This window comes from Bolinopsis microptera, chromosome 9 (assembly GCF_026151205.1).
Source record: "Bolinopsis microptera isolate Bmic1 chromosome 9, MBARI_Bmic_1.0, whole genome shotgun sequence".
Classification (NCBI taxonomy): Eukaryota; Metazoa; Ctenophora; class Tentaculata; order Lobata; family Bolinopsidae; genus Bolinopsis; species Bolinopsis microptera.
Genome location: NC_087080.1, coordinates 14,658,334 through 14,926,604, shown reverse-complemented (window position 1 = coordinate 14,926,604; position 268,271 = coordinate 14,658,334). Strand labels below are relative to the sequence as shown.

The following is a 268,271-nucleotide window of genomic DNA, read 5'->3' as shown; positions in this document are numbered from 1 at the left end:
GCTGCTACATACATTTTAAACCTGCCTCTGAATATGATGACACCTGTGCACGGACCAGACCATTTGCTATCCTGCTAGATGAATCTAGATCAATATTCATCAATGGTAAGGTTATTACTAAAGTCAAGGATACCAAATTCTTAGGTGTTGTTATAGATAGTAAGCTAAACTGGATTGCCCACATGCACTACATCCGTAAAAAACTGCGATCTATGACTGGTGCAATCTGCAGAATTCGGCACTCGATACCTTCTGAACTATATTTGAAAATATATAATGCTCTTTTTGAATCACATCTCAGTTATGGTATAAGTGTTTGGGGTGTTGTCCTCAAAGAACGGTCCAATGATAGTCTTTTCATCACACAGAAGCACTGTATAAGGATCCTTTTTGGCGACCTTGACTCATATTTAGATAAACAATCAACATGTGCACGTACTAGACCATACGGTATGCAAAAACTAGACCATAAACACTTTGAAAAGGAGCATACAAAACCCATTTTTAATAGATTAAAAATTCTTACAGCTCAAAACTTGTACAAATATCACTGTATTTTAGAATTCTCTAAGATTATCAAGTACCACTGCCCATACTCCCTTTATGAGGCTATCAACATTTCAAACCGTGCAACGAGTCTAATGGTTATTCTCCTAAATAAATCAAATACCTTTTTGTTTAATGCAGCCAAGCTTTGGAACGCTGTTCATAAAAAAATTTTAACTTCAAGCAATTGCTTAGAAACGTCCATTAGCTTGATAAAACTGAGAACCAAAGCACTATTAATACAAGCACAGGCAGCTGACTTAAAAGATACTTGGACTCCAAACAATTTTAAATTGCAGTAATCAAATCTAATTGCAGCGGCACACACTTACTATTACTATCATGATTGTACTATAGACAGAAAATCTTTCAAATCGATTTTGGGCGCTTTTTTAAACATTTGTTGTAATGTTTTTAGATAAGTTAAATATCTAAATTTATAAAATTTTTTATCGGAATGAATTAATTGATATTTAATAATTTATTCGGTAGGTTTATCTGGTATTGATTATATTGATTATATTGATATTGTTATTATTGAACGAAGCTAACTCTAGACATAGTTAATACTACTTCTTTTAAGAAAGGGACTTGGAGTATAAACGACCAAGTTAGCATAAATTTCTACCCAACCAAGAACTCAGGAGGCAAAGGTGGGTGCGTAAACTTTTGGTCTGCACTCTCCGATCCTGTATCACCCTGGATTCTTCTCGACGTATCTTTGTAAAAGTTATATATCTTTTAGTCAATCTCTTGCTACTCCAAGTCCCCTAAGATATCTGATCTAAAGTTCGTGCTAGTTATATATATGAAATATATTTTTGTCTGCTTTAATTGATACTAAATAAAATTGTTGTTTTCTTGAAATTGTTGTTTTCTTGAGCCGGTTTAGAACCGGCTACTAATAGGTCTGCTTTAGAGCTCGGCTAATAGCCGGCTAGTGACCGCTTAGTAGCCGGTTAGTAGCCACTTTGTGGTCACTAGCCGGCTAGTAGCCGGTTAGTAGCCGGCTAGTGACCACTTTTCAAGTGCCGGTTAGTAGCCGGTTGTTAATGTGAAGTTGAGGAGCTGTTATTACAAAAGTGGCTACTAGCCGGCTAGTAGCCGGCTAGTAGCCGGTGTTCATATGGTACTGTGCAGGGACGTTGCATAGACGTTGCATAGACGTTGCATAGACTGACCGTGCAGGGAGTGTGCATAGAGTGTTCATTGTGCAGGGACGTTGCATAGACGTTGCATAGACGGTTCTTTTGTTGTTGCACGGACGTTGCATAGACGTTGCATAGACTGTCCGGAGCTAAACGACCAACTTCCCTAATCGATTTGCCTCTATGATAAAAGGCAAAAATAAGGAAAGATTTCAAATTTAAGGCTATATATGGTGGATAATAAAACTATGAAATAAAATTCAATACCGACAATTTTCAACTGAAAAAATTATATTGGTCAACAAGTTCATCAGGTTTACTCAGTTACTGGATCAGGTTGGAAATCGTTTCAAGTTTATGATAGAATAGAAGATTTACTTTCTAGGCCATTTTTGGTGGATATACTGGAGCTTCGAGATTGATTTTGTTTTTAAGTCAAATTCTGTGTCAATAATGCAGGTTATCCATTGTTAGATCCCAATTATCTCGTCTAGAAGCTGAAAATGCTTACAATTATTACTCTAGGGCCATAACGAATGGGTATAGTTTCATACAAACTTAACAAACTGTATCCTTTCAGCCTTTAGAGCTGTTTTTGGTGGATAAAAGCACACCAACGGGAAAATTTGCTTTATTATCCACTATTTTTGGCCATAGATGTGTTCTATCATGAAACTACCACTGTTTCTAGATAGAAGATCCCCTTTGCTGAGTGAGTTTAAAAGAATTCTCAGTCCAAGACGACTTTTAAGGTTAAAATTGGTGGATATTAAATGTGAATATAACGTACCTCAGTGATTGAAATAACGATTTCATGACTGATAACGTATGTGATCCACTTTCAACGCCAAATAATTATATCTTTAGGTCGAAAGAGCTGGAAATTATTGCTCTGAGGTCGTAGAAAAGTGCTATAGTTTCAAGTAAATGTTCCAAGCATTCTCCATTTAGGGCCGTTTTTGGTGGATAAATGCCTAAGAAATTAGCTTAAAAACGGTTAAATTTACTTTTTTATCCACTATTTCTGGCCTTAGATTAGCTCAATTATGAAATCATACACTGATATTGGTTCGTTTAGACCTTTTTCTTGTTCAGCACAAAATGTGATAATCTCAAGCCGACTTTTAAGGCCAAAATTGATGGATATCAAAATATCCAGGTCGATATTTCAAATATTTTTGAGTTAATTATCCACCAAATTGGCCCTGAATGCTTAAAATGCCATACAACCTTATGCATATATGTTCAACATCCTATATTTCATATTTTTCAACTGTTTCTAATCATGATGATGTCTTATTTATTGATATTTTGGTAGCATTTACGTGTTTATCTAATTAATATTGACTGATATCCACCAAAAATAGCCTTTTAACTTGAATCTTGTACTTGATAGTTGATGCCATAGATTTAACATTGCCTTTGCACCATTTTAAGACCATTAAATTGATGTTAGCTAACAAATAACAGTCTTTAAAAAAGGTAAAAATATATATCCACCAAATTTGCCCCTTAAAAAAATCGCAGCCCTTCTTATGAAATTGTGAAGTTATAACGATTATTTTTAAGGCTCAATCATATTTTAGGAGTTTAGATGGAACTAAATATTTTTAAAGGCCACCTGAAGCGAGCGTGCTAAATCACTCTACAATCGATCTTCGAGATTGTTCTAAAAGGGCCCCCGACAGTTGAAACCAACTCCATTCGATGTATTTTCGGACGCTGATTCCGAATCACCCCCATGACATAGGGTTAAAAGGCTCCCCTGACGAGATATTGGCGAAAAACTGTTTCGATCACGTGATATGACCGTATAAGGAAGTTAGTAAAACAAAATTTTTAGTAAAACAAAATTTTTATTTACCACAAAACAATCAATACATATTTAATATTATTATACATTTACAAATAAATCTAAATTTAAATTCAGCTATATACACAATACACAGCCCGCGCGCAGACAGCCACACATTGCTGAGAGATTCTCAGGTGCAGATGTAAGCGCCGCACGCGCGAGGTTTGTTATCTTACAATTACATGTCACGATATATTATTAATTATCAGAGAATTTTAGAAGCAAAATAATAATTGCATATTGGGAAAATTTCGTTTGTTTAATTGGTTGATTATTTGTTTAATTGATTGTGCAACTGTAAACTGCAAAATGTTAACGTCGATTATCACTAAATCAGATCTTGCAAGTTACTAATTCTTTGCACTATATATGTTACGTCACTATAGCATATGTCATTCATATTGTACGTTATATAAGATAAAAATAAACATTTTATAATTGTTTCAATGTTCAACACTGCTAAAAAACAAATACCTACTAATTGCCCATCGATTAAGCAGTCGCCAAAACAAGGCTCAAAGTTAATTTACCTTCACACCTCGTTTTGGAGACTGAAGGATGTCAATAAATAAATAATGGATAACATTAATACTGAATATGATGAATAATCAGTAATATCAATAAAATCCACAATCACTAATCATGTTTTCAATGGGCAAGCACTCGCAACTGGATGCTGAAACAAACGGCGCAAGTCTTGCACCGTTCATGCAGCATACGTTGCGAGATATCATGAGCTCCGCTAACTCTGCGATTCTAACGGATGAATTAGGCTACCCCGACAGAAACACAGGTAACAGGGGGTTGTGGAAGGACACGAACACTGTTCGTTAACCCCTATATAGATCTATGTCCCGCCGGAGAGAGCCCACCACCAGTCATATCGAAAGCAGCTTTTAATTCTGCATTATAAATATCGCGTCGTCATAATAAATAATATACATTACCACTACACACTTGTCACTACACACTTTTATGCACAGTACAACTAAAATATTAACAAGAGACAGAAGAGTTTTACATCGGCTCAGCACCGCAAGGACGTTGGCTATACACGTGGTTCATAAATTAGTTTGATTTGGGTACGGTTCGACCGGGAAAGTGGTCGGGATTAATTCTCATAATGAGTGATCACTGTCGTCAGATATATTAGAGCGGGAACTCCCCCAGGTTCCGGACGAAACGCGCACAGTATTTAGAGTATCAGCGCGCAATGCTGTGCGCGTGCGTTCCCATATTGTTTTATCATTCGGCGATCGCGTTCAACGTGACTGGTGGGAAGTGCTATGTTGTTTACCTAAATTCAAGCATTGTTAAGGATTGGGTTAGGGTTAGGGTTGGGATCAGATTACAGGGTTAAGGTTTCGAATAGTCGTTCAGGACCAGCTAGAGAAGGGGTTTGAAAAGTCACGTGATCTGACAGTCGAGTGTAGAGTGATTAATCATCATCCCACCTGAAGTGGATTGGTCTGGTTCATTTTTATCCACCAGATTTAGCCCTAAATCGGAAAAAAGGTAGCAGAAACTAAAGGTTAGGGTACTGCTTACCATATTCTGGAGTTTCATCCATTCCAAAAATTATCCACCAAATTATGCCACAAAAATTGATTTTTGGCAAATTTTAATTTTTTTTCCGTGACAGATGTTTTTAAAAGTGCCAAAACAAAAGTTAAATTTATTACCAATTATTCAATAAATACATATCATAAATTCGAATATTGGAAACACTGCGCAGAATTGATGTCTTAAACTATAATTTTGTTGTCACTAATAATCTATTGACTTTTAAAAATGAATTTTAATTAAGTATGAAATGCCACTACATCATAGTTAGGGTAAAATATTGTTCTTTAATTTTAAAATTGAGAAGATTGCTGTATGACTTAAAATTTAAAATTTTAGCAAAAGCTATCTAATTTTTAAATAGTTGGTTGCAGTTTATGACAGTACTGGCATGCCCAATTTTATTGTAACATTTCGAGAAGTAAGCGGCGCGCGCTACTTCGAAGAAATTTAGACGAGTAACATCCGTCAAACCCAGGAAACCTAACCGTTAGGGGCCTAACTTCGGAAGTAAAAAAGATAGCGACTTCCGGTTTTTTGCAAAATGTTCGTCTTGTAAAAATAACGTTACCTCCCCAGGAGGAAAATTGGGGCTTCTCATTTTAAAAAGTTATTACAGAAAAACTGTTTTTGATGCTGCGCGCAACAAGCTAGAAAAATAACTTTGCAAAATAAACCCGTTGTTATGCGTGTGACGTCATCATGCATGACCATATTTGGAAATGCGCGTGAAGATAAGAGTACGTATTTTGCCGATCGCCTGCAGCACTTATTACGAAGTAGTTTCCAAAACTGTTATAGTCTTTTCTGTCCATTTTGTTGCTTTGGGATAATCAAGTGGATCCCATTAATTTTAATTGAAGTGAACACTGTTTTGAACAAAATTGAAAGCGTCTTTCGATTAAACAAATGTACAATGATTTCACATCTGAATGAGTAACTATCCAGCTGCTCAGTAGTTCTTATCTTATGTGCTGAAAGTTCATACTACACTCGATGAACTTGCTGTGCACTGGTAACAGAATATTTAGAACTTTTGACTCAAACACAAAACATCTGGCTCGTAAAATTACACAAACAAACATCATATGAAGACCGCCTCTCTCTTCGCAATGATTACGTAATGTAAATGGCCCACGGCCCCAAACATCTACTTTCAGGGCCCTACAACGCTATAAATAATTTAAATCATAAGAAAGCAATTCCTTACACCCCAGTTCCACGGCCGGATATTATGCCAAATTATTAGACGGAGATCGTCTACTGATATTTCTCCGGTTTGCAGTTCCACGACCGGAGACCATCTACGGTAATTTTGTTGATTCTGTATGATTCTGTATGAATTAATCTCCGAGAAATTCCCGGAGAGCTCAGAGCTTAATCTCCGTCTAATACAGTTGACGGAGCCGGAGAATCATCTCCGGAGATGATCTACGGGAAATGGACCTCCGTCTAATAATTTGGCATAATATCTGGCCATGGAACTGGGGGGTTAAACCAATTCTAATAAAACAAATATTTATAGGTTACTCATTTGTTTCACATTTCAAAACAGCTCGATCCAATCCGGTGAGTAAGTTAGAATGTTCTGTCTTTGCAGATATATTTACGCTACAGTTCCTTCAGTTTATTCAGACGAATGTTGAAAATGTTCATGATCTTTAAGTAGACTCCCTGAAAAAATTTGGGTAGACATAAATAATACATAATATCGACAATACAACCAAAAAGAAAATGGTACGTAAGGACGTGCGAACAGTATTCATTAAACAGGTCCCCAAGCTCAATATTTGGATCGGATGACTTAATGTGGCGATAATCTGGTAGATTAGACAGATGTTGCTCGATGTCTGTTTTAGAAAATTCAGTGCAAAATATAGTACGGTCTAAATTCTCGACCTGACTTCCTGAAAGACCACTGCCATAGTGGATAAGCGCACTAGCCTCGGTTAAATGATCATTGAATTTTGCAACATTGATGGTTAGTTCCGATTTGTACCGCTCAAATTCCACTTTTAATTCGCTCAAAGATATTTCGAAATTTTCGACACTTTTATCGTAGCTAGAAAGAATTTCGTAGGAAGTCCTGCATATGCATTCATGGATTTCCTTAAAACTCTTTCCACGACCTAACTCGTTATTAGCAAATTCGGATAAAATTTTGTTGCATCTACTTTTCAAATTATCACCTCCGTCATTGTTTGACATATTAAAACAAACACTACAAGGGACGCCTTCTACTTGTGGCCTACTGTTTTCATGTGAAATGCGAATTTGATCACTCCTATAAGTCTGCTTAAGAGAATCTAAAACCTCTTTATTATCGGCGATACACTTGGCTTGACCAATAATTCGACGAAAATTTCGCGAATCCAAGTAATTACGAACGTAACCAAAATAATGGGGAAATTGATTCACATGGTCTTCTACGCGTCCGTCAAATTCTGACAATACAAAATGTGCCAAAATGTACTTACAGAAAGGAAGCTTTGAGTATCCAGATTTGACTAACGCAGAGTATACACAGTCGCTAAGAAATTGAACTTCTATTTCGGTACGTGATCGTTTGCTCATTGTGCTAATAAAAACTAATTACCACGAACGAGGAAAATACAAAATGTACGGAAATAGGAAAGAAAATGTTGAATATATATATTGCAAGCGAGCCCCAGAAACAATCCTAATTATAGAATGACATATGCATAGGTAAAAGTATCCAACGCGAAATAAGAGCGCAAATTAGTACAGAAACACATATCGGCGCGGCGTGAAGGGATTGTTATTAAAAAGTTGAAAATTCTGCTTTTGAACTGTAAAATCGGTTTTGTTGAACGAAAACTAAAAATTCAAAAATTCTTTTAAAGATTAAATTTTTACCATCATTATCCAAGCATTGTGAATACATTTATGGTATTTTGTGGTCAAATTTAACTATTCTTGACAGAATTCCTATGCGCGCGCAATCTAAACATGAATTGTAATGGCTAATTACTTGACAGACACGCGCGGTGTCTTCAGCTGTATCGAAACTATCATATTGGTGGCGCGCCCGCTGGCCGGTAACTTTTCCTGGGAATGTGCAATGTGATCAAAACAGTTTTCCGCTTACATAATTATACTGCAATACTGCATTTAGTTGCAAGAAAAGCATTTTAATCCTAAATCCGTGTCATGTGGGTTGATTCAGAATCAGCGTTAAAAAACAAAAATACATTGATTAAAATTGGTTTTTGTTGTTTGTTGTCATACGTTGTATGACCCGCCGCGCACGAAGTGCGCGGCTCCTTCTGTATCGTCAGGACGAATGAAGATAAAGGGCCGGGTCACCATAGTGAAACGACCATAGAGAAACACCATAGTGAAACGACCGTTGGGGTCGCAACGTGATACAAGATTTTTGTAGCGCGATGCATTACTGGGCCGCGCCGCGCATCAAATTATTATCCTCGTAACCGTAGATCGGCGAGATTCACTGTGTTTTCCTGAAGAGGTCTAATTCTAATTGGAACCATCAAGGGGAATTAAATTGAATTATTGGCTGCTAGGAACTAGAAATAAATATACTGGAATACTGTGTTTTACTGAAGAGGTCTAATTCTAATTGGAACCATCAAGGGGAATTAAATTGAATTATTGGCTGCTAGGAACTAGAAATAAATATACTGGAATACTGTGTTTTCCTGAAGAGGTCTAATTCTAATTGGAACCATCAAGGGGAATTAAATTGAATTATTGGCTGCTAGGAACTAGAAATAAATATACTGGAATACTGTGTTTTCCTGAAGAGGTCTAATTCTAATTGGAACCATCAAGGGGAATTAAATTGAATTATTGGCTGCTAGGAACTAGAAATAAATATACTGGAATACTGTGTTTTCCTGAAGAGGTCTAATTCTAATTGGAACCATCAAGGGGAATTAAATTGAATTATTGGCTGCTAGGAACTAGAAATAAATATACTGGAATACTGTGTTTTCCTGAAGAGGTCTAATTCTAATTGGAACCATCAAGGGGAATTAAATTGAATTATTGGCTGCTAGGAACTAGAAATAAATATACTGGAATACTGTGTTTTCCTGAAGAGGTCTAATTCTAATTGGAACCATCAAGGGGAATTAAATTGAATTATTGGCTGCTAGGAACTAGAAATAAATATACTGGAATACTGTGTTTTCCTGAAGAGGTCTAATTCTAATTGGAACCATCAAGGGGAATTAAATTGAATTATTGGCTGCTAGGAACTAGAAATAAATATACTGGAATACTGTGTTTTACTGAAGAGGTCTAATTCTAATTGGAACCGAAGGATTGACGTCGTGAATCAAAATTGGTTTCAGCTTGCACCCGCCATAATTGCACAAAGTGGCGAAAGTCACAAACGACGAAGCCGCGCACTCGTGCGCGGCAGGGCTACAACGTGAAACAAAGCATTATTATGGAATCCCGATTTATATAATTTAAACAATTAGAAAACAAGTCAGTTAATGAAACATTTTTAAAATAAAGTTTTCTTTTGCTAGTTTGGAATTTTTATTTTATTTTTGAATTCATTAGTTTGGGCTTTTTTGAACCAAAACTAGCTTCAATTCAGATTGGCGTGCTATGTAAATTTAGCATGGCCAATGGTTTAAAAATAACTTAAATTTGCCACAATTTTAACTGCGACCCTCCTTTCGTGAAAAATCGAAAATCGAAAATATTGATCAACGATACAGGTGCTGCTGAACTTGTATTATTCATTTGAAGTTGCTGATCTGAAATTTAAATTTAAATTGTTCCTAGTTTACTCCTCAAATTGAACGGATGGGGGAATAGTAGACAAATCGGACTTTTAAAACCAGAACTAGCTTCAATTCAGCAACCAATAACGTAAGCATACTTCTGGACGTGAATAAAAGAAACGTTAAGGATATTATTACTGATATACTAAAAGGAACACCAAAATTTTACTCGGGGGGGGGGGGGGTTAAATTATGGGGGTTAAAATATCGTTTAGGACCGCACGTCGCTGCCGAATAGTGCATTGTGCTACAAAGATTATCCAAGCTACTACATCACACATACAGACATTTAATGTGGCTGCCCAGTTGACTGTTTTGATCAAATGGTGCCATTTTAAGGCGTTTAATCTCAACATCGTTTAGGACCGCACCAATATCTTTAAAGCATAAATGTGGATTGGTACTGTAACTGTCAGCAGATTACCTCGTTCTTAAAACTTTTCATGAAGGCTTTCCAATGATTTTTACCACTGCACCAATTCTCACAGGTGAATACTAAAAATTAATGCTTTCTTCAACGAATACATGTCTTGTTATTAAAAGAAGGCCAGGAATTCCATTTGCCTGATTTTGCTTGGCACCACCGCATTTTACAAACAGTATTATATGTACATGGTGGGCCAAAAGTCACTGGACAAACGTTACCTTCTGGTTCGAGGATTTTGTCATCAAAATTTAAAAATTCGAGTATTTTAGACCATGCCCATTCATTATTAAAACACCTATATGAAACCAGCCTATATAATGTGAAACAGATTTGAAACAAATGAGTTATCAAGCATTTAGTTTATCTTGTTAGCAAAATTGACTGGGCAATTATGTGACACCGTGACATTCCTATAATGTTTAACGGGGTGACCTTATCACGTGATTAGGTCAACCAATCACCTGATCACACGTAATGAATAAACTCGTTATGCTTTGTATCTCGGTCATCTGAGGAGCTATAACTCTCAGGACAAACATAATTCGAATGGTCAAACACAATCCAATAAAATTTGGCTCGATCCGACTATCCAAATTATCAAATAAATGCGAAAATGAACCTTCATTTGAAGAAAATGAACTCGAATATTTTTCGATTTGACAAATTCCCTGAACCAGTGGTGGTAGTAAGTCATACCAGAAAGAATTATTTCAATTGGGCACTCAGTGACTGAGCTATTGAGGCCAACGTATGTCCAGTGACTTTTGGCCCACCCTGTATAATATATAATGTGTAATAATCGAATTTTAATTAGGATTTGCTAAACCGTGTTAAAATTCATAAATTGTTCAGTTTTTTTACTGATACTATTCTATTATTTAGTCTGGTGAGAGCTTGAAACTGTTCAAAGTATTTTACGTTAGTAGCCTTGATACATTATGAAATGTAATGGATGTATTTGATTTCTCAATGATAGCTTATCATATATCAACCAATGCAATAAAAATGAAAACAATTAACGAAGTGACAAGGGTATCATCCCTCTTTATGACAAATATGCCAAATTTGATGTACAAGCAGTTTTATTGATATTTTGCTTTGGTGCATATGTTTGCTACTATTTTTTCTCAATCCATGACTATTGTACCTTAGGGACCTAAAGAGTCAACGACGAGGGCTAGCAATTAAAGTGTTGTTGGCATTCACATTGCTCAAATAGATAAAATCAGAGGCGGCTCGTGGGAGCTGGCTGGCAGTTTTGTTGGGGGTCCAATCGATGGACTGGGGGGGGTATCATATCAGTCAATAGTTCAAACTGCAAAGGGTCCTGGACCCTCAAATCGAGGCAAATCATAATAGATTACCTGTAGTGGCATGCGCACGATGTGCTTTGTAACGTTTACAATTAACTATGTGTTAAAACTGCGTGGCTGAGTAGTCCAATGGTAGGGTTGGACTCCCTACAACACAAAATTTCACGAAGATCATGCGTGCGCTTACATTAAAACGTATGATAGTGAATAAAGAGCTTTATAAATTGCGATTTGTTATTTCCTAACACTATTACTAATTACTATTTCTATTTTAAGCACCAGCCACCACAGGACGCCCTCAATAGCCGCCTCTGAATAAAATGGCCAACTAAATTGTTAATTATTACAATATGGCCAGATTTAAGTCATTTTGATGGTGTAGTGGCAGATATGCGAATATTTTGCATTTTACCTTGAATTAGCATAATGCACAGATCTATGATAACAGTCGAAATTTTAATTCTTTAGGACATCTGCATTGAAGCATTAATGTTGTCACAATGAGACATTCACAATCATGATAATGTTTGTAGGAACCACCTGTTATACATTGTGTGAAATTGTCAATGTTTGATCAGCTGGATATAAACATAATTATAAATGTTTTTGTTATTTAAAGTTTATTAAGATGGAATGTTTTGTCGTCAAAATTCTGGACACTTCTATAGCATATACACACTTATCCCAACACATTGTCTTATGGACTCCTTTCTTTCTGGGGAGCACAAAGGCATGTTCCCTGTATGCTCCTCGCATTCAGACAATATGTACAGACTTATTTATGCCACATTAATTCTTTGTGTACTACATTACAATTGTATTTAACTTGGGAATGGAATTAAAATTTGTGTGGTATCCAGAATTTGAACTGACTTATTATGTCCTTTTGCATGCAAATTAATCAGTTATCAGAGTTCATAACAATCTATTTGATTCCCATTTGCAATCAGCTGAGTTAAAGATTTTCACGCACAATCACATACACACTACAAAATATTCATGCCACTTATTTTATGTAACATAATTCATTTTAGACCCCAGAAAATTTTGCATGAAAACCTATATTCGTCTATCATTAAATGGGCTATTTTCGTCAGCAAAATCACAACTGACTCACTTTTGAGGTATTAGTCAATAGTCATCGATACTTTCGATTAAATGAAGTTGTGAGAAATCAAAATCAATTGTATGAACAAACAATCAAAGGATCTGTATTTATAACATATTGGTATTGTGGCTGAACTCTATGCAATCAGGGAGACTTGCTCTGATTTTATTGCTCAGAATGACAACTTTGAAGATCTGATTGGGTAATGAATAGGTTGGCCTCATTAAGTAAAAACCTCCTCCACTTTGGATTTGATAAATTTAACGTCTGACCTATGCGACAATAATTTCAAGATTAACCCCTCAACCTTCTTAATAATGGCTGTATACTTGCACGTGTTGGCGGTTTCATTATGGTACATGGTGATAAGTTGACTGAGTACTACTTTCGGTTATTACAACATTCAGGCAGAGGTTACTCGGCAATAATTTCAAGATTAACCCCTCAACCTTGTTAATAATAGCTTTACTTGCACGTGATGCTTTGCCAACTATTTCTTCAGGATTAGCTCAAGCTTTCAGTATGGAGTGTGGTAAGTTGACTGAGTACTACTGGGAGGGACAGGAAATGTGTACAGTACGGGGTAATAATATAACATGTGCGAGCCAGGAAATTGGGTTGTCCCTCCTGTATGTGAGAGCAAGAGAGAGGGGGGAGCTCTTCTTGGGAGGATAGTGGGTGTAATAAACCTGGGGTAATGACATAATAAGCGTCCTCAAGGGGGAGGTTAGACAAAGGTTAAGGCCGGTCCATTGTGCAAGGCATTTGCCTGATATGAGGTCCTCTACTGTAGCATGCTACTAGTGGAATTATATATTGTGTTTTACTGCCCAGTAGTAACACAGTAGTAACACTTGTATTATACTGTAGTAGCTATGGTACAATTTTATCAACGTGGCAGCAACACCCTGGATAATTATAGTGCGCCTTTTTTAGTGGAGACCATGTTAGTTTATTTTATGAAGTTTGGGAAGTGGGTATTGAGTATTGATCCAGAAAATTGCATCATCACATGGGAAAGGTAGAATTGCTTTGTACTGCATAAATTGAATATTTTCAGTTTACAATTCATAGACCGTATCCTGCATACCAACCCATGACACCTAGAACAAAGAGATGACTCCAAACCAATTCTCGAACTGATGGCATAACTCCAACATCTTTGTTGCCTGCTCAAACTATGCAGCTCTATCATGATAATCCTGTCAGCTACCGTCCCGGATACAGCGTACATGTATATTCACCTGTGAATTTTATTATCAGTATGCATATTCTATGAAATATTAAAATAGTCCCTCTTGTTACAATGGCACGTAACTAAGACGTCTTTCACAGTATTAGTAGTAGCAGCTCTCTCTCTGATTTGCAAGGGTATATTATTAGTTGAGGACAGGCTGTTCAATATTATTATAGAGTTATAACAGGTGTTAGTTTGTTAACATTAATTAGTTAATTAATTATAATATAATATAATATTATTCACAGCTCTCACTACAAGTGGTAGCTGTTCGTTCGCTTCCACAATTCTGCTTGCTGCTTTTTGTTGTTGTTAGAGCAAGCTTTTAAAGGATTGTATTTACTATTTCTACCTTAGTATTTATATTACACTATTGTGTAAATTATTGAGTTATATTTTATACAATATCTTTGTTGCATAGTAGCAGGGTAGTAAATACTGTGTTTTGTTTCGTTTCGTATAGTATTGGTACACTAACTAAACTTTGCAAATAACTAAGTAATTATAAGTCTTTCAGACACTCTAATTTTCTAGCAATAGCTACGAGAATGCTGTGCTGTTCGTATCCTTTAACTTCTCGTCAGTTTTAACAAACTTTGTTATAAATCTATTGACACATTGATACTTTCGATCAACTTTCATTGCTTTAAAGTTCACATCATCATTTGAAATGTTGACGAGAAACACCACTGTTACCTTGATAATAATTGATTCGTGGGGTATTATTATAATGTTTTTCGATTTGTTTGCACAAATTTACGGGGGTATAAATTACAGTTTTAAACCTTTTCAAAATTACAAAGAAGTGCTAAGACCTGTGACTCTGATAGACTTCAATAACGTCAATACTAATATTTCATCGCGTTAATGTTTAACAGGGTTGTGATGGAACCTGCATGGTGGTTAATAACATTACATCGCCTTTCAATTATAATATATATTATTAATATCGTTTAGTCTCTAACTCATCAAGTTATGACTACTTTTAAAGGAATTTCACGCACTATTACGTTATTTATTAAAAATCATTCTGACTGGGTTGGTTTTATTGGTTCCGGTATGAATCGTAGACTGTTTTATTTACGTTTAATATACGTTTAATATACGTTTAATATAATGGTAACGTCTGATTACTTTTTGAACTCAAAACATCACGCTGGATGGGCGTTGCTTATATAAACTTATAAATTAGACGTGGGTTTGGTTATTTTTGTGACCAACTCTTACCAAATTAGTTATAATCATGCTCAAACAACTACTCTTGACCACTACTAAGTAAGTAAGACAACTAACTTACTCTGAACCATTGCACGCAGTGAGCCTTGTCTGGATCCTGATTAATCCATTGATCACCAGTACTGAACCCATGTTCAGCACGCCAACGTGCAGACATTTATTTTTAGGTTATTTTAATATTTTAATATTTAGCCCCTATAATCTTACTATATTTATATATATATTATATATTATATATTATAATAAATACCGACACCACGGCATTAACTTTAACAGGACTTTCCGCAAAAACCGTAAAAGATATACTTTTGAAACTCTTCTGGCTAGGTCAAATGCTTTTATGGCCTTTTGGTCAGTATAAAGAAATAAAAAATTGGTCAAGGAATAAATGATTTAGGTCCCGAAAATTGGACCCCCAAGTGGTGTCAAAATCACAAATCAAATAAATAAGATTGTCTAATAACGTTTCTTGACTTCTTGACAACACTTTAGACTTTAAGAGAATCACGGGTTTCCGCTAGTGTATTATATAATACTAATAAAATAAAATATAATATAATATATAATTACCATCGCGATACAGGTATTAGTGTATAATAATATAATAAAATATAATATAATAGTGTATATATATAATACTTAATAATAACAAGATGACACTTCATCACTAACCTCACTCTCTTACGGCGGGGCGTTGCCTTTTTTCTTTTCTTTTTTTGGTCAGTCCGTTTTGTATATTATAAAGTTTTGGGTTGAATTGAACGATGATACTGTGGTTTATTCATTACTGTTACTTTTATTTTCTTTATGTATGTTATTAGAATTCTTTGTTCAAATGTTTGCCTCTTGAGAGGAAGCATTACCTAAAATGTTCCCTCTCGGGAGATTGCTTGAGCAGCATCTGCCGTTTCTACCAAATTAATTGCTCTATAAGGTCAAGGAAAACTTCTGCGGAAAAGACCTACAGCTAATGTCCACATTTGAACCTTTTTATACCATTTCAATGGATTACTTAAGAGGGTCATAAATTCATTTAACCTCAGTTTGATTTGTAAATGCTGATTTACTTTGTCACTATGTGCAACCTGCAACCTGAAACCTGAAACCTGAAACCTGCAACCTGCAACCTGCTGACATCTGTAACTAGGTATATTTCTTGGAAATGTCAAACTTATCATTATATCAATTGATTGCCTAAGACTCTCAGAGGCTCATAATATTTGATAATTGGACTATACTGCATTTTAACATCCCAAATTTAGGCTATATTTTAATAGATATATTATCGTTTCAAGGTTCAGTATTCTTGATCGAGTTATCGTCGTAATTATGAATTAGTGAAACATAATTAATGCAGCAGTACTTACATAATAATGTATGTAGATGTGATATTCCTAAGAAAATTTATTACAGAGTTAATCGGTCGGTAATTTTACTAGTTGCAGTTGCTCCCAGTGACAAAGTAAAACATTATTTCAGTAAACATTTGCGACTGCAACCTTCAGTGCATTATTAATTACTATTATTAATTATTATTGATTGCAATATTAAATACAGTATTGCAGCATAATTGATGCTGTTGTTCTAGCAATTCTGAAGAACAGCTTGAACTTTTCGTATCTGTAAGTGAAGCTGTTAACTGGTAAGTTTGTTTTATAAAAGTTATCACCTCCCGACTGGGGCAGATCTTGCTCTCATCCTCTGCTCGTCCTCCTGTTTTTCTGCTCTTAAATCTTCTTTGTCGTGCTGCCTGATCCCACTTTTTCCGGCTTTGCAGTTTTTGCTTTTCTCGCATTAACTTTTCTTTTCTCGTGCATTCAGATCTCTCATTTTCATACTCCACGTGAGTTATAATAAAGTCAAATTTTATACAGCAGTATTTCGATAAATATTCATAAATCCATGCCTTTATGTAAGGAACTATTAAAAGAGCTGTAAAGGATGCTTTAAAGGACAGTTGTATTTATGAGTCTGTCCTTTTCATTTAGTCTCCATCGATAATATGTTCAAAGGTTCAAATCGTTTGTCCCCGGTAACCGCTTCTTCCATGCGATTGCTGGAAACGTAATGGATTTCTGGTTTTAGTATAATATGTTCGATGCAGGCATAATGTGATTAACAAAAACGGTTACATCATTTGAGAAGGTGTTGTTTGTAGAGGGCCAATCCCATAATCTTTGATCTTGGGATGGTCCAAAAAACCGTTTAGCATCTTTAAAGGTATTATGTATATATACTAGAAAGCCCGTGGTCACAGGGAGGAAGCTAATAGTATTCTTTGGTAGTCAGTTTTTATAGCATCAACAAATATCCGTCACAACCGAAGATACAGCCGATTAATAATACTAATATTATGTAGCTCGCACTGAACACAACATAATTACCACAAAACCGATCAAAACGTCGCACGCAAATCTTTGCACGTGCACGTGCGCTTTTGGACACGGTTACCATGGTTACTATGCAACTTCCTATTTCTCATCTGATTTGCACGTGGGCGGTCGTGCATACAAAGACAATCTTTCGAATTATAATATGGACTAGAAAGCCCGTGGTCACAGGGAGGAAGGTAATATTAGTATTCTTATCTATCTTTGGTAGTCAGTTTTTATCGCATCAAAAAATATCCGTCACAACCGAAGATCAAGCCGAATTAAATGTAAAACACTTTAAACACAACGTAATTACCACAAAACCGATCAAAATGTCGCTCGGAAATTTTGCACGTGCACGTGCGTGTAACAATCCTCGTTACCATGGTTACTATGCAACCCTTTGCTTTTTACCTAATTTGCACGTGGCCGGTGCAAATTCTTTGAATTATATTTATAAGTATGAGTAAGATATATAACTAATAAATAGTTGTAATTGCTTGGTTTCCCAAAGAGAGTGCTAAACTGCAGTTAAGCAGGAGCATTATATTTCGAACAATTGAAAACAGTCAAATTTGCCCGCTAATTTGATTGTTTTCAATTGTTCGAAATACAATGCTCCTGCTTAACTGCAGTTGAGGACTCTCTTTGGGAAACCAAGCGATTACAAATATTTATTAGTTATAGCTCCTTCGACTCGTCGTTGTTGAGCAGTGAGCACTCTCGTTTGATGACCAGAATCAACAATTAACTCTCAAATATGGTATTATGGATCTCTACCACTACACGAAAGCCAACGCAGTTTACAACTTTTAAAGTCAAAGATATTTTACTTCATAGATGCAGAAAGACAATTCTAAAATTTTGACGGACACGATAAACTGTTTAGAAGTTTTTGTAAATTTTGAAAAGTTTAAAAATATTTTGAAAATATTTCATGATCGATGAAAAAAGCATTTGATAAAGGAGTAACATGTAATATCGCTACAATCCATTTTTGGCACTGAGGATTGGTATTGTTTTCTACAAATCATGAAACAGATCGTTTGCCCGCCAATTTGATTGTTTTCAATTGTTCGAAATGTAAATAATATATTATTTACCCTATATATTATATAAATAGTTTTTGTTTGGTTTCCCAAAGAGAGTGCTCGACTGCGGTTAAGCAGGAGCATTATATTTCGAACAATTGAAAACAATTGGATTGTTTTCAATTGTTCGAAATATATTTTATATATTATATATCATATATATTATATAATGATTAGTTGTTGCTTGGTTTCCCAAAGAGAGTGCTCGACTGCAGTTAAGCAGGAGCATTATTATTCAGTGCCCTGATGATTGGTATTGTTTTATACACATTATCATGAAACGGATCGTTTGCCTGCCAAATTGATTTGTTTCAATTGTTCGAATTATATAATATATACTAGAAAGCAAAGAACATTATTGTAATTGTAAATAAAAGATTTAGTTTAAGTAATTTCAACGATTTAGTGTACAAAGCTCATGATAGACGCTTATGGAGAAGCTATGGGTGAGTCGAGACTACTCGGCCACTCGATTTTATGATTTATTTTCTATTATCTTGTGTTTGCTGTATATAGTTGATTAATAATACTAGAAAGCCCGTGGTCACAGGGAGGAGGGTAATACTAAAAGTCAATAGTACTCTTTGATAGTAAGTTTTTATTGCATCAAAAAATATCCATCGCAAACAAAGATACAACCGATTAAAATGTAGCTTGCACTGAACACAACTTAATTTCCACAAAACCGATCAAAATGACGTTTCAACAATGACTGCACGTGCATGTGCGTGTAACAACCCTCGTTACCATGGTTACTATTCAACTTCCTATTTCTCGTCTAATTTGCACGTGGGCGGTCGTACATTCTACAAACTTTAAAAAACCCATGGACAGACAAGATTAAATACCTCAGCAAAGTCTTGACCACAGGGAAACAACCAAAACCATTTATAAACTATGTGCTCGTTCAGCAATCCCTGCTCCAAACTCGCTGCCCCTATCTATCTGGACACCACCTTGTTTGATGCCGGCACAAGCTGATGTATATATATATATATTATATAATATAAATATATATATATTGAGGATGATTGGATTACTCCGGGGATTGCACCACAACTGATGGTGAGGGGCTCACCGCCGTCACCAATACCCTGATTAGATCTTTAGATCCTTCTTTCATTGTCCTAACTTACACACCAGATCATCGTTATGATGATGAATTTTTGGCTGCATAATTTTTACACCATGTGTAGAAGACAAGGTGGATTAATGAACCTATTGCCTCCCTCGTTACAGCCGAGACGCATGTTTTGACGTTTTGCTGATTGTAAGCGTTAATTTCAGTTTTATTGTTTGTAGTAGCTGGATTCAGGCCAGTATTGCCAATAATTTCTCCGATAGCGCCAATGGTGCGAATGGTAAAAATTCTTTTCCTCACCATCGAAATAGAATATGAAGATTAATGAAATTTTTGTCGCCACACAAGCTGGTATTGGTCAAGACCTAGATAGCCAAATCTCCCCCTTCCCATGCCTTTAAAAATTTTTTACACTTCTTGTAAACAAGGCCCCACCAGCAGGCCCCCTCCCACCACTACACTTCTTGTAAACAAGGCCCCACCAGCAGGTCCCCTCCCACCACTACACTTCTTGTAAACAAGGCCCCACCAGCAGGTCCCCTCCCACCACTACACTTCTTGTAAACAAGGCCCCACCAGCAGGCCCCCTCCCACCACTACACTTCTTGTAAACCAGGCCCCATCAGCAGGCCCCCTCCCACCACTACACTTCTTGTAAACAAGGCCCCACCAGCAGGCCCCCTCCCACCACTACACTTCTTGTAAACAAGGCCCCACCAGCAGGTCCCCTCCCACCACTACACTTCTTGTAAACAAGGCCCCACCAGCAGGCCCCCTCCCACCACTACACTTCTTGTAAACAAGGCCCCACCAGCAGGTCCCCTCCCACCACTACACTTCTTGTAAACAAGGCCCCACCAGCAGGCCCCCTCCCACCACTACACTTCTTGTAAACAAGGCCCCACCAGCAGGCCCCCTCCCACCACTACACTTCTTGTAAACAAGGCCCCACCAGCAGGCCCCCTCCCACCACTACACTTCTTGTAAACAAGGCCCCACCAGCAGGCCCCCTCCCACCACTACACTTCTTGTAAACAAGGCCCCACCAGCAGGTCCCCTCCCACCACTACACTTCTTGTAAACAAGGCCCCATCAGCAGGCCCCCTCCCACCACTACACTTCTTGTAAACAAGGCCCCACCAGCAGGTCCCCTCCCACCACTACACTTCTTGTAGACAAGGCCCCACCAGCAGGCCCCCTCCCACCACTACACTTCTTGTAAACAAGGCCCCACCAGCAGGCCCCCTCCCACCACTACACTTCTTGTAAACAAGGCCCCACCAGCAGGCCCCCTCCCACCACTACACTTCTTGTAAACAAGGCCCCACCAGCAGGTCCCCTCCCACCATCACACTCCTTTTCTCTACCGTCATGTGACGTGAGCCGGTCGCCAGATGCACCACCAGTGTACATTGAATGTCATTAAACACGCTCCACAGCCAGATGGCACACCCTTCGTGAACCGTTTTGCCGAAAACTCCTCTAGATATATTATAAGTTACACCTCGTTGTGTATGCAGTATATTTGAATTGCATACCTCCGTAGTTCATGCTTGGCAAACTGGTCTCCAATCTCTCCATTGTACCCAAATTAATAACTATCCCCTCCCTGAATATGGACGACCCATAGATTCGACAGAGCTATACTCTAGGCACGCTGCTTACATAGTAGTCGATATTATATTGTAAAAGCTCTCTCTCTCTCTCTCCGGCTCTCGCTGTCAGTCATGAGCCTTTTGCTAGAGCTACCATTGGCATTATCTTGAATATTGTACACTCGGTCCGGGCATGGTCCAGGCTTATTGCCTCCCGTCTGATGACATTCGCCAGTTTCAAGCTGAGCTAGACATGACTCCTGAGTCAGGATGAGCTAGACATGACCAGAGATTGTCTCGAAATGTCCCATTATATAAAAACTGATATATCATGTTTTATACTGTATTGTTTGGACTGTGTGGGGGATGGACAGTGCGAATTATTACCTCGCGTTAGAATTGGAAATATGGAATATGGATGCATAGTGATTAGAGGGCATGTTTAGCTGCTGAAACTTTTGTTACGGTTCAGTTAAATAGAGTATGAAGCATCTTGGTGCCATTGTGAGAACTTTCCACCTTTTGTAATCTTATAAGGACCCCCTCTTGGCCCTCAATCTAGCGCTGAGCTTGTACACGCGCTCAACAAAAACTCTATCATTATTTGACAATTGACATGCTCTCCGACTCCGGCCAGTGAATACTTTGCCTAACTCTTCATTATAACCTGCTGTATTTAAATTTACCAAGTTAATGTAGCTTCAGCTTTGTACCTCCCAGAATAATGATATTTAAATAATCTCATCCTCACGAAAGAGCTTTGTTCCCGGGAAACACTGGAGACTGCGTCCAGACACTAAAATTACGCTTCGTGCTGCAGATCTCATACGATTCCAGTATTGAATGTTATGTTTGTGTTGAAATTTAAGTAAAATTGATACTCAACTCAATGTGTGACGTGTCAAATCAGCCAAAAATTGACACATTAATAAATGCCCATGGTATTTATCGCAATAACATTTTTGCTGCCTCAGTGTCGGATGAAGGCAAGACAGTTTTCAGTTGGCCTTGTGCTTTACATGGCATTTTATATTTATACGTTTGACCTAAATTTCGGTAGTCAGATACCCATTTGAAGGTCGGCTGCAGCGGATAAAATGTGTATTACGGTAGTCATAAAGTACCACGCGTGCGATCGATGCTCAAAGCCAGGCCTTTATTCTATTGCTTTAGTGTATTGTAGCTCTGGGAGGTCATTGGTTAAGGTTTAGTGTCATTACTCCCTTCTCCGTCCCTACCCTCCTGCTCCCTGGCCCTCTGCTCTCTCTCTCTCTCTCTCTCTCTCTCTCTCTCTCTCTCTCTCTCTCTCTCTCTCTCTCTCTCTCTCTCTCTCTCTCTCTCTCTCTGCTCTCCCCTACTCACGCTCTACTATCTGTCTGTTTGATCTGTATAATGTTGGTGGAGGTGGCAGATAGAGGATGGGGAGGGTTTTGTTAAGTGGCATGGTTACCTCTCTCTCTCTCTCTCTCTCTCTCTCTCTCTCTCTCTCTCTCTCTCTCTCTCTCTCTCTCTCTCTCTCTCTCTCTCTCTCTCTCTCTCTCTCTCTCTCTCTCTCTCTCTCTCTCTCTCTCTCTCTCTCTCTCTCTCTCTCTCTCTCTCTCTCTCTCTCTCTCTCTCTCTCTCTCTCTCTCTCTCTCTTTCTCTCTCTGTCTTTCTCTCTCTCTCTCTCTCTCTCTCTTTCTCTCTCTCTTTCTCTCTCTCTCTCTCTCTCTCTCTCTCTCTCTCTCTCTCTCTCTCTCTCTTTCCCTCTCTCTCTCTCTCTCTGCTCTCCCCTACTCACGCTCTACTATCTGTCTGTTTGATCTGTATAATGTTGGTGGAGGTGGCAGATAGAGGATGGGGAGGGTTTTGTTAAGTGGCATGGTTACCTTGTTAGCCGTTTTACAGTTTTATCTTGGTAACGAAGGATCACAGGTATCAATAATTGTGATACACCAACACAGATTGACAGTTGCAGTCGCCACAAATTTCTGTTGTTTCACACGTGTTTTTTCAACATCGCGATTGTTAGTTAGGTACTAGGCCTAGGGTCTAAGTCGTTGACCTTTATTTAACTACCCATACTCATTACCCAAATAGTAGTACGTGCTTAAGGATGGACTGTTAAGTTAAAGTTTCAGACCGATGGACAAGTACTGAACTGCTACATGTCAATTCCATTACGTCTTCATGATATCATGTATTGATAATATATCCATATACAGTACCTTTTAAATGGTAAAGTTCGTCGCAAATTAACGGCCAATGGTAAGTTGTCTGCAATGGCCTATAAGTAAGTTGGCTGTTGACAAGTGTCTGACCTAAGGATAGATAACTTTAGAGAGAACAGACAAACCTGAGCACTACCCAGTAACTGAACCTACACTGCTAATAATATTGAGGACATTACCAGAAGTCCTTTATTTTACATAAAACTAATTAGAGAACCCTAATTATGACTATAAAGCAACTTTCAGCAGTGCAGTCCTCCCACTAAAACCACGTCAGTCAGGTAGCGGGGGACTAACGATTGTTAAAGTCATTTAACTTAATAGTAGGGTCGTGTGGGGGGAACCATATGTTGCACCCGCGGAGAACACCGTTGGAAACATGTCCGTCATTAGCCCTGCCTGCACAAAGCTCTGAGTATTTTTTGCGATCATTGGTAATTAGAAGTTATTTATTAGAATCCTCCCTTTGGAAATCTTTATAATTAAATTGAAGTATTGATAGAGGTGAGTGTGTTGATTACCGATAAAACAGGTCCTGGAGTTGGAGATTACTCCTTCATAATAACTATTCATTAATTTGTGAGCTGGGGTTTGTAGTTAGAGAGTTTACCATGACAGTCATCCCACCCTGCTTTTGACCCTGTAACATTTAAACTGGTTGAACACACCTTTTAGGGAGAAATCTAGCAAATTGTAATATGATAGAACTTAAAGGACCAGTTAACTGAAAAATTTGTAGTCTCCAATTTGGCTAAGATTTAAATCAGCTGTGACAAACTGGTAAAGAATCCATATGGAATCGTATCGCCGAAAGAACCAACTCTCTAGCGTACGTGTAACGCGTGTTATTGCAATAATAAGCTGTGGCCTCGTGACGTCATAAAGTCCCTCAGTGCGCGCTTGCATAGCGTAATACATTGCAAATGTTTATCATCGTCAATAAAACACGTGTAACTCACTCAAATTTTAGAATTGTGACTATTACCCTAGTTCTCCAAAATCCTTATAGTTTTGGCTATCATCCTAACTAAAGGAATAGCTGATTGGATGTACAGTGCTCACGTCATGATTTTAAACAGTGACATAATTTCTTGAACAGTGGCGGGTGAATGTACGGTTAGAAAGTTTCTGCTATTACAACTTATGTCATATAATGTGATAATTTTGGATTGTTTTCATTGCTTAATTACACAAGCAGGGAGACTGTACCGATTATTTTTCCCCAGTCCATGAAACTCTAACGAATTTAGAAAGGATCTAGATAAGTAGGAGTTTGTTCAATTCCGAGAGCAATTATACTTATATAATAGCGAAATTTCTAACTTTAATCCGCATGTGTCAGCCAGTACATGAGACAAGAAGTCTGGCTACTTTACGGCCGTTCCTCTGGGACCATTTGCATTAGTAGAAGTAGCTTCTATCAGAACAGTGCCGTGGGAACAGAATTCCCGCCAAAATACCCGGTCTGTGCGGTGTGTTTTGAATTAGACTTACGGCTTACCTAGTTGTTATCCTAATTGCATTATCATCGGTACATAACATAAATAAACTACTGGTAAGTTTAAATACCAAGTGCAAACGTGTTCAGTCAATCGACCCACTGAACAACTATAGAATTTCCAAGACCCTAATATTCTCTGGCCATATATTACGGCACGATCGATTGTTAGATGGCTAAACTACCAACGTTAATCTATACAATTCTAAAACTATGAGCTAGCACTTTAATCTAAAAATACACTTTTTATATTACTCCTGATTTTTACATTTCACGTAAAACATTGTCGCCACAGGTTGATTATGGACACTAACAGCTTAATTTGAGATAAATGACATATGAGTTTCTCTAAAGTTAACTCTAAAGTTGTGTAGTCCAGTCATTTATGGACATTTATGGAAATGAACCTGCAAATGTTCAAATACTCACGAAACTTTGCACAGACCTTCCTGAAGGTATGAATAAACGATTTTCGTTTGGAGACATTTTTTGACCGTGGAGAAAACCCAGGAGGACCACGCCCATATTGACCCAATTACGTAACCGACCCCATGCTTCTGAAGGTTGTAGAGACTTCTAAATAGGCTTAAACGAAGTGGCATATGCATGTTTATATAGGAGTTACTGAGCAACACATGGCCTAAAATCCTTGCTTTTCGAGAAATTTGCCAAAAACCATTTTGGGCGTGGTGCTGAGCCCATTTTCGATAGGATCGTGATAGAGTCTTTAGACAGGGTGCAAAAGAACCGCAATTAGCATATTAATATATGACTTACGAACAAACATATGCCTTAAAGTGCTTACTTTTTCAGTTATTGGCGAAAAACTGGTTTTCGGTTCCAGAAATCATGCTAAAATATGGGCATCTCGTAAATTGGGCTATGAAGGCCCTACAGATTTTTGGATGAGTGCAAATTGTGCACAATGGCCATGTTTATATACAACTTATGAAGCAACATGTATCCTAAAATACTTACTTTTCGAGTTATTTGGGGGAGAAACATTGTATTATGTCCATTTTCTACCTGTAAAATACAGTCTCACGAGCTACTCTGTGCGCGCAAGGGACTTTATGACGTCATCGCCAAAATAATACAAACGCTAATTACACGCGTTAGAGAGCAGTTAGAGATTTAGGAATTTCGACTCGTTGCTTAGTTTGCTATTTGTCACAATCTGTCAAAATATGAGGATAACTTTTTTTTCAGTTAACTGGTCCTTTAAAAAGTTAAAACGCTGCAACCATCACGGCTGCATATAAATACATAATACATTATACATCTTAACCTTGGTTATGATGATCACAATAAGACGGATGGCAATATCATGAAGATTATTAAAAATTGATCATTGTTAAACTGCTCGGTGTAAGATTGCCAGATTAGTCTCTCTCTCTCTCTCTGAGACTCTAGCTGAAAACACGCTACTGTAAGTTTAACATTCACTCGTTTAATACCGTTTACTCGTTTAAAGATTAAAACTACTGGCTTTGAGACGCCGTTTAATCCTTTATTGTAAAAGTAAAGAGCATGAAAATTAATAAATTTATGACTCATCAGGAAATAAAATAACAAATTATTCACGGAAAAAGTGTCCTGAAATGGCTTTCAACACTATTATTATACGGCCCAAACACTTTTCTCACTCGTTGATGGCTGTATTACTAGTCTTTGTGCGATGCTGTTTACGCTTCGACTCTGAATCTTGTTTTCCTGCTAACCACCGTTCGCCTCCTACTCTTGTATTGAAGCGTAAAGTCATCGCTGTACTTTCAGTATTTTTCACGCAAAACCGTTTGACTTGTTCATTATCCAGCGGTTTTGACTTTTGTCCTAGACAACATATCATCACGATCACGTTTTTCATTATTAAGTTTTTAAATGATTGTTGGTCCAAGACCGGCCGCATTGGCCGGCGAATATTAGCCCTTCAATCCTAATCGACACATCTATGCAGTATGCATGTTCGAGGTAAACTTATAATAGCTCGTTAATAATACTGTGAAACCTGCGTCCCTGTATATTGGGACTGATGACATATCTCGTGTTATAACATAAACTCAACATGATAATCAATCCTAAGGCCATGGGGCTAATATATAAATGGGGGGATACAACTACAAGTACAAATCACCCTATGAAGGCGTTTTATTCCATATAAGGTATGATTGGCCGGGCTAACAGATGATTAAGTCTTATGCTAAGAGCTCTCTCACTGACCGGCCTGGATGAGGTTAGTGGTGATTCACCCGACACCAGGCTCGATGTACAGTGGTAGCCTAATTAGCTATATACCTCCTGTGTGGGTGGTATCTGCTGCTGCCTGGCGAGGAGTATCATGGGGGGGGGGGGGGCCGGGGGCCAGGGGGGGCGGGGCCGGGGGGCTGCTGCTGCTTGGCGAGGAGTATCATGGGGGGGGGGGGGGGCGGGGGAGTATCATGGTGGGGGGTGGGGGGGGGGGGCGCTGACTGGATACTGTCCCGAGCTCTTTCTTTGTCAGGGAGTTTGTTTTGTGTGTTGTTTTGCTGATTGTTGTTATCGTGTACGAGGCAGCTGTGAGGTTTACATTTTGACATCACACTTGTGGGTCACGTAATCCTCGTGGAACATTTCGTTTATTTTGATGTTTGCTCTTGTTCCGAATTGTCACTTTCAGTTTCAATTATATTGTCAATAATTCGTGAAACTCTCGATCTCCTTTATGTGTCGAGAAAAATGACGATCATATTTTTGATGGTTATGCATGTCTTTTACCACGAAATGTATTTAATATTTTATGGCATTTTGAAACGTACCCCTTTTATCTTTGCATAATGATGATAAAGTTGCCAAATAATCTAGAACACCTGTGTTGAAACTTTTAAACGTTTACTAGTTAGTAGAACGATTCGTTTGTTACCTTTCTCTTTTTCACCGTTCTCTTGGCTTTTTATCTTTGATAAAATAAATTTCATTAAAATCCAATCATTTAAAATCTATTAGCATTTAGCAATAACAATAGATGTGAGCATTGAGGGAATGGTTTTATATACTTGTTTTCCGCATGAAATCGATAAATTAATCAGCTTCAACCATCTACCATGAAAACCCCAGAATCCTTGTCGCGTGTCAAGATCAGAATCCAGATCCATTATATGATACAGAGTGCAACGTAGTTACGGAGCAAGAAATTACTATTTAGGTGCCGGCTATGCAGTGTCATTGTGCTCATTTTGCAAGTATTATGAGCCTTTATTGCGTTGTAAAATGGTAATTCTACAGCCTATACCGTTCTAGCATATTGATTATTGATTATTGCTGCGCGAAGAAGGAACGGCTTTTTGTTTGAAGCAAGGAATTATTTAGCTGGATTGTGATTTGTAAAGACGGTGTTATCAAGTGATCCATCACCTTTCAAGATTTATTGGCAGACATTGGTATAACTGTTTGACATATTATGTGATGATATGACACGAGCGCTTAGATAAAAGTACTGATTACATAACCTTTAACCTTTATAATGAAGTTTCGTAAAGCTGAGTTACAAGATTTATCATACTTTATAGAACTATAAGTTAATATAAAATGTCATGTTGAATATATAATACATTTATGCGGCACATGCCACTATGCGGGCCACCCCATCAATCACCCGCCATACCGCTATTTCACTTTGTAGTTTTGCAGTATAAATATAACTGTGGTGGCTCTTGTTTAATGGTATATAATGCAGTAACTGAGGTGGCTCTTGTTTGATTTGACTTTGATTTATTTAGATTTTAAACAGCTCTTATTTACAATATTTTGGATTTCTAACATGTGTTGAGCAATATTTAAAGATTATAATCAGTTTTTATTGAACACGGACTAGGGTTTGCATTATCGGTCCAAAATTTTTTATCGCCGATAACCGATAATAATTTTTCAATTATCGGCGATAACGATAATTATCGGCGATAAAATTTGGTCAGAACAATTAGCTTATTTTCCATCGATTCAGTGGCTTAATTAATCATACGTTCATGATTTATAACTTCCGTGATTGAGGGTCATGAATTCCCGAGATATCGTACACAAATTGTAAACGCGTAATTTCAAAATAGTCAATTAATTGAAAGTGAAGATCCGATATTCATATACTTTACAGTGAACAGTCAGTGACAATAACAATCTTACACAAAGTGGAACGCGTAATTCCAAAATTGTAAATTAATCAAAAGTGAAGTGGTAATAACAATCTCCCCCTATTTGTAATGTGTGCAAAGTTAGAACTTGCTACATAAGTAACTACTTAGAAGCTTTATTAGCAAAATAGTATTTCAGAAAAATCAACATATCTAAAGATTTGTCAGATAGTCTACATCTTAATTTCGTGAGAAAGAGTCCACTTGCACTGAAGGTCCGCTCTGCCTCAACAGACGTGGGCGGAATGTTCAAAATACAGAATGTTCATGGCATCTCTGATGAAACTGCTGGTTGCAATTTGATTAAAAGAGAGTCTGTCCACAGCCGCTAAACGGCTATACATTTCGGCTTGAGTTTTCTTTTCGATGTAAGATACTATTAGGGACTGATTTTTTGGTCGCTTGACTTTGGGGGATGCTGAAGATTTATCATTATTAGCAGCTGCATTTTCTATACCGTGTTTAACTCTCAAGTGGTACCAAAGACTAGTGTAAGACCTTTTGGCTGTTGTGCTGAGAAAAGACTTGTCACATTGCATGCAGGCCACGTTGTCCCCCTCTTTTGTGAAATGTTTCCAGATCTCGTTGGTTGACATATCAAGATTAACTAGTTTTCCGAGACACAACAGAAAACAGATAACAACTGATACGTGTAACGTAATCAATCAACGATTTAAGCAAATGAGCGACCCAGGCAAGTTAATCATCGGCATTTCTCAGGGGAGGGGCGTGGAGTGTGGACTGTGCAGGAGTGTGTTGTGTTGTTATGGTGTGTACTGTGTCGGGTTCAAATTATTACCTTATACGGTTGTAACTGAATTGATAGTTTGAAGTGAACAGCTTATCTGTAATAGGGTGGGCGAAACTACGGGATACTTATTACAGATTTACCGTTTAAACTTTAATTCCGTTGAATTCAAATATGCAACTATCCCATGAAATATGAATACTTTTACATAGTACATACCTTGTTTCACCAATCAACAGTGATAAGATAACATTGCAAATCTTGCTGATTTAAGTACTTAAGTAGCAAATTCAGATGTTTTGATCAGTTTCACACATATCTTATGATCAATCTTGTAAAAATGGGAGGTAAGAATCTGCGAGTTAGCTGTTAAGTCTCGAAAATTCCGAAATTATTTTTGAAAAGAAATTTCTGAAATTATCGGTTTATCGGTCAGAAATTATCGCCGATAACCGATAACGATTTTACTACGAATTATCGCCTATAATTTTATCGCCGATATTATCGATTGCAAACCCTAACACGGACATAACTTATTTGTTTCGTAGCAGTGTTCAAAGTGTTAAGCCATTATTTATGAGCATAATTAAGTGTGGTGCATATTGTTCTGTAGTTCTAACGAGCGTGGTAGGTCTGAGGTTCAGAATTTAAAACACTTATTCCACCATTTATAATATTATTGTGATAAGTGAGAACTGAGGTTAAAACTTTCAATTTCAGCCCAGTTTAAATCAGTATTTAACAGAAGTTTGTTACATTCCTTTATTAAGATGTACACTGATCATATGGTGACCAGCCAAATGAATCCGGAACTTGGCCGGTTTTAACTTGACCATGTATTATCCGATCACACAATATTATAGTAAAGTGTTTAAGCAACAATGTAGCTTCAAATCACCACAATATATTTAAGATACTGATGTTACATACCTCCACTGGTAAGTAAGACCCTCTCTACACAACTCTCTAACTGATCCAGCCCTGGGCTCCCTCTCATAATTACCATAACAATATGTTGCATTTGCATAAAGAATTCCATATAATATCAGCTGGCTATGCTACTTCGCATTGTTACCTTAACGTTAGTACAAAGGGCTGATCCAGGCCATAGGGTACTGACTACTGGATTTTGCTGTCTCTCTCCCTCATGATCATATTATCCGGTTACAGTCTGCTTGGTAACCACCTCTCACTAATCTTACCAATATCCGTGCATTAATGTTTCACAAATGTGTCTGATATTGTATCCAAATGCTATCTTTAAATATCTTCTTCTGGTAAAAGTTTAAATCCACCAGACGAGCTAAACTCCACATACTCTAACACGAGATAACGAGATAAGCCATCACCCTCTTGGTAATCATTAAGTGTTAATACCACACATCTCCCAAGGGGGTTAGTTTACCCATTGTTTTCCCTCACGCTAGCAACTGCTTAATCCACTGTTTCAGTGTACTGTGTACTGTGTATCATGTGGCTCTTGAAGTAGAAATGCTGATGAGTGAGGCTAGAGGCTGTGCTAGGTTTCTGCTTGACCATTGTGATAATATGCTAATGTGCTAATGTGCTAATATGCTAATGTGCTAATATGCTAATGTGCTAATGTGCTAATGTGCTAATGTGCTAATGTGGAACTACTGTTTTAACTTACAGTTGTGCTGACTTGTAGCTAGCACTGACATTTGAACTGGCAGCAGAATGTTTTTAATTTAAGGAAATGTTCAGTATATTGTAAATACGTATTGTAAGTATTGTAAGTACCACTTGTCACTTTTTCCCCTGGTGTTTACTGTTTACTGCACTGTTTAGTATTGGAGATGTGTAATACCGACTAAACTTTAGCGTTTATTTTCTGACATATCGTTCGTAGTAGCTCCTGTATAATCATTGTTGGGTACATTTGTTTAGCTGCTTAGATGGTGCCTTTACAATGTATAAAACTGAATACTCACCGTCTTTTAAAGGGTTTGAATTCATCTCGGTGCAACTCAAAGGTGCTCTTTGATCTTTTGATCCGGAGTGCAGCCACACCAATCACCCATTCAGCCCAGATGTTTTGACCCAGGTAAACATCAATATTAACATACCTGACATGCTGCAAAACTGTTCAGTACATAAGCGAATACTCGAGATATGTACTAGTAAGTCATTGTTGTCCTACACAAATTTGCAGCTTGTTAGCACAGCGCCATATGATACTGAACAACTGAACATACTTGTTACAGTGCCAGATCTCGGAGAAAAAATAATTGTACAACAGATGAAAATATATCGTTTTCAGCGCGCTGCGGCGTACGGAGTTGTCTAAGTTGTTTTTAAAAGTCTGTTGAACTCTAATAAGGCTTACTCATTTTCAACTTGTTACCGGAATCCTTTACACTGACAGTTAAAGAGATCAGTCAGTTGAGTTGCTGGCCTGGAACCAGTTCATTGTGTTGACAAGACCATGAAGCCTCGTGACGTAGGCAACATGCTGCGGCTTCCAACACATTCTCTTTTAGAGAATATAATGGTGTTTACATTCAGGCTTCCAACACATTCTCTTTTAGAGAATATAATGGTCTTTACATTCAGGCTTCCAACACATTCTCTTTTAGAGAATGTAATGGCCTTTACAATTTACATTCAGGCTTCCAACACATTCTCTTTTAGAGAATGTTATGACCTTTACATTCAGGCTTCCAACACATTCTCTTTTAAAGAACATAATGGTCTTTACATTCAGGCTTCCAACACATTCTCTTTTAGAGAATATAATGGTCTTTACATTCAGGCTTCCAACACATTCTCTTTTAAAGAACATAATGGTATTTAAATTCAGGCTTCAAACACATTCTCTTTTAAAGAACATAATGGTCTTTACATTCAGGCTTCCAACACATTCTCTTTTAGAGAATATAATGGTCTTTACATTCAGATTCCAACACATCCTCTTTTAGAGAATATAATGGTCTTTACATTCAGGCTTCCAACACATTCTCTTTTAAAGAACATAATGGTCTTTAAATTCAGGCTTCAAACACATTCTCTTTTAGAGAATATAATGGTCTTTACATTGAGGCTTCCAACACATTCTCTTTTAGAGAAATAATGGTCTTTACATTCAGGCTTCCAACACATTCTCTTTTAGAGAATATAATGGTCTTTACATTCAGGCTTCCAACACATTCTCTTTTAGAGAATATAATGGTCTTTACATTCAGGTTCCAACACATCCTCTTTTACAGAAAGGCCACTTCATTCAGGATCCCAACGCATATTACTGCTTTGAGCTCCTTAGCCCTTAAGAGTGAGACATGTTCTATGAATATGCATACTGAAAGAATGGATGGTTAGGGACCTATTGTACGGGATTACCTTGGATAGTCAGTATCACACTCCAGAATCTAACCATCTCAGATCCTTGTTTGCTCCTTTATAATCTCAGATTCTTTACATTCCGCTTAATTCTGAGGTTTCTTAGATGGTTAAAGCAGGAGTCACTTTATCCACTTTGCTGACTTTGAGTGCCACGACCTCCAGCTAAATTGGGTATTATAATACTTTCATACATGTGTGTTGCTTTCAAAACTTCAGTGTTGTCGCCTGAGAAATCGTATTGTGAGTAGTGTTGAAGGAGTTACCTCGGCAACCCTTGACACATTTCTGCTCCTAATGACACTGCAAAATCTCATGGGATTTCATTTACTCGCCTGATCACGCACATGACTGCTATTGATCATTACTACTGATCATTCTCCCTATACTTTCACACTATAAATATGATAAGTTACGATATAAACTGATCATAAATTAAACATGTCAAACGCAGCTGCTAGTTCTGGAGAATCTGAACTTCAAGTTTTCCTCCGCTCATGTCACCATCCCTCTCTTACTTGTCCAATAAATCAAGAGTCGTGCGCTCTGTAACTGTGATAACTTGGCAGCAATCAGCAAATTAAACCTATATATATATATATATTATCATATGTTTGTGTTGGATCTGTGAGCATATAGTTATTACATACACCCAGCCAACTGTCTCGTCACAGATATCTGATGTTGTGCTTTGGTAATTGCTCATGTTCGCCACTCGTGGTTCTCCTTCAATTTGGCGGAGGCAAATTCATGTGTGAAATTTTTGTGAGCCCGTGTGGAATTTTTTAAAGTTTTTTTTCCGTCCTTTCCTGAGGAATGTACGAGGTAAGTTATGATGACATTTGGATTTTTGGTGAATTATTCGTTTGGTACTTTTAAAGTTTATTCTGCTCGTGATTTTATCATCTCGTCGTTTCAAAACTTCGGATATTTTGTACACTTGGAAACTGGAAAATAATTGTCGATCATTTTCATAAATAGCCCGTTTAGAGATATGAAAGGGTCGCCTCAATTCTTATTGGCTGAGCTTACTCTTCGTCATTACTGGATAATATGTTAACCCACCGACCAATATAGTATGGTATCACAAATAATCACAATCAGACATTTCCTAAATACCCTAAGTATTTCAAGAAATTGTACATTACATTATCATCTGAATTGTAAATAGGTTCTGCTCTAAATTGCCAATTATGGTTTTGCTATTTGTTAATGAAATTCTCGACTTTATAATAGTCAAACTGAACATACACTGGTTAGCCATTGAGCAGGACATAGCCTCGGTTGATTCTAAATATATTATTTCTTTAATTTTGTGCACTTTTCCCACTTCGTGAAATTTTTCGTACCTAGCGGCTTGTGAAACCCAGAGGGATTAATGGGACTTCTTTGCATTTAAGGCAAACACTTAACTATCTCGTATTCCCTATTGCCATCTAAATAATGTATATTATGCTATTCAATTCTTCAGATTGAAAACACAAGTTATTTGACTTATCATAACTCACATTTACTCGTCAACCGCTGTATTTATTTATTGCCAGGTGTTTATGAGTATACTGTTTCATTTGAGCTTTTGATTTGATGCCAAAAGCACGTGCATCACCAAAACAAAAGATCTGAATTTGACTGTTTAAAACTGCCGAAGCCTGGCACACTACTTTGTCAGAATTAAATCATGTGTAGTACTTCATAATGCATACTACACAAAACGGAAAGGAGAGCCAACGATTAAGAGTCAGATCTGATTTCCAAACATCTGCCTGGTGCACCACCAGGTACGCCCGAAACTCAGCAATCAGCATTATCCAGTAAATAATAAAAAATACCGTTAATTCCCAATAATGTACATAGTAATAATAAGCTGCACGCTCTGTATTGTAGTGTATCCAGTTACCCAATAAGAACATTAATAACCTGGTGGCTGGTACTGTACCCTTGTACTCCCGCGACGATGCCTTTGTACCACACGGCGAGTACTAACTCTTCAACGATAATACGTTACTATCACTATCATAATGGTGCAGCAGCAGCAGCAGCAGCAGCAGCAGCAGCATGCCACTACCTACATGACGTAAAGTGGGGTGTGTATATATATGTGGTGCGCGTGTGTTATACTGTGTGTGTGTGTGTGTGGGTGTGGGTGTGTGGGATGTTTTTCTGTGTGGTGGTAAACCATTGTGAGATCGCTCCCCACTCTTCTGGTGTGAAGTGTATGCTTGTGCTTCTCTTCTGTTTCACCTCATTGGAACCTTAACATTGACAGTTTCTCGTCCATGTTTAGTCCGTGGTACTCATGTTAGACTCGAAACATTTCAACATATGACTAGCCACTAGCCAGTTCTGCGTTCACACTGTTTACTATGGTACACTATTCAGCGTTACTGTTCAGTGTTTAGCATTATTAAAAGCTAATCCCACCCACACTGAATCACTTCAAGTGCACTACAACCCTCTGTGCAGACGAATCTAATTTTTCTAAAAAGTAAGCTACAGAACATTACCGTTATGGTGATCTGTTAAATACAGTATTATTATTATATACTTCTTGATAGTGTCACTAATTTTCCGCTCTTTAGTTTCTACAGTGTGAAATGTGTTTCCGTAACTACAAGTTGAACTAGCTCCCGTCTTAACAGCTAGCAGGGACCATAATGCAAGACGTCTGGTAACTTTGAAGTGCCCCTTCCGATCTGTAATTATAGGCGGTGGTTATGATCGTCTCCTTCAAGTTGTAATGTTCAGGGTGGCTTTAAATTACCTATGAGGGTGGCCTAAAATTGCCTCCAGTTGGCGTGAACCTGAGCGGTAAATCCAAATCTTTTTATCAGAACAGCCGCGTGCAAATTTTACAGAACTCTCTCGTTCCATAAATGTATTAAACTCGCGAAATTGTTTTTTCTAATATAGTAGCTAGGTAGCTGCTGGTAGTCTGTAGTAATTAGTGTAGTAAATATTCAATGTGAATTTCATAATCCATTATCCATCGCTATTAATGCAATTTGTATTAAAATTGTGGTAAACGAGCAAACGGTTTAATACCAAAGCTAAAGGCAAAACGTTTCAATAGTTGAATTTCTATAGTTGGCAGAAATTACTTCTTAATTAAAATCGGAGGGAATAGTTTCAATGTTTAGTTAGCAAAAATATATTCAGATTTCAATTTGGAGATTCTAAAATCTCAGAATAATTATTTGGGTCACAATATAATTATCTGTCCTTATTTAACGGGTAATGATGCCGTAATGATGCCGTAATTTAACCTCTATTCCCCAGGACCTCACCACCTCTTCCTGTTATTAAACCTATAATCGCTATGAGCTATAATAATTGTACAGTGTATGAATTATGATGTAACCTAATCTCAAACTTCCCACGTACATTAACGTAGAACTAAAATGTCCTACTCACTGAAAGAACACACATCTACTCCATACGGCCATACCTATAAAATATATCAATAAGACTAATAAAGTGGAGTACTGAGCACCGCGGATTAGCCTGAACCAGGGGGGGAAGTGTCCGGGGGATCTGCTCATTTCATCTCATCTATCTCAGTGTGATACTACTCGACACGACCCTCCTTGAAAACACTTGCAGCTCAAGTATGTACTTTCTCGTATTGTCAGAGAGTGTTATAGTCGGGGTGAAGGTGGTGGTGTTAGTGAGTTGTTGTTCTCTTTGGTGGCTTGCCTCGTGTAATCAGATCTTGGAGTGGGTCGTGCTGCAGTGGGGTTCCTGTCATCATTAATACAATCTCTCTGCCTTTATAAGTGCGGTAAATATTTAAGTTTCTTTGTACTCTTAATAGGTTAATGGGTTAATGGAGGTCTGATCTGGGCTTTCGTGGGCACATTCATGTGTTGTTAGTTGAGCGTTGTTGGTAGAGATTTAAAACACGGTCAGATAAAAACACAGAGAGAGAGAGAGAGAGAGAGAGAGAGAGAGAGAGAGAGAGAGAGAGAGAGAGAGAGAGAGAGAGAGAGAGAGAGAGAGAGAGAGAGAGAGAGAGAGAGAGAGAGAGAGAGAGAGAGAGAGAGAGAGAGAGAGAGAGAGAGAGAGAGAGAGAGAGAGAGAGAGAGAGAGAGAGAGAGAGAGAGAGAGAGAGAGAGAGAGAGAGAGAGAGAGAGAGAGAGAGAGAGTTCTGTGTACAGTGTTGAAAGACATACCTTAACGTGTGACAGATTTAGCGGCTACCGTGAATCACTCTCTACTTCTGGTCCGGAGTTTAGTGTATGTCACCAATTCCAAGGTCATGCTATGTTCTGAATTGGATGTTAGGCAGTCACTTTGTGATGTGTCGCTTGCTGCCACGTTTTTTCCCTCATTGTACTTTGACCTTTCACTGTCGATGTCATCCGTGATACCGCCTAGAAAGGGTTGCCAAGGCAACAATTTGCGAAATGTTTGTCTGAAAAGTGAAAATTACTCCGGCTAAACGCTGATACACAACTTTGGCCAAAAATATTTTTAACATAGCAGGTTTTACATATTATCTCTACGATGATGTATAAAATAAGCTCTCACAAGCCAGTTCCATACAAGTTTACTTGTGGAGTTAAAAACGTTTAAATGCACGTGCGATCTTTAATAGCTCTTTGCAAGGTTACACTACCATTAAGCGTACCCGGGATGCTTTCAAGCATGCACATTTGAAGTGTTCTTACGTGCAATTTCCACAATTTAGTTATGAATTATGTATGATGTTTGCATATTATGTAATTTTACACACGTTTGCTGATACGAACAAACAGTCGCATGCACACCAACACACACGTGCACACGCTCTCACCCACTGAAACTATACACTTCCTACACTGTTCACACTGTTCACATCTCTCTCTCTCTCTCTCTCTCTCTATCTCTCTCTCTCTCTCTCTCTCTCTCTCTCTCTCTCTCTCTCTCTCTCTCTCTCTCCTCTCTCTCTCTCTCTCTCTCTCTCTCTCTCTCTCTCTCTCTCTCTCTCTCTCTCTCTCCTCTCTCTCCCTCTCTCTCTCTCTCTCTCTCTCTCTCTCTCTCTCTCTCTCTCTCTCTCTACTAATTTTAGCTAGTACAGTTGTGGCTGTTTCCTTCTCCTTGCAATTAACCTAATACACACTCCCTTGGTATGGCCATTGTAATTCATTAATGCATGTATAATTTCATATGTTCAATGAATTTGAGGCAACGGTACTGTTTTAGCCTGCCCTCACTGCCATTTTGCTCTGTAATTTTTCCTTTTACTCTTTTGATTGTGTTGGAAATTTTTATACCCGAAAAGCCCAAAATATTGAAATAGCCATGTCGACGAACATGGCCACTTCAAGATTTTGGGCTTTGCGGGTATGTCGTCGATCCATTATGAACTATTAGTAAATAGTTTTGCGAGAATCATAAGTATGATTTTTCAGTACTCGATTGCCATAAATCAGCTAGATACTCAAAACTCAAACGATAACCTATTCCTTACAATTATAGCAGCTAGCTAGAATCTAGATAGTGCTTGTACAACCGTTCTTCTACATAATTTGATAGTGAAGCTAACTCTCTCAGATATATAATATATTTAAATTCTAAAAATAGTTCATAGTCCTGCACTGTGGACCTAATTGAAACCTTTTATTGCTATTTAAACAGGTATAATCTGTGACTTCTGGCTTGTAAACTTGTGCGGCCATAAAGAGATGGTCAAAATAAGCGCTTTTCATTCACAAGTTACACTTATTTGATAGGGCCTCATTCCTATTTTCTGATAGTAAAATAAAATCTTAAATTTGTTCGTCTGAAGATGCTTAGAAGATACTTAAAGGATACTTAAAAGATGTTTCGCCGCTGAAGTGCACAATTATTGTACAATTTTGACTAGACGGTATTTAAATAGTTTGCAGAGTGAGTCATTATCAGAAACTACATCAAAACTATACAAAATAATACATCAAAACTACATCAAAACAATACATCAAAGATGTACAAATCAATACATCAATAGTGAAGACGATACAATGATGCAGATGGTTTGTTAGAATCAGTAAATTATACTAAAATTAGATAATTTGTTACAGCTCGTAATCTCCAACATTTTCCATTTGTTTATTTATACTTAAACTTTATAATAACCGTCCACAACCTCGTATCGGGAAATGATCCAACTCAAGGGTTGAGTGTACATACAGGTTGTACCTGTTTTACTTGGGCATCATTAAGAATTTAAAATTCTGTAAAACATTTCCTCGTTAAAATTTGAAGTGAACTACTGACGTCAAGAGGGGTAGATTTAATTAGCAACCTCGTTAAACGCCCAAGTAACTTGAAGTGTGGCAATGTATGATTGATTAAAATATATTTAGTGGTGTGATTCACAATCATTTCACTTAATATTACGCGTCATTTCACTATATCTTCTTAGTTATTTCCTGCCAGAAATTGATGCTGGCTGGCCTATCAATGATAGATAATCGCCATTATATAGGAATCAAATCATAGATACTAAATAGGAGCAATTACAATCATCTTATTATATTAGCATATAATATTATTAATAAAACGATTAGTCACGCTCAAGACTTGAATATGTCTTTCTATTCCGGTACATATTTAATGCGGAACCGGGCTATAAATACTATAAACAATTTGTTAATTTATTATTTATTATTTATTAATTAATTATTTATCAATTCATTATTTATTCATAATTGCTCTCATTAATAATTGTACACAGCAGCCCACACGTATCATCACTATTAATTAACTTGGTAAAGTAAAGGCAATGATCTACAACCTACCGTAACATTAGCTGCTCTCGATAGAAGTACATCCCGAGCTCTCTCTCTCTCTCTCTCTCTCTCTCTCTCTCTCTCTCTCTCTCTCTCTCTCTCTCTCTCTCTCTCTCTCTCTCTCTCTCTCTCTCTCTCTCTCTCTCTCTCTCTCTCTCTCTCTCTCTCTCTCTCTCTCTCTCTCTCTCTCTCTCTCTCTCTCTCTCTCTCTCTCTCTCTCTCTCTCTCTCTCTCTCTCTCTCTCTCTCTCTCTCTCTCTCTCTCTCTCTCTCTCTCTCTCTCTCTCTCTCTCTCTCTCTCTCTCTCTCTTTCTCTCGACCTTGCGTGTTGTATTGTTTTGTTGAATTAGTGCTTTAGTATATTAAGATTAAGAGTGAAGACTGCATAACATTAATGTTTATAGACTTGGTTAATAGCATTAACTCGTTATTAAAACATGTTATTATGTTCAGCTTAATGTTTATAACTTAATGTTTATAACTGTTTATTAGACTTGGTTATTAATAACGGTAAGGTTAGTTAAGTATAATCGGTATAAGGTTGTAATTTGTTCTTTTACGGTATAAACATGCAATATTTAAAGTTTATTATTTGATGTGACTGGGATTGGCAGCAAATCAGTGCAGCAGTTCAGTGCAGCTTTTCGGGTGCATAAATTTTGTTCAAATGGTACAATGTTTCATTACATTGAATGGAATTAAAGAGAAATGTGGACACAATTGTTGTTGCGACTTTCGGATTATTAAACTAAATTTAATTTAAGGATGCGGTCTCGTACAGAAATTTTAAGCTGATATACATTCAGTCATTCACATACTGTCCTCAATATTGGAATAAAACAAAACTATACATTTGTAAATCTGACCCGTCAGTTAGCTGCCTTCGTTACCGCACTATACCCCACTTGGTTACCGCACTATACCGCACTTCGTTACCGCACTATACCGCATTTCGTTACCGCACTTGGTTACCGCACTTGGTTACCGCACTTGGTTACCGCACTTGGTTACCGCACTTGGTTACCGCACTATACCGCACTTTGTTACCGAAATATACCGCACTTCGTTACCGCACTATACCGCACTTCGTTACCGCACTATACCGCACTATACCGCACTTGGTTACCGCAATATACCGCACTTCGTTACCGCACTACCATACAGACAATGCTTAGAAGAGTGTAGTTGAGGTTGAATCACGTTGTTTCAATTTGAAGTATTTTAATATGCCTGATGTACAGCTAATGATATTTGTAGACTTTATGTTACAGATGGTAAACATTGCATTGTTTTATTGTTTTCAACGGAGGTTTGACAAACAAAATGTACGGTTGGTGGCGTGAGCACGAATTCCGTGCGAGGGAAGAGTACTTTTTACTTTTTAGTTGGTATAGTTTTAACTCTCTAAAACGGACTCCAATGATTTCAGCACTGGCCGGCCCCTCGGCCATCAGTTGGCCCCAAACTGTGTTTTATTTATAGTAGCCGTCATCAGCCGTCAGTTCTAAGTTCTAATCTTGGTCTATCAGAGGGGAAAAGTATTGGCGCCATCTTTACGGCTTCACCAGCCCTTTTTACACAATTTTTTGTATTTATAAATGTCCAGTAAGGTATTAACGTATCTCTTTTTCATTCTGAAAATGTTTTGCTTTTCACGCCGATACACGAATGCATGAAATTAAGCAAGGTGGCGATTTTCAGTCGGCACGACGGCGTCCGGCAGTCGCATGCACCCAGCTTCGTGTTTGCCTAGTCTAATACTTAATAGGGACTATATTACTCTCTTAGCTTGTGACTTAAGCCTCGTTTTGATAGTTGCAACCTCATATTTTTTCCAACTATTAGTCCCAGGCTGAACTCTCAAAATTGTATGGAATAATTGGGTTTTAAGGACACTTAAAACGGTTTAAAAACACTGTGTTGTCAATAACACCTTGACCCAGTCCAATAAGATCAGCTATGCAGCAGACTCGTGGTTGTGTCTGTCTTTTTGCAATTGCTTTATTTTTATTTAAATAAGGGAATTAGACATTTAATACCGAAATGTTTGAAACTACAAATTTGGACCAAAATTTCATCACGCTGTCGAAAAGTCTTAACTCACAGTTTACCGTTTATCAGGGAGTGAAAGACTCTTAGACTGATTTTAATAGAAACTTAAATCATTCAACACAACGTGATAGACTGATAGTGTAGCATTGTTTGAGGAAGTTGCAAAAGTTTACAAAGCCATTAATGATCTCAACTTGATTATCTTACTAGGTATGCTAAATATTTACCCAGCTGGCAATGATAATTAATATTCATATTTATATTAATTATATATGTTTGTATCAATTATCCTTGCATTCACTCCCTTGATTTACTTATCCCGTAATTTTTTCCGCTTCAACTAATTATCTCCCACCCTGATTAATGTCTGACACGTGATCACAACATAGTTGTGCTTTCAACATGGCTTCACTGCGCAGCTGGCAGCGGGAATGACATTGAAATAGCTAGAAGCTACATCTACGGCTTCAAAGTTCAAGATATACATATCATGTACTGCGACTTTACCATTGAACTTGTGTTGATCAACCGCCCAATTACGGGTTGTGGGAGGTGCTTGATCTGACATTTGACAATTAGTGGCCGTGCTATTCGTTGGTTGGCTTACTTAATGCAAATTCGTGCACTTTTCTTGAAGTGAGCAGATTATATAATATAATACAAATCATATAATATAATATAATATAATATAATACAAGTAAAATGATACCCACGTTCAATAGCACTCGACAAATCTTTGTGACAGGAAGTCAGTGTTGTGGGATTTTATTACCCGAACTGTGAATATTACACACTCTTAGTTTATCATAAATCAAAGATTGTTTGTGAATAGAAGGAAAGATGTGATGTAGATTCTTAGTGAGATCATTTCTAATTAGCTAGTTTAGTCTCTAAACATTTGGTTCATTTTTAGAAAGGTCCTAATAGCCATTTCATTACATTGTTCATTTACAATATACAGTTGTGGTCGAGTTTGAATGATCAATGAGACATATTGAACGAAAGGACCGAAACTTCTAGATATTTAACAAGAAAGAGGCCGTCAAAGTTCAAACCAATAAATCTTTAAAAGTTCAAAAGTGTGTTTACAACCAAATAAGAAATAGGAAGAATTTAAACATGTATCGTTTCCAGTGTTGGTATTTTGTATTTACGATTCTGTGTACAGTGTACACAGTACATGCAAAACAATACAAAACGAAACACAGTATTTTACTACGTTCCCATGGGCCGACCATACGGCAATTTGACATTCCATTTATTTCTTTGCTTGGTCTATATTTTACCATGCATTATATTTACAGGCATGAGTGTTAGGTTGAGTTGTTCAAGTTGTATAATGAAATTGATCTTTGCACCATAACTCACTGATCGGACCACAATGAGTGAGGTGTGTTTCGAATTATAACCATAAACCATTTAACACCATATTCGACATAACCGACCACATTTTCTGCGAAATTTTGAGGTCTTCAAAGAAAGTTGGTCACGTCAATTGTAATTGTGAAAGGCGTTTAAGTGAAAGCCGATTTTAAGGTGCACATTTGAGCATTATTTAGATATTATTTAGATATTAGGTAGAATTATGTTGAACTGTTACTGTTCGCCGTAATATCGCTCGATGGAATGTCACAAACGTCAGGACTTCTCGGATACTGGACAGTTCCTTCATGACGTGGTCTCGTGACCAGAAATCAGCATATGAACCGTCACTTTTAATCAAATAATCATGGTAGTGGTACCCGGTTAGGAAATTGGGCAAGTTGTAAGAGGCGGTATGTGACTCTATTAATTAATTTTTATAGTCTGTGCTGTTCACTCTCGAGATTCTCCAAATTATATCTGAATGAAAAAATCGTGAAAGTAGTACTTGAAGTAAAACGTCTAGTATAATATGATATAACTGATATTATATAGTATTTAAACTTATTCGCCTCTAGATCAATTGGAACATTGGACAAGCTAATTACTGTTTTCCTTGTATCACGAGGTGTACGAGCCCTTTATACAGACATTGCTCCAAATAATCACCCGGGACTCATCATTCGTACTTTTTATTTGTTCAAGAAATGACACTTTTTGACCCACTACAATAATAGAAATAAGTTCCCTTTTATTTCGAGTAGTGGGACGTAGTTAATACTACACTCTGTGAGTACACATTAGAGCTCACTCGATTTCCACTCGAATTATTAAACGGTTTTTGGGTCGTCACAGTGGCGGAAAGGGAACTGATATAGGCATGATCTGCTAATTTCTAGTTTATGCATGATCAGGTGCCGACCCTATAGTATTACTATACCCTTAATCTTGCATATCTAACAGTGAGCTGTGGGCAATATTATTCCGTTCTGCCATTTGCGTTAGTACATCCCAGCATTAGGGAGATTTGATTTTGTGGAACCCCTAGGTTCCGTTTGCCCTGCTGTAGCCTGGTATTATATTTCTTCGCATCGTCGCCCTACCCTTAGTGCCAGTTACAGCTGTCAGATTACCGGGACCCATCATTCGTACTTTTTATTTGTTCAAGAAATGACACTTTTTGACCCACTACAATATTAGAAATAAGTTCCCTTTTATTTCGAATAGTGGGACGTAGTTAATACTACACTCTGTGAGTACACATTAGAGCTCACTCGATTTCCACTCGAATTATTAAACGGTTTTTGGGTCGTCACAGTGGTGGAAAGGGAACTGATATAGGCATGATCTGTTAATTTCTAGTTTATGCATGATCAGGTGCCGACCCTATAGTATTACTATACCCATAATCTTGCATATCCAACAGTGAGCTGTGGGCAATAGCGCTATCATTCCTTTCTGCCATTTGCGTTAGTACACCCCAGCGTTAGGGAGATTTGATTTTGTGGAACCCCTAGGTTACTGGTTACTAGGTGTGTTACCCTGGTTACTAGGTTACTGGTTACTAGGTGTGTTACCCTGGTTACTAGGTGTGTTACCCTGGTTACTAGGTTACTGGTTACTAGGTGTGTTACCCTGGTTACTAGGTTACTGGTTACTAGGTGTGTTACCCTGGTTACTAGGTTACTGGTTACTAGGTTACTGGTTACTAGGTTCCGTTTGCCCTGCTGTAGCCTGGTGTTATATTTCTTCGCATCGTCGCCCTACCCGTAGTGCCAGTTACAGCTGTCAGTTTTATAGTAAGTAGTAATACTAATTTATGTTCAGAATAATATTTGTGGATAAAGATGTTCTGTTATAATGACGATACTAACCCTTAATCCTCTGTTAGGCGATGGGAAATGACAAGTGAAAACCCCGTAACATCTGAGGGTATGTACATTTAAAATTTATTTAATTACTTATATATATATTATTTTTAATTAATTAGCCAACTTTTTCTTTAGATTAAACTTGTTGGTAAGTTAATAAACTGACATGGGCTGATCTACCCCAGATCTAGCCCATTTCTAGGTCAATTATATTCAATCCATGGATCACATCACTAATTGTACGTCACTGATTGGTGACGTGATCTGACCCCTCTTTGGGGGCCGGATCAGTTTCTGGTCCCAAAGTCTCTTGCTAAGTTGGTGATAATACTTATGACCCTAATTGGGACCCTAATTGGGACCCTAATTGGGACCCTTTTATTGGGAACCCTACACTCTTGATCTTGATATCACACAATATATCTACTGAGTATAATATTGTTAAGTCTTTCTTCTTCGTAGGGGGGCGTGGTCAATATCACTAATGGTAAGATCGTGACCGCTGTAAGATAGAGCATTGGAGCCCTGTGCTTACCCCGGTAATATTAATAAATCAAGAAAAAAAATTATAATATTATTGTATAACGTGAATCATGTTATAGTTAGTTATATAATAGTTAGTTATATAATAGTTAGTTAATGATTAAGTGTGTAAATAAAGCCTTGCCAAAACGTAAATGGGCGGCTTTATTTACAGCAGCTCATAATACAGCTGGTCTATATTCGACTGGGATATTTTATAAATAACACAGCAAAACACGAAAACTCAGAACGATTAGGTATCACTATCAATCTTATCCATTCTGCAAATTCTTCGAACTTTCGAATGAATCATTTTATTAGTAAAACCTAGTTATAAGTTACGCACAAAAAACATTAACTACAATAATCCTACATTCATTTTCTTTCAAAGAGAAGTATCACTACAATGGCACAAGTCAAGATTCTTATATTTTCCTATAACACTCGGTATCATATTGTAATCATATTCCTACAACACAATAATACATACATACTATGTGATATTTTGTTAATAATGAAGTAATAAAAGCCGCCCAGCTTGGGTCACGCTCTAATCTCAGGCACTGTAATGACTGGGATCTGTAATATGCTAAAAGCATAAATATCCTAATAAACTCAAAACTATTACAGCTTGTTGCGAAAGCTGCGGACAGGACATACTTACCATTCGAACATAACTAGCAGGAACCCGTATAACCCTTAAATGGTGTCAAGACTCAAGAGACTAAAATAATTATTATCTATTTAATTCGCGTTTTTTACACCACTTGGAGGTCCAAATTTGGGGCTCTAAAACTTCTATATCTTGGCCAATTTTTTATTTTTTCATGCTGATTTGGAGGCCATTAAAGCATTAGGCCCAGTCAAAAAAGTTTCAGTTGTATATCTTTTACGGTTTTTGCGGAAAGTAGCGTTAAAGTTGATGCCGTGGTGTCAGTAAAATGGCACGGATAAACATATAAATTATTACAGCTTGTTGCAAAAGCTGCGGACAGGAGATGTTTACCATTTTAACATAATTACCATTTACACGATTCGAAAATGTATTACTTATACTGGAAGAATAACAATTACAAAGTGAATTAAAAAGTTCAATATATTAATTCCTTACAGTCGAGTACAGTTGATGAGAGAGCTTTAAACATGGCTCGTGTACAGAGGAGACTCAGCTCCGAATTACGCTACCAAAACACTCCTCACCACATAAATTCTGTGTATCTTTAAAATCATCTTGTAACTTTGTGAATGGTCGTGTAGGCCACAATGGGCTTTTGTTGCGCCACTGGTTGCGGCCCCTGTTTAATGATATAAAGGGGGCCACAATAATCTTAATAATAGTTGGGTATAATGAATCCACACCAAATAACACTTTCGGAAATGGTAACTAATACAGTAAACTTTTACAATTTACAGTGCAAATGTATAATGTATAATGTATAATGTATACGGTTACCAATTCATACCCGTTATTACCCTGATTATATTACGATACATCGTTACACCATATTGTTGTGATTAATACCATAGTTAAAACCAACCACTTAGTAGTATACCAAACTCACTACAAGCGAGTACCGACGTAAGGGAATCATAATTCATAAATATTTGTATATCCTAAAAATCGGTGACGTCTGATTTCCATAGTCTAGCTTAGCGGATCCTATCCCCCGCCTATCCCCACTTCCTCGCTTGATTACTTTACCATTAAATTAAGTATCTGCTAAATAACCCATTATTTGACTAGTCGTTGTGACGATTTTAGTGTGGAATTTAGGATTTTAAAGAGCTGACAATCCCTCTGCTGACCTAGAATGGCAGTGGTTGATGGTGTTTGCGGGCTCTCTGGAAAATATGTACCAACAAAGTTTCAAATTCAGCAATGAACTGCATGGTTTACCGTAACACGGCGCACAATCAACACAAATCATAAATAAAGCAATGACACAGAAAGAGCATAGCATACAAACAGAATAATTTGTGAATAAGAAAACAATAAAAAGACTCGTGCCAGTTGGGTTTGAGCGGCACATGACACCCAGCCAGTACGACATGCTCAGAATTAGGGAACCTGTGTTCTGCTCGAGTACATGGCTCTCTCTAGCACTTCATTCAGCACCTCTCCGAATATCCCCCGTATTTATACGAGGAAAGTTAAAATGGTCATTTTCCGGGCAGCCTTCATGAAACTACTCAAATCCCTAATTATAGTTACTACGCTCCTTTGATCGGTCGAACTATTTACGTGCACGTACAATTGTAAATTTTAGAAAAAAACATTATTATGCGAAACGAGAATGTTCTAGATAATTCCTTGCTCATTGTTGCTTTTCTATTTCCTGTTTCCCAAATATTCGGAAAATCTGCCCTAATGAAGTGCCACCGACCGATAACGTCCGTCACATTTAGCAAAACGACGCCATGTGTCGTCACGTATATTAATATGGTGACATTATGCATGTCCTCCGTTTAGCTGGTCACGTGACCCCCGAAACTGTTGACAAGCCATTATTATTACAGTCCTGCATCCATCCCGCTCTGGGATACAGTACATGTTATATAAAGTTATATAATACTCGTGCGATGCTAATCATGCGCATTTATTTCACGATACGTATCACGGTATTTGGGTTGTTCTCGCTGTCCGGCTGCTCTCTGGTTTCTTTAATCCTGCTCTTATTGGTCCAGTAATGAGCTGTGTGCTGCTCTTTATAATAGCTTGGTGGGCTGGGTTGATAGTATTTTGTTTCTTTTCTCATCCATCTGCTCTATCTCTCTCTCTCTCTCTCTCTCTCTCTCTCTCTCTCTCTCTCTCTCTCTCTCTCTCTCTCTCTCTCTCTCTCTCTCTCTCTCTCTCTCTCTCTCTCTCTCTCTCTCTCTCTCTCTCTCTCTCTCTCTCTCTCTCTCTCTCTCTCTCTCTCTCTCTCTCTCTCTCTCTCTCTCTCTCTCTCTCTCTCTCTCTCTGCTGTGAAGACAAGCCCTTCAGAGCTGGATCTGGTATGGGAACGCTGTCAGAACTGAGGATTCAGTAGATGAAAGTGCGCTCTGTGTCCGTTTAATAGCTGCTGTTTTGCCGCGTGGTCCGGCAGTGTGCTACTCTCTATAGCGTGGTCCTTACTGTTTTTAGATTACATCACGAACTATAATTTACAAATTATCAATCATTTTACTCCTTTAATCGCACGTTGAACGATTAATAAAGTTTGCTGTCAACAGCACAAGATATGCGTAGCGTTAATGTCTTGGGACAGTGCAACCCTGGCCTCATTATATAATACGTCTTCCTGGCCTACTTTTATAACTTGCTTCATTACTTTGGTTTTGTTTACAATAATTAAAACAGGAAATTTTACTGAAAATTCCTGTAAAAATCGGCCTAAGCCATATAATAAAGTAATAAGAAGTCATAATTCTCAAAGAATGTTACAGATTTGTTGTGTTGTGCTAATTTAAAGAGTTGTTTTATTGATGTCGCCCAAGAGTTTACGTATGCCGTGAAGTAAAAGGTCCGTCTCAAAAATATGACACTTTTTGGTCTAGACGCAATAATTTTTTAATAACTCAGTTTTTTACAATTGGCTCAGGCTAAACTGTAGGACTTGTTTTCTGCTATTAGTACATAGTTGTGTCTCTCTTCCGCGTTTTATTCACGGACACAACATCTTTAGTCCAATTTGTGCTGATCACAAAAATTCTCACCTTTAGCGTGCTAATGATTTTTCTCTCCTTAACTACAGAACTACTCAAGTAACTTCGTTTACTCAGTTGGCTTTCATATTATCGTATTCTTGGAAAACTAGGCATATAATTCTCAGTCATTGTTTGTCAAAAACCTTCAGAGAGGAGATTTTGGGAATCAGGGATCTTAACCCGCCCACTTTGTAACTCACTTTAACCCGCTCACTTTAACCCGCTCACTTTAACCCGCTCACTTTAACCCGCTCACTTTAACCCGCACACTTTAACCCGCTCACTTTAACCCGCTCACTTTAACCCGCTCACTTTAACCCGCTCACTTTAACCCGCTCACTTTAACCCGCTCACTTTAACCCGCTCACTTTAACCCGCTCACTTTAACCCGCTCACTTTGTATTTCCCACGCAGTTAGTACCCTTGAGACAAGTTGAAGGATCGGTGAGCATCCAAACGATAGTTTACAGTAAAACTGTCTTAAATTGGCTGAGTTTCATCTTGAAGACGTGATTCCCACGCATTAAAAACCCCTAAGACAGGTATAAGGATTAATGTCCACGAACAAACGTCATACTTTCTTTCTAAACTTTTCTTAAAATAGGCTCAGTTTTATCCTGATGTTTTTAACTGTTACGTTGTTACATCTGACTCTCTCAACTGACTCATGATTCGCTTAACCAACATTACTGATGATTTGTCTTCAAATGTTGTATTTGATTTATATAAAGACTCTATTTTTTATAGCCCAGTACAAATTCATCAAGTAGTCAAGTACAGAATTCCAAGCCAAGTGAACAGCAATATCTATGTACGTACAGAATGTTTGGGTCAATGTATGGCTTTCGAACTTTGAAGTGTCAATTGACATATGGAAATCTCACAATTACACAACTCCCATTAGACTTAGTCTTGCAGTTTTGTTCCCATTTATCAGCTTGCTGCTAAGTTTCGTATCAAAGCAAGATGGAATGCTGCTTCACTGCTTAGGCGAATTTGTATTTCCTAGGATTTCAGATGAATTATTGCAACGGGTGTGTTTGTCCGCTTGTCGTCACGTTTTCATGGAGACTTTTGATGCCATGTGATCAGTAGCCGAATTGTTCGTTACTCCTTGATATCTGGTAATTATAGTGTTAATATTAAAATATGGTCAATATTATAATAATACGGTCACTATTCAATAATATCCAATGAAAATCCTGGTATTTTCCCGTAGGATCATGATTTACGTAAGCTTGTACAATATCGGAATGTTCAGTAGTCCTTTGTGGTACGCTGAACAAACTGATAATTAGCTATAGTATTCTCAGTGTTGTTGACTTTCCCGAGTTTTTCTGCGGCGGTGCTACTTTGTTTTGACGCATGACAGCAATTAACCTATCAGCTTACAGCATCATAAACAGTTAACCAATCAAAAACTCAAGCAACTTTTCAAAGAAAGTGGTGCCGCCTCCGACAAACACAGACCCTCCTTCAAACTAACAGCACTAGGTACTGACTAGTGAGGGAGGGGGGGTCATGATTATATATACCCCCCCCCCCCCCCCCCCCCTAGTGACTACTCTGTATATACAACAGCACAGGCATTCGGTCGAATATATATAGTGCTTTAATTTGTAACTTTGGTCTTTGCCTGCTAGATGAATGTTGCAAAGATATTATCTTATGTAGCACGATGATCATCCCCGAGAATGCTGACATTCCATTCGGTTGTTCAGTCGCATTATCACCTCTCTCTCTCTTTCTTTTTACTTTTCAGGTTAAAAACTTATCTTTAAAATCGAAGTCAAAACATAAAAATGCAGACTGCTTCAGTAATCTGAAAGTTGTGCTCCAAACGAAAGCATTCATTCCATTCCTCTCTCAGGGTGGAACTATGATTAACCAGATTAATTTTTACTAATTGGAATAATATGCATAGCATGTAATACATCTTTTACGACTGTTAACGCTGACAATTTGGGCATGTGTGAGCGAGAATTAAGCTAGTCAAAAGGGTGATGATTTTTATGGCTTTTTTCCCCGGATTTTTGCATTATATGCTGTTCGCATTGCCCGCTTTGCATTTGGACTCTGTGTTTTATTTTTAGTGTTTGTTTCCTTGTCTGAAATCCGTTTCCTGTGAAAGGTATGACGGTGATCATGGGATGTAACATGTTTTGTGCTACCAATAATCTGTATTTCTTGTTAATCCCCGTTTCTGAGCTTACATAGTTTTCTGTAAAATGTTACCTTCAATTATTGAAGATAACATTTTATTGAAGTTCAATAATCTGAGCTTACATTTTTTCTTAGAAATGTTACATAATCTCTATTTCAAAAATACGTGCCAAATAACCTGACGCCTCCGAAAAATCAGGTTAACATCAATTATTGGAATGCAATTTTGAAGTTTTCCTTGTGACATTCAGCGTTCTATTTTATGGTATGTTACCAATTCCCATAATTGGAAAAAGTTCTGAGAAGTTCTATTGCATTCTTTCCACTCCACCCTTATTTCAGGATTGTCACGTGACATCTGACACGTGCAAACTCTAACAATAGCTTCTCCAACTTCAGTTTTTTGAGGACCTCTGAAACTGAACATTTCCTGAACAGTGCTGGAATCATTAGCGAAGCACTAAAATTCCACTGCAAAGACTCGCCCGACATAGTTTAACAAATGCCTTCGTCCTGTAAGACCAGACGAATTTATTTTTAAAAAGACAAATACACTCTCTCGTTATTTCAAGAATGTACTCTCTTCAGAGCTTATTGGTTGACTGTCATATTCCATATTCCATATTCCATATATTTGGTAGCCCGGTGTTCGTTGACAGCTGACCCTGCAAACAAGTTGTTTTTTACCATTTTTCGTTTTATTTCTGTCGATAGAGGGTGAGTTTCACTCTCTAATTTTACAGTGTACTCGTATTGTTGTGTTGAAATTTGTGCAGTTCAGAGCATTTCCCGTGCACACAAAAAAATCCTTGTCGGCTCATTTTCCCCACTTTTACTAGTCTGGCACTACCTTGCAACTGCCACACACAGAGTCTGACACTACCTTGATACTGCCACACACAGAGTCTGACACTACCTTGATACTGCCACTAGCAGACAGCAGCGCTCTGTTAGTCTGTTGCCTGACAGCCCGGTTTAACACGGGCAAACACCCGACTCTACATCTTTTCCCTGAGACTAGAACTGAGCTACCTTTACTGATTAGTTCTTACTTTTCTTAGCCGGGGTTGGTTGCGTGCTTCCCAAATGCTTAACCCACTTTTCGTGTGCCTGTACGGAGGGCTCCTGTTGTTATCTCAGAACTCAACGCTGTTGTGAGCTTTGATTTTAACCAAAGATGAACGTAGATTTTCAAGATCATTTATAAATGATAAACGGTTAAATTTCCCTTAAACACGCTGTAATATAACCGCAATATAATATAATAGTTCGAGGTCTGCACAATATGTCGACAGTGTTCGGGGTTTTATGGATCACCTATCAGCCCAAGAAACGGCCAAAAAGGGCTAACAGGAGTAAGAAGAAGGGGTACAAGAAACAGTGTAAGTTACAGGAATCCTTAGAGTTAAATATTTTGTATCGCGAACTTTATTATCTGGGGGTGTAACAGTGTAACAGTGTAAGTTCAAGCAAGGTTTACTGTTCTATTTTAACGATTTTTTAATACAAAGTACTGCTAGTATTCGGATAGGAGTAAACTCCTTTTCCTAATAAGAGCATTTTTACTTGTCGCAGTAACCGGGATAAAGATAATTTTACACAGAATACATTACAACAATGCGAATCATAAACAATACTCCAATCCGGATTTTACAATATTCGGATACTTTGTATTGAATCCTTTGAATTGGCCGACCGCTGTTGCACAATGCACAACTGCACAATCATTTACTGCTTTAAATGGCTGGTTACAAAGTTAAGATCAATAATTAATAGTGTAGTAGTGTAGATCATATCAAGTAAAGCATTGTAATGGGTTCAAGTTACCCGTTTAGATAATGTTAATTACATGCCCTTAGTTTGGCTCTATGATTGAACGGTTTAAGTCTTTCTATTGGTTATAAAATTGTGAATTTAAAATTTCTTAAAATAGCAATTTCTTAAGCAAGAAAGAATGTCTGAGAATCAATATAGCTAAAGCTTAGGATTTGCAAAAAATAGGAAAATAATGATTAAGAATTTTGAAAATTTCATAATTGATGTTTTTGTGATGCACAAATTTGTGGCCACTTTGTCCAGAACTGGGTCACCAATTCCTTCCAGAGCAATTGTTAAGAATCGCGTGCTTGTTGAATACTATAGTTGATATCAATTATTATAAACATAATTATAAACATAATTATAAACATAATTATAAACATAATTATAAACATAATTATAAACATAATTATAAGCATAATTATAAACATAATTATAAACACAATTATAAACATAAATATAAACATAATTATAAACACAATTATAAACATAAATATAAACATAATTATAAACATAATTATACACTCAATTCACAGCTTGCCCCGCTCTTCCAAAATATAGAACTAGTAGACGTTGTGAAACGGTGAATTGCATTGTCTCACTATTTCTGAATAGATAATTGCATAATACGGGGGCAATGCTATACGATAGTCGATACGGATAAATGAATTATATACCGGATAATGAATTATATACCATAATATAGGTTATATCACGGTGTATAATTCCTTTATATAAGGAATTATATAGCGTACTATATTGAATGATCCTATTACGCTCGCCTTATGTACAAAGGGAAATTGGTAGGTTAGGAGGCTGTGTTATAATACATTGTCAGCCTAGTAGTGTAGAGAGCTCTTTAAATTAACATGTAAGCCGCTACCGTGCACTCAGCGTGTATGCATGTGTACTGTAATTCTCTGTTAAGAAGAGCTATGGTATGCTCCTCTGATTAAAATAGAATTGAAACTTTGCGCTCCTTTTCCATGGCGATCAATACAATGAGATGATGGTGACTTTGTTTTGAATAATTAATTATTTAAGACAAAGCCTGTTGATAAAGTCAATATTCAAATAAACGTTGGCTTTTAAAAGGCCCACAAATTTTGACTGAAAGTTGAAAAACCTGAATTTCCCTATTACCCTTGTTTCTCCCTGGTGCCCCATACTTCTTTAACACCACTTTAACCTCCTTATTATCTCATTCTAACCCCACTTTTATCCCACTTTGATCCCATTCTGACCCCATTCTGACCCCACTTTGACCCCATTCTGACCCCACTTTGACCCCACTTTGACCTCATTCTGACCCGGCTCACCTCAAGGTAAGAACGTGGAAGTGCAGAGCGAGAGCGTGACATGTGAGAGTGCGGCCCCTCCTAATGTGAGTGTCAGCCCCCTCCAGATTGTAGCGAGCCCTCCCGAGATTGTGCCAGAACCCACCCCTGCCCGACTCTCTCAACAACCTGCAAAACCCGCACAACCTGCTATACAACCTGCGAAACCTGAAAACCCCACAGAACCTGTGAAACCTGCACAAACCGCCGCGAAGCCTGCAAAATCTGCTGTTGAACAAGTAAAAACTGCCTCCTCCTCTCCTCCTGAAGCTGCACGTGTTGCACCTGATAGTAAGCTCCCGGCTGGTGACTCTGTTAAGCGAGTTGATCCAGCCGGTGATATGCCTGCTCCAGAGGCCTCACCTACTAACCCCCAACACCCGACACCACCGTGTGTGACACCATCTGTGATTGTACCCTCAGTGACATTAGACCCTCCGGACACCCCTCCTCGCACTGACCAGCTTCTGGAGGATCTAGTACCCTGCAAGGATCCTGATGTGACACCGACCCCGACTCCTACAGTTGTGGCCCCAGCAGATGTGACTTTAACAGAAGTTGATGGTGGTGATCTCACTCAGATCTCTAATGAAAGTGAGGAGTTCATGACCCCTCTTGTGAGCAACAATGAGCCCACCGACCCTCTGGGGATGGTACTGGCAGCTGGTGCTGCGAGGAATCCGGATGTGCCCATCAACATTGATGGTGAGATAACATGCATGTATGTGTCTGCCTGTCTGTCTGTCTGTCTGTCCGTATGTGCACGAAATATTTTGTATGTGAGAATTTGTGAGCACTGCATGCATCTCTCTGTGCGCGAGTTTACAACGTGCACAATATACAATCGCGTGATGCGCACAGTGCATTTAGTCTCTCTGTAGTGTGAGGCAGCGCATATCAAGATACATTTGCACTGTGAAACCTGTTCGTGTTCGCCTTGTTAAATCCAAATTTTGTTATATTTCACTGATAGTGTTACTATGTTCTGGTCTTACTTACTGTGCCCGGTCTCAGACTGAGTTGAACATTTCTTTCAACAAAAGTTTATAGTAAATATTCAAAACAGAGAAACAGACTCCTAAATGAGAGTTCCGTTCGTAAGAATATTTAACTGTTATATACAGAGTGTATAACCTTATATTTTATACACAATAGACAAAACTAAGCTATCCTGAAGTTTTATAATTGTCTTAATTTAACCCATATAAATTGTAAGAGAAAATATATATGGTATTTTTATTTATTTTATTGGTAAGACCGATTGCATTCAATCACGTGTAATGTATAGCATGGTATTGTTCTTTTGTAACTGTGCAAGTACTCAGTGTTCCCAGTACAGCAAGACCGTTGTTGTAAACCTTACAACGCCCAAATAATCCCAAATATGTGTTACACTACTTTAAATACCATCTCTGGAGACTCATAGAAATGTTCCAAATTGTACAAATACAATACCCACGTACGTACACTAGGACACATCATATTGCGCACCTATTATATAATATCAGAGCTGGGAACAGTTCGCTATGCAATCTTGCCGGTTTGAAAATTTGAGCTGCTTTATTAGGTTACGGGCCCCCTGGAGGTCGGCATGACAATCTGCCACTACTTTCAACACGGTAAAACTAACTATTTGTGTTCATGCGTGAGGAATCTTCGGTTTGCGTGAACTCCAGACTTTTTCCAGAATATTCTGATCATTATTCCTGTCGCCAGATCAAGCGTCTGATTGAGTTCATTTCCTCCTGGGACTGCCTAATGCATTGATAGCTAAGCATGTTCTATAGCATTTTCTAAAGAAAACACGTTCTTAAAAAAGCCATCAGGATGGCAGATGGCTCCATAATATCATCATAATGTCGTTATTTTGGCTTCCAAAACACAGGTCACGTGACTTCACTATACCATAACCGTCTTGATCTAACCTAACCTGAACACAGCTTAATTAATAAACAACCGGAAACCATCCTGCGGAATGATTATCATTATTATTCCTTATCTTTAAATGTCATGCGGAGTCGTCAAACACATGAACTGATGAACGGTTTATGTAAAGCTGGCTCCCCAATTTAAGGGATAATCAGGCAGGATAAGCCGGTACTACCTATCCTAGGAACCGGATACTTGACAGCATGGATGATACCCCTTCGGAAATCCTTCTGGTTACTTTACTGTCTACCCTACTGTCTACCCTACTGTCTACCCTACTGTCTACCCTACTGTCTACCCTACTGTCTACCCTACTGTCTACCCTACTGTCTACCCTACTGTCTACCCTAATGTCTACCCTACTGTCTACCCTACTGTCTATCCTACTGTCTACCCTACTGTCTACCCTACTGTCTACCCTACTGTCTACCCTACCTTACGGTCTACCCTACTGTCTACTCTACTTTACTGTCTACCCTGCCACTTTACTGTCTACCCTGCCACGATCGTAGACGGACAGAGCATAACATCTGCGGATCTGTATACGAATACGCGAAAATATACGCTCATGGAAACCCCGTGTAACTATTACCTTCGTTTTTATTTGGCAAGTTCACGTGCAGGAGTAATGGGGTATAATGTTTAATTGACAAGGAGAATTTGACTAGAGTGAGTAAGTTGCTGTGGGTAACATTGATGTGGCATTATATTAATATTTTAATGTCATTGAGACAACCTTTTAAGAGTGTCAATAATAACCCACTGTGTATGGTGTATGTCGGTTGATTTTCACACCCCCTCTCTCTCTCTCTCTCTCTCTCTCTCTCTCTCTCTCTCTCTCTCTCTCTCTCTCTCTCTCTCTCTCTCTCTCTCTCTCTCTCTCTCTCTCTCTCTCTCTCTCTCTCTCTCTCTCTCTCTCTCTCTCTCTCTCTCTCTCTCTCTCTCTCTCTCTCTCTCTCTCTCTCTCTCTCTCTCTCTCTCTCTCTCTCTCTCTCTCTCTCTCTCTCTCTCTCTCTCTCTCTCTCTCTCAAGTCAGGTCTCCAAGGCTCTACACGTACACGACACATTTGTATAATTGTTAATTATACACCAGCTCCAGTGATTTATATTAAGGCCTGTCTTCAGCTCTCTGGCGATTTCACAGTTATAGTTTAACAATGATAACATCTTGAGAGCTTGAGATTATCACAATCAACAAAACGGCATCTAAATTTGTTTGTTAGTAGCACAGCACACGCCAACTTCAGAGAGAAAGAGAGAGAGAGAGAGAGAGAGAGAGAGAGAGAGAGAGAGAGAGAGAGAGAGAGAGAGAGAGAGAGAGAGAGAGAGAAGAGAGAGAGAGAGAGAGAGAGAGAGAGAGAGAGAGAGAGAGGAGAGAGAGAGAGAGAGAGAGAGAGAGAGAGAGAGAGAGAGAGAGAGAGAGAGAGAGAGAGAGAGAGAGAGAGAGAGAGAGAGAGAGAGAGAGAGAGAGAGAGAGAGAGAGAGAGAGAGAGAGAGAGAGAGAGAGAGAGAGAGAGAGAGAGAGAGAGAGAGAGAGAGAGAGAGAGAGAGAGAGAGAGAGAGAGAGAGAGAGAGAGAGAGAGAGAGGAGAGAGAGAGAGAGAGAGAGAGAGAGAGAGAGAGAGAGAGAGAGAGAGAGAGAGAGAGAGAGAGAGAGAGAGAGAGAGAGAGAGAGAGAGAGAGAGAGAGAGAGAGAGAGAGCTGTCACATGGGATCTTATCAGTGTGCTGTGCTAGAGAGAGCGAGCAGTTATTAGCAGCTCTCTAGTAATGTAAAGGAGAGAACATTGTCTATTGTTCTTTGCCTAGTTTGTCTGGACGTCCAGGAGTTATCAGACCTAACGATCGGATTAAACTTGGCAAGACAAAAGGAGGAATATATTGACCTGTTTAATATTGTACGATTAAAATCTTAGACGACTGCTGAGGCAGGTTAATGCTAACTCAGATTATTAGAAGAAAATAGGAAACTGCTGGAAAGATATTGACGAACCTAAATTCGGATTTTTACTATAGTCACTCATCTACATATATGGAGTTAATTAACATTTTCATCAGCCATAGATGGAATTTCCCCTTAAATTAAGGTAGCCAATTTTATAATACTTATTGTCATCAAAGTGCCCACAACCTCAGTTTCTTAAAGCCCATGTTATGTTATAAATAGATTAATTTTCTCTCCTTATCCGTTGAAATAATTTTAAACGGTGCACCATTTTTAACCTACTGAGATTTAACCCCACCTCTCGCATGAAATTATATCCTACCAGAAACAAAACATCTTACCCTACCCTTACATTCTACCCAACCCTTACATTCTCTAAAGGCCCAAACCTAAATATCTTCACCTCGAAAATAAAGTAAAGTTTGAAACAATTCCCTTTAAATATTCTCTGTAATTTCAGAAAGTTTAACTGAAACATCAAAAGAAGAAACATCCGTTGCCTCCTCCAAATCATCCGAAAATGTAGCCCCGCCCGAGAATAAAGGTACGATAAGTTTGTAAAATAAAAGTGAATAACAATATTATGATTATCAAGCATGAATTCCAATAATAACATTATTTTGCTTTTGTGATTTGATAACAACTTAAAACTTCTCATAATTGTCTTCAAATTGTGTATCATCTGATAGAAAACTTTTTTATTCACTCATGACTACCTAACGTTAAATTAACTTAAAATAATTATAATGACAGGCATCGGGTTTTACTATACTGCCTATCCAACATATCATTACAACTTATAATAATTTCAGGAAAGCTAAGACTAGCTTTATCGTACGACTCTGATTCTCTCATTGTATCTAGTGAGTAAAATAAATTACAATACTAAACTAAATGTCTACTCCCAATATTGTGCAGTTACATAGCTTAAGTTACTCCCTGGGACCAATAAAATAACATGCCAACTGTCACGTGTCAAATAAGTTAGCATCTTCCAAGTCGTGGTAGTTAGGTAATTATAACCTTACCTATAAAGTTATAATTCTACAGAATTGCTCTCCAGATTATTCTGCTACAGATCTGGCATCTGTTCTTAGCAACCGTAGGCGTAACCCTGGCTGCAAATGATTTGTAATGATCACAATTAAGGTGCAGTTATTACATGATGTTCCATATTGACTTGCTCCAGCTCGCTCTATTTAAGTATTTGCGTCATACCTTGTCAGACTTGACTTGAAGGAGCTAAGAACATGTCTAAAACCTGTCGAGATCTAGTCGGTTGCTAGATAATTGGATTGCATTTGCCAGGGTCCAATACCTCGATCTAAAGTGCAATGTACCTCACGCAGTGTTCTTTTAACTGTGTGGAGTGGAGGTGAACCGAGAGGTATTGACATTCCGTGTGGCTAATTTACTTGCGGTGTGAAAATGTGACGTTTTTAAAATGCTAATTTCCCGAGAAATTTGATTCGATATTTTGTTAACTACTGTAAATGTTCTGAATTCGGAGAGTAAGAACTGAACTTCACGCGCCACCTGTTCTCTACTTTTCAGTGGCCAGCGTAGTGTACTGCGCTTGGTGTGTAGTGCGCTTCTAATGAAATGACTAATAAGACATAATGTGCACACAGTGCTTAATGAAATTTATGCAGAATGGTGGGCATTATTAAAAATACGTCCGATTTCCGTGACTATTTATGCCATGCTACGAGCGTTGGTGCATGCTTAAACACAGGAAAAATTTCCTGACTTGACGGAACGCGCGATGTCATTTTCTGTGATTAAAGTCTTAGCGTGTCATTTCTTACGTTGATGGATAGCATGGAATATTAAGTTAATTTGAATTAATTGATAATGTTTGATACTTGATATCAATTTAATCGTACAACAAATCTTCTACATTCAATTTAATGATAAATTGTATATCATCAATATAATGCCATGTAGGATCATTAATCTGGAACCCACTTTTGATTACAATTACAATGGATATTTACAATATCCATAATTGATCATTTCGGCGCGTTGCTTAACGCGCTGTTATTGTGGTTAACATGTTCTGTCGTCACTAAGATTATTTGATACAATAACACAATAATATATAAGATCAGAGTCTCTACTGTGAAGTGTGTATTATACGTTATGATGTGTGTTACATGTCATAGAAGCTGTAAAATGTTTTGTTTTCAGTTCTTGAAGCATGCGATGTTCACGTGCCGAGTTCGGACACATCTTCCAACCCTTATGTTAAGGTAAACAAACTGTTATTTTACGATTTAACTTACTCTTAACCATTGTGTTAAGTTGAATACATGTTTCTTTAAACCATTTGATTAAGTTCAAAATTAATATCAGAACTAAGCTAACAACTTCATCACTAGATTTCCTTGATCCCGAGTGGGGAAGGAGGTGTACCTCTAGTGGAGCACCAGACAAAGGTAGCTACCAACACAAAGGAGCCTGCTTTCAGAGAAACCTTCCTCGTGTAAGTCTTAATTTTATGTATTCTTGTGTAAATTTTCATCTCATATCACGACTTTTTTAGCGAAAGTGTTAAGTAAGTAAAATCACCATACCATGAAAATCGTGAGATTTTGCCTACAACTTTTGAGGAATACAGTTTGTTTCCAATTAATGATGAAAGTCAGATTTTTATTAACATACTTGAAAGCACTCACAGTGTATTAATTGTTAAAAGTTAAACATCCTAGTTTTCTTCAACTACTAAATTTCCACAGTAAGATTGAAGAAGGAGACAGTTCGCAGAGACTGCTTGTGTCACTCTGGAATCAGGGGGATGTTGAGTAAGTGAGCTTGTCTGTTAGTGCTCTACCTCGATACCTAAGTAAAGATGCTACCGGCTACGTCCACCATTCGGTGGTGTAACGTTGCCTGTTGTCGCCCACCTAAGATGGCGCCCCCCGCACAGCGGGGCCCTTCGTTACGCCACTGCCGCCATTACGGCTAATATAACGCTAGATTGAAGGAACGATATTGACAACAGACGGTTGACTGATCGTGAGATTTGGAAATACGTTTTTATCGGGGTTTAACGTATCAAACTATGGGTCATTTACTAAATGATATTTACTAAATGGTATTTACTAAATGGTATTTATTTACTAAATGGTATTTACTCGGGGAAATTCGCAGCAATAGTGCGGATCATTCAGTTGCGCTGACTGCACAATCACATAATTTGCCGTGTATTTTCTGCATTTTGGATTTTGCAACATAAAAATTAGAAAAGTTGCAAGCTATTCAAGAGCTTTTGATATTTGAGCGTGATTTCATCAATAAAACCTTTTTCAGGGACTACTCTTGTGGAGGAATGTCCTTCTCAATCGACGAATATGCCAAACCCAACACGGTATAATATTTCTTAACTACGTTCCTTGTTCTTAAACTGACATGTTTCTAAATTCGTTTTTAACAAAGTGTGTAGGTTTATATCCACCACATATCGAAGATTATGAAATGTGATATTTTTGCAGTCAGTAAATGGTTGGTATTATCTTCTTGATGACCTTGAAGCTGAGAGGAGCAACATTCGTTGCGTTCAACCTGTCAAGAATCACGGTGGGTTTGCATAAATTACGAAAACGTTTGTTATTGTAAATGCAATATGTAATCACCTAACATTTATAAGACAGATTATTTTTTTAAACAAGATTTTTGGCTGCCCATAGTATAAAGAGGTTGTTAAGAATAAGGAGGGATAAGTACGGGGGCTTCCCCGTTAATGCACCACGTCATTGTCGAGACTACTATAATGGTCGTGCTCTATAATGGCCGTGCTCTTTACACGATTCACCACTTATTGACTCCAGCCACGACCCTTTTTATTCCAGTTGGTTCCATATTTCCTCTTTATCAACCTTAGAATTTGAGGAATTCTGAGAAATTCCCATAATTACCTTCTAAGACTGATGAGGGCTGTAAAAATTAACTTAATGCCTGACAAACCTACAGATAAACGGTTTTACGATTATCAGGTGGCAGGGGTAACACTGATTGCAATTATTGCAGTTATTCGGGCACCTGTTCCCTCCTCCAATCTCTATGATAGAAGACTTTAATAAGCACGTACGATCAGCATATCTTATCCCACGTACTGGTCACAAGACTGGCTGTGAATTAGAATCATGCTCCAGAATCAAGGATGCTATAGAGAAATAGGAATATTAGAATGTTTCTCAGAATCCAAACTCACTTGAATGATTTACTCTAGCTGTCGAGTTTAAGGGAAAGAGAGGCTTCGTCAAATACTTAAAACTTCTTGGAGTGATGGGTGTTCTCTTCAAATCCCGCAAAGGTTTTCCTGTCTACAGTTTGATCTCAGTCCGTAAAACCCAAAAGAACTGGACTAGTTAATTTCCGGCATTTGGCTCTATTCTGTACATATCATGTTACGCAGAATCTCAACTTTGGACAAATGCATTTTAAGGAACCTGGACTGGTCTGGAGACGTTCCTCTGTGCTTATATTTGAGCATCATACGATATCAGTAACAGCCCTGGCCCTAAAAATTTTAATTTATATCAGTATTTTAGTTATTTTTCAGTTGATATTCTATTGATGAGTTGCTTTTACTCAAATTCCTCCAAATTCCTGCAGTCGTGAGCACAAACAAGATTTCTCTGGCGGCGGACAAGCGACCTGTTAAAATCCAGCGCAACGCGAAGGGGCTCGGTTTCGCAGTTGTCAGCGATGGCCCCGTCATAGTGACGAGTGTGGAAAACGGTGGTCCGGCAGCTGCTGGGGGCCTCCTCAAAGGGGACATGATTCTTGCTGTCAATGGGAAAGAGGTGCACACATCAACTTGTCAACTTTATACTCCCTTGAGAAGTTGTCTTCTTTTTAGTTAATTAGTTTTTAGACGTCATCTAAAATATCCTATGGGAGAAGAAAAGTCTACTTTCTATAATTTGCTTTAATATATGCTGCCAAAGCATTAGATTTTATTATATTAAAAATGAAATCCTTTGACATAGTCGTTCATTTCCTTTAGGTGAGCGACCTGTCCTGCGCCTATGTTAGCAAACTGCTCCGACAGTGTGGTGACTCAGTCGAAATGGTAAGTCCTGATCTATAGATTGATATGCTTTCTATCTCTGCATGGAAGATACCCCTTGGGGTGGCAAGCTCTCTAGTATATCCCCATTTGTTATCATGCTGAGTTAATATATCTTGTAGTACAAGTATCTTATTATATATTAGTATATTATATAGTTCGCGTTCTTTAACGGTTTATCTTAGATACATTGCATATTGTGATGATCAACCTCTAACCTTATCCGCAGGTGGTACAACAAGCTCCACGAGATATGCTGTCCAACCCTTGCTACACGCCCGATCTCATGAACGGAGCTAAAGACAAGGACCACACTAGTTTACCTCCGGTATGTACACAATTCTGCCCTTTCTCTTACATTAATTATTTTAAGTTTAAATACTGATCCAAGTTCACCCTGTGGAAGTGACGTCATCATGTTAGGACTCTTATTTACGGTTCTAAAGCCAACCTATCAGAAGGATTGTTAAGTTACGCTAGTAAGGCTCTTTGTAGGTCATACTCGACTATCCAGCACTATCCATCTGATTAACTTACTCATACTTTTTAACTTGGCTAACCTGAGTGATATACAGGTAGTTTTGGACTGGGAGACTTTACCTCCTCTGGAACAAAAGAGACAACAAGCGATCCAGGACCTGATCAGAAGTGAGGATCACTACCTCACCGATCTCAAATTCGGTATCGAGGTAAAGAGAAGGGGAAATTTAATCTTACAAAATTAACGGTAGTAAAAGTTATAAAAACTCTGTTTATTAGCTATGATTAACCTGACTTTATCACTCTAATATTCAGATATTTTTGTGCATCTTTGTTCTAAAGAACTAACCTCTCGCAGCGGTACCTGCTGCCACTGAAAAAGAAAGACTTCATCGCTCCAGAAAAACACGAGAAAATGTTCAACAACATCAAGGAGGTCTCCGACATCACCAACAAGGTCCTCAAGAGTCTGACCATCAGTCGGGTGCCCCTAATCAACACCTCGCCCAACCTGCCCTATTATATCTACAGTATCGGCGAGGTGTACCGCGAGAACGTGAGTCAGCTATTTAGTATGGACAGGGTATTGTTTTTATATTCTGATTTACCTTTGCATGTGGTTATTTTGGTTTCCATCTCGATTCTGGAGTCTATCAGAAATTTAAATCATGGATTATTTTAACCAGCACGTTTTTCTGAAAACTGCTCCCCAAACAATCCTTAACTACACGAATAAAGTTAAGCAACAGCTCTCCCGTAGTCAGCTGAACTGATCCAGCAGTACGAGGAATATCTGAACGGAAGGAAAGCAGCCCACCAGGAGTTCAACAGACTTCACAATGTTGGAGAGTTCATGACGTTCCTGCAGGAACCCCCTGCTCTCCCCGACCTCTGCAACATCCTGCAGCAACCTCGCGAGGTCAGTTTATACGAGAATTTGTTAATGATTTAGTAAATTTGTGTTATATATGTGAGATCACAGGGTCTTTGACCTCGTGATATTATAGTTGGTACACTAAAACTGTTCGTATAACGTACAATCAATGAGTTCGAACGTCGATTTTTTCCTTTTTTTTACTTCAAAAACTTACTCGGTCGTTTATCATGTCCCCTGATTAAAGGCATATTTCCCATGTTCGGACTGCAGAATAACAAACCCAACATTTCAGCACATAGGAAGTCTACCGTGTCTACTACAATCAGTTCTGTCTGCTACGCCTCTACATCACCCTGACCAGGCGCACCTTGGTCATGTTATTCAGGGTAAGTTTACCGACATGTTGGTCATCAATGTTATTCAGGGTAAGTTTACCGACATGTTGGTCATCAATGTTATTCAGGGTAAGTTTACCGACATGTTGGTCATGTTATTCAGGGTAAGTTTACCGACATGTTGGTCATGTTATTCAGGGTAAGTTTACTGACATGTTGGTCATGTTATTCAGGGTAAGTTTACCGACATGTTGGTCATGTTATTCAGGGTAAGTTTACCGACATGTTGGTCATGTTATTCAGGGTAAGTTTACCGACATGTTGGTCATGTTATTCAGGGTAAGTTTACCGACATGTTGGTCATGTTATTCAGGGTAAGTTTACCGACATGTTGGTCATGTTATTCAGGGTAAGTTTACCGACATGTTGGTCATGTTATTCAGGGTAAGTTTACCGACATGTTGGTCATGTTATTCAGGGTAAGTTTACCGACATGTTGGTCATGTTATTCAGGGTAAGTTTACCGACATGTTGGTCATGTTATTCAGGGTAAGTTTACCGACATGTTGGTCATGTTATTCAGGGTAAGTTTACCGACATGTTGGTCATGTTATTCAGCGTAAGTTTACCGACATGTTGGTCATGTTATTCAGGGTAAGTTTACCGACATGTTGGTCATGTTATTCAGCGTAAGTTTACCGACATGTTGGTCATGTTATTCAGGGTAAGTTTACCGACATGTTGGTCATGTTATTCAGGGTAAGTTTACCGACATGTTGGTCATGTTATTCAGGGTAAGTTTACCGACATGTTGGTCATGTTATTCAGGGTAAGTTTACCGACATGTTGGTCATGTTATTCAGGGTAAGTTTACCGACATGTTGGTCATGTTATTCAGGGTAAGTTTACCGACATGTTGGTCATGTTATTCAGGGTAAGTTAACCGACATGTTGGTCATGTTATTCAGGGTAAGTTTACCGACATGCTGGTCATGTTATTCAGGGTAAGTTTACCGACATGTTGGTCATGTTATTCAGGGTAAGTTTACCGACATGTTGGTCATGTTATTCAGGGTAAGTTTACCGACATGTTGGTCATGTTATTCAGGGTAAGTTTACCGACATGTTGGTCATGTTATTCAGGGTAAGTTTACCGACATGTTGGTCATGTTATTCAGGGTAAGTTTACCGACATGTTGGTCATGTTATTCAGGGTAAGTTTACCGACATGTTGGTCATGTTATTCAGGGTAAGTTTACCGACATGTTGGTCATGTTATTCAGGGTAAGTTTACCGACATGTTGGTCATGTTATTCAGGGTAAGTTTACCGACATGTTGGTCATGTTATTCAGGGTAAGTTTACCGACATGTTGGTCATGTTATTCAGGGTGAGTTTACCGAAATGTTGGTCATGTTATTCAGGGTAAGTTTACCGACATGTTGGTCATGTTATTCAGGGTAAGTTTACAGACATGTTGGTCATGTTATTCAGGGTAATTTTACCGACATGTTGGTCATGTTATTCAGGGTAAGTTTACCGACATGTTGGTCATGTTATTCAGGGTAAGTTTACCGACATGCTGGTCATGTTATTCAGGGTAAGTTTACCGACATGTTGGTCATCTTATTCAGAGTAAGTTTACCGACATGTTGGTCATGTTATTCAGGGTAAGTTTACCGACATGTTGGTCATGTTATTCAGGGTAAGTTTACCGACATGTTGGTCATGTTATTCAGGGTAAGTTTACCGACATGTTGGTCATGTTATTCAGGGTAAGTTTACCGACATGTTGGTCATCTTATTCAGGGTAAGTTTACCGACATGTTGGTCATGTTATTCAGGGTAAGTTTACCGACATGTTGGTCATGTTATTCAGGGTAAGTTTACCGACATGTTGGTCATGTTATTCAGGGTAAGTTTACCGACATGTTGGTCATGTTATTCAGGGTAAGTTTACCGACATGTTGGTCATGTTATTCAGAGTAAGTTTACCGACATGTTGGTCATGTTATTCAGGGTAAGTTTACCGACATGTTGGTCATGTTATTCAGGATAAGTTTACCGACATGTTGGTCATGTTATTCAGGGTAAGTTTACAGACATGTTGGTCATGTTATTCAGGGTAAGTTTACCGACATGTTGGTCATGTTATTCAGGGTAAGTTTACCGACATGTTGGTCATGTTATTCAGGGTAAGATTACCGACATGTTGGTCATGTTATTCAGGGTAAGTTTACCGACATGTTGATCATGTTATTCAGGGTAAGTTTACCGACATGTTGGTCATGTTATTCAGGGTAAGTTTACTGACATGTTGGTCATGTTATTCAGGGTAAGTTTACCGACATGTTGGTCATGTTATTCAGGGTAAGTTTACCGACATGTTGGTCATGTTATCCAGGGTAAGTTTACCGACATGTTGGTCATGTTATTCAGGGTAAGTTTACCGACATGTTGGTCATGTTATTCAGGGTAAGTTTACCGACATGTTGGTCATGTTATCCAGGGTAAGTTTACCGACATGTTGGTCATGTTATTCAGGGTAAGTTTACCGACATGTTGGTCATGTTATTCAGGGTAAGTTTACCGACATGTTGGTCATGTTATTCAGGGTAAGTTTACCGACATGCTGGTCATGTTATTCAGGGTAAGTTTACCGACATGTTGGTCATGTTATTCAGGGTAAGTTTACCGACATGTTGGTCTTGTTATTCAGGGTAAGTTTACCGACATGTTGGTCATCAATGTTATTCAGGGTAAGTTTACCGACATGTTGGTCATGTTATTCAGGGTCATTTTACCGACATGTTGGTCATGTTATTCAGGGTAAGTTTACTGACATGTTGGTCATGTTATTCAGGGTAAGTTTACCGACATGTTGGTCACGTTATTCAGGGTAAGTTTACCGACATGTTGGTCATGTTATTCAGGGTAAGTTTACCGACATGTTGGTCATGTTATTCAGGGTAAGTTTACCGACATGTTGGTCATGTTATTCAGGGTAAGTTTACCGACATGTTGGTCATGTTATTCAGGGTAAGTTTACCGACATGTTGGTCACGTTATTCAGGGTAAGTTTACCGACATGTTGGTCATGTTATTCAGGGTAAGTTTACCGACAGGCGACATGTTGGTCATGTTATTCAGGGTAAGTTTACCGACATGTTGGTCATGTTATTCAGGGTAAGTTTACCGACATGCTGGTCATGTTATTCAGGGTAAGTTTACCGACATTTTGGTCATGTTATTCAGGTTAAGTTTACCGACATGTTGGTCATGTTATCCAGGGTAAGTTTACCGACATGTTGGTCATGTTATTCAGGGTAAGTTTACCGACATGTCGGTCATGTTATTCAGGGTAAGTTTACCGACATGTTGGTCATGTTATTCAGGGTAAGTTTACTGACATGTTGGTCATGTTATTCAGGGTAAGTTTACCGACATGTTGGTCATGTTATTCAGGGTAAGTTTACCGACATGTTGGTCATGTTATTCAGGGTAAGTTTACCGACATGTTGGTCATGTTATTCAGGGTAAGTTTACCGACATGTTGGTCATGTTATTCAGGGTAAGTTTACCGACATGTTGATCATGTTATTCAGGGTAAGTTTACCGACATGTTGATCATGTTATTCAGGGTAAGTTTACCGACATGTTGGTCATGTTATTCAGGGTAAGTTTACCGACATGTTGATCATGTTATTCAGGGTAAGTTTACCGACATGTTGGTCATGTTATTCAGGGTAGGTTTACTGACATGTTGGTCATGTTATTCAGGGTAAGTTTACCGACATGTTGGTCATGTTATTCAGGGTAAGTTTACCGACATGTTGGTCATGTTATTCAGGGTAAGTTTACCGACATGTTGGTCATGTTATTCAGGGTAAGTTTACCGACATGTTGGTCATGTTATTCAGGGTAAGTTTACCGACATGTTGGTCATGTTATTCAGGGTAAGTTTACCGACATGTTGGTCATGTTATTCAGGGTAAGTTTACCGACATGTTGGTCATGTTATTCAGGGTAAGTTTACCGACATGTTGGTCATGTTATTCAGGGTAAGTTTACCGACATGTTGGTCATGTTATTCAGGGTAAGTTTACCGACATGTTGGTCATGTTATTCAGGGTAAGTTTACCGACATGTTGGTCATGTTATTCAGGGTAAGTTTACCGACATGTTGGTCATGTTATTCAGGGTAAGTTTACTGACATGTTGGTCATGTTATTTAGGGTAAGTTTACCGACATGTTGGTCATGTTATTCAGGGTAAGTTTACCGACATGTTGGTCATGTTATTCAGGGTAAGTTTACCGACATGTTGGTCATGTTATTCAGGGTAAGTTTACCGACATGTTGGTCATGTTATTCAGGGTAAGTTTACCGACATGTTGGTCATGTTATTCAGGGTAAGTTTACCGACATGTTGGTCATGTTATTCAGGGTGAGCTTACTGACTTCTTTAGTATAGATGAGTTATGAACAATGGATTATGTTTGACGCAGATTGACGGTCCTGCAGATGATCTAAAACAAAAGTTACCAGTTCTGACATTTTGAAGACGTAATCTTTCGCAAACATCATAATCAATAACTCTGACGTTTTAAAGATGATCTGCTAACTGTTGAGTTTATTATTTAAACCCCTTTTCTGTCAGTTTTGTCAGAAGTTGATCTACTAACTTTGTTTTGTCATTTTGTAATACAACTCCCTTTTGTCAGTTTTGTCAGCCCTGTCGCGAACATCCCCAAGCAAAAAGAAGTCAGAAGCTAGGAAGATGGCTGACATTCAAGAACGCCTTATATTTTCTTCCTCCGTCAAAGTTAGTGAGCGTTTATCGTTCTATACTATTACTTTTCTTTCTGCTGTACAAAGTTGGCGTGTAATTCGTTATTTACAATGACACTGTATTAATGATCAAACCTCACTTAAGTAAAACTTGACCATTAGTCATTACCATCTGAACACTTTTCAGCCATTCCCTATAAAGGAAGGAGACAGAGTACTTGTACACGAAGGTAGCTTATACAAGCTGGACAAGAAGAAGAAACACAAGGTAGGAAAGGTACCTTAATAATATCTCTAAATTAGACACATCCCAGATACTATCTTCAACTATGTTTCACTCACAAGAGAGCCCTCTCCCCAACATCCCTCACCCTCCCTCACCCTCCCTCACCCTCCCTCACCCTCCCTCACCCTCCCTCACCCTCCCTCACCCTCCCTCACCCTCCCTCACCCTCCCTCACCCTCCCTCACCCTCCCTCACCCTCGCTCACCCCCCCTCACCCTCCCTCACCCTCGCTCACCCTCCCTCACCCTCCCTCACCATCCCTCACCCTCCCTCACCCTCAGGTGTACGCGATGCTGTTTACCGACCTACTCCTCCTCACCAAGGAGGTGGGACAACACTTAAAAGTGGTCCAGGACCCAATGTTCCTCTCTCAGATCATGATCCAGGACTTCAACTGTGACGATGGGACTGAGTTTCACATCACTGTAGTCGCTACTTTGGTAAGCTTGTTTACTAGGTGTGTAATATGCGTTGGAAAACCTACGAGACATTTACTAAAAAGCGTATTTCTGATGTCATCAAGCCCTTACTTCCATTATTTCCATAATACTTTGAATCTGACATTAAATCAATCGCCTACATCCGATATTTTTCAAGTGGATCTAGTATTTTAGAGGTAGCAATCAGTTAGTCAAATAGGCGCTCTTGAGTCACCCTGTAAGAGATGTTTCACACGACACCCTCCTCAGCCAGCTGAAGGTGACAAGGTAATACACGGTGACACGTACGTTCTGCGAGGCAAGACTGCCGACAGCAAGGAGATTTGGAAAAAGGTGAGCAGACTTACTGAAGCTTCAAGCTGGTTTGAAATTTTTCTTGCACGTGCAATTCTTGTTAATGTTTATAACAATCCGTGTCATTGCTTCAAGCGCTGCTGACTTACAAAAATACACTAGGCTAAAATTCCTATCAAAGATCCGTTTTATAATGGAGACGTGTTCAACGTCAGATACTCTTGATAATGTGCCAAAATTGATACGGATAATTTAAGATCACTTAAGATCACTAACTTTCTCCCTCGCAGGTCATCGGCGATAGAGCAAGTGGTGTTGATCGTCTGACTCAGAAGCCTAAAGATCCCAATGTAAGTTTATGATTATTGTGATATGATTTTGTCTGACGAAATAGGTGAATTTGTTTGCATTATAAACTCGCTTCTCTTCAAAATGAAGTGTAAACATTACAAAATCGGTCACTGAGTACAATTCTTTCATTTATTAATTCGGGTCAGGGTACCAATATACTCGCATCATGATATCAATTCTAGAGAATATCTTATTAATTTACAAAATATCAAATTATTACAATATTTTAATCAAAACTGCTACCAAATATAAACTAAACGCACTACTACAAAGTTTGTTAGCTCGTGATAATAAATCTGCAGCACCCTTTGTGATTTCTATACTAGCCATGCTTTGAATTTCTACTTAATTTTCAAACCTTAATCATTTTTTTTCTGCTAACGTTTATTAATTGTATCTATTAATATCTGCATTCTGCAATGACTAACGTTTCTTACTATAATACCTATTCATTCTAAATTAACAAATAACATCAGTTATTTAATAAAACCATAACCATTAGAACTCTACGATTAAAAACAACTTTAACAACTCAGTATCGATAATAATCAGGCTTGTAGGGCCCGTTTGGGTCGATGTTAATGTAGGCTGCTTGTTCCGAAGAGAGAGTATCCAGACTGATCCCCAGCTTTTCAAGGTGGCACCTGGCAACCTCCTCGTCTTGGATCCGGGGCAGGAGGTGGACTCCTGGGGAGTACGTCTTCGTCCACAGCTCAACCTGGAGTGGGGTTGTGGTAATATCTGAGTGGGGTTGTGGTAGGATCCCGGGGTAATATCTGAGTGGGGTTGTGGTAGGATCCCGGGGTAATATCTGAGTGGGGTTGTGGTAGAATCCTGGGGTAATATCTGAGTGGGGTTGTGGTAGGATCCTGGGGTAATATCTGAGTGGGGTTGTGGTAGGATCCCGGGGTAATATCTGAGTGGGGTTGTGGTAGGATCCCGGGGTAATATCTGAGTGGGGTTGTGGTAGGATCCTGGGGTAATATCTGAGTGGGGTTGTGGTAGGATCCTGGGGTAATATCTGAGTGGGGTTGTGGTAGGATCCTGAGGTAATATCTGAGTGGGGTTGTGGTAGGATCCTGGGGTAATATCTGAGTGGGGTTGTGGTAGGATCCTGGGGTAATATCTGAGTGGGGTTGTGGTAGGATCCCGGGGTAATATCTGAGTGGGGTTGTGGTAGGATCCCGGGGTAATATCTGAGTGGGGTTGTGGTAGGATCCTGGGGTAATATCTGAGTGGGGTTGTGGTAGGATCCTGGGGTAATATCTGAGTGGGGTTGTGGTAGGATCCCGGGGTAATATCTGAGTGGGGTTGTGGTAAGATCCTGGGGTTATAACTGGTTGTTGGGGGCAGGGTTGAGATTAAATCCTTCGTATACTTATATCATTGAGAAATGGTTTTGTGGTTATATCTGGCACCAGGTTATAATAAGATAAGTTTAACTCCCAAAGTCGTACTTAAATATTTAACTTAAATCATGCGACTTAAGTAAAAACTTGTACTTAAGACTCAGTTCGTGGACGACAAACGAAGGGTTGTACTTAAATTTGTACTTATTAAGTCATTCTTAAGTAGTAAGTACACCATAAACTGTTCGTGGAAGACACCCAGGTTATATCTTTGGAGGGTCAGTGGTTGTGCAATGATGGCTGTGAAATAAATCGACTTATCGTTAACTTTTTCTTGCATATTATATATATATCATATATCATATATCATATATATCATATATTTATTATATTTATTATTATTAATTATTCAATTTTATTTTAGATCTATTTCATCTCAATTTTTTCTTATCGAAAAAAAATTAACCTTCATTATCAGTTCCACCGTTCTTTACAACTTCATGTGCAACAAAATCACTGTAATCCTGAAGTCACCACCAAATATAGAATAGGAATGCACGATCGATATTTTAATGGCGTTCCCTGGGTGAATACCTTAATCGATTTGTGCAATTGTTCACATTATTACAGAACCGCCACCGCAATTATCGCTACCGGTACCGTCTAACTCTAAATCCACATTGTTCTTAGCGTGGTGTATCAGTACGAGAACGCACCGTGCCTCTTGGACTTGTATGAACTTGAAACATTTCTTTTTCATTGTTTTTTTGGCAATAGTCAAGGAGACCTTTCAATAATACTTACTATGTAGTTCAGAAGTAGTTTAACAGATTGTCTCGAAAGTAAATATGAAGTACTAATGAATACAATGAATGCTTATTATTCTCTTTAACATTTGTTGTTCAACCCGCATATTCTGCAGATTTAACTATCAAGTAATGGTATATTTCAACATGCCAGATTTGTTTTTCTTGCCTTCTTATTGTTACCAACATGTAAAACCACAATCTCTCACTACTAATTAATTAATTAATTAATTAAATAATCTTCTACCTGAGCCAACACTTGGTTAGTAAAGGAAGTGCTCATGACGAAACTGGGGTGTCCCTGAGCACATGTTAGATTCACGATCCTTCCTTTTCCCAGCACCACCACTTTGTTTCCTGAAGGATGTTTCATTTGTTAGTTAAAATAGACCCAAGATAACACTACCAAATAATTTCATAATTTCATAATACATACAGTTAATGTGGAGGTTTCCGGCATCCGGACCAGGTTCCGGACCATGTTCCGGCATCCGGACCAGGTTCCGGACCATGTTCCGGCATCCGGACCAGGTTCCGGACCATGTTCCGGCATCCGGACCAGGTTCCGGACCATGTTCCGGACCATGTTCCGGACCATGTTCTAAACGTTTCAACCACGTGACGAGTTTCCATATCTTCAATCAACTTATAAAACGTAGATATTTCACTGACGCTGTCCTCAGAATATTGCCTGTATTAACTCTGCAGAATAACATATTTAACAAAATCCTGGCTCACGTCAGTTTACTACATCTGTGATCTGTATAATGCGTTTCATTTCTAACTCTTTCCGCACCGTAAATGGGATTATTCCCAAAAAAGCGCATGACCCGTTTGAATATATTCTCGAATTTTATTTGCTACTTCCCGGGGAAGTTCCCCGATTTGGCAAGGGCCTAGGTTCAATTCCGATTCTTTAACTTGTCAAACGATTTACAGCAGTTTTAACGATCAACATCGTTATATCCATGATACCATATTTAGTGATCTCTACACTACACTACCCACTTCAAATATTCCTAATAAATATCATGCATTTAGATTGTAAACACCAGAGAAATTGTTTGTCTGAGAAATTGTTTGTCTGGCAGCGAGTTCCATTTACTGACTCGCTTCAAGATCCTTTTTTGATTTGTTCCCTCTAAAGATAATGTAAGGGTCTTGCTGTATGTTGAAATGATGGTACGTGCTTTCATGTTTACAACACTACAAACTCTACCACACGCACATCATAAATGAGGTAATAACATGATCCGCTCAGTGCTCTAGAAATCACCCACATGTCGTAGTCTGTCCAGCTTACATAAAGGTTAAGTCCAGCAAAGTACGTGGGCTACTCAAATAAATATTTGGAGTTGCCAAAAAGCCTGATTATATTTATACCATGTGAAACTCTCAGCATTTCTTAAAGCCGTCATGAGATTTGTTCCAAATCTATCATACACACAAGGTACCATTTGCTGTGCAGTGTAGTTTATTGACACTATATTTTGGGGGTGTTGCTGAGATTGTGCATTAAATTCCCGATTAAATTACAAAACATCAAGCACAGTACAATAACACCACGAACAACCTTCCTTATTTACCGTTCGGGAGTTGACACAGGTCACAGTTGCTGTTGATTTGAATGATGTCGCAATTGTTTTTGATGTATTTCCAATCAACCTCCACGTCGAAGTGACCTGAAATAAGTAACTGTTGGGTCGATTGAATCTTTCTTAACTTGAATCTTTCTTAACTTTTGAATTAAACTTGATACTGACAGCTGTTTTGTTGGGATTATTGTCGCACCGATCCGTCTCTTGTAAACTTCTTGTACACCAGAACATGACATAGCATCTCACGGAACAAACAACACCCCACAAGATGTATATCTGATGCCCAAGAGGAGCTCCTCTCACCCTAAGGCTAAGAAGAGATCTCAGGGTAGCTTCTCATGGAGGAACCTGACCATCCTCCGGTTTAGGAAGGTTAGACCACAACCTGGACCCCTCTCCCCCAAAACCGGTTCTTGTCCAGAGGTTTGTGAACATTATGTGTAAGAGGAGCGGGAAGGTAGTCATGGTAACTATTGTAGCTGGTAACTATGACTACTGTAGTTACGAACAGGTGGGGTTAAGGAGTGCCAGGTTGGTTTTATAAAATAGTTTTATTTTCCTGTTTACGCAGCTAGGACCTAGGCCAGGTAGTATCTAGAGTGTCTTACTGTGATTGATAGTTTTTTTATTTTAACTGATGCAGCTTCTTGTCCAACCTGGTTTGTTTTCGGATCAGTCTTGCTTTGACGGTTTATTTTTATGAGCGAAGTTGCAGTTACTTAACAAAGTCTGTTCCCACGAAATGCTTTTAATGTGAGTTTATTTTTGTAGTAGTCTGTAGGTTTTTTTTCTTATCCTGAATCTTTTTGAGCTATAAAAGAAAATGTTCCATCAAGGTGACCATGACTTATGAGAGCAATCATTCATAACAGAGTAAATACTGATTCTGTCTCAAGTTGTGTAACTGTTTTATTTAATACCCAATTTGGAGATCATCCCATGCCTTCACAATTCAATCGAAGAAAGAGCACTATAATAAAAATCAAAATTCGAAGCCTGCTAACCTTGTAAACGTTGAAATAAAAATTTTAAAAAGATTGATATCAAACTAGCGATAACTTTAAATGTAGTCGCTACTCACCAATATTACTCACCAATATTACTCACCAATATTACTCACCAATATTACTCACCAATATTACTCACCAATATTACTCACCAATATTACAGAGGATAGCCATTGGTTTCATATTAAGAAGATGTTCTTCCGTGATGATATTGATACAACCAGTTGCTGTGACAAATATGTGCCCCTCCTTCACAGCTTCTGCCATTGTCGTTACCTTGTATCTGGAGAGAAAAGATTTATCTTACAGTGCACCGATTTAATTTAGAATTGGCGGTTTTTTAGGAATTTTCAGAAAGGTCAGCCAATTTAAATTACATATGAAAATTAATCCAATCATTAACAGACCACTTTCAAGGCACTCCATTATTATTATCGGAGATCTCAACCGCCGATTCTAAATCGTTGCACTGATAATATGACTAAGTAGTAAGTGAGCTATAAGGGGTATAAGGTATGATTAACATTTGCTCTACAAGGTCCCGCACCGGCTCTATCTCTACAGCTATCTTACTATATATAAAGAGAGACGATATAATATATGGATCCGTACCATTTTACTGACACCACGGCATCAACTTTAACGCCACTTGGCGTTAAAGGAATAGGAGTTTTAGAACCCAAAATTTCGACCCCCAAGTGGTGTAAAAAACGCGAATTAAATAGGTAATAATTATTTTAGTCTCTTGAGTCTTGACACCATTTTAGGGTTATACGGGTTCCTGCTAGTTCATATAACTCACCCTTCCATCGCTGCTTGTAGGGCGGCAATAGGATCCACCTCTGTGACTATAATTCTTGCTCCGAACGCCCTCAAAGACTGAGCACATCCTTTACCAACATCTCCAAACCCCGCCACCACAGCAACTTTGCCCGCTATCATTATATCTGAGTTGCAAAACTTACATATTTACATATTATACAACTTACATATTATATATGTTTTTATTACCTAAATATGCAAAAGTGGAGTGACATTTTTATTTAACTCTGAATTTAGAGCCATTTAAAATCCAAACATTATTTTTGAATCACCCTGTACAGTTTACGTGATCAATACAAGATGGCATGATACGCAAAGTCCGGACAATTTTAACAAACGTCATCCAAGTAAAGCTCATGCCACTTCCTGGTTGAAATAAAGATAAACTTAATTTGTGGTTACCTGTAGCCCGTTTAATACCGTCCACTAGGCTTTCCCTGCAACCGTATAAGTTGTCGAACTTGCTTTTAGTAACACTGTAGTTAACATTGATAGCTGGAATATGTAGTTCTCCCGATCTATTCAGTTTATCTAACCTGTGTATTCCTGGGCGGTAGTTTTTTCAAATTATTAACCTGATAAGCACTGAATCGTAATTTTACCGACAGATTTTCTTCATATTTTTAACAATTGATCATTAGTTCTTTGCTTATATTACTATAACAGAATTTGCTTTTTCCCATTTGTAAATGGATCTTTTCCTAAAAGTTTTCTCCTCACCTGTGGCTGTCTCTTCACTGATTCCCTTAATCTCCGCCCAGATGTCCGGTCTAGTTATCATGGTTATCCCTGTCAGTTCTCCTCCATCGTCCATTATCATGTTCATAGGATTCTCTTCTCCGAAGTTAATTGCCTGGCAAAATCAGGACAGATTGAGATCTTCGTTCGAAATAAAATATTTCATTAAAATATTATATGGATCACAATTTGGGAGATTGCAAGAGAATTGGCTCACCAGATTATGAATGAATAAAATTCTGACCTGGGTAATGCACCATCTAAATTCCTCTTCAGTTTCACCTTTCCAAGCAAACGTAGGAATCCCTGCTGCGGCAAGAGCTGCAGCTGCATGATCCTAAAAGAAGGTTGTAAATTGATAAATTGAAAATTCCTTTGTACGGTAGAAACCGATATTGTACTACAATCTGTAAACTGTCTACAAAATAAATCTCAGTCTACAAATCTCCATTTCACTAGAAATGTTGAGGATCACCTGGCTTCTTTTATTTATTTATCTTTAATTTGTATTTATTTATTCTTTAAATCACCTGGCTGCTCATAGGGTTGCAGGAACACAACCTGACCCTGGCCCCGAGTGCCGTGAGTGTTTCCACCAGGACAGCAGTCTGGATTGTAACACTCATGCACACTCCGATCCTAGCTCCGGATAGTGTCTGTGATGCTCCGTACTTCTCTCTGCGTGGTTCAGTGTTTAGTGTTTAGTGATTGTTTTAAATTAAGAGATTAATATGTATGATCATGTTTTCTTAAATTTTGAATAGTTTCCGTTGTTAGTTATCATTTCGTTGCATTAATATCAATAGATCACATAAGTTTCAACAGACCGTCATAATAACATAATATAAAAGAATCGGGGTACAGCCTACTTTCCTATTTGCAGGCAGAATTTTAGTGAAAATGGCTATCATAAAATCTGAGTAATATAGGTACACAAAACATTGATTACCTTAGGTACATCAGCCCAGGCATTTCATTTTCAGCAATGTCGATCGTCTTCCTCCCCCACTCTGCCAAACCGATATCTGATACTTTGTGCTGTACTGCCATCTATAATCAGAAGTTTGTATTGTCAATAATATCCAAACAAACCAACACCGTCACAGAGGTTCTTGTTATTCAAACTGTTACAGGAAACCTTTCATGATGAAAAGAACAATTAAAACATTGAGCAATACCGTCTCATGATATCTTTAGTACTACTACTGTATGGGTTCTGATTATAAAGGTAGATTCAAATACTAGTTGTTGGAGAACAATTAGAAGACAAAATCCTTGGTATAGTATGGCATAGTGCGTTCCAACCGCACCTCCAAAATCAAAGTGAAATGGTGCACATGTTTTCCTCCCCCACAAATATCATGGATAACGTCAATGTTTACTCCTTCAAAAATTCCTTTTTTGGGTTTACCTTGACTTAAAAAAGGGAAGATGATCTCATAATTAAATGGGCCGTTGTCGAGTAGAGCTGGGGTATCGCAAACATCAAGTGAAGACACCTTGTAGGGCGTTTCGTATCCAATCATTAAACCATATTCGGTATATCTACTAATGTGCTCGATAAACTGAAACTAACCTTGCTCTCTCATAATAGCGTGTTTATGCCTGCCTTTCGTTGCTCGACATGTCTGTCGACATACAGGTGATGCTTAAGGTCTCTAAATTCCACCACAGCCTTCCCGAGATGTTTTTGCCCTAAATTTGTTTCCCATGAACTTATTTCCCTCTTCTGGTTCCCCTTCATTTCAGACTGGTCCGGTCGAGGCAAAAGGAGATCCATATGAGATCTAATTGGAGAAACTTTTACTAGACAGATTTCATTTTTCATGAAACGGAGGTTATTTTCAGGGTTGGGGAGAAGAAAGAATAATTAAGTAAATCTAATTCTCGGTATAATGAAGGAGGTGCGTAATCCATAAAGGATGTTCGGTACTTTCCAAATGTATCCCTGGTTGAAGATCAGCGCTTATGTGCGTTAAAGATCAATTGCTTCAATTTTTGATCTGTGTCAACTGTTTTCAGGTTCGATTTACCAGAAAAGGAACTTTTGAGCAATCATGTCATAAAACCCAAGCACTGCCGTCACTCACCTTCCACAAAAAGATTCCAATACTTTTCGTTTTACTCTCTAAGCAGCTTAGTAAGCTATCTAGGAGGAACACAATTAAAACCATCACCACTCCCAGCACTCTCTTTTTCAATGAAACTCCCTCCCGTGATTGCATCACCTCATTTCCTAAGTAGGTCCCTCAATAAAGTCTGATCTGGTGGTCGTGTACAGGAAATTATGTTGCACAAGGTTAAGACTTAATCTCAGCCAGGCCGGGGCTACACCGCAAATTGCAAGGGTAGCTCAATTTCTTGATTAAACGTGTTCAGTGCTGCTCAATCTCATATTTAATCGGGGAGCACGGGGGAGCCGTACACAAGGCCAGAGGTTATTCTGTTTGATGAATCGGACACAAGCCATATGATCTATAATACAGTTCAATGTAATACACATACTTTTAAATGCCGACTGTTATTTGATATTCTTCAGCATTCATATTTTATTTGAACACATTTACGGTCCTCCTGTGCGAAAATTACAATATATTTATGATTTAGATGCCGAGTTTCACGGCTCATTTTGTTGACGTTATCTTATAAATATAATTCGTCATAATATGTCGGATATCAAACTGTTGTAAATGAGAGGAATTACATGTACATCACATTTGCACATCTTTTTACGCCCGAACCCTGCAGGGCTTCCGCTTTCATATTTTAAGAACCCACAAAGCTTTTTAGTGCTACTTTAACGTCATTTTCTTCTGATGCTCAGTTCATCCAGGGATATCTTTGGACACGATTTCGTCTACGAAATTTGACTTGACATACCGCTTACATGTCTACTGTGACTTCTCATCGACTTTATTTTACTCTCTTTTTATCCGGTCCCGCCTAAAACTCCTTGGAAGCAGCTTCTGCAGAACGCCACGCCCTTCATCTCAAATCTAAGTCACTCCTGCGTTTTGCCCACCATTTCAGTTTTGCTAGCACTACCCTTCGAAGTTCAAATAACCGCCCACAGATGAAACCGGTTTTACATTCAGCGCTTCTGGAAACGGTCAGTACCCTTTGCATCGGCATTGGTCTGAAAAGTTAAGTTATTTTGGCGTGAAATGGTGTGCGCCTAAGGCGAGGTCACAGTCTTGGCTTACTCAATACCCGTACAGGACAGCGAGCTTCGTAGTTTACTCGGACCTGTTAGATTACGGCTGGCCCAAATTTTAACCTATCAAAGTTTAGTTACTCGAAAGCCCAAAAGCTACCTCAAATTGTGTCCGTGTAAATATGGTCTGGGAATCTCTCACTTGTAAAACAAAAGGCTGGAAGTAACCACACCCCACACCCTACACCCTACACCCCACACCCCACACCCTACACCCCACACCCTACACCTCACACCCTACACCCTACACCCCACACCCTACACCCTACACCCTACACCCCAAACCCCACATCCTACACCTCACACCCCACACCATACACCCCACACCCCACTCAGTACACCCCACATCCCACACCCCACACCCTACACCCCACACCCTACACCCACACCCCACATCCTACACCCCACACCCTACACCCCACACCCCACACCCCACATCCTACACCCTACACCTCACACCCTACACCCCACACCCTACACCCCACACCCCACATCCCACATCCTACACCCTACACCTCACACCCCATACCCTACACCCTACACCCTACACCCCACACCCTACTCAGTACAGTCTAGGGTGTCTTCAGCAGGCGTGTGTGAGACTGATGACAGCTGATGAGAGTATTGAGGGCTAGCAAATGGTGGTTTTACCTGTCGGCACTCCATCAAGTCAGAGAGAGAGAGAGAGAGAGAGGTAGAGAGAGTGGCAGAGGGAGGCAGAGAGAGAGAGAGAGTACATCGTAGGGTGACTCTTTTGCGCTTTTGTTTTACTGTACCTCGCTTTCTCTAATTCTACATTATACGTCTTCTTCTTAAAGAAGAATGAAGCATTCTGAAATGACTATTTTATCCTATTTTATTCATGGGCGTAGTTATTGTTGATCAGTGGTTCTAATTCAAGAGTTAGTTATCTAGGCTGTACATGATGGCATAATGTGGCTATCTGGTCGCCCTCTTTGGTGGTCCCCCGCTGCTGGTTCCTTGCCTTTCAGACATGTTTCACCAACCAGCCAGTTGGTTGGCTAGACTTGCTCTTTGACTGATGTTTCCTTCGTAATAATGGCTTCCGTCCTTTCATCCTTTACTGAGCGAATCTGGATACTAGCGTATAGCCCGACTTGTTCTTACGCCTTTTCATGATATCTACATTGTCTTTCTTCGCAGTTTCTACCTCGTAGCTCTTTACTAGTACAAAACGTACACTTTTTACAAAACGTGCACTTTTTACAAAACGTGCACTTTTTCATGGAATTTAATCCTATTATTGTTCCTTTAAATTGTCTTGGCCGACAGTTGGGAAATAATCTTTAGGTGCTGTTGCTGTTAGATAGTACCCTATGATATCATTTACTTATCCAACTTGTGTTCTAACCTCTTACTTAACTGTTGATTGATGCTTAAGTTTTTGCGTAGAGAAAATAACTTGTCATCGCCTACAATTTGTGCTGCTCATGTCCAGGGCACGATATGATGTTATCGATTTTCAAAACACATCGTGGTGACCAGTGAATGATTTGAAATCTCAGTTTTTGTGTTTTGTAACACGTATAAAAGTAATGTGCCATGCTCGTACAAAAATGGTCCGTTATCAAGGAACACTACCATACACTTCTACAACTCAATAAGCGGAGCTTGATTGGATGGCAGTCAACATCTGTGGATTACAACTGGTATCCTGTGTTACAGAGTCGAGTTACCACTTACCAGAATATCTCATCTCTGATATACTGTCATGAGTTTTAGAAAAGCTGACTGACCGTGCAAATTGTGTACTTCTGAAAAATGTTCTCCAGTTAATTTCAGCTAATGTTGATTGGAGATACGGGTTGATATGTGCTAACTGACACTAATTTGACTCAATTATATGTTGTCCTGAAGTTGTCAGGTGCTAGTTATTAAGTACAGAACTGAAGTGTACTATTTAGCTTTCACTAGTGTAGCTTTACCGCGCCTTTTCAAATATAGTTTTTCCGTTGAGTTCAGGTTTGATGGCTCCCTCTCTGTCTCAACACAGATTTGCTCTCTGTCATCCCAAATGATGTAAAACTTTGACTAAAATGATGACCAAACACCAGAGCTAACACATTGCTCCGAATTTTGGCCCTGTTTGTTTGAGTATTTCTTTATTCTTACACTAAACATTAAATGGCCTACTGCTGCTGTTACACCTTCCAACAAAGTTTTGTCTGAAGACAGTTCCACCTTCCAGCAAAGTTGTGACTGAGAACAGTTACACTTTCCAGCAAAGTTTTGTCTGAAGACAGTTCCACTTTCCAGCAAAATTTTGATTGAAGACAGTTCCACCTTCCAGCAAAGTTGTGACTGAAGACAGTTCCACTTTCCAGCAAAGTTTTGTCTGAAGACAGTTCCACCTTCCAGCAAAGTTGTGACTGAAGACAGTTCCACTTTCCAGCAAAGTTTTGTCTGAAGACAGTTCCACTTTCCAGCAAAGTTTTGACTGAAGACAGTTCCACTTTCCAGCAAAGTTGTGACTGAGAACAGTTCCACTTTCCAGCAAAATTTTGACTGAAGACAGTTCCACCTTCCAGCAAAGATGTGACTGAAGACAGTTCCACTTTCCAGCAAAGATGTGACTGAAGACAGTTCCACTTTCCAGCAAAGTTTTGACTGAAGACAGTTCCACTTTCCAGCAAAGTTGTGACTGAGAACAGTTCCACTTTCCAGCAAAGTTTTGACTGAAGACAGTTCCACTTTCCAGCAAAGTTTTGTCTGAAGACAGTTCCACTTTCCAGCAAAGTTTTGACTGAAGACAGTTCCACTTTCCAGCAAAGTTTTGACTGAAGACAGTTCCACTTTCCAGCAAAGTTTTGTCTGAAGACAGTTCCACCTTCCAGCAAAGTTTTGACTGAAAACAGTTCCACCTTCCAGCAAAGTTTTGTCTGAAGACAGTTCCACTTTCCAGCAAAGTTGTGACTGAGAACAGTTCCACTTTCCAGCAAAGTTGTGACTGAGAACAGTTCTACTTTCCAGCAAAGTTTTGTCTGAGAACAGTTCCACTTTCCAGCAAAGTTGTGACTGAGAACAGTTACACTTTCAGCAAAATTTTGTCTGAAGACAGTTCCACTTCCAGCAAAGTTTTTGTCTGAAACAGTTCCACTTTCCTGACAACAATTTTGGACTGAGACAGGCTCCACCCTTCTCAGCCATCCGTTGTCCGATTCAAACATTAACTTTCTATCCCCAACTTTTTGAAATTCCACCTTCAGCAATGTTGTTATTCTGTGTGCAGTTCACTCTCCCACAAAGTATTTGGGGGCTTCGAGAACTAGTTCCACTTATTCAGCAATATGTTATTATTTTTGACCTGGTTGACTGTTCACGTGTTCAGCAATGTGTTCTGTGATGAGGGACCAAGTTGCCACTTTCTGAGCATTTTTGACTGATGAGCGGTGTCCACTTTCAGCACGGAATTGACGTGAAGACAGTTCCACTTACCACAAGATGTGACTAAGATCATTCATTATTTCAGCAAGTTTATTGTGATCAGTTTAATCTTCAAGCAAGTTTGTGACGAGAACATGTTACACTTTTCACAAAGTTTTGACTGAATTGGTTTGTACGTCCATAGTTTTTGTCTGTAAGTGTCTCCATACATTTCAGCAAAGTTTTGAGTCTAAGAAAATTCACTTTACACACAAATTTGACGAAACAGTTGCAATTGCCAGCAAAGTTTAGTCTGAGGTCTGTTCCACCTCCGCAAGAGTTTTTTAGATTGTAAACTAGCACGTAAAAGTTTCTGTTAACGCGATTCCTGGCCAGAAATTTAACTGAGGAAACGATTCTCAATTTAAAAGTTGTGAAATGAGAAATTTAAATTTCACAGGACAAAGTGGAATGATCAAAGAATGTTTCATTTCCAGCAAAGTTTTGACTGAAGTCAGTTCCACTTTCCAGCAAAGTTGTGACTGAGAACAGTTCCACTTTCCAGCAAAGTTTTGTCTGAAGACAGTTCCACTTTCCAGCAAAGTTGTGACTGAGAACAGTTCCACTTTCCAGCAAAGTTATGACTGGAGACAGTTCTACCTTCCAGCAAAGTTTTAACTGAAGACAGTTCCACTTTCCAGCAAAGTTTTGACTGAACACAGTTCCACTTTCCAGCAAAGTTTTGACTGAAGACAGTTCCACTTTCCAGCAAAGTTGTGACTGAGAACAGTTCCACCTTCCAGCAAAGTTTTGACTGAAGACAGTTCCACCTTCCAGCAAAGTTATGACTGAAGACAGTTCCACCTTCCAGCAAAGTTTTGACTGAAGACAGTTCCACTTTCCAGCAAAGTTATGACTGAAGACAGTTCCACTTTCCAGCAAACTTATGACTGAAGACAGTTCCACTTTCCAGCAAAGTTTTGTCTGAAGACAGTTCCACCTTCCAGCAAAGTTTTGACTGAAGACAGTTCCACTTTCCAGCAAAGTTTTGACTGAAGATAGTTCCACTTTCCAGCAAAGTTTTGACTGAAGACAGTTCCACCTTCCAGCAAAGTTTTGTCTGAAGACAGTTCCACCTTCCAGCAAAGTTTTGACTGAAGACAGTTCCACTTTCCAGCAAAGTTTTGACTGAAGACAGTTCCACTTTCCAGCAAAGTTATGACTGAAGACAGTTCCACTTTCCAGCAAAGTTATGACTGGAGACAGTTCCACCTTCCAGCAAAGTTTTGACTGAAGATAGTTCCACTTTCCAGCAAAGTTTTGACTGAAGACAGTTCCACTTTCCAGCAAAGTTATGACTGAAGACAGTTCCACTTTCCAGCAAAGTTATGACTGGAGACAGTTCCACCTTCCAGCAAAGTTTTGACTGAAGACAGTTCCACCTTCCAGCAAAGTTTTGTCTGAAGACAGTTCCACTTTCCAGCAAAGTTTTGACTGAACACAGTTCCACTTTCCAGCAAAGTTTTGACTGAAGACAGTTCCACCTTCCAGCAAAGTTTTGTCTGAAGACAGTTCCACCTTCCAGCAAAGTTTTGACCCAAAGCTGATCCATCTCCTCTGACACCCGACCCTCGGTAGGTGGTCACGGTGTCAGGTTACAAGGCTCTCTCCCTTCTTCGCCTCATCTCCCTCGACTCTTTGTCCGATTCTACACATAACCGCTTCCTCATATCCCCTACTTTTTGAAATGTACACTTCTTCGCCGTACCCCCCTTTTGTTATGTTCCCCTTCTCAGTGCTCTGCTAGTTATACCTCCACGTGTAACGTACTAGTGTGCGGGGGTTCTTTCAGATGTATAATGCTCGAGTGTAGCCTTATTAGATATTATTGGTTGCAGCGTTCATACTTTAATTTACTCTGGGTTTGGACGGTGGTGTACGTGGTGGTTGCATGTGTTTGCTGCTGCTGATGAGGATGACGTCATAGCTCGTGACGTCATTTTCTGACGTCATTTTCTGTCATGTGATGACGCGGTTGTGACACTATTGTTGTGCAGGCACCGGAATACGTGCAGCTGCTCTTCTCACCATATACCCCTTCAATATTTGTAACTTTACGTGTCATTCTTTTATTATCTTCATCATGTTGTATATTGTGATATTTTAATCTTAACCAATGATTTCGTGAGTATGCAGGTAGAAATTTGTTACATTCATTTGTTACAATTATTGCATTGTGATAGTGTCCTGAATTTTGGTTTGTAACGTCATTTTTTATTTTCCGTTAGTGGTCTCTCTTATTACTATTGGTTGCAGTAGAGAGTGGGGCTTGTGATGTCTAAGGTATAAGTACTTTTAACACTACTATATAACAAATAATTTTAGTGCTATGTAATCTGGCAGTAACGTTGTAAAGGACTTTGAGGGGGGTCTGTAGTCCCCCCGCATAGTATGTTTGTGTTTCACTGATTTGTAAACTGAAGACGTAAATAAGTACTGTTAACGCGATATCCTGGCCGAGGAAATTATAAAAACAAAATGAATCGCGGAAATAACGAATATTCGTATATATTAAACAGATGTAAAAAACTAATGTTAAAATTTAAATGTTGCAGTCGAGAGACAGAAAACCGTCAGGAAAATGCACTCAAAGAAAATGTTTCATTTTCCAGCATCGAAATAAGATGGAGTCTAATGAACATATGTGTGCTGGGTGGAATCCATAGTAATGACGACTGAAACTAAGTGGGACTTGGGTTTAGGGCAGAGCTGTAGTCGAATGACAACCCGAAAATAGGGAAAAACTTATTAAACCTGTGAGAAGTTTCAATATCAATTTTCCTCTTGGCTTAAGACCATTTTACAGCCGATGTTAAACTGCCGATTACATCTATGTTTTTTTAAACGAGAAAATTGTTCTTGGCGGTTAAACATAAGTTTGACGTTAAAGTTTGTGATCGTGGTTGTTTTTATTTTGTAGGTCTTGATTTGTTTTTAGCCTGGTGTCCCTACAGATACAGTGTTAACAATGAAGTTGCAGTCAGTTTTAATTTGTTGCGGCTTCCTTTACGTCTAATATAAAGTATCACAGTCAGTGGTTGAGAACGAAAGCCATTATTCCTGACTTGGTAAAATGTCCGATTTTTAAATGAAAGCTAGATGGTTATCGACTTGGTCTTATATGGACTCAGAGAATACGAAAAGCGTTTCAATGTAAAAACCAAATGGAAGAGCAAACGTATGTGACTAGCATCAAACGACGGGCAGCTAAAAATGACGTTGGTGGCGGAAACCGACGGCGCAATGGCAGCGTCAATTAGGCCCAGCATATATCATGACCTACCTAATTAGGTTTAATTCAGAGGATAGAGCCGCTTCAATAGGTTTGTACAGCTAGCACTAGCAGATCCCTCACGACACTGTGATCACCGATACTGGCTATCACCGTCGTAAAATAATCAACCAAAATAGTTAACAGCCCATCACCGGTATATTTTAGTGCTTCATATCGATGGGGCCCAGTAGGTTCTGATATCTTAATGGATCGGATCGGCTGGTTCTTAGGTTATAATATCCATTTCCTATTCCTAATATAACAGGAAGTGCATGCTTTTGTGTTGAAGTACCGACCTTTGCTTGATTTTAATTGCCAGTAATTTGATATGATAATATGTCGTTAGCTGCCCTTTCATTAAATCATTACTCATTTTGATTTGACGTTGCTAAGAAATTGTTATCTCATTGCTTGGATTCCGCAGATCCTGTATTGAAGGTGTCCATCAAGGATTAAACAAGATGATGTAGTCATAACTTTATAAGTCTTCCTAACACACGTGCGAATATGAAATGGTGGTGTTAGATTCCCACCTTTAGAAAATATCCTTGTTATTTATACTCTACAACCTAAATTAAGCATTTATTTTAAACTTACTGCCCGAAGTAAGTGTACAAAAACCAAGTTTCCATACCTTACTCGGGATTATTATGACCGGGATAAAGTGGTGGGTTTAGGATAATTTCGCCATATTTTTCCCGAACCACATTTTCACCGGTCGTTAATAAACCCGCCGACTCAGCTTTTAGGGTTCCCAAGGGGTATGGGTGCTCATATTTTAATCGTTGTCTTATATTCACTAAAGAAGACTATTGGGACACTTGTTGTAGGTTTTTCGACTTCATTTGGCTAAAATTGCAAAAAATTCACCTTTTTGCCCAATTCTTGTCATATATCCTTATTGTCAAATTTGATTTAAATAGGCCAATTTTTAATTTCTTAGGTATTGACTAGCTCTACATAATGAAATAGGACTCAAAGTAAAAGTAACAGTTAAATTAAAACTTGAATTAATTAAAACTGATGAAAGGGATGATCCAGATGAAGATAACGAAGATGATTACAACTTATTGGAAGACTAAACAGCTCTCCCTTTATCTTAATATCGATCTGGTTGTTACGCTTCAAATGTTAAAAATTATTTTCCATCTAGTTTGATTAACCACGAGTCATTATTTCTGTCTACTTTGAACAATTATTGATAATTCGACTTGTTTCACAAGTTTTAGCAATGCGAAAATTTCTAAACTTGCTTATCTCTAATAAGGAAATTTACATCTGAGACAAAATTTTTGAATCTAAAATTGAAAGGTTGGACACCAGTAAAATGGCGACCGGGAAAATGTGGTGGGTTTTGAGCAATTTCGCCATATTTTTCCCGAACCATATTTTAACCGGTCGTTAATAAACCCGTCGTAATAATCCCGAGTAAGGTATGTTATAGTTTATAGTTAGTGCTAATAGGTATGCTATATGACCGATCAAATGTTGAACTCCAGAATTGCAAATACCGCGGAGAGATGGAACTTTCTAGGTGTCCTGGAGGGTTGCGATCCCCACTAAACTCAACCTCCCCTCTCTTCATTGTCGATCATCAAATTGCGTACTTATATAAAATATTCCTACACATAGAACACATTACATATATTGGCTGAGGAGCTCCTGATTCGCTTGATCAAATGAAGAACCTCCAATTATTCCAAATAAGGCATGGCAATAATAATATGCTTCCCCAGTAACTCGAGTGACCTTGCTCTCACTAGCGATCTTTTGATTGCTTTTGGGTTGCGATAGAGCTGCCGCCGTTGCTCTATCAATCACTGTAATCTACTGTGAACAGTCTCTTTTATGTTCTGATACGGTGCCGTTCCGGCTTCCTGGTTGCATGTTTTTGGGGCTTGTTGTGCAGATAAGAGTGTTGTTGTTTAAGTGGTTCTGTGTTGGCCTTCCACGCTCTTTTTGGTCCCTACGTTTGTATTTTTGTGCTTGATTTGAACTAGCCCAAAGTTTGTAATGTTTGTAACACAACTGATTGTTTTTAATTTACCTTTATGTTGTATTAGCAGATTGATGTGGTTTTTGATAATTTATCTTAGCGTGCTTACATTATGTAAAATATCTTTATATAATATTTATATATTATCAGTATATTTATATAATATGTTAATATTATCATATTGATAGATTTATTAATATATTAATATGCGTGGCTCAACATATTCAATGATACTGCAAACATTAAATATAAGCGTTGCTGATAATCGTCAATCAATTTCTAATTTCAGTCGGATGCTAAATTAGAGCTATTATTATTGATACACTTAAGTAAGGTGAAACAATTAAATCGTAAAACAAAACCGAGTGATCGTGTAACTACTAACTTATTCTATCACATACCGGTATATCGGGTAGGAATTGAGAGTAATTCTACTTCCTTACCTTACAGATTTTAAAACTCAAGCTATTGTCTCCTTAGTGTAACCTTGTTGTTTTATCACCTTTATTACTTTTGTATGTCTAACTTGGCTCGGTGACTTTGAATAGAAATCTGATATCTACGAGTATATTTTACTGAATATTACAGCTCTGCACTCGGTGTGTGAGTGCTGCACTCGGTGTGTGAGTGCTACACTCGGCGTGTGAGTGCTGCAATTGGTATGTGAGTGCTGCACTCGGCGTTTGAGTGCTGCAATTGGTATGTGAGTGCTGCACTTGTTGTGTGAGTGCTGCACTAGGTGTGTGAGTGCTGCACTTGTTGTGTGAGTGCTGCACTCGGCGTGTGAGTGCTGCACTCGGCGTGTGAGCGCTGCACTTGTTGTGAGTGATGCACTCGGTGTGTGAGTGCTGCAATTGGTATGTGAGTTCTGCACTTGGTGTGTGAGTGCTGCAATTGGTATGTGAACTGTGAGTGCTGCATTCGGTGTGTGAGTGCTGCACTTGTTGTGTGAGTGCTGCACTCGGTGTGTTAGTGCTGCACTCGGTGTGTGAGTGCTGCACTCTGTGTTTGAGTGCTGCACTTGGTGTGTGAGTGCTGCAATTGGTATGTGAGTGCTGCACTTGTTGTGTGAGTGCTGCACTTGTTGTGTGAGTGCTGCACTTGGTGTGTGAGTGCTGCACTTGGTGTGTGAGTGCTGCACTTGGTGTGTGAGAGCTGCACTTGGTGTGTGAGTGCTGCAATTGGTATGTGAGTTCTGCACTCGGTGTGTGAGTGCTGTACTCGGTGTGTGAGTGCTGCACTCGGTGTGTGGGTGCTGCACTTGGTGTGTGAGTGCTGCACTCGGTTTGTGAGTGCTGCACTCGGCGTGTGAGTGATTCACTCGGTTTGTGAGTGCTGCACTTGGTGTGTGAGTGATTCACTCGGTGTGTGAGTGATTCACTCGGTTTGTGAGTGCTGCACTTGGTGTGTGAGTGCTGCAATTGGTATGTGAGTTCTGCACTCGGTGTGTGAGTGCTGTGCTCGGTGTGTGAGTGCTGCACTCGGTGTGTGAGTGCTGCACTTGGTGTGTGAGTGCTGCACTCGGTTTGTGAGTGTTGCACTCGGCGTGTGAGTGCTCCACTTGGTGTGAGTGATTCACTCGGTGTGTGAGTGCTGCAATTGGTATGTGAGTGCTGCACTTGTTGTGTGAGTGCTGCACTAGGTGTGTGAGTGCTGCACTCGGTGTGTGAGTGCCATGCTGTGCGGTGGTGTGTCGCCATTTGTGTGGACTAATTCTAGCTAATATGTAACTCTGTTTTACACGGTCTTGTTGCTACCACCTGGTTTACCTAGATATATACTGTAGTCTACCGCTCTACCTACTTTTAATTCTGCCTAATTTCTCTCTTTCAACGCCGTGCTAGTGTATCTCTCAATACCAAGTCTTCTTCATCTGTTACCCCTATGTTTAGATTTGAAATCCCCTCTTCTCCCTTTATAACCCCCCCCCCCCCTCCTCTTCAAACCCACCTATTTGGGGATATGTTTCTCATTTACCACAGCACAGGTGTATCTAAACTTATTTCACACCTTATGTCGATCAAGGATGTGACGTGGAACTCATCTCATCTCATGTCTCTGCAGTCTGATGCGTTTTTATCACACGTGTCTTGTTGTGATGAAATTGTGTCGTTTTCTGTTTCAGGTTCTGTTACAAAATCTGTTCTCAGTTTAAACTTGCAATTTTTTTTCCATTTGGAATTTATTGTCAATCGTAGTGTGGTATATATCAATAAATCTTCCTATGATTACTATATGATATAATTAAAGTTTTATTTTTTTCTGAATAGATTTTTTTTGAGATGATTTAGTTGTTTGTTGCTGGATATTTTCACCTCACCCTTTAGAACCACTCTGACATGGTTAGTACCTGACAATTGTGTGATCAGTTGCTAACCATATGGGCGGTATACAAGCACATTATTTCAATTTATTTAATTTATATTGTATTTGAATTGATGCAAGCTTAGAGATTTCAACTGTTTCGTGATTTTTGTAATGATTTGGCGATAAAAATTCAAAGCATTAAATCAGAAGTTTGACTTCGTGATGATTTTCCGAATTTTTCCCATATTCATTTTTAACCGTTCTCAAAATTTAAGGAATTTACTTGAAATTAAAAGTTACTTAAATTTACTTAATAAAAAATTAAAATTGGATAAAAAAATTAAAATTGAAGTTGCTCCCCAGTCTGCAAGGATATCTGGGTCTAGTAAGCAACTTTAGCAAAATATGATCCCAGCGGTGGACTAGTAGAGACTAAATGTGAGGTGTGGGTACACGTGGGCTACACGTGCGCTACACGTGCGCTACACGTGGGCTACACGTGGGCTACACGTGGGGTACACACTGCACGTAAAGTTTGTGTTGAGGTGGTTACTACTCTCTAACCGCGCAAAACTACAGGACTATCCAGAGAATCACTACTAATCGCTCTGCTATCCAACACCAAGAAATGTTTTAAACTAGTGTAACGACTTCTCTCCCCTCTCTCAAAAACAATAGTCTCTCATTTATACAAGCTTGTCCTCTAAACCCCACATATATTAGCACTCAACATATTCACAACCATTATATTCACCCAGTCCAGCTCCATATTATGTAACAATAACATTTATAGGTCACATTGTTTCTCGTTTAGATATGTTTACCTTTCAGATGACGGCTTTTGAGAGGTGTTTGTGAAATATATGTCATTAGGTGAGTCCCTCTCTCTCTCTCTCGAGCCCCTGCCTTCAATGTACTCACATATACTTACTACTTAGATACGTGCAGCTGGTGCGTTATTATAATGCTGTCTCTTATTCTGAGACCACGTTAGTCTCAGATTAATTCGGTGGCTGCTTCACGCTCCTCAGACTACACCGAGCTTCGATATTTGATGATGGTGGTGATTGTTCTATGGTTTATTCTATGCTAGCTACGAGATAGGAGTTGAAAAGTCTTTAGTTATCGTTCTATTTCTATATTAGTCCGGAAGAAGAAACGTTCAAAATCCACTTTATCAGATAAGCTTCTCATTATTTCGTTGTGCCAGTAACTAGGTGATGATTGTTTTGCAATGCATAATATAAATTATCCTTGAAAAGCTAAGTTAAATAAACAGATTCGCGGAAATTATTCAGCAGTGAAACGGTTAACCATGGCTCACAATTTACACCGAGAATGGCTGTTTACAAAGCCACACTTATAAGTGGCGATTACATGATTTGGAGTGGCGTGAGACGCTACTAGGACAGTATAATGTACCAGTGGATCTATGAGTTGTGCAACGAGCGGTGCTTGTTTTCATGACAGTTTTGTCTCTCTGCTTTTAATTCATCTTAATAATGTCTGACAACAACAATTTTCAACTGTTCACGTTTCCGGTGGTATCTGATGTTTTTCTGACATCTAATTTGGGTAAAATCGTTGTGCATTTAACGCTGCCGTGGCTGAGAAGTCAGAGAGAATATATGGATTTTGAATAGGTTATTGAGCTGAAATTGACGATTTGAACTCGTATGGCCTGAATTGTACAATTAAAAAAGTAAACGAGATGTCGAGACTGAACAGGATGCCGCACTGGCTTTTATCCTATCAACATTGTTCTCCCTGCTCATAATTGCAACTATTTTCCTTGTTGTAACTTGACCTATAATTTAGTCTAGGTAACTTAGCTCTGGTATCATACCTTACTTAGCTAAAACTGTTTCTTGGGCTGCTACGACGTATTGTTATATACAACTTAAAGTTGGGCTTTGTTAGCTGCGCCAAACAATTACAGAGGATTATATCCCATGTGTGTAACTACATAATGGAGACCAGTCGTTCATTTCAGAAAATTGCGGCCGCACATTTTCTGCTGTGTACTGCTATTTTCATCTCGCACTACTCCCAACTTAGGAGAATATGCCACTCTGTGGTTCCTAATCGATCATTAATCGGACAATTAAGAGAAAACCGGCGGAGAAGAGAAGTGCTCGGCCAGCTTCACCGGTTGTTGCAGCTGCACGTTCTGTGGTCGTCCTGCCGTGTGTTTGGGCCGTCTTTACTTCCGCTGCAAAATATATCCTTGTGTTTGACTAATGGAAGAGTCGGAGGAGAGGGAGAAGTTAGAGGGACGGGGGGACGCGAATGTGTTTGATGCCCTGTGTAATCATATCTGTTTGTACTGCTGGCAATTCATGGTAAGAGTGTCCTTTTTAGCTCATAAACTTATAAACTTAATTATTATTAAGTTAATGATAATATCGTCATAATTCATATTCACTGTAGTAGTCGCACAATCTCAATAAGGTTTCATTCATATTCCCGAAATGGATGAGAAGGTGAAAGAGAATTTGTCAATAGTTTGACAAAGCTGCGGAAGGTCAGCATTCAACTTCGATATGAAATGCTACGGATTAACAGAAATTTGGTTAATTTCTTGCGAAAACTTTTGGAAAAACAAAAATAATAATATAATAAAAGTTTACAATTTTTGTCCCCACGGCCCACATCGCCAAACCATTTTTCTTTCATTTTATTATACTTTTGTTTGTTCGGCCGCTTTTATTAACACTTTATTTCATGATAAACGATTTTGTAACAAAGTTCTGTGTTGCCCGTAAACTCAGCCTTTAATCTGTACTGTCCTACATTCATTGATATTAAAAAACTAACCTGCATGAGCGGCAAGATGGCTTGCAAGTTAGTTGCTATGGAAACCTCTAAATCTAAATAGTGTCCTGTACACTATTGTGTTGTCAAATGATTTGACAACATTGCAGCTGTCCTACTATGTAATTTTCGCTTTTCTCATATGACAGCAAAATCTTTTGATTTTATTTTCGTTATTTTGTTCAGTCTGCACTTAGATACATCTTCTTCACTTACATTGTTTTCTGCTCTTCCCTGTAGTATCATTGGAACCATAATTTTATCCCCGCTTAAATTTTCCTTCCTAACCCTCCATGCCTCTTATCTAGGCAGTGCTAAGCGGATGTCTGGCTGAACACTAGTACGTGCCGCGCCGCGCGAAGCAGCACGCACGTGCACAGTTGTTGTTGCCATAGCGTCCGCCGGGATAGTCGTCGCCACGACGGGATGTAATCTGTCCCGGGCTCGGTCCCGTCACCACCCTTCTCACCGGCGTCATTTGATGGGCAACGATAGGGACCAGATATGCTGCTGTATGGGTTGCCTCAAGGTGCACTTTGTTAGTTACAATCTGTGCTTACATCCTGCTATTTTCATTATTTTATAATATTATATTACAACCCTTTGATGATCAATTATGAGAGAGTCAATATTTTGGGAGTTTATTTGTTGCTTTTTATACATGTTATACGTGTTGTAATAGCACCCACATGCTATTATTCGAACATTACTGATTATTATTATGTCACCTTTCAACTGATTATGGTGCTGCATTCAAATTATAAATTCTAACCAAAAATCCTGATACTTCGCCTAATTTGTAAACCATCTGTAAGGTTATCAAAAATTTAATTGCATTTTGGTCATAGGTAATAAAGTTAAATTTATAAAAGCCGTAATAATAGATATTAATGGAAAATTCATCAACCCATTAAACCTTAAAAGTGAATTGTTTTACTAATAAATAAATTGAATTAAATAAATTAATCGAATTTTAATGCTGATCATAAATTGTCGGATCGTTTTTTTAACATTACCATTTTTCAGATCTACAATCTACCTTGTTTGCCTACACCTATTCCTGACCCGGACCATAGTGAGTTATTTGACTTATCAAACAAATTTACTATCTAGCTGATAAGTATTGAAGTTATACCCCGCATCTCCGCAAAAATCAGCGATCGATCTTAAAGAACCTTCCAGAAATCCTGGGTTCAGACCCACGCTCAACATCATATGAATTAAATCTGGCATGTTATTGTCCTATCCAGATTAAACCATTGTTTTCTGTCTAAAATTTACAAAGCGAATATTTGTCCACATATTTTCCACATATCTGAATTAAATCCTTTGTTAGTTAATCTGGGTGTTAGACGGAAGTCATAAGGCCCCTTTGTCAGTTGATTTGGCTAAAAGTCATAAGACTTTGCCAACAGGTGAGCTTGGCTTAACGATTCAGTCCAGTCGGTATTTGTTGATCGCAATCGAAGCGATCATGCCTCGTCGTAGCCTTCAAAACATATAAATCCGTCGAAAAGTCGCCAGATGCATCTAGAATCTAGTTGGCCAAAGCTTTGTGAATCAATTGGCATTTAGAACAACAATAAAAAGTATTGAACCATCTGTTAAGTATTTGATAGCAAAGTTCGATCCTTTGTTCATTAATTCTGCGAATGAAATCTATGTCTCCACCTCGTACAGCTAGCCTCGTACAGCTAGAGCGAGTTTATTTATTACTAGACCTCAGTTTACGTTTAGCTTTTGACAGTTGACACCTCTCACATTTCACAATCTAGAATTCTAGAATAATCTACAATTGGGGCTCCTAAATGGTCTTAGAAACGTTATTGAGGTTAGAAAAGTAAAAAAGTCTTTGAAATAAAATTCAACTTACATTTTACTCGGAGCAGCAGGTTTCAAATTAAAACAAACAGAAAAATTCGGGAAATTTCGGAAAATAGCGTGATCGGAAAAGATAATTTAAAAAATACTAACCGTTGGCAAAGTAATAATGTTTTTATTTCAATGTCTACAAAGGGGCGTGATCACTACAAGGCCTTATCTTGACGTCAGTAAAATTTTGAATATTAATTTTGACAGTGCGAATGCACGTGCATGCACGCATACCCCCAAGACTAAGAACTGGTCAGAATACAAGCTTCTTTTTTATTATTTATACAGCTTCAAGTTGATAAGATGAGATACTGATAAAATGTATTTGGTTCAAGCTGTTACCAATACTGGTTACGGTCAGTGCTCATGTAAACTTCTGATGGCCCCCCGAAATTATCCTGTCATCTCTAGAAATCCAGCAACCACCTAACTGCTGTTATTAGGATATCTGACACTGTCTACGTCATTTTGTTAATATGGTTCGTATTACTGAAATTATACAAGTCACGTGACATACGAGTCATGTGACATACGAGTCATGTGACGGCGGGCGTGGGCTTGATAAATTGCCATACGACCAGACGGCATAATTTCTATAGGCCGCCACCGATGGGAAGTATTATATGAATGCTATGCGGGGTGTAAATTCAATATATTATTTCGTTAAATGTACAGTTATGTTCGACTATAATATTATGTTATTTTCTTATCTCAATAGAACCTTAAGTTTGCACAAGATACGCAGTGCTTTCATTAAATCCAACTTTAGAATGTTTATAAACATTTCACAAATAAAGCAAGATTGTAAACACTGCAGAACATTTCAAGACAATCCAAAACAACTTGATTCATTACACCGAAGCGAAGTTACAATATGGCAACCCGACCATGGATTGTTACTGATATTATTATTAATTTTAACGCGCACGTTTTAACCTCAGTTCTTAAATTTCTGCCGATTTGTTTGTGGATATTGAATAACCGAACAAGGATTGCGATTCGAGTTCATTCATACATCTTAAAACGTGCTCACTGTTCGCTGGCCACTTTGAAATGCGCAACAACTTTACCCGCGGTACAAGACCACCAAGGTTAGATAACTCCACCGTAAAACGAACTAGATCACTGTTACTTCCTCAACACTTAATGATAACCGATAATCTAATTACTCGCGCAACAATCATAAACTTCCTATCAAATTTCAATGAAAAATTAACAATGGTCGCCCCGATTGTTTATCAATTAATTATATTCTGTAAGTATTTAATTCACTTTGGACTCCTGCTGTTGAGAATTTTCTTTGGTACGCATGTGTTTTGATTTGATTCGATTTTTTGTTCTGAACTAGCCAAAATGTTCGACACTCAATATTAAAGACATGACTTGGTGAAATTCATGGTTGAACTCTAAACTCAATTAAAAGTATTATACTAAAATATCAACCTTAATGACTCAGTTTACACTTGACCTTCTAGTTATATCAGTCTTTAAGCAGCACATACAGTTTATAAACTGTATCAAAACCTAATGACTAATTAATTAATTACCAATGACTAATGAGCTTCTTATTAATATGCTTACAAATATGCTTCTTATAAATATGTAACCCTTTATCTTTAAGATGAACGCATATCTAAGATGAAAGACTGATATTTCGCAACTGATGAGTCGCAACTGTTGAGTATCAGTAGTTCCGATAAATGACCTTACATACCTTAGCTATGGGCTCTTTATTCCTTACTTGAACTTCGTAGTTCGTCAAAAAGGATACACAAAAACCTATTGTACTCCAGCGATCCTATTATAATATAATAATATAACAATATATATAATAATATTAAAAATACAATGGAAAGTTATTTTTTAGATGAACATTTATTCTCGCATATTTTTCGTTACATGTGAGTCAGATGTGACTGCAACAGCTTATGTTAATGGTTTGTGGTACACGGTCCTGGCGCTCTCTCTTAAATTATGATAATTTCATAAATATTTACATAGTTCTGTTTTATTACATAAATAGATAAATGAAATCCCGAATACACTCATCGGAACTTCAAATATTCTTCAGCTTCGTCATTGTTGCTTCTTTCGTCCTTTTCACATGATATCATAAATTTATCATGAATCTCAGCTGAAGGAGATACATGAACAGAATAAAAAGTGTGAAATGTGTTTGAAATACCGCTGTAATTACCCAAACTCCGCATGCAATCTTAGATACCGCTGTAATTACCCAAACTCCGCATGCAATGTGCGAGGAAGCATGTTTCTTTACTATTGCCTGACGTCAGTTAACGAGATTGCCTTCACGATAATACGCTTTCATAATGATGTAACGTATTCTTCCAACTTAGGACCAAATTTAGATTTTTATCGTTTCAACTGATTACTTCTTTTGTCTGATGAGCATTTATACAGTTTATATAGTTTATTAGTTTTGTTTTCTGTCTTAACTTTTGCAGGTTTTTCCAATTTTCAGCTCATTTGCTTGCAGTTTGTAACAAGTGGTGGGTGATGTCACGCGACTACTGACTAATTCCATGAAATGAAATACAGGATTATTATTCCGCTTATATCAACAATCCAAATGAAGATTTCCGATGTCAAAGCGACTGGCTTAATAAAAATTATAGTTTTAATCACGCTTATCTTAACAGCGCTGTCAATACCGCTTAGTGTAACTTGCTAGAAATACGTCATGGCCTCATAGAAATTAAATGTAAGTCTCAAATGTATACTTTACCAGGCTGCTGGTAAACATCAATCCTCATACGAGTCGTATAACCAATGACATATGTTCAAAAGCAAAACAACTTGATTCATTACCAGAGTTAATAAAACTATCACTTTTGTTATGAGGTCACACGATCACATAGCCGCTACTATTATTAATAATTGATAAAGATTTACTTAAATTAATTATTAAATAGGTTACTGCTCTTAGTTTTGTGCGTGTGGCCGAATCTGCTGCTTTGTATGAGCAGGTAGGTATCCATGGATCCGCAACATAATGACTGCCGGTTTCTGACAAATGTGCTTGAAGACTATTTTTTAAATTCTGAATTCTCTCACCCATATTTCTTTTTGGGTCAAGAACTATCGCTGAAAATCGTCAGAAACCATTAGAATCAATCACCGGCTCCCAGAATTCCCCTTTTTGCACCCCTAAAATTCCAAAATTTGTCAAAAATATGTCATAAGTTTATTAAGTGCTTAAAAACCTAGGATTTTCGAGTGGTCTTTAAGCACTTTTGTCATAGAACGGCAGATGTATGGGGTGATGTGGTTTGATGGGAAATCCGATCAGTCATAAACATATTATGATCTCGAACTTAAAATACAGCCGCATTTATTTTATCTGTTGCCGCAAATTCGCTTTGAATTTTTGATACCGCGATTTTCGGATTTTTGTCCCGAAATTAGGTAGTGCTTGTCTCGGTGCAGTGGTTTCTTTTTTCCTCGGATTACAAAGGTCCACATATCGGCTCCATGATACAAATTTTCTTGAATACTTAGTCATCTACGCTGCCTTCAACCTATCAAATTTACATGTATCTAGTCATGCTAAGATAGTTCTAGAATTGAAAGGTTGGTGGATGGTGCTATCTATTACTAGCCAGGCGCTTATCTTTAAAGTGGAGCACAGGGGAGCCAATATCTTGATTACCATGGCCCTGCCAGACCCCCTCACGTGACTCCCAAACAACTATTATAACCCTACCTGCACGTGCAATTGTTGCGCTGCACGTGCCTTGTTGTGCGCACGTGCACGTTCTCTGACTGATTTCTTACTTGAATAGATAAACTCAAATAAAATTGATCTGATAGTGCTTAGTTCCGGTTTATCACGTGATGAATTCATTATTTTCATGGCTCATTTAATGCTCACACCAGGCTCTCGCCTGGACAATTGTGCCGCTCTTAAATTATCATTGGTTCACCGTCTTAATATCTTTGATCTCCTATTAACTTATTAATAAACAGCATATATCCTGATCTATCACGTTTTTAGTTCAGATATTCGACATATTGGTAGTTGGTACAGTTAATTTGGTCCATGAATAAATCAAACATCTATTTAGAATCTAAGATATAATGAGTTTATCATTCCCAAACTCCGCATGCAATCTTAGCTAACCGATCCGAATATTCAGTTACAATTCAATATGGTATGTTAATATGGTTCGTTTCCAATTCGACAGAATTGGTCGGCATACAGGATAGTGCACAGACTCGGTGTACGGGATAGTGCACGGTTAGTGCACGGTTAGTGCACAGACTCGCTATACGGTTTCTCTTTACCTATCTTCATCTAGTAGTGAACTAATTGTGTCTTACAAGCTCCAGTAATGTTAATATCAGCTGTAATGAACAGCAAGAATAATTAGTGCAACAATTGAAGTTGCAGCCCTTGCCATGATTCACAGTTGAAACAATTTTTATTTTAACACCGGTAACACTTTTCCGGTCTTCCAGTTCCGTTACTTGATTTATTCAGACCAGTCATCCTGCAACAACTCTTTAGTTCCTGTAGTTAGTTCCTGATTCATTAGTTCCTATCCTGTATAATTGTTATAAAAGCGCACTAAACGGTCAAGGACATGATCAGTTTCGTCCGTTCAAACCTCTTGATAAGTAGCAAAGGAGTTATCAGCTGTTTAGTTATTTTCCTTAGAAATATATTCAAACATAATATTAAGTGTTTTATATTTTAGCCATTCTTCACACACTTGCACATCTGACATCACGTATCCGTATCACCGGCCTAGATACCCATTAACACAGCAATATTAATCACTACTGGACTAAAATAGGGCTACAAACTGCCAGACACCACGGGCGCTAACGGGTGCTAACCTGTCGCCACTCTCCGGAGATAACAGTCACCGTGATGACTGAAATACATCATATCAAATTAAACTTCTTTGATTTTCTGTAAGTTTCGTTTGTTTGTGTGTGTGTGTGCTATTATTATTTTAATATGAGCACACGATTAACGTCGATACCTCTGGCTATGTGTTGAAATTAAGTAGCTTGCGCCCTTGAGTGCCCTATATGTATGTGTGACTCACGAGATTATCTCATGTTAATATTATCACCCCCCTTAACTTGTACAAAGATACTTTAGTTGTTATCATTGCTTAGCACTCAGCAGTAAGCTTTGGGGAGGAGGTTTTTATAGCTGTAAACTTTATGTTTAGGTAGTAGGGGTATGAGGTAGCTGTAGAGAGTTGAAGACGTGCTAATTGATGGTTTCGACATTGTGGTCATTCATTGTCCAGTGTTTTATAGTTGTTGTGTGTAGTTGTTATACAGGCGTGTGTCGTTTGAACGCGTGTTTTTAATAGGCCATATTAACCCGGCAAAAATTGAAAGTTCAATGCCTTACATTTTGATTATTTAAATATGGACTTGATCCAAAACTTGATATCTATAAAAACAGCGCCATAAAACGGGGCCGTACCCTCTGAGACCCCTGAATCCCCCTTGAATCACTGAAACACAATATTCAGTTTATTATTGACAATAAGTTAATAACCAATCTTTCCCTGAACTCCTAAGTGCTCTAATTCAGCATCGTGGACTTCCAATTATCAACCATATATTCGCATATGCGTTATTTTTGCCCGTTAAATTATAAATTGAATATCCAATATTGAATAGTAAATATTATATGATATCATAAAATTTCCTCCAATAATAACATACTCCTTAACATATTGATATTCTCGTTTTGTTGACGCTAATTTCCAAAAATTCCATCTGCACTTTTTCCCGAATAATTCGTCGCATTTTCGTAATAACTTCACGATTTATATCCCTCCCATGAAGGTTCCCTTTAAAATTAAATATATTCGTTAAGATCAGCCTATAACAGTCACCGAGAAATTTGTTTCCAGTCGATATTGATTGGTCGGAACTCCGACCAGCCCCTCACTGATTGGTCCGCACTGCGACTAGCCCCCCACTGATTGGCTTGGAGCCGGGTTCACGTGGCACTACAGCTTTGTTAACAGGCCCCGTGATAACTTTATTAATCTCAAGTCAGTGACGGAGGAGCACCCTGTCAATTCTTTTGTTAAGGCTGTGTCGAGTAACCACCTCCTCGTCCTTGGTTAGACGGATCAATAACAGTGCTGCTACATCGCCTCCCTTAGTTGGTAGTCCAGGAGTGTGGTTTGTTTTGCATCGCCTCCCTTAGTTGGTAGTCCAGGAGTGTGGTTTGTTTTGCATCGCCTTCCTTAGTTAGTAGTCCAGGAGTGTGGTTTGTTTTGCATCGCCTCCCTTAGTTGGTAGTCCAGGAGTGTGGTTTGTTTTGCTTGTTGTTGTTGTGTCTGATAGATCAGCAGTCTTCTTGATTTGTGCAGTTTTAACCGCGCTAGCTGGTTCAGTTTATCTGAGATTGGAATGTCAGTTTAAGATTTGGAGCTGTCATATTTTGCAGGTATAATAAACAGCTTTTATTATGATCTTGTTTGTTAAATTATATAGTTATAGTCACGTGTGTTTTGGCACGTCAGTTTGATCATAGGCCGACTGAAGGCGTTGTATGGTTGTCATGAACATGAGATAACCCGCTTCAATAGCCCTTTGAGTGCTGTCTTTTCTAACATGTCCAAGTTATTAGACTCGGTTTAAAGTATTTGGTCCTGCCTTAAGACGGTTTCAAAAATTTTGTTGTTCATTTCCAGGTTTTAGCATTCGTTTCCTGAATCCTTTCCTATTAAGTTATTAAACTATGCGAGATATTGGAATTTTGGGCCGAGAAGATTGAAATCGTTTATAATTTCTACGTCTTCAAATTTGAACGATTTTCTATAAGCTTAATATTTATGAGTGTTTGTCCAGATAGCATTTCAGCATTTGTTGAGCTTTGAATACTTTTTCAGGATTCATCGATTAGGTTTATTAATTGATAAATAAGTTAACAATAGTTTCGAATTAAAGTTGTGAGTTTGTGACGTTAGTGTTACACTATGTGTTGCTGGTCACAAGTTATTGTTTTAGAAATTAAATTCTGATATGATCTTTTGTTCATCAGGCTCTTCTCGTTGATAGTTTATTACAGATCTGTCAGTTGCACATCGGAACGTTTACTTTCTGGGTTATATCGAACCAAAATCTTGAATTTTAATTTCGATGCAAACTTTGAAGAGCCTAGTCCGATACCTACCTTAAAATTACATTAGTAGAAATAATCAGTCTAAAATTAGACCATCTCATAAACTGTGATTAAGAAGCCACAATTGGGCTATAGGCTTATTCACGTTTAAACAACATAGATTTGCTTCATCAGCTCTTTGTTTTCCGTTTTTCGTCTGGGAGGAACCAGTTTGAAAAAATAAAGAAAAGTACATACTTAATTAAGGCCGAAATCTTTAGACCGGTTCTAATTTAGCCCAGAGTTACCTGATCGCGTACATATAAATTTTATGATTTTTCTAATGATCAAACACATATCAAACCGGAAACCCAAAAAACCGGGAATACTTACATCAGGGAAGCTTTGCCTTCCAATAGACAATCCTTTTCATTACCTACAAATCGATTGATCTTTCAACCCATACATCAGATACTGTAGACCTTAACAACTTCTATTAAATCTATGGTATTCCCATTGTTCAATCCCTTTCCCAACTAGCTATTCCAATTTCATTATTGTCACGAGCTCTGGCTATAGGTTCTAAAGCTTAAGATGCCTTATGAGGTTAAAAGTACCTTTTCTTTTATAATAGCAAGGACTTGTTGATTGTTGAATATGTATTGCTATAGTGCTATAACAAGCTGTATAAAAAGCTGATTTTATTTAGATATATTTATGCCCTTGCGTGCTTAGCCTTTGAGTGATCCCCTGAATTATAAAGACGGATTGATCATTGAAGAGGGTCCTGCTGGCTGGTTGAGGCTTTCCAGTATTCATTAACACAGTCGCAAATCCGGGAACAGCCGTATCCGCAAATTCTGGAACTCATAGATATAATCCGAAAGTTATAATCTGAAATGTCTGGACACCCTTAAACCATAGAAACCGTTGCTATGGTTACTGTAACCATGCCAGACTTGCTGGAGTTCCTAAAGATGAGGCCGACCAACCCCCGGCCATTATTCCTGGTCATAATAACATGGGGCCCTGGACCGGGGGACCGGGCCTTTGTTTTAACAGCTATCTCCATTACCTTACAGTCAGAAAAGTGCCCGGAGAGTGACCAGCTCACATCACATCACCAGTTTATTATTAACCCCGGTAATGGACAGTCGCACTTTATGATGACAATCGTCACTTTACCGCTCCAGCCATATATAGGTCCCTATATTCACGTATATGCCAGTTTAGATGTGATAAGGTTCCCTTGTTCTGTCTGCTTGTGTACATGTCATTACGCTTGTTCATGAGCCTGGGGCCTTTCTTTGAGAATAGACCGCCTCCAATGAATATATTCAATTATCCCACAGAAGATATTATCATCCCAAATATAATACAAGGTAGTAATTCACTTTCTCCGTTGAAGTTTAACAGTGTTAAACACAGTCCCTTTTTCTGTAGAACATCACCCCATGCGGCCCCACCTTTACATTCCCGGCAACTTCTTGGCAACGAGTTACAGCTCCACAGAACAACAACCCACACACCCCGGTCATAGATACCAATCTTGTAGGACTAGAGGCGCAAGTAACCGTCTTAACTAGCCCCAAAAGTGACGACTTTTCGTGGCCGAGTAATGCAGCAGATGAGTGATGCCCTTTATAAATGTTGTCATTATCAGGTTTCCTCTTCTGATATTCGGTTAGTATTCGGAGTGCGTCGTGTGCTGCGTCTAACTGATACAGACTCGTATCCTTTGTAGTAGTGTCAAGTGCATAACTGATCATATCTTTGTAGTATGAGATACGTATCTCTGTAATGACTCATCGTATCTCCGTAATACTAAGCAGCATTGTAGTTCTATAATGTAATCCCTATCCCTCCGTTGATCTGTTGACAAGACCTTTTATAGTCATGTTGTTTTTCGCCCGAAGATCTTCTGATTTACCCCTCTTTCGCAGTTATTGGCTGCCTGATTTCCGAGTGTATAAGCCCTGAACATTCTGGTTAATTTTGCATAGTTATAAGCGGTACTACTAATCATCACCTCCACACATTGACACATTGTAGTAGAAGAATTTCAGTCGTAAAGCTCACGTGAACCTACATAAGAAGTCTTTGCAGTTTTGTCCTTTCAGAGTACCCAACATTCTTTTCTACCCCGACTTCCGTACAGATTATACTGACATTTTCTGCAGAAATTATTCCGCTTTCAGTTTCCTTTTAGTTTTAGTTCAACTACCAATTAAAGGTGTATATCTCGGGTTGTGTTAACAATTACAGTAAACAATTGAGCATCACATGTCATGACTAGTGACTACAGTCACTAACTTTTTGACAATATAGTGACGCGCTTTTGTTTGTTTTCCTATGTTCTAAACCCTTTGTGTTGTGTTTTCATAGATAAGGGTGAGAACAGTCTTAAAAGATTGCTTTCTTTTACCATGACCGTAATTGTACATGACAGCTTGCTACTGTTAGTGTATTTTTCTGACGTCATTTGCACGTTGTGATGTCATAAAAGGATCCGCTTTTCCCTTTCATTGCTGTAGACTGTGTTTCCTCCACCATTACTATCCTGCAGTTTAACTGCAGCCTGTAACCTGCAGCCTGCAGTTTAACTGCAGCCTGAAACCTGCAGTTTAACTGCAGCCTGTATCCCGCAGTTTAGCTGCAGCCTGAAACCTGCAGCCTGCAGTTTAACTGCAGCCTGATAATCTATAATTATACCTGGTTTGTAAGCTACTGCCTTGTTTAACCTTGAGATATGCGAGATCCCATCAGGCCATCAAATTGGTGCATGACATTATGATCACATCATTTGTATCAATTATCACATGATTTCACTGACAGTGTTTCGCTTTCGGGTTAGCTTGAAGTTGCTCCAAATTCGGGATATTACTTACCTTTGTCTTTTTATTAACCTTTTGTTTGTCTTTTTATTAACATTTGTCTTCTTGTCACGAGTCAGCAGCCTACTTAAACAGATGTTCATGAGTATAGATATATAATGTATAATGGAGCACAGGTGGTGATTGCAAGTGCGTCAGTAAGGATTGCCAGTGCGTCATCTTAGTTTTTGATAACACCTGCACTCTAACTACCTTTTCCTGTGACACGTGGTACTGTTTCTCAGTCGCACTTTAACACAGAGATGGTCGCTATGGTCCATGAGATAAAGGTGCACGTGTATACCTCAGTCTCACCATCATATTAACCTTGGTACGTGGTATTTACTGGCTTGATCCGGTAGTGCATCATATTAACCTTGGTACGTGGTATTTACTGGCTTGATCCGGTAGTGCAAGTGTTGGTCTACATTCTACAAGTGTTATCATCTACGAGAGTTGCATGTTTATGATGTGTGTTATGTTTGTGTTACCTGTTGTAGGCAGGCGTCTGCAGTGTATACACTGTATAATATGTAGAGTAGAGTCGTTGAACTGTAGTCAGATATGCGTTATATGACCTTATAGATTCTCTTTTAGTTTGTTATGAGTTAAGTTTAAGTTTATAGTTTCATAACAATGAGTTTGTTACGAGTTGTTATATTTAAAAATAAGTTTCATAGATAAGTTCTCTACATAATATGCTTCCCTGGTTAACTCCTAATATCTCTCTGTTATTTGTATGGCATCGGACACAATGCATAATATTAACGCTGACATATCTTAATTGGGGCCCAATTTATGACGGTGCTCGGTCATATGGTCCCTTTATACGATTGTTTAGTTTAAAAACTGTTCCAACTATCTATATGGTATCATTTCCGTTTCCCAAATTCCACTGCAGCCCACTACGTTATCTCTTCATCGAATATTAAACTGTGATTTTGTCACAAGACCCCGGTTTCCCACTAGAGAAACCTTAGAATACTACAGTTGGAGTCACTCTCTGACTTTCTCTCTTCTTGACATAAAACTATATCATGTAGTATTATATATTATGAGAGTTCAACTTGTCTCTTTCTGCCGAATACGGGTTAGATAAAGTGTATATCTCGCTGAGGAGCACTGCAGTTTTGTTCATTAACATTTAACGCACGACCATCGTGTACTTGCTAAAATGTAAGACTGTGAGAGATGCTAATATTATCTAGGCTTCCGCTTAGAACTCAATTTGTGTTAAGAGTTAAGTTTGAAACTTTAGTTGTGCGATAAATTTCGATAAGGATAAGTCGTTCACCGCATTAGCCATCGATGAAACCGTTTTTAGTTGCCAATTTCAGTCTGATATTCAAATATTATTTTATTCTTCAGTTTTCTCCCGAATTGTATTGTTGTTCTTTATACACTTTTGTATAATATTTGTTCCGAACAGTGACCACAGTTTATGATCCAGATCATGGTAATAGAGCTCGGCATAAGATCAGCCATCACAATCAGTACTGCCCTTGGGAACAATTACTTCTGTACAGGTACGTCCAGCGAATAAGACCTAGTCCAGACGGAAGATAACCTATTATCTCGTCTTGACAGGGTTTTCGTATGGGTTTTTGCAAGTTCATCTAGACTTTATGAGGAGATATACCAGAAACGTGGTGTGCTTCGCCTTTTTAATTTAGTTTGACATTGATTCGTTTCTTTATTGCGAAAGTGAATCCATACGACTTTCATTTTCTGTACCACAAATTTATGTGCATTGTGTGTCAGAGACTATTCTCATTCGCGATTTTCTACCTTTAAGATCGAGTTTTGTTCTCCATATTATGATTAAACTGTGAGCGCGACAGCATCGTCATCGCGCAACACAAACTTGGAATTGCGTCACCGAGCATCGCGAATTCCACAACATTAAGATCAGGAAGAATTCAGGTTTGCGCGGCAGATTCATGACGTACGTTATTTTTATACGGAGCTTTCTGTGCGCACAAAAAGCAGTAATATTTCTCAAGAATTGTCAGAGACGGTAATTCCTGATCACGAGCTAAAGGAATGAAGGCTAGGAATAAAGGAATGAAGGCTAGGAATGATCGTCGTCCTTTGTTCTAACAATTACTGTCCGATCCAAATCTTTGGTATAATTCTATACCTGTCAGCAAATGTAGAAATTTTCGTTTTTTATTGGCCGGTTTCTGTCACGTGTGCCTGTAGAGACCAATGAGAGGCTACTGTGAATGTGCACGTGCGCTGCGTGAAAGTGCACGTGTAGTGCCAGTAAAAATTTGGCCTGATCACGCGGAGGATAGCGACGTGTGATAGTCATTGTTCAAAGAGAATACAGTGCTGTGCAACGTACACAACACACATTGTTGTTGACTTTTTGCTGCGTTAAGTTGTACCCGAGCTATGCGATGAGATGAGCCCCCCAACTAGACAACACCTGGAATCTTGTCATCTGACATGGTAGCTTCATTGCAGACCTACACCGGACGAAGAAACAGCGAGCAGCCTTTACTTGAAGCACTTGAAGAACCTGACTTCATGAATGAAGAAATTTAGGGAGAGCTTGAAACGACGAAAGACCAAACCTCATCTAAGAGAAAGTGTGGCCAACAATTGTTAGTTTAGTCTTGCAGTTCTTACTGTTTGTCATTACTCTAAATTTAGTTGGTGATGTTGAATAGCGTTCATATTGGAAAAATAACTGTCCCTATGAGTCCTCATTGCTGGTATATTTGTCAAATTTATCGAAGATCTTTACTGAAAGTTGTCTTACGAGACTTTTAAAAGGTTTGAGAACATCCCCCAACCCCTCCCCGCCCACTTCCTCGCCCCATCACTCCCCCTCCGAACGTTCCCAATTTCCTATTTAAACTTGTCACCACTTGGTCGGGTTATTGATCAAGCGACCAACTGCTTAAATTGTGTGGGTGTCAGGCCAGTGAAGATCAGACTACAGGTACACTACACAACCTTCGTTCATTTGTGTTTCTCCACTCCATGCTTCTATCATCTGCCCTGTTACAACTGTAATATGTGGAACTCATTTCCTCATTCGACCACACGATCGCATCACGTGGTTAGTATCTGATTTAATTGATCACACACCACCTCTCGGAGGACCCCCCCCCCCCCCCCCCCCCCTTTTCTCTCTCTCTCTCTTGTGCGTAAATCGCGAAGACTAACGGGAATATTTGGCGTACTGGTTTCCAAAACCTGGAAATATATTTATACATGATATCCTTACGGGCTACTTCCATAGCGGTATACATGATATAATTACTCCGCAAACGACCGGACGTTATATAATAATAGGCTACCTTCCACGTGCACCAAGCAATTCCGTCACGTGTTCAAATAACGGCGCGCAGATTGCTCCTGAATGTGCACGTGACAAAAACGCTGGTCACTCATTGGGCTGCGGTGCCTGGGCCACTCAGTCCTGAGCCGCTAAGGGTTGGTTACCTGGGCAGGCTATTGGTCGAGGACTTGTGTAGCTGTATTGTACAGTGAGTGTGACGGTTACTCCTTGTTATATTATAGTTGTACGGCCTGTGTTTGTGATCACAACTCGCTTCTAGTTGGTGTGTGTGTGTGTGTGTGTGTGTGTCTCCTCAGAGAGAGAGAGAGAGAGAGAGAGAGAGAGAGAGAGAGAAGCCTGGATCTGTGTATCTGTGTAGTATCTCTGTGCTGTTATGTTCTGTGTAGTCCGTGTGATCGTTGTGATCTCTGTTCATGGTTTAAGTAGTCATCAGATCTACCATCTGTTGCTCTGGTACTATTTTCTGTCTAATGATATAAGCTTCACTTTGACGGAGACGCAATATATCATGACTTAAGAGGAACACTTTCTCTGTTCCAACAGATGTGCTTTGTTGTGTTACCCTGACAACACGATCATAGCAAGCCTACTGTCACTTCTTGTTGGTACAATACATTTCAGTTGATCAGTCTCTGTTCTCTGTTGGCGTGTTGTCATGGTTACCTAGCTCTCATCACGTCTCCTCTTTTATGGCTCCTTTATAATATGTTCATTATCTCAACTTTCTTAGATAACATTTAGTCTGAATAATAACTGAATGACCTAAAGACTACCTGTACTAACATGCTGAAGACTGATCAGGAATAGAACTGACTAATTGATTGAATATCTGGACGACTGACTGATTATTTGACCGATAGACAAATTTGCCAACATGAATATTTTCCGACTGCGCAGGAATTCGTTTCTCATCCCAAAGTTCGTATTCCACTAAATAAGGAACCTAAAGTCAACTGAGTGTGGAACCTGTAGTCCACTAAAAATGGAACAAGTAGTCCACTGAATGTGGAAGCCGGTAACGCAGCAGGAGTATACGAGATTACCTCGCATGCTATTACTTCTAACGACGTTAGCAGGTCCCTGTAATTGAATATTACATGCTCCGCAGATGTTCGGTCTCACAATCTGTGCTTTGGTGGTTTGCGGAGTTTCTACCGTTCTTATGTTTGGTTGTAAAACTTGCTGTTAAGTTTTGTTTATAAACGCAGTGGTTTTGTTTTAGATAGATAACACTTCGGGCTCTGACTCATCCATTACTGTACTAAACTCTCCTGCCCACGTGTCACAATACTCTCTCCTGATTGGTCGCCCTATGTAATGGCGACGCGTGATTGATTCCCTCGGTGGACGCATAATGCTGTACTACGCTCGTAGTGTATGGCTTTACATCTACATTATACTGCATTATGACAGTACGTTTAAATTTGTGTCTCGTGCGGAGTGAAGGCAGGCCGATGTTATTGTGTTGGTGTGGACCCTCGTTACACGCTGCTCAACTGCACCAATTGTTCGTGCTTGTTTGTTTTCTCTCCAACGGACGAGTCTCTCTCTCTCTCTCTCTTGAAAATTTGATAACACGGAGATCACCGTTTAGGTTGCTTGTTTTCTCGGTTACTTGGCAAGGTTTTTTTACAGGATTTTTGTCGGTTGAGGCCTCAAATCTGAATGGTAGTGTGATCCCAGCCATACAACTCATTCATAAACACAATTGCATAAACCACCATGTGCCAAATTTCATTAACACTAAATCCAATCTGAGAGTTGTTCGAGACTACACGTTTTTATGTCTGTTTTTTGTTGGCTCAAGACATTGAATCCCTGTCGTTAAACTCATTAAACTCATTACCCGTAATTAGTAGTCACAAATCAGTAATGACAGTCCTGGCTCGTATTTAATTGTAACTTAATTGATTTCTGATTGACCAGACAAGAGGCAGACCACTGCTGAACAGTATCACAGTTACAGTAATACATCAGAATATCCCTCCGAGAGAGAGAGCAACAGATTTTCCAGGTCTTATAAAATAGCTGTAACCGCGGTAACAGGCTGTAACCGCGGTAACAGGCTGTAACCGTGGTAACAGGCTGTAACCGTGGTAAAATTTTGTAACCGTGGTAACAGGTTGACGGCTTGATAGCTCGCCTTTTATCACCTCCAGCTCCTCTCTCCCTCTCTCTCTGCCGCATGACGTCATACACACCTGGTTGGAGGAGGTTGTGACGTCACTATGAGGGAGAGCACCTCCTGGCAGCTGTGTTGCTGGCAAGGTGTTACCAATCTCGCGTCTCTTGTTGAACATTTGTGTCAACTGTGCGAGAGTTGTGAGGCTTCACGTTCTAATAGCCTCTTCAATCAGGGTCACGTAAACCAGAGCAGTTTTGTTGCATGTTGAGATTAGTCCGCTACAATGTTGTAACATGTTGTAACATGTTGTAACATGTTGTAACAATGTTGTAACATGTAACATGTTGTAACAATGTTGTGATCACCAGACCGGGTCTCAATTGTAGAGTTGGTTTCAGTAGTCGCGGTCTTTACGTCGATGTTATATTTGCCCTAGATATGTTCATAGTTTGAAATACGGTTGTGAGACCATTCGCCAGCGTACCAAATTTTAGCTATAAACAGTAACATTAAGTTAATTAATACATTAAATTTAAATATTGAGTCACAATAAAAGAAGTAAAGTGTGTTTTAAGTAACCAGTAATGGTGTCAGACCTTGTGTGTAGGACTGGGTCTACAACTAGTGACGTCACGTATAAGATTCTTGTTTACCAAGCAACACTAGCGACGTCACGTTCTAAAACTCCCGTAACCAAGCAACACTCATGACACGTTATAACGTGTAATTGGCCACTAATAGTAATTAATTCTAATTTCCGTTTATCTTCAGCCGCACAGTACGGTTGTGCTGTGTAATGTGTATTTTGTGGTACACTCGTTCGAGAATTTCGTCTGACAGTTCTAGAAAATTTACGTTTTTCTTTTGTTACCGTACACGAGGTGATCCTGCCGGTTTCTTATTATACAAACAAACGTATAACATAGATTTTATAATTTTATAATCAAATTCTAATGTATTTTAACGTTTCTCTGTATGAAGATTTACAAGTTGCTAAATAATTAATTCTGAGAAACAATTTCGTTCCAGTAAGGCATTGAGGGTTTTCCTCATCTTTTTTCAGAGTAATTGAGCTTGTTGCGATTAAAATCTGCTGAAATCTTAACAAGTTATTGTCCTGTTATGTACAGTACTGTTATTGTACCAAGATCTCACATACAGCCAGCGGACGATCATCACCATTTTAACGCTGTCTAACTACAAGGGAATCCAATAAGTCTACTGATAATTATTATCGATAATATCGTAGTAATGACAAGCACTCACCATGAATAGTACAATATATAATTCAGGGAAATATCATAAGTGTGATCTGTTAGCATATTTCATGCCTGAGAAGTTCCGATATATGGACATAATTTCCTGGATAATATCTCTGAGAAGAGCATTTGTACGAACTTGGTGTAGCATGACACCCCTCCATATCACTGCAACAAGAGATTAGCAAATCCATTCAACGCACTAACTCGTACGATTGGTCGTGTAACGCGCAGCATGAAGCTCATTATCGTATTTATATGTGCCGCGCAGTATTACACGTGTAGTTCCCAACCAACACGTGTAGAAAGTGGTTTCGTTTATTAGCTGTTTCGTTTACAGTTCTCAAAGTCAGCCCTGACTGCAGTGTGCTTGCATACTGCTTTCTTGTGTACGTTTTACGTTTCTTGCAGAATGTGGTGGTAACGTGTGACACCGTTAGTTAGAACACGGAGCACTGCACACAGCATGCTTGAGATGAGCTCTGTTCAGCAGTGTGTGTTCTGGTAATGTCCTCTGAGGAGGCAGTGAAGCTCACACTAAACTCATGTTATGCCATGGAGACCTTCTGTGTGTGTAACCTCTCACTCTCATTTAGTGGATGCCTCAAAAGTGCGTATTCTGCCCTCCTCGCTATCATACAATTTCACAGTTTACATCACAGTTCTCAGCTCACTAAACACCGTTTACATCACAGTTCTCAGCTACTATACACAGTTTACATCACAGTTCTCAGCTCACTATACACAGTTTACATCACAGTTCTCAGCTCACTATACACAGTTTACATCACAGTTCTCAGCTACTATACACAGTTTACATCACAGTCCTCAGCTCACTATACACAGTTTACATCACAGTTCTCAGCTCACTATACACAGTTTACATCACAGTTCGCAGCTCACTATACAGTATACACAGTTTACATCACAGTTCTCAGCTCACTATACACAGTTTACATCACAGTTCTCAGCTCACTATACAGTATACCCAGTTTACATCACAGTTCTCAGCCCACTATACACAGTTTACATCACAGTTCTCAGCTCACTATACACAGTTTACATCACAGTTCTCAGCTCACTATACACAGTTTACATCACAGTTCTCAGCTCACTATACACAGTTTACATCACAGTTCTCAGCTCACTATACACAGTTTACATCACAGTTCTCAGCTCACTATACACAGTTTACACCACAGTTCTCAGCTCACTATACACAGTTTACATCATAGTTCTCAGCTCACTATACACAGTTTACATCACAGTTCTCAGCCCACTATACACAGTTTACATCACAGTTCTCAGCTCACTATACACAGTTTACATCATAGTTCTCAGCTACTATACACAGTTTACATCACAGTTCTCAGCCCACTATACACAGTTTACGCCACAGTTCTCAGCTCACTATACAGTATACACAGTTTACATCACAGTTCTCAGCTCACTATACACAGTTTACATCACAGTTCTCAGCTCACTATACACAGTTTACATCACAGTTCTCAGCCCACTATACACAGTTTACACCACAGTTCTCAGCTCACTATACACTATACACAGTTTACATCACAGTTCTCAGCTCACTATACACAGTTTACATCACAGTTCTCAGCTACTATACACAGTTTACATCACAGTTCTCAGCCCACTATACACAGTTTACATCACAGTTCTCAGCTCACTATACACAGTTTACATCACAGTTCTCAGCTCACTATACACAGTTTACATCACAGTTCTCAGCCCACTATACACAGTTTACATCACAGTTCTCAGCTCACTATACACAGTTTACATCACAGTTCTCAGCTCACTATACACAGTTTACATCACAGTTCTCAGCTACTATACACAGTTTACATCACAGTTCTCAGCTCACTATACACAGTTTACATCACAGTTCTCAGCTCACTATACAGTATACACAGTTTACATCACAGTTCTCAGCTCACTATACACAGTTTACATCACAGTTCTCAGCTCACTATACACAGTTTACATCACAGTTCTCAGCTCACTATACACAGTTTACATCACAGTTCTCAGCTCACTATACACAGTTTACATCATAGTTCTCAGCTACTATACACAGTTTACATCACAGTTCTCAGCCCACTATACACAGTGTACACCACAGTTCTCAGCTCACTATACAGTATACATGACAGTTTACATCACAGTTCTCAGCTCACTATACACAGTTTACATCACAGTTCTCAGCTCACTAACACAGTTTACATCACAGTTCTCAGCTCACTATACACAGTTTACATCACAGTTCTCAGCTCACTATACACAGTTTACATCACAGTTCTCAGCTCACATACAATTACACAGTGAGACACATTCCTCCACAGTTCGCGGCGTTGCAACGTTAACGATACATACCTTCTCCCTCACGTACCAACTAGTGTGATTGGTTACCCATGCCACATACCAGTTGCTGCACGTATCACACTCTACATCGTTACTGAATCACTTTTACGCATCCATTCTCTTCGTGATGTGACAGCTGCAGTGGGCAGCTGTATAGCATGACAGTTGCTGTGCTTCAGCTGTGAGGAAGAAGCGTGATGGGTTTCTCTCTCAGTTCTCACTCATCTCATCCTCTCTCTCATCTCGTTCTTCACCCTCTTCACTTAGTACCAATATAGTACTAGCCATTGATTTTAATTGACATTCTTCTTTACGGCCATCTATAACTTTGCTGAATCAAGTTGTACCCTAATGTACCTTGTATATTACTTCTTTCCACCCTGCACAGTTTATAATTATGTCATGTTTTCTCGCTGCATAAATCATCGTTTGCTGGAATTCTCAGCATTATAATACGTTACACTCCAGTTTGCTCATGTTGTATATACAGAATGCCGAATTTTTCTCGAAGCTAATTTTCCACTCACAAACACCGATTTTCGTACATAATTTTTTCGAGACCAAGAGATCCCACATGAAACCTTCAACATACACATTCCATGCTATGATACAACAGTTTTAACCATAGTACTGTAACAGCCATTCATACATATACAGTATTACTATAGTTACTCAGTCACTGGAATGTTTTATCTACGTTGTCCGTTATACCATTTTAATCACATTCTGTTATACTCTGTTATACCTTATAAGTATGGTATACCTTTATATAACAGTATACCTTCACATTCTGCTCCTATACACTTTACTCTTAGTTGTTAGCTATTCGTATACATTACCTTAGTTTTATATTCTAGTTCTCTGCTGCTCCAGTTTACGGGTTCAGGTAGTCGTGGTCAGCCTCAATCTTATACATCTAGTGTACATACAGTATCACTCTATACACACGCGTTTACACACAGTTCCACCCACTGATACAATCTCTTTACATCTCACATTTCACGCTACACTTATCTACACAACGAAGTGCAATGTAGCATGCATAGTTTTCACGTATCATATAGATTAGTCACACTTATAACATGTCCATTCATCACCACTAACACTTATGATACATACATCAGCTAATCCTCACCACCTAAACGCTACACAGTGTTTGAAGTGGCATCCAGTCTCGGACTAGCTATATAGCTTACATTAAGTACTGAAATAGTTTGATTTCCATGTTCCCGGCTAGCAGGTCGTGCACGTTCTCAACGCCATTATGGTTACTCTCACCTCACTAAACACCTTACTCAGTTCCGTACTTACACAGTTTACATCACAGTTCTCAGCTCACTAAACACCGTTTACATCACAGTTCTCAGCTCACTATACAGTATACCCAGTTTACATCACAGTTCTCAGCCCACTATACACAGTTTACATCACAGTTCTCAGCTACTATACACAGTTTACATCACAGTTCTCAGCTCACTAAACACCGTTTACATCACAGTTCTCAGCCCACTATACACAGTTTACATCACAGTTCTCAGCTCACTATACACAGTTTACATCATAGTTTTCAGCTCACTATACAGTATACACAGTTTACATCACAGTTCTCAGCTCACTAAACACCGTTTACATCACAGTTCTCAGCCCACTATACACAGTTTACATCACAGTTCTCAGCTCACTATACACAGTTTACATCATAGTTCTCAGCTCACTATACACAGTTTACACCACAGTTCTCAGCTCACTATACACAGTTTACACCACAGTTCTCAGCTCACTATACACAGTTTACATCACAGTTCTCAGCTCACTATACACAGTTTACATCACAGTTCTCAGCTCACTATACACAGTTTACATCACAGTTCTCAGCTCACTATACACAGTTTACATCACAGTTCTCAGCTCACTATACACAGTTTACATCACAGTTCTCAGCTCACTATACACAGTTTACAGCAGTGAGACACATTCCTCCACCAGTCGCGGCGTTGCAACGTGTAACGAATCACTACCTTCTCCCTCACGTACCCAACTATGTGTGTGTGGGTTACCCTGACAACGCTGTCTGCTGGCCGTATCACACTCTACATCGTTACTGAATTACTTTTACGGCATCCTTCTCTTCTGTGATTGGTGGACAGGCTGCACGTGGGCAGGCTGTATGGAGCTGACTGGTTGCTGTGCTGTCAGCTGTTGAGGAAGGAGAGTCGTGATTGGGTTCTCTCTCTCTCTCTCTCTCTCTCTCTCTCTCTCTCTCTCTCTCTCACCCCCTCTCTCTTACCAATAGTAGTACTAGTAGCGCATTGTATTTTATATTTGACACTTCTTCTTTTACCGTGCCAATCTTACTTTGCTGAACAGACTTGGTAACCCTAGTATATTTTGTAGCTTCTTTTACCCCCTGCAATGTTATATATATTATGTCATGTTTTCTCTCTGCAGAAATTCTTGGTTTGCTTGGAATTTCTGGAATTTAATACGGTTACAGCTCTGTCATGTTTGTCATGTTTGTTATATTCGAGAATGCCGAAATTATTTTCTTGATAATGCTAGATTTTTCCACCTCAGAATTACTGGAGCTGCATTTTCGTACATAATTTTTTTTTCGATGAAACCAAGATGAGATCCTCACATGAAATACCTCAACATAACAACATTCTGCGTATGAAACAAACAGTTTGTAAGCCATAGTACTGGTAAACGAGCCATATGTCATGACATATAAGTATATATCTATAGTTACTGATCTTGGAGTTGTTTTGTTACGGTTGGTCCTGTTATACCTTTTGTTATACCTTCTGTTATACCTTCTGGTATACCTTATATAGTATGGTATACCTTTATATAGTATGGTATACCTTACTCTTCTGGTATACCTTACTCTTTAGTTGTTAGTTATTCTGGTATACCTTACTCTTTAGTTGTTAGTTATTCTAGTTCCTGCCTTGCTCGCTAGTTTCGGGTTCTAGGTAGTCGTGGTTCAAGCCTAATTCATTTAGTAGAGTACTTCTAGTGTATCATATACAGTATACACATCTATACACACGTCATTTACACACAGTTCACTCTGCTGATTACAATCTCTTTACAATCTCTATACATTACACGCTACACATTATCTACCACAACGAAGTGACAATGTAAGGCTCTCTGCTGTAGTTATTACACGATATCAATATAGTATTAGTCCACCTAAAACATGTCATTACCACATATCAAATTAATGATAATTACATCAGACCTGAAATCCTTCCTACACACTAAACCCGCTCTACCAGATTAGATTTGAGAGTGGATCCGTCCGGACTAGCTATATGAGCCTGTGTACATTAAAAGTAGTCATGAAATAGTGTGTGATTTCCATGTTTCCCGGCTGGCTAGGTGTGCGTGTGCTCGTGTCTCAACGCGCTATTATTTGTTGTGTAGCTATCTCATCACTCTCTCACTAACACTCGTTGAGTTGCTGTGTGGTCTCTTTACTTGGTTTGTAAGGAGAAGTTAGTCTGTTAGAGTCTGTGTGGCTTTTCTCTTGTGTTATCTTTGTGTGTTATCTTGTGTTGTCTTGTGTTATATCGGACTTCATATTTATGAGTTTTCTTTGGTCCTATATTTAATATTCTCGTCCATTCTTGAACATTACGGTCTCTTTTTATTTGCCTCCTCGATCATTGGTCCTCTACTTTGCAGTGGAACGAATTTCGATGTACTTACACGTGTACTTACCCGGGTTGCACGTGTAATTACACGTTTAGACTTACACGTTTAGACTTCAGAGTTTAGACTGTAATTCAACCGTAGCAGTCTTAGTGTTAGCACTCTGTTCTCTGCCTTACACCCTGTTTATAAGAATGTTCCCTTTTAAAATATGTGGTATGTGGTGCTCACTTTACATCTTGGACCTCATAATATTTGTCTAGCTTAATGAATTCAACAACAAATGATCAGCGCTAATGATCAGCGCGGTTATATTCATTATTCATATCATTTTCCGTGTGCCATTTAACCGTTACTGAGCTCTCAGATCGAGTGGTGACTGGTGTCTGAGTTATCTAAAGCGTTTATCATTTCATCTAAATCTCTAGCTTCATTACTTAAAATATACGTTTGTCAAGGCATACAGCAGGCTTCACTCTTCAGGCTTGTCCTTCTACCAACATATAGCCTACAAACAAGCCTGAAGCCTTCATAAAGTGGGTTTGTCCTTCTGAGACCCCTATATATTTGCCAACATGTGTCCGAATAGTAGTCAATAGAGGCTTGGTCGTTTAGTGCTCCAGTTCTGACGTCAATGGGAATTACCAACTGAGTTTTAAACGACCAGTGACCAATTAAATTAATAATATTATAGATAGTATTACTATATATCACGGCTGTAGTCTACTATCGTGTATAGTAAACTTTCTTATTTGCGTTTTTTGTGTCCGCGGAATTGGGCCTAGGTTTATAGAACAGAGGCCAGATAGGTATTAGCTATCTGCCTTTATCCTGGTAAGAAATACCGAAACATGGCATTTAGCTGGGCTTATCATTGGCCGATAACCCCAGGTCCGGGTCGCTGATTGGCTGGTTTGTGATATCACGTGGGGTAGGAGGTGCCTTGTCAAGCCTACACAATGTCCTGGTCTAGATACAGCGTCCTGGAGCTGCACCTGCTCGCCCGCCAGCTCTCCTCCAATCACAAACCAGCTCCCTGGCGCACGGACCAATCAGCGAGCTTCACTGTGGGCAGCCAGCCAATCAGAGCCCTGTGTGCTGTCACGTGGTGGTTTATATTGTTGTAAGTGTGTTGGGGAGTACGACCAGCAGGTCACTGGTGTTAGAGCCTTGATCGTTGTGCGCCGGTTTGCTGGCTGGTTCAGGCTATCCTCCTCTTCAATACTCTGTATTTCTTCAGGCTATCCTCCTCCTCTTCAATACTCTGTATTTCTGTATCCTCCTCCTCTTCAATACTCTGTATTTCTTGGCTATCCTCCTCCTCTTCAATACTCTGTATTTCTTTATCCTCCTCCTCTTCAATACTCTGTATTTCTTCAGGCTATCCTCCTCCTCTTCAATACTCTGTATTTCTGTATCCTCCTCCTCTTCAATACTCTGTATTTCTTGGCTATCATCCTCCTCTTCAATACTCCTCCTCTTCAATACTCTGTATTTCTTTATCCTCCTCCTCTTCAATACTCTGTATTTCTTCAGGCTATCCTCCTCCTCTTCAATACTCTGTATTTCTGTATCCTCCTCCTCTTCAATACTCTGTATTTCTTCAGGCTATCCTCCTCCTCTTCAATACTCTGTATTTCAGGCTATCCTCCTCCTCTTCAATACTCTGTATTTCAGGCTATCCTCCTCCTCTTCAATACTCTGTATTTCTTGCTGGTTCAGGCTATCCTCCTCCTCTTCAATACTCTGTATTTCTTGCTATCCTCCTCCTCTTCAATACTCTGTATTTCTGTATCCTCCTCCTCTTCAATACTCTGTATTTCTTGCTATCCTCCTCCTCTTCAATACTCTGTATTTCTGTATCCTCCTCCTCTTCAATACTCTGTATTTCTTGGCTATCCTCCTCCTCTTCAATACTCTGTATTTCTGTATCCTCCTCCTCTTCAATACTCTGTATTTCTGTATCCTCCTCCTCTTCAATCCTCTGTATTTCTTGGCTATCCTCCTCCTCTTCAATACTCTGTATTTCTTCAGGCTATCCTCCTCCTCTTCAATCCTCTGTATTTCTTGGCTATCCTCCTCCTCTTCAATACTCTGTATTTCTGTATCCTCCTCCTCTTCAATACTCTGTATTTCTTCAGGCTATCCTCCTCCTCTTCAATCCTCTGTATTTCTTGGCTATCCTCCTCCTCTTCAATACTCTGTATTTCTTCAGGCTATCCTCCTCCTCTTCAATACTCTGTATTTCTTCAGGCTATCCTCCTCCTCTTCAATACTCTGTATTTCTTCAGGCTATCCTCCTCCTCTTCAATACTCTGTATTTCTTGGCTATCCTCCTCCTCTTCAATACTCTGTATTTCTTTATCCTCCTCCTCTTCAATACTCTGTATTTCTTGGCTGTACGTGATTTATTCGTCTGATCTCGTCTGATGTCTTGTCTATATACTTAAATTGCATCAGAGCTATCTCTTAACAGCTGAACAAGTTCCCCCATTGATATCTATCCAATTATTAGTCACGTGCCAAAATGTAATGTCTGTTATTCGTCTCTCACTCTTTCCTGGCAGCCTCTTGTTCATCAGCCTTGGAGCCATTTACCAGCATTTTTGTTTTGTGGGTTTTGTATGTTTGCTTTTTAGGACAGATACTGTGATTTGTGACGAATACTGTCGCTTTGTGTAATAAAATTATAAAAACAGTATGATAACGAAGGTAAATCCTTAAGATTTGGTGCTATCTGAGCTATTCCCTCTGTCTGAACTCTGAACCCAGCACTACAGTAGCTACCCAATCTAATAGTAGTATCAAATCACAGCTCCACCATTATTTCGAGCACGTGCTTAGGTTTGGCGGTGATTTTGTGCACGTGCGATGATTTTGTGCACGTGCTAAGGAACCACTCATACTAATCGAAACTTGCTTTCGTCATCACATACCTGTGAGCTGAATGTACCGCATTGACATGACCTGACCAGCCATTATCACGTAAATGACCACGTCAAAAAGGACCCTAAATGTCGTCATGATGGTGAAATAATTGTGATTATGTAAGGTGTTGTTTGATTAGTTTCTCTGGAGCCTCTTCAATCCCTTTCTTCACCCTCTGCAGTGCTATTATATTAGCAGTGAACCTACCAGAAAGTGGGCCGTCACACATAATGACACTACATATTGTGTCACGTGTGCAATCACAATCAACCAGAATGCAGCCTAGCTAGCTGAGAGAGCATGCATTCTCTGCCGTGAAAGTAAACTGTCATAAAACGGCCGCTTAGCTCGGATTTGGAGCTCCTGTTGCATTATATGTAGGAGCATTGAGAAATGAGATGTGGTGTCCATTTTTTTCAGTATCATGAGTATAAAATTATTTTTCGTACGACGTACATATATAGTTTATGTCAATCAGTGTTGAGATCTTATGATATGAGACTTCGATCCCTCGGTCCTCGAGCCTGTATCTTTAAAAAACATCATTTTGATGCGTGCACATCCTCCTTGCGCTAGACTCTTGCAGTACATACTGAAATGCATGTCTTTTATCACTGTGTTAAAAACATGTTAAAAGGAGCTGTCTTCTTCTTTTCTTCACATGACTATTGTCCGTTTATACTTTATTCTCCTTTATCCTTGTATGCATGTGTTTTCATTTTGGTGTTCCCGAACTTTCGCTGCTTGATAATTCTGATACTGCTACAAATGATTATCTTTTAGTTCATCTTTTACGGGGTAACATGTATTTGTTCGCTTTTATAGAGTTACATGTCATGATCCGGTACATATATTTGACAGATTGAACTAAATCGACCTCCTTCGCAAGCTGCTATTACTGAAATTCAATATCGACTTTAATACTCCACAATATAGTCTAAATCATAGCCACAATAATATATCCCTCTGTCACGTACAACATAATCTATTAATAGTATCGTCTAAAGTATAGCACGTCTTCCTCATACGAACTAAAACCACTGTCACACCGGGGAGGGGGGTCACATCACCACATATATCTCCGCCACCACTCATTTCATACCACTAAATAATATAATTTATGTAAGCAACATAGTCCGCAATAAATAATGTCCGTTTCTCTCCCTGTGTTAACGTTAATGTCTTTTGTCTCTTCTCTCCTCATGAAACTCTTCCATTGTTCTCTCTCTCTCTCTCTCTCTTTCTCTCTCTCTCTCTCTCTCTCTCTCTCTCTCTCTCTCTCTCTCTCTCTCTCTCTCTCTCTCTCTCTCTCTCTCTCTCTCTCTCTCTCTCTCTCTCTCTCTCTCTCTCTCTCTCTCTCTCTCTCTCTCTCTCTCTCTCTCTCGCTCTCTCTCTCTCTCTCTCTCTCTCTCTCTCTCTCTCTCTCTCTCTCTCTCTCTCTCTCTCTCTCTCTCTCTCTCTCTCTCTCTCTCTCTCTCTCTCTCTCTCTTCTCTCTCTCTTCTCTCTCTCACACTCAATAATAGCCATTACTATTTTCACCACGTCGCAAGTTTATCTGCTGTGTGTGCCTCCTTTCTTCTCCTCATTATCTTTTAACTTTACAGAATTATTGAGGGATAGGTTGATAATTACACTGTTCGGCCATGCTTTGGATAATGTGAAATTTTCCGACGAATGATTAAGATTTATTATATGTGAATAATTGGCTCGTGAAGATTGGTCGATTTTTAGGCCTGGTCTGCGGTTTGCCTAACCATTAGTATTATCTTTAGTAGTGGAACAGCAATACTAAGGTAAAGTATTGATCAGACCTCATCATTAGTATTATCGTTGAGACTTGAAATAATGTTGATTTTGTTTGGTTGATTCTAAGAGAGTACAAGAATTGGTCTCTCAAAATCATAAAACCTCTTGCATTGTTTATTTACACACACTTTGTACCCGTACCAGCAGGTCAGTCCCTCCTTTTTAGCTGTTATAAATCAAGAGGCTTGCACATAATGAACATATTGAACATATTATGGCTGATACAGAACACCGTTCATCTTACCGTGCAGTTTATCTGTTATTTCCCAATATTTCCGTTATCTTATACAATCTCACTTATGTTTGTTAATCCTTTTGTAACTAATTGCAGTGACATGGTAATCCGGCTATTTGTTGCCTCAAAGCAAGCTAACGAGCTTTGCTTCGTACGACCCTGGTCAATTAAGTTAACCAGAGAACGATAAAACGTATACCATAGTTTTATATCATGTCGCACTACCTCATTAACTGCCGGCCGACTCTGCACAAAGCTTATGAGACGGCTGTAGTAATATGGTACCAATATAATGTATGAGCTGGTATGCGTATGAATGGTTTGTCTATCAGCTTTATTGAAGCTTTATTTGAGCTTAGTTTGTACAAGGAGGCTCCTGGCTCCACATCTCTCAGCACGCATGAACTTAAGTCCCCGGCTGTAATCCCCAATGACAGATGTAAATTTACTATAAACATGCTAGATATGGTGCACAAAACAAGATGGTCGGTGGTGAGGGTCCCAAGATATACCAGGCCGGTACATCAGAACACCTGATAATAGGGATCACGTGACTTAACCCGCCTCCACGTGATGTCGCCATGACAACGCAGCTACCCAATCTCAATCCCATGTTCATCAATTATCGTGTCACGTGCTTTGTTTCATGCCAATGACATGGAGTAATGAGTGTCACCTGATTACTCTACACCTGTTACTTATCATGCAGCCCGGTGCACCAATAGCGCATCTCCATGGCAACCACGTGTAGGACCGCCATCTTGCACGTGCAATGTCGGCCCCAATCACGCGCGCGCTTGACCTACACGTGGGCTGCTGTTTCCAACTAATAAAACAGGGTAATCAGTATATTTGACAATAAGAGGTAGAATGGTGGACAACAGCGGAGCGGGCTTTACACGCACTAGCTGGCTGGGGATGGTATTATATTAGTATGTGTAATAGGTATATACGTGTGAATATGCAGTGTAGATTCCCCAGCCAGCGTTATTTGGGGGTGTACATCACGTAGCTTCAACTAGCCAATAGATAGCTGGTTCGGAGTATTATCGTTATATAAGTTATTATATAAGTTAGCTTACGTACCATTTAATATTCCATTAGTACGTTACTTTATGACGGCGCATTTACACCTTGAAGCTCGCTTTCCCTCTGATTCCATGAGACATTTCCTTTTTAAAACAAAGACATAACGCCAGCGATGGCTTTTTGTTTTCGCCTTTGGCTTATCCCTGCAGTCTGCACCTGTGTCCGGGCCAGCCGCGTTCTAATTCACTAATTATTCCTTCTTAATAATGTCACTGTAAGTTATTTTGTTTTCGTTATTTTAAAGATAGACAAAATCCGCAACATTCTCTCTCTCTTTCACTTGCTGTGCAGCATTATTATAATATTCCACAAGTTGTCACAGCTTTAACCATTAGTTGTGAGCCAGGCTATTGGCCCTGGTAGTTATATCAGTGCAGATAACAGCTCCCCCCGGGTACCATGACGACATAATGCAGCCCCTCCTTCACATTAACCTGTCACCTGCTAGCTGGCCCCCTGTGTTTTGACGTCAATATCACCGTTTTGACGTGATCTGCAGATTGGGCACGTGACCTGAATTATTCTGCACGTGACTTATATCTCACTTTATAAGTAAAGTGAAGTTGAAAGTTTTTGCACGCCCTGAAATGTTCCCTCCCTTCTCCGTTCTAGCCTGTGTACTGTGTAGACGTATTCGACTGATGTTTCTGACTTGATATTTACTGACGCGTATTTACTGACTGACAGTGTTTATTTACAGATGATTTCATTCATAAATTATTAATAACATGAATAATTCACCAAAAATCATTCTCATAATTCACCCGAATATAAATACCGCACTATTAAAAGTGCATATTATCCCACCACTACCCAAGCAATCATATCAAGAGTGATGGTTGGGTTGTGTGTAGATTACACACTCTAAACCACGGTTGTTGTCCATCGTCCTCAATCCAATCTAACTGTTGTAGTACTATAGTATACTATAGTATACTTGTTCTTAGAGCATTTAAAGTTGCTTGATTTGATAATACCTCAGATCGGTTAATATTTTTGCTGTATATTATTCGGCTTGTAAAGCTAAGTCTGTATATTGTATGATCTTGATGTTTTTTCTGGTTTTCCATTTGTTAACTGATTTTTTAAATGTTATAATTTGTATTCACAACGATTGTTTGTGAACCATGTTCTATGTTGGTTGTTATGTTTATTGTAGGTGTGTTTTATCAAATATAAAAGTGGGCCACAACTATTCAAAAAAAGATGGGCCCTTGTCGTGGTTGTCACGAAGTAACTTGTTGTTATGAAGTTGCCAGGAAACTAACCCACCCCACGTGACTAGTTGGATGCGAAATGCGATAGCACGATACTGGGACTTGCGGTGGGTCGCTATGTGACCCGACAAAATGCGTCATGACCATGGCTGGAAGAATCATTAGAATCATAAGGTCACAACGGCACAATGGTAAGAGTGGTAAGCAAAATACTCTTGATTACTACTCTTTTTGTAAGCCAGCAGATTTTTGGTTTTTAGCATTGTGAAGATGATTCTGGTGGCGCATCCTATTCTGCGCACTTTAGCACAACCTCGTGTTCTGCGCGCACTCGTGTTCTGCGCGCACTCGTGTTCTGCGCGCCATCGTGTTCTGCGCGCCATCGTGTTCCTGTGCAAGCAGTCATTTTCTTTTGGTTTAAAATCAAACTACTGCTCACGGATGCATGTTTAGAGTGCTGCAGAATTTGGTTTTCAGTGACGTAAATTCGTATAATATACTGCAGAATTTGGTGAAGTTTAAAGTGACGTTAATACGTCTAAATTTATATAAGATGCAAATTAATTCCAGTCCGCAGAAATTGCGCTGCTTCGAAATATCATCACCTGCAAATTATGTAACGTCTAAGTCGATGAATAATTAATTTCAATAAACGAAATCTTTGCAGCTTTTCCTTCCATCATTAGAAATTACTCTGAATCCTTTCAATTATGTACCCCCCACCCCCCCCCCCCCCCCCCCCCCCCCCCCCCCCCAGGTCCCAACTCATTACTCAGTTAAAATGTTCACTTTTAAAATGGCAACCTCACGATATAGTGATGAAATGTTCTCTTTGTTTGGGACACTTCCTCGGAAATTTACACCACTTCTGTGAAGTACCATTACCTCGAGTCATCGCATAGAAACGATACAATAATTACTCCAGTCAGACACTCAACTACTCTCTCTCTCTCTCTCCCTCACTCTCTCTCTCTCTCTCCCTCACTCTCCCTCACTCTCTGACTTCAGTTTTCAACAATGTAACATGACTCTTTGTCTCGTAACTAATTTTGTAAACACTGGATATATGTTTAATCTTTCAGTAAACGTAATGCCTTGTTTTACGAGGTCTTATTACGCGTTGAGATGAGTTACGAGTCTTCACTCTGTACAATATTTCTGGTTCCATGTGCAATTACACGGCCCTTGTGTTGTGGTCCCTTGTGGTCCCTTGTGGTCCCTTGTGTTGTGTGCTACTTGTTCTGCTAGTTTCTCAACATATTTCATTTCTCGCGAGTTTTTCTTACAATTCGGGAGTACAACGACAATAAGTTTGTTTTCCAGCCTCTTAACCCTTTAAAGCTAAAGTTTATACCTTTATTCTTTATCTAACGGTACACAAGAGAGTATTGTTGTTAACCCTGTCCAGGGTGCGCCAAATGGTCTCTTATTAGTTGTTACCTCCTCATCCCCCTCTATATATCTCTCTCGTTTCCTTTCAAAAGTTTACCTTACCGCTCTTCATGCGTGGTTCCTTCATACAACTTCTTGATGTCATTACTAATACTTACCTCCGTTCAATATCTGGGATGAACGTAGAACTTGGGTTGTAGATAAGGGCACCCTCAACCTGGCCCTCATCTCTCAATCTTGTTAAGGGCACCTTCAACCTGGCCCTCATCTCTCAATCTTGTTCTGATAACATTGTTACTGTTACCATCTAACTTACCCGCTCTCCAGTTAACTTAGTTCTAAAAATAGCTCACTTCTCTACAGCTCTCTTTATCAACCAGACTTCTAACCTTGGGTCACGTGATGCAACAACTGGCTTATAGTTTGATATATGTGGATGTCAGACGATATAAAATATTATATTTCACCCTGACACCTGGTCACTCCAGAGTTGAACCCGGTCATGTGGCCCTGTCCTCGCTCCTCATTGGCTTGTTGGACATGAGGAGATCGCTGATTGGTTAGTTTGCGGCAAACTAGGTCCTGATAGGTGGTTTGCGGGGAGGCACACCTGGTCGAGTGTCGCTCGAGAGCTCTGTTGACTCACGACCTATAGCGTCGTGTATTATTATTTACGAGTTAGCGCTCTGTATTACATTGAGCCGTTGTTTTGAGCCAGTCCAGCGCTGGACTGGAGTGCGGAGCAGGTCCGCGTGTTGTTGCTCCCCCTCTCTTTCCTCCAGGGAGCCCCTCTCTCTCTTACTCTCACCCTCTCTCTCTCTCGTAATACAATGTACACACTATACTTGTACAGTGTGTAGCAATTACACAGAATTACCAGCTATTGTCATGCCACATAATGAGCCGCACGTGGGAGCCCTGCTGGTCTCTGAGTGGTGGAGCGGTTAGGTCTCGTTCTGCTATTGGCTGGGTATAGTTACTGTACCGGCGGTACAACAGCAGTCTACTGCCCACGCGCTCACTACTCTCTCTCTCTCTCTCTCTCTCTCTCTCTCTCTCTCTCTCTCTCTCTCTCTCTCTCTCTCTCTCTCTCTCTCTCTCTCTCTCTCTCCCTCTCTCTCTCTCTCTCTCTCTCTCTCTATCTCTCTCTCTATCTATCTATCTCTCTCTCTCTATCTATCTATCTATCTATCTATCTATCTATCTATCTATCTATCTATCTATATATCTATCTATCTATCTATATATCTATCTATCTATCTATCTATCTATCTATCTATCTATCTATCTATCTATCTATCTATCTATCTATCTATCTATCACTCTCTAATCTCTCAAATTCTATCTATTAATCTATAGGAGAGAGAGATGATAAAGTGGGTGTGGGAGGACGTGTTACGGTTAGTTAGCGGTTTACCAGGTTCCTAGCCAGCTCTCTCCACCGACCTGTACACCTGAGCCAGGCTCCAGTGTAATAGGCACTCCACTTTTCTCTCTCTCTCTCTCTCTCTCTCTCTCTCTCTCTCTCTCTTTCTCTCTCTCCCTTTCTCACTCTCGCGCAGACAATTAGTGTGCTGTTCAGTGCTGTTATTGCGTAACGTTTTGTTTTGTGCCAGTGGAAGTGCTTGATAGTGTTCTCTCTGTACCAGAATAAGGAATAGATTATTTATCCCAAGAAAAAATCCGTTCAAATGAGCCACACCCATATTATATCTCCCATATTATTACTACTTAAATGATATATTGCGAAATGTATGCATATATGCTTTTTGCTTTTACTTAACGCCCATAATTTCTGCCAGACCTATTCGGATAATTTCTTTGGCCGGAACGAAATCGTAATGGAATTAAAGACTAATTATAATAGGAGCTTGCCATATGTCCTCAGAGCTCAATATCTTTGTAGTAGCACAGACCTGTTATTATGCTATTTATTACTCGACTGCGAAGCTTTTCATTTCCTCTTACTGTCTCCACTCGAGGCTTGCTTGACGTTGTGTAATGTATGTTCACTTGTTATTATCGACGAATCTTCAATCGACTGTCGATTATAACCGTATTTTCTGGACTGGTTCTGTATTCGGTGTTCTAGAATTTTTGGAATCTTTGTAGCAGGCTTGCTTGTTTTCGTTCACTTGCAGTACCGGATTCATATCAGTGGTAATCTATAACAAAAAACTTTTCTCTGTAATGAGAAAGCCAAATTCTCTCTCCAAAACCACCGAAATAACAAGAAACCAACTAGCAGTGAAGGTTTGAACTCTAAGAACACCTTTATCTCGCCCCACCTGACCTCCACTATCAGTCCTTCTCCTCAACAACCTCCCATCTCTCGTGTACATTACCTGACCTGTGATATGTCTGGAGCAGCTACCGCCCTGCCCTCATCTTGAGTATGACTCACGTCATCAAGTGCTATCACTCCTTCCAAAGGAGCATGAGGGACAGGAGGGCCTCCCGGAGACAAACTCGTGGCAATACTCCCATACTTGGTTAGTTTTACTCCCAAACTCGTGGCAATACTCCCATACTTGGTTAGTACTCGCGGCAATACTCCCATACTTGGTTAGTACTCGCGGCAATAATCCCATACTTGGTTAGTTTTTTCCTGGTTGTAATCTGGTTACTTTCTCTGGTGATGTAGCATCAATTTGTTGAGTAATCTGGTAATTGTTTTACTGCGTCGTCTGTCTGCTTTTTTTTCACGCAGTAACAAAGTTTCCGCGCAAGACTTCCCGCTTTTTTATCAGGCGTCCGTCAAAACTAACAATAACAAAAAAATAAACAGTATAATCCATGGTCATTGGTCAATAGCCAATCACATCATCCTATCAATATTAATTAAATTGCTAGAAGGTTACCTAATCTAAGGTTAAATCAATTAATCAATCAACTAATAAATAATCTTTTTGCAGGCACGAGTGAACCAGAGGTTGACGATATGGGAGTTCCTATCTGGGACGGAGTGTCCAAAGGAAACGCTGCCAAAAACGACAAAAAACCTGGCAAAAAGTAAGCTTAATAGTCTTTTTTCAGTGCATATTTGAAATGTTTTCGTGTTCCGTCCTTACCAATGATTTACAAGATTCTGGTCGATTGATTACTCTCAGATTTGGGTGCTTTAAAGTGGGTCTCACTATTTCTCTCACTACATGTTCGCACTATTTCTTGTTATGTTGTGATTATGATGCACTGAAATGGCCCTATTATTATCCTGGTACGTGGTGGAATGAGGCGGGATATTATAGCCCCTCCCACACCATACCAACGTCACCCAATCTGTGTGTATTAACTGCCCATCTGGTCGCATTTAGAGATTTAACACGCCTCCGCAGAACTGCTACTTCCACCTCACTGTGTCCTGTGTGGTTCCATTGTCACGTGGGCGGTTCCATTGTCACGTGGGCGGTTACATTGTCACGTTGGAGGGGTTAAATACTTTTCGTGTTGTTAATGTCAATATCTTCGTATCTTGTAATGCTAAAAGTTCTTCCTTATTCTCCAGCTATTAAAACACAATATGGAATGTACGTAAACGCTACGTCAGATGAAAAATGGTTTTCTCCTATGAATTACGTAACCACATGACTCTAGAAAACTTTCCGTTTTCTCCTATTTCCATATTTCCAGCTTCTTACTGATATCAAATCCTTTAGGCTCTCAGTCATCATATTTGTCAGGCCTACTGTAATCGCTTTATGTTCTTAAGAATTAGATTTCTAAATTTACGATCCGAAATAGCGTGGGGTAGCAGGTGTTTCATAGAATGTAACACTATAGCAAGATCCACACGACTATAGACAGGTGCTCACTGCTCATGCCTCGTTTATTAGGGAGGGAGGAGGAGAGAAATTAGGAGTTAGAACCGCCGACTATATAGCTGATATCTAGGAGGCAAATAGTACGTGATGACGTGACTATTTGCAACAAGTATTCCGGAATCCAGACGTTACAAAGGGTCCGGAATCCGGATCTTATAGTGGGTGTTGTCCGGACTACGTGACATCACACGTGACATCACACGTGACACGTGACATCACACGTGACATGACACGTGACCTTGCGCGCTGAAGTTTGTTATTTGTATCTTAACCATGTTGGGACACGTAATGTGTTGCTGCTGGGGTGGTTTATAGTATTTAAGTATTGTGTAAAAGTGTACTAAATCAACAAAATAAAAAACAATGAACTTTCTAGCATTTCAACAGATCAAATTTACTTTCAGCTTTAACGTTTCAGTTTTGCATTAGAGTAGATGTAGATCAATTTGTTGAATCTCTTAGGCTTAGTGCGTAGTCTTCTACTGCAGTAGATATACTCCATGTCTCTAAAATTTTGTTCACAGACTGAGGAAGAAGTCAGAACACTAAAAACTTTTCTAGCGATCAAATGGAGAACCTCATAACTCTGTGGGCTATAGTATCTCCAATACAACATAGGATTTGGTTATAAGACTCTGAAATCGCGCGAAATTTTAAAAACCGCGCGAAAGTTTGACACGTGCCGACACGTGCACTACATTATTGTATCTGCGTACTTTTCCGCAGTATTTTAAAAGTACGAACTTGTACGATACTTTTAAAAGTACGTATGATACATACTTCTCATCTTAGAACAAAACCCTACCCAGACATTTATTCAACCGTTTCAAAGTTCTATCGACTCGTAATTGCACACAACAAAATGTAACTTCTACCCAAATATATTTTAGAGGCAGTGAGGACTGCAAGTCACAGTAAGTTGCCATTTCCCAGCCTAGCATGCTATTGCAATGTGGCTAAACACTGTGTAATCATGGCAACTGGTGTCTGTCTCCATGGCAACTTTTTTGGTTTTCATCGCTATATTTTGTCGCTATAGCTACAAACTTTTTATTCAAGCTGTAGGAGCATCTTTTCCTTGGACATACGATAAAATGAAGGTAAAATAAACTTATCAGGAGGTTAAACTGTTATAAAAAGATGAGTTGGATAAAAATAGCCAAGAATTGAAAATGAAAAGTAATAGTAAGCTATGCATTATGCAATATAGTTTATTGTTTCAATTTCTTTCTTGAACATGCTGTCCAACCGAATCAATCAAAAACCGTTTCTGTTCAAAATAAATCATTTAAAAATAAAGCCTCTGGTTTGAAAGCAATAGTCGTGGAAGTTGTGTGAGTGTGGGTTTAACAATGAATACTGAGTGTGCGACGTGTGTGCAAAACTTGTGAAAAACCTACCACTAAAAATTTCGCTCCTTTTCAGAGATTGTCAACCCGGAACGTAAGTCTAAAAAATAAAAAATAAAATTCAAAATCAGAGTTTTTTTCCTATCGATCCTACCACTGATATGACCAATGAACCAACTATTTGGAATCCTTATTCTGCTGCATTTCGCTGTCACTGCTGATTTAAAGCTTATCCATTGTGCGTGTTTAATTTCCCGCATCCACAAAAACTGTTATTGCGTCGAAAGCCCTATTTTAAAGTTTAGATCAAGAAAGTTCCAAATTGTATTTCTAAATGTCATCCTTTGTTCAGGCCGAATGTCGAACAGTGTCGAAGATGGCAGGAGAGCCTTGAAAACGTCTTACATGACCCTAGTAAGTTATGTTTTGTTTTAGCGATGTATTTTCCAGGTTTTGATCGTTACCTTTAAGCAAGCTATTCTTTGGTATAGTGTTGTTAATGCTTTAATGAAGCTTATGTGATCGAATTTTCATTTTTTCAGAGGGCGAAGCGCACTTCCTGCGCTTTTTGAAGAAAGAGTTCTGCTCAGAAAACTTTGAGTTTTGGAAAGACGTCAAACAGCTCAAAAAGAAGAAACCGGAGGGTGAAAAACTTAAGAAAGACGTGAAAATTATTTATGATGAATACATTGGAGATTCAGCCTCGAAACAGGTAAGATATTGCTTTTATTGATATCTGCAGTAACGTTTGATCTATTGGTTAAGACTAGATCACTTTTCTCTAAATTAATATATAGTTGGTTCGAATCTTAGAGCTGGCCTGGCGTGACGGTAGTTGGAACTCAGCCAAAGGTTCCAGGAGCTCCCTAACCTACCCAACCAGATTAAAGAGAAATTTGTTTCTTCTAAAACGTATATACTTTGTACAGTATTAATTTATCTACTGACTTTCAATAAACAATACACTTTACAGATAAATGTGAACGGGAAGCTGAAAGTGGCAATAAGGGACACGATTGACGAGCCCTATATCGAAATGTTTGACGATGCCCAGAAATTTGTGATACAGTTGATGCGGGACGGCCCCTACCGACGTTTCATCGACGAAGATAATCTCCAAGAGATACTAAAGGGTCACGGATGAGGGTTTCACGAGGAAAATCGTTGAACATTAAATTATTGCGGTAAGTTTAATTTGGTTATCTGTTCATACAGTCTCATCATTTCACCTTCCCACTTTTAATTGGAATCATGAGACGACTTTCGTTGATTAAAACCAATTTGATGATTTCTTTTCAATTAAGACTAACCTTAATTCTGGATGAAATGTTAGAAAACAGATGTGGCGCCAGTTGCGACCACAACAATTTATTCGCTAGTTTTCTAATTACCGATGTGTTTCAGGGTGTGGGTGTAGCTAACACAACGTCTGTGTGTATATGCAGTGATAGAAGATTTCTCAGATGCATAAAGGAGTATGGGGGCGGGGTTGCGGTGTTCCCAGTTGCCTGGGGACCAGTGTACTAGGAGTCACCAGCCCCTACCGACCCTGTGCACGTGTCGGTCGCGCGACAGTCTCTCTTCAACACCTGATTACTCACAGCGGACCGGCATCCCGCCCTGCCCCCCAATTTATACGTTCTCTTAATCTCTCTCAACAAAAAACTTGCCTTGTTTTATATATCGGAAGGTTTGTCAGACCTGTGCTCAGTGATATGAAAATATTGGCTCGCTTTGTTTTAACCCACTCTACCTCTCGTTATTACCTCCACTGAGAACTACGTACCACAAAAATAACCGTACTACATGGACTACATGATAATATCACTCTCCAGAGAAAAAAGTGACTTGTGAAGCAGCGTCGTTATAATTCATGCGTATGTTTGATTAGCCGGAACAGAAATATTTATATACAATTCTGACGATATGTTTTTATTTAATATTTTGTTGATGGTGGTATGAGGCTTTAGGTTTGTCAGTTGCTGTGGTTCGTACCGGCGCACCGGTCTCACAATAGCTTAGCCCATGATCCTATTCTGAGTCCGGCGCCGCTCTTTGGCCCCTGTTTTGCACACCGTTACTTATGGGCACGTGCGCAGCGCGGCGCGCGTGTTACTTCACCCGTCGTTGCCTTGACAACACCGTGTTGTAACACGTGCGATTCGTGCTGAATTCAAAGTATAAGTGTGCACTTCAGGGCCAGCAGGCGGCATGCTCTGCCTTGCTGCGTCACTGATGGACTAATAGACGTGTGGGCTTCCCTATTAACCGCGTTGTTTGTGGTTTTGGGGTCGCTCCAATTTTGTCCTGTATTGTTATTTGAATTTCTAAGCGTCTTTTTGGGCCAATGTTGTAAATATGAAATAAAGATAACGTGCTCATAGCGCGTATCTTACCGTGAATTTGTGTTACCCAATTATGTCGGGCTCGCCATCGGGCCCCTCATAAATAGAAGCAGTATTTTATTTTGTTACCTCTTTCAATATATATAATACTAGAAAACCCGTGGTCACAGGGAGGAACCTAATAGTTGATAGTATTCTTTGGAAGTCAGTGTCAAAAAGTATTCATCCCCACCGAAGATACAGCCAAATAAAATGTTGCTTGTACTAAACACAGCGTAATATCAACAAAACCGATCAAAATGACGTTAAAACAATCATTGCACGTGCACGTGCGTGTAACAATCCTCGTTACCATGGTAACTACGCAACTTCCTATTTCTCGTCTGATTTGCACGTGGGCGGTCGTACAAACAACAAAAACAATTCTCTGAATTATAATAGAGATGAAATTTTAGCTATAGCAATTAGAATCGCTAATATAGTAATTAGTTATATGATTGTTAGGACATAGGTATGTATGATGTAATGAAAATTCTATGTAATACTAATTACATCCTTTCAGTCAAACTGAAAGGACGACACATTTATTAGCATTTATCTATTTATTTTGATGATAAATAGATGAATGCCATGAAAACCATAAAAATTAGTTCATAGCTTTGGGTTTAAATTTACTGTAGTAAGGGTCATGAATAAAAAATAAGTATTTGGTGAGTAATTAATGACTAGTGAATACTTAGATTTTCCTGAATCTCAACTCTCAGGTTTAGTATTCAGAAAACTCGAGTAGGAACCGCCAAGTATGAGCTCATAATACGATTAGACTCAACCTTGAGTACGACTTGAATCTATGTAAATGATCAGCGAAATTCCCAGAAAATAGTCAAAAACTAAGTTTCAATAATCGGGGTTAATTTTCGGCCGTCTTATACGTAATTATATAAGTCACACCTGCCCAAGCTAGAGAGCCATGGCAGGGCCAGCAAGCAAGGCCCGGACCAAAACAAACTGAGCCGACTGTGGACTGGATATAGAAAATATCAATATGGAAACAATATTAACAATAATAAAATAAAATAAATAGTATTAAGGAGAGACAAACCGGGGCCCCTCCACGGGCCGAAGAGAAAGGTGATCCTGAGTGTTGGGTGTTCTTCTCTTCTTCTTTATTGAGGGTGGACGTGGATATCCAGTCTTGTTTGCTGTGGGGGGTTCTGTTCTTGTGAACGTATAATCCTGTGTATTGCAGGGGATACTGGCGTCCATCAATTATACAAATGGATAAGTCATTAGTTATAATAAGAGCGACAAAAGAGGGTCGGGCAGAATCGAGGTGAGCGGTAAAATGGATCATCTCCCTCACTCAAAAACAGCATAAGCTGAAACGAGATCAGCAAAGGGTGCCGACAGATGGTAGCTAAAGTAACTGACCGTTAGAGTTTGCGTGACTCTATGGTACTGGTCGCTAAGCACCGTAGTGGCGGCCCAAAAGAAGGTGGTAAGTCAGTGAGGGAGATGATCTGGCTGTTCAAAAAGCTAAGGGGGATCAAAGAAGTCTAGGTACTTTTTTATGATAGAGTTACTGAACACTTGTTTCCTTGTTAGTGCGTAGGCTGGGCATCTGGTTAAGAAGTGTTCTAGGTAGTTTCCATTTCCTCTTCACATTTGTTGCAGATGTTGGAGTCAGCATGACTCTATGGTACTAGTTGCGAAGCACCGTGCTGGCGTCCAAGCAGAAAAAAGGTATGCCTGGAACCGCTTATTATATCACCTAAGGAGGTTAAAAGCAGTCTAGAAACTTCGCAGTAACAGTAAATTAAAATATAAGTTTATTGATAAGTAAATGCAAGGGTGTAGAATAAACCTCTATTTTAAAAATGAAATTTTCGAACACGTTTTTCGTTAATAGTTCGTAGGCTTGGCATCTGGATAGGAAGTGTTCTGTAGAATATATTTCCTCTTTGCATTTGTTGCGGATGTTGGTAGGTTCATAACCTATCTTGTATTTGGAAGTATTTAAGATCTGAATAGTGCCTTGATCGGGTGATCTTGGCTCTCAGTTCCTTTTTGTGGGGGCTGCTGAGTGCTGAGTGGCGTCTTCTCCTTAGGAGGTTTGGTTCCTCTGACATTGTCATGGTGGTGTCCAGGTCATGAACATTTGAGTCCCGTCTCAGTAGATTTGAGATTGTATTTGTAAAACTGAATCTCTCTATAGATTTTCTAATTCTGTAACGTTGGCATTAATACATTAATGATATTAATTGTTTCAATCAAGTCAGCTGTAATTTGCTGTACGTCTTCGTCCGGACGATACACTCCTGTTAGACCTTCTATATTTGGGGTCCTCCAGAATACTTGTGAGTCTTGTTATTGGATTTAAATTCTTTGACTGAGATCAGAATTAAGATACATGGTCCGAAGAATGTACAATTGACAATAAGTAATTCAACATCATATGAAATGACAAGCAAGGTAAGTGAAATGAGTACATTCAATTTTACCAATACCATGTAAAATGGTCAAAACTATGAACCCATCTATCAGTTTCTACAAATGACAAAGCGGTTGTAGGTTTTATAACCTACCAGGACGCGCGCCGAGTTGGACTCGTCGACGGTTCCAATATATGGAACAGATATTTTACGAGTATCGTAAGCCTGTAAATCTAAAAGATCAAATACAAAATATGTGCCCATATCTTGGAGTTTGTAGTACTAGTATCACGGATACCGTTGTCGGATAGATTTATCTGGTGACCCCAGGCTATAATTTTTTCATAGACATAAAGATTCGGCGGCCGCCGAAGATCAAAGATTGAAGATACTGCGCGGGATGACTGATGACAAGCTGAGCGCCACCCAGTAACACAGCATAGAAATATGCAATACTGAATATAACATATTTTTTGTTTGCAGTTTGGCGCAGGTTATATCTTCACCGGAAGCACTTAGCACATTTAATTTTATACGTATGAAATATGTCTATAACTTGCTTGATTCTGCACTAAGTTGACGTGCTCCGACTAGAATTGAACGGGGAATCGTTTAAAATAACTTTTGAGGCACTTCGACATAAGCTATGTACTTAAGCTATTGTGCTTTTTACGGAGAAATAAGTTGTATCACGTCGTGACCCCCACTGTCGTTTCACTATAGTAGAGTTTCTACGATACAGGGGGAGCCGCGCACTCGTGCGCGGCGGGTCATACTTGCTACACGTTTTTTACCTCTCGTGCACGCGATCAAAAGGGGTTGCAGCGTGTGTCAAGGTCATACAACGTATGACAAGAAAGACAGCGCTTTTGAGCTTTTTATTCTCTTTCAAAACACAAAAGTAATCCAAGTAATTTATATAGGTGCATATATTGATTCTGGATACATTGCAAAAGATTTGATCTCGATTTATGAACAATGAAATTTGAAGGAAGTTAACTGCAATGTGCGAAATTTGGAGAGCCTGCTTTCGGTGGAGATATAACCCATAATATGTGCCTTTTTGTTTTTATGATTTTTTTAAAATGGTTTAATGATTAGAAATTAGATTCAAGATTGTTGATTGATAATGCCAACCCCTTCAATGTTCAAGCTTACCTGGCAGGCTAGTCTCTGTGCGCGGTGCTCTTTTCAATTAGCTTCCTGAACAGCTATAACAGAGAGAAGCAACAAGCAAGCAATAAACTTATTGGGCCGCACTCAGCCTGTCATTCCGCCGAATCTCTATCACAGTGCTGGCAAGCACGACCGTTGCATTTATTGTGGGTATACTATGTTCCCCATTTACTATTATACCCCTTTTACTATTATACCCCTTTGGTACACGTAACAAGCCTCTTTTGTGCACGCGAAGCGTGCACTCCGGCCGGAGGCGGCGGCCGAAGGCCGCCGCCTCCGGCAGGAGTTTTCCAGGCATTAAGACTCATCGGAAGTCGTTCAGCAGATTTATTTTTAGTTCAAAACATTCTAATTTGATGTCAAAGATGACAGGAATAAAAAATAGTTATGTTCAGATTTTTAAGAAATTTGCATAAAATACTCGCCAGCACTGTTATACGAAATTCGGTAAAAACCCAAAATCGCCATATTCAGGTGTCCTAAAAACCATGTTAAAATTGAGTTAGAGATCTGAAATTTTTCAGGGCGTCTAGACGTTGACCAAATTGACTGCAAAAAAAGTTTCAGGTTTCAGGAGCATCGGGAAATGGGTTTTCTAGAACCCCTGTTTTACGACAGATTGTCGGGACATATACAGATATACATATATATTCAGGGATAGACGCTTTGCCAGTCAATTGTAGCCTGTATTTAAGTGTCCATAGATTCAAAAGTATAAAAGATACAGCCATTTCCGACCACATGTCTTGCAAATAATTGTTTACACTTTAGTTTACATTGTATAAAAAATTTATTTGACGTCATAAACACCCCTTGATGACGTCATCAAGTTAACCGTTTTTAAAACTTGATTTTTGACAAAGTAATAACTTTTAAAATTAATTTTAACCCATTAAGGAGTAATTTTATTCATAATCTGAGGAAATTTTTACCTTAGATAATTGTTCAAGCATTCTGAAAATCTACCGGAAAGTTTTTCTAGCTTGCTCCTTCATAAAGATATTTGTCATTGAAGTTTGTGCTTTTTTGAAGAATTATTTTATAAAAACGTCAATTTTGCGATTTAGTATTCTTTGGTGTTGGGCCATGCCTTGGGTTGTGGAGCTCAGTTCTGCTTCCTATAGGTATAAATTGTGCATTAGGCTAGTTTTAAAGTTGAAAATCGAAAAGTTGCACACGTGGGGACACGCCCAAATTGATAGAAAATTGCTAAAATCACTGAAAATTGCTGTTTTCGTCATTTTCTGTCAACTTTAGAGTGCCGTTGTGATTACAGTTCTTCTTGAAATACTTTGAAACTTTGCATGCTTATCAAGCTATATATAAAACAATTACATGCAAAAATTTAGGGCGATTCAATATTGGATGCGCATGCAACGTCCGCTCAAAGTTTGCACGTGCGAAAGGTGAGAATTTTGTTCATTCGTGATTTCCAACAAATTCTGCTTTGCCACGACAGTTTAATGTCATTATATATGAATTTAATGTCAACTTGAATGAGTATTAAGTGGTATATTCAGTCAGTGATGGACCGATATGCTTACCTAAACACAAGGAAATGTTTTTAAAGGAAAAATTTCGAAATCGTTGAAACTTCCTCCTTATTATAATGAAGATATCAGTTTATATTTCGACTTTATAAAGTACCCTGACATTATAATCAAAAAGAGATGATATTTTACCAAAACCCATAATCATGGGTAGAGTGGACCGCTGCCAGTGTCTCTCTTTCCCAAACAAAAGGAAATGATATTAATTTGATTGACCGTTCTCAAATGCAAAATGATACCGAGAATGAAATCGGTCGCTCGCTTTTCCCATTCATTTACAATTGTAATAGATTAAGAATAACTACCCAAAGGCAGCTGTACTCGGCAATAAAGATTCAATAAACTTCAGCTAATGCAATAAGTGATAACTACCACCCTTACCCCGAAATACTAGGTATCGACCCGAACGCAACCCAAAGAGATTTTTACAGCATCTGATTGACATGTAATCAATCGAAAATTATTACAATTCGTAAGCCGTGAATGAATGGGAAAAGCGAGCGATATCATTTTGCATTTGAGAACGGCCAATCAAATTAATATCATTTCCTTTTGTTTGGGAAAGAGAGACACTGGCAGCGGTCCACTCTACCCATGATTATGGGTTTTGGTAAAATGATTATAAACATAAATATTTAATATATGATATAATGGCCTGAGGTCCCCAGGTAAGCAATAGACTAGCAAACTAGTTAACTTCATATGAAGCTTGTGATTAAGTTTTGGGCCGATTTCGACCGTTCAAATGTGCACATTTGTAATTTAAATGCTGATTTCGATTTGTATGGTAAGTATTTAAAGTTAAATTAACGGGTGATACTCGTTAAATATTTGTTTCAAAGGACCGTCGTCGAGTCCAACTCGGCGCGCGTCCTGGTAGGTTATAAACCTACAAAAGTTAAAGTGCATAAATTAGTTGTCATACGTTGTATGACCCGCCGCGCACGAAGTGCGCGGCTCCCCCTGTATCGTCAGGACGATATAGTGAAAACGACCGTGGGGGTCACAACGTGATACAACAAATTAGTACTTCAAATTTTTATATTTGATATTTGATATTATCTTCACGATTACTTTAAAATAAAAACTAACTCAAATCCTATAAAATAAACAGCTCAAATATCGTTTTACAAGCCTGTCACGTGCGCGCGTCTGACAAAAATGGTTATTTGCTCATAACTCTGAACTCGTCAAAAAAGATTTTCACTACGTATCCTTGATTCACGATGTCAATCCTTCACAGCTCGACAAGACCCAGCGGTACATTACGCCGATTTACCGTATTGTACGAGATTTGTGGTTGTGAGAAGCATTATTGGATGCGCGGCGCGGCACAGTAGTGCATCGTGCTTCAGAACGGTCGAAATCTAATCTTGAACGGTCGAAATCTAATCGTGACCCGCGCGGCGGAAATGGCGATAAAAACTGAACAATGTTTGAAATTTTAAAATACAAAATACTATGCAATACTTTTTATATTACCATTTATATTTATTCTTTTCGCACAAGACTAGCGCTATTTTTACAATTTAGTATTTCCACTGCGAAAGCCCATCCAATTTGATACGTATGAAATACCTTTGTAACTTGCTTAATTCTTCAATACCCACTAAGTTGATGCGTGTGATCAACCAAAATCGAACAGGGAATCGCATCGTTCAACTTTTAAACCATTTTCGAGGAACTACTACAAAAGCTATTCACGCTTTTGTGCTCCTTTACGGAGAAATTAAACAATAGCTTTTTTTTAGCTTGTCACTCTCTTTCAAAAGTATTTCAAGTGAATTACAAAATGTTTAGCTATCATTTAGCTATCATGAATTTTTATTTACAATTTATTGACCCGCGCATCGAGCTGTGTCTTTTTGCCAAGTTTGTATTGGACTTGGAGTCAGTAACTTTTCATTCGTAAAAATGATGATCGATACCCCTGATTGTATTCTTACATCTTATCTTGAAACGTGATAATGATGCGTTGATTAAAAAAATGGTATGGAATTAATATTTTAAATTTTGAATTTACTAATTTTACCTGTCATCACTATGTTTCTTGCTCTAACCAGAGCCCTCTCGCTTGCAGCAGCGCGCGTCACGCAGTACGCGTAGGCACATGGCTATGTGAACTATGTTTCCAAAATTGTACCTCAAAGGGACTCTTTTTTAAAACACTAAACGATGCTGCATTACCGTCGATTGATTATGTCCAGCCCGAAAGCTTAAATTCTTTAATTGTATTTGAAAGCATTTATAATACCTGGGGACCCCAGGCTATTATGTTCATAAACATAATAAATAAAGAAGAATAAAGATTTGGCGGAATGACAGGCTGAGTAACATTTATATAGAAGAAACTTCTTCGGAGCAAAGCATGGTCACATGCGAGGCAACGAAGTTATAACTTCATCTTGTCATCATTAAAGTCTTATATGAGAGCGAATAAGTTACATATAAACATGTCTAAGTGCTGCTACATACACTTCAAACCCACCATGGCAGGTTCTAAGTTAGAGACTTTATCACACCCTGAAGTTGTATTAACTATAGACAACTTTCCAATCAAAAAGGTTTCATCCGCAAAATTTCTGGGTGTTATAATTGACGAGAACCTATCATGGGAAGATCTCATCAAAGCACTTAAGCGAACTCTAAATCATTCCACATCCACTTTATGTAGACTTCGCTGCTCCCTTCCAGAATTTCTACACCAACAATTATATTGTACTCTGTTCGAATCACATCTTTCCTACTGTATATCTGTATGGGGTGGGGCAGCGAAACAACGTATAAGCTCATTATTTACTGCTCAGAAGTACTGTCTCAGAGTACTATTTGGTGACAGGCTGGCGTACCTTGATAAGTTTAAGACTTGTGCACGTACTAGGCCTATAGGTCACCAGAAACTTGACCAAAAATTTTTCATAAAAGAGCACACCAAACCGATATTTAAGCATAATAATATTCTAGCTATACAAAATCTCTATACATACCACAGTTACCTCGAGCTCTACAAGATAATGAAATTCCGTGCTCCAATATCCTTACATGAAGGTTACACGTGTTCCTCTAGGAAACCCTGCCTTCTAATCTGTCAGGCAGACCCACCTGACAATCACAACACTAGATCAACCAAAATTTTTAACATTTTAACCCCAAAATTCAGAATTACTGACTTTACTACTAGTGTAATGTGCTTGCGAGGTAAGCTAAAACGTGCGCTATTAACGAATCAACATAATCACGCCCTGCTTGATTGGACTGTCAAAGATTTTGACTGCGCAAATCTTATTTCCCAAACATTATAACTGGCTGGTCACACACATCTCAATTAAAATTACCCTAGGCTACTGTTTTCCAAGTCTTGTCCTGTGAGTAAAGTATGTGTGAGAAAGTTTTAATAAAATTATTGTATATTTACTTTTGAATTTTAAAAATCTAATTTGAGAATGAAGTTTAAAGAAATTTTAATTAGCACTGTATAGTTTAAGATATTTATAGCTTATTATAACCATTGATACAAAGGCCATAATCTTTCGCCAGCTCTCCAATATCCACCTTGAAAGCTTGAAGCTGCATTTTATATCCTTGAACTACACAATATAAACCAAAGAATGTTTTAGTGTAGACTTTTTGTCACAACAAGACTGCAACCTATAATAACAACTATAAACAGAACCCCTAATGTCTGCTTACAATTTTTCTTCTAGTCCTAATCTGAGCCTTGTCTCTATAAACTTAACTGAACTAGCGTTTCGGTGTGTGCAAAAGCTTCCAGGCACGCGCATTCCTTGCCCCGTTAGTTACCTGTCCTTCCAAAACCAAACTAGCAGTCAAGGACAAAAAGTCATACACCAAATGGGCATTATATTTTATGAATTGTTTTACATCTTTTTATTCTGTAAAAATGTGCTAAAATTAAATTTCTTGTTTCATTGAAATTTCTTGTTTCATTGATCTGGGATATAATGTAATTGGAAATGTAAATATACTCATTTCATCATTGTCGAAAGATCTCAGTGCATCTCTGATTGACATCGATCGCACATCAATGTAGTGAAACGTGGAGACTGTACACTATCTTTTGACAGGACCCTGGCCTTATCATTTAATCACTATGTAGCTATTTATATTGATTGAAATAAATTTTCGTGCACATACAGAATGAATGGTTAATAATTTAATATATATGTAGACCAAGGTCTGTGCACGGGATGCTTCCTGGAAGAATCCAGTTCTTTTAGCGGGGCACCCTACCTAAAGCCAAATTGAGATATAATAATCATATTCCTAAGAAATAATCAGAAATCGAATACCAATCAAATAATATGATATATATGAGTAGTAACCATATTTACTATGCAAAATGCCCCAACCACATAGTGTAAATTTATATAGAATTCAAATTCCATATCATCATTAAACCTCAATACCTAGTCAATATAATAGCCCAAGCAAAATTAAATAACTTCTTATGTACCTTACTGTCATACTACAAATTAATTAAACATTTGAAATCTGTTGACCAGAGAATAAATTTCTAAGCCTAATGCAAGTGAAATAATTTAGATGCAATAATGAATGCCTAATGTGAGTATCATTTGTCAATGTCCTTGTAAAAAAGTCTGTACAAGAGATATGAGTAACTAATATAGAAGAAAAAACAGGAAGTTGTCGTCTGTTGTAAAATAAATAAAATATCTAGAATATAAATTAGAATATAAAATAACATTCAGTCAATGTGTCGTCAATAAACTGTACAATTATCAAATGTTAAAACTGGGTGATACAGTCACCAAAAATAAATACTAAGTATGATAAGTTAATAAATTAAATGTGGTCTATAAAACTACCACTAAGTATAATAGGTCAATAAATTAAAAGTGGTTTATAAAACTACCACTGTGGGAACCCCTTCTCCAGTTAAAACATGTCAGTCATGTGCAAAATCAATCAGAATGGTAAGGTGGTAAAAAAGGGAATATCTTTTCGATACATCAATTATATAATATGCCTCAGATTTAAAAGAATTAGAAGTTACTTATGTCATATATCCTTTTCTCTAGATTTCCTATATTAGGATATATCTTTATGTAACCCCATGTTTTCCTTAAGCATGGTTGTTTTATATGACAGACTCTAGAGACCTACTAGAGCTTACGATCCTTGACGGAGCTTTCTTGGTGAGTTACTTTCTCTCCGTCAAGTGTTTATGGGTTTATCCCTTTTACTCTTTATAGAAGTATTGTGAGTTATTCAGATTGACTAAAGGTATTATTTACTATACATTGATATAGATCATTTCAGCTTGGTTATACGATTACTGGGTTTCATTGCTTATTACCTACAAACATTGGTAGCAGCAAGACAGCAGACTACACTCAACGATGAAGAACAAAGTTCCATCCTTCAGTGGGAAGGCCAGTGAGTACAGCAAATGGAAGAAGCTAGTCACCATGTGGGCGACAGTTTGTGAAGAGGATGACACTAAGAAACAGGGTGTCTTACTTATCATGAACATGGCTGACAAGGCGTCAGATTTACTAATTGATGAAGCAGACACTAGCGTAGCTGTAATCATTAAAAAATTGGATTGTATTTATGAAAGCGACAATGATCTTATGGACCAATTTGATCAATTTTACCGATTTAAACGCAGTAAAGATCAAACTATGAAAGAGTATATTCACTTTTACGAAAGCAAGGTTGCTAAACTGAAAACTGGTGGACTTGAAATTCCAGATTTAATTCTTTCATATCTAATTATTGAAGGAGCACAGCTCAGTGAAAGTGACAAGCGCATCGCTAATGCAACATGTACTAATAAAACTATGAGTGACTCCAAAAAAGCACTGTTGCGATTAACTGATCCACATGTTAACACCCCCTTAATCACGTCTGACTCTTCCAAGATTCAGATTAGACCCGTTGTCAAAGAGGAGCAAGAGATAAACTTCTATGGGAGTCATCAAGAAGAAGAGGAGGTACTGTACAACAGAGACAGAAGAAATCAAAGACCCCCATTTAACAGAGATCAAAGAAACACGACCTACAGCCGTGAGTGTTATGGATGTGGTGACATGAACCATATGATTAGAGACTGCCCTCATGTACGTGAATTGCGGCAAAGAATGACTGGATCCAACAACAGATCCAACAATAATAGCAGATCCAACAATAGCAGATCCAACAACAATAGCAGAGGCTATAATAATTATTTATGTTCTGAAGAAGCTAGCTATGATGATCAGTTTTATGAGAGCCAACAGAGCTCATCTGATGTAAGTGGGATACCTATATTCTTCCAATCTAATATTGGAAGCGAGATTGAGACTATACTTTTAGTTGACGAAACAATCAATCAAGCAGTTCTTGATTGCGGAGCCAGTCGTACTGTATGTGGCACAGAATGGTACACTATTTACCTAGACTCACTCCCTGAAAAGGTTAGAGAACAAGTGACTGAATACCCTTCCGACACCATGTTCAGGTTTGGGGTCGGCACTATGAGAGCATCAAAGAGAGTTCTTATCCCAGTGACAATTTGCAAACGTGACATCAGATTAGAGGTAGATGTGGTAGCCACGGATATTCCCCTCCTCATATCACTACAGACTATGAAAGCTTTAGGAATGAATATTGATTTTGAGACCGATGAAGCTAAGATTGATGGTAATTCATTCTCCTTAACAACAACAAGTACAGGACATTATGCCTTACCACTAGCAAAAGAGAGAGACCCATCCTATGTCAACAATGTCACTTGTGAGATTATGATTGCCAATGAAGATCATACAGGCCTACTTGAAGCTAAGAAGAAAGCCCTTAAACTTCATAAGCGCTTTGCACATGCAGGTTCAGGGAGAGTAATTAAACTTCTGAAGAATGCAGATATGTCCAATAAAGAAGTTGAGAGAGAGCTGATAGTTTTAGATACCTCTTGTGACTACTGCCTTAAACATAAACGTGCTCATCCAAGACCCACAGTTGCCTTACCTCTTGCATACCAATTCAATGAATTAGTAACCATGGATCTTAAGAAGATAAATGGAACGTGGATCCTTCATTGCTGTGACTATGTAACCCGTTTCTCATCTGCACACGTCCTGATGAGCAAAGACTCAGATGAGGTGATGGAGAAACTTTTTGAATGCTGGATTTCAGTATTCGGGCCACCGGAAAAGATTCTTACAGACAACGGCGGAGAATTTGTCAATGACAAATGGCAGTCAATGTTTGCAGCTTTCAACATACTACACAAAGACACTGCTTCAGAAGCACCATTCCAGAACGGTATTTGCGAACGTCACAATGACTTGATTGGTCACATGACTCAAAAGGTAATGGAGGATGTTAAATGCAAGATTGAAATTGCTCTTATGTGGGCTATACACGCTAAGAATTCTCTTATTAGCGTACTAGGTTTCTCACCGTACCAGTTAGTCTTTGGGAAGAATCCAAACATTCCAGGAAATAGTACCAATAAATTACCAGCAATGTCATCGTACACATCCAGTCAAACTGTTGCAAATCACCTAAACAGCTTGAGAATGTCTAGAGAAGCTTACATCAAAGCAGAGAATGCAGAAAGAGTGGCTCGTGCTATGAGAGGACGAGTTTATGCTGGAACACACCAAAGGTTCTTCAGTGGGGATATTGTATATTACAAGAAGAGAGACTTAAAACAATGGCAAGGACCAGGAAAAGTACTGGGACAAGATGGAGTGCAGGTATTGGTCAAAACAGGAGCCAGAACCTTAATAAAAGTCCATCCTTGTAAGCTAATCTTAAAGCAAACTGCTGAAAAACAGATGAACTCACCAGATCAGACACAAGCAGAAGAAATTGAACAGACTAATAAGAGTCCTGAAAAACAGACAATCCCTGATAACACCGACAGTGATTCTGATGATGATGAACCTAGACAAGTCATTCCTCCATTAGAACAGGCAACAGAAGACACTGCAAGCACAGAGCATAACAACATCGAAGTTGACGCAGAGAAAGAAAATGTGCAAAATGAGACACCAGAAATACAGCCTGAGTCTATGGAGATAGAAGCAACAGTCGAGGAACCAGTCAACACAGAGGAATTCTTTGATGCTGAGGATTCCATAGATGAGGAAAAGGACAATGGAATATCTTCCAGACTTAGATCACGCTCATCGACTCAAATGACAAAAGGAGATGTCATTTACATTAAGAACATTGAATTCAACACATGGGTGTCATGCAGCCTAATTGAAAAAGAAGGACTGGCAGGTGAACGATGGAAAGTTGTCAACAATTCAGGTGAACGCTTCATTGTTGACCTAGAATTGGTCGAATGGTTACGAACCAAAGAGATGCCTGCTAAAAATGATGATGCAGGATTATTTGCTGATGCAATTGGAGACGAAAAGATTTGGTTAAACATAGCTAGACCATCATCCAACGAAGAAGAAATTGCAATGGAAAAGGAAATGCAACAATGGCAGAAGTTCGACGTCTACGAAGAAGTTGATAAAAGAAAATTTCCGAATCAAGAAGTGTTATCATGTCGTTGGGTTATAAATCAAAAGGAGAAACCAGAGGGTTTATGCACCAAAGCTCGCCTTGTGATAAGAGGATTCCAGGAGTCCAATCCTCAGGTAGCTGACTCACCTACAGCTGGTAAATGTGTCACAAGAACATTCATCATGCTAGCTAACATGTTTGAGTACAAGCTATTGTGCATTGACGTACGTGCTGCCTTTTTGCAGTCCAAGCCTTTGGATAGGTTGATATTGGTTAAACCCCCAAAGGAGAAGAGAACTGATAACAACATGGTTTGGAGACTCAAGAAGCCTGTATATGGCCTGAATGATGCTGCCAGGGCATGGTATATGACGGTGAAAGAAGAGCTTATTCTTTATGGTTGTGTTCAGATGCCACTTGACAAGTCAGTTTTTGTGTACCAACCCAATGAAGAATTCTCGGGTTTCCTAAATGTGCATGTGGACGATTTCTTAGCGGCGGGAAATAAGGACTTCCATGAAAAAGTTTTAAGGAGATTGAAAGAGAAGTTTCAGATTGGAACAGAGGAGTACGGTGACTTCACCTATGTTGGTTGGAACATAAAACAATCTGATGTATCTAATAATACCGTGACTATTGATCAAATAGATTACCAAGAAACTAAAATTAGCCCTGTAAGTATAAGCTCAGGAAGGAGAAACCAACCTGATTATGAACTGAGCGATCTTGAGAAGACTGAGTTTCAACAACTACTAGGCAAGCTTCAGTGGATAACATCTCAAAGCCGCCCTGACCTACGCTACAAAGTCCTCGAAAGCAGTATGAAAGCAGCAAAGCCTAGAGTTTCTGATTTAATAAATCTAAATGCTATTGTCAAGAAATTAAAGAAGCAAACGGTAACCATAATGCTTCCATCCTTGTCTAAAGACATCTCTCAATTAAAGATCTATGCTTATGCTGATGCTTCGCTTAATATGCTCCCTGGTAGGACATCAAGTGCACGCGGGCACGCTATATTTCTCGTTAGTGGAGACAGTGCAGGAATTTTATCATGGTGCTCAAGAAAGATCAAAAAAGTTACCAAGACCATCAGTTATGCAGAAGCCATGGCTCTTGGTGAATGTTTGGATGAAGCTTATCTGATACGAGAGACTATCATCACCGCTCTATGTCTATCTCAAAATAAGACAAAAGACACTGTTCCTATCATTGGTTTAACTGACAATTTATCTGTAAAAGAGAACATCTACTCTACTAATCCATCTGTTGACTTAAAGATGAGAGTACAAGTTGCATATCTCAGAAAGATTATAGACGATGAGGAGATAAACAAGGTTGTATGGATTCCTGATCCTCAGCAACTAGCTGACTGTCTTACCAAAAGTCCAAAGAATAAAGATCCAGTGGAAAATTTACTGGCTGTTATTCAGACTGGGAAGCTGAATATTCATCCTATTCAACACTAATTCTTCCTGGTTATGCCTGGTCTAATTCTAAACCGGTGTTTTGACTGTTGGCGTGTTGAGTAGAGAGGGTGTTGTCTTTCCCAGAAAAAACTTGAGTTAACCTTCTTATTGGACAGTTGGGCTTGTTTAAGGTGCCCGATGATCTGAAGTGAGTCATCTGGTGTGTATGATGGCTGAAGTGTCTTGCCTTTCTTTCCTACTGTAAGTTTTCTTGTGTATGCTTCTGGTGGATGATTCTCTCTACTCTTCTACCCTGCTATCTTCAAAACTGAATTAGCCATGGACAATTTGTATTGTATTGTAAAAGACATTTTATTGTAAGAGATGCTGTGTTTTAATTGGCATTGGTGACTACTTGAGATTTATTTATTATATTTGATGAACTTATAATTTGCGGGGTTTTTATTCTACTTATTTTATAATATTATGAGAGTGTACTTTTAATAATGCTTTTATATTTGTTAGAGTTTATAGTGAGAGATATTGAGTATCTCATTTTAATATTTTAATCAAGCAAGAATGCTTTGTTCTTTCCTCTGGGTGATTTAATCGTTTCTAGTTTTCTAACTTTGTTAGGCGGGATATTGTTAGGCGGGATATTGTCATATATCCTTTTCTCTAGATTTCCTATATTAGGATATATCTTTATGTAACCCCATGTTTTCCTTAAGCATGGTTGTTTTATATGACAGACTCTAGAGACCTACTAGAGCTTACGATCCTTGACGGAGCTTTCTTGGTGAGTTACTTTCTCTCCGTCAAGTGTTTATGGGTTTATCCCTTTTACTCTTTATAGAAGTATTGTGAGTTATTCAGATTGACTAAAGGTATTATTTACTATACATTGATATAGATCATTTCAGCTTGGTTATACGATTACTGGGTTTCATTGCTTATTACCTACAAACAACTTAGTTATCGTCGACTATGATTGCAGTGTAAAATTTGTCATATGAATTGTCGACGGTATAATTAGGGTCTGTTGTTATAGATGATAGTAGCTGTTTCTTATACGAATCACTAAAGCTTTTAACATCGGGCAGATTTCGTAGATCTGTTGGAACATTATTCCAACATTTTGCCCCCAAGTATTGAAAGTTTTTATGTGATGTTGATCTATTGACATAAAGGTTGCAGCTTTCGCCGCTCCTACTACCTCCTGATATGTAACTAAATTTGTTCATAAAGTTTGTAGGACAATTGTCATGGATGATTCTAAACATATAATTTGACAGATGGAGTTGTCGTCTAAGATGGAGTGGTAACCATTTCATGTCTCTATAAACATTAAGGCTGCTCTCTGTTTTTGGAACGTTGAGAGCTATTTTGGCTACCTTTTTGTACAGAGTGTCAAGTTCAGCAAGTTTTGTCTTGCCAGCTCTACAATAGATCGTGTCTAAATAATCGAATTGTGGCAACATGAGTGCATTGGCAAACATTTTCCTATATTTAATGGGTAGCAGTGCTTTACTTCTATACATGGCACCAATTCTCTTCATGACCTTCCTAATAATATAATCTACATGGCTTTTGAAGTTTAATTTACTATCTAGAATGAGGCCAAGATATTTTGTCTCTTTGCACTCCTTGATTGTGAAAGTTACCTCATTACAATCAATGGTTATTTCATCATGTTGGTCAACAGAATCAAACAATAGGAATTCAGTCTTATTTTCATTGAGTGATAATTTATTAACACTGAGCCATTTAAAGATTGTCATAAGTTCTATTTTCATGTTTATAAATGTGCTTCTGCAGGTTTGATCAAAGAATAGTGCACCATCATCTGCAAATAGAAAGGGCTTAGATAGGTTACAGGCATAAATTATGTCATTTATGAAGATACTAAATAATATAGGCCCAATGATGCTTCCTTGTGGTACACCACTCAGAACTTCTAAAAATGAGCTTAGATTGCCATTGATCCTAGTGCATTGATATCTACAAGATAAGAAGTTCTTAAACCAGGTTAAAGCAATGCCACCAATTCCATAATATGCCAATTTTTGAAGCAATATTTCATGATTCACTGTGTCAAAGGCCTTCTTAAGATCAAGAAAGATGATTCCTGGTTTATAAGACTTAGATTTACTCATATATATTTCGTCCATCAGATCGTACATCAGATAAGTTGTGGAGTGATTTTTCCGAAAGCCATATTGATGCCGGATGAAAAGTTTGTTCTCTTCCATGTAATCAGTGAGTTGCTTGCCGACAAAGTATTCTATAAGTTTTCCTACAAGTGGAAGGATGGATATTGGCCTGTAATTATTAGGATCATCTTTCATTCCTGCCTTATGGATGGGAGTTACTCTAGCTTTTTTACAAAGGGTTGGTACAACAGATATATATATTATATCTTCTCCATCCCCTGTTTCTCTCTAAGTCATTGCCTTCAATTGAGATCGGGTGCCATCTTTCTTACAATGTTGTCCAGTTCGACAATGAGTTTAGCAATTCCATCACCAGCCCCTAGTTCGACTTTTGTCCAATTTATGGAGACCTCTGTTTTAATTATCATCTTCATTACAAGTTTTTTAGTCTGTTGTCTCTTGGTTTTGTTCATTTACAGGGGACAGTGGGACAGTGGAACCCCTATGTAGCTTAGACACCTCACAGCAAGTAGAACAAAATGGTTTCTGCCAGGTTAATCAACTAATCGCCAAAGCAGTGGGTTGGTAGTCCTCCTGCACCCTGGGATCATTTCGTCTGTAAAATTTTATACAACATGTAAACTAAACCAGATTATCTAGAAAATTCACATCAACAAAGATAAAAGGTCTTTCAAACAATCTATACATTCAATTAAATCAAGTGATGCAATTGGCAGAGCATAATACACAGGTAACGGAAATGGTTCATTATTTTTTTAAAAACTTGAAACAAACAAAATATATATACATACATATATACACAAAATTTTGAAATAGAATTAAAATCAAATCAAAACATAATGAAACATAAGATCATCACAACTATTCATTAAAATATCCTAATAATTCAAGTTATACCTAAGTTATAACTCACGAGTCATCAACACTGAAAGAGCGTCTTTCATTCCTCTAGTGTTTTCTACAGCAGGGACTACAGCACCAGAATGTGACAGATTTCACAAACGTCTTGCTAGATTGATATCAAAGAAGAGAAAGGAGAGCTACACAGATGTTATCAACTACATCAGGACCAAGATATGCTTTGCTATGCTTAAAAGCATAGTGGTATCAGTTCATGGAGTGAGGAGTCAAGAAGAAAAGAAAGTAACAAAAACGGTTGCTGACACAGCATTTGGACTTATACCTAGTATGACCTCTTATGAGTGCCGTTAAATTATTAACAGGAAAATTGTTTTAATTTTGGTTGATCGAATGTTTTATATCAGATGTTGATCTCTTAAAGATAGGTGTATATTTTTGCTATTATTTCTATGAAAGGGGAGGTACGGATAAAGTACCAAACCTTATTGTGTATATTTGGTTGCAACTCCGGTAAATGATGAAACATGTCTCTTATGAGAGTGATACCGTGAGTTGCTTCCTTTTTTTTAGTTATACCCGAACGGCCTTGTTCAGGTTAACAAACTTTTTCTTTGCTACATAGGGATGAAACCACAGATGATCATTATTCAAACAATATACACATAATATAGCAATGGCCAATTGGCTGACTATAAGGTCATGGCCTGAACTTTAATAGTCAAGTGATGCTAAAGCAGAGCACAAATATGTAATAAGTTAATAGATAAAAATACTGATTCAATGATTAAAATTATAGCTGTGAGTGTCAATAAATTACTGTGTCATAAAAAAAGGAACGATGTACACGTGATCTGAGATACCAATATCTCAATATCAAAAGGATAGTGTCTAGAAACATTCATAGTCCATGGTGGCAGGCATCAAGTTAAACGAAGTTACACTGACTGGCAATGTATACGATTGCCGTCTCCCTCTCTCACCCCTGACCGCTATCAGGGTGCTCCTGAGGATTGAGAATCTAATCCTGGTGCGCATGTAACACATAATAGCCGCATAGTCTTCTCCTCTCTTCTGGGATAGTTTTTCAGCGAGTCTCTTGTGGTATCTTGTGGCTTGTGGACCCCATCCGCCATTTGTTGAGTATATAAGTGGGGTAAAGGTGCCTTTTTCCACAGATGATCATTATGTTTACTTTTTTTCTCTAAATAGTTATCTCCTTCAATTCTACTTATCACCACATCAGACACTTCAAATGAAGATGATTACATACAATTTGAAAAACATAATTTACTCCATCATAGGTACAGAGATGAGGTTGTATGAGACTTATGATAGAGGGGTCTCATGTTTGCTGTCCATCTTCTTTCCTCTGTACCCACGTAGAGCAACAAATCTAGGATAACACAAAGCTCGTCTTCTGAGGTATGAGGTTGCAGAATAACAGTATATATACATTCAATTAAATCAAGTGATGCAATTGGTAGAGCACAATAAAATTTTAAGTGTTGCAATTGGCAGAGCACAACTCATTGCTACCAATAATTTTTTCAAAAACATTTTAACAAAACACATGATCTACTCCATTATAGGGGCAGGGATGAGGTTGTATGAAACTTCTGATAGCTGAATCTCACGTTTGGTGTCCACCTTCTTTCCTCGGTACCCTCGTAGAGCAATAAGAGTTGTTCTCAACATTGCAAATCTTATCCTAGTTCTCACGTGTCTTACTACATCGCAGTATCTTTCCTTCCTTTTTCTTGCAATGAGGTTGCAGAATATGTCATACAGTCCACTAGGCTGGGCTGTTTGTCTTCCTCTTATTCCACTCAGTGCATTGAGTGTGCTTCGTAGCAGATCACGCCTGGATCGTGTAATGACGCGATTTTTGACCTGTTTCTTGCTTGCTGCAGTCCCAAGCTGCCATATGGACATTTTCTCGCCCCACGTGCTTTAATCAGCGTTGTCGTCTCAAACTCTACTTTAAGAATTGAACATCGTTCCTCTGTTGGGTTGACAGTTGATCGTTGCCTAGTTCACTACTATCACTTTTTATTACCTTCTAACCACACATAATATCACACAATATCACAATGACCCAATATAAAATAATATAAACGAAAATCACATCAATGTAAAATGAAAATCACCCTTGGCCTTGTGGCTCCAAGTTCAAATCTAGACTATCTGTATTGACTAAGTTCTTTCTCGCACCTCTCTCTCCCGTTACTACCACCTTACCATTCTGATTGATTTTGCACATGACTGACATGTTTTAACTGGAGAAGGGGTTCCCACAGTGGTAGTTTTATAAACCACTTTTAATTTATTGACCTATTATACTTAGTGGTAGTTTTATAGACCACATTTAATTTATTAACTTATCATACTTAGTATTTATTTTTGGTGACTGTATCACCCAGTTTTAACATTTGATAATTGTACAGTTTATTGACGACACATTGACTGAATGTTATTTTATATTCTAATTTATATTCTAGATATTTTATTTATTTTACAACAGACGACAACTTCCTGTTTTTTCTTCTATATTAGTTACTCATATCTCTTGTACAGACTTTTTTACAAGGACATTGACAAATGATACTCACATTAGGCATTCATTATTGCATCTAAATTATTTCACTTGCATTAGGCTTAGAAATTTATTCTCTGGTCAACAGATTTCAAATGTTTAATTAATTTGTAGTATGACAGTAAGGTACATAAGAAGTTATTTAATTTTGCTTGGGCTATTATATTGACTAGGTATTGAGGTTTAATGATGATATGGAATTTGAATTCTATATAAATTTACACTATGTGGTTGGGGCATTTTGCATAGTAAATATGGTTACTACTCATATATATCATATTATTTGATTGGTATTCGATTTCTGATTATTTCTTAGGAATATGATTATTATATCTCAATTTGGCTTTAGGTAGGGTGCCCCGCTAAAAGAACTGGATTCTTCCAGGAAGCATCCCGTGCACAGACCTTGGTCTACATATATATTAAATTATTAACCATTCATTCTGTATGTGCACGAAAATTTATTTCAATCAAAAAAACTAAATGAAACACCCACAGCCTTGTATATACACAAACCTGTCAAAAGAGTAATATTACCCATTTAGTATATGACAAAATGTCCTCCACCAACTGGGTATTGGTTTTAGTGAATTGTTATACATTTTTTGACTCTAAAATTGGTTGAAAATTAAGTTTCTTGTTTCATTAGTAAAACAAGGCCTTTGTTAAGTTAAATATTAGGTTCGCTGACCATTTTAAAATATATTAAATAAATACTTTTCTTGAAAGCTGTCACGTTTTACCTGTTCAAATGCTAACAATAAATTATATAGGAAGTTACCCTCGATAAATTATGGAAGATATCTCTATGGAAGAATCTTCACCAGCAGCAGATGTAATTGTGAAAGCCACTTTCCGGCTCTTGGTCCCTGCCAATGTAAGTAATTTCATAATATTGATGATATATGACTAAAAAAGTCTTCTTTTAAGTATTTCCCATTTGCACAGAATTGATAAAATTATTTCTTGAGAGATTTTTGTGCTCAGTCAGAACTGCCTGTCATTAGCTGTGACCTTAGTCTCTGAATCATTTCATTGATTGTCTAATTCACCTTCCTCAACCAGTCATCAATCGAATCTGCCTTCTTCCGATAGAATGTACTCAATCATTATTCAAATAAGAAAACATAAAAGTGTAAATGAATGTATTTCTCAGTCAGCAGGATCTATAATAGGGCAGAAAGGAGAGTTCATTCGAAAGATCAGAGAAAAATGCAAACCAGGGGTAAGATATTGTATTGCAACTTACTTATTTACAATGATCCTAATTGACTGTAAAATGGAGAATTGGTGATCAGTTTTATTTAACGGAATAAGATGACAAAAGTAAAAAAGTAATTAAGGTTTAATTGTGATTCTAATGTTTTTTACATCACATTCTACGATGATCTCTGGCAAAGCTGCAAGTAGTTTTGGGGATTTGTTAATCAGTTGTTTATCTTCGACTGATGTTCTCAGATAAAACTCTCAGACTTTTTGTTCTCCTTCTCTCCAAGGTTCTAATAAAGCTATTTTCTCCCTCAAGGCTTACCTCAGAGTTCCCGAAATGCCTCAATCCTCCGAACGGTAATCACTTTTTTCTCATCTGGGACCAATATTTATGATCATGGATTTCATCCTGTCATATCTTGTGGCAATTATTTTCGCTTCACCTAGATTCCACTAAACTTGTAGTCAAAGTAATTTAAACCTCAAGTTTGCTCTGTTATCTCTCTAAATGTTGGTCCCTGTAAAGTATTCTCCTTTCACTTTAAGTTTCGATCTGTTCAGTTTCTGTTCTCTGCCATGTATTCGAAACTCTTTCTACCTTCTGAGCTGTGATCCCGATATGAACTTTATGATACCATTTTCAGTAATATTGACTTCACCATGTGACTCACATTCTGAAACCCTATTATAGATTGGTGTTGATAACATGTGAGCTAGACGATATCCCGATCATTATCAAACAACTATGTCGGCCTATCTTCAAGGTAAGCCTAGTTGTAGTTGATCTAACGAACCTATTTTCTAAATCAAATACTTTTAACTAAAGAACGGTTAATCAAACCACTGTATCAGTAACATAACGACAAGTCTTATTAAATTGGGTTAGATTTAACACAACCTTTTTGTAGGCTCTAAAAGAAGACCATTCCCTTCCCGAAGAGCACTGTGGGGAGATTTTGCTGCTTGTAAACTCTCAACAGGCCGGACGTATTGTTGGCAAGGGTGGAGAAAAATTGAAGACAATCAGACTGGTTAGTGTTTAACTGTTACATTGTGCCCAACAGTTTTGCCAAAATTCTTTTTTCGTCCGCGTGAAGGACAAGTTCCGTAGAACTAAAAAAATGCTTGCTAAAAAATGCGAATTTGTGTTTTTTCTACAATAAAGTTCTTTCAGGAGACTGGTTGTGAGCGGTTTAAGATCTACAAAGACAGACTTCCTTTTTCTGAAGAAAGAGTATGTGAGATCAAGGGATCTGAAGACTCAGTTGCGCTTGCAGTCCAACAAGCAATGGAGATCCTAGCAACTCACCCCCTCGACCATGACCACCAGCATTACATGCCATTTAGTGAAATGTTGGGAGACACAGCAGGAGAGTGGGGTGGTTACCTCAGATTCAAGGGGCAGACAAGGAGAGATGACTTCAAACAGCCCCTCAGACGTGATTATGGTTCAGACCCCCATCGTGGGTATGAACGACCCTCCTACGACCCAATGCCACAAAGCTACAACTATTCTCCCAGATCACGAGCTCATAGCAGTGATCGCAACGTGCGCGCCTCGCGTAACGACAGCAGCAGGGAGAGGAGCAGAGACCGGGGATATGACAGAGACAGATCTCCTATTAGGAGCGATGTCAAGGATATTTACGTGGATGACTGTTACACTAAACATGTCATCGGTAGTAAAGGGTCCCAGATTGCTAAAATACGGCGTCAATCGGGAGCTGATGTTCAGATTGCTAAGGACGAAACAGTTCAAAATGGTGAACGAAAAATCTCTATCTCTGGACGACCCAAAGATATAGAATACGCTCTCCAATTGATCAATGAAGCTATCTCTGAAAGTAAGTCAAATGTTCTAAAATTAATGGAAGTTTAAAAAATCTTAAATAGTTATGTGCTCCCATTTTCTCAAACCCTCGAATTGGAGAGTGTATCATCTGATAAATTTTGTATAATTCACAAATTAATTAACAAAATATCTTCTTCAGAAATAAACCGCGACAGAAAAAACGGTGTTACCACAGTAACCATGGCAACTCCTGGCACCGTCTCCTCCGGTAACATTCCTCCCGGTCAAGATTTCGAATACGTAAATGAACTGTTCGACAGGATCTCCTCCATGATACCCTTTACTGATATCCTCAATGTTAGTCTCAAATGTTCTTTGTTATTTCCGTTCGCACTGCGCATGTAGTTGTATTCTCCATTTTTTGCTTTGAAACCAAAGATTCATTCAAGTTTGAAAAACTGCCAACAATATACCAAAAAAGAATTACAATAAAATTGACGAACAACTAATCCCTGTTTATTCCTCAGACGGACCCAACCCCCAAGGAAGAGGAAGTTCTTATCTCCAACTCAGACACAGCAACAGTAATTGGACCCAAGGGAATCAGAATCAAGGACATACGCCAGTACACCAAGTGTGACATAAACATCGAGAATGACAAGGACGTTGATGGAGAGTCCAGGAAGGTCACCCTGCGTGGTTCAGCCAGACAGATCCACCGGGCTACGTTCATGGTTCAGAACATTGCCAAGGTCATGCGGTGAAATAATATGACTTTTCTTGAATTTTCCTACCTTTTTTTCAAACAGTTGTGTGTATAGTTTAGTTTTTCGATCGTTTTTAACGCTGTACCTTGATACATGTTCTATTTCTGGCTCTTGTTAAGCTAGAGAATCTATTTGCAGAATCAGCCTTTTGATTGTTACAGTTTAATTTAATTCCTATTTCAAATAATTTTTTACGCTACAAATCTTGTTTCAAATGAGACCAAGTTGTCTTATTTTTGTTTAATAACAATTTATATAATAATTTATATAATCCTCTCCGAATGCGTTTTATGTTCAATGTACTGTAAAGTATATTGTGTTAATTGACTGTTTCCAGGCACCAGTCTAAGTTCTAACTTGCACGCACGACTGAACGTTTATTAATTCACTGACACTATAATCACATAACATTTTAAAGTTGTTATTCTTAAAAAAGAAGACAAGTCAAGCGATGGTGAATCCTAAATGTTTCTTTGACATTGCAATTGGTGGAGTGCGAGCAGGGCGTGTGGTATTTGAACTACGAAAAGACGTCGTCCCTAAAACTGCAGAAAATTTCCGAGCCCTTTGCACTGGAGATCATGGATTTGGGTACAAAGGCAGCTCCTTTCACAGGATAATTCCCGGCTTTATGTGTCAAGGAGGAGACTTTACAAACCACAACGGCACCGGCGGCAAATCTATCTACGGACCCAAATTCAAGGACGAAAACTTCCAGCTTAAACATACTCAACCTGGAATATTGTCCATGGCTAACGCTGGAAAAAACACGAACGGTTCTCAGTTTTTTATCTGCACGGAGGTGACATCCTGGTTAAACGGCGCCCACGTGGTGTTCGGGCATGTGACAGAAGGTTTGGATGTTGTCAGAAAAATGGAGGCAGTGGGTACTGGACAGGGAAAAACAATGAAACCTGTTGTTATTGAGGACTGTGGTGAGCTTGAGGAAGAACTGGACTGAGGTAATCTGCTGAGATTTCAGCTAAGTGACCAAGAGTTTAATTTTTGATTAAATATAAATCCTGTTTTCAGAGCCACCCGTTTCCCTTAGTCAAATTTTGACCCCCGCTTAAATATTTGGAAGGTTTTGTATAATGTGTAAATCTATGTTTTTAATAGAACTGTGCTTATTGGTAGTCGTTATTGAACTGTGGTATTAATCCACCTGAAATTTTGTAATTTTTGTCGTCAAGAAGAATACTTATGGCGAGAATGTGTGATATAAATTACACGCTAACAAATATTCGATATTTTTGTAAGTTGTAAAACCAAGATCTTTTCCTAGCCAAGTTCCCAACATGGCCGCTAACCCAGTGTGTTTCTTCGACATGTCGATCGGTGGTAAACCCGCAGGTCGTATTGAGATGACTCTGAAAGCAGATGTTGTCCCAAAAACAGCTGAGAACTTCAGAGCTCTTTGCACAGGAGAGAAAGGATTTGGGTACAAGGGATCTGCTTTCCACAGAGTCATTGACAGTTTCATGTGCCAAGGAGGTTAGTTTCGAACAAGTTTAACAACCTTGTTTCTTGTTACGTTAATTAAAATATTGCTTTTATTTAAGAAAAATCAAGATCTTTATATTAAAGTCACTATTGTGACGGTACATTAGAACTAGACAGAAACAAAGTGTGAAGGGCCTGAACGGAACCCCTCGGTTTCAGTTACTTGTTTAACACTGCCGTACAGCAACTTTGAAGACATTATTTGATCCAACCAATTTCCTGTCCAGGTGATTTCACTAGAGGAGACGGAACCGGAGGTAGATCTATCTACGGAAACAAGTTTGCTGATGAGAAATTCACCCTGAAGCACACCGGACCTGGTGTCCTGTCCATGGCTAACTGTGGACCTAACACCAACGGCTCTCAATTCTTCCTGTGCACTGTCAAGACTGAGTGGCTTGATGGTAAGTAGTTGTATTAATTGTGGTGTATTGCTACAGATAAAAATCCAGTGATTCAAACCCAGTTCAACCGTGAAAATAATACAAGTAGTTCTAGGTGATGTCTTCGCTATTTATTCGCTTAAAAATTACACCAAAATTAAATTTAATGGAAACATTTTGCATCGAATGATGAATACAGTTCAACGGATGGTCAAAAATCAAATGCAATGGCGAAAACAATTTGCACCGTTTATAATGGAAATAATCGATTTCCGCCATTTAGTTCAAAATAATCAGAAGTAGATAAAATACATAAAATTTTACTCAGTCTCAAACTCAGCATATTACAAATATTTTCTCTTCCTTTCAGGTAAGCATGTAGTGTTCGGAAATGTAACCAAGGGAATGGAAGTCGTCCGGGCCATCGAGGCAGTCGGTTCCAAGACAGGAAAAACATCGAAGCCTGTCAAAATCGAAGACTGCGGGCAATTGTAGATTATTATTGGACAGACCCTTAATATGGATTATCTATCTACAGAGCTATGCTTGGTGGTGGACATCCTCCCAGAGCTGTGCTTGGTGGTGGACATCCTCCCAGAGCTAAGCTTGGTGGTGGACATCCTCCCAGAGCTGTGCTTGGTGGTGGAAATTCTCCCGCTTTTGTAGTGTTTGTTTATAAATAGTGCCCTTTTATCTATTTTGCTAATCATTTATTTCAAAATATAATGCTTTATCTTTTTATGATTTTCCTTCGTGATCGTGTTCTTTTATGTGTGACTGCGCAGACAGCTGATGGGTGTCGTTGCACTTTGTGACGTCACAAGATTTGTTTTTCACACTTCTCTTCTGGCTGTTTTTGCGCTCTTACTTTTCAAATTTTCTTATATATTCTCAATGAGTGTTCCGAAAAATGTCAAAAAGTTGAAATCGTGAACGAGTTTTAATGGTTATCTCATCTTGACTGGAACTTATTAGAGATTGATGGAATAATATTTGCAGTGTTAGCTAAACCTAAGCACACCCATATTCTAGATATTTAGTTATTGATCGCAATGTTGATGATCGAACCTGCTGCACTGGTGCCTTTACCTTGGTATTAGTATTGTTCGTAGAACTAAACAGAATTACTAGACAGCAGTTCACCACAGACTGCCTCCAGTTGGCCTATCCCTGTTAAGTGTTTATAGATGAGCATTGAGCAGGGCAAGGGGCCAAAAGAATAATATTGAAACCCAATCGGGGTCATATTGATCTTCTATCTGAACAATATCCTCGATTTTAATCCAGTAATCTCCAGGAACGCTGCATTTTGAGCTACAAACTAGTTCAAACCTTTATTGAGGGGTAAAATATATCCCTTTTCTTTATGAACGTTTTAAAAACACTATGTGAAATGAATTTTGTAAGTTCTGTTCTTGCAACTATAATAATATTTGAACCAAAAACTTGTTTTAGCCAAGCAAGTTCTCGACATGGCCAACAACCCAATATGTTTCTTCGATATCACCATCGGTGGTCAGCCCGCTGGTCGTATTGAAATGACTTTGCGAGCGGATATTGTCCCAAAAACAGCTGAGAACTTCAGAGCTCTTTGCACAGGAGAGAAAGGATTTGGGTACAAGGGATCTGCTTTCCACAGAGTCATCGACAACTTCATGTGTCAAGGAGGTATGTAAGATGTTGGTATGTTAGGTATGTAAGATGTTGTCACGTGTTGGTATTGTTGTTAATAATGTAGACTTACAACTAATCACCGCTGAAAGATTTAAAACTGTCATTCGTTAATACCATAAACGACAAGTACTTGGACTGAACTGAATTCTTGTCTAATTTCATGAAATCAAAACTTCCTCGTCCTAGACAAAAATTTTAAAATATTAAACAAAAAAACTTCCTCCTAATTTAACAGGAACAGACTTTCGCAGTCTGATACATTATACACTTTAATACTCGATGGGTAAAATAACATTTTGTCCAGGTGATTTCACTAAAGGAAACGGTACCGGAGGCAAGTCCATCTACGGCAACAAGTTCGAGGATGAGAACTTTACCCTGAAGCATACCGGAGCTGGTGTCCTCTCCATGGCCAATGCCGGACCCGGAACCAACGGCTCTCAATTCTTCCTGTGCACTGTCAAGACTGACTGGCTTGATGGTAAGTAATCAGATCACGTGTTTGGGAAATTAGGTATAAGAAATGATGCAATAATTGACAGTTGGTATTTTTCGCTTCATTTTTCGCTTCATTTGTACGCTTCTGATTTGTACGCTTGTATGAATCTAAGGGTAGTTATTTGGGGTGCGAGTTATGATTTGTTACACCCGAAATGGGAGGGGAGAGGGGGAGAGGGTGGGAGAGAGAGGGAGAGAGAGGGAGAGAGGGAGAGAGGGGAGATTTAGAACTTTGCGATAAATATTACTTCTCCAGTTCATCTCTGAACACTGAAGTAAACTAATACTGCAGTGAACTAACTATATCCCTTACTTTTCAGGCAAACATGTAGTGTTCGGAAATGTTACCGGAGGAATGGATGTTGTCAAGGCTATGGAAAATGTAGGCTCTCGTTCAGGAGCAACGTCAAAGCCTGTCTCCATCGCTGACTGTGGGGTCTTATAAATGAGAAGCAGAATGAGAGAAGCATTTATGGGCATGCTGGCCAGCCATTTGCAATTTAATGAACTTACCACGTTGTCGTAAAATCATTCTTATTTATTCAATTTTTACTTGAATTATTCATCCAACGTATTATTGCCTTATTATTACTATTTATTATACATGAGAAAATTTATACCATTCTTTATATTTGAAGATTATATTATATAAGTATACATTTACTTATCTGACTCGTGCCCATTGCACTTTAAAACATGTTTATTTGTGGTAACATTATACAAAATTGCAAAAACACGCTCCAAGACTTTTATTGCATGAAACCAAGTTTCGTATCAGATCTGTTGTAAAACTACTGCACAGATCATTAACATACGAGTAAAGAGTGCGATTCTACTAAATTGCCATGCTTAACAACTATATAACAAGTATGACTTAGCATTAACGTACATGACTTTTTAACAGATATGAAATTGTGACATGGCGAAACAGAAGAAACGTGCGGCCCCCTCGGCCTCGCCTCAGGAGCTGCTTCTCCTAACCGTCTCTGACATCATCAAAGAGCTGATCAGTGCTCACAAATCCAAGAAAGATGTTAATCTAAACAAGCTGAAATGTCGGATCGCCAGTAAACATGGCTGTCCCGCTCAGCCTAGGCTGGTGGATATCATCTCCGCAGTTCCACAAGAGTACAGGAAAATATTACTCCCGAAACTGAGAGCTAAGCCTGTTAGGACAGCATCTGGGATAGCTGTTGTTGCGGTCATGTGCAAACCACATCGGTGCCCTCACATCACTTTTACTGGTTAGAACAGAGATACTCGATCTAAAATGTTGTACAAACAAAATGTAGTACAATACTTTTGAACTTCGATTTTTTTATTTATTGTACTTTCCATACAATTTGATAAAAAGTGGACCTTAATTCAAACCACACAATCTGAAATACAATACAATGTAACGTTAACTGTCTAAACCCACCGTCTCCCAGGTAACATCTGTGTGTACTGTCCCGGAGGTCCTGACTCAGACTTTGAGTACAGCACCCAGTCCTACACCGGCTACGAACCCACGTCAATGCGCGCAATCCGCGCACGGTACAATCCCTACCTGCAGACACGGCACCGAGTGGAGCAGCTGAAACAGTTGGGACACAGTGTGGACAAGGTGGAGTTTATTGTGATGGGAGGGACTTTCATGTCCCTGCCGGACACTTACAGAGACTACTTTATCAGGTGGGCATTATTATATAATATATTATTATATAATTATATATATATATATATTAGTGTAGTACTAGTACTATCTTATAGTACTAGTACTACACAAGAAGACTCCTGATATTGTCTAATTTGATTAGAAATGTTACACGCTAAAAAGTGCTACATTATATACTGTCACCAGTTTACTCACTTGAAAACTAAAACTCTGATATTGTGTAAATCTCAACAGTCTCTGTCAGTGCTCTCTCTAATGAGCCCTCACATGTGACGTGTAATTAGCCATAAATTACCCTAATTAGCCATAAATTACCCTAATTACACTTAATATAACATAAATGTCACGTGCCTTGTTCACGCAGGAATTTACACGACGCCCTGTCCGGTCACACCTCGTCCAACGTGGCAGAAGCGGTGAAGTTCTCTGAGAAGAGTAACACGAAGTGTATCGGGATAACGATAGAGACCAGGCCGGATTACTGTTTGAAGAAGCATCTGAGCAGCATGTTGTCGTATGGGTGCACCAGACTGGAGATTGGTGTGCAGAGTGTGTACGAAGATGTAGCTAGAGATACTAATAGAGGTTAGTAGCTAGAGATAGGGTCTGTTTCATAAAAAGGGAAAACGACATTTAAAAGTGTCGAAACTGAAAGATTGTAGCATTTGTTTCGGAATTTATTTTAGACATAAATTGCTTGGAAAAATGCTTGGGCTTGGCCGATTGCCAGAACACCTAGTCGTGCAATTAGGTAAATTAATATAACATCCATCTAATATCAGTATATCTTTTAATGGTCTTTTAACTAAGTGTAAAATACACAGTATATAGCAGTAGCACAGTATATATACTACGCCTGTAAACCAGCAGTGGAGGCCTGGCAACCAGCAGTGATTATATTATCTGTCATTGTTCCTGTGAATATCTCTGCAATCCTGCAGCTAGCAGCAGTAGTAGCAGCTGCTGTAACTAGGGTTATCAAAACAACTATCAAATTACCTCCCAGATAACTTCACCCTCTCTCTCTCTCCCCAGGTCACACAGCCCGAGCAAGTTGCGAGTCATTCCACATGTCTAAAGATGCCGGGTTTAAAGTGGTTACCCACATGATGCCGGATCTTCCTAACGTTGGTTTTGAACGTGACATCGAGCAGTTCAAGGAGATATTTGAGAACCCTCTCTTTAGACCGGACGGACTGAAGATCTACCCTACTCTAGTGATCAGAGGAACAGGACTGTATGAGCTGTGGAAAACAGGGAGATACAGGAGTTATCCACCTCACTTGTTGATAGATCTAGTGGCCAGGATCCTGGCGCTGGTTCCACCGTGGACTAGGGTTTACAGGGTACAGAGAGACATTCCCATGCCTTTAGTCAGCTCCGGGGTAGAACACGGTAACTTAAGAGAACTGGCCCTGGCTCGTATGAAGGACCTGGGAACCACGTGCCGTGACGTTAGAACACGTGAGGTGGGGATCCAGGAGATCCACAATAAAGTGAGGCCGTATCAGGTGGAACTGATCAGAAGGGACTATGTTGCTAACGGTGGCTGGGAGACTTTCTTGTCGTATGAAGATCCAGAACAAGACATTTTGATAGGACTCCTGCGACTCCGTAAGGTGTCGTCAGTTGCGTTCCGTCCTGAGTTAGTGGACCGCGCGTCAGTGGTTCGGGAACTACACGTGTACGGTAGTGTTGTGCCAGTGTCTGGGAGGGACCCTCGTAAGTTCCAACACCAAGGTTTTGGTACACTGCTGATGGAGGAAGCGGAGCGCATTGCACGTGAAGAACACGGTTCTGTTAAACTAGCGGTCATCAGTGGTGTAGGGACCAGGGGGTACTACAGGAAGCTAGGATACGAGCTAGATGGACCTTACATGAGCAAATCTCTGGTAGAAACCTGAAGGTGAACATTCCTCCGTGAGGTGATTTCTTTAAACCGGTCAGATTGTGACCCTTCATTTTGAGTTTGAAATTTTTATAGTTTTATTCGGACTGCACAGCTTTTGAGTCCAGAATGTATAAAGACGGGCAGTTATTTATTCTGTTAATGTTCTGTGATTGAAGTGATTTTTATGTAATTAAAAGATAATATGTACGTGTTTGTTAAGTTATTGATAATTATTCTTTTAAACAAATCTTTGTTCGATGTTCATGTTGTGCAATCAAGATAACTAAACCTTCCATCTCACAACAAGCTTGATTTAATTGTTTTGTAGTTAAGTGACATTCAATTAACAATTAATTAATTAACCTGTCTTAACGCTTAGAGTCATAATTAGATAATTAAATCCCATAACTAACCATCAATTTTTAATGTAATTAAATTTGAGGACATCACAGATAATTGATATTTCGCTCCAGGAATGTGGATTAATGTGCGTACATTCTGCGGCACAAAATCAGAAAGATTCGATGGACTAAGCAAGCTGACCACAATCGACATCTCCGTCAGAAAATCCAAGAAAAATTCGACGTCTCCCCTCTTCAACAAAAACTGTTCTACCGTGGGAAACTTCTAGTGGACCAGCACACTTTATTTGATTATGACGTAGCCATCAACGACACAATCCAGCTAATGATAGTGAAGACTACAGCGGAACAGCCCGACACAGATACCACCACCGACACGAACACCACAGAAACAGTGTCAGAAGATTGTTCCGGATTGTTTGCTCCAGGAGAGGAAGTTGACGTGTTGGACACAGAAACGGGGGCGTGGTTCGAGGGGGTTGTTAAGAAGTGCTACAGAGAAACTAGGAACACAGACTCTGGAACAGTTGAGCAGGTGTACTATGTGATACGGTTAGATGGGTACGAGGAATGTGATAACATGAATGTTAAACCTGTTGAGATAAGACCACGTGCACACTACGTTTACCCTCTGTCTGAACTCAAACCAGATATGAAGTGTATGGTGAACTTTAATCTGGATAACCCGGAAGAGAGGGGGTTCTGGTACGATGGGGAGATCAGGAGTGTTGTGAAGAAAAGAGGAAAGTACAGTGTCACTGCCAGGGTTATATTGGGATCTGTTCCTACTGATGTCGACCTCACTTTCGTAGATGATATCTTCAGGATAGAGATACGAGAAGAGAAGGATGTGTTGGAAACAGTGATCACCAACATTGCTAAACGGCAGTCTGCACCACAATGCACACACTGTGGAGATAACAAGAAGCGGAAGTGTAAGTATTGTGCGTGCAGTGTGTGCGGAAACAAGGATAACCCAGGGCAGATCCTCCTGTGTGATGAGTGCGACTGTGCGTTCCATCTCTACTGCTTAGACCCGCCCCTAGAAGCTGTTCCTGCTGAGGAAGACTGGTATTGTAGTAATTGTAAGAACGATGTTAGTGAGATCGTGCAGGCTGGAGAGGGCCTGAAAACTAAGAAGAAGTCGCGTGCTCCGACCTCTAACTCTGCTAGAGATTGGGGTAAAGGGATGGCATGTCAGGGTAGAACTAAGGTATGTACTATAGTTCCCCAGGACCATGTGGGACCAGTGCCTGGGATTCTAGTAGGTTCCATGTGGAAATACAGACTACAAGTTTCAGAGGTAGGAATACACCGGCCCCACGTAGCCGGGATACATGGTCGAGAGAACGATGGAGCGTATTCTATTGTGTTATCAGGGGGTTATGAAGATGATAAGGATTACGGGGAGGAGTTCAAATATACTGGCTCTGGTGGGAGGGATCTGTCTGGGAACAAGCGCACTGCTGAGCAGAGCTGCGATCAGAAACTCACCAAGATGAACTTAGCGCTTGCTCGCTGTTGCGCAGCGCCGCTGGATGTCAAGAAGGGAGCTGAGGCTTCAGAATGGAAAAAGGGTAGGCAGATACGTGTAGTGAGAAATTGTAAACTTGCAAAGCATTCCAAGTATGCTCCTAAAGAAGGGAACAGGTACGATGGTATTTACAAGCTTGTCAAGTACTGGCCCGAGAAAGGACAGAGTGGGTTTTTGGTGTGGAGGTATTTGTTGAGAAGGGACGACTCTTCCCCGGCTCCCTGGACTAAAGAGGGACAAGATATGACCAAGAAACACGGTCTTAAAATTGTTTACCCCGAGGGGTACCTTGAGAAACAGGAAAACAAAGAAAACAACCCCAAATCTAATAACAAGAAGAGGAAAAGAAACAGTGCTGCGTTGGAAGTGTCATCAAACAAAAAACCAAACAATGATATCAGTGCTGAGCTGAAAAATCTCCTAAAATCAGACACAGAAAACAAGAAACATTGGGATGAACTTCTCTCGGATACGTCAAACTGGCACGATCGAGTGACTGATAAGTTTTCTTGTATCATCTGCACGGACCTTGTTAAGGACCCTGTGACCACGCCTTGTTCTCACAACATGTGTATCAAGTGTGTGAACAGGTCTTTCAAAGCGGAGGTTTATTCTTGTCCCAACTGTAGGTATGATCTCGGTAAAAGTTACTCGATGAAAGTGAACAAGAATCTGCAGACAGTTCTACTCGATATCTTTCCTGGATATGATTCTGGTCGTTGATGTAGCGAATGTTCTAGATGATAATATTTCTCAATCTTTTTAAAAATTTAATACTTTTTAATACTATAATTTGGACTAGATTTTGTATATAGCAATTTGTATTTCGTTATTTTTCAAGGCAGTACTTTCTTACGCGTGTTAAGTTTGATTTTTCCACGACAGTTTTTACGAAATAAATTATTTTAAAATTAAACAAATTAATGAAATCACACAATTGAGCAACTTTTCAAGTTGTTTTGCATGAAGCATGCTTATTTAGTATTTAATGCATTTAATCAAAATCGTAGAGTGATGACTTAATAAATTCCGAACTTATTCAGTAAACAAAAACCTTGTGTTTTATTTATAAAAATATTCTAAAACAGTTTTTCTGATAGCTAGAATATCGCGTACTTATTGTATGTAAAATCTAAAATTATTTGGTTTAAATTTGAGTTTGAATTCCAAGTTGTATTTACTAATCTGTCCCAATTGTAGTAGTCATGGATGAGACCCAGAAGAAGCTGGCTAAAGTAACCAAGATTCTTGGAAGGACTGGATCACAGGACAATGTACTCAGGTATGTAATGTTCTCATGTTACTCAGTACACTAGTAACAGTGGGGGGGGGGTGTAACCCAAAAAAACCCAACTCCTACCCAAGAAAAGGTAATACTGGGATTGGGTTTTTTTTGGGTTTTTTTTGGGTTTTTTAACAAAATTTTAACAAAATTCTAGCCATTTCATTAATTGTATTGAATGTGAATTATTCCCCACTAAGTCTTACCTACGTGTTGTTCTCATGTCTTAACTTAATAGATAGTTTACATAGTATATAAGTGTGTTTATATTGATATAGTATATTATCACGATAGCAAACAGGATGTCTCGTTCATCAAGATATAATCCATATGAATGCACAAAGTGGAAATGTGCCAAACATGGCAAATGTGTTCTCCTGTCATGAAAGGAGGCTATGACGAAGGTCAAGGGCAAGTCAAAGCACATGACTTAAATTACTTGACTTAAGGCGGCTTCAGAGTCCGAGTCTCGATGATGTGTCTCCAAAGCTTTCTGTCCGCCATAAGCTCCTTAATCTCCCCAGTGTTCTTGAGTCCAGTGTCACTTATTAGGTTATCGACGGAGCCCCTCCCTAGGTTCCCAAAGGAGAAGTTGGTGTGCTGCCAGGTCATCATGTCGCTGGATGTGCCCAGCCAACCTCATTCTTCTGGCCTGTATCTTCGAAATAACTCTTGGGAGTGATCCAAAGACCTCCTTGTTGGTGCGATGTCCTCTCCAGTCCACGTTTAGGGCCATCCGAAGCATTCTACTGTAACATCCGTCTATTCTTTTCTTCAAAGATTCTGTTATTGTCCACGTTTTCGTTCCATACAGGAAGATTGATTCAACCGTAGCTTGAACAGACGGATCTTTAAATCTCGGCGCAAATTGGACCTCCATATAGCCTACATTTTGTGGTAGGCAGCCCATGCCTTGGCCTTGCGTAACCTAAAGTCGTGCTCCGTTGTACTAAAATCCTCAACTTCTAAGGCATGTCCGTCCTTAGAAATTATTGTGTGTGGCTCCTCTCCTACTAAATTAACTGTAAGATGCTTGGTTTTAGACAAAAAAGATTTCATGCCTCCTCATCAGATGAGGCTTCTGTAGGACTGTAGCGCCAGCTGCGTTTCTCCACGTAGATGATATCACTGGATGAATCCCTTTGTTCATCTTTTCTATTCTGGTATTCTCAGCAATCAGCATGCACTACCCGATGTTCGATTCTTGCAGGCCAAGGATGTGCAGCTTGCTTCGAGAAAATAGTTCTGCAAGTTCGATGCCTTTGTGCTGTTCTCTGGCTGTTCTTATGTTAAATGTGCCAACCTTAGCAGTCCTTTTACATGATACAATACAATTGATGTTCATATTTTTTTGATGTTTTCTTGTTTGACTTTCTGTAGAAATAGGTTGTCGTGATGTGGAGACCGAGTCATCAGCTTCTGTAATAGCAGCGTAATTACCCCGGCAACCACTTCCACTAGAAAAATAGGGGCTTTAACCCTTAAGCTGTTGATAAACTTCATCTTGACTTTTCAGTTGGCTCACAATCCTGTGCAGTCCCCTGCACATTGGCAGTGGATTGTGTTCTTAACTCTTGCACCACTAAAAGGTTAAGGGCATCTGCTTGAACAATAGCCATCTTTAACTCTCACCATACTATCTTGGGTATCTTGAGCATGTAATTGCACGAACATAATATGCTATACAAGACAAATGTGACACTTCCTTTTTCTACCCAACAGCATCAGTTGTAATCCTTACCCAATCGTGAATCGTCACCTGCTCCAGTGTGGGACTTTCCGATGGGGGGAATGCAACGTCAATTAATGTCAGTATTCCATAAAAACCCCAAACTGACATTGACATTAATTGACATTAATTGACATTAATTGACATTAATTGACATTAATTGACATTAATTGACATTAATTGACATTAATTGACATTAATTGACATTAATTGACATTAATTGACATTAATTGACATTAATTTGTCTTGAAATTTGAGATTATCATTATTCGATAAATATTCAAGATATTCACGTCTACGTAAGTTAGACCGGTTCAAAAAAACAAATGTCCTTGAATAATTATGAGTATGTGCTTATCTGTTGATCCTTAGGTTTATAGACCACAAAAAAAATTTCAGCTTCCAACTCTTCCATCTTCGGTCCCAACCGGCCACGCCCATATTTTATTGGTTTCTTATACAGGTAAAATATCTAGAATCGGCTTTTTTAGTATGAAGGAGTAATGTTAGCTGTTTAAGATTCGTTATTCAAATATAAATGTCATGAAGGCATTTCGTTTAATGTGGGTTTTAAGTTCTGATGATGTTGAGAACCACGCCCTTGGATGGCCACGCCTATTTAAGAAAATTAAATTTCGGAAAACCGTATTATTTTAGTTTAATTGTTTAATGATCTGAAATCACATTTCACATTTCCATAGCATATGTGATAGTAGTGAATAAATTGATGATATAAACGTTCTTAAGTGCTAAAAATATGGTAGAACTACATAATCTCTGGTCGAAAAATATCGTGTCAATTAATGTCAGTATTCCAAAATTTTGCAAAACTGACATTGACATTAATTGACATTAATTGACATTAATTGACATTAATTGACATTAATTGACGTTGCATTCCCCCCTTTCCGATTTTATCCCAAAGCATAAGGAGGTTAGAGTGAGAACAGAGCTACACTTTAGCGGGGACTAACCCTTCCCCTGACTACCTCGTTACCCGGTACCCCGGGCATAGGGAGCCGTATCCTGACTACCAGAGTGTGGTCCAGTCTAGCTGGGTCATAGTAGACTAGGTTGAACAGGGTAACAGCCAACACCTCTTTAGCTACTGTGCAATCCACAGTAAAGATTTACGAGTCTCAAAGCTTCTTGTAGACCAAGAGTTAAGGCTTTAAGGAGTCAATAGATCAAATTATTGAACTTCCGGGGCTCAATGTCTCCCGTCGATCGTCCTGCCTTTAGCCTGGACCCCCTGTCCAGTATCCAGTCTTCAGCACGCGGAGGTAGTGGCTTTCGTCATGCTGTCCGATGAGTGTCTGGAAGAGGGCACCAGCAGGATACCCCTTTTCAAAGTTCTGGGAGCCTCACATCAGACCAGGGCTTCCACCCAGCTTCTATCCAGCGGTGACGCCTTGGGCCACCTAAGCTTCGCACAACCATTGAAAGACCACCTGCCTACTTGTAAAAATTTTGACGATGCGATTATTACAGTCGAGGGTCTGATGCTGTACATTCTCAGTGTAACAGCTGACAACAGTTATCAACACTTAATGCCCTGGCTGTTTACATCCGATGCCTGCGAGCAAACTTTATGCTTTCCTGCGCATAGGCCTCCATGCAGGCATTAGAACTAATCTGTGTTCTAAGGATATGTTGGTTGGCATGGGCAAATCAAACCGTTCGCGTTCCCTCGAGCTTGATGCACTCGGCAAAAGTTTGATCCCTGTAACAGTTGCCCACTCTCGCAACAAGCTTGTTATACCGCATCCGAAAGCAGATACCATTTAGAGGTAAAGATACGTCAATCCCAAGATTGTTACAAGCTATGAAGAAGGGAGTCTCAAGGGTAGAGAACTCCTTCAAGAACACTGTAACTTGAAGGAGAGGCTTTCCAACCATCTTCTGACGGAGCAGAGAGTGACGAAGCGGAAACAGATGACGAAGAAGAGGAAGTGGTCGTGGAGGATATTGACTCATCAGAGGAATGGGCGAAAATAGTAACTGTGTATTGTGATGCTCTGCATCATGATAAGGCTGTTAAGGTTTGCCTCAATGGAGGGCGAGATCGAATGCCATCCCAGTCAAGATTTTAGCGACTACAGGGCCATAAACAAGCGAGATATCACTTAATATCACATGTGATCATGCAGCTGATGGTAACTGCAAGATTCTTTCAGTTGGAGATAGAGCATGGTTTCTCGTTAAGCGGATGATCAGGAAAACGGAAACAGAGATCGTGAAGGTGAGAAGAAAGGCTTTATTCCTCTCGTACCGGTTGCGGTCAGGGTTGGGGTCATCAGTGAGTTGCGTCCCTACTAACTCAATTTGCCATGGCCATCGAAGTGAGCATTACATATGGCTGATATATCATATCTGGATGGCCAACTTCTTCTGAGCACATCAGTGAATAAAATACTGTTTTTGGGTGATATTTAAGCGATTATATCTATTGTGATGTTGTAGTGATGAACCACAACAGTGATGTTGTACTGATAATTGTTTTGCTAGGTGCCTACATGATTTTATTTCCTTCAAATGAAAAATTTGTAAAAAACCCAAAAAACCCCAAAAAAACCCAACTCCTACCCTGAAAAAGGTAATACTGGGATTGGGTTTTTTTGGGTTACACCCCCCAACAGTGGTGTTCCAACAATTGGTCGTGATGACATCTCTTAAAATATCATTTCAAATTAAAAAGTCTACCTTATCGGATTCTTCTTTGAAGAGTTTTTGTTGCTAAGAATCTATTATAGACCACATACATTACCAATATATATATATATACATGGCTCACCCCTGTCCAACTGAGCAATTTGTTGCTAAACGTTTCATTTGTCACAGGTCAAAGTTGAGTTCTTGGACGATAACACAAGAAGCATCATCCGAAATGTGAAGGGACCAGTAAGGGAGGGTGACATCCTCACACTGCTCGAGTCAGAGAGAGAAGCTAGGAGGCTTAGATGATCCGGACTCTTGATGATGGACATTCTTAGATAGTTTTTAATTTATCAATTCTGGGTTTTATTTGCTTCTTTGTTGATATTTTACGAACAACAATTATAGCCCGCCATATTGGGGCAGTCCTTGAGTTTATCAACATTTCTGTACGGCGCGGCACTATTTTGTTATAGAAATGATCGGTCATACGGCAAAAACCGTATCAAATTTTTAATGCGCGCGTGCTATATTACATCATTTTCTGAATATTATATTTACGGTATAATATTACACATTTTGAATTCTTAACTTTTTATAGCAATGAGAGATAAGTGGAAGAAGAAGCGTATGAGGAGACTGAAGCGTAAGAGGAAGAAGATGAGAGCCAGATCCAAATAGATTGTCACCCCGACTTCTCACTACTCTCGCTGTTCATATACAGATAACGACGAATTGATAATGTTCGGGAACGCTACTGCTTAACACTGCTATCAGAAGACTTGAGATTGTCTAATTTGTCCGAACTTTTTATGAATTTCACATTCTTGTCTTCCTTGTCTTGATTATCAGCACGCTAAACCGCCAGTTCTCTTATTTCCCCGAATTTGGATCATACTAGAAGTGGAAATTCAGAGGATTACCGGCTATATATTTTGTTTATCACTTCAAGCATGACATGGGCCCTCGGAATTTAAATCTGTTTATGGACTAAAGTTTCTAGATGCATAAATCTTCGATTTCAGTAATAAATTTAATGCATTCTGGATTGGGAAATAAGCACATACGACCATGTGCTCACGTGGATCCCATTCACAATCTAGTGCCGCGTGGGCACCAAGACAAGAACTTTTAAGCTAATAACATTGAACATAACTTCTTTGTATTGGAACGATCTTCACGTACCGAAGCAAGAATGATAATGCGCGACGAAGCGGAAACGTCCTCTGAATGCAATGTTAACCAAGCATATCAAATCGTTAATTCACGATGTCAATCCTTCACAGCTCGTCGAGGCCCAGTGGTGCATGTCACCGATCTACCTAATGCCTAAGGGGCCACTTAGGTGTTATGACGCCCGCCAAAATCGCAGATTTTCAGACCCCCTCCCCCTGTCCTATCCGGGTGTGTCCAAATTTTCAAAAACACCCCTCGTCCGGATTTCCAGCTACTTATAAGTGTACAAATATGAAATAAAACCAACTCAAATTCATTGTTAATTTGTATGTTGTAGCGCGATGTTTTGTAGCGCGATGCGTTACTGTGCCGCGCCGCGCACTTAATAAGGCTTCTCAAGGCTAGATCGGCGAGATGCGCTACTGTGCCGCGCCGAGCTGCCATGAATTGACATCGTCAATTAAATCAAATAATTATTCTCTGTTCTCGCAACCACTTCGGTAGATCGGTAAAATGCACCACTGGGGGCCTCACCGAGCTGCGAAGGATTGATATTGTGAATTATCAAATTATTAATAAAATTCAAAGAGTTGAAATAAAATTGAAAGAGTTGAAATAAATAAAAATTGTTCATTAACAAATTTCCGGACGTCCAGATTTTCAGAAACCACCTCCCTCCCCCTGTCCGAATTTGTCCGAAATTTCAAAACCACCCCCCCCTTCCTATTTGCTGGACGTCATAAGTAGATGGCCCGTCACATAGCCATGTGTATACGCGTACTGCAAGCGAGAGGGCTCTTGTTATTATATAGCAAAGATGGCCCTAACCGAAAAAAAGTGGTTGCGAGACAAATTATTTGATGCACGCGGCCCACTTAGTGCATCGTTCACCTTACTATGTGCTTTCGCCACTGATATGATAGTCAAACAACAAGATATTTTGGAATTTTCGGTAAAATCATATCATCCTCTCTTTAAAGTATAAGTTCGCTAACTTTTCAAAAGAAACAAAAATTTTTCCATTTGCACTGATAATGGCACCCAAACAAGTTGACACTGCACTGTAGGAGTGTAGGGCACTGTATTTGCAGAGAAGTTCAAGGGTTTCCTGCAACCCCTTTGTATTGTGGTCACATCATCAGCATAGTCAGTGTCAAAGAGATTTTCCTGTTGCGACAGTGTGGACGGAAAAGACACAGAAGATCCTCATACTCCTCCTTAGATGGAAATTTGACGAATTGTTTGAAAAGCCTGTCCTTCTGCTCGCTTACATTTTTTAAAAAACCTCAGTATTTTTTGCAAAGGGGGCTTGAAGTTGTTGGTTATGTGTCTCAATTCTTCAAAATTTAATCGAAATTTCGATTCTCACGACTACACCAAGTCAACAGCAAAACTTATATCTCTAATAATTTTCCTTTTCTCATACTTAATTCATTTTTCATAAAATGTACAAATATAAAAATAGCAGCATTGAATACCATATATTTCAACAGGATGTAACTGTCTGTGGAAGAAGACCGGAAGTGATGGTGGTGAATATGATATAGTTAAAGCTATCAGAGGAAATATGTCAATGTTCAATATTATAAAACATGCCACTGAGCTTGTCAATAATCCAGAAAACATGAACTCAGAAAATGATGGAGCACTAGCTATTCAAAAGTCCACTTCGGCTTTAGATACAGAGCAGACAAATGGGAGTCTATTGATACATGAATTCGAGGGTGATCCTACTCAATCAGATAAATCGACAACAGATAAAACATGTAATATCATCTCATCAGAGCAGAAGTCTTTTAAAAACCCATCAGACACTTTTTCAATTCTAGACCTTGATAGGAAGGGCACAGCTGATCCAGTTGGATTGGGTCAGGTTCAAAACAGTGCTGCACCTTCATGTTTAGCCTCTTTGATTAATGACCAGGACATATCATCACTTGATCAGTCATCCTCTGATCAAGATGAAGATACAATTAAATCAGATGGTATTGGCGAGGCTACAGAAAATGGTCACTGTGCTGCAGTTGAATCAGAAATACGGGCTCAGAGCAATGTAAACACATTGGAAAATTTACCAGTCAATTCTGAACCTGTTAAATTAAAGGAGATATTGTGTAAAGAAACAAGTAGTAGTCAGACAAGTACTGAAACTCAGGCTCTTGCTGACTCCATCCCGGCTGCTGTTCAAAAATCTAGCCTTGTAATTGCAGCTGAACGTACATCTGATTCAACCCCTGAACAAGGAAAACCGGATAAAAGCAAAGAAAAACTAAGAAAAACTTCACATAAATATACATCAGACTTGACACCGACCATGCTGGTGTTACATTACTATCACAAGGATAAGAAACCTGAGGAATATGCAGATGTTCACAAAGCTTTGCAGGCCTGGAGTTCTGATGAGAGAGTAAAACTGATAAGACACCTAGAACTGGTAAGATTATTAAACAGTTGTGAATCATTACGTAGGACTAAATATCTTTCATCAACGTGGTTTTAGCCCATATCCACAAAGTTGGAAAACCCAACAGATATCTGGGAGGAAATTTGGGAAGAATGAGGAAATTTTTGGCATCTGAGAGGAAATTTCTTGGTTAGCGACTGACAATTTCAGTCCACAAACAGCAGTTCAATCATTGGGTATCGAAAGGAAATTTTTCCTCTCTAAATGACTTAAAATTCGTGCCATCTTTAATTTTAATTTGTCCAATGTTTTGAATCCAAAATATTATCGAGTGTCTAATCAACTACTTTGAACCTTCTCTATTGATATCCTATTGGTCTATCATATAATCCAGTTAAAAATTTTCCGGATGCTGCGCCCCCTGCCCCCTTAAAATATTACTAATAACCAAGTGTCTAATCAACTGTTTTGAACCTTCTGTATTGATATCCTATTGGTTTAGCAATTAGCATATAATCCAGTTAAAATTTTCCAGGGGCTGCGCCCCCGAGCCCCTGCTGCAGTAGCCTCGGAGCTGGCGCTTCGCGCCGACTCCTCGCCCACCCCTTTTAAATATCCTGCGCACATCCCTGTTGGGAAAGTAACTTAGCCGCTGCGAGCGAAGCGAGCGGGCCACAGAAGGGTCTGAAAATGGGTTTGGGAGGAAATTTTTAATTATGTGGATATGGGGGTTTTAGAATGGTTGATAGTCAATATCATATTTTAATTGAATATTTCAATCTATTCAATTAGAACGAACTTAAATTCATTCGAAAATTAATCCGTTTTCTTGGCTGGAATTTTCATAGCTTCTTTTTCCACGTCTTTCAATAGATTATGAGGAACGTCTAGAAATTAATTCTCTCTTATCCTAGATGTCATTTTTATAACAGTTGTGAAATGTGAGCGATATGGATTATGGAGGGAGCTATGAAAATCACAATAAAAAAGTTTTGATGTCAAATTCGACCCTCTGTTCGATTTACTTTTAAAATAATTTGACAAATTGTAGTACTTTACCAGGAATGGTATTCAATAACCAACGTTTTACATTTGCAGAAGATAATCCGGTCAGTTGTGTGCTGTGTGAGTTCAAGACATTAAAACACTCAGAGTTGAACCAGCACATTTTGATAGTTCATGTGGCGGAACAGAAACCTCTTAAAACGTAAACTTATTATTATTGGGTTTTAATATTATCGATTAATATTCTCAATTTAACTTTATTCTGTAAATTGTATTTATATCAAGATTTAATATTTTTTTGAATTTCAGGTTGAAATGTGCAGACTGTCCTAGTGTATATCGTAACACAATGACTCTAAACATTCATCGAAAAAAGTAAGCAAATTTAAGCAAACAAATATAGGACAACCTACATAATTTGTGAAGTTATTATGGGCCGTATCACTGAAATATATGTTTTTATTGGCTGGAAAATCCCATTTATAATAAATTAATCCAGTCTTAATAAGAGGCTTGAGTATTGAAAAGTATTAAAATTATTTACTATCTGAAATACATCAACATACCTTATCAGACTATATTTGGTTGATCATTCCTTGTGCGCTGGAGGGCTTAGCGCTCGTGTAATGTCTGCTCAAATTAAAGCTAACATGTCCGCCCAAAGTAACATCATGTCCGCCCAAATAAGGTCCGATAAGGTATTATTAAGGTATTATTAACATGGCTCACTTGGATATAATTGATTCAGAACTAACCAGAACCACCTGAATTTCAGAACCCACCCTCCTCTACTCACTTGTCCTGACTGCCGCTACACTTCTAACTGCAAGTTTCACATCATCTTCCACCAAGTTATCTACCATCCAGACTCCCGTACCGGCCGACAGTTCTACAAACAAACTTGGAACCGTGGACCATACAGAGAGTTGTATTTTAGATTGAGAGAGAGTCCCTCCCTATTTTCTAAAGTTAGTCAGCCACTGCCCAAGGACCCGTTTCATGATGAGTGCTATGATTTCTGGGCAGATTTAGTGCCGTCACTGAAGATTAAAGATGTTGCAGTGAAGGATGTGGTTGCTTTAACGGATGGTCTTGTCACAACGATTATCTCAAATACCATACAGGGATTGCAGATCAAGAGACATAATGATGAATTTAAAGCCAAACAATCTTCTCTACAAATGATAGAATTGGAGAGAAAATCCTCTTACCAATCCGAAAAAGTATTTAATATGTTGGATTGCCCAAAAAAAGATCCATTACCAAAGTTGAGTCAGAAACCTCATGAACTTCCAACTTCAAAGAAACCGGATATAATGCTGATGTTTCAGGACATGATAAGAAAACGATATTGTTTGCTTTGCGATAATACATTTAATAAACGAAAAAAACGGATAGGATATACCCTTATGCTTGACCATCTCTTCGGACATTTTAGTCTGAGAACTCATTACTGCACCCAATGTGAAATACCAGACTGCAATTTTTCTAGCGATCAATTGTTATGTCAACATAAAGGCAACATCTCAGAGCTCGAACGGAGGAAGAAAGTTATGATTAAGGCCGCGACACAAGAACGATTTCGAACGTTAATGTCAGACACAAAAGCTAAACTGATAAAAAGATCCACCGATCATAATGCTGGTAGTACACCAAATATCATTATTGCTCCCAAACCTTCGCCGTCAGCGATACGTATCAACAATACTCATCAACAACCCGTGCTTAAGCAGCAAGCAGAGGTTGTTTCAGTCGGAAAAGAAAATAGTCAGCAAAACAGTCCTTTGACTTTGGTTCATATCATTCCCGTGAATTTGATCCAGTTGCAACCAGTGCTTCAAAGTCCTCTTATATCAGAAAATACAATTTATAAAAATAATTGTAATCTCATCCAAGTTGACCCTGACAGGAGGGATGACAGTTTGTCTTTTGAGGAACAAAGATTCAATCACGATATTAATATGCTTCCTACGGGCAACAGTTCGGATAGTAAATACTCTGCAATAGGTACATACAATCAATGTAGAAATGAATCTATTGATAGAACTTATGGGGGAGAATTAAATACTGAGAAGGAAAATCTGACATGTTTGACAATACCAGAGACTTCTTCGAACTATTCTATGATGGTAGAAGAGCCCGACTCAGGTGAAAGTGCCAGAAAAGAAACTATTGAGAATGTCAGGGCACCAGTCTCAGATCAGGCAAAGAAATGGTTCGGATCAGTAAATATAACAGATAACGGGGACCAGTACTTCCACCCTACAGTGATATTTGACGATTACTTTTCATTTGAAGAGTTAAGGTTTGCCCTGTTTGTTTATGCAATGCATACACACCCAAAAAAGCCATCTACCGGCAAGAGAAAAAGGTTGAAGAATAGGATACGTTCCACGACACGCTATTCTAGGAAGACTCCAAGTAACTCTGATGAATCGGACGAGGAAGATGACCCGTATTACCGGATCGATAACGATGACTTACCTTATGAGCCTAGGGTAGAGCTTCCTATTGAACGGCGATCTTATCCGAAAAGGAAACAGAAGAAAACGAAACCTTTTACTTTACTTGATCATCAACCACCCGAAACTGATGATAATCGACCAATTGAAAGGGAAAGTGATGAGACTGAGAAAAGCGAAGAGCAGGATCCCATGCTGAATCACGACAGTGATGAATTTGATCAGATCCCGGAGGAAGATGATAATTTCATCAATGGAATTTATCTTGAAGCAGGATATGGAATAGATCTTTCGTTTCCAGCTGACGATGACATTTTCGATTTTGCTGAAGATTCCGCTGAAGGCGCAACTAGGACAAAACAGAGCGATGTGAAGAAAGAGTTTAAAGACAATGAATTGTCATTTTGGTTCAATGATGTTGGAGGACTTAAAGAGGAGAATGATTGCAAGGACTTAAAAGATTGTCACATGAAGTCAGCGCTGGGCAAAGAAAATGAGGATACAAATTCTAGTGTCACTTCCGATCGGAACGATGAAGTTGAAGATGAAACTACTGATACATCAAAGACTAGGAAACCGACTGCCAGAAAGTCGACTGCTTCCGCAAGGGCTGATAAAACTATTGTTCTTGACAAAAGAACAAAGAGAAAACTACAAAATATTACTGACGAAGTTGAATGTATTGTAGGCAAAGATCAAATTTTACCTATAGATTCAAGTCACCCTTCTGAGCAATTCCTTCCTGATGACATATCCTCCCTGAATTTGCCCGACAACATTCCAAAATTGCTACAAACACAAATAAGAAAACAGTTGATCGAGAAATCAAAACTTGTCAGTAATCAATCCCCCTCTGACGAAACAATGAATCTAGAAACTGTACAACCAAGTATTCTTCCTTGTAAACCTGAAAACTTTGATAACTCTGAAAATGAGACTCACCCAAAGAAAAGAAAGCGATCCAGAAAACTACGATACTCTGTACAGAAAAAGAAAACATCCTCTGAACATAAATCAGTAAACTCTCCAGGCCCTCCAATCGTGATGCCTCACAAATCGCCCGGACCACCCACAGTGAGGCCATTCAAATCTCCTGAACCCACCCTTTTAGAGACACCGAAGTCCCCTGGGCCCCCCAAATCACCAGGTCCTCCAACAGTTAGACCAGTAGATCCTGCTGAATTAAAGTCCTTAACATCAAGCCACCCACGCCAAGTATGCCAGAGATCTCAGCCTGGTTCTGCTGAAATTCCTCAAGTTGTTATATACGAGAAGGTGCAGGATACTCTGCCTCCCGCTAGTCCCTCAATACCCCGTGTAACTGCTCTGAAACCTGTTCTAAAGATCCGCATGTGTGATCCCTCTGAGGCTGCCCGGCAGATCATGTGTAGACAAACAAAATACTTTTTCACTCGTAATGAGCAAACTAATGAGCTAACCCGGCAGGGGAATAATACCCTTGAACCACGGTCAAGTCATATCCAGAATTCACAACCATTACCGCAATCAAGCAATGTTACAACCAACAGAAGAACACCCGACCAGAATATGTCTGTTCAAATAATCCCGTGTCCAGTGACCCTATCAAACTTCAAATCATGCGAATACTGCAACAAGCGCTTCAAGAACCTGTTCTGTGCCAAGATCCACTACTGGATCGACCACCAGCAACTTTCCTACAACCCTGACTTACCCCTGCCTCTCACACGGACCTCACAACAGGAAATCGAGAGCAGAGTCTGTCCTTACTGTCGCTTCAAACTCGTGGGAGATAGCGAGGAGCTGTTTGAGACCCACATTTTGATTCACCTTCAGCTGCTTCCCTATTTGTGTGGCGTGTGTTTGTTTCCAGCTGTAAGTCCGAATGCTCTGGAGAAACACACCTGTTTTACTGAACGGGTACTACCCCTCAAAAGAGAGAAGGAGGTACCTGGGATTCCTGTAGTGGAGCCATTGTTTGAGGTTAAGATTGAAGAAAAACCAACTGTTACTCTTTGTCATGAAATGTCTTGGAAGGGGAAGAGGGTTAAATGAAGATTTTTAATTCAACCAGACATGAATTTATTCAGATGAAATGAGGTATAGGGTTATTTTAATTTTATTTAATTTAAAATAAATTTTATCAAAATAATGTTTTAGCATGAAATAGATATTGATTTTTTTGATCGGATACAATATGTTTATTGATTAATTTAAATCAATTTAATTTGGATTGACCGATTGAAAGTTTTACATAGATGATAGTTTTATATTGATAATTAATCGTTAACTTATCTTGAATCATTAATAATCGTTTATTTAGCTACAATTGAATCTTTTACTTGGTAGTGAATACTATGTATAATAATACGTTACAATAGCGGTCCACATAATGATATCCAAACATTGCAATTAACATGCAAGCCCTTTTAAGTTATCGAATAGATGGACATACACACATAATTTATAATCAATTATAAAAATATACACACTACACAGGAGGCGTGGCACATTAGTGGCACGCCCCCATTTGCTTACGCTTACCCCCATCAATATCTGACCGTTTTAGAGTGGTTCAGTGTATGTGTTTGTTTAAGTACCCCCCCCCCCCCCCCCTGAACTTTCACTTTCATATTACTCCTTCGAAGGAGGACAGTCTGCTAACACTCCAAGTTAGGGTTAATTATTAACTTTCATTACACTTGTCAGTTAATATTTCTCTGTAGTCCGTTTCAGTCTCATTTCTTCTACAAGTTTCATAAAGGCAGATGAAAACTGATCTATACCCATCCTTAGTGCGTAGTTTACTGGCGTTTCTGATCACTTGCCACTTGGGTTGCATGGACAGAGCTGCTCAATGTGAACTTTACTGACACATTTTCTTTCTGAGCTCGAAGTCTACAGCAGCCCCTATGATGATGATGAAAATCTAAAATATATGGCTACAATGAGCATTTATTATTAATTATAATAAGAATATAAATCCAATCCTAAAATGTGCTATGTAATAATATCAGAACCGTTCTATATATTATGTACTTAACAAACTTCTTATCGGCCATGTAACCCGGAAAATGTGTTGCTGTAAAAATGTAAGCAGTGTTATGACTCAGACACTCAGACACTCAGACAGTCCCTAACTAAAGGCTTCTCGCTCATTCCACTCAGAACCTTTTCAACTTTACTCTGGAGTTGCTCACTCTCTGATTATGATAGTTCACAACGTTCTTACTTCCCCCTATCTGGTTTTCTACTTTCTTAACTGCAGCGTGGATCTTCTTCGGGGCGCAAGCAGCACTGATACTCTTGCTAACGACTGAAGAGTAGCTTCTAATCTCCGTTTGCACGGTATTCTGCGCTGATTTTATCTGTTCGTCACTCTTTTCTATTATTATAGTATATTACTTTACTTTGAAGATCGATGTTAGTGCATTGATCTGAAATCTTCTCATTTCGTAGCTGATCTCTTCAAATCGCAAGATTGAATATCATCGTAGTATGTCATGTTGCTTTCACTGGAAATCTCGAAAAAAACACTGTCCCTGGCATCTGCGACTTGGTCCACATACAACTTATGAAAGATGTGATCTCTAACCTCGTGATCTCTAACCTCGTGCATGACCTTGCTGTACGGCAAGTTAAACAAGGATCTGAAACTACTAGGTTCCGTACAGACTCAACTCTGCACCCGTGTCAATATGTTCATTATATGCAAGCCTCTTGATTTATAATCACCGAGTCTAGTAATTGTTTAAGAGAGTTCTCTGGCAGTTACGAAACTCGAGAGACTGTGGGATACTGAAGGGAAAGGAAGCAGTTCTAACGAGCTCTTCTCAAACACAAGGATATAACTTGTGAACTCGGCTAGTATATATGAAACATTTGTCATGGAGTTGTAGAGGGAGTTATGTGCCTCGCCGGGCTAAAGTAGTGGATGACCTTGCTGTACGGCAAGTTAAACAAGGATCTGAAACTACTAGGTTCCGTACAGACTCAACTCTGCACCCGTGTCAATATGTTCATTATATGCAAGCCTCTTGATTTATAATCACCGAGTCTAGTAATTGTTTAAGAGAGTTCTCTGGCAGTTACGAAACTCGAGAGACTGTGGGATACTGAAGGGAAAGGAAGCAGTTCTAACGAGCTCTTCTCAAACACAAGGATATATTCTTGTGAACTCGGCTAGTATATATGAAACATTTGTCATGGAGTTGTAGAGGGAGTTATGTGCCTCGCCGGGCTAAAGTAGTGGATGACCTTGCTGTACGGCAAGTTAAACAAGGATCTGAAACTACTAGGTTCCGTACAGACTCAACTCTGCACCCGTGTCAATATGTTCATTATATGCAAGCCTCTTGATTTATATTCTCTAGATGTCTATTATACAAGGGTTCCATGTATAATTCTGTCCTCAAGATGTATAATAGCGAGCACACAAATGCACAGGCTATTAAATTACAAAAAGATAAGAGTCAAGTATCAAGATTTAAGAGAGCTCGATAATTGCAACGTTAAAACTACACTGACTACACACACGGCTATACAAAAATTGCGGACATAATAGTTGTCAATATCTGAAGTCAGAATAAGTTAGAACATTACTGGTAATAGCTCGATAATAGAAACATTACATGATCATGGGGGCAAGATTAAGATTCGCCACAAAAACCAAGAATACACCCTTTGCGACATAATCTTTAAAAGTGGAGAGCACGTTTCCTTGATTTGTGTATGCGATTTGTATGCGATTTCACCCCTGTATGCAATTTGTGTTCCGGGGTATTTGGAACAGGTTTAGGGTTTTAAATAGTTAGTACCTGTCCCAAACCATCATAAAAATCAAGTTTCGAACTCCCAACCCACTCAGGCCACTCCCAGGGGCCACGCCCATCCCAAAATAGCTGAAATCCTGGTAAAATCAAGATTGAAAATCTTTACCCCCGTATGCGATTTATGTTCCATGGGCCACCTACCCCGGAGCATAAATCGCATACGGGGGTAAATATTCTCAGTCTGAATTTGTATGGGATTTGACCAGGATTTCAGCTATTTTGTGATGGGCGTGGCCCCTGGGAGTGGCCTGAGTGGTTTGAGAGGTCGAAACTTGGTTTTTATGTTGGTTTGGGATAGGTACTAGCTATTCAACCACTAAAACATCTGTCCACTACCCCGGAACACAAATCACATACAGGGCCGAGTAAAGATTTTTGACTTGAATTATAGCTTTTCTGGGGTCGGTGCGGCCCTTGGATGTGGTTCCAAGTTGGGTTCAAGGTGTTATTTAGTTATTCATATCATAGTGTCTATAAATATACGATCTGTTTATTTTGACTTTTGAAGGGTTACCGTCATAAATTCTACAAATATAATTATTTTAACGTACGTGCGGCGCGCAAATCGCATACAAAATCGCATACACATTTCAGGGAAACGTCTTCTGTAAAAGTGTGTTTTGTACGGCGCCATGTCTTTCTTGTGAATAACATTGCGCCGCGCGCCCAATTACTACATAAGACAAAACACGCTTGTCGTTCCATGAACCACGTGATCTACCAGGTGGCGATTAGATGTGAACCACTTACAACCCTGTGGAATACCATACACAGTGTACATAATACTAGCGAAAGGGCCTGAGGGAGTCAATGTAACTTCAGTCAATGTTTTTAGGCCGCTGATTATGAATCACCTCGTTGCTCTAACCAGAGCCCTCTCGCTTGCAGTAGCGCGCGACCGCGTGGCTCATGGCTATGTGAAATCACCTCCTATGAAGTATGAAATCGGGAAAAAACGTTTCTCTGAGCTAGCTTAGGAGTTATAGGCAAACTGTTTTGGTCACGTGACTGGCTAGTAAAACGCATATTCATATGTTATGGGTACAGGTACAACCGTCTGCACCTAAAACCTAATTAAAGTTTTTGCCTTGCTCTATCCAGAGCCCTCTCGCTTGCAGTCACGCAGTACGCGTAGACTCATATCATGGCTAGGTGAAGTTTTTGCCGTTGTGATACTTGTTATTTCCAGTTGCGTCGTACTCTTGATAGATTGTTTCCGCATGGCAAATCACCTCCCTAGATTTATGTTTTTATTGGGAATCCTCATCAAAGTCAAATGAAATTAAGTGAATCCGCCTTTCGAGTAATACTAAAAGATAATAAGGGTGGTCGGAGGTCCCTGTTTCAATCATAGTCATACTTGTACTCAATACAAACACTTCGTTTAAATAACAAAGATAAATTGAAACCTAACAATGAAATAAAATAAAAACAAAAGTCCCTCAAAATATTACCAAAATCCCTTAATAAAAATGAAAACAATCAAATAATAAAAAAAAAGAGCTCTCAAAAAGACGGTCCTCTTTAAGACGGCCATTATTTGAAACAGAACAGTTAAAAAGTCTGCTCCATTTCTACTTTCTGTCACCTTTTTCCATTACATAATAAAAACGAGTGAATTTTCACAGAATAAACTGATCAGACGATGTATTTGGACTTGTGGGCTTTGTGGTGACCAGACTCGTACTGGTGTCTCGTTATCGAGAGATAAACCTGTAATGGTTAAATGATACAATAAATGGCAAACTCGTTACTACAAAGTATCATTTTACATTTAAGGGATCGTTCATATATTTTGGACAAAATGTATAATTATGTCCTATTTCCAAAAAACATTAATTTTGAACAACCCAATGTTACTGATGATTATGGTAGTTACGATAAGTAGTAGTTAAATGAAGATATTATATAATCTAAGATTAACCTGAGCTAAGCTAGCGGTTGAGACGGTGTAATCCTCGATATCAAAATCAGCTGAGTTCAGCTCGAGTTTAGTGAAGAGCACAGACCATTTCGTGGTGGTACTCCCCGGAATAGCGTAGGTGACTATCCGGTCTTTTATCTCCTGTGAAATTAAAATTTACATAGGCTATGAAATTCATTTTAAATGTCACGTGCAGCACTTGGTACGTATCTTGACATAGGATTTATCAAAATAATAATAATCAATTTTGTGTAACTATGTACATATTTCTTCTTACCTTGATCTCGGCTCCAGGGAAGTTGTAACTTATGAAAGCTCCGAGGGATGCCATTCTACTATCAAGGTCGTCCTGAAGTCAAATTGTTATTCCCACTGCCAGGATATCAAAAAATTTCAAAAAAAAATACACAGTAATTTTTTCTAAATATCGCTTATCACACACTCAGATTATTCCCACCTGCATTGCTGGATTGAGAGTAACTCTGACGATGGTGTAATCCCCGTACTTTTCCTTCAAATCTCCTATTTCTCCAAGACACTGTAGTGATCCCTGGCTCAGAATACCTATTCGGTTACAGATAGCCTCACTCTCGTGCATACTGAGGGAGATTAGCTGTTAACAGATACGGTTACAGATAGCTTCACTCTCGTGCATACTGAGGGAGATTAGCTGTTAACAGATACGGTTACAGATAGCCTCACTCTCGTGCATACTGAGGGAGGTTAGCTGTTAACAGATACGGTTACAGATAGCCTCACTCTCGTGCATACTGAGGGAGATTAGCTGTTAACAGATACGGTTACAGATAGCCTCACTCTCGTGCATACTGAGGGAGATTAGCTGTTAACAGATACGGTTACAGATAGCTTCACTCTCGTGCATACTGAGGGAGATTAGCTGTTAACAGATACGGTTACAGATAGCTTCACTCTCGTGCATACTGAGGGAGATTAGCTGTTAACAGATACGGTTACAGATAGCCTCACTCTCGTGCATACTGAGGGAGATTAGCTGTTAACAGATACGGTTACAGATAGCCTCACTCTCGTGCATACTGACGGAGATTAGCTGTTAACAGATACGGTTACAGATAGCTTCACTCTCGTGCATACTGAGGGAGATTAGCTGTTAACAGATACGGTTACAGATAGCCTCACTCTCGTGCATACTGAGGGAGATTAGCTGTTAACAGATACGGTTACAGATAGCTTCACTCTCGTGCATACTGAGGGAGATTAGCTGTTACAAGCTAAATGGATACCGGTACAGGTACGGAAACTGTAGATCGAACAAGTTATGTTAAAGCTGTGCTGAGTGAAAAGTGTGCTGTCCTAACTTGTACTTTACTTGTGTACTTACTTGTGAGATGTGATGAGAGTAGCGGTTCCTCTGTCTCTTAGCCTGTTCAGCAGCTGCACCAGCAACTTCTTACCGTCTTCATCAAGACCTGATCAGAAGCTATCATTAGTTGAATAGAAAAATAAGAAAATAGTGAGCTTACCTATCACTTACAGCTCAAATATCAGATATCTATGTTATGAACCAGAGGGAGGCTGTATCTGTTGACGATAATAAATTGATGAAAAAGTACCCTACAGTCCATCTCACCGGTGGTAGGTTCGTCCAGTAGGAGGATGGTGGGAGCACCTATTAGAGCTAATGATACACCCAACTTCTTCTTGTTACCAGCACTAACAGACAAATGTTATCCACTTTTAGTTTTAAGCCATTGAGATTTGAAATTGAAATTGGAAATTGGAATTATAAGTTAGCCACAAAACTCCGCTAATTCGGAGGCGAATTTATTCTAAGAGATCGTTCATATTTTATAAATATTGAGGTAATGATAAAAACACATATTATACAATCATCTGATATAACCTGAGGCTTTGTACTGAGATATCAGCGTGCTCAAGAAGTCCCATAACTTTCATTATCTCACTATATCTTTAACGAGGAATTCCTCGGATTGGTTCTTGATTCGAGCGAACAGTATCATGTGTTGTCGCACTGAGATCGAGACGATTTATTATTTTTAGAGTGGTATTATAATCGAGGTTTAATATATTCTTTTCGGTATTTGTAAACTCAAGAAAATCATAAGGGGTCTTTCACATATTACGTAATTGCAGCCGAGGGGGGAGGGGGTTTCCGAATGATTACGCTAGTGTAATTTTGACACAATAGCTATGTGTAAAAATGATTACGGAGGGGGAGGGCCGGTTTAAAATTGGCCAAAAAGTGATTACATAATATGTGAATGACCCCTTAAACCACCGAGAATTAATGTTTTCTATATCCAGGTTAACTGTGATAAGGTTTGCTAACCAGATAAAGAAGGTATAAGAGCAGGGAACTGAGGACAGTACCCAACACAAGGCTGACTGTGATGATCCTTTAGATTCTCTCCGTTATACAACACAACCCCACCGTGGTCCAGTTCAGAGCCTGTTAATATTCTGAACGTTGTGGACTTGCCGGCTCCGTTCCCTCCCAATAGTCCAAACGTTTCACCAGGTCGGACTCCCAGTGACAACTCGTTTAGTCCAACTACACCGTTACCTGTGGCAAAACTTGTCAAACAACCGCAGTGTTACCAGTAAACACCGCCGGCAGGGTGAGAAATAATAGTAAAGATGGTAATAAAATAATGAAGGTGATCTTGTGATCCAGTTGATCCAGTTGATCTAGTTGATCCAGTTGATCCAGTTGATCCAGTTGATCCAGTTGATGGACGTTTTTCTTATGCCCTGATCAGGGTTTTCACTTTTAGTTATCTTCATAATCAACAGTCAACACTAATAGACTAATGGTGCACAACACTAATGGTGCACTAATGGTGCACTAATGGTGCACTAATGGTGCACTAATGGTGCACAAGATCTCCGAAAGATATATCCCAACCTTTACTCGTATAATGTTTTTGAAGATCCCTGATGACAATGCTATCAAATGCGTACTCCTCTGAGTATATACGCTCCCTTTCCCTGACAACACCTTCTTCTTCTTGTAGAACAGACATGAGGGGAACTCTTACTATCTGACAGATAATGGGGTTAGATAGGAAAATTAGGATTAAATTATACTAACTTTTAATTTTTAGTATAACTGAGTGGATCAATCGTACCAAGAGTTCTGGCTAAGATTCGTATCGACAATATCTCACCTGTTTTTTATTGCTTAGGTACCTCCTCCTGACCCTATCGTAGGATATAAGCATGATAAGGTACACGACAGAGCAGATTGCCAGAGCAGCTATGTTTCCTGCTATACCAGGCTGTTCGAAGGAGAGGTAGCTAGCACTCGGCTCCTCTGTACATAGGCCTATCTGTGGGGAGGTATTTAAGTGTTAAAAAGTTGTAGATCAAAAATGTGTGATACTATTTCACGAGTTTATCTATGCGAAATGATTAAGCCTAAGGGGAACTATTTCGACAACTAGTACCAAGAAAGTCAACTAGTGCCTGGGAAGATCAAGAAATAAAGTTCGTGATTGAGGCTTGAGCTCATGGCTATAAAAGTGGCTCACATTGCACTTTTGCTGGAGATTGTAGTTCTTGTAGATGGAGGACATGGCGTGAGCTGCAGAGAAACTGGGCAACACCATAAATAATATACTCAGTATATCTGCTACCTGAGGGATAAAGGTGTTATTTCACAAAGGTGTTAACTGTTATTGTATCTTAAATATTAGGGGACAAAGGTATTACTTTATCTTAAATGGGGGGTGTTAATTTATCTTAAATAGGGTAAAAAAATCGACAAAATTGGTCTAGGTTTCACTAGTTGAATATTTGCTATTGATTGAGATTACGAATTAAATATAAAAGTGAGAAGTGAAAAAACTTAATTTATGTAGCAGAAAGTTGTTTAAACAGATATACATCAAACTGTGTTACCGATTTGGATGGTGACCATACGTACCTCTTTCATGTCGACTTCATCCAAACAAAACACCCCAAAAATAACGACTGTGACGAACCCCAGTCCTTTGTTTACCAGTTCAGATATGGCGTATGACGCAGTCGGAGTTTTACTGAAAAATTAAATAATCACACTATAAACAATAATATCATTGTAGCAATATTATACCATATACTGGACACAACAGAATAATGAATAATCCCACCATTTAGCCACCAACTTAGCACTAAACAATTCGAGCTAGTGTTTGATTCGACTCAAATTTGTATAAACGAATTGATAGGATAACTTTGTAACTTCTTTAGCCTGCAGCATTTAAGCGGCAAACTGTAAAACTCACCAGACATTAGCTATAAGCAAGCTGAGAGGGAGCCCCGCCAGGAAGTACAAAAAGGTTATTACCCACACCAGAAGCCACCTAGAAATAATCTAGCTTTAAAAAGATCTGTATATAACTATCACCATACCAAACTGTAAGATTAGCAGAAAATCCATCATTTTAGAAAGGATATATAAGAGCTGTATAATTGTGAGTAAAATCCGTGAAATATCAGAAAATGATAATACACACCTGCCATCTTGATAAAAGGCTGGCTCCTCAGTCAATAAAACAGTTGCCGTACACAATATAGAAGATACGAGGGATACTAGTAAGACCACCAAATAGATACCTGAAAGTGGGCTGGGTCAGAATTCGACTAGGAAACAATTTGGCTGGGAATAAATTTGGTCGGGACAGAATTGGCTCGTTTAACTCTATATTTAGCATCTTAACCTCTAAAAAGACAAAATTTTAATGAACGAACAAACTATTCTAGGATAAATTATGAAAAACAAACCCAGCCAAAAGTGGTTAGGTTTGAGGCCAGCAAATTGCTGAAGATGTTTGGCTCCGGATGTAACCTCGGCAGCAGGTAACACCACGGACAGCGAAACCAGAAATGAAACCTGGGGGTAAAAAAGGATTAATGCGATGAAATTTAGCCAGCATCTTTTCGAACATATTGACATATTGAGGTCAACGACTATTTCTGTATTTAATATTAAGTTAAAAAAACACAGATACAAGTCCACGTAAGTCCCTCAACTTTACTCAGATGCAAGTCCAGGAAAGTTAGGTAAAATAATTTGTTGATAAATATGAATCCTACCCCTAGGAGATAAAGAGTCATAAGGGCAATGCTGCTGCCAGGCCTTCCCTCCCCCTCCATAAGAGGGAGCGGTTTATTTATAGTCCTCACGCTCTTGTTTCCTGAGAGTAGGGTGCAATAAAGAACGCGTGAAACATGAGCTTCAGGTATGGAGTTAAGTATGCAATGAGTGTTCTGGGAGTTTTAAGTTATAATTATGGAGTTCAGAACTTAAATCACATTGAACTTGGTGTACAGATAAAATAATGCAGGAAAATAATTCAAATTGCAAGATCAGTTATATTTTACTATGATTTTCAAGTTGCCGGTCACTTTTGGATCAGAGAGCTTACCTCCTGTAGCTGCAATAATAGTGTTGTGGGCTACTGACAAGGAAATGGGTGATGCGTGAAGAGGGGAGTCTCCAAACCGTGCTGTCACCTGTTGTTAAAGTGTTACAGGTGTTTAACAAGTGTTACAGTGTTACAGTGTTACAGTGTTACAGTGTTACAGTGTTACCGTGTTACAGTGTTACAGTGTTACAGTGTTACAGTGTTACAGTGTTACAGTGTTACAGTGTTACAGGTGTTACAGGTGTTACAGGTGTTAAACAAGTGTTACAGGTGTTTAACAAGTGTTACAGTGTTACAGCGTTACAGTGTTACAGTGTTACAGCGTTACAGTGTTACAGTGTTACAGTGTTACAGTGTTACAGTGTTACAGTGTTACAGTGTTACAGTGTTACAGTGTTACAGTGTTACAGTGTTACAGTGTTACAGGTGTTACAGGTGTTACAGGTGTTACCGTGTTACAGTGTTACAGTGTTACAGTGTTACAGTGTTACAGTGTTACAGTGTTACAGTGTTACAGGTGTTACAGGTGTTACAGGTGTTACAGGTGTTAAACAAGTGTTACAGGTGTTTAACAAGTGTTACAGTGTTACAGCGTTACAGTGTTACAGTGTTACAGCGTTACAGTGTTACAGTGTTACAGTGTTACAGTGTTACAGGTGTTACAGGTGTTACAGGTGTTAAACAAGTGTTACAGGTGTTTAACAAGTGTTACAGTGTTACAGTGTTACTGTGTTACAGTTTTACAGTGTTACAGTGTTACAGTGTTACAGGTGTTACAGGTGTTACAGGTGTTAAACAAGTGTTACAGGTGTTTAACAAGTGTTACAGTGTTACAGCGTTACAGTGTTACAGTGTTACAGCGTTACAGCGTTACAGTGTTACAGTGTTACAGTGTTACAGTGTTACAGTGTTACAGTGTTACAGTGTTACAGTGTTACAGTGTTACAGTGTTACAGCGTTACAGTGTTACGAGCGTGCTAAATCACTCGACACTCGATCTTCGAGATTTTTCTAAAAGGACCACTGACAGTTGAAATCATCTAATATTGATGTATTTTCGAACGCTGATTCCGAATCACCCCCCATGACATAGGGTTTAAATGCTCCCTGGCGAGATATTGGCGAAAAACTGTCTTGATCACGTGATAGGAAGTTGGTCTAATTTCTCGTTAGGGTTAGGGTTCCAGCATATGCTTTTGTTAGGGATCGGGTTAGGGTTAGGGTTGGGATCGAATTAGAGGGTTAGGTACTAGGGTTTCGAACAGTCATTCAGGGCCATCTAAAGAACGGGTTAAAAATTCACGTGACAGTCGAGTGTAGAGTGATTAATCATCATCCCAGGTGTAACAGTAGTCAGTGCGAACAAATGTCGTAAATTATCTCATAAATAAAAATAAAGTGTCTCATTGCTAATTTAATTATAACCTTAGACTCTTCTAATTCTTCAGCAACAACGTAGTGTTTTCTGAAATTAGTGAAGCCTAGTTCTTCCTCCAAATCAAGCAAATAGCTGTCCATATCCAAGTTCCCTGGAAATGGAGGCTAGTGTTTTGATGAAAAGTTCTATTAACATTTCACTAAAATTCAATGAAAGAAATATTGCTTTTTGAAAAAATATGCTTGTTGGCGAATCACATTTTTTTCAATTTCCAAATCAATTTACGCTCAAATCTTAAATCATGACAAACTTAAAATAAAATTATGCTACATTATTCCTCAACATTAATTTTTCCAAACCGATATGAGAGATATCGAACAGCTCTGTTCCAGACAAAGCTACAGTTTTCTCCAGGCCTCTTGTCAGGGATGCACTTCCAGCAGATGATAGGTAAGGTAGCTGTAATGCTCGGTGGTGAGTTCAGTACCAACTATCATGTAACTATCAAAATCACTGACCAATATATTCTCTTCATTGAACTACAACACCGACCGTAAATTAATCAGAGTATTCATAATCAGTGCATGATTAGCGCTTGTATAATTTTAATGACTTTCTATATCAATTAATGTATACTTGAAGTCTTTTATCTCCTCCATTAATCGTGTATTTACTATCTCTACAATCTACATCCCTTATATGGGCATAACGTGATATTTACTCACAGTTGTTTTAGGATAAGCTGTTACCCAAAGAAGAAGGGGCTTTGTGACATCAGCCTGTTTACCGATACGTAGGACCAGAAACATCAGCACACAGAACACTGTAGGTTTTAATTGTTTAAGATAATCAAGTATGATTTATCCGTTTACGGTAAATACTACTTAGCTTTTAGTTACTGGTTCACGAAAGTAAAACTTATATAAATATAATGAGTTAACTATTATAAATCATAATATCATTTCCAAGAAGTGTAAAATATATGACGACCTTGCAGTTTACACATACCTGCACATACCTGCACATACCTGCACATACCTACACATACCTGCACATACCTGCACATACCTTACACATACCTACACATACCTGCACATACCTACACAGTACACATACCTTACACATACCTACACATACCTGCAGGTAAAATGGTCATGGCGAGAGTGAGGAACCAGTGATGTTTGAATATCTTGAAGTTCTTTACTATGGACGCCCACAGAGCAGGAGGAATCATGGACGGGACACCCATCGGCGTTCTCTGTAACATTACTTTGAGCTCTACGTCTCCCAGAAAGTGGTGTCTACATTTCTAGTATCTTGGTTAGTATTTTGGACTATCGAGTCGAAGTATAAAGGTAGTTTTGTCTAGACTTTGAAATAGACAATAAAAGAAACTTAACCAATATATTTTGTACTATAGCAATGGTTTACAACCCAGCACCACATATAAATCGAACTACAATAGTTTACCTGAGACGTAGCAACTCTCATCTCCTCTGGTTCCTTAATGAGGGGATCTCTAGGACTGCCTGGTGTTAGACTCCCCCTATTAACCCGCAGGTTCTTCATGCTCTGCATCCTACTCTTCTGCTTACTGAGGGTCCGGGATGCCATATCTGTTGATCCTATGGTACTTCTCGACACTGCGGGTATGATATGGTTACAGTTGAAATGTTTGGTATTTTTCAGTATTTATACGAAAGTTTAATTTCGAAAGGGAAAGATTGAGTAATCACCTTTTAATTTCTCATTTGACCAAGCTTCGCCTCCAGTGGTAAGCTTGTTATAGGCATCCTCCAAGCTGTTTTCAGAGATAACTATCGACCTAACACCTGAATAAGAAGTTAGTAGTACCATATGTTGAGACTCGGCTACAAATCATCAGGATCATCCTGCTACATGTTGATCAGAGCAGTGTTTATTGAAACTACTAGTGTAAACCCGGCCTTCGGCCGGGATTTCACTGCCGCAGTTAAAAAGGGTAGGAATATTTACCTGCTGAGTCAAAACCCGCATTAGGTGAGCAATTCCATTCGGAGAATTGCCTCATGACCTTAAGTTTTGGGACAGAATTTTGAATTAGGCCTTTAAAAACATTTGGCCGCCAAATTTTTAAAAAGGCCTAACTCAAAATTCTGTCCCAAAACTTAAGTTCATGAGGCAATTCTACGTTGATTCTGAAAATTTCATGAAAAAATATTGAAACCCTATTGAGTTCTATTGTTTTGAGCGAAGTCAGTTTCGCAAATATCGCGACCTGAGATATGGGTGATTTTGTTCATTTTTTGCGATTATTTGAACACAGAATCCACAGTTAGGTAGATATTGAGCTGACAATCATAGAGAATGTGTAGTTTAGGCTTAACTTTCATATAAAGTTGGTTTCATTCAAAAATATTGATATTTGATTAATTTATGGACCAAAATCGATCAAATTAGGTGCGTATGCCCAAATATGGGCATATAGTTTTAGCTCATAACTCAGCCATTTGTTGTCCAATCTTGATGAAATTTCATGTACGAGTTCAGGGGATCACTAGCTACAACTACAAGTAAAGCACCTAACATCTGGTTTTTGGGCATGTTCAGGGTATTTGGCTACATTGGGCCTAATTTGGACCAAATATGGGCGTGGCTGCCCCGCGGGCACCGTTTGGAGGTTGGGGTCCGGGACAACATCAAAAGTTTGGTCACCGATCATAGTTTGTTGGTCAATTGCTATCTCGAAACCAAGTTTCACAAAAAATCAGGGTGAACCCCCCTTAAAGTAACTCTTTGGATTTAACAATAATATTAATATCTACATACCATATTTATTTTTATTTTAATCATTTCTAAATGAGCAGGACTCGCTCTCAGTACGCCGTGATATTCACAATTTTGTGATTGATTCTAACTTGATTCTGCTTTATTACAGAATGAATGAACGATAAACAATTAAACTTGAAAACACTTGTAATTGAAATCATTTCTGACCCTCAGTTACTACTCAGTTAGTAACTAGTAAGCAATATATTTTGAATAGCAAAAAATGTAACGTGTTTTAATTAAATATTTATTCCAGGTTAATCATGTTTAAAGTACGAGTAACAACAAGTAAAATTAGCTATTTCTTTGAATCAAAAGTTAGAATGAAGAGGTGCGCTGACTTTGAAACTGCCATTAAATTCTGTATTTGGTCGTATTGAAAATATAACTTTTCCTGGACCGAAGCTATACAGTTTTAAAAGAATTCTTCTCCAGAAACCAATTGCACCGTGACGGTTCAATTTGACATTTTTTTAGCCTCTGTGAGAAATAAACCTAATCTTTTGGGCCGCTATATTTTCAAAGGGCTTTGCCAGCAAATTCTCCAACTCTCTGTGCTGTTCTGTGTACCTAAAAGAAGCTTGTAATCTGTCTGAGAATGTTAAAGACTCCTCATGTGAGATCTTTTCAATGTAACATAAAGACAGGGGTCAAAACAGGTACCCAGACCAATGACAAAACAAAGCTTTATTCATGAGCATTGCAAGCAGAGGGTTCCTGCTTCATTGTGGCAAGCAAACCCGTTGCTAACTCCCCTTATACCAAGGATTAAAACAAAGGCCATTATGACATTAGACAAACTATGGACATTGTGCTCAGTCATATCGACGCCACGAACTCGTGAGAGCTGGATTTTGGCTCTCACCAAAACAATCTTTACACAATCTTTACACTTGTGCTACGCAAGGCGTAGTGAATTCTTAAAATGTACGTTTTGCTATTGATATTATTCCAACTCGTTTCTGGCTCTCTAACAGATCAATCAGTGAGATCTGCTCGCAGAGGTAATCACACTATATAGTGACAACACTATATAGTGACAAGCACTTCATAATGACAGCTGATCTTTGTCATTATATAGTGTGCAAAACGCACTATATAGTGACAACACTATAGTGACAAGTTTATCTTACTTTTCTTTAATTCTACTTTTAGAATACTACTGAAGCAAATAATTTAGTGTATTGGTGTAGTGTATTCAACAGAAGGAGTAGCCATGATTGATATAGCTTGCCCTTCATTGAGCATTATATATACGAGTACCACCACATGATAACGAGCTCCAACGACACCAACAAGTTCCAACAAGTACTCATGTTTCTACTCGAGTACTTGGGTCACATCCTTTCCACAGCTTGCCAAAAAATATTTGAGATGACGGATCAGCTAGTGATGATCTGTAGCACGTTCGATGTTACGCGACCTTACCATTTGAAGGCATGGGTCACATCCTTTTAGGTAGCCATCGACCTCTACTCCAGTGACTTCTATGAAATACCATACTAGTACTACTTCTCCTGAAATTGGTATACCTTATCGGACTTTATTTGAACGGACATTAATTGGACACAGGAGGCCCTTTTAATGCGTTCATTTTAATGTCCGTTAAAAATCATGTCCGTTCACGTAATGTCCGGTTAAGTAACGTCCGATAAGGTTTATATAGTAGCTATGATAATGATTATGATTACAGCTTTTAAAAATGTTTGAATTATGGCTCAATTCGTCAGCTAATAAATCTCTATAATGCCATATGTGATTCTCGCCACAATGGAGGAGAACCATATCTTATTTGACACGTGAAAATGATCAAACTCCAGTATTGGCCAACCAACGTGCATGAAAAACAAGCATGGACAACATTCCATCATTATTCCGATCTCTTTTTGAACAAACATTTCATTGTGTAGCATTTATATTCCAAATTTTTCCAAAACTAAGCATTCCAAAACTAAGCATAAGTTGCAACCATAAAACCTTTCAGTTTTTTAGACGTACATTAGGAAAACTTCGCATACCTTATCGGACCTTATTTGGACGGACATTACTTGAACGGACATAAATGTGAACGGACATTAATATGAACGCTAGAAGGCAATCAAAACCATCAAAAATTGAAATTTGTTTTCATTTTTTTACGTTTTTTAAATTTTGTCCTGCACTGTTGGCCATGTTTCACAATGGCCAATTCCCATTGGTATCCCAAACTCCAGAGTCTCGCCCCACCCATATAAGTTGTTCTAGCTATGTATTCATGTGGTGCGATGATAATAAGTGATCTTTACGTCGGTTGATCAGATGCTATACTTAAATTAAAACCTCTCACGATTAAAGTCATCTGATACACTATATGACTGATGACATCAGCTGAAGACGATTTACACATGTATTTTGAAGGTTCCCGTACTGTAGTGCGACACATACCCTAGTGCGAAACATACCCTAGTGCGAAACCTTCAAGATCGACACTGTCGCACTAAAGTACGCTACCTGGACTGTAGTGCGACACGAACTAAAGTGCGACAAAAAACTTTACGCATTCAATAAAGACTTCCGTACTGCTATCAACTACATACTCATAACTAAAAGTCTTTTAACATCAACTACTCAGAAGTTTATAAATATCAACTACATACTCATAACTAAAAGTCTATTGATATCAACTTAATATTCATAACTAAAAGTCTATCAATATCAACTACTCATATTTCAGAAGTGTATAAATATCAACTACATACTCATAACTAAAAGTTTATTAATCTCAACTACTCAGAAGTCTATAAGTATCAACTACATACTCATAACTAAAAGTTTATTAATATCAACTAAATACTCATAATTAAAAGTCTATTAATATCAACTACTCAGAAGTTTGTTAATACCGATTACTTTCACCAGTGGCCGCCGAATGTGACACAGGATTTGTAAAGTGCGCGGATCAAGAGCAATGTATTCGGGAATCATTTGTTTGTGACGGCGGAGATCCAGATTGTGAAGATGGGTCAGATGAAGAAAATTGCACAGGTTGAGTTTTAATAAACTCTTTTTTGAATTTGACATTAAATACTTTTGAGTTTGCCATTAACTTTTAACTTTAAAACGTTTAATCAAACATGATAGTTTTCCATAGTTTTCCACTACCTTATCGGACCTTATTTCGACGGACATTACTTGAACAATCAAAACCATCAAAAATTGAAATTTGTTTTCATTTTTTTACGTTTTTTAAATTTTGTCCTGCACTGTTGGCCATGTTTCACAATGGCCAATTCCCATTGGTATCCCAAACTCCAGAGTCTCGCCCCACCCATATAAGTTGTTCTAGCTATGTATTCATGTGGTGCGATGATAATAAGTGATCTTTACGTCGGTTGATCAGATGCTATACTTAAATTAAAACCTCTCACGATTAAAGTCATCTGATACACTATATGACTGATGACATCAGCTGAAGACGATTTACACATGTATTTTGAAGGTTCCCGTACTGTAGTGCGACATGTACCCTAGTGCGAAACATACCCCAGTGCGACTTCCGTACTGCTATCAACTACATACTCATAACTAAAAGTCTTTTAATATCAACTACTCAGAAGTTTATAAATATCAACTACATACTCATAACTAAAAGTCTATTGATATCAACTTAATATTCATAACTAAAAGTCTATCAATATCAACTACTCATATTTCAGAAGTGTATAAATATCAACTACATACTCATAACTAAAAGTCTATTGATATCAACTTAATATTCATAACTAAAAGTCTTTTAATATCAACTACTCAGAAGTTTATAAATATCAACTACATACTCATAACTAAAAGTCTATTGATATCAACTTAATATTCATAACTAAAAGTCTTTTAATATCAACTACTCAGAAGTTTATAAATATCAACTACATACTCATAACTAAAAGTCTATTGATATCAACTTAATATTCATAACTAAAAGTCTATCAATATCAACTACTCATATTTCAGAAGTGTATAAATATCAACTACATACTCATAACTAAAAGTTTATTAATCTCAACTACTCAGAAGTCTATAAGTATCAACTACATACTCATAACTAAAAGTTTATTAATATCAACTAAATACTCATAATTAAAAGTCTATTAATATCAACTACTCAGAAGTCTGTTAATACCGATTACTTTCACCAGTGGCCGCCGAATGTGACACAGGATTTGTAAAGTGCGCGGATCAAGAGCAATGTATTCGGGAATCATTTGTTTGTGACGGCCTAGATCCAGATTGTGAAGATGGGTCAGATGAAGAAAATTGCACAGGTTGAGTTTTAATAAACTCTTTTTTGAATTTGACATTAAATACTTTTGAGTTTGCCATTAACTTTTAACTTTAAAACGTTTAATCAAACATGATAGTTTTCCATAGTTTTCCACTACCTTATCGGACCTTATTTCGACGGACATTACTTGAACAATCAAAACCATCAAAAATTGAAATTTTTTTTCATTTTTTTAACGTTTTTTAAATTTTAGCAGATGATTTATAAATATATTTTTCATACAGTAAGCAAGAAGAGCAGTCTTTAATCAGCTGTAAACATGTTAAAATATATTTACATCAACATGATTATTGTTTAATATTCCATATCATCTTCATCAAATGGGTTTTCGGGCATAAAATATTCCATGCTTAAAGCATCAGTAATACCCGCTTTTTGGAAACCTTTTTTTTTTATCAAACTACCTCAGTCCTGCATTTCAGTGTAAACTTTTACCACCCATTCGGCGTGAAGTGGTTTTATCTTTGACAACTTTAGGTTAACCTTAACATCACGTGGAAATTTCCCAGCACTTATCTGTTTCTTTACCTCGCTGAGTAATATGAACTATAACAACGTCGGAAAATGTCTTTGGCAACACGATTTATCGTAATATCTAGAGGATGAAATGGGAAACAAGTTTTTCATGTTGGCGGGGACTAGCTCATGGACTATGTTGTTGACTGCCATAATTTTGTTGACTTTTTCCGTCAAGTGACCGGCCCTGAAAACATCATATACTAACAAATTTTTCTGTGCCTCCGGCAGACCAAGGAGAACCTTTTCAACATTAACATACGACACTATGATGTTCTTGATAAAATGTATTGTTGTAGATTCATTTACCCAATGTTTCTCGTTAAAAATAACCTCAAAGTCGTTCGGAAATGTATATTTAGGAATAAGTAGTGATTGCTTTGTTTTTCCCTCGTAGATCAACTGCATGAGCAAAAAAATTTAGATCAAGATAGTGGTCATGCCATCTAATGTGATATTTACAATTTAGATCTTTAAAGTACATATAATTACTTGTTTTCATTGATTCAACGATATAGTTTAGTCAGAAGTTTATAAATATCAACTACATACTCATAACTAAAAGTCTATTGATATCAACTTAATATTCATAACTAAAAGTCTATCAATATCAACTACTCATATTTCAGAAGTGTATAAATATCAACTACATACTCATAACTAAAAGTTTATTAATCTCAACTACTCAGAAGTCTATAAGTATCAACTACATACTCATAACTAAAAGTTTATTAATATCAACTAAATACTCATAATTAAAAGTCTATTAATATCAACTACTCAGAAGTTTGTTAATACCGATTACTTTCACCAGTGGCCGCCGAATGTGACACAGGATTTGTAAAGTGCGCGGATCAAGAGCAATGTATTCGGGAATCATTTGTTTGTGACGGCGGAGATCCAGATTGTGAAGATGGGTCAGATGAAGAAAATTGCACAGGTTGAGTTTTAATAAACTCTTTTTTGAATTTGACATTAAATACTTTTGAGTTTGCCATTAACTTTTAACTTTAAAACGTTTAATCAAACATGATAGTTTTCCATAGTTTTCCACTACCTTATCGGACCTTATTTCGACGGACATTACTTGAACAATCAAAACCATCAAAAATTGAAATTTTTTTTCATTTTTTTAACGTTTTTTAAATTTTAGCAGATGATTTATAAATATATTTTTCATACAGTAAGCAAGAAGAGCAGTCTTTAATCAGCTGTAAACATGTTAAAATATATTTACATCAACATGATTATTGTCTAATATTCCATATCATCTTCATCAAATGGGTTTTCGGGCATAAAATATTCCATGCTTAAAGCATCAGTAATACCCGCTTTTTGGAAACTTTTTTTTTTATCAAACTACCTCAGTCCTGCATTTCAGTGTAAACTTTTACCACCCATTCGGCGTGAAGTGGTTTTATCTTTGACAACTTTAGGTTAACCTTAACATCACGTGGAAATTTCCCAGCACTTATCTGTTTCTTTACCTCGCTGAGTAATATGAACTATAACAACGTCGGAAAATGTCTTTGGCAACACGATTTATCGTAATATCTAGAGGATGAAATGGGAAACAAGTTTTTCATGTTGGCGGGGACTAGCTCATGGACTATGTTGTTGACTGCCATAATTTTGTTGACTTTTTCCGTCAAGTGACCGGCCCTGAAAACATCATATACTAACAAATTTTTCTGTGCCTCCGGCAGACCAAGGAGAACCTTTTCGACATTAACATACGACACTATGATGTTCTTGATAAAATGTATTGTTGTAGATTCATTTACCCAATGTTTCTCGTTAAAAATAACCTCAAAGTCGTTCGGAAATGTATATTTAGGAATAAGTAGTGATTGCTTTGTTTTTCCCTCGTAGATCAACTGCATGAGCAAAAAAATTTAGATCAAGATAGTGGTCATGCCATCTAATGTGATATTTACAATTTAGATCTTTAAAGTACATATAATTACTTGTTTTCATTGATTCAACGATATAGTTTAGTCAGAAGTTTATAAATATCAACTACATACTCATAACTAAAAGTCTATTGATATCAACTTAATATTCATAACTAAAAGTCTATCAATATCAACTACTCATATTTCAGAAGTGTATAAATATCAACTACATACTCATAACTAAAAGTTTATTAATCTCAACTACTCAGAAGTCTATAAGTATCAACTACATACTCATAACTAAAAGTTTATTAATATCAACTAAATACTCATAATTAAAAGTCTATTAATATCAACTACTCAGAAGTTTGTTAATACCGATTACTTTCACCAGTGGCCGCCGAATGTGACACAGGATTTGTAAAGTGCGCGGATCAAGAGCAATGTATTCGGGAATCATTTGTTTGTGACGGCGGAGATCCAGATTGTGAAGATGGGTCAGATGAAGAAAATTGCACAGGTTGAGTTTTAATAAACTCTTTTTTGAATTTGACATTAAATACTTTTGAGTTTGCCATTAACTTTTAACTTTAAAACGTTTAATCAAACATGATAGTTTTCCATAGTTTTCCACTACCTTATCGGACCTTATTTCGACGGACATTACTTGAACAATCAAAACCATCAAAAATTGAAATTTGTTTTCATTTTTTTACGTTTTTTAAATTTTGTCCTGCACTGTTGGCCATGTTTCACAATGGCCAATTCCCATTGGTATCCCAAACTCCAGAGTCTCGCCCCACCCATATAAGTTGTTCTAGCTATGTATTCATGTGGTGCGATGATAATAAGTGATCTTTACGTCGGTTGATCAGATGCTATACTTAAATTAAAACCTCTCACGATTAAAGTCATCTGATACACTATATGACTGATGACATCAGCTGAAGACGATTTACACATGTATTTTGAAGGTTCCCGTACTGTAGTGCGACACGTACCCTAGTGCGAAACATACCCCAGTGCGAAACCTTCAAGATCGACACTGTCGCACTAAAGTACGCTACCTGGACTGTAGTGCGACACGAACTAAAGTGCGACAAAAAACTTTACGCATTCAATAAAGACTTCCGTACTGCTATCAACTACATACTCATAACTAAAAGTCTTTTAATATCAACTACTCAGAAGTTTATAAATATCAACTACATACTCATAACTAAAAGTCTATTGATATCAACTTAATATTCATAACTAAAAGTCTATCAATATCAACTACTCATATTTCAGAAGTGTATAAATATCAACTACATACTCATAACTAAAAGTCTATTGATATCAACTTAATATTCATAACTAAAAGTCTTTTAATATCAACTACTCAGAAGTTTATAAATATCAACTACATACTCATAACTAAAAGTCTATTGATATCAACTTAATATTCATAACTAAAAGTCTATCAATATCAACTACTCATATTTCAGAAGTGTATAAATATCAACTACATACTCATAACTAAAAGTTTATTAATCTCAACTACTCAGAAGTCTATAAGTATCAACTACATACTCATAACTAAAAGTCTATAAATATCAACTACATACTCATAACTATAAGTCTATTAACATCAACTACTCAGAAGTCTGTTAATACCGATTACTTTCACCAGTGGCCGCCGAATGTGACACAGGATTTGTAAAGTGCGCGGATCAAGAGCAATGTATTCGGGAATCATTTGTTTGTGACGGCCTAGATCCAGATTGTGAAGATGGGTCAGATGAAGAAAATTGCACAGGTTGAGTTTTAATAAACTCTTTTTTGAATTTGACATTAAATACTTTTGAGTTTGCCATTAACTTTTAACTTTAAAACGTTTAATCAAACATGATAGTTTTCCATAGTTTTCCACTACCTTATCGGACCTTATTTCGACGGACATTACTTTAACAATCAAAACCATCAAAAATTGAAATTTTTTTTCATTTTCTTAACGTTTTTTAAATTTTAGCAGATGATTTATAAATATATTTTTCATACAGTAAGCAAGAAGAGCAGTCTTTAATCAGCTGTAAACATGTTAAAATATATTTACATCAACATGATTATTGTCTAATATTCCATATCATCTTCATCAAATGGGTTTTCGGGCATAAAATATTCCATGCTTAAAGCATCAGTAATACCCGCTTTTTGGAAACTTTTTTTTTTATCAAACTACCTCAGTCCTGCATTTCAGTGTAAACTTTTACCACCCATTCGGCGTGAAGTGGTTTTATCTTTGACAACTTTAGGTTAACCTTAACATCACGTGGAAATTTCCCAGCACTTATCTGTTTCTTTACCTCGCTGAGTAATATGAACTATAACAACGTCGGAAAATGTCTTTGGCAACACGATTTATCGTAATATCTAGAGGATGAAATGGGAAACAAGTTTTTCATGTTGGCGGGGACTAGCTCATGGACTATGTTGTTGACTGCCATAATTTTGTTGACTTTTTCCGTCAAGTGACCGGCCCTGAAAACATCATATACTAACAAATTTTTCTGTGCCTCCGGCAGACCAAGGAGAACCTTTTCAACATTAACATACGACACTATGATGTTCTTGATAAAATGTATTGTTGTAGATTCATTTACCCAATGTTTCTCGTTAAAAATAACCTCAAAGTCGTTCGGAAATGTATATTTAGGAATAAGTAGTGATTGCTTTGTTTTTCCCTCGTAGATCAACTGCATGAGCAAAAAAATTTAGATCAAGATAGTGGTCATGCCATCTAATGTGATATTTACAATTTAGATCTTTAAAGTACATATAATTACCTGGCCTATATCCATTCTACCTATCTTTGGTAAGATATTTGAAAAAGTAATTTACTGCCGACTATATAGCTTCTTTACTTCACATATGGTCATATACGATAAACAGTTTGGATTCAGATCCAACCACTCAACGGCACATGCCGTCAATTACTCCATTGACCACATTCTTAAAAACCTAGAAAGTAAGAATCATGTAATTGGCATATTCATTGACTTAAGCAAAGCGTTTGACACAATCGACCACAGAAAATTACTTGTCAAACTTGAACACTATGGCATAAGAGGGCCCTGTCTTGACCTAATTGAAAGCTATTTGTGTAACCGACAGCAGTATGTTGATTTCCAAAATACACACTCTGATCACTGCAACATTGAATATGGGGTACCACAGGGATCAGTTCTAGGCCCTCTCCTCTTCTTACTCTACATCAATGACATTACCAACTCTAGCAAACTTGGACACTTCATACTGTTTGCAGATGACACGAACATATTTGTTGCTGGAAAAACTGAACAAGAAGCCTATTTGAATGCTAATAAAGTACTTGAATCTGTAAATGACTATATGGAATCTAACTTGCTGCACATTAACCAAAGCAAATCGGTCTACATGTTATTCAGACCTGGCCGGTACTCGTCCTGTGCACGTGCTCGTGAATATGGCTCTGAGAACTCACTCACGTTATCCGGCAACACGCTTACACGAGTAGATAAAGTGAGATTCCTTGGTGTTATCATAGACCATGAACTATCCTGGGAACCCCAACTAGATAACATAAAAATTAAACTAACTACAAGTATAGCTATAATTAAACGTATTATGAAGTTTATTCCAGAAACAGAGTACCATAAGCTGTATGACTCCTTATTCAAGTCTCATATGAGCTACTGTATCAGTAGCTGGGGTGGTGTCACACCTTATAGACTATCTAAACTGTTCTCCATCCAAAAAAGATGTGTACGTCTTCTATTTGGAAGCAAACCAAGCTTCGACCGGGCAGAGTATTATGAAACATGTGCACGTGCAAGACCATACAGTGAACACATCGCAAAAAGGAGCTTTGCTTTGGAAAACACTAAGCCAATATTCAATACCGAGAAAATCATGTCAATCCACAACCTGTACACCCAACATATATCCACTGAACTGTTTAAAATCTTGAAACTGCATCAACCTATCTCTCTGACAAGTTTATTCCAAACAAGTTCCAGAGCATGTAGCCAAACTATGCGGGTCCCCCGACACAAACTTGAAATTTCTAAACACAATTTTGTCTTCAAAGGTACGACTATATGGAACAGTTTGGTTGATAAAATATTCGACAAATGCACTCCTAATGAAAACAATGTCATGGTCCCTGGCTCTAGTAAATTTTCCGACCTTTCCTCCCCCATCTCAATTATCAAGAGCCGTATCAAAAAGCTCTTACTTGAAACCCAGCAATTGAAAACACCTGGGCGTGAAATTGAGTGGCTCCCCCTAAATAGCTGGGGCATTGAACCAGCTTAGTCAATCAGCATCCCATCCCTTGCATACAACTAATTACAAAAGCGCTAATTATACCTGTTTCAAAAGCATCCTGTCTGGAAGTTCCCTGACTGCCGTGTGAATCTTTGGATCTATTTTTGGATCTATTTTTATATTGATATGATTTTTATATACCTATATATATTCCTTGCATAATTTCCATGTCCGCCTGAACAAACCTGGCACCATCAAATCTTACCTCTAGAAACCCCAGAACTCATCAAGCCTAGTCTGAATTCAAAACTAGTTGACCAGCTACGTACAGTTTCCTGGACAACTGGAACCTTTTGGGCCATGCACAAGCCAATAGCATGTATGGTCCTGCAGTGGGGTCTCCTTGTCCTTGGATCTGTGTTTTGATCCGTCTTTTCTTAAAATTTTCCATTTGTGTCACTTAGAATCACCTTTTAAATGTTAATCGACACCACTGGTCCTAGTTAAATTTAGCCATAGCACGACTACTCGAACGTAACAGTTAAATAGGTGTGACATACTATTATATTCTTATAATTATATCATATGAATTGATTGAAGCCAGCAATGCTATGTTCAAGGAGCTATTGGAAGGGGAGACGTGGGAGGAAGCGCGGGAATCAGGCAGTGCGAGTGAACAGTATGACAAGTTCTCAGAAATCTACATGAAACATTACAACACTGCATACCCCGTTAAGAGTAATCGTAATCGTCGTGAAAATGAACGGTCTGATCCGAAGCCGTGGATACTTCCATGGCTCGAAACAGCTTGTGCACGTAAACAGCAATTATACCATCTTAATATCACAGAGCCTACTGATGAAAACATAGCTGCATACGATAAAATGAAACTATTTTGCAGTAAACACGTTAACATTGCCAAGGAGCGGTATTACAAAAAACAATTTGAAAAATATCAGGACTGTTCCAAAAAACAATGGGAGATAATCAACGGCCTGCTAAACAGAAAAAGACGGGGATCTGATCAAATCAGATTGAGGGATACTGACGGGACGATCTTGAGTACTAACTCGGCAGTCGCTGAAAAGTTCAATGGCTACTTTCCCAGCATCGCAGCCAACATCAAGTCTCAGATCAGTTCCCGACAGACCTTCGATCCTGGGGGGTTCCAGGAGTATCTGACCGGGTCATGTCCAACGTCTACCTCGAACCTACTGGGCCCACCGAGATTCATAGAATTATTATTGGCCTAAAAAATAAGGCAACTCTCGATTCAAAGATTGAGCCCTTGAAAATAGCCAGCACATGCCAAAATTTTTTATGCGCCTTAGCAAAAGTAGTTAACACATCTTTTGTAGAGGGAGCTTTCCCTAAAGCTTTGAAAACGGCAAAAGTTACACCTATACACAAAGGAGGTTGTAAACTCGACGTAGCGAATTATAGACCTATTTCGCTTCTGGGCTCGTTCTCAAAAATTTATGAAAAACTAATGCACAGACGCGTTTTAGAATTTCTCGACAAGAATAACTCTCTATTCGAGAATCAGTACGGATTCCGACCAGGAAGATCATGTGAGCACGCACTTCTCAATGCTCAGAGCTCTATTCTGCATTCTCTAAATAAGAACCAAATAGCACTTTTATTACTTTTAGACTATAGCAAGGCATTTGACGTCCTAGATCACGCGACATTACTCAGGAAACTTGAGCATTACGGTATTCGTGGCATTGCGTTGAAATGGTTCGAGTCATACCTCAGTGGTCGCAGTCAATTTGTTTCCCTAAACGGCTCCATTTCATCATTAGAATCTATGATATACGGTGTTCCACAAGGGAGCATATTAGGCCCCCTGCTCTTTGTCATATATATCAATGACTTACCAGGAATCAGTAACCTAGCTAAATTTATATTATACGCAGACGACGCAAACATTATTATCACCGGATCAAATGTACAAGACATTATGTCCAAAGTAAACCACCTCACTGACGTGTTGATAAAATGGGTTAACTCGAACGGCCTAGCTCTTAATCTGAAGAAGACTTGTTATATGGTATTTTCAAAACGACGGGTAGATCTATCGTCTCTACAAGTAAGTATCGACAACTCTCCTTTAGAACGCAAAACGGAGGCCAGGTTTTTAGGAGTTATCGTCGACGACAAACTAAAATGGGCCAGCCACATCCGAGCCGTCAAAACAAAAATGTCACGGTTTATAGGTATTATGTTCAAAATAAAACGCAAATTACCAATCAAAGCACGCTTACAGATCTTCCAAAGTTTTGTACAATCTCACTTAAATTTCTGTTCACTAGTTTGGGGCTTTGCTGCAAAATCCCATATTGAATCACTGTTCACTAAACAAAAGCAGGGAATACGAGCAGTTATGCCGGGCTACGTGAATTACTATTACAAGGACGGTAAGCTTCCGGATCATTCTAAAACTACGTTTAAAGAGTACGAAATATTATCTGTACACGGGGTCATCATAAAAAATGCTCTGACTCTGATGCACAAGATAACTTACATGCCTGGCCTTCTGCCGTCGTCGATAAAAGACTTATTTCCTCCCGATATACCAAAGTATGGCACGTCTTATGACGACAATATCGACTGGCTAACAACGTACTCTCAACCAGATCTACGCGCTAGTGTTCTGTATAAAGGTCCTATATTAGCTATTACCGAGCACAACATTAGTCGCATAACTTGCCCATCTAGCATTTTCTCAATAAGCATATATAAGAAATCAGCGAAGCGTGTAATGATAGAACTACAAAGCTCAGGAAACGATGAAGAATGGCCACCTTTTCTGTTACATAATTTACCCGGGCTACGTAAATCGACAAGATCAGGCACACAACAAATCAACTACCGAGAATAAACTAAGGAATAAATAAAACCAGACGGTTAGCACACTAGTCACTATCAACCATATGCCACTTTTTTCACTGCCCATTCACAATTCACTGTCATATTAATAGCATCATATAGATAGCGCTAGCAGGTGCTGATAAGACATGGGCTCAGTTATTCTTTTTTGTTTTAACCTCAAGTAGCTTATAAAACAGTGCGTATGATCATCTGTCGTATCAAATCAAATTATTTGTCACTATATGTTAATAAATCATGATATACAAGTTTTAATTTTTAAAGTTTCTGTTTTTGTTTTTAATGAATAGACGTAATCAACATTTTCAATTTCCATATTCACGCATATTAAATAAAATTATATTGTTATGTATTATATTATTTTGTAAACATTGGCCGGGTACCAAAAACCGGTCCCCAAACGATTGCACTGCTAATAAATAAAATACTTTGTTTTACTAAAAAATACTTTGTTTTACTACTTGTTTTCATTGATTCAACGATATAGTTTAGTCAGAAGTTTATAAATATCAACTACATACTCATAACTAAAAGTCTATTGATATCAACTTAATATTCATAACTAAAAGTCTATCAATATCAACTACTCATATTTCAGAAGTGTATAAATATCAACTACATACTCATAACTAAAAGTTTATTAATCTCAACTACTCAGAAGTCTATAAGTATCAACTACATACTCATAACTAAAAGTTTATTAATATCAACTAAATACTCATAATTAAAAGTCTATTAATATCAACTACTCAGAAGTTTGTTAATACCGATTACTTTCACCAGTGGCCGCCGAATGTGACACAGGATTTGTAAAGTGCGCGGATCAAGAGCAATGTATTCGGGAATCATTTGTTTGTGACGGCGGAGATCCAGATTGTGAAGATGGGTCAGATGAAGAAAATTGCACAGGTTGAGTTTTAATAAACTCTTTTTTGAATTTGACATTAAATACTTTTGAGTTTGCCATTAACTTTTAACTTTAAAACGTTTAATCAAACATGATAGTTTTCCATAGTTTTCCACTACCTTATCGGACCTTATTTCGACGGACATTACTTGAACAATCAAAACCATCAAAAATTGAAATTTGTTTTCATTTTTTTACGTTTTTTAAATTTTGTCCTGCACTGTTGGCCATGTTTCACAATGGCCAATTCCCATTGGTATCCCAAACTCCAGAGTCTCGCCCCACCCATATAAGTTGTTCTAGCTATGTATTCATGTGGTGCGATGATAATAAGTGATCTTTACGTCGGTTGATCAGATGCTATACTTAAATTAAAACCTCTCACGATTAAAGTCATCTGATACACTATATGACTGATGACATCAGCTGAAGACGATTTACACATGTATTTTGAAGGTTCCCGTACTGTAGTGCGACACGTACCCTAGTGCGAAACATACCCCAGTGCGAAACCTTCAAGATCGACACTGTCGCACTAAAGTACGCTACCTGGACTGTAGTGCGACACGAACTAAAGTGCGACAAAAAACTTTACGCATTCAATAAAGACTTCCGTACTGCTATCAACTACATACTCATAACTAAAAGTCTTTTAATATCAACTACTCAGAAGTTTATAAATATCAACTACATACTCATAACTAAAAGTCTATTGATATCAACTTAATATTCATAACTAAAAGTCTATCAATATCAACTACTCATATTTCAGAAGTGTATAAATATCAACTACATACTCATAACTAAAAGTCTATTGATATCAACTTAATATTCATAACTAAAAGTCTTTTAATATCAACTACTCAGAAGTTTATAAATATCAACTACATACTCATAACTAAAAGTCTATTGATATCAACTTAATATTCATAACTAAAAGTCTTTTAATATCAACTACTCAGAAGTTTATAAATATCAACTACATACTCATAACTAAAAGTCTATTGATATCAACTTAATATTCATAACTAAAAGTCTATCAATATCTACTACTCATATTTCAGAAGTGTATAAATATCAACTACATACTCATAACTAAAAGTTTATTAATCTCAACTACTCAGAAGTCTATAAGTATCAACTACATACTCATAACTAAAAGTCTATAAATATCAACTACATACTCATAACTATAAGTCTATTAACATCAACTACTCAGAAGTCTGTTAATACCGATTACTTTCACCAGTGGCCGCCGAATGTGACACAGGATTTGTAAAGTGCGCGGATCAAGAGCAATGTATTTGGGAATCATTTGTTTGTGACGGCGGAGATCCAGATTGTGAAGATGGGTCAGATGAAGAAAATTGCACAGGTTGAGTTTTAATAAACTCTTTTTTGAATTTGACATTAAATACTTTTGAGTTTGCCATTAACTTTTAACTTTAAAACGTTTAATCAAACATGATAGTTTTCCATAGTTTTCCACTACCTTATCGGACCTTATTTCGACGGACATTACTTGAACAATCAAAACCATCAAAAATTGAAATTTTTTTTCATTTTTTTAACGTTTTTTAAATTTTAGCAGATGATTTATAAATATATTTTTCATACAGTAAGCAAGAAGAGCAGTCTTTAATCAGCTGTAAACATGTTAAAATATATTTACATCAACATGATTATTGTCTAATATTCCATATCATCTTCATCAAATGGGTTTTCGGGCATAAAATATTCCATGCTTAAAGCATCAGTAATACCCGCTTTTTGGAAACTTTTTTTTTTATCAAACTACCTCAGTCCTGCATTTCAGTGTAAACTTTTACCACCCATTCGGCGTGAAGTGGTTTTATCTTTGACAACTTTAGGTTAACCTTAACATCACGTGGAAATTTCCCAGCACTTATCTGTTTCTTTACCTCGCTGAGTAATATGAACTATAACAACGTCGGAAAATGTCTTTGGCAACACGATTTATCGTAATATCTAGAGGATGAAATGGGAAACAAGTTTTTCATGTTGGCGGGGACTAGCTCATGGACTATGTTGTTGACTGCCATAATTTTGTTGACTTTTTTCCGTCAAGTGACCGGCCCTGAAAACATCATATACTAACAAATTTTTCTGTGCCTCCGGCAGACCAAGGAGAACCTTTTCGTCATTAACATACGACACTATGATGTTCTTGATAAAATGTATTGTTGTAGATTCATTTACCCAATGTTTCTCGTTAAAAATAACCTCAAAGTCGTTCGGAAATGTATATTTAGGAATAAGTAGTGATTGCTTTGTTTTTCCCTCGTAGATCAACTGCATGAGCAAAAAAATTTAGATCAAGATAGTGGTCATGCCATCTAATGTGATATTTACAATTTAGATCTTTAAAGTACATATAATTACTTGTTTTCATTGATTCAACGATATAGTTTAGTCTAATGATAGCTATTGAAATTTACTGAAATTAAAAGTTGTCATATTCTGGACAAAAAGTTCGAAATGGAAACATTTTTGAAAAAAATTCAACGGACTTTAACTTGGACGGACATAAATTGAACGGACTTTATTTGAACGGACATTAAGGTGAACGCTAGGGCCTCCATTGTTCAAGTAATGTCCGTCCAAATAAGGTCCGATAAGGTAATCATGAATTGTTTCAGATTGGGAGTTTAAGGACGCGACTCTAGTTCGACAACATGATAACGGAACTGTAACTCCGTCAGGAGATGAGGGACTGTTGTATGTTACACTCGTTCACAAACAAACTGGAGAGGAGAGGACAGGGACAGTATGTGGCGGTTATTATAATCATTTAAACACACAGACAGTTCGTCTATTCTGTCAGAACATTGGATACACTGTTAAAGAGGGAGATTTTGGAAGTGGACCGAGCTACAAATTTGTTTCCAAGTACGTTAATTTAGTTAAGTTATTATGTATATCAGAAATTTTAGGAAAGCTTCAACGATTTGATTTTGAAAGTGTGATAGATTTACTTAATCAATGTTACAGGAGTTGGTTATATTTGAACGATGTACCTTCTGTAATGTCTTCTGACTTTGTGGAGTGTGACGAAGGTGATAAGAACATCTCGGACTGTAGGGCTAGCTTCGAAATACCCTGGATCTGTGATCACAGAGAACTCAGAGAAAATATCTGGCTGCGATGCAAAGGTACATCGTAGTATTATTCATAAAAATCGTCATGGCATAATTATCGGACTTTATTTGAACGGAGCCCTATAGGAACCCAATAGCGTTCATTTTAATGTCCGTTCAAATAAACTTAAAGTACGTCCAAGTCAAGGTCCGTGTAACAGTATCGATCATTAGATTACGCCCTCTCAAGGGTGTCAGCTTCAAAATGTATTGTTGAGAATTGAGAAATATTGTTGCTATAGCTTATATGGAGGACAATAGTGCGGATTTTTCTTCGGTTGGTGGCAGCAGGGATGTTGTTTACTTTGGTGAACATGGATACTGGTACACAGGAGCCTATCATCAGGCAAAGGAAACTCCACCGGAGATACAAGATCTTTTGGACTGTGTGCGCCCCTCTCTCCCTAACAGGAGGAGCTGGTTGAACTCTTGCCTTGTTACAAGATATACAGGCAACAGTAGCCATATCCCCCAACACTGCGACAATGAGGTTCTTATTGACCCAGAATCGATAATAGTCACGTGTCCCTTGGTGAAGAACGCACAATAAAGTTCACACATAAGTCGACTGAAAAGTCCTTAAAGCTCAAAGATGGAAGTGTATATGTGATGTCCAGAATGTCTCAGGAAATCTGGAACCATGGTATTGAACCCCTCGCTAATGAAGAAGATGGCGAGGAATCTGAAGAGAGCTGTAAGTGTACCTCACTTCTGTGAGGTACAGCTTTACCTTTAGGCATATTGCGCCTTTCTACAAAAATAGCACAGTGTTAATTGGAGACTTAAGTACATTAAATTTGGTTAAGATGTTGGAACTCTAGGAAAATGGGTTCCTGGTAAGCGAATGTGGGCTGCTAAAATCGACGATATTCCTGCTCCCAAAGACATAGGCCCTTTTCGGAACATTGTTATACATACGGGAATCAATGATATTCGAGATGATTCCAACAGACCATCCACTAGAACACTTATTGCTAAGCTTAAGAAGAAATGTTGTGAAATTCAGCAATTTTATCCTAATAGTAAAGTTCATATTAGTTTACTCTTGCCCACCAAATCACAGTTTGTTAACTCACGTATAAGGGAGTTAAACAGTTTAATTGTCGACATGGTTTATAATAGGAAAAACATGTTAATTATAGATAACTCTGTACTAGGTTCTGTTAACGGATGTATGCCCTCTAAGTATGGTAGATTCTCACGTGATGGCACACCATTGGTCAATGATGTTGTTCATCTCAGGAGAGAAGGCCTGAAAATATTTTCTATGAATATAAAACGGTGTATTGTACAACGTGGTGGAAGTCAGTCCACAGAAAGATTTAGAGGTATATATATTGACAATCAGTACCAATACAGCCGAATCGAAAAGTTATGTAAATGCTCTGACAATCTTGAAACACTTTTTGTTGAGATCACTACCACAGAGGTTCCACAGATTGCTGGTGTTGTTTACAGGCCCCCTAGTGGTGATATTCAAGATGCACTTGCTGAGCTTGATGTGTTGATGAAATTCCTACCGTCTAATAATGTAGCCTTGACAGGTGACTTCAATGTTGATCTTTTGGCCCAGGGACGAAACATAGCTGAATTTGAACAAACTATCTACAGTAACAATTTAATCCCTTTGATATCGATTGCCACCCATGCCAAGCCGGGTTGCAACGAAAGCTTAATTGATAATATTTTAGTGAACTCTACTGAGCGTGTCTTAGGATCTGGAATTCTTGAATCCAAGATTTCCCATCATAACCCAATCTTCTGTTTCATATCGTGTAATATTAAAGAGAGTTCAAATAATGCCAAACTTAAACCTAAGTATGATTACTGTGAGTCTAATATAGAAAGCTTCCTTAATGATATCGGAAAGGATATCTACCAATCGAACTTTTCGTATAATGAGGAAGGTTTTGAAAAATTTGTCGAAACTGTCCACGAAAAAATCGAACTGAATTTCAAAGTGGACTGTACTGCTGGTTTTCAATCAAAACGCAATAGATTGATGAATCCATGGATCACTTCTGCGTTAATTAAATCTGTGTTTACTAAAGGCTTTCACTACAAGCGATGGAAGGCTTCGTGTACCAAAATCAACCCATTAGGTGAGGAAACTTTATATCTTAAGTATAAGGAGTATCGTTCTATCTTAAACAAAGCTATAAAATCTGCGAAAAAAGCCCACTATGGGAAAAAATTTGAACTTGCTAAAGGAAATATTAAAAAAACCTGGGAATTGATTAACGAACTCAGAGGTAAATCTAAAAAAGATATAAAAGCATCATTCTTAATTGATGGTAGAATTGTAACTGAACGCCGTGAGATTGCCAACGGATTTAACATCTACTTCTCGTCTATTGCTCGTAATCTTAATTCAAAAGTTCAATCTTCTGTACCATCTCTTACGGTAACTGATGGCAATTTCAATAAAACGAAGTTTAAACAATACCTCAAGGGCAGAGAAAGAATAGTGAACTCTTTTTTTCTCAGCCCCTGTGACGAGGAAGAGATAAGTAAAATTATTGGTAGCCTTGAAAATGGGAAGGCAAGTGATATCTCTGTTAAAGTCTTGAAAAAGAGTGTAAATTATATGTCTGGTCATATCTCTAGATTCTTTAATTGGTTCTTGGACAATGGGGTCTTTCCAAACAAGCTTAAAACGGGCTCTATTACACCAATTTATAAAAAAGGAGACTCACGATGCCTTGATAACTATCGACCTGTTTCTACATTACCGATATTTGGCAAAATACTTGAAAAAATAATTAATAATAGGTTATATAATTACCTCAGTGCTATGAACGTGATTTATGATCGACAATTTGGTTTTAGAAAACAACACTCAACATCTCATGCCGTAAACTATTCTGTCAATAAAATACTTGATGCGATTGAACAGAAAAATCATGTAATTGGAATATTTATTGATCTAAGTAAAGCATTTGACACAATTGAGCACGATAAACTCCTGCATTAACTTGAACACTATGGAGTAAGAGGTATTGCACTAAAAACTCTTGCTAGCTATCTAACAAACCGTAACCAAGTAACTTCTTTTCAAACTGAAAAATCGGACAAGTGTTCAGTATGGTGTACCCCAGGGGTCAGTGTTAGGACCTCTACTATTTCTGATTTATATAAATGATATTGTGAGCTCCTCAAGTTTGGCTGAATTCGTCCTGTTTGCTGATGATACAAATATTTTTGTGATAGGTCGTTCAGCACAGGAAGCTTTCGAAAAAGCTAATCATGTAATGAAACAAGTCAGTAACTATATGGAGTCTAACAAGTTACATATAAATGCAGGGAAAAGTTGTTTTATGCATTTTCAGCCAGGTTTGTCAAGAGCAACACAGACTTGTGCTAGAACACGGCCCTTTGACAGGAATCTAACGATTTCAATAGATGGCAAAAAGCTAGAAAAAGTTCAATGTACAAAGTTTCTTGGGGTGATAATAGACGAACAGCTATGTTGGGAACCACATCTTAATCATTTATCTTTAAAGCTGAACTCCAGTATTGTATCGATTAAGAGAATTTGCAAATTCATTCCCAAATCTGAATATTTGAAACTATACAATGCTCTTTTTATGTCACATCTTAGCTATTGTATAAGTTGCTGGGGTGGGATCCCTAAACATAAGCTGAATAAAATCTTTGCAATTCAAAAACGATGCATAAGACTGCTATTTGGTAACATTCCCAATTTTGATCATAAAGAATACTACTTAACCTGTGCACGTTCAACGAACATATGGCTAGCAAGAACTACTGTCTTGAACACACTAAACCGCTATTCACTGAGCAGAAAATTATGAACCCGGAGAATCTGCACATGTACCATACATTTATGGAACTATTCAAAATTCTTAAATTTGATGTCCCCCAGTCGATTAAAGATCTTTTCAAGTTCTGTCCTAGAAATAAAAAACTTCGTCTGATTGTCCCATTACTGAGGTTAGATATCTCCCAACAGAACTTTTTGTACACCTCTACGAAAATATGGAATGATCTCATCCCCTATGTATTCGAAATATGTGATGCTAATGTAGATGGAATAATAATCCCGGGTTCTTCCAAAAATTCAGACTTATCAGCCTCGTCAGGTATTATTAAATCTAACCTTAAAAAGCACTTGCTATCCCTCCATAATCGAGGTGACCCTAATATATGGTAACTAATCTATATTATATCTCAAATTCTACATCCGGTACGGCTCTGCACACATGATATCTCTCTCTGCCATGAACCATGGCTAACCTTTCAAACTATGATTTAAAACATAAACCTAAACTAAAATTCAACTGGGCTCTCCTATGTCACCAAACTAGACCAATAAGCAATTTTAGCTTAGATAATTATATTTTTCTATATTGTATAATAAGTATTATATTGACGTAGTGGATGGTTGAGGGGGTTTCAAGCACAGGTCACTCTCAAATCCTAAAGATAAGCAGTGGCCTTCGGCACTTGAAAACCTCTTCAAACCTCCCCTGATTTATTTATCATTGATATTGTTTGATTGTGCCGTAAAAATAAATATTTGTTTTATTAATATTTGTTTTATTAATATCATTCAGAACCAGTATGCTACATTGAAGAACATGGCGGGTTCCTCAAGTACAAATGCCCTCGCCCAGGAGAAGACGAAGAGAAGTTAAAGTGTCACAACACGGAAGAGTTTTACTATACATCTACTTCTATGTCCTTTTTGCGGCAATCGTTGTGCTCTGAGGACCCCTACTACTATCAGGCTTGTGACACGAGGATGGCTGGTTTCATGATAAGTAGTAGAGATAATATATTATGTGAGAATTATTTGTGTCGGAGCGTGCGTGATAGATTTATAATAATGTCACTTAATATTTTGAGAAGAAATGGGGAGCTTTGTGATGGTAAACGAGACTGTGAGAATAACATGGATGAAACAAATTGTGCAGATAAAACAACATTACGCAGTGGACTAGCAGTAGATCCACGTTTTATATGTAATGATATATGTGAAACTAGTACCTGTGAGGACGAAGCGTATTGTAATGGTCTGACTTATGGAATGTATTGTAAATACACAGGTTATAATAAACCTGTCAATCTCAACTATTACCGACCTCCTCAATATATATGTAGTAGTCGTAATGAGTGTGATGATGGAGAGGATGAGTTCAACTGCACAACTACTGAGCAAACAAAGAGCACTTGTAGACCATATCTTATCGATACATTATATTTTCATGATAGACCGGTCCACAACTTCACCAAGTGCGGAGTACTAAGCATTAACCAACAGAATAAGTATTGTGAAGACAAGGATCTAAAGAAATATCAAACAAATTGTACAGACCAAGCTAGAGAAGGAGGATCGTGCACTATAAATGGATACAAGTCAACTATTTCTAAATATGTGATTTGCTACGAAGACAAGAATGTTCAAATTTGCGATGATCACCTAGAAAGTCAATGTCAGGACATCTCAAAATCATGTGTAAATATACACAAACACGTGATGTGTGATAACTTTCCGGATTGTATTGACAGATCTGACGAAACACTCTCAATATGTCGTATTCAAACTGAAAACACCTGCCAAAGAAAAGTTGGAAAAGCTAAAGCAGGCGAATTGACGTTACCTTTAACCTGGATACGCGACGGTATAGAGGACTGTGTAAATGGTATTGATGAACTGGAAATCTGGCCAACATGTGGAAAAGGTAAGTCCCGAAGATTAGTAACCAGCAATAAAACGTGCGAAAACGTTCTCCTGTGCCCCTCAGGAGATCCTGGCTACGTCGAATTGAACGATCTATGTGACGGACTTGAAACATGTGGTAATGAGAAACAAATGTGTTCAGTATCCCAAAATTCCTTGAAAATCTTCACTTTAGTCTCAAGCAAAGGAAATGGCTTTGTCAAGCAGCTGTCATTTTGCATAAAAGGTCTTAGGAGTATCAAAAATCTCAAAAAGGATAACTGCACACAAAAGCTTTTCGTCTTTCCAGATCATCACTTTTTTGGAGTGGACACGAAAACAGAGTTGCATCTCCCTGAAACTACACAGAATTGTGAGCATATGTACGGGGAACAATATGTATTTACTAGCTGCACAGAAAAATGTAAAAACTCAGCTTGCCCACTGAAGAACCTGCCAAAATACGATGCCTGTCCCAATCAATACCCTAATAGGATAGGAACCATTGCTAACAACAAATATCTGGTTTTCTTCACCAAATCACGTGAAAACTTATTCACGAATAGCTATTTCGTGTGCGATAATAATGTCACATGCATAAATTATTCTCAAGTATGTGACTTGATTGATAATTGCGGCGACCGATCGGATGAGTTGGCATGTACCAATGGTTTCACATGCGACTCTGCTCGTATCATTTCAAAAGATAAAACATGTAATGGGAAATTCGATTGCTTCGACATGTCTGACGAATGTAATCTGGAGTGCTCAAAACAGATACTGGAAAATTTAGCTCTGAAAGTAAGCTCATTGATCATAGGGGGGCTAGCTGTTGTGGCAAACCTGATCGTAATGGTAAAGAACGTAGGATCTCTAAAACACTGCAGAACATCTGTTGCCTTGGCTAACAAATCCCTAATAATCTTGATATCTTTGGGAGACTTCTTAGTAGGTTGCTATTTATTGGTGATAGTAATATATGACGCAGTTATTTTCAAGAAAGACTACTGTAAAAGTCAAATCGAATGGATGACTAGCTTCCAGTGCTCCACGATAGGTGTTGTCAGTACCATAGGATCCCAGATATCTTTGTTTGCTATGGCGGGACTGAGCACCATTAGGCTAAATGGAATACAGGGTTCACTCAGAGTCCCAGGCGAAGTCAACATTGTAAAATCTCTTAAGGTTGCACTAGGGGTTCTTAGCATCTTCATGACATCTGCAGCCATTGCTATCACACCAATAATTAGTTCATTTGAAAACTTTTTTGTAAATGGATACAAATTTGCTGATGAGCTTAAACTTTTCATCGGAACCCAAAACAAACAAGAAGTCCTCGCAGTCCTTGAAGCTTACTATGGACGGATGAAAGGAAGAAACCTGAGTTGGGAAACGATCCTAAAGATGTACCGTGGCATGTTCTCCCATGATGTAGGATATCCAGACCACACCGATACGGTCACAAAGCTTGATTTCTACGGAAATGACGGCGTCTGCCTGTTTAAGTATTTTGTCGACAACAACGACCCCCAGAGAAATTTCGTTTGGGCGATACTCGCCGTAAACTTTGTCTGCTTCCTATTCATTTCAATATCCTACATTCTGATAGGTATTGTCTCCAGAGAGTCCTCAAAAGGTCTTACTAATTCGCAGAACAATCGACAAATTAGTGACCGAAACCGAAAAATGAGTAGAAGGATAACAATCATCATCACTACTGACTTCTGTTGTTGGGTGCCTTTCATCGTTATCTGTGTGTTGCACTCGCTAGAAGTTCTTGATGCAACTCCATGGTACGGCATATTCTCAATGATCATCCTGCCAATAAATTCTGTGATAAACCCATTCCTTTATGACGATTTTGTCACAGAATTATTCAAAGCACTATTTCAATCACTCTCAGCCAGAATTGTCAACTCAGCCATTCACCAAACTATCATCGCACGTCTCAGTACTGCTCAACCTGAAGTTATCGAGATGGAGCAGATAGAAGTTCGAAGAGGAGAACCTGGATGCTCTACTGGTAGTGTCCTCTGTACAAAACATAAAGAAGCTGACGGACCGAAAACAACAGCAGATCTAGATATTCGAGTTACCTGTCTTCAGAACCAAGCTAGAGATAAAGGAGCAGAATCATCTTCAGCAATAGTTACAGGCGAGGACGGATGTGCTTGGTTGAACAGAACAGATGGTGACGTGATAGTTGAGGTACATGATCCATCTGTGCAGCAGAGAAAAAATCCTGAAGTTATCTCTCAAACCATCAACAAAGATCCAGAGATTCACAAAGGTACAAATAAGGGTAGGCTTTTAGAGTCGGAAGTAACACAAGACGTTATTGCCGAGGTGCACCTTCAGGAAGGGCAAGATCCCGAATTTATCATTCAAACTATCAATACAGATGCAGAGGTCCCAAAAGATATCAGCGATGTCAAAGGTTTAGAGCTGCGACTAACGGAAGACGATATTGCTAATGTGCTTTCTGAGGAGGTGCAACACAGAAACGAATCTGAAATTTGCCCTCAAACCATGGTCAAAGAATCTGAGATTTAAGATCTTAATCAGAGTTAACCTCGTGGTATAGTTTCGAACTTTTGTGGATACTATATTTGTGTTAATTGATAGCTTGAGATGAGTTTTTTGTTTATGTTAACTGAAATTACTGTAAGATGTAGTATGCACTCACATCATCAATAATAGCGATGTGAGCTCTGATGAATCACGACATCTGCAAACACAGGCTACAGTCTACAGATCGGGGAAAGAAGTGAGCACGGTGTACTATACTGTATAGAGGTTCGCGGTATAGGCATTTTTTACTGTGATATATTTTTGGTTGAACTTATGCACTATAAGTGCGATATTCAATTATATATAGATATGAGTTCTGATGTCAAGACATTCGGAAAAAACTTGATGGGAATTTATGGAATACCGTTTAAGAAATATGGTAAAAAAATTAGTAATTTGAATTCCATATAATTGATTATTTGTTATTTAATTATTTTATTGTGTAGACGATTTTATAAATCTATTGAAGATTTAGATATTCAATTTTATCATAAAAGATAAACTGATGTAAATGATTTTATTTGACTTGATTGATGGATCGCTTTAATGAGCAATAAAAATCAAGTTCTTATTTTAAGTCAGCTGATTATTCCAATCCTCGAAAAAGTTTAAAGCTCATTTCGAAGTAGTATTAGTACGCTTGTTTGGATATTATAGAAACTGTAACTATCGTGATATGCATATGTATAATATTGTGTATGATATGAATTATATTTGATTATTTTCTTCCTCCTAATTTTATTCCTCCCTATTCCGATGCCGATACTTTTGAAAAATTCAGTGTTTTATTTTGTTACAAGACTGGCTTCTTCCTTACCTGATTTGGTTTAAATTGTCCTAACTCGGGTCCTGGATCAGATGATCGGACGAATTATATATAGATATGAGTTCTGATGTCAAGACATTCGGAAAAAACTTGATGGGAATTTAGGTATGGAATACCGTTTAAGAAATATGGTAAAAAATTAGTAATTTGAATTCCATATTATTGATTATTTGTAATTCAATTATTTTATTGTTAAAAGTGTAGACGATTTTATAAATCTATTGAAGTATTAGGTATTCAGTTTTATCATAAAAGATATACTGATGTAAATGATTTTATTTGACTTGATTGATGGATCGCTTTAATGAGCAATAAAAATCAAGTTCTATTGTTTAATACCAGGACACGTTCATTGAAACTTACAATAATCAATAGAAATTAACCCTCATTAACTCCGTACCACACCCGCATATTTGAAAACCACTATGAGCGATCCCACCCCTAATTAGTTTATAGTATTACATGACAGTGTAATTATGATATATGTACCAACGCATATTATGTCACAATATGCAGTAATGGGAGAGAGAGCGAGCCCTGTAACCCTTACCGTTTCTTGACTTAGCTGCTCAAGCCATTTTATGTAACATTCGTGGTACAAAACCATCAATTAAACCACTTACCACCGACCGGCGACCGATTTAAAAAACCTTTACCATTTGGCTTCCTCGTAGTTTTGTCGGCACTATACCGAAAAAAATCAGCCCCGTAACTCTTACCGTTTTCTTGATTAAGCCGCTCGGAAATTACACGCGGACAGACACACAGACAGAACACACACAGACACACACACACACACACACACACACACACACACACACACACACACACACACACACACACACACACACACACACACACACACACACAAACAAACACACATTCTGAGATTATTGTTTAAGATTATACTAAAACTGACCTAATGTCTCGCTGTCTTCTTCGAGTCTTTGCAAAATGGTAGCCATCTGCTTAGAACTCTCCTTCGGAACGGAGAACGTCAGCTCTCTCGAGTTGTTGACCTGCAGTGTGGATCTTCCCACAGCACCTGTAACGAACAAACAGTTACTGTAGGCTTTATCACTGTTATATTAAACAAGAAATCCTGTTTAAAGCAATAACTTAAAGTAAAATTTCTGCATTTTACATATTTTACAGGAGCGTTAAAGTATAATGCGGAAAACCGTAACACACAAGGACATTATCATTAGCTCTCTCTCTCCAATCCAACCTTTTATACGTACCTAAAACAGCACGAGATATTGCAGCATCCTGACATCCGTCTATGTCTTTGTTTAGCTTCAAAGTGTAGCCTATACTAAACCCTCTGAAGTTATACATGAATTTAAGCGCTAATTATTGAACTAATTTTGGCTTCTCATGGACTGAATTACGATAAGACCTCGATAAATGACTTAGATTTGTATTGTTTAATGAATCATAAGGTTATGTGTGAATGATCGTGTTTAATAATAATAAACTTACGCTTTGACGAAAGCGGGAGTACCGTAACAATGGAGTTTGTTGTTGAGTATTATAGCAATCCTATCAGCTATCTGTACGGCACTGTCAACATGATGCGTACAAATGACAATTGTACATGTCTTCTTTATACGCTCCAGAACGCTGGGGAATTTTATAATCACTGATGTCGCAAAATGTGATTCTTATTCTTAAAGTTATAATAATCTTAAAGTAATAATACACCTCAGGAATATACCACAGGAAATTAATGATTTGTTTTATTCAAATTGACGTGCTGGAATGGAATGAGTACAAATTCAGTGCACTCAGAAGCTCCATACCTGCAGATGAGAGCCCTATTTTCAATATCCATCCCAGCCATTGGTTCATCCAGTACGAGGACTGAGCAGTCGGAGATAAGCGCTATCGCTGAAATGTTATATCTGTTAGAATTTAGGTGCAACCGTGGAGGACTCAAGGCCTGAAGGATTCAAGTCTTCATGAAATCACGAACATAAGAGCTCAAGGACTCTAGAACTTTAGAACTCTAGAACTCTAGAACTCTAGAACTCTAGAACTTCAGAACTCTAGAACTCTAGAACTCTAGAACTCTAGAACTCTAGAACTCCAGAACTCCAGAACTCTGGAACTCAAGAACTTTAGAACTCTAGAACTCAAGAACTCTAGAACTCAAGAACTCTAGAACTCTAGAACTCTAGAACTCAAGAACTCTAGAACTCTAGAACTCTAGAACTTTAGAACTCTAGAACTCCAGAACTCTGGAACTCTGGAACTCAAGTACTTTAGAACTCTAGAACTCAAGAACTCTAGAACTCTAGAACTCTAGAACTCTAGAACTCTAGAACTCTAGAACTCTAGAACTCTAGAACTCTAGAACTCTAGAACTCTAGAACTCTAGAACTATCTTACCGAGAGACAGTTTGCGTTTCTGACCACCAGAGAGAGTCCCAGCCTTGAAATCAGAGAGTGGAGTTAGTCCCAGAAGATGGAGTGTCTCCTGCTTGTGGACTGATACCTCCCGCTTAGATAACCTGGTAGTTATTACTTTATTGTTTAGACAATGCTCCGTTAATAGTAGTTATCATTTTTTATGGCAGATGAAAAAATAAGTAGTCTAACCCCCTAAGAGTTGCAAAGTAGGTGAGGTGCTCAGCAACAGTGAGGTCCTCTTGCAAAGGCTCATTCTGGGGCATGTAGCTGATCAACTTCTGAGCACTCCTGACTCTCTTGTTAGAGTTAAGATTGATACCGCACACAGTTATCTGAAGATGGTAATGTTGACTGTTGAGGTTAGCGTTAAGGACATTCAAATCTACGGCGATACATTGATCCCTGGTATTTAGAGTGAAACTTTGGGTTTCATGAAAAATTCATCGAGAAAGGATTCATTTTTGGGTTCACGATACGAGGAATAGGAGAGGATAAAACATTTATCGCTTACTCTCCTTGATTTTAGTTTATGCCAGTCTATAATATAAATAGAATATATATTCTAAAGATAGAACAAACCTCCCCTTCGGTAGGCCTGATATAGCCTGCCACCATCGCCAACAAAGTAGACTTTCCTGAACCATTTGGACCTGCAAGAAATGAACATACAACATCATTTCAGAGTCCTCTCAGCATTACGTTACCACTTAACGTTTAACAAGGCTGTTAAATGTTCATGAATCCTCGAACGAATCAGTACACCATGTCTACATCTTGATACGCGCAAAAGTTCTTACATTTACAAAACCATGAGAACAGAAGAACACAGACTAACCAAGAAGAACAGTGATCTCTCCCTCAGCTAACTGAATATCTGTGGAATGAAGAGCCGTCACAACTTGTTCACCGTCTACGAAATCTTTTGTCACCGACTTCACTTCCACACCAATTACAGCAGTCCTGAATTTGATATTTGAGAAAAAACATCACCTTACCTCCTCACTAAAATACGTATTTCACAACAAAATAGTAACGTTTTTCACAACACTACCCCGCTCCCTGCTACTAACTACATCCTGCCCCACCTTTATGCAACTCATCTCACCTGGAGAGTTTCTCGCAGTATTCTCGATTGCTGTACTGAGCGCTGAGGAGGGGTGTAGCCTCGGTCACTGCTCTTGCTTTATCTAGACGAGAAGTTCCACCAAAACAGAAACACCATCCCTCGGAGTAGCCGTAGTTTTCTGAAAGCAACTGTTTTATCCGTATTTATTTCAACAGAGCTAGTTACTTTGGGAGAATAACTGAAATTTACACAATAATAATAATACAGCCTCAATTAAAGTCGAAATACTTTTGACAAACTAAAAAATACCCACTATTGGACGTGGCGTCCAAATAGATGGCAAGACATGTTAGGATAACAACATCCACCAGCAGGACCAAGAGGACAGCTTGGAAGGATATCCCCAGGTCATCATCAGCTATGTTGCTCCAACGCAAACCCTCACTTATCATCTCTGAGTCTCCAATCAATCTACACGCTGGAGTGAATTATTTAATGAATTACAGTACACAATACACAGTATGCTGGAGTGAATTACAGTACACAGTACACACCGTACACAATACACAGTATACTGGAGTGAATTTCAGTACACAAGCTGTATTCTTGTGTAAATTTGTATTAATCCCGTTTGATGCGACAAGGATAAATGCTTTTATCAGGAAAGGAATTTCTCAACGTTTCGATGTTACAACATCGTATTCGTGATCTCAAAATATTTGTTATATAGTAGTGTTGAAAGTATCAAAATACAGTACACAAACTGTTTGTAGATTATTAATTTCGAGGAATCGAGTCAATATGAGCTTACTAACAAAGCTGACCCCTGTCATTGTATGTACCAGTTATTCAAGCCACTGATGGATAAATTGATTTGTAAAATGGGTGCCACTAATAACCTATACCAAGAGAGAGGAGGGAGTGTGACGTCACGTGAGGGAGTGTGACGTCACACTCCCTCACGTGACGTCACACTCCCCCACGATAAGTTGATTTGTTAAATGTGTGTCACTAACCTATACCAAGAGCGAGGGGTGGCAGAAGACAAAATATGGACAGTACAAAGGACGGAACATTCTGGAAGTCAGACTCGATAAAGAAGAAGGGAGCGTAGGATATTAGCCATATCACCACCGACCACATCATAGCGGACATGGGGGACTTCACAAAACAGCTGTCAATAAGAAACTGGGTTTATTTTATCAAGTGTGGGGGTTGAATTAGATGTCCAAAAATATGTCAGCAATGTTAAATTTTGAGTGCTGATATGGGCTTGAAAATCTCACTTTACTTGGTACATATTACGAGTTCTCACCAAACTAAACGCACCTTATAAGGAAGGAAAGAGAGATGGAACAGAGGGTGAAGATGATGAGAAACAGCAGGATAACTGTGATGTCTGAGTACTCCAGCGCGTTACCCACAAACAGTACCTAACAATGTTATCTGTCAGTTCAGGAATCTAAGTTAAACAGCACTTACAAGTATGTTTGGTAGCATAAGTTAAACAACACTTACAAGTAAGTTTAGTAGCACAAGTTAAACAGCACTTACAAGTAAGTTTGGTAACATAAGTTAAACAGCACTTACAAGTAAGTTTGGTAGCATAAGTTAAACAGCACTTACGAGTAAGTTTAGTAGCATAAGTTAAATAGCACTTACAAGTAAGTTTGGTAGCATAAGTTAAACAACACTTACAAGTAAGTTTGGTAGCATAAGTTAAACAACACTTACGAGTAAGTTTGGTAGCATAAGTTAAACAACACTTACGAGTAAGTTTGGTAGCATTAAGTTAAACAACACTTACAAGTAAGTTTAGTAGCATAAGTTAAATAGCACTTAAAAGTAAGTTTGGTAGCATAAGTTAAACAACACTTACAAGTAAGTTTGGTAGCATAAGTTAAACAACACTTACGAGTAAGTTTGGTAGCATAAGTTAAACAACACTTACGAGTAAGTTTGGTAGCATTAAGTTAAACAACACTTACAAGTAAGTTTGGTAGCATAAGTTAAATAGCACTTAAAAGTAAGTTTGGTAGCATAAGTTAAACAACACTTACAAGTAAGTTTAGTAGCATAAGTTAAACAACACTTACAAGTAAGTTTAGTAGCATAAGTTAAACAGCACTTACAAGTAAGTTTGGTAGCATAAGTTAAACAACACTTACAAGTAAGTTTAGTAGCATAAGTTAAACAACACTTACAAGTAAGTTTGGTAGCATAAGTTAAACATCACTTACAAGTAAGTTTGGTAGCATAAGTTAAACAACACTTACAAGTAAGTTTGGTAGCATAAGTTAAACAACACTTACGAGTAAGTTTGGTAGCATAAGTTAAACAACACTTACGAGTAAGTTTGGTAGCATTAAGTTAAACAACACTTACAAGTAAGTTTGGTAGCATAAGTTAAATAGCACTTAAAAGTAAGTTTGGTAGCATAAGTTAAACAACACTTACAAGTAAGTTTAGTAGCATAAGTTAAACAACACTTACAAGTAAGTTTAGTAGCATAAGTTAAACAGCACTTACAAGTAAGTTTGGTAGCATAAGTTAAACAACACTTACAAGTAAGTTTAGTAGCATAAGTTAAACAACACTTACAAGTAAGTTTGGTAGCATAAGTTAAACATCACTTACAAGTAAGTTTGGTAGCATAAGTTAAACAACACTTACGAGTAAGTTTAGTAGCATAAGTTAAACAACACTTACAAGTAAGTTTGGTAGCATAAGTTAAACAACACTTACAAGTAAGTTTGGTAGCATAAGTTAAACAACACTTACAAGTAAGTTTAGTAGCATATGTTAAACAACACTTAAAAGTAAGTTTAGTAGCGTAAGTTAAACAGCACTTACAAGTAAGTTTGGTAGCATAAGTTAAACAACACTTACAAGTAAGTTTAGTAGCGTAAGTAAAACAGCACTTACAAGTAAGTTTAGTAGCATAAGTTAAACAGCACTTACAAGTAAGTTTGGTAGCATAAGTAAAACAGCACTTACAAGTAAGTTTAGTAGCATAAGTTAAACATCACTTACAAGTAAGTTTGGTAGCATAAGTTAAACAGCACTTACAAGTAAGTTTAGTAGCATAAGTTAAACAACACTTACAAGTAAGTTTAGTAGCGTGGTTGGGAGGAAGATAACAATGGCGACCAAATACCACGAAGCCCAATAAGACAATCGTTTTAGCCCGTTCATTGTCAAAAACTCCTGAAATCAATATCAGCTGTTGACTGAAAAACTGTTGTTGAATTAAGTGGATTTTTCTTCTTTGGTCGCAAGCGAACCATTGTGAAATGACACACAGAATCTTAATGTCAGACTCAAAATATGAATAAGGATTAAAAATATCTACTACTGAGTGCTGTTATAGACGATACATTTATCAGTGTTTAATGTCCTAACTATTCAGTCGTAGTTCGTTCCGAAAGTATTATTCCACATAAATTACACTACGCTTACCTTGATACCTAGAGTCCTTTGCTCGGTTATCTCTCTCACTAGGTCGGCAGCCAACAGCCCGTATGATATCAGCAGGAGCAGAGGCAGTACTATAGGGATCATCGCTAGATACAGATCCTTAGTGTACCTTGGAGGAGGGAATACGTTTAAAAGGGATTTGTTCAAAAGTTGCAGTTATTCTACAATCTACATTCTACACGAGTAGGAAGGGTATCTGCTGTTGCCACTGATCTGGGAATTGCTACCAGGTCAGATTACACTGTCCTCTCGCTACTTGGAGAGGATGTGATCTCAAGTCTATGACAGATGATCCGTAACGATCAGGTGATCCACTAACCAGTGCGACTGAGCGCTCAGCTCACGTACTACATCAGATCACATCCTGAGCTTGACAAGTAGCTCACATCATCTAGCATGACCAGATCTGTACATACCCACAACTGGCATTAACAAGCTCGTTATCTTCCTATATGTATAAATAACAAACCACAATGCATTATACATCAACCATTTCAACTTCAGTTTACAGTTCACACCTTGACACGAACATGAATTCCGTTTACAGAAAACCTGGCTACTCCGTTACCACCGACAAGTCCTCCCTCCTTCACCCTCCCCCATCCCATCACTACGAGACTCGAATGATCCACGCTAACATCTTCTCGGTTGAGGCAAGCCATCCTGATCCTGACGAACCCTTCTTCACTCACCTTACCCTTTCTCCAGACTCCAGTTACAGGACTCCACCAAGACCTTCTCAACCGGAGATGATATACTATGATGTCACTCCTGTCAAGTCTATATTGGACATTTTTTCCACTCCTCACGATGAGATTATGATGGATCCTGAAGACGAAACAGATCCTGAAGACGAAACAGACACCAAAGACGAATCAGACCCTGAAGACGAGTCAGACCCTGAAGACGAGTCAGACCCTGGAGACGAGTCAGACCCTGAAGACGAGTCAGATCCTGAAGACGAGTCAGACCCTGAAGACGAGTCAGACCCTGGAGACGAGTCAGACCCTGAAGACAAATCAGACCCTGAAGACGAGTCAGACCCTGAAGACGAGTCAGACCCTGAAGACAAATCAGACCCTGAAGACGAGTCAGACCCTGAAATCTCCTTCACCATCACGAAGAGTGCATTCAATGGAACATCCCGCAGACCCTGCCATATACCAGTTACCCTCGACATCGAGATGAAGGAACTGACTCTAACTGATCCTACTTCTCCTCCACCACCAACCACACCTCCACCTCGTCTTTCTGGACCCCACCTTCAACCCAACGGATACGAACCTAAAACCTCTACCACTCCTACCATACCACCTAAACTCTCTGGTCCCCACCGACCTAAACCATCATCCCCCTCAGACCAGGTCTTTACCTCACCGACCTCCCCCTCTCTCCTGGCCTTTTCTTCTCTATCACTGCAGTCACCTACTCGACCCAGAAGATCAGAGCGGATTAGACGGAGAACACGGGGGATTTCTTCAGAGCAGGAGGAGGAGCTGAATCAATACTTCCTGAGGAGCAAACATTTTGGATCTGGGTCCCGGAGACAGGTTGCCAAGATGGTTGGGATCAAGGAGTCTACTGTGTTCCAGTGGTTCGTCACCAAGAAGAAAGCTTGAATATTTTTGTATTTTGTATGTTTTTATATGGGATTGATTATTAATTTAATAACTTAAATAGTTTACTGTTACTTTGTTCAAAAACTGATGTAAGCGATCAAACAAATTATAATAGTAAACTTACGGAGCATGAGGAAATTTCTGCATCGTGACATCTTCTGAGAAGGAACGTCCTGATATCCGGGAGTCAACAGCCGTCTGCAGAGCAAGGAAGCCACTCCGAAAATAAAACGGTAGCCCTGGTTATTTTATCGTCATTAAGGAGAAATATAATTTACTAATTATTAGGAATACAAGGAATACAAGGAATACAAATTTCAAATATTAAGTTACAACAGCAACTGTCAAGATAATAATAATAATAAAATAACTATTATAATAAAGTAGCATATCTGAGAAAATGTGTTTATAAATTATTAATTACCATCGAATGAGCTGTTAGACCGAGGAGCTGGAGAGGCTATCATGGGGAAGATTCTATCCGTGTACCACAAACTCAGCCAACTCTTCATTCTTATACTGTAACTGAAACACAAATACTTCTTGTTCGTTTGTTCTCTAGGCCACAAAGAATGAAAAGTTCTTAATACACAGTGCTTTCCTTTTAAGTCTATCTAAGAAATTTACAATTCAATGATGTAATAATAATGTCATTAACATCAATGAACTGTAACGAAACCTATCAATTTGTTAATATAATTCATTAAAACAAGTTTTCGAGCTCTGAACGAGTCCCACTTCTAACTCCAAATGCCTCAATGTCAAATTTTCAACGTCACCGTGTATTTATACCTAAGTTCTCATTCTCAAAAAGCAATGTTTCTGGGTTACCTTTGTTGGTTGAGTTCTACAGGGTGGAATATTAGAGCTGCTAGAGTGTGACTGTACAGAGAGTGATTATTCTTCAGTACACTCTCTATCTCCTCCTCCGTGTTGTACCCTATAGCTTTTATCCCTGCACAACACTAGATTTACCACTCTTTTAAATGGGCTTTTTAACTTTAAACTTATGTGATTAAAGTTAAACTAGAAAACACGAAAATAAAATTTTAATATCTTATCACAATATCTAAAAAACCACCAACCCACCAAGATCACGGGCAACACCTCTCACTATGTGCTGATACAGCTCGTTCTGCGGAGTGAAATGGAGAAGTGTCTCGTTTCTCCGGGATAAGATCCTGATCACCTCTGATGGCTTGAAGGGTCTGTATTGACAGGAGGTCCTGTTGAACATGGTGAAGGAGTCTTGGTCCAGGTCACAACCTGGGAAGGTGTTGACATGTGAAGAGTCGGGAGAAAGGACCCTCTTACTCAATTTAAGATTTTTTTTCAGAGGTCTATTTATGACCGGTTTGACAGAGTTAACATTTAAATTTCACAATTCCCAGTTTCTGAGAATGATCCCCTGGATATTATTTAACGACCCAAAAATTGGGGAATTGTTGTGTACCTGAACTAGATTTCATTGTCAATCTCAGTACAACCAGCACCAGAAGGATGGTTGGTGGAATGAGTATCTTAGCGAGGGTTCTGACAGGATTCCTGACGGCACACCTCAGTGACCATCCAGCCACTAGTATGGCTTGTTTCATTTTGATTTATTTCCCGGGTACACTTAGATAGGAGGTTGGTCCGGTTGCAGTATTTTCTAGTCCAGTAGCACTTCACTCCATAAGTATTTGCAAATTGTCCACTCGCTATCAGGGTTTGGATCGAGAACTAAAATCTCATTTCATTAACTTGAGCTGCACAGGACACTGAAGAACACGAGATAAATACGAGAAATAAGCAATAATCCCACGAAAATTAATAGCGTTCAAAATCTATGATTGTTTTCAAAGTTTCAGGTCATAAAGGACCATTAGACAATTCCACGATACAATCATTTTATTTAACGTTTAGGGTAACGAGTTAAAATACACGAACAACAAAAACGCTTCATCAACGCCATTGAATATGATCATGATACCGATGTAAAGCCAAAGGCAATTATGGAATGGTACCAATAATGCTAAAAAGTACTGCTGAGTTAAAACAAAGCTGTATACTGTATGGCGTATGCCGAAAATCATTATTATTTAATGGGTTTTCACATCAGCCACATATATTCATGACTAAGCTCTTTAAACCATGCATGGAATTTATATGGCTTTTCCTATTATTAAACTGAGTGGGTAGAAAATATCACTATAGTAATAGTATGCTATGTTGATCAGCTTAAGTGTTACAGATGTAACTTTCCGATGAACTTATGTGACTGAAATTATGTTTTATAGCAATTACAGCACTAAAAGTAAACTGATTGAAAGCTTTGAGTAAGAATTATTCACTCCTACACTTCACAACGTTACATGCTAATTCAATATTCAAATTGAGTACTTCAGAGTTGCCAGAGCATTTAATCGGACTAAAACATCACAGAAAAAGAGCAGTGAAGAAATCGCATACCATCAGTGCATAGACACGATTAATTTGAGGAATTAGGTGAATGAAATTTCCACCGGCAAGGTATTACACGCGAATCTGACAACCTGACAATAGCTGATGTAAGTAAGCTGCAACTCGTAGTACACTCGGATAAAGAGCTGGCCACGTGGGCACACCACGTGGTATGACCCGCTTTGTTCTTGTATTATAGCCGGTGTTGGGGAAACAATGAGGATTGGGATCCTTGTCTCAATGCAGCACGAGTACTTGGGCGTGTACTGTGCATACACCGCGTTGATCAAATTTCAATTATAATTGTCTCGCGGAAGGAGTCTGATGTATTCATGATTCAGGGAGGATTCAGGTAACTATCTCAATTTTCGCTCTCAACCTTTTATTTGGGAATTTTGGAAGAATGGACGAAATAAAACACTTTCAGTTTCAGAAAATTCATTAAACATGAAAAAATATGTAACACACTGTTAGGACTTTAAAAATAAATTAGCTCATAAATATTAGCAAAACCCTCGCTGGTCCTGACAAAAAATAGTTTGTCAGTCAAAGAAAACTAGCTGGGACTCTTTTACTGTGACATTAACTTTCTCAATGTGATAAATACATACACCACTGTTTGTAACACGGCCATTCCTATCCCCAACATAATAAATATAAGATTTGCAAAGTTATGGCACAGTACCTGATTTTGGATACAAATTGTAGGTTTATAACCTACCAGGACGCGCGCCGAGTTGGACTCGTCGACGGTCCCTAATATTTGGAACAAATATTTTACGAGTATCACCCGTTAACGATTTTAAGAACAAACAGGGAATTTGGGCAAATTAAATAGATAGATAACGTGTACTTGTATTATAATTAAATAATACAAGCTAATGGGTGGTCATGTTTCAGCTTTGCTGTTGAGGTTGGTGCTAGAGGTGTGGTCGCAGCAAGTTTGGAGTGTGCATCAAGGAAGATTGGTCTGACTGGGAGAGCCCTCAAGAAGTTGGTCAGAGATTGTGGGAAGGATGCAGCCCATTGTTCAAGATGGATTTATCTGCTGTCTAGGAAAAGAGAGTGGGAGATGAGAGCTGTTTGAGCTTTATGACTTCACCTAACAGCCAGAGGTGCCATAAGCTAACTCGTCGTAAATCGCGAGCTCTAGCAGGTATCCTCGGGTGATTGTCAGATCAGATGGTGGTCCAAGAGAGACTGCTGGGGCACCTGACAGAAAACCGTATCGCAATGAAAGCCCCGAAACGGTGTCAGGTTTGTGACTGAAGATTCTGATCAAGCTCAGGGTTGAGTCTACACAGTGTCGCCACTTGCCGATGCCAGTTGATGCGAGAAGACACTGATGTAAGTGGGAAGTTATGTCTAAGAAACAGCGTGTGGTTCGGGTGCCGGTTGAACGCTTGTAAAAGGGAGGGTATATCCGTATTTCGCTGCTAGTGATGCAGTCCTTAGCCCGGTAGCTAAGGCTTCCCCGTTTCTCGCTCATTTGTGCTCCGATGGGCTTGTGACCTCTGCGGGGGTCAAGTGCAGGATGAGGGACATGGCTGACCAGGAGAAGGTTGTTTTTGGGAGATAGAGTAGGGTTGGTTTGGTGTTGTGCCTTCGCAGTTTAACTGTATCTTTACTCTATGCTACTTTATGATACTGCTGGGATTGGCCAGCTACCGTGGGGTAAGGCCCACCTGATTTGAACAGATGCTACGCTTGGAATTGGCTTCTGGGGTGAGTTGAGATCCGTGCCTGCAGCGGTTACTGCAATAGAGAGGTGTGATGGGGTTTTAACGAGCGGAGACCTCAGTCCACATCGGTCCTGCGCCTCCTGCCTCTCTAAGGTTCCGGGAGTCCCTATTTAGGGACGAGTTGCCCGGGTGAAAAATAAAGGCTTTGTGGACACCCACCACGTCCTGCCACGAATCAGAAAAGGACTTATACAAACAGTCGAGAACTCTCGACCCCTGATTCTGATGTAGCAGAGGAGTTTAGCTGCGTGTGTGGTCGACGCTTTACAACGGAAAGGGGTAGGAACATTCATCGAGGAAGGATGAAGTGCTCTTGGGAAGGGGAGCAACCGTTAGATGTTGCATCTGTAAGTTCGGTGGAGGTACCTGGCCAGGACGATAACCACAGTGCCAGGGATATCCAGGCCCTTCTTTCAAAGAGTTCTTCTATTGACCCACCTGCCCCTAAGAAGCCCAAGGTGAAGTGGCCGGCCGCAAAGGATGAGAGGTGGGTAGAGTTTGATGTGAGTGTTAGTAAGAGAGTGAGACAGGAGCAGAAGGGGAAGCCATTCCAGGAGAAGATGGTGAGCCATTGCGACACGGTGTATGATGATGGTGTGAAATGGTTTGGGCTCGTGATTGATGGTGCAGAGTCAGGTAAAGGTCTCAGGTTTGCCAACAGGAGACAGGAGGAGATTGATAAGTTGGTCATTGAGAGGAGAGTGCTGAGGAGGAAAGCCAGGAAAGCTTGTTCCCAGTCTGTAAAGGATGGTTTCAATGCTTTGCTTAGAGGCCTGGCAGAGAAGCTGCGTAAGTTGAGAAGAGCAGAGGCAAGGAGGAAGAAGCAGAGAGAAGTGAGGAGACAGAGAGGTGGGTTTACTCGAGATCCTTTCAAGGCTATTAAAGGTATTCTTGAACCAAGCCCTGTGGGAGAGTTAAAGTGTAGTAAGGAGGAGTTAGACAACCACCTGTCTAATACGTATAGTGATGCCAGTCGGGCAGTTCCTCTTGGCGTTCTGAATGGGTTACCTGAGGCAGCTCCTAGCCCAACTGTGGGGTTTGACAGCAGGAATATAACCAAGAAAGAGTTCGAAGAGGTTGTCAAGAAAGCCAGAGGTAAGAGTTCACCTGGTAACAACGGCATCCCGTATACGGTGTACAAGAGGTGTCCAGGAATATCTCAGAACTTGTGGCATGTGCTGAGAGGAGGCTACAAGGCTGAGGAGTACCCAGACAACTGTAGGTACTTTGAAGGGATCTACATTCCTAAGGCGGATGGAGATTTTGGACCCAGCACAGGACGGCCTATATCGCTAGGAAACATTCAGGGGAAGATATACCTCGCTGTGTTGGCGAAAAGATTAACCAACTTTGTTGTCGCTAACGGGTATGTGGATCTCTCTGTGCAGAAGGGTGGAGTTCCTGGTGTACACGGATGTACAGAGCACTTTGGAGCTATGTGGGAGGTGCTCAAAGATGCTAGAGTTAAGAGAAAGGATCTGAGTGTTGTCTGGTTAGACTTGGCGAATGCTTACGGGGCTGTTCCACATTTACTTATTGTGAAAGCACTCCGCTTCTATCATATCCCCGAGAAAGTTATCAACATCGTAATCAAATACTTCTCGGAAGTTTACGGAAGATTCTCCTCTAAAACAGTGACATCAGAGTGGCAGCAGTTCGAGATAGGAATATTTATGGGCTGTGTCATCTCGGTGATCTTGTTTGTGCTATGCATGAACCTTTCTGACGAGTACTTGAAGATGAAGGTACCCAGGAGTGTCGAGTACATTAAGGATGGAACAGCTATACCACCCCTTAAGCTGTTTATGGATGATAGCTGCCTTACCACGGCTAAAATGGTAGATATGCAAACCCTGCTTGATGTTTATCAGGAGTTCGTTGTGTGGTCAAGGTTCAAGCTTAAGTCGTCTAAGTCTAGGGCACTAGTCTACCAGAAGGGAGTGACAGTGGAGTGGGTTGTAGAGAGTTCAGAAGGTAGTCAGGCGAGGTTGCAACTTAGCGGGGAGGTGATCCCGAATGTATCTGAGAAACCAATCAAGTTTCTAGGGAGGTGGATTCGGGCAGAAGGAAAGGACAAAGCTATAATCGAGAAAACACACGAGGATCTTGTTACATACCTCAGTAGACTCGATCTTAGCTCCCTCACCGGCCTGCAGAAATGTTGGGGGTATCAGTATATGGTCCTTCCAAAGATGAAGTGGCCACTTGCCATTTATGATATCCCGATCAGCACTGTTTCTCGCTGGGAGCAAACAACTAACAGTCATCTCAGAAAATGGCTAGGAGTGGGACACACGCTTAGTAGCTCTTGCCTGTTTAGTCATTCATCCAGTGTTGCTCTCCCCATCGACAGCCTAACCGACACTTGGAAAGTAGAAAAGTGCCGTCTCTTGCAGTCATATCAAACATCTCAGGATGCTTTGATCAGAGCGGTGCAACCCCAGGTGCGGTCTGGGAGAGTTTGGAAGGCAGATGCTCAGCTTCACGAAGCTGAAAGAGACTTGGTGTGTGAGTCAGTGCGAGGTATGGTGCAACCTCTTAGTAGAGCGGGAATTGGTTTCGGTGATTGGAAGAAGCCCTGGGAGAAGATGTCAGAAAAGGAGCAGCAGAGGGAGGTGTTGGATAGGGTTAAGGAGAACATCAGGAAGGAAAGAGAGGTGCAGTTGGGTACGTTGGAGATGCAGTCCAGGTGGGGTAATTGGAGAGAGCTGGTGACAAGGACTGACATGAGCTGGCACACGCTCTTCAAGTATGGGGACTCATTAATCGGTTTTCTGCTTAGTGCTGTGTATGGCACGCTTGTTACACCAGCTTTAGCATCCAAGTGGAGCGAGGATGAGGATGGGATGTGCAAGCTGTGTGGTGACAAGTTGGGAACTGTGCCGCATATTCTGGCTGGTTGTCCTGTGGCACTAAGTCAAGGGAGATACCGATGGCGCCACGATAAGGTGCTTAAACAAATAGCAGACCAAGTGAAATTCCATTGTGAGCGGAGAGTCAACAAGAGGAAGAGCTCTTGTGTCACTCGGAAAGCCATTGAGTTTGTTCCAGCAGGAGGGAGGTTTAAGGAGGTGAAGAGGTCGAAAGTCAGTGAGTTTGGGATTCTGAGTGGGGCCACTGATTGGATAGTATTAGCAGACCTGGATGAGCAGCTGAAATTCCCGCCGGATATAGCAACGACCAGATTAAGACCAGATTTGGTTCTTTTCTCGAAAGCTTCCAAGAGAGTAATCTGGTGGGAGCTTACAGTACCGTCGGAAGAGAGAATAGCTGCATCCCATGAGCTGAAGCTTGATCGGTATAACAGTCTACAAGCGGAAATACAAGCTAATGGGTGGTCATGTTTCAGCTTTGCTGTTGAGGTTGGTGCTAGAGGTGTGGTCGCAGCAAGTTTGGAGTGTGCATCAAGGAAGATTGGTCTGACTGGGAGAGCCCTCAAGAAGTTGGTCAGAGATTGTGGGAAGGATGCAGCCCATTGTTCAAGATGGATTTATCTGCTGTCTAGGAAAAGAGAGTGGGAGATGAGAGCTGTTTGAGCTTTATGACTTCACCTAACAGCCAGAGGTGCCATAAGCTAACTCGTCGTAAATCGCGAGCTCTAGCAGGTATCCTCGGGTGATTGTCAGATCAGATGGTGGTCCAAGAGAGACTGCTGGGGCACCTGACAGAAAACCGTATCGCAATGAAAGCCCCGAAACGGTGTCAGGTTTGTGACTGAAGATTCTGATCAAGCTCAGGGTTGAGTCTACACAGTGTCGCCACTTGCCGATGCCAGTTGATGCGAGAAGACACTGATGTAAGTGGGAAGTTATGTCTAAGAAACAGCGTGTGGTTCGGGTGCCGGTTGAACGCATGTAAAAGGGAGGGTATATCCGTATTTCGCTGCTAGTGATGCAGTCCTTAGCCCGGTAGCTAAGGCTTCCCCGTTTCTCGCTCATTTGTGCTCCGATGGGCTTGTGACCTCTGCGGGGGTCAAGTGCAGGATGAGGGACATGGCTGACCAGGAGAAGGTTGTTTTTGGGAGATAGAGTAGGGTTGGTTTGGTGTTGTGCCTTCGCAGTTTAACTGTATCTTTACTCTTTACTATTGTCCGCTAATCTAATATCAAATTATAGGAGGTAAGACTATTTGTGTAACCGTGTGAGCTTGCCTTCAATTTACTATAACTGCATGAAATAAAAGTGATTGAAATCTGATATGATCATACGAAAATAAATTAATCAATTTCATTTTAAAATCGAAAAAAGCTTGGTATTCTTAAATATCCCACTAATTACTATTATATTTCTATAAGAAAAAACAATAGCTTCAGAAATTAAAAAGAAATAAATTACATTGAATCACAATAAATTATTATCATTATTTAAATCAACGTATTAAATTTACGTTTTATCACGCTATCATCTCAATAGGATCATACCCAAACATCTCGAAATCTGCTGCGTACATTTTATTTAAATATTCAATCTGTTCTCGGTTAAGCTGCTTAACGTAAAGTTTTATTTCATCAGCTGAGGCAGATTTGTTGCTGGATGAGTTGTGTTTTGACAGAAAGCTCGCCTTATACTGTGTCATCTGGAGACGGTCTAGCAGGACCATCAACTCCTCCGGTTCTTCCTCAAGCTGGAAATAAAATGTTAGTTAACGGTTAATTAACGGTTAGTTAACTGTGCTGAAATTATATTCTGGGAAACAGCAACATATTAAATTTTGATAAAGTTGTAAAACAAAATTACAAAAAATAAAGCAACAGTGAGGACCTGTATAATAATATCGAGATCGTTCTGACAGATATCACACCACTCAATTGTGGGTCTCCAGTGTCCGTTGTTACCTTTATCGTCTCGACCCCTATGTCTGTTGGATAGTTAACCTGATTACTTTCAATAGATGGCGAATAAATAACCAATTAGATTGCAGCATCGACCAGTAATTTATTGGGTTAATGTGGTATGACACTGGTAAAACCAGTGATAAAACTTTTTCCAATTTCATTTTTAGTACAGAACGTTGAAAAAGAGACAGTATTAGAGAGCGGTCCCATAAATCGGACACATGATCATTAAAAAGCAAAAAGAAGCCACGAGACTGAGAGATGAAAGCACGCTACCTCATGACGAAATCTATAAGTTCTGGGAAAACTGGGTAAGGCGGGTGAAGGTAGGGGTTCTCCTCTGAGTAAGAGCTGTGTCTACCAGAATCAATCTGAAACAAAAAAAAAGTTACCGCTGAAAACTGCTGAACAAATCTTACGAAATCCAAATTAGTGCTAGTTCTTCAGAGCTTGCAATAATTATAACAAGAATTAAGAGCTAGCAATAATAGATATTATCTGTTATTGCTAGCTCTTAATTCATCTGTTACTCCATCTAAAACATGAACCACGTAGGTCTGAGTGTACTAAAACTAACCTCGTTTATATAGATGTCAAACTCGCGCTTGTACTTGGTCCTGGTAGCACTGTCCCACTTGGGGTCTGTTCGTCCGTTTATAATACACTCCTCAACCCAGTCCCCCCTTTGGGCTCTCACTTCCTTGGGGTAGTTCTGTGCTTTTCGTAGGTGACTTATCTGTGGGGCGGGGAATTTAGGGCGGGGAAAGAGATGACTGCTAACAAGGAGAACAAGGCTTTTGTATGGACGTATTTTACTGGCAAATTATTTCATTACATGATTAAATTTAACTAATTAATTAATTAAATAATCAAAACATGAACTATATATAATTAACAAGAATAACGTACCAATCTAGAGATAGGATGTCTGACTACAGTGAACCGAACACTCTCTGTTGACTCGCTTCTGAACAATCTCCTCCTCTCGTTTGAGGACCCTCTCATTGAACCCTGAGGGCAACGAAGATAGTTATTAGCGATGAATACCCAAAAATTAAACAATATCAATTAGTCTGGATTAAACTGTATCTTTTTTTCTAAAATCTAAAAACTTTAATCCGTGATAACCCATAATTACTACATATTTTGTACCATGATATGTTATTCTGTTATCAGAACAAGAAATGACATGAATAATAACAATTGATTCTAATTACCCTAGTAAGAATCTGGTTTCCCAGCACCCCCAGATGGTAATGCACTCCCATGAAGTTAGCATGGGACCCCAACACGTTGTCAATGAAGAAATCCCGCCATGTTGAACTGCTGGCTTTGAAGGTTGGGCACCATGAGATACCACCCTTACCGTACTTCCTGAAAATAGGGAATTGCGTCACGAACTCTTCCTCTTCTTGTTTTGCAACTAAAACCTGGTATCTACTGTGTAGAAGCTGTTTTACCTTTTGGGGTGACGGATGAAGGTAAAGTTACCATCGTCCAAGTCGTTGAGTGACTAATAATGATTCTTTGATAAAAACTCCATAAAAAACTCACCCAAATAGATACATATTGTACTGATTTGAGTTGGGATAGTTGAGTCTCTTGCAAACTTCCTTCACTCTTTGCATCCTCTCATCTATCACGACCTCAGGGGACTGGAAAAAGAAGAACTTTAAACATAAAACACAAACCCATCAAGTTTTATACCATTAGTTTGTATGCTGTCTGCTTTTTGAGAGCTCTAAAGAACATCTCACAGTCCTGGCACACTGTGCAGCTGCTAAAAACCCTCCATCAATAATAATAATAATAACAATCACACTGATTTGAAGGAGGATTGAATTTAACCTTGCTTTTTTCCTGTTCAAGCTCTCGTTGCTCCTGCTCCTTGCGCATTTTCTCTTTTTCCTCTTGTTCTTTTTTCAGCTTTTCTTCTGCCTTTTGTTGTTCCTTCTCCCTTACCTCTTGCTGCTCCTTTCTCAGCATTTCTTCCGCCTCCTTTTGTTGCATTCTCAACGTCTCTTTTTGCTCATCAGTTTGCTCTTGCTCTGTTTCCTGACTCTCTGGGTCCAATGTCTTGTTGTAGGCTGTCTCTGGTGGTTCGGTGTTCTCCTGTTCATCTTGGTGTGCCTGTTTGAAAAACAGGTGAAACTAGAAATTGGAAAGTGAGCTGAGGTGATGATAATTAAAGGTAATGATAATTTATGGTAATTTAATTAAAGGTAATTTAAAGTTTGTTTGGCGTAGATCACTAATTTCAGGTAACTAAATAATGCTTAGAGAGCTAGAGATTGGTCTAGATGTCTGAATTGTAAAATATCTATCAAAATTAGGGATTAGCTTTGGGAAATGGCATGTTTAACTTAGGGTTAAGACGGGAAAATGTAATCCTCTATTATCAATTAAATAATAACTTGATTAATTATATAATAATAGAAATACCTCACTGCCGGCAGAAGGGAGGAACTTTATCCGAGTAGGTAACTTCTCGTTAAATGAATGCGTGTCGGAGGTCTCTGTCTCTTCATTGTTGAAGTAAAAGTTCAACAGTCCCAATACTGAAAAATGTCAGGATTTAATTTGGAGTTTACTTTTGATCACATTGAAAATTGACGCTTCACTGTATTTTTTATTACTTTATTTCACACCGTACGGTTTACATACCAGGCCAGGCGATTGCGTCGTATTTATTTATGGTGAGTCATCCTGTATCATGCACAACAAGCTGACTAACTTGGGAGGCTAATGTTGTAATATAATGTTATTTGTAGCATAATCACATTATGTACACTGTATTACTTTACTCACGGGGTATTCTTAAAATGTAAGTTATATACAGGGATATTACACAGCGTCTTTAATATGATTGGTAACATTTAAGTTGTGTTAATGGATAAGAAGCAACATCTATAACGTCATTTGGATGAAATATGCGCACCCTCAAGGGCATGAGTTTCAAATTCTTAGCAGTTGGCCGGACTTTTATTTAACGAAACTTTATTCGATCGAGCAAATTAATAACCAGCAGCGAATAACACCAAGGCTCACAAACCTGCAATAAAAGCTAACAGCTGAACAATAACTACTTTGGAGCATCTGACCATGTTTCTGAAAAATGAAACGTTTCTGGTTTCTGAGTAGATGATCTGTAGAGATATGATGTCTGGAGCTGCAAGGACCCTCGTCTTGCAGGAGGCTTGAAGTTGGTTTATCGAGATTGTGCCATGATTCACATCGTTTACATGTACATGCCCTGTAGTGGTGATGGTGATGGTGGCGGTTGTGTGAAAAACTGTTGAACATCTCGGTGTAACTTTTGAACATTCCGATTGAAGCGAGAAATAGTTATATCTTGATCTAGAGTTATTTTTAAGGAACTTTAGGAGGGAATGATTTTAATAAAAATTAATTAAACGACACAAGAATGATTGAAAAATATTAAAAAGTATCATGCTAAAGGTAAAAGGATTCATTAATATTCGCAAAAGTTGTGTATGATCACTTACTAAATCTAATACCTTTTTAGAAAAATAAAAATCTGAATCATAAACTGTCTGATTAACAGAATGCTTCAGGAAACGCAGTATACATTTCTTACAGCTTACAATAAACAGTACACATTACACTACAACCGATAAATCCAGAAAAAACAAGAGTTATATCACAGAATTATAAAGAGCTGACCACCATATGGTCGCAAGTAAGACCAAGCTAGAGACCAGACATTGGATGATTAAACATAAAAGGACGCATAAAAAACAATCTGGCAGTGTGCAATTTGAAATATGATACCCTGACCAGTGTACATTACGTTAATACAGGACACACTCGCAGGACAGAAGCCAGGGAGATGTACATAACAATACAATCGTGTAGGTAGGTATACTAACTCTAAAGAGCTCCCTCTCGGTCAGTGAGTAACAATGCAGTCAGCAGTGGGAGCACCTTATAAAGATATAAAATATGCAGTACTGAATTTGTTATTTGCAATGGTGTCCACTGTCCCCAAACGTTACTCTCAAACCTTACCCTTAAAGGTTACTCAAACCTTACTCTCATTTCGACTCAACCGTCCCCAACCTTAACTACAACCCTAAAGCTAAGGTGAAATCTAATATAGAATACACAATAATGAAAATTGACACTCATTTCGTCTTCAGTAATAAATCATGATCTACCCACTCAAGAGAGCGAAAAACGGATAATATAAAACTGAAAAGTCTTATGCATAATATCTAAAACAAGTTCTCTGATCAACAAGCTAGGGTGGGAAAGAAACGAGTAAAACTAATTAACATGCTCCCTGAATGTAACCCACTAGCCTAGATAATTATTATCAGTTGAGAATGGGAATTATATTCTCTTGTTACCAATATGTGTAACATAACATGTTTTATGTGTATTAGATGACAAAGGTGCAGTATGCAGGGTAAGCAACAGGTACACAATGGGTAAACAATAGGTAAGCAAAGGATAAATGATGGATACAATTGAATATGGAGGCAGTGCTGACCAAGAGTCTGAATATGGGCACCAAATTAAAATTCACTCGATTAAATATTAAATAATACAAAAAAAACAAGATAAGACAGGAGTGGACTTTACACTGCAATCTCTCGCTGTTTTGGGTGATTAAATTAATGACCCGATTTCAATTCCCAAAAGCAAAAGCGTGATAGCAGAGAGGACCAGTTATTCAACTATACAATATACATTATGTGTAGACAGAGTGTTTGAGGCACGAACAATGAACATGTATACTGCGTGTTACAGGAGTCTTGATACGCACAATGGTGAGAAACGCAAAATGAGGACAACATATACAATGTACAATGAACATTGTAGAATACACACTGTATAGTGTACACTGTACATTTAACATTGTAAAAAGTTAATTGGACACGAATTCCTCTATATCGAACGCAGAACACAAGGCAACAAAACCCATCAAGTCAAGCAAACTAGAATAACTTCGGATGATAATTTCGCCACTATGCATGTAGGAATTAAATAATGTACGTGCAGTCTAGTGTTAATAATATTACATACTTGATACAATTAGGAGTAAGAAGAGCCAAAGTAAATCAGAGAGAAGAAAATAGGATCAGGTTTCAATGAAACGCAATTGGGAATGTTATTTCACTTACATTTGTTTACCGCATAGAAAATAGAATTACTAATCGGGGGAGTTTTGTATTATGTACCATGGATGGCGACCCTTTTTCTGTAACCATTTATAAAAATTGTTCGAACAAATTTTAACAACGTGGTTTTAAAACGGCGCTCTTTTTATTAACTCCGGACATATTTAATCACTGCAAATTCTGTACATCGTAGCACTTTAATTGGGATCAGCTAACGTCACACGGGAGCAACTTACAACGAAATACAATAATCCTGAGTACACAATTACCTAGCTGGTACAATCCAATCAAATCAATCGAGTATGTAGGTACAGTGTACACTTTACACTTTACTATGCATAATATATATACATGGTATAATGTACCACCCTCCGAAATCAAACTATCCGCAACAAGAGCGAAAATATACAGAACTGAAAACAAGTTGACTTGTCAATCTGATAGTGTACATGCTTTAATTACACTGAGTACAATGTACATTTATACAGTTATACGTTGTGAACTTGTTGCTCCAACCCTATTTTCCCCATTTTCCCTCGTCCCAAATTCAAATTTCTCGCTGTTTCGGCGCAAAATCGGGCATTATTTGAGCAAATTCACTAGAAGAAACATACATCGAAACAAGAAACTTTTGGTGATCACGATGAGAAAGGTCAAAGGTACATCCAAATTCCTCGTTGTTTTTAGGGTTGGAACCCAAATTTGTCAGACTAAATAACCAGGTGATCATTGATTTCTCAACATAACAATGGATCGAACTTAGTTAGTTAAGATTTCGTGGCTTGAAGTACAATATTCTGGTGCCAAATTGTGACAACTAGATTTTTAAGCAGTTGTGATTTACAACCTTATACCCTGCAATCAGTTAACTATTTCCAAGAATGACGAGATTTGCTATATATTTATAAATATCTTTTGCGTAGAAATGACCGCTTTTCCAAGCCCCCTCATTCCAGAAACCATACAATGGAAGCAGTGATCGATGGATCTATGAGCCGCAAATCATTGACTGATTAACAAAGCCTATAATTCTTGCATCTCCGATAACAAGTACGGAGGAAATTTTGCCGTACTAGATCAACAAACGTACAACGAAACTTTGGACAGAGAACATAGCGTGCTGTGCTGAAGCATACATAATCAAACGGAACGTAACCGGCTCATACACGCGCAATAAACCACGTGACCTATAAAACAGCGCGCGCATACTGCGCGCGCCACTCGGCTAAAGAGGACAAGCTGACCACTTGGTCAGTAATATCTTTACAAATTTATATAAAAACGTTTTCGCCGCGCACATTTAATGCATAGGTACACTGCAAAAAATGACTCATATGCAGTTGTCGATTCATTGGTTCAATCGGCTAAGGTCTCTGGCGGAAACAGGCTTAGCCACATTATAAAGAATGGTTAGAATTTCCTCCCGGGCTTGATTAGAAAATAAGTAATCTACTGGTAGGAAATTTTCATTGCATAAAATTTTTCTCCGGATATACTGCTTCCAGTACCTTGATGGCGACTTGTGTCACTCTTCCTGACCTCACTGATTGGTCAATGGTTAACATTTCAGTCAAAACCGCGAAATGTCGGTCAAGGGAACGGCAGAAAATCTTCTCTTCAGAAATCTTACAAAACCTCACTTCTCATTTTAAATTTTCATTTTGCCACTTTTTCCCTAGCTCTCTTATCTTTTTAGATAACACTACCTTTATTTTCAAGTTTTTATGACGGTTTTTTCAGTCATGTACGATAAAGCTTATCCAAGATAATTCTTAACCGTTAAAGTTGTGTGGTTTTACCCGTCTCTTCTAGAACTTCCCTAAAGTCTATGCTATACAATAAGTATACATAAACTATCAATTTCCATTGAAGGGAGGGAGGGATGGAGGAAGGGAGGGAGGGAGGGAGGGAGGGAGGGAGGGAGGGAGGGAGGGAGGGAGGGAGGGAGGGAGGGAGGGAGGGAGGGAGGGAGGGAGGGAGGGAGGGAGGGAGGGAGGGAGGGAGGGAGGGAGGGAGGGAGGGAGGGAGGGATGCCTAATTTTTCAGTGTGTTGGGCCTAATTTTTCAGTGTGTTGGGCCTAATTTTTCAGTGTGTTGGGAAAAGAGTCAAAGTTTCCCGCTCAAAATTTTGACGAAAAACCGATTTTCGGTTCCAACTTCAACAATAATGCGAAAATACGGGTTTCTGGTAAATCAGGCTATAAAGGTCCTAGAGACGATCTTACTTTTCGAGTTATTGACAAAAACCGAGAAGCAGAAATAGCTTATTAGGAAAGTTGGTGCAAAGTTTGAGGAGTATATAAGATTTGCAAGTAGGTAAATAACTCAACTACTAAGTTAACAAGGCCCCCTTAACAAGGGGGTGGTTTGAGTGGTACCATATTTTTCACCATGTCAGCCGCTTTGACATTTATTAGCTCACCTTTTCACCATTATTTAAGTTTATTCCTAACCAGGAAACGCAGGAGTACAATGAGGCTTGCGGTCATGAAGCATCATGTAGTAAAACTTCATGGTTGGCTGTCTGGATCTTATTGTAATTGTATGAATATACAGTACAACTCACTCCCGTTTTATAAATTCAAATTGTTTCTTATGGATTTGACACTAAACAGCGCCCATGTCACTGGTTCTGTTTCTAGATCCAGCTGCGCTCCCTCGCCGGCTGATTCTGGGGATGATCTTGGAGTTGGTGCTCGCTCGATTCCCTCGAGCACCAATTCTGCGGCCGTTTCAGCTGTACCTCCCTTGTACAGGCTGCATTCGATGCTGCTATGATCAGTCCCCTATCCAGCGTCGGTGCTGGCAGTCCTACTCTTGCTGGGCCTTTGACTGATTCAGGCTCTCGGTTCCTCGACAGTGGATTGTCTTCCTATCTCCTTGGCGATCCCCTGAATGTTCGGGTCTTTACCCCTCAGGATGTATTTCCGCCCGATTAGATGTTACCAGGCGGAATCTTTTCCTGACGTGTTTTTATATCCTGGTCGCAGCACCACTTAAAGGCTTATGGGTACTTCTATTAATACCTCTTAAGACCTGATACGGTTCTCGGTTACTAATTTCCCAGGTTCGTGATACTACTGGTCAGTGCAACGATTCGTCTAGTGGTGTTTAGCACGTAGATAACTGATATTAATAACTAATGCTGATGTAGGTAACGTACCTTGTATTAACTGGTACTGTTGTTGATTGTTGATGTTGTAGGTTAAAGAAGTCGAGGGAAACGATTTGTTCAATTAACGTTTATCAATAAATATACTATTTAACTTTAAGTCAATTAAGTAACACTAACAGTTTTTTAGCGTGTTTTTCCTATTTATAGACAAATATCCCAATAGTTCCAACAGTTCCTACGGTTCCAATAGGCATTATCTCAACAACGTCACAATTACTTCGTTCGGAACCAGGAAACACAGGAGTACAATGAGGCTTGCGGTCATGAAGCATCATGTAGTAAAACTTCATGGTTGGCTGTCTGGATCTTATTGTAATTGTATGAATATACAGTTCCCTCCCTCCCTCCCTCCCTCCCTCCCTCCCTCCCTCCCTCCCTCCCTCCCTCCCTCCCTCCCTCCCTCCCTCCCTCCCTCCCATCCTCCCATCCTCCCTCCCTCCCTCCCATCCTCCCTCCCTCCCTCCCTCCCTCCCTCCCTCCCTCCCTCCCTCCCTCCCTCCCTCCCTCCCTCCCTCCCTCCCTCCCTCCCTCCCTCCCTCCCTCCCTCCCTCCCTCAGTATAGTAGTAAGTATACATAAACTATGTTGTTGAAATGTCATTATTTCAAGTTGCTGACTATGGTCCAAGAACCAACTCAAACTGGATGGTTTTGGTAAGGATGAAAAATGTTTTATGTGGTCAGCCATAAGTCATAATAGCAGCCAAAACTGGTAATTTCTGTTACGTATAAGTTAAATTGGCCATAAATTACATTTTTTACGATAATTTTTCTCGACTACAATCATAAATGTACATTCATAAACCCCACAAGATGCCATGAAGATAAGCATGAAAACTTTCACCCATACCACTACACACACTGCTCCTGAGTGCAGTGCCAGCAATGAACAGTTGGTTGAGTGTGGTGTTACCAGCGATACCAGTGGTACAAATGATGATGATTATACAACAGCTACATTTCCACTGTCCAGGAGGGTATATCATGGTGGACACTGGACTGTCAACAGGCACAGGTAATGCAAAATTGGTGATGAAACTTTTAATTTAATTTTAGGTTATCAAAGCTCTCCAAATCTCCCCCTGACCTCACTGATTGGTCACTGGTAAAAATTTCGCGAAATTTCGGTCAAGGGGATGGCAGAAAACCTTCTCTTCAACAAGAAATGCGGCCGCTTTTCTTTTGTGGATGGCCGCTCAATTTCCCGATCCGTGATGGCATATTTATCATATTCCATACAACCTGGGGACGGCCCAGTCTTTACTGTTTATATAAACATGCTCCCTCCCTCCCTCCCTCCCTCCCTCCCTCCCTCCCTCCCTCCCTCCCTCCCTCCCTCCCTCCCTCCCTCCCTCCCTCCCTCCCTCCCTCCCTCCCTCCCTCCCTCCCTCCCTCCCTCCCTCCCTTCCTCCCTCCCTCCCTCCCTCCCTCCCTCCCTCCCTCCCTCCCTCCCTCCCTCCCTCCCTCCCTCCCTCCCTCCCTCCCTCCCTCCCTCCCTCCCTCCCTCCCTCAGTATAGTAGTAAGTATACATAAACTATGTTGTTGAAATGTCATTATTTCAAGTTGCTGACTATGGTCCAAGAACCAACCCAAACTGGATGGTTTTGGTAAGGATGAAAAATGTTTTATGTGGTCAGCCATAAGTCATAATAGCAGCCAAGACTGGTAATTTCTGTTACGTATAAGTTAAATTGGCCATAAATTACACTTTTTACGATAATTTTTCTCGACTACAATCATAAATGTACATTTATAAACCCCACAAGATGCCATGAAGATAAGCATGAAAACTTTCACCCATACCACTACACACACTGCTCCTGAGTGCAGTGCCAGCAATGAACAGTTGGTTGAGTGTGGTGTTACCAGCGATACCAGTGGTACAAATGATGATGATTATGTGAAATGGCAAGTACCAGTGAAAGCAATGAAACACCAAGGGTATAAGGGAAGGGATATCAAACAAGGCTCCACTAGCCTAAGACACATAAACAGGGAACATATCTCCTGAAACAGTTATATAGTAGTAATTGAAAGTATTAAACTATGTTAATGGAAATACAAACATTCACAATCTCCCCTTTCTTTCTCTTTAATAAACACTTAAATAGATAAAAATGCTCGTGCTCGAATGAGACCAATAAATTGTAATTATGATAAAAATAATAAATATATACCTTTATTCAACTCTTTAAAAACTCTTAAAAAACGCTCGAATACGAACTAATACATCACACATAAAATTCATTTAATAATTCAATTGTTTTTGGAACCAACAAATAAGCGTTCTAAATTCCATTGAACAATAAAGCTGATACAGCTTTGGGAAGTTTCCCATCCTCAATAGTCCCACGTAGGTTAAAACGTTGCCTCAGACATCTCTCCATTGGTGAACATGACTTCATGCTCTTGTTCTTGCTCTTGTTCTGGATCAGCGTGCCACTCGGAAGCAAGCTCAGACCAGTCCACACATTGGGTAGTGCTTTCCCCATCGAGCTGAATGTTCAGACACTTAGCATATTTTCCAGAGGCTTTTCCTGCTCTACTGTGATAGAGCTCTATCTTTTCTACAGACTCTTGTTGTCTACTTGCCGTAGGCACTATGACTTGAGTTACCAACTCTCGGGTGTCAGCAGTTACTACCGTGCTTGTCGTAGGAATTCTCAACTCTTTCTCTCTAGAAGCTCTCTGCTCAAGTGAAACTTCTTCAGAAAAGTATCTTGGAGTCTGATCTTCGTCAACCATCCTTTTTTCTGTACCTACCATCATTACTTTCGGGTGAAACAAATTGATGCTTCTCTTGATCTTGGGTCGTCTTCTCACGTCCTATCACAACACCAGGTCCACTCCATCTGTCAGAATTGTTTCTCTTATAGAAAACCTTTTCACCCATCTCCAGCACAGTGTCTTGACAGGTACGGACCTGTGACCGCAAGACACGTTTGATTTTAGCACTATTCTCTGCTTTTATGAACTCCTCACGTGCAGTCCTCATTGCTCTTAGATTGTCTTCCAGATGTCTACTGGCAACTTTCTCCTCCAAGGCAGGAAGATGATTATCTACCACATTTGGCAATGGCGGGTTCTTTCCCAAGACAAGCTGGTACGGGGAATATCCTCCTGACATCTGTCCTTGCACAGTTTTCAAGTCCATTGCCACACAATCATTGAAGACAGTTCCCCTTGGCAGCCCGACAACCGGTCTTGGTTTTGGCTTAGCATATCTTTGGCACACTTCGCAGTTACTGCATACTATCTCTAGAGCCTTCATAAACTCTTTCTTAGTGAAGCCTGCATTCCTCAACATACTCTGCAGCTTGTATGCTGGAGCATGAGCAAACTGCCTATGCAGTTTCAAGGCTTTCTTTTTCATTTCTTTTTCATCTGTGCCACCCATAGTATCTTCAGTAACTGTCAATACCAACTGCACACTTGAGTCGCTGAGACATCTCCTTCTGTTGCACAGGGGTACACAGTAATGTCCTGACTTACACTCAAGCAATTTGACCTGTTCTCCGTTGAACATCATTATGTCTTTGGTTAAGTCAATTACTGCTCCTGCCTTCTTCAAAGAGGGTTTGCTCAATAGTAGGGGTAAGTCACAACTCACAACATTTGCATCGATGAGTATTTTCTGCGTCCCTATCCTCCCTGGTATCTTTATCTTTTCAACTGAGGTCACCTTCTTACCATCTCCGAACTTGAAAGGGGTTGCACATTCAGTTGGAGTCATCATCCGTCTTTCTTCTTCTCCCAATGTTTCTGCATACTGTTCAACCCAGTTTCTTCCAACCACAGTCTTTGTGCAGCCAGAATCAATGACTGCACACGATAGTGTCTCGAACACTAGGGAGCTGAAATCGGGCTTCTCCTGAATGAGGGTGCAGGTGGTTTCTTCTATCATCAGAGTCACGTAGGCGCTTCCAGAGTTCTCTGATTCCATTTCTTCCTCCGCGAAGTACTGAGCACCTCTTGCTTTCTTTGGACAAAAACGAACAATATGGCCCTTTTCTCCACACTCAAAACAGCCGCTATTGAACCTGGTTCTAGCATCTCCTGAATTATATGGAAATGAATTTCCTCTGTTGGTTCCTCGGTTATTTCTGTACGGACCACTGTAACTCCCTGAACTTCTTGAACCTCCTCTAGAGTCTCGTCTCCAGTTGTTGTTGTAGGTAAAGTTACACTCTTCTGGCTCACTCTTTATCACAGTAGTTTCACTTCCGTGTTGCTGACTGTCGGTGTTTGGGAGTCGTGTGAAGATTTTCCCTATCGTTTTTGCCATCTCTGCATAGGTCATACTCTTCACAGTTGCCAATGCAAGATCGACTTTCTCTGGTGCCAGCTTGGCACTGTTCAATACTCTATATGCAAGTACTTCTTCTGGCAGCTCGATCTTGTGCTTTTTCAGATCGTCGTACAACTTCTCGAACTCCGATATATAACTCTGCAGATTCATTTCATCGCGCCTTTCATACTGTTCGAACTTACAGTATATTTTATATGCTATATGTGACGAGTCTTCCTTGTAGATCTTATCTAATCGAGCTATTATCTGCTCCAAGCCATCCTCAGCTATGAGCACTTCCTTGCCCAAGGATCTAACATGGTTCTTGACTTTTCCTTCATTCAGCTCCAAAAGAAACGCAGTTGCCCTCCTCTTCTTGGGAAGAGCTGTAAACTCACTCCACAGATCAATGTCCAACCTCCAGTCTTCATAGCAGCGACCTTCCTTGTAAGCCGGTGGAGCCTTGTATCCAGTCCTATTGTTACCCAAGCTTGGTGCAGGTGTCTCCTCTGAGTTTTCACCTGTCATCACGGTAGATCTCAAATCAGCAGGTTCACTTCCTTGCTACCAATGTGAAATGGCAAGTACCAGTGAAAGCAATGAAACACCAAGGGTATAAGGGAAGGGATATCAAACAAGGCTCCACTAGCCTAAGACACATAAACAGGGAACATATCTCCTGAAACAGTTATATAGTAGTAATTGAAAGTATTAAACTATGTTAATGGAAATACAAACATTCACAGATTATACAACAGCTACATTTCCACTGTCCAGGAGGGTATATCATGGTGGACACTGGACTGTCAACACTCAACAGGCACAGGTAATGCAAAATTGGTGATGAAACTTTTAATTTAATTTTAGGTTATCAAAGCTCTCCAAATCTCCCCCTGACCTCACTGATTGGTCACTGGTAAAAATTTCGCGAAATTTCGGTCAAGGGGATGGCAGAAAACCTTCTCTTCAACAAGAAATGCGGCCGCTTTTCTTTTGTGGATGGCCGCTCAATTTCCCGATCCGTGATGGCATATTTATCATATTCCATACAACCTGGGGACGGCCCAGTCTTTACTGTTTATATGAACATGCAAATATGGCGAAGTGACATGCCGACTGCCGAGCGCCGCCCAGTTAATATAATTCTATATTGAATTTGAAAATCGTGTATACTTCTATGTAACCATATGTTTATTGTTTATGCAACCTGACACGGATCTGTGCAAGATAGTAATACTAACTCAAAATAATAATAATATGCTATCAATTAGTGCCTAGTGGGATACGTACATGATGAAATTAATAATGTACTTGGTTGGTTCAGCGCCGCGCCCCAACAATTATATAATTCAGATTATCACGCAAAATAACTTTGCGCAGGTAGTCACGTGGGCGATAACAGTGCTCGCAGGCACGTACGCACGCACGCACGCTCGCAGGCACGGTCGCAAAGCTACCATATACAAAAAAAAACCTCGATCGCTAACCCTTGTCCTTGACTCTTTTGTGCCTTCGGCACGAGTCATGGATCGGGAAAAAATCTTCCAAAACCTCTTTTTATATTCTGATGATTTTCCGTTTATCAAAGCTTTCTTTGGGAATAGAACTTTGAGTACCACACTCGTGTCTTGTACCATCCTCATTGACCTTGTAAGATGGTCATTGAAGAACAATTCAGTCAAAACAGTGAAATTTGGGTCACGGAGAGGCGAGAGCTGAAATTCGAATATGTCCTACCGGTAGGACATATTCAAAATTTTCATTGCATCAAAGTTTTCTCCGGATATACTGCTTCCATCACCTTGATGGCGACTGTCACTCTCACCGACCTCACTGATTGGTCTAACATATTTACAAACACGAGTATAAGCAATTCAATGTTGATTGGGTGTTGAACCTGAAAATGAATAAGTACAGTTGAATAAGTATGTCATTTGCAAAGCAACAAGTCTCAAATACAAAACAGGGCAGTGGTAAAAGACCCGTTATACAAGTCTGGCAAAACAATTTGTGACCTACCTATTCAGGCTGGGCGCCGTCATAGACTCAACACATGGTGTGTGGGGTATTTACCTCGGCACACACCTTAATTTCTCGACTGGTAGGTCACACCCAAATCTCCCGCTCCAACTCTTTCGAAGGCTGGTACCCTACTACTACGTGGCCAGAAAGAAATTGTTGTAGGAACTCTTAAATCTTAATGTACGAACAATAAGAGAACAATACAAGAGAGATGAGCTGGGTGTATGTATGAGGGATAGTGGCTTACAGATTTTGGGCATTCAGGAGCATTGTGTAGTACATAGCACTGAAATCGAGTATCAAGATCTCGGCAGCTCTCACCTCATAACTACTTCGACATGGAGGACCAGCAATGGGGCGGCAGCTGGTGGGGTTGGTATTGTCTTGGACAAAAAGACAGTATTCAACTCATTGATTAGTGTCTATTCACATGACAGGAGGACGATGGTAGCCAACTTTGCAGAGAACCCAGTCACAACTGTTATAGCCCGACAGAGGGGGCGACTGTCGAGGAAGCAGAAAACTACTATGACAGCCTTGGTGGTGTGATCGATCAGATACCAGCCCAAAATTTACTATTCGTTGTAGGAGACCTCAATGCGCATATGTCTCATCATCAGGAAACTGGACATCTTTCCATAAGGGTCCAGCAAACCGAAATGGTAGACTGCTACAGGATATGCTGTTGGAGCGACAGCTAGAAATCACAAAGACCAGATTTCAGAAGCAAAGAGGTAAACTCTGGACATGAGTCAGAGTAGATCTCAAATCGACTTCATCATTTGCCGGAAGAAATGGCGGAACTCCGTCAAAAACTCCGAAGCATATGGTAGTTTCCACACTCCACAGTATTGGCTCAGATCATATAGTAGTTGTAGCAAGGGTTAAGCTTAGTCTCCGGATGAGCAAGAGAGATATACAGTAGAAGTTAAGAACCGATTTTTTATACTTGAAAAGGAGGATCAGATATCAACAGAAACGTATCAATGCTTCATTGATGCGAAGAGTACAACTTCTCGACTTTTGCTCCCTAAAAAGGAGAAAAAGAAAAGAAGTAAAATTTCAGCGACTCCAAGTTTTGAGATTGCTAGGCTGAAGTTTAGGGAATATAGCATAAAATATCACTCAATTCTGCGCAGAAACCAGAATGGATTCATACCAGGAAGGTCAACAGCCCAGCAGATATTGGTACTGAGGCGTTTAATAGAGGGTGTCAAGAGTCGGAAACTGCCAGCTGTTCTGACATTTATAGACTTTAAGAAGGCTTTCGACAGTGTACATAGTGGGAAAATACTCAACATTCTAGAAGCTTACAGCATTCCAGTCAAAATTGTAGAGCTTATACGGCTCATGTACGAGAAGATAATGGCCAAAGTCCTAACTCCAGACGGAGAAACGGAATTGTTCGAGATACTAGCAGGTGTGTTACAGGATTGAGGATGATACCTTACCACCTTACCTCTTTGCAATAGCCATCGACTACTGTAGGATACAAGGATACAAGGATACAAGGATACAAAAGTGATAATTATTTTATTGAATTCACAATAGTTATAATTCTGAAATAATTTAAGGTTACACAATTCTAGTTATTTACAAATGTGTAGGGATAAAATAGAAATGTTTTATAATACTATTTTTGAGGTCCTATAGCATTATGCATTGGCCAGTATTTGAGTGGAAATCTGGGCTCTTATAGTAGGCTGTAAAATTTTCGTTCACAGAGAGAATTGAATGGATTGCTCTTGCTGTGGCAGTAAATTTTGTAGGGTCTAGTGTTTTATCGGATAGCAAACCGGCTAGGTCAGTAATATTTTTGGGATGGAAGTTAAATTTTTCTCTAACTGAGGAGTAGAGTAAACAGTCAGTTAGAACATGAATTTCGTCCTCAATAGGCTTAAGCCCCTTGCTGAAAAAGCAAAAAGTGCACCATCGATGTTCTCTTGGTACTAGGGGGGTTTCGTAACGGCCCCTCTCAATGTAAAGATTGTGGCAGCTAATACGAAACCTTGTTAAGCTTTTCCGAGCATCAGGGATCTTAACCACTCCTAAGTATGTTTCTGGTTCAAAATCATGTTTAATTTGATTGTAGAATTCTAATTTAGGTGAGGATGCCTTGGCAGATTTCCAGGTATCCACAAATTCTTCCCTCATGTTGTGACTGATTTGGGTAGAGAGCTTGGATTTTGAAGAGGATGAGTGGGGGAAGTTATATTTGGTGAGAAGATTAGAGATGTTGGTGTACCAAGGAAGGCCCAGCATAATCTGCTCGTGAAATGCAGCGGAGAGAAGTTCATTTTCAGTGCTTTCAAGACGACTATAGAAATCTATTGCAAGTTTGCAGGCTTCAAAGAAGAGGGGGTGGCGCCCACTTTCACCCCAGCAGCCTATATTTGATGCTTTTGAATGGACAGACAAGGACCACTTGATAAACTTAAGGTGGAATCTTTCATAGTGGTCTTGTGAGATGTACCTGAGAGTATGCTGGGGGTTGGCTTTGCTATCTGTTTTGGAGAGGTATCTCATGGTTTTTGAGTGAGGACATAAGATTTGGCAGCCATAGAGCAGTATCGGTTTTATTAGAGAGTCAAATAGAATGTTTAGGGAACGGTGAGAGAGGGCATCTTTGACGATATTGCCTTTGAGGCCATAGAGAGCACGGAGAGCCTTGGCCCTCAGTTCAGTATTTGCTGCTGTAAAAGATCCATTTCTGTGGAATATAATGCCAAGATAGCAGTATTTTTCGGTGTGTTGGATGGGCTGGCCTCCCAAAATGAATGTTTCATAGGATTGTATGAGGTAAGCCATAAGTCATAAGTGATGATATGGATCGACTTGGACTCACTCTCGAACGTAGTAAAAGCAGAAGAGTGGGGCCCAAGATCATCACCGATGTGGACTTTGCAGATGATATAGCACTTATATCTGAGGACATGGTACTTATATCTATGGACAAGGTTAACGAGTTCCTGTTCCAAGTAGAATTGGAGGCAGTAAGCGTGGGGCTACAGTCTACACATAAACGAATGCATAATCAAGGTTCATGGAGTTACCTAGCTGGGGACCTCAAGCTATCATGCCGAATAGAGATTCGGCGGAATGACAGGCTGAGCGCGGCCTTACCTGGGGACCTCAGGCTATCATGTTCATAAAATAGAGATTCGGCGGAATGACAGGCTGAGCGCGGCCCAGTAAAGCGCGGCCCAGTAAGGTTGGAGGACTTCGCCGCTTCGACGACGCGCCGCGCAAACTAGCATTCTTGCTTTGCAGAGCAACGATCTCGATGGTTTGACACCGTCAATCAAGTAAACAACCCCTTAACCCTGGCCTTACTTGATCATTAATGCACGTTTGAAGTTGTAACCCCTTTTTTGACGGATGTTACTCCATACTCGTTTAAATTTTTCGAAGTAGCGCGCGCCGCTTTTTTCTCAAAATGTTATGGCCCACGAGGCTTAATATAATATAAGTGCTACAAAGTAGTTGTATCACGTCGTGATCCCCACGGTCGTTTCACTATGGTAGAGTTTCTACGATACAGGGGGAGCCGCTCACTCGTGCGCGGCGGGTCATATTGATTCACGATGTCAATCCTTCGCAGCTCGGTGAGGCACAGTGGTGCATCTCGCCGATCTACCGAAGTGTGGTTGCGAGAAGCATTATTTGATGCGCGCGCGACCCAGTAGTGCATCGCGCTACAACGGGTCATACAACGTATGAAAACGAAGTAGCGCGCGCCGGGCTAGTCCATTAATGTTGTATGTGGCCCCCTGTATCGTAGAAACTTTGCAGTGAAACGACCGTGGGGGTCACGACGTGATGCAAGGATGAAGGAAAGAAGTGACGTATACGCTACAAGACTCTTGTATCAAGAGCCGCGCGCGCCGCTGAGTTAGATTGTGTACCACATATAAAAGGCTAGCTTATATAACATCTGAACCGAAAGTAAGAGTATTTTCTTGAAGAAAGTCAAATACAAGGAAATACTTTCGAGAAAACCATAGTATATAGCTAACTTTAGCAGGGTAGTGTTGGTTATGTGCCTAACCTGGTGAGCACAGTGGATATCCTTGCTGTACGGCTAGTTAAACAAGGAATTGAAACTGTGGGGCTCCGTGGAGACCAACCTACCTGTGGCTAAAGCTCTAATATACAAAAAACAACACACTGTATATGGAACAGATATTTTACGAGTATCACCCGTTAAATATTGTGTATAAGCTATTTTTGTATCACGTGGTGACCCCCACTGTCGCTTCACTATAGTTTGACAACGTATGACGTGGTGACCCCCACTGTCGCTTCACTGTAGAGTTTCTACGATACAGGCGGGTCATACAACGTATGACAAAGCTATTTGCAACACGTTGTGACCCCCATTTTCATTTCACTTAGTGTATCGGGGCGAAAGGGAGGGAGGGAGGGAGGTTAACGGGTGATACTCGTAAAATATCTGTTTCATATATTGGACCGTCGACGAGTCCAACTCGGCGCGCGTCCTGGTAGGTTGTAAACCTACAAGAGGGAGGGAGGGAGGGAGGGAGGGAGGGAGGGAGGGAGGGAGGGAGGGAGGGAGGGAGGGAGGGAGGGAGGGAGGGAGGGAGGGAGGGAGGGAGGGAAGTTGGTTTCAAGTTTCAACTGTCGGGGGCCCTTTTAGAACAATCTCGAAGATCGACTGTAAAGTGATTTAGCACGCTCGTAGGCCTAACACAGTGCCCTGTGGTACCCCACTTAGCACCATTATGACGAGAGATTCAATACCATCTACAACGACATGTTGGGTTCTTCCACTGTGGAAGCTTTCCAGCCAGCGGTGGGCGTTGCCCTGGATACCGTACTTATGGAGCTTCTTCAGAAGTATGGCGTGGTCTACCTTATCGAAGGCTTTGCTGAAATCAAGATACAGAATACCAGCATTTTCGTCACCATCTAAGTCATCCATGATGTCTTGGACGTGGTGAAGAAGTTGAGTAAGACAGCTTCTTCCAGCTTGAAAGCCGTGTTATTCGTGGTTGATGATGTCTTGAGCTACAATGTAGTCAACCAGCTTAGCGCGGACGACCCTCTCGAACATCTTTATGAGGTTGGATGTTAGAGATACCGGTCGATAGTTGGCAGCAATCGACCTTTTCCCCTTTTTAAAAGGGGGATAATACTCTGGTTCTTGAATTTTTTAGCTATTACACCAGAGCTTAGCGAAGCTTTCCAGAGCTTGGTTATCACAGGAGCTAGGACAATTCCACATTCCTTGAGGATTAGGACTGGGAACTTGACAGGTCCGACTGCTGAGAAACGATTCATCGCTTTGATGGCGTCGAGGATATCTTGCTCGTTAAAGTCGATGTCTGTGATAGATTGAGGTTGCTCAATGACCTTGGACGTCCGAACTTCGGCTAGATTTGCCTTTTTGGGGTCACTGAAAGCATTCGCATATTGCTCCTGTAAGATATTACCCATAGTGGCTGGATCAGACTGGAGCTTGTCATCACTATCCAATAGGGGTCCGACAGATGCAGCAGGGGTTTCATTTAACCTCTTTGCGAAGGTATAAAAGGCCTAAGGATTAGTCTTGATCTTACTTAGAGCAACAAGTTCTTCTCTGGCTCGCTGCTGTTTAATGTCCGCTTTAAGGAGCATCTCGACAGCAGCCCTCTTGTCATCCAGCTTGCGAAGCTTGACATTGTTGCGAGGCGGAGAAGGGCCACAAAATCTGTATTTGATACAGTTGATCCTGGCATTTGATACAGTTGATCCTGGCATTAGGGAGGGAGGGAGGGAGGGAGGGAGGGAGGGAGGGAGGGAGGGAGGGAGGGAGGGAGGGAGGGAGGGAGGGAGGGAGGGAGGGAGGTAGGGAGGGAGGGAGGGATGGAGGGAGGGAGGGAGGGAGGGAGGGAGGGAGGGAGGTATATTTATTTAATTTTTTAAAAGCACTTAATTCGAATTGCCAATTATTACTAATTTAATAAAATATAACTGAATTATCATCACATATACATGATTCGTGCCTTAATGTTATTCGCGGGGACAATTGTGGTGAAATCAAAATAATATAACATGAATAGACATAAATTTGAAGATAAGAAAGCTAATTAATTTAAAACTTTAAACATAATTTGCATGAAGTTGAGAAATTAATTATTAACCGAATGATTTATGAAGGAGCAACCAATTAAACTAACCTATAAAAGCGGCATCAATCACCCTTAAAAGTTAGAATCCATGTTTTACCTAATACTTTTGTACTAAAGCTGTTTTAAAGGTCAGGCTAATACTTTACCTAATACTTTACCTAGAACTTTACCTAGTACCTTACCTAGTACTTTACCTAGCACTTTACCTAGTACTTTACCTAGTACTTTACTTAGTACTTTACCTAGTACTTTACCTAGTACTTTACCTAGTACTTTACCTAGTACTTTACCTAGTACTTTACCTAGTACTTTACCTAGTACTTTACCTAGTACGTTACCAAGTACTTTACCTAGTACTTTACCTAGTACTTTACCTAGTACTTTACCTAGTACTTTACCTAGTGCCTAGTACTTTACCTAGTACTTTACCTAATACCTAGTACTTTACCTAGTACGTTACCTAGTACTTTACCTAGTACTTTACCTAGTACTTTACCTAGTACTTTACCTAGTACTTTGTCTAGTACTTTACCTAGCACTTTACCTAGTACTTTACCTAGTACTTTACCTAGTACCTTACCTAGTACTTTACTTAATACTTTACCTAGTACTTTACCTAGTACTTTACCTAGTACTTTACCTAGTACTTTACCTAGTACTTTACCTAGTACTTTTCCTAGTACCTTACCTAGTACTTTACCTAATACTTTACCTAGTACTTTACCTAGTACTTTACCTAGTACCTAGTACTTTACCTAGTACTTTACCTAATACCTAGTACTTTACCTAGTACTTTACCTAGTACTTTACCTAGTACTTTACCTAGTACTTTACCTAGTACTTTACCTAGTACTTTACCTAGTACTTTTCCTAGTACCTTACCTAGTACTTTACCTAATACTTTACCTAGTACTTTACCTAGTACTTTACCTAGTACCTAGTACTTTACCTAGCACTTTACGTAGTACTTTACCTAGTACTTTACCTAGTACTTTACCTAGTACTTTACCTAGTACTTTACCTAGTACCTTACCTAGTACTTTACCTAGTACTTTATCTAGTACTTTACCTAGTACTTTTGTAAAATCCGTAGAACTCTTCTATCAAGTGGCATTCCTTACGATTTATGCATTCAATCAAATCCATAATTATGTATGATTTCAATAGGATTGTTTCTGTCAACTAAGCCAGTGCTTATAATTATAACTGGTGTATAATTGGGGTTACCAATCTGTTCTCCCGGCACATACCACATGGCAGAAGATGGAACAGTAATCTTCTTATAACTCATACCATTCTTTGGCGTGTGGTCGTTCACATATTACGTAATAACTTTGGGGCAATTTTAAAGCCCCTCCGTTATCTGTTTTACGCATAGCTATTGCATTAAAATTACACTAACGTAATCATCCAGAAACCCCCCTCTCAGTGATTATGAAATATTTGAACCTATCCAAAACCAAGCCTGGGTTTGCTTTAAATACAGTTATCCTGGTCCCAATCCTCCTTGCGTCCTAAGATGGCGTTTCTTTTGTCTCATATATGATATTTATCTCGAAATACTGCTTTGTAACCTTTAAAAGTTTGTTATATTAATTATATACATAATTCAGCCAAGGAACGTTATGCCTCTAGACGAGACCAACAACGAGAGCTATAGATGGTTGAGAAGTGTGGGTAACGATTGGCAGTTTCATGTCGAGGATCTACACCCAAAACAGCTCAACCGGCTCTACAAGAGGTTCGACACCTTCGATCTAGACAGTGACGGTCGTATGGACATGGACGAGATCCTGTACTGGCCCGACAGAATGAGGCAGTTGGTGAACGCTACTGACGAACAGGTCGAGAAGATGAGGTCTGCTTGCTACACCTTCTTCCTCAACAAAGGAGTGGATCCAGAAAAGGGACTTCTCAGAGACGACTGGGTTGAAGCTAACAGGGTCTTTGCTGAGGCTGAGAGAGAGAGGGAACGACGTGGCTTGCCCTCCATGATTGCTCTTTTGTCAGACTCTTACTACGATGTCCTGGATGATGACGGTGATGGTACTGTTGATGTCGATGAACTGAAGACCATGATGAAGGCTTTTGATGTGCCTCAGGAGGCTGCTTACACCTTTTTCGAGAAAGCTGACATTGACAAGAGTGGAAAACTGGAGCGAAACGAACTGGTACATCTCTTCAGAAAGTTTTGGATGGAGTCGTACGATCCTCAGTGGGACGGTGTCTACGCTTACAAATACTAAGCTTACTCATGAACTCGGATATCTATTGTTAAATTTTTCATAGTTTTGAATTTTGGAAGTTTATTGAAGCCGTGTATTTTGTTGTTGTTATATTTATGAATTATGGTTGCGCATTGTTATGGTCTTGGTTTTAATTAGTTCAGAAAACTGAATTACTTACTAATTTATCAAAAATGAACATACAAATATAAAATGATTCAAATTACTGACAAATTGTCAGTCAACATCTCTCAACATTTTATAACCTAACTGATCCATATCTAAATTTAGTAAATTAGACCAGCTATTCATCAGACTCAGAGCTCACATCATGGTGGTGAAACTGAATTGAGTATCTACATATCGAGCTGTACGTGCTTATAAATTGTATTATAACGATAAGTATAAACCCTAATGAACCATATCACATATGGAACGCTTAACAAGTTATGTAAGAGGCCCTGCTGACACTGGTCAAAATTTCAGTCAAAACCGCGAAATTTCGGTCAAGGGGACGGCAGAAAAGCTCCTCTTCAAAAGTCTTCCAAAATCTCTTTTCATATTCTGATAATTTTCCGTTTATTAAAGCTTTCTTTGGGAATAGAGCTTTGAGTACCTCAAACGTGTCTTGTGCCATCCGCATTGACAAATACGAAAAAATATGAACATTTTTGATATCGCAGGTTTAGGGTTTCAAACGATATCCGGAAAACCCTACATCAACCCCGCCTGCATTGGAGCTAAAGTATGATTCGTGAACGCTAAATCACTAGGAATTGTTTGACAATGCTACATAACATTGATCAATTATTGTACTGTGTAACACTCATCACTCACGGAGCAAAGCTTCCATCTTCTTGTAAATTTATCCACTCACCTTCTTAGAGACAACAACACCAAAATGAGTCTTTTTATATTGTGTACAAGCTTTGAGTGCTATAAGATTGTAAAAGCACTTCAACTACTCGTCATTCGTTAATCGTCAAGCAAACTAAGCTACATTATAAAACTAGCTTTACCAATCCAACTTATATAAAATGGTTAAGGATGCGACAACTTTAAAAAGTTTCTGCGAAAATACATGGTTATGTAGACTTAGAAGCCAACACATTATCAAACAAGCCAAATTTTTTATTTTGACGGTGAACCAATAGAAGACAGAATTTACCTTCCAAGAAAAAAAGAAAAATACCTTAACAGAAGTTATTTTTACCAGACACTTCGTGAAACTGAACGGACATAATTTTAAACGGACAATATAATGAACGCTCCAGGACATTCAAAACTATTAAAAATCCGAAACTTTTTCATTTTTTGGGCGCTATGTTCCCCAAATTTTAGCACACAATTTAAGGTATAGCCTGAGTAAATATACCGCTATACAGTGTACAGAGAAGAGTTTTGACAAGAACAGGCCCACGATCGCGCGTGCATTATTCCGAATTCTGTTACAGATTTGTATTCTAGATTCTATATAATAGCTTATATATTAATATAGATTCTATATAATAGCTTATATATTAATATAGATTCTATATAATAGCTTATATATTAATATAGATTCTATATAATAGCTATCCTAGAATTGTAGAAACCAATCATTGTACAGTATCAGCATTCAGCAAGCATCTAGACCTAGATTGCCACGTAATAATATCTTGCCGCCGATAATCTCATGAAACTGACAGTGAAAATGACGTACCATCATTTCGGGTAAAAATAGTTGGATTAACAAAGCATCCAGAGAAAAGTATATATTATTGATTTCTAGCAGAGCTCTGAAGCCTTCGCTATCGTACTTTAAATTTCAGTCT

At 38.9% G+C, this 268,271-nt stretch overlaps 14 protein-coding genes and 1 long non-coding RNA gene across 23 annotated transcripts; 12 read left to right on the top strand and 3 right to left on the bottom strand.

Annotated features, from left to right (window-relative positions):
* The first annotated feature begins 45,386 nt into the window (after positions 1-45,386).
* On the top strand, positions 45,387-135,940 carry LOC134821461 (uncharacterized). 9 transcript variants are annotated; one of them, XM_063832209.1, is made up of 28 exons: positions 45,390-45,426; positions 54,881-55,597; positions 59,225-59,308; positions 59,577-59,627; positions 60,955-61,016; positions 61,146-61,249; positions 61,503-61,568; positions 62,077-62,134; positions 62,259-62,343; positions 63,382-63,572; positions 63,776-63,841; positions 64,068-64,166; positions 64,414-64,527; positions 64,677-64,874; positions 65,079-65,237; positions 65,488-65,581; positions 70,253-70,353; positions 70,507-70,587; positions 70,887-71,045; positions 71,295-71,378; positions 71,630-71,689; positions 96,086-96,134; positions 131,232-131,328; positions 133,563-133,580; positions 133,839-133,900; positions 134,029-134,198; positions 134,460-134,670; positions 134,891-135,940. In XM_063832209.1, exons 1-27 carry the CDS (start codon positions 45,396-45,398, stop codon positions 134,628-134,630), a joined length of 3,231 nt encoding a protein of 1,076 aa, XP_063688279.1. In that variant the 5' UTR covers positions 45,390-45,395; the 3' UTR covers positions 134,631-134,670; positions 134,891-135,940. The 9 variants fall into 9 exon arrangements, with proteins under 9 accessions (XP_063688282.1, XP_063688281.1, XP_063688283.1 ...); XM_063832208.1 differs by lacking the exon at positions 133,563-133,580 and adding an exon at positions 133,028-133,051; XM_063832206.1 differs by lacking the exon at positions 45,390-45,426 and adding an exon at positions 53,010-53,119.
* Positions 71,768-79,060, bottom strand: LOC134821463 (adenosylhomocysteinase B-like). Its single transcript, XM_063832215.1, has 10 exons — positions 78,960-79,060; positions 78,541-78,688; positions 78,255-78,347; positions 77,993-78,125; positions 77,675-77,818; positions 77,253-77,397; positions 76,603-76,733; positions 75,432-75,527; positions 74,093-74,202; positions 71,768-72,408 (listed from the first exon to the last, which is right to left on the bottom strand). Exons 1-10 carry the CDS (start codon positions 79,058-79,060, stop codon positions 72,223-72,225), a joined length of 1,287 nt encoding a protein of 428 aa, XP_063688285.1. The 3' UTR covers positions 71,768-72,222.
* Positions 135,941-155,272: 19,332 nt separating the features above from the next.
* LOC134820469 (poly(rC)-binding protein 3-like) lies at positions 155,273-160,504 on the top strand. Its single transcript, XM_063830855.1, has 9 exons — positions 155,273-155,345; positions 157,290-157,393; positions 157,673-157,741; positions 158,042-158,082; positions 158,417-158,489; positions 158,634-158,756; positions 158,900-159,569; positions 159,717-159,874; positions 160,045-160,504. Exons 2-9 carry the CDS (start codon positions 157,310-157,312, stop codon positions 160,279-160,281), a joined length of 1,455 nt encoding a protein of 484 aa, XP_063686925.1. The 5' UTR covers positions 155,273-155,345; positions 157,290-157,309; the 3' UTR covers positions 160,282-160,504.
* Positions 160,505-160,646: 142 nt separating this feature from the next.
* On the top strand, positions 160,647-161,416 carry LOC134820470 (peptidyl-prolyl cis-trans isomerase-like). Its single transcript, XM_063830856.1, has one exon. It carries the CDS (start codon positions 160,736-160,738, stop codon positions 161,243-161,245), a length of 510 nt encoding a protein of 169 aa, XP_063686926.1. The 5' UTR covers positions 160,647-160,735; the 3' UTR covers positions 161,246-161,416.
* A 145-nt stretch (positions 161,417-161,561) lies between these two features.
* Positions 161,562-163,100, top strand: LOC134820509 (peptidyl-prolyl cis-trans isomerase A-like). Its single transcript, XM_063830928.1, has 3 exons — positions 161,562-161,778; positions 162,015-162,191; positions 162,541-163,100. The coding sequence occupies exons 1-3, from the start codon at positions 161,583-161,585 to the stop codon at positions 162,663-162,665; spliced, it is 498 nt and encodes a 165-aa protein (XP_063686998.1). The 5' UTR covers positions 161,562-161,582; the 3' UTR covers positions 162,666-163,100.
* Positions 163,101-163,615: 515 nt separating this feature from the next.
* On the top strand, positions 163,616-165,081 carry LOC134820508 (peptidyl-prolyl cis-trans isomerase A-like). Its single transcript, XM_063830927.1, has 3 exons — positions 163,616-163,838; positions 164,149-164,325; positions 164,663-165,081. Exons 1-3 carry the CDS (start codon positions 163,643-163,645, stop codon positions 164,785-164,787), a joined length of 498 nt encoding a protein of 165 aa, XP_063686997.1. The 5' UTR covers positions 163,616-163,642; the 3' UTR covers positions 164,788-165,081.
* A 156-nt stretch (positions 165,082-165,237) lies between these two features.
* Positions 165,238-170,670, top strand: LOC134821192 (elongator complex protein 3-like). The gene is made up of 4 exons (XM_063831874.1): positions 165,238-165,586; positions 165,773-166,016; positions 166,364-166,584; positions 167,035-170,670. The coding sequence occupies exons 1-4, from the start codon at positions 165,262-165,264 to the stop codon at positions 167,901-167,903; spliced, it is 1,659 nt and encodes a 552-aa protein (XP_063687944.1). The 5' UTR covers positions 165,238-165,261; the 3' UTR covers positions 167,904-170,670.
* On the top strand, positions 168,366-170,670 carry LOC134821191 (E3 ubiquitin-protein ligase UHRF1-like). The gene is given in 2 exon segments (XM_063831873.1): positions 168,366-168,441; positions 168,444-170,670. Coding segments are annotated over 2 exon segments (2,142 nt in total). The 3' UTR covers positions 170,510-170,670.
* A 314-nt stretch (positions 170,671-170,984) lies between these two features.
* LOC134821193 (uncharacterized) lies at positions 170,985-175,809 on the top strand. Its single transcript, XR_010160987.1, has 2 exons — positions 170,985-171,068; positions 175,639-175,809. It is a non-coding gene; the product is annotated as an uncharacterized LOC134821193 (long non-coding RNA).
* A 2,310-nt stretch (positions 175,810-178,119) lies between these two features.
* LOC134820540 (uncharacterized) lies at positions 178,120-184,878 on the top strand. The gene is made up of 4 exons (XM_063830973.1): positions 178,120-179,062; positions 180,131-180,239; positions 180,347-180,412; positions 180,813-184,878. Exons 3-4 carry the CDS (start codon positions 180,387-180,389, stop codon positions 184,531-184,533), a joined length of 3,747 nt encoding a protein of 1,248 aa, XP_063687043.1. The 5' UTR covers positions 178,120-179,062; positions 180,131-180,239; positions 180,347-180,386; the 3' UTR covers positions 184,534-184,878.
* A 3,818-nt stretch (positions 184,879-188,696) lies between these two features.
* Positions 188,697-236,217, bottom strand: LOC134820764 (ATP-binding cassette sub-family A member 2-like). The gene is made up of 42 exons (XM_063831352.1): positions 235,909-236,217; positions 235,545-235,721; positions 235,287-235,410; positions 234,880-234,980; positions 234,580-234,694; positions 232,819-232,945; positions 232,465-232,566; positions 230,689-230,792; positions 230,376-230,533; positions 229,673-229,837; positions 229,399-229,537; positions 229,129-229,253; positions 228,873-228,943; positions 228,483-228,625; positions 228,273-228,394; positions 227,684-227,771; positions 227,364-227,504; positions 227,123-227,205; positions 226,801-226,926; positions 197,757-197,852; positions 197,491-197,663; positions 197,158-197,278; positions 196,746-196,843; positions 196,380-196,479; positions 196,068-196,171; positions 194,643-194,730; positions 194,311-194,411; positions 193,999-194,107; positions 193,731-193,830; positions 193,500-193,577; positions 193,160-193,271; positions 192,765-192,869; positions 192,402-192,563; positions 192,140-192,275; positions 191,564-191,797; positions 191,117-191,245; positions 190,844-190,926; positions 190,595-190,682; positions 189,692-189,833; positions 189,512-189,583; positions 189,235-189,375; positions 188,697-189,023 (listed from the first exon to the last, which is right to left on the bottom strand). Exons 1-36 carry the CDS (start codon positions 236,048-236,050, stop codon positions 191,169-191,171), a joined length of 4,347 nt encoding a protein of 1,448 aa, XP_063687422.1. The 5' UTR covers positions 236,051-236,217; the 3' UTR covers positions 188,697-189,023; positions 189,235-189,375; positions 189,512-189,583; positions 189,692-189,833; positions 190,595-190,682; positions 190,844-190,926; positions 191,117-191,168.
* A 2,724-nt stretch (positions 236,218-238,941) lies between these two features.
* LOC134821425 (uncharacterized) lies at positions 238,942-242,175 on the top strand. Its single transcript, XM_063832166.1, has one exon. The coding sequence runs from the start codon at positions 238,942-238,944 to the stop codon at positions 242,173-242,175; it is 3,234 nt and encodes a 1,077-aa protein (XP_063688236.1).
* Positions 242,176-242,946: 771 nt separating this feature from the next.
* LOC134820507 (uncharacterized) lies at positions 242,947-246,722 on the bottom strand. Its single transcript, XM_063830926.1, has 10 exons — positions 246,526-246,722; positions 245,916-246,031; positions 245,322-245,603; positions 245,028-245,128; positions 244,691-244,847; positions 244,383-244,484; positions 244,051-244,209; positions 243,750-243,844; positions 243,400-243,496; positions 242,947-243,262 (listed from the first exon to the last, which is right to left on the bottom strand). Exons 1-10 carry the CDS (start codon positions 246,575-246,577, stop codon positions 243,032-243,034), a joined length of 1,392 nt encoding a protein of 463 aa, XP_063686996.1. The 5' UTR covers positions 246,578-246,722; the 3' UTR covers positions 242,947-243,031.
* Positions 246,723-264,095: 17,373 nt separating this feature from the next.
* On the top strand, positions 264,096-265,173 carry LOC134821424 (hepatitis A virus cellular receptor 1-like). Its single transcript, XM_063832165.1, has 4 exons — positions 264,096-264,112; positions 264,395-264,640; positions 264,673-264,978; positions 265,011-265,173. The coding sequence occupies exons 1-4, from the start codon at positions 264,096-264,098 to the stop codon at positions 265,171-265,173; spliced, it is 732 nt and encodes a 243-aa protein (XP_063688235.1).
* A 684-nt stretch (positions 265,174-265,857) lies between these two features.
* On the top strand, positions 265,858-266,478 carry LOC134821422 (calmodulin-4-like). Its single transcript, XM_063832164.1, has one exon. It carries the CDS (start codon positions 265,858-265,860, stop codon positions 266,476-266,478), a length of 621 nt encoding a protein of 206 aa, XP_063688234.1.
* The last annotated feature ends 1,793 nt before the right edge of the window (positions 266,479-268,271 follow it).

What these genes read in the sequence shown, in the direction of transcription:
- LOC134820469 (XM_063830855.1), top strand. Translation starts at nt 157,310, where the DNA reads ATGGAAGATATCTCTATGGAAGAATCTTCACCAGCAGCAGATGTAATT. An exon ending in ATGCCTCAATCCTCCGAACG is followed by an intron (nt 158,083 to 158,416) that starts GTAATCACTTTT and finishes ACCCTATTATAG; the next exon opens with ATTGGTGTTGATAACATGTG. An exon ending in CAATGAAGCTATCTCTGAAA is followed by an intron (nt 159,570 to 159,716) that starts GTAAGTCAAATG and finishes TATCTTCTTCAG; the next exon opens with AAATAAACCGCGACAGAAAA.
- LOC134821422 (XM_063832164.1), top strand. Translation starts at nt 265,858, where the DNA reads ATGCCTCTAGACGAGACCAACAACGAGAGCTATAGATGGTTGAGAAGT.
- LOC134820764 (XM_063831352.1), bottom strand. Translation starts at nt 236,050, where the DNA reads ATGAAACAAGCCATACTAGTGGCTGGATGGTCACTGAGGTGTGCCGTC. An exon ending in TACTTTGCAACTCTTAGGGG is followed by an intron (nt 228,395 to 228,482) that starts GTTAGACTACTT and finishes AATAACTACCAG; the next exon opens with GTTATCTAAGCGGGAGGTAT. An exon ending in ATGAAGTCGACATGAAAGAG is followed by an intron (nt 192,870 to 193,159) that starts GTACGTATGGTC and finishes TTTATCCCTCAG; the next exon opens with GTAGCAGATATACTGAGTAT.
- LOC134821425 (XM_063832166.1), top strand. Translation starts at nt 238,942, where the DNA reads ATGAAGTGCTCTTGGGAAGGGGAGCAACCGTTAGATGTTGCATCTGTA.
- LOC134821461 (XM_063832205.1), top strand. Translation starts at nt 53,023, where the DNA reads ATGTCGACAGTGTTCGGGGTTTTATGGATCACCTATCAGCCCAAGAAA. An exon ending in TGATTCTCTCATTGTATCTA is followed by an intron (nt 59,628 to 60,954) that starts GTGAGTAAAATA and finishes TTTTGTTTTCAG; the next exon opens with TTCTTGAAGCATGCGATGTT. An exon ending in TCCTGCAGCAACCTCGCGAG is followed by an intron (nt 65,238 to 65,487) that starts GTCAGTTTATAC and finishes CCAACATTTCAG; the next exon opens with CACATAGGAAGTCTACCGTG.
- LOC134820508 (XM_063830927.1), top strand. Translation starts at nt 163,643, where the DNA reads ATGGCCAACAACCCAATATGTTTCTTCGATATCACCATCGGTGGTCAG. An exon ending in CAACTTCATGTGTCAAGGAG is followed by an intron (nt 163,839 to 164,148) that starts GTATGTAAGATG and finishes CATTTTGTCCAG; the next exon opens with GTGATTTCACTAAAGGAAAC. An exon ending in CAAGACTGACTGGCTTGATG is followed by an intron (nt 164,326 to 164,662) that starts GTAAGTAATCAG and finishes CTTACTTTTCAG; the next exon opens with GCAAACATGTAGTGTTCGGA.
- LOC134820540 (XM_063830973.1), top strand. Translation starts at nt 180,387, where the DNA reads ATGACTCTAAACATTCATCGAAAAAA. An exon ending in CTAAACATTCATCGAAAAAA is followed by an intron (nt 180,413 to 180,812) that starts GTAAGCAAATTT and finishes CCTGAATTTCAG; the next exon opens with AACCCACCCTCCTCTACTCA.
- LOC134821463 (XM_063832215.1), bottom strand. Translation starts at nt 79,060, where the DNA reads ATGGCAGTACAGCACAAAGTATCAGATATCGGTTTGGCAGAGTGGGGG. An exon ending in CCTGGGCTGATGTACCTAAG is followed by an intron (nt 78,689 to 78,959) that starts GTAATCAATGTT and finishes TGAACCACGCAG; the next exon opens with AGAGAAGTACGGAGCATCAC. An exon ending in CAGTGAAGAGACAGCCACAG is followed by an intron (nt 77,819 to 77,992) that starts GTGAGGAGAAAA and finishes ACTACCGCCCAG; the next exon opens with GAATACACAGGTTAGATAAA.
- LOC134821192 (XM_063831874.1), top strand. Translation starts at nt 165,262, where the DNA reads ATGGCGAAACAGAAGAAACGTGCGGCCCCCTCGGCCTCGCCTCAGGAG. An exon ending in CCCTCACATCACTTTTACTG is followed by an intron (nt 165,587 to 165,772) that starts GTTAGAACAGAG and finishes ACCGTCTCCCAG; the next exon opens with GTAACATCTGTGTGTACTGT. An exon ending in TACAGAGACTACTTTATCAG is followed by an intron (nt 166,017 to 166,363) that starts GTGGGCATTATT and finishes TTGTTCACGCAG; the next exon opens with GAATTTACACGACGCCCTGT.
- LOC134820470 (XM_063830856.1), top strand. Translation starts at nt 160,736, where the DNA reads ATGGTGAATCCTAAATGTTTCTTTGACATTGCAATTGGTGGAGTGCGA.
- LOC134820507 (XM_063830926.1), bottom strand. Translation starts at nt 246,577, where the DNA reads ATGGTCAGATGCTCCAAAGTAGTTATTGTTCAGCTGTTAGCTTTTATT. An exon ending in GACATCCTATCTCTAGATTG is followed by an intron (nt 244,210 to 244,382) that starts GTACGTTATTCT and finishes CCCGCCCCACAG; the next exon opens with ATAAGTCACCTACGAAAAGC. An exon ending in CTTATAGATTTCGTCATGAG is followed by an intron (nt 243,497 to 243,749) that starts GTAGCGTGCTTT and finishes ACTATCCAACAG; the next exon opens with ACATAGGGGTCGAGACGATA.
- LOC134821424 (XM_063832165.1), top strand. An exon ending in AGTACTTTACCTAGTGCCTA is followed by an intron (nt 264,641 to 264,672) that starts GTACTTTACCTA and finishes CCTAATACCTAG; the next exon opens with TACTTTACCTAGTACGTTAC. An exon ending in AGTACTTTACCTAGTACCTA is followed by an intron (nt 264,979 to 265,010) that starts GTACTTTACCTA and finishes CCTAATACCTAG; the next exon opens with TACTTTACCTAGTACTTTAC.
- LOC134820509 (XM_063830928.1), top strand. Translation starts at nt 161,583, where the DNA reads ATGGCCGCTAACCCAGTGTGTTTCTTCGACATGTCGATCGGTGGTAAA. An exon ending in CAGTTTCATGTGCCAAGGAG is followed by an intron (nt 161,779 to 162,014) that starts GTTAGTTTCGAA and finishes TTTCCTGTCCAG; the next exon opens with GTGATTTCACTAGAGGAGAC. An exon ending in CAAGACTGAGTGGCTTGATG is followed by an intron (nt 162,192 to 162,540) that starts GTAAGTAGTTGT and finishes TCTTCCTTTCAG; the next exon opens with GTAAGCATGTAGTGTTCGGA.